The sequence below is a fragment of the Stegostoma tigrinum genome, chromosome 16, assembly GCF_030684315.1.
Source record: "Stegostoma tigrinum isolate sSteTig4 chromosome 16, sSteTig4.hap1, whole genome shotgun sequence".
Taxonomy (NCBI): Eukaryota; Metazoa; Chordata; class Chondrichthyes; order Orectolobiformes; family Stegostomatidae; genus Stegostoma; species Stegostoma tigrinum.
Genome location: NC_081369.1, coordinates 64,398,621 through 64,661,953, shown reverse-complemented (window position 1 = coordinate 64,661,953; position 263,333 = coordinate 64,398,621). Strand labels below are relative to the sequence as shown.

At 43.5% G+C, this 263,333-nt stretch overlaps 2 protein-coding genes across 8 annotated transcripts in view; one reads left to right on the top strand and one right to left on the bottom strand.

Annotated features, from left to right (window-relative positions):
- The window catches only part of gpib (glucose-6-phosphate isomerase b), a 44,893-nt gene extending 26,096 nt beyond the window's left edge, over positions 1-18,797 (bottom strand). The window contains exons 1-11 of the mRNA XM_048546863.2: positions 18,558-18,797; positions 11,707-11,797; positions 10,984-11,052; positions 7,537-7,656; positions 5,803-5,886; positions 4,894-5,040; positions 4,559-4,630; positions 2,636-2,680; positions 2,460-2,513; positions 1,308-1,368; positions 225-268 (exon numbers count right to left, since the gene is read on the bottom strand). Of these exons, the coding sequence (XP_048402820.1) occupies positions 225-268; positions 1,308-1,368; positions 2,460-2,513; positions 2,636-2,680; positions 4,559-4,630; positions 4,894-5,040; positions 5,803-5,886; positions 7,537-7,656; positions 10,984-11,052; positions 11,707-11,797; positions 18,558-18,682 (912 nt within the window). The 5' untranslated portion in view covers positions 18,683-18,797. The remainder of the gene's footprint in view (positions 1-224; positions 269-1,307; positions 1,369-2,459; positions 2,514-2,635; positions 2,681-4,558; positions 4,631-4,893; positions 5,041-5,802; positions 5,887-7,536; positions 7,657-10,983; positions 11,053-11,706; positions 11,798-18,557) is intronic.
- Positions 18,798-45,969: 27,172 nt separating this feature from the next.
- Positions 45,970-254,354, top strand: LOC125459813 (granule associated Rac and RHOG effector protein 1-like). 7 transcript variants are annotated; one of them, XM_048546703.2, is made up of 14 exons: positions 45,970-46,075; positions 129,636-131,168; positions 179,727-179,933; positions 203,024-203,164; positions 204,273-204,368; positions 207,602-207,763; positions 224,952-225,107; positions 231,745-231,842; positions 237,204-237,329; positions 238,108-239,159; positions 243,363-243,528; positions 244,672-244,803; positions 247,740-247,818; positions 249,857-254,354. In XM_048546703.2, the coding sequence occupies exons 2-14, from the start codon at positions 130,710-130,712 to the stop codon at positions 250,187-250,189; spliced, it is 3,207 nt and encodes a 1,068-aa protein (XP_048402660.2). In that variant the 5' UTR covers positions 45,970-46,075; positions 129,636-130,709; the 3' UTR covers positions 250,190-254,354. The 7 variants fall into 7 exon arrangements, with proteins under 7 accessions (XP_048402660.2, XP_048402658.2, XP_048402659.2 ...); XM_048546701.2 differs by having other exon boundaries at positions 249,845-254,354; XM_048546702.2 differs by having other exon boundaries at positions 247,737-247,818.
- Positions 254,355-263,333: the final 8,979 nt, after the last annotated feature.

The window sequence follows — 263,333 nt, the reverse complement described above, 5'->3', positions numbered from 1 at the left end:
GGTCCAGAGGGAGGCAGAGCCAGGAGGTGCCCACCACACACTAGTGCCCAACTGAGTCAGCACAAGGTAACAATACGTCCCCATTCAACCAACTGCCCCTGGCCAAGGGAACAGCAGAGGTGCCATGATCCCACAGAGGTGTGGGGGGTGGGGGGGGGGGGGTGTGTAACTGAGGGAGCTGGGAGGACAGAGGGGAATTGCTCACTGTGTGAGCAGTTACTCACCATCCAATGGGCTCCTTTCAGTAACTGCTCAAAGTTTTCAAATCCTGAAAAAAAGGAACAAAAAAAAAGGTTAAGTTGCCACCCAGGTTGACAGGGCTGTTAAGAAGGCATACAGTGTTTTAGCTTTTATTAATAGAGGGATCGAGTTCCCGAACCAAGAGATTATGGTGGTGAAGCTGTACAAAAAACTCTGGTGCGGCTGCACTTGGAGTATTGTGTACAGTTCTGGTCACCGCATTATAAGAAGGATGTTAAAGTTTTGGAAAGGGTGCAGAGGAGATTTACTAGGATGTTGCCTGGTATGGAGGGAAGGTCTTATGAAGAAAGGCTGAGGGACTTGAGGCTGTTTTTATTAGAGAGAAGAAGGTTGAGAGGTGACTTAATTGAGACAGATAAAATATCCAGAGGGTTAGATAGGGTGGATAGGGAGAGCCGTTTTCCTAGGATGGTGACGGCGAGCACGAGGGGGCATAGCTTTAAATTGAGGGGTGAAAGATATAGGACAGATGTCAGAGGTAGTTTCTTTACTCAGAGTAGTAAGGGAATGGAACGCTTTGCCTGCAACGGTAGTAGATTCGCCAACTTTAGGTACATTTAAAGCATCATTGGACAAGCATATGGACGTACATGGGTTAGATGGGCTTGAGATCGGTATGAGAGGTCGGCACAACATCGAGGGCTGAAGGGCCTGTACTGTGCTGTAATGTTCTATGTTCTAAATGTTAGAGTGACAAAACACTGCAGATGTTGGAAATGTGGAACAAATAAAAGAAAGAGCTGGAGAAACTCACCAGACTGGGTAATACCTGCGTACAGAGACACAGTGAACAGTTTGAGTCCAGCATGACTGTTCTGAACAACAGTTACTGGCTACAAAAGTTAGCACAGCGCTGGGCTTTTGGGAAGAGAGGAGGGAGAGACACACACAGAGACAGGGAAAGTGAGAAGGGGATGGGGAAAACAGGAAGGGATTTCCCAACCGACGGGAGGCAGTGGAATAAGGAGTTCATTCTAATGTCACTGCAGGCACAGACAGCCCCTATTAGAGAGAGCTTGCTGGTTACAACAGCAGTTCATACATACCCACGTGGAGAGCAATGGAGAGACCAATGGCCGACCATAGAGAGTAACGGCCCCCAACCCACTGCGGACAAGAGAAGGCTGAAGGTTAGAGACCGAGACATCTCGTGTTCCATGCCCCTACACCCTGCCACCCACCATCCCCCTTCCTGAAATCGACACCAGCCTTGACCCGTCTCCATCTTCCATCACTTCACTGCAACACAACCCCACCCACTCCCCCTCCCTCCTTAGTCTCCCGCTTCCAGAACAGACATTACGATGCTGCACTGTCATGGAGCGCAATCTGGAATCTGTGCGCCTTTGAACTTTAAGGAAAGGCCACAGATTTAAATAACCCTGATCTGCAGCAACCTGAGACCAGCCGCTGTCAGACTCCCTGGCACAGGGACAGGCACAATACTATCTTTAACCTCAACACCAGTAAGTCTTCCAGCCCCCCTCCCCTCCCAAGTGCCCCCTCCCCCAGCGTTTGGCAGGGAGTTAGTCCAGGCTCTAATTGGAGGAAGTATCAGTGAGCTGGAAGCTGCACTTGGTCAGGGGGAGATGTACATAGCCCACACCATTGTCCCTGTCGACTGCAAAATGCCCTGCTCGTGACAGGCAGATTGAAAAGGAGGTAAGTCATGTCACTAGTCCAGGACAGGTTCAGCCAGTCCAAAAAACACTGTTCCTGGTCAGGGACTAGTCAATACAGGCAGTGGAGAAGGTGCAGGGTGTGAACAGATCAGCGAGCTTAGAATAAATAGGAAGAATTCAACAGGTTGTGGTTGTTTCCTCAAGGAGTGAGAGGCTAGAAAGACTGTCGGATGGAGGTCTTCAAGATTCAGCAGGATTTAGACAGTGTCAGTGTCAACAGGGAGAAGATGCACTGTTTGTGGTAGAAGGAACCAGAACGGAAGGTCACACAGACCAGGCAGTCCCTATCCAATCCAGCATTCCGGAGGAACATTTCCATCCAGAGGGGCAGGGAGAAAGACATCCCTGTCACAGCAGGTTACAGAGGGGAACGGTATAGATAGACTGAGGGGGAAGCGGGAATGTATGGAAATACTGACGGTGTGATAGGGCCAGGGCACGATCGCTGCCAGAGATGAGTTGGGCCAAGTGAAACAAAGGCAGTCAGCAGGTGGGACCTCATCCCCAGGTACTTACATCCCAGAATTCAAACATGTTCGCTGGATCGATCCCAAACGCCTTCACTTTTTCCTAAAGAGTCAGAAAATAACATTAAACAGAGGCACGAACATGGGGAACGGAGCGGGGTCACCGCTTAGCCGGCTCCCCAGCGATTGGTTGTGGAACAGTCACATGTTTCAGACAAAACTCACCACATTCGTCGACAAGGCAACAAAATGCTTGGCAACAGCTGCAGGCTGAGGGGAAACCAGAGAGAAAAAGTAAGTTACACTCTCAAAGTGAAGCAGCTAAAGAGGGTGTGGATTGCACACCTCACTGGCCAACATCATTTCAGTCTGGTCCTCCCTGGTCCCTCAGCCAGGTCAGAGAGAAATTAAAGCCAAACACCAGGCCCCAGCCTCCCACCCTCCTTACTGGGCAGCACCCGGCTCTGTCTGCCCATGCGTCTCCCTCTTTCTGTGGGTCCTGCCCAATATTGAGTCCTCAAATCAACAGCACACCCACTATCCAGTCATCATTTCAATACAGTTTGTGGGAGCTTGCTGTGCCCAAAAGGATGGCCAGCTTTCCTACATTACAGGGGGTGGTAAGGGAGGTCTCCAAAACTAGATACTGTTGTTAGCCAGAGCATAGCAGAGAGAAGAAGCCACACTGGGTTAGAACAATGCCCGATGCCAGCCCCATGACTGATATGGGATTGTATTGGAGAGGGTGCCAAGCTCATTTACAGCAAGCTGCCAGGCTGGAGACTTTTCAAACTGGAATGTTTCTTGAGGACAGAAGGGCAAGCTAGATCGAGTCAAAGGAAATAAAATGGAGAGGCCTAAATAATAAAAGTGTGGGCAGGAAATTTCCAATCCCATTAACAGTGCAAGAGATAAGTTCATCAGGAGGTGACGCAGCAGTGAGGAATCCAGGACCCCAGGATAATGGCTCTGATGAAGGGTCTAGGCTCGAAACGTCAGCTTTTGTGCTCCCGAGATGCTGCTTGGCCTGCTGTGTTCATCCAGCTTCACACTTCGCTATCTCCGATTCTCCAGCATCTGCAGTTCCCATTATTTCTAATGTTCTAATGACATGGGTTTGAATCCCACTACAGCAGACAGTGAGACTTGAATTGTAACTGTAACTTTGACTATCGATCCACTGACTATTGTTACGAAGACCCACTGGGGTCACTAATATCTGTCGGGGAAAGAAATCTACTGTCCTTACGTGGTCTGGCCTACACGTGACTCCAGACCCACAATAATGTGGCTGACTCTTAATTACCCACTGGGCAATTAGGGATGGACAATGAATGCTGGCCTAGCCAGTGAGCCCCTTAGCCCATGAATAAATAATCGATAAGAAAAATTAAAAACTTGGGGGCAAGACAGATTTGGAAGAATCAGGGGCATTTCAGGAGGATTTTACATCTCACAGAGAATGATGAGGAATCTACAACTCAATAAAAGAACTCAAGAAAAGGAGGCGTGGTAGAGCCACAAATCCTCATGTCATTTAACAAGAGTTCTCAGGTAGGCGTGAGATGTGCTGAATCATTCTCAGTCTAACTGGGTCACAGTAACCTATATCACCATAACCATTCCAGTCTCATTCACCCGTGTCCACTCTGTCATCGATACCTCTATTGCTATGGCCTTTCAGATCAGCCAATACAGGCATTATGATCTTCCCGTGCTGTATTTCCGACAATCCCAGTTTTTGGAATAACACATACCTCCCGTCATGAAATGGGATCAAACCTGCAAGGTCAGAGATTTCCTGATAATGTGTTGATGCCAACTGCACTCGAAGACCAGCATCGCAGCCCCAGCCCGGATCTCAGGATCCCTCAGAACAATCCCAAGAGAACTGCAGGGATTCCAACTTCCATCTCAGAGACAGAGTGCCCTTAGAGTGGAACTGAGGGGCAGAATGACGCCGGTGGGGGGGGCTGAGCTCCGATTTGGTTCAGTCTGTGCCCTGGGATAAGGGGATGGTGAGATCCTCCCCGCCTAGATCAATAGGCCATTCCCCAATGCCTGGGCTGACAGATAATACTGAGGGAGATACCAGGGCTGGGCAGGGGGTGAACACGAATACAGTAAGGGCTATCCCCACATACTCACATCACCTGCAGCTGCCAGGAACCACTCTCTTGCTGACTCAGCGTTGGTGATAGTCTCTTGGGTGGTGAAGGTCTGTGAAACAACGAGACTGTCAGCAATGACAACTCAATGACAACTGCAGTGCATGTGACCCCCCCCCCACCCATTCATCACGCACCCCCCACAACAGAACACCTCCCCTGCCCCCGACCGAACAAGTCTCCATCACCAAACCTACCTCTGCATTGCTACCACCCCTCCCTTCACAAACTACATCAACCTCTCCATGCCCCCCACCAACCTATCCCGAGGGAGTGGATTTCAGTCGTTGAATATTCAGTCTCTTGTCCACTCACCTTGGATGCGATGATAAAGAGGGTGGTCTCAGGGTTCAGCTCTGCCAGGGTCTTTGCCATGTGGGTGCCATCAATGTTGGACACAAACCAGGCCTTGGGCCCCCCCTTGGCATAGGGTTTGAGCGCTTCAGTGACCATAAGTGGGCCCTAGGACAAAGCAAGAGCAGTTTCACATAGGGGAGAGGGAGGGAATATAGAGCAGCAGAGTCAGAAACCACAATTCCTGCGCAGGCCAGCAAACCAGACTACTACAGGGCCCAGAGAGGAGAGGCTCAACACTTCCAGTAGCGGGCGCTGCCTCTCAACGAGGGATTAAAGGAGATCAGTCCCTTCAACTCCTTTGCCCTCTGTTTCCCCCACCAGTACCATACCCCGGTGTTACACAGCAATAGACCCGCCCCGCCCCACCGTTACTGCACCCCAGGGTTACACAGTGACAGAACTCTCCATACCTCCCCCCGCCCCCACCAGTACCGTACCCTGGTGTTACACAGCAAAAGACCCCTCCATACCTTACCACCCCCCCCCCAAAACCCGGTACCGTACCCCGGTATTACACAGCGACAGACCAGTACAGGTCTATAAACTATGTAGTCTGAGCTCAGTAATGCTTGTGGTTCTGGAAGTTTCCTCATTTGGTTGGATATGACGAGGAATGAATATGGAAGTTTCAGAAATCGCTGGAAAGTCTCTGCTGCCCTGGCAGAAGCTGTGGAGATAAATCAGTTAACGTTTCAGTCCCCAGCTCATCTGGTCTGAAGAAGGGTCAGTGAACCTGAAACATTAACTCAGATTTCTCTCCACAGCTGCTACCAGGGCTGCAGAGATTTCACAGCAATCTCTCTTTCTGTATCCCATTTCTAGCATCTGCAGTTCTTTCGCTTGTTTAATCAGTAGAGGTTTCAGTACCAGGTCCGAGCCCCCAATCCCGACATTAACGATATCAGTGATAGTCTTTCCAGTGTATCCTTTCCATTCTCCACCACGGACTCTCTGCAGGAGAGAGGGAGAGACAGACAGAGAATCTGATTCAGTAGGACACCTACACACAGGTTCAGAGTCACAGTCAGCAGTCAGCAGTCTACCTCCCATCTAATCAACAACTACATCACAGCACTCAGAACTGCTTCTATAAAAATCCACAGGTCAAACCCAGCCAGTCCCGGATCTCAGCAGGAGATGTGCCCGTGAGGAAATGATGTAAATAACATGGTATTCAGCAAGTCAGCAGCAGCTAGATACTCACATACCACTTCCCAGAGCATAGAACACCGCAGTGCAGTACAGGCCCTTCGGCCCACGATGTTGTGCTGACCTGTGAAACCAAATCTGAAGCCCATCTAAGCTACACTATTCCATTATCATCCATATGTTTATCCAATGACCACTTAAATGCCCTTAAACTTGGCGAGTCTACTACTGCTGCAGGGCCCTTACTACTCTCCGAGTAAAGAACCTACCTCTGACATCTGTCCTATATCTATCGCCCCTCAGTTTAAAGCTGTGTCTCTTAGGGGTGTGATGGGGACCTTTGTGAATAAGGAGCGCGTGCGAGATTAATTCATTCATTCATTGATGAGTCAATATCACCGTCCATCCCAATGACACTGGACATTTGGTCTGCTCAGAGTTCACTCATTATTGTGGGTCTACTCTCAGGTCAAGCAAATCAGTTGATATTTCCTGATGGTCCATTCATCTTAACTATCATTATGATGCAAGCTTTTTATTCCCGATTTAAAATTTTATTAACAGAACTTAAATTTCCAAACAAAGGGATTTTGAACATGTCGGTGCTTCTATCCCACTCTAATAACACACAACCTTTATCATTTTCACGTTTATATTTAAAACCGTTTAAATGTAACCAGTTAGGAGGTGACTAGTGTCCTGAGCTCAAAGCCAGGTTACAGAAAACCCGGCCCTTTGGGCCTGCTTAGCAATCTGAGAGCATGGCGCCTGGCCAGGCAACGCAGCACACTATTCCCCTCTCGGCCCACGATGTGCCGGTACGTCTGGCTTTTGTGGGGGGGGGGGGGGGGGCGGCGGCGCAGAGAAGTGAGCGGAGACGAGACACACACGCACAGCAGTGACTAACTACCTTGTCGTGGTAACTGACTAACACGTGCACGTGTGCAACTGACCTCGGCCTTTGTACAGAAATCACAGCCATTACTGGCAGTGCCCGTCGAGGCACTCGAGGGGGAGGGGACCGTGGGCAGGATGGGTCACACGGCCAGCGTCAGAACAAAGAGACCCCTGGCTTTAGTAGCGGTCAGTCCTGGGGAAGAGAGTCACACAGACCTAGTCATCTTACCCCCAGGGCACCCGGAGCTGGGATTCCGTCAGTTACACAACAACACTTAGAAAAGCTGTTGCTAGGTACCGCTTCCTGGCAACACTCCGTCACCCAGCAACACGCTGCTTCCAGGGGCAGTCGCTAAGGATCATCAGCCAAGGTTCGGGCAATGTCTCTGAAGCTGGTTTGAACCAAGCTACAAGCCCAGCAACAGTGGGGCAGAGTGGCCTCCTATGGAGAAGGATTTCCACCCCATTGCCCTTGCTGGCTGGCGGGTACAGGGGGTTGGGGGTGGGGGTGGAGTGGATGCAGTGTCTCTGCTCCTGTCGTGTGGTCACAGGTACCTGGCAGAAATTCTTCATTTTCTCCAGCACAGCATTCACTTGTGGCATCACATCTTTACCGTCCACCAGGATGGGGATATTGGTGCGGTTCCTCAGTGCTATATGAAGCACGGCTCGGTTCTGGGAGAAGAAATACAACATGTTACTCACAAAGGTCCACATCACACCCCTGAGCCCATTGGTCCTGGAATTCTCCAGGTCTATGGTTATGGAGTGTGGGATTTGTAACTATATGAGGAGAGATCTGGGCCAGAGAGTGATCATTGACAAGGAAAGCATAAAAGTACACTGCGGCAGAGCAACATTGTCTATTATCCGACCGCTTGGCAGTGTCATTAAAACTGTCAGCAATTCACAACCAGCTTCCCTCACCACGTCTCACTGAAACGGATCAGATTTTAACCTTCACAAGTCACTTGTTCCCAAACACCTGCAATGACTGGCTACAACACTGCTTGGAGAGAGAGTGCATATTGCTGAGGTTTATATATTGAACAGAGCTTATTACAATGATATAACATCTATCTGCATACGATTCAGGAACTGGAAAAGGCTGTTTGGCCCTTACAGCCCATTTACCCCATTCAACAAATCCAGGTTCTACCCGAATGCAGCCATGTCCCACTCCCCCACATCATCCAGAATCTATCAAACTCAGAAGCTATTTCACGAACAGCTTAACGAGGCAGGCAACTGTGAAATTTCATACCCAAGTGAAGATTTACAGCTTTGTCTCTCTGTTCAACAGCTCTGTCCTTTAAAGCTAGTGAGTTGATTGCATGTTGCCGGATCCATCACACTCCACCCCCAGACAGACCACCTGCTGGCTGTGTCTCTCAATACTCCCGAGTTTCCCAGTTGTCTTTGTTTATTCATTTCTTATTCCTCCACCTTCAAATTTTGCCAAATTGCTAAACACTAGGCTACGTTAATCATAAAACGTTCAGAAATATTCTCAAACGTACCTGAATGCTCCCACACAATCCCAGTCTCTATTCCAGCTCCATCAGACACTGATATAGTTGCACAGGGTAGAATGTCTTGTTGATGTGAAATAAAATATTTCCGGACATGAAAACTGCTCAGAATCCATCTTTATTACAACGTCAGATCTGATCAGAAGGCATTTGAGCAGAAAAAAAAAACGAGTCTGCTGCACCATTCAACGGGATCATGGCTGATCTGATAATCCTCAACTTCACTTTCCTGCCTTTTCCCCATAACCCTCGATTCCCTTCCCAATTAAAAGTGGGTCTGTCTCAAGCTTTCAATATACAATGAGCCAGCCTCAACAGCCCTCTGCGGGAAAGAATCCCACACATATACTACCCCTTCAAGAAGGAGTTCCTCCTCAGCTGTGTCTTAAATGTGACCCCCACACCGAGACGATGCCCTGTGGTCCTAGGCTGTCCCAGGAGGGGAAACATCTGTCCGTTACCGACCCTGCCACATCCCCTTGGAACCTGGTTTCAGTGAGGTCACCTTGCATTCTTCTGCAGTCCAACAGGAGCAGGCCCCATACTCTCCACCTCTCCTCATAAGGTAGTTCTTCCATACTCAGGATCAGCCAAGTGAACCTTGTCTGGCCTACGTCCAATGCCATTCTATCTTTCCTTAGATTAGCAGCCTAAAGCCGTTCACAGAATTCCAGCTGTGGTCTGACGAGTACCTTGGACAGCTATTGCTAACCCTCCCTACTCTTACATTCTACTCCTTTTGAATTAAAGGCAGATATTCCACTTACCCTATCATTGACCTTTGGATGCTGGCATTCAATGATTCATGAGGAGGATTCCCAAATCTCTGTGCTGTAGCTTGATGCAGACTTTCTCCATTTGAATAATATTCAGCTCCTCCATTCTTCCCACCAAAGCACATCACCTCACATTGCTCCCCCACATGATATCCCACCTCCCAAGATACTACCTCGCTCAACTGGTCTACATCCCTCTCCAACTCTCACCCTCGCCAGGTGCCTTCCCATTTATTTTCATTTGATATGCAACTTGGTTTTCGGGGTTTTTTTATTAAAGTTTTCCTTCACTTTTATAATATGTGCAGGGTGTGTATGGGTGGACAGCAAATGGATTTCAATATAGATAGGAGGGAGGTTACACAATTTGAGGACAGGAACAAGGAAGTCACATAGCCCTGGGGCAATAATAGCTGTAAAAGCAGGAACAGAGCTCATGGGAGGTTTCATCATGACTCAAAGTACTTCTTCATTTCACTAGGATGTTTCTAAAATATTGCCCCTGTGATTACATTGGAAACCCAGCAGGCAGTTAATGAACAGGGAGAACCCACAAACAGCAATTGGGATAAATACTAAGACAATCAGTGAAAATCTTCTTCAAAAAGAGTGCCATGTGATCAGTTAAAGCCACCCGGTGGGCAGACAGAACCTTGGTTTATGTCTCATCTGAAAGACAGTGCTACAGGCAGTGTTGCACTCCCTCAGTACTGCACTGGAGAGCCAGTCTGGATTGTGTGTGGTGAAATTCCGAAAGTGGGGCTTGAACCCGCAACCATCTCAGCCCCACAGACGTGAGCACCTGACCCGTGTTTCTAAAAGCTCTGGTTTTCCATCTTGTTTCTGATGGGCCATTCCAGTTGTCTGTCTCTCGCAAGCACACCCCTTGACGAAGAGCAGCAGGGTCTTGGTGAATGGGACACAGCTTCCTGAACCACTCAGACAGGACCCTGCATAAAACTAAACCTGCAGCACCACAAACCCCAAACTGTCAGGACCTCTCCCTCCCTACCGCCCTCATGAGGCAAGATTTCAGCAGCCGAGTTCTCGGGAAACAGAAGGAAGGACTGCACAGGTTGTTCAGGAGAAATGGAATTGTGGGATACTGTTCTGAAGAAGGGTCAGCAAATTCAAAACGTGAGCTCTGCTTCGTGTCCACAGCTACTACCGGACCTGCCGAGTTTCTCCAACTACTTCTGACTTTGTTTCACGTCTTGCTTTTACTTTCTATGAGATTGAGAATATTGACAGACGGTTCTTTGAGGATGAGGTGACCTGGTAGATCGAGTGAGATCTGTTACTAAAACATGCTTTGAAGTGAAGATTAGAGTTTATACAGTCTGCAAAAGCATCTTCCGCGCCCACATCCAGAAGGACAAGGGCAGCAGATCCATGGGAACACCACCCCCTGCAAGTTCTCCATCCTGGCTTGGAAATATATCGCCATTCCGTCACTATCGCTGGGTCAAAATCCTGAATTCCCTCCCTTAGGCATTGCAGATCAACCTATAAAGCACATGGACTGCAGCAGTTCAAGAAGGCAGCTCACCCCCACCTTCTCAAGGGGTAACTAGGGACGGGCAATAAATGCTGAGCCCAGCCAGTGACCACTACATCTGGAGCAAGAGCTGCAATACTGTACTGTGACTGAAACACATTTTGGATTTATACTAAAACCTTGGTCATTCACTTACTTCTGTGAAGTTAATCCTCTCCCCGGTGAACATGCGCTCCCTTGCTTTCTCGACACCCCTGGATTTTGCCTGAGGGTGTGGAAAGAAAAACAGGTCAATTTCAAAACACAATCTCCGGTGAGTTTCCTCACCAGGCAGAGCACATTCTAGAGGCTCAGAATGAGAGAGGGAGGGAGGGAGGGAAGAGAGCAAATCTGTTAGTAAACAGCGAGCGGGGCCAGTCTGCAGTGAGTGTGTTATAAAAGGCTATTGAGGCAGTCAATCTCTCCATAGCAGCATCCTGGAATAGCAGTGGGATCAATGACCAGTTTTTGTAATGGTTGCTTATTGTAAGAATAGGGAGCAGCCAGGTGAAGACCCAGAATGAGACCGATAGGGAGTAACAATAAACACAGTATCTGCAGTGCAATCCCTTTGCATAGAGCACTGTGCAGTGGCATGTATATTCCCACCGGAGAAAGGTCACCATCGAGTGAGAGCCTGGGCTGGGTGCATGCAGATCACGTTTGCAATCTGATTAAGGATCACCTCCTGCAGTTAAATAGTTCACATGGTCCACGAGGTCATTCTGACAACTCATTCCCTTCACATGAATTAAAGAAAACCAGTGAGACAAAGTGAAGACTGAAAGCAAAAAAAAGTGTCTGGGGACACGTCGAGGAAGTAAAGGGCACTATCCTAACAGCTTACAACGAAAGCCAGCAGCTGCTCAGTGACACTCACCAGGTCAATCAGCATCTTTAATACTTCATCAGTGATCAGGTTCTTTGAATAATCCAGCAAGATGTCTCCATCATCTGTCTTGAGGGTTAAACTGTGGGCAGAGTGGGAGGAGGACAGTTATTTTCCCCACATGGAGGGACTGGGCTGAGAATTAACCCCCTTCCATCCCTCTGGCTCAAACCTACCTGGGTCAGCCCTTGCAGTCACCACATTATCTTGGGCAGCATTTCAGATCCTAACCACTGATTGCATAGAAAGGGTGTCGCCCTGCCCATCCTATGCCACATCCATTTCTTTTCCTCATTGCCTTCAATCTAACTTGCCAGGATCATACCGAGTCTGACTCGCCTGCTCCTATAGGCTGTGATCAGGAGCAATATTCCAAGCTATGCTTCCAGCCAGTGTCTAGTGCAGCAAATCCAGACTGAGCTGGTCCAGATTAGGGCATTAAATCTCACCCTCTAGTCAGCTCTCCTCTGTATCATTGTTCCACAGCAGCAATTACAGCAAGGCCCATAACCAGCACAGGAACAACAGCCCAGAATCTGGAGCAGGATGTCAGCTCAGCTCTCACTACAGGAAACTGAGTTTTGACAAATAGCTCTAGTTAAAGTCATGTTGGAAGATGTCAATAGGATGCAAAATTCCAAACAGATCTCCACTCAGTTGGATAGCATAGCTGGAGACTATCCGAGGAATCACTTCCAACAATGTTTGCTGTTATTCCACTCCCACACATCAACTCTCTCCTCCTTCCAGGATTTATTCCATCCTTAGGCCAGGGAATATAGATTCATATCAGGGAGGTGCATTCCAATTCCTTACCAAAAGGAATGTACATAAGGTTCGCATTCCCATTTCATTTGGGAAGATGGGAACACCATCCGCGTGCCCCCCCCCCCCTCCCCCAAGACCCCTGCTGCTGGGTCAGAACCCTGGAATTCCCTCCCTAGGGGCATTGAGAGTTTGCCTACAGTGGCTCAAGGCAGCAGCTCACCAGCACCTTCTCAAGGGGCAATTAGGGATAGGCAACAAATCCTGGGCCCAGCCAGAGACACCCACTAAAGAAGTCACCTCAAACCTGCACCATCCTGTTGTTGACCCTGGAGTCACTATCTAGACTGACCCACACATCACCCGAGTCCTATACAGCGCGGTTAATTATGCTACTAGGGCTGGAACATAAATGCAGCTTTCTCTACATATCCAGAACAAACCATTTGAAAAAAAGACAGTTGTTTAAACAGTTGTCAGGTTTTAACCATTAGGCTGGGGTGGGGGGTGGTGGTGGGAGAGAAAGAGGTGGTGGCTGTGGAAAAAGAATTGACAGAATTCTCAACCCAGGAGGTCGGCAGTCAAGTGAGAGATCATTCACTGGGAACTGAGCCCTTCTTCAATCCATCAGCATAGGGATTTAGGCAGGTTAAAATGAGCACACAAAAACTTGGGAGATGGAATATTATGTGGGAAAAATGAGGATTATATACTCTGGCAGGAGGAATAGACAAGCTAAATAATATTTAAATACAGAATGACTGCAGAAAGCTACAGCACAGAACAATTTGGCAGTCCTTGTGCTTGAATCACGAAAAGTCAGCATCCAAGTTCACCAGACTTTAGGGAAGGCAAATTGGCCTCTGTTTCAAAGGGATTGGAGCATATATATAGCAGAGTCTTGCTAAAAATAGTCAAGGCGCTAGTCAGACAACAGCTGGAACACTGCAAGCAGTTCTGGGCCCTAACGTAAGGAGAGATACACACCAGCATTGGAAGCAATTCAGAGAAGGTTCACTTGACTGATCCTGGGTGTATATGAACTGTCTGATGGGGACAGGTTGGATGGTTTGGGGCATTACTCATTAGAAATTAGAAGAATGAGAGACAGTCTGAGGCCAGATGGCATAACATCACAGGAAAGCAGGAAAAAACCCAAACGAACTGGATGCTGTAAATCAGGCACAAAAACAAAGTTGCTGGAAAAGCTCAGCAGGTCTGGCAGCATCTCTGAAGGAGAAAACAGTTAACGTTTTGGGTCCAGTGCCCCTTCCTCAGAATCTGAAATGTTAACTTTTTTTCTCCTCCACAGATGCTGCCAGACCCGCTGAGCTTTTCCAGCAACTTTGTTTTTGCTCCGAATAAAGAGGCTGCCCAATTAAGACAGGTGGGGAATAGTTTCTTCTGAGGGCAGTAAATCTATAAAATTCTTTCCAGAGGCCTGTTAAGGCCTGGTTGTTAAAGTATGTTCAAAGCTCAGATTGGGAGATTTTTAATTAAAAATGAGGAGGGATAAGCGGGAGTCACAGGGAAAGAGAGTCAATGATCATCAGATCAGCCACAATCTCACTAAATACTAGAGAACACTTGATGGGCTGAATAGCCTATTTCTGTTCCTAAGTCTTACGGTTTGCCTGATGTTCGCAACAATGATCAAAAACCAACCCTGTGTCTGTGACAGGGTCCATCACTCTGGCCTGTGGGCTGCACACTGGTGTTAATCTCTTAGTTGGCAACAACGCCACTATTTCTAGTTATAATTGCAGGCAGCCTGTCCCAGTTCTTGGCAGAGAGCTTGTGATCAATGGGAGTATCCATCCTTCTGATAGCAGGAACTAGGATCCAGTTCACACTGACTCTCATCCCAGTATTCCTGCCCCGAAGCGCTCTGTCCCTTACTGCGGTGTGCGCCGTGGCACTTCCAGGTTCTCAGGGCCAGTTTCCCTTCCAGCAAAGACTGGGGCTTATAGTGGGCATCACTCCCTTAACCCAAACCTAGGCTGACACTCCAGTGCAGAACTGAGGGAGCACTGCACTGTCAAAGATCCTAGGATCATACAGTACTGAAGAGGCCCTTCAGGTCTGTACAGCTAAAAACACATTACTATCTACACTAGTCCCACTTTACCATACTCAGCCCATAGCCTTGAGTGTTAGGGATGCTTCAAACACCTATCCAAATACTCAGTGTTGAAACGGTTTCCCACCTCAGCTCCCCTCCTCGACAGCACGTTCCAGATCCCCTGGGTGGGAACCCCCCCCACACACACACAAACAATCCCCCCGAACCTCCTGCTTTTGACGCGTCCCTGTTATTGACAGTCCTTGGGAGGAGATGGTGAGCCATGGGCCCATTCCACCCTCTCAGGTGGATGCAAAAGATGTCATGATGTTATTTCAAGAACAAAAAAGAGCGAGGGAAGCCTGCTTGGTGTCCAAGCTAATATTTAATCTCTCAGAGCACAAAAACGTTACATGGTCAGAGAGTTAGTGGGAATTTATGGCGCAAACATTGGCTGCTGTGTTCCTTAAATTATAGCAGCTGTCCATCTGAAAGCCCGTTACAGCCAGCTGAAGCCAATATGTAAAGACTTGCTGAAATAGTCTCTGCAAGGGTGGTACGTCAGTGCAGCATTTAACACTGCTGCCTCAGCAGCACCCCAGACCACATTCAAATATTGAAAGAATGTATAACAGCTCAGTGACTGATTTGGAGTAAAACAGACATCATTTTAAAACGTTGGGGGAAGCTGACAAACAAAAATTATTCCAACAATGTGGCCCATTCCCAGACGGTGGAGGTAAGCTGCCTTGTGGAGCTGCTACAGTCCACATGATCAAAGCATTCTCAACATCTTTAATGCCTACTTCCTGAGGGCAGTTAATGAGCAGTCAGGTTACAGCCATACAGGAGTCACGCGTAGCACTAACTTAGTAAAGACAGCGATTTCCTCTCCTAAGTGATGTTGTGAACAAATTGAAGTTTTATTGACAATTTTTTGGTCACTTGGATCGACATATCACTTTTAAAAGTCTGGTAAAGTTCTCAAAAGTTGGAGATTCAGACTCACACTCAGTGCTACAAGTTCAGTCATGTGATCACAAGCCACCAAAAAGGAAATTTCAGAAAATTGGTGCTCACACATAGAAGGGAGTCTGTGAGATCAAACACATGGTTCGAACACACCTCAACAAGGAGGTGCACAAAACAGGATACCATCAAATGCAAATGTTACAGAGGCAAATGAATAATTTAGCTACTTTTTAAAATCAATGTTAAAACTGCCACTAATTTCCCTCTTCAGTACATTTAGGAGTTTAAACTCATTCCAATAGGTCAATAACTGAGTTTAGGCACATGATAAACTTCCGCCCCCTAACCTGCACAGCGCTAAACACGTGTTTCAGGTCTTAACCCACACACCCTCAGCTCCATGTGAAGTGGAGGGGAAGAGGGTAGGAGAGAGTAGAGGATAATGTTTCCTCACTTTATCGCAGACTCTCAGGAGGCAATTTAATGCCAAATGCACACTCAGCTGGTTAGCTCCTTTTGCCAACACGTGCCAGGGCTTCAGATTAATCCGAGGGATGGCGGCAAGATTCTGACAGTTATTTTCAGATCCCCTGTTTTTTTGGGTTTCAAACAAGTCACACTCAGTCAAGTTACACCAGATCACAGTATTTCCTTCCAGGTCATTGAGCAAAGGAATCCAGAGAACATGAGACAAACGGGATGACAAAGAGAGCCAGATTCTATCCAGGTCACCTTCAGCTTGCTGGTACTCAAGTGGGTTCTTATCCTTTCAAAGGTGCAAGGGCATTGCTGGCTGGACCAGCATTTATTGCCCATCCCGAGTTGCCCTTGGAAAGGCAGTGAGCTGCCTTCTTGAACTGCTGCAGTCCATATGCTATGGGTAGACTTGAGAGGGAATTCCTGGATTTTGACCCAACGGCAGTAAAGGTGATGTATTTGAGTCAGGTTGGTGGTGAAGTGGCCTGGAGGCGAACTGGCGTCAGCTGCTCATCTCCTTTTGGTGGGATCCGTCAAGGGGTTGGGGACTAATCACTGACCACGAGAACCAGGCAGGTGAACAAAATCTGCAGCAAGGCAGAGGTTTGGGTCACTTGACCCACTTCTGGGATGAGGTTTTGTTTAGAAAGAAAGAGGGAGACGTTGAGCTGATTGCATCTTTGCTCAATTGAGTTTAGATGAATGTGAGCGGATCTCGTTGGAACCAAAAAAGGTGCCAACGGGGCTCAACAGGGTGGATACCGACAGGATAAAACTAGGGGAGACCATTCAACAGTAAGAGGCCTCACTTTTAAGGCAGGTGAGAAATCTCAGAAGGTGTGTCTTTAGAATTCTCTTCCCTGGAGAACAGTACAGGTTGGATCAAACTTATTTATGGCCATTTTGATTTTCCAGCTACAAATAAGTTCAGGATAATGAGTCATACTGGAAGGTGGAGTAAGGGCCACAGTTAGATCAGTGATTTTGTTTGATTGTTCAAAAGGACTGAGGAGCATATAACTAGGCGTACAACGTCATCCATTAAATCCAAATCCATTACACGCACCACCTCACATCTCAATTTGTTCACTTACTGAAACTCAAAATTAGACAAGTATCTTTTGGAAATTAATCTGAATGAAATATAAAACTTCAATTTTAAGAGACATGCAGTTGCATTAATTTATAAAGCAGCAGCATTCCACACAGAGTTCTGGCTCAAAAATAACATTTTAACCTAAGGTCAACATTTGATTTACTTTCAGATTTCCAGAATCAGCAATTTACTCTTATCTGATATTTTGAGCATTGCTGTGATTTATCAGCAATCAAGAACATTTCAATTTGATCATTTACATGGGGCCAACGCACATTCTTTCAGGATCCTGTGAACTAACCAGTTTTCCCACAGCAGAGTCTAAATTGGGTTAGAATTAGACAACCGGCAGACACTCTCCTTATCAAGTGCTGCAGCCAACTGTTCACTTGTGTCAGGCATCGTGGTGTCATTCCATCCAGGAATGAGACCATGCAGTGCACTGACTGAGTGCAAGGCTAGTACAAAACACCCCCAATGTTCCAGGCAGTCAGCTTCAGATGAACGAACTTTTGGTGGAACCTGGCCAAGTCAATGGGGAGACACAGACTGAAGCTGTCCCTAGGTGTATGTTTAAAAATACCTCACAATTGGAGTTTAATTATTAGTGATAATGTTATGATCATAAATCGAGCTAATTACAGAAATGATTTTTCCCTGGAAAAGTCATTGGTTCTGTTTGTTCTTAATTCACAAAATCACAAACACTACACTGATTAAATGCCTTAATTAAAGTCCAGCTTTAATTTTTGGGAGGTGGGGGGGGGGGGGGAGTGTTTAAAAGGACAGCACTTGTTGCTTTAGAGGATCAGTCACTCTGAGGATTCTTCCAAGTACATTAGCTACACTCAGGTCAGCACCGGGTTTTCTGCTGAATCTTACAATTACTGGGAGGTCATTCGACCTGGGCCTGTGTTTACTGACCCATTGATTGTCCCTTTGTACAGACAGTTCCCGGCCCTGCCTTTGATCGAGCAATCACCTTCTCATCCTCCTGTCCTCCCATGGCTGGAGTGTGTGTGTGTGTGTGTGTGTGTGTGTGTGTCGGGGGGTGGGGGGGGGGGGGGCGCTTAGAGCTGGAATGCTGAAGGAAGTGCTAATGAGAGGTTCCTACAGTAAAGTGCATTCTGCCCCCTCCCACAAACCCTTTGCTGGCCTCTGCGCCCCTCGCTGCAGCAGTTCCGACAGGATCTGCAGAGCGAGTGACTAAGCAGAACGTGGACGGATATCTAAACCCGCGCCCCCCCCCCCCCCCCCCAACGTCGTGCTGGGCGGCACGTACTCACCGGGAGGAGTCTGCATCATCCCCTCACTCCCCACCCCCTACCCCAACCAGGGGCACCATTCCATCGATACACCATTCCTCACCAGCGTGTGGGGTGAACAGTGGCTGGAAAAGGCGCTGGGGTTACCCAGACCGGTTGGCCAACCCAGTCCCGGTCTGATCGGATTACAGACTCACTCACTCACCTGAAGCGGCTGAACCGGTCGGGGTCCTCCTCAAACATTTTCCGCAGTTTGAGGCTGGCACACTTCCGTTTGTGCCAGTCCACCAAGGCTTTATAGTTGCTGTCGGTGGTGAAAGCGTTGGCCATAGTGGCTGGAGGGAGTGCGGGTGCTAAGGCTGTACCTGGGGCTGTGCAACTCTGTACCTCTCAGAGCCAGATCCGGATGGAATGCGGAGACTCCGCGTTCGGGGGTGAAATTGCAACAGCGATCCGCGCCGCAACCAATCAGCGGCGCCACAGGCCTACGCCCCGCCCCTTGCATGCTGACAGGCAGGTGAATAGACCAATAGCACCCGTGTGCCGGTGACGTCACAATACCAGGCCGGCGTTGCTCTCTGAGCCGCATTTCGTTCCAAACCGGAGACAGCGGCAGTTCCACCAGGAGAGGCTGCACTGCGTGTCTGAGAGACTGGACGCAGCCCGGTTCCTCGGGGTGTCTGTGGGTTTGCCTCCGGTACAGAGAGCTCGGCAGGGCAGGTCTCCTCAGCCTTTGGCAGCCTTGGCAAAGACTGAAAAGGGAAGAGGGGACCACATGTCTGAAGGTCATAAAGTGAAACCCAATATGAAGCACAAAATGGAGTTTCTGTTTAAAGAAATAGAAACGTGTTAAAGAGATAAACCATACACTAAAGCAAATAAAAATAAAATACTCTGGATGCTGGACATCTGAAATAAACAACGCTTTGGAAAAACTCAGATGTGGCAATGCCTGCGGAGAAGGAAACATTTTGAATCCTATAGTTGCCTGTCCCGGAAGGTATCGAGATGCAAATTTACTTAAGAGTGTAAACAATAGAGGTAGGTTAGTGGGAGACCTTAAGTAGTCAAATGCACACTGGGATAGTAACAGAGTAAAGTGAGGGCCCCTTGTCTGGTGCAGTGGTAGGACTGAGGCGCCCTGCTCCAGAGGTGAAAAAAAATGCTTAGGAAAAATAGATTCAAATTAAAATAGAGAGTAAAGTGCAGAGAGGGAGATGCCAATCAAAGAAATCGAGGGATACTGGCTCCTTGAAAATGGAGTGGCAGACAATGAAGAAGGCATTTGGCACTTCATTGGTCAAAGCATTGAGATTAGAAATTGGGACGTCTTGTTGTGGTTGTACAGGACATTGGCCCCCAGACAAGGGGCCCTCACTTTACTCTGTTACTATCCCAGTGTGCATTTGACTACTTAAGGTCTCCCACTAACCTACCTCTATTGTTTACACTCTTAAGTAAATGTGCATCTCGATACCTTCCGGGACAGGCAACTATAGGATTCAAAATGTTTCCTTCTCCACAGGCATTGCCACATCTTCTGTGGCAAGACCATTTTTGGAATACTGCATACAATTCTGGTTGCCCTGATATAGGAAGGATATTGTTAAACATGAGAGGGTGCAGCCAAGATTTGCAGGGATGTTGGCAGGCCTGCATGTGGTGTGTGTTGTGAATGAGGCGGAATAGGCTGGGGCTTTTCTCCCTGGAGTGTCAGAGTCTGAGGAGTGACCTTATAGAGGTTTATGTAATCAAGGGGGGCATGGACAGGGTAAATAACCTAGATCTTATTTTTAGAGTGGAGGAGTCGAAAGCTAGCAGGCAGAGGTAAATGGTGGAGGGGGGAGATGTAGAACGGACCTAAGGGGCAACGTTTTCATGCAGAGGGTGGTATCTGTATGGAACGAGCTGCCAGAGGAAGTAGTGGACCTGGGTATAATTATAATTATTTGACGCTTTACAGCATATTGATAAGTGAGTTGCAATAGTTTTTCCCCCTGGGTGAGGATTTTAAGATTAGGGAACATATTTTTAAGAGGGGAGAAGGAAGATTTGAAGAAGATATGAAGAACAGTTTTTTTTACACAGTTGTGCATGGAATGAACTTCCGCAGGAAGTGGTGAATGCAGTTACAATTACAACGTTTAAAAAGACATTTAGATAAATACATGAATTAGAAGTGTTTGGTGAGATATGTTTCAAGTGCAGGCAGGTGGGACGAGTTTAGTTTGGGATTATGTTTGGCATAGACTGTGTGGACCAAAGGGTATGCTTCCTTGCTGTATAGAACATAGAACAGCACAGTACAGGCCCTTCGGCCCACGATGTTGTACCAAACTTTTATTCTAATCCTAAGGTCTACCGAACCTCCACCCCTACCTTATACTATCACCCATAGAATCCCTATAGTGTGGGAACAGGCCCTTCGGCCCAACAAGGGGTTAGGTGGGTCCACACCCACCCTTGCAGCATCCCACCCAGACCCATCCCCGTCTAACCCACACACCCCCGAACACTGCAGGCAATTTAGCATGGCCAATTCACCTAGCCTGCACATCTTTGGACTGTGGCAGGAAACTGGAGCACCCGGAGGAAACCCACGCAGACACGGGGAGAATGTGCAAACTCCACACAGACAGTTGCCTGAGCTGGAATCCAACCTTGGTCCCTGGCGCTGTGAGGCTGCAGTGCTAACCACTGACACACCGTGCCGCCCCTAATATCCCTATCTAATAGCCACTTAAATGCCCCTAAAGAGGCCGACTCCACTACCCTCTCCGGCAATGCACTCCATTCCCCCACCACTCTCTGAGTAAAGAACCTACCTCTGACGTCTCACCTTTATCTACCTCCACTCACTTTAAAACTATGTCCCCTCGTAATAGCTACCTCCACCCTCGGAAAAAAGCCTCTGGCTGTCTACTCTATCTATACCTCTGATCACTTTGTACACCTCTACCAAGTCACCTCTCATCCTTCGTCGTTCTAAAGAGAAAAGCCCTAGCTCTCTCAATTTTTCCCCCGTAAGACCTTCCCTCCATACCAGGCAACATCCTGTCCTTCCAAAATGAATCATCTCACACTTTTCAGGGTTAAACTCCATCTGCCACTTCTCAGCCCAGCTCTGCATCCTATCAATGCCCATTTGTAACTGAGAGCAGCCTTCCATACTGTCCACAACTGGACCCACCTTCGTATCGTCCGCGAACTTATTATTCCACCCTTCCACTCCTTCTTCCAAATCATTTACAAAAATCACAAATAGAAGAGGACCCAGAACAGATCCTTGTGGTACACCACTCGTAACTGAGCATCCATGTTGAATATTTTCCGCCCATTACCATTCTTTGTTTTCTAATGGTCAGCCAATTCTGAATCCAGTCTGCCACATTTCCCCCTATCCCACGCCTCCTTACCTTCTGCATGAGCCTACCATGGGGAACCTTATCAAATGCCTTACTTAAATCCATGTATACCACATCCACTGCTCTACCTTCATCCTTGTGTTTGGTCACCTCTTCAAAGAATTCAATAAAGTTTGTGAGGCATGATCTACCCCTCACAAATCCATGCTGACTATCACGAAACAAACTGGGCCTTTCCATGTGATCATAAATCCTGTCTCTCAGAGCCCTTTCCAATAATTTGCCCACCACTGACATAAGACTGGCCTGTAATTTCTGGGGTTATCCCTATTCCCTTTTTTGAACAAGGGAATGACGTTTGCCACTCTCCAATCTTCTGGCACTATACCCGTGGACAGTGAGGACGGAAAGATCATCGCCAAAGGCCCCGCGACCTCTTCCCTTGTTTCCCATAGAATCCTTGGATAAATCCCATCAGGCCTGGGGGACTTATCCATCCTCTCGTTCCTCCAAATACCTGGTACACCTTCCTTACTAACATTGACCTCCTCTAGCCTACCAGCCTGTTTCACACTGTCCTCCTCTACAACTAGGTCCCTCTCAGTTGTGAATACCAACAAAAAGTATTCATTAAGGACCTCTCCCATTCCTTTAGGATCCGTGCACAAATTCCCTTTACAATCTTTGATCAGCCCTACCCTTTCTCTGGTCATTCTCTTATTTCTCACATACATGTAAAAATGCTTGGAGCTTTCCTTGATCCTATCTTCCAAGGTTTTCTCATGCCCCCTTATAGCTCTCCTAAGTCCTTTCTTCAGCTCCTTCCTGGATAACTTGTGTCTCTCTAGACCCTTTTCTGATCCTTGTTTCCTAAACCTCATGTAAGGCTCCTGCTTCCTCTTAACCAGTCGTTCGACCTCTCTTGAGAACCAAGGCTCTCTCACTCGACCGTATCTTCCCTGCCTGCGAGGGACAAATATATCGAACACACGCAGTATGCATTCCTTAAACAATCTCCACATTTCTATCGTGCTCTTCCCTGGCAGCAGCTGTTGCCATTTATGTTACCCAGTTCTTGCCTGATAGAATTGTAATTACCCTTCCCCCAATTATAAACCTTACCCTGCTGTATGAACCTATCAAATTCCATGGCTGTTATAAAAGTAACAGAGTTATGAACACCAGTTATGAAGCCCAGCTCTTCCCCCCCACCCACTGCATCCCAATACCAGTCCAACCTGTCTCTGTCTCCCTAACCTGTTCTTCCTCTCACCCATCCCTTCCTCCCACCCCAAGCCGCACCCCCATCTACCTACTAACCTCATCCCACCTCCTTGACCTGTCCATCTTCCCTGGACTGACCTATCCCCTCCCTACCTCCCCACCTATACTCTCTCCACCTATCTTCTTTTCTCTCCATCTTCGGTCCGCCTCCCCCTCTCTCCCTATTTATTCCAGTTCCCTCTCCCCATCCCCCTCTCTGATGAAGGGTCTAGGCCCGAAACGTCAGCTTTTGTGCTCCTGAGATGCTGCTTGGCCTGCTGTGTTCATCCAGCCTCACATTTTATTATCTTGGAATTCTCCAGCATCTGCAGTTCCCATTATCTCAGAGTTATGATCACTCCTGCCAAAACGCTCTCCTACCAACAGGTCTAACACTTGGCCCAGTTCATTAAAAAGCACCAAATCCAAAGTGGCCTCTCCTCATGTTGGTCTATCTACAACCTGTGTCAGGAATCCTTCCTGAATGCACTGGACAAAATCCACTCTATCTAAACTATTACAACTAAAAAGTTTCCAATCAATATTTGGAAAGATGAAGTCACCCATGACTACAACTCCATGACTTCTGCACCTTTCCAGTATCTGCCTCCCAATCCGCTCCTCTACCGAAACTGACTGTGTAGACATATCATTCTCGAACTGCCTTTCAGTAACTGCTATACTAGTCCTGACTAGCAATGCCACTCCCCCACCTCTGTCTCCACTCTCCCTATTTCTTTTAAAGCATCCAAATCCCGGAACATCCAACAATCATTCCTCTTCCTGAGTTACCCAAGTTTCTGTAATGGCCACAACATCGTATGACTCAATAGCTTCTGGTGTGTTCTGGAGCGCTTTCGTCATAAGGAAGTTTCCAACCCGGTAAGAAAGCTGGTGGGATACATTTGCTGGGCTTGCTTCTGGGGAATGAGGTGGGTGAATTTAATCATGTATCATTGGGGTCATTTAGGGAACCATAACCATAAACTTTATGTTGGTTGTAGAAAAGGTCAAAGAGCTATCCAGAATATAAATAATTAATTGCAGGGGGGACCAGTGTCAGGGTGAGAAGAGATTTGGCCCAGGCTTGTTAGGTTCAAAGACTGGCATGGAACAATGTAAAGAGATCATTTGGGCAGAGTCAATCTGCCTTGCCACAGGGTAGAAAGGTAAGGTAAATAATGGATAATGAAAGAGACAGGGATTGAGATAAAACAGTAAAAGAGGTACGAAACTTGTCTGGTAAAGGCTAAATACAGAAAGTTCTGAAACAAAACCAGAAATTTCTGGAAAAGCTCAGCAGCATTTTTGGAGAGAAATCAGAGTTAATGTTTCCGGTCCGGTGACCCTTCCTCATAGAGACTCAAATACTGTGCAAAAGTAAACGAGTATGAAAAGAGGCTGGCAGTTAACATTAAAAGGAATCCAAAGGTCCTTTACAGGCAAAGAAACAGTGAAAGGAGGAGTGTAGTTGATTTAGAACCAAAAAGAGGATCTACACACGAAGACTGAGGTACAAAATGAATCCCTTGCTCTGTATTTATCATGATAGAAGATGCAGCCAAAGTCATTGTGAAAGAGGAAATAGTTGTGACAATGGATGGGCTAAAATAGTTGAAGAGAAGTTATTTCGAAGTCAGGCTAGATTTAACATTGTCAAGCCATACAGTGGGATACAGTAGACATTTTGACCATAATTCTCCAATAGTCTGGCATTAATTTTCAAATCCTCCCCGGCCGCAGGAGGGATGCCAGAGGACTGAAGGACAGCTGATCTGGTACTATTATTCAAGACGGTCAGTAGGGATAAACCAGGAAACTACACACCAGTGAGTCTAATATCAATGGGGGGGAACTATTAGGGAAAAAATCTGAGACAGAATTAATCCCCACTCAGACAGGCAAGGATTAATCACAAATAGCCAACTGGGTTTGTAAAGGGGAAGTCATGTCCAACAAATTTGAATTTTTTGAGGAGATGACTGGCTGTGAGGGTAGTGTGGTGGATGTAGTCTACATGAACTTTATTAAGGCTTTTGATAATGGCTTGCACAGCAGGTTGGTTCAGAAGCTAAGAATGCATGGAATCCAGGCAATTTGGCAAAATGGATCCAAAATTGGGTTATCGGCAGAAAGCAGAGGATGATGGTCCAGGGATGTTTTTGTGAATGGATACCTGTGTGCAGTGACGTACCATAGGGTTCGTTGCTGTTTGTTGTGTACACTAATGATCTGGACATGAAGGTAGCAGGTATGATAACATGTTTGCAGATGACAGGAAATTTGGGATGTAGTAAACAGCAAGAAGGAGAGCCTTAGACTACAGGACAATATAGACAGGCTGGTCAGAACACAATGGCATATGAACTTTAGCAAATTAGTAGCAAATGAGTGATATATTGTGGGAGCACTGAAAAGGCAAGGGGGCACACAATGAATAGTAGAACCTTAGGAAATACAGAGGGTCAGAGGGACCTTGGTGTGTGTGTGCCCATAGATCCTCGAAGGCAGCAGGACAGGTAGATAGGTTGGTGAAGATGGCAAATGGGACACTTGCAATTATTTGTCAAGGCACTGAGTACAAGAGCAGGGAGGTTATTTCGGAACTGTATGTAATGTTGGCTTACAGCTAGAGCCCTGGTACAGTTCTGGTCACCACATTGTAGGAAGGATGTGAGTACACTAGTGAGTGTGCAGAGGAGATTCATCTGGAAGTTCTCCAGAGTGGAGCGATTCAGATCTGAAGAGAGACTCGTGAGGCTGGGACTGTCTAATCTTAGGGCAGAGAAGACTGAGGGGCAACCTGACTGAGGACAGGGTAGATGGAGAGAAACTTGAAATGTTTCCCCTTTAGTTAGAGAAGTTAATAGCTGGGGGCACAGTTCTAAGGTGAGGGGCAGGAAGTTTAGTGGGGATTTGAGGAAAAGAATTTTCACCCAGAGGGTTGTGGATATGTGCAACTCACTATCTAAAAGGGTGGTAGAGGCAGGAAGTACCAAGAATTATTGAGATGAGCATTTGAAACTCCACAGAATACAAGACTCTAGGTCAAGTACTGGGAAATGGGGTTAGAGAGGATGGATGACCAGGGCAGACACAATGGACCAAAGGGCCTCCATCCATGTGTACAAGCTCTGTGACTCTGTATGATACACAGATGATTCCAGAGGACTAGGGAGGTACAAACATATCAGTCTCATTCAAGAAAGGATACAGGGGTAAACCCAGCAATTACAGACCAGCCAGGTTAATGTCAGTTGTAGGAAATGTTTAGAAATTATACCCCGGGACAAAACTAACATCCACTCGGATGAATGTGGATTAATTAAAGAAGATGACGTGTTTGTTATAGGCAAATCATGTTCAACAAACTTGATTGACTTTCCTAATGAGGTAAGAGAGGGTTGACCATATAAATACAATTAATGTGGGAAATGGAGATCTCCAAAAGGCAGTTGATGTGTGTCATATAACTGACAGCAAAGTTAAAGCCCATGGAATGAACAACAACTTGGAGAGTAAACTGCGGGGAGTGATGGGAAAGAGTGTTTTGATGAACTGCTATTCTTCTGAATGGTCCTGCCATCTTCAATAATTTGTGCACATATAATCCCATGATCTTCTGTTCTTGGAGTTGCAGCCTTTTGTTTTATATTGTCTTCCTATGTTCCTCCTAAACCTAAATAAATTACTTCACACTTCTCTGCCAACTACCCAGGCAGGCTTTTCTTTAAATTAGTTCATGGGATGTGGCCGTTGCTGTCTGGGCTCAGCATTTATTGCCCCGTTCCTAGTTGCCCCTTGAGAAGGTGGTGGTGAGCTGCCTCCTTGAACCGCTGCAGTCCATGTGCCCTTAGGGAGGGAATTCCAGGATTTTGGCCCAGTGACAGTGAAGGAACGGCGAGATATTTCCACGTCAGGATGGGGAGTGGCTCGGAGGGGAACTTACAGGGGATGGTGTTCCCATGTATCTGCTGCCCTTATCCTTCTAGATGGAAGTGGTCGTAGGTTTGGAAGGTTATCTCCGAGGATCTTTGATGAAATGTTACTATAGTCTTACCAGATCATAGGCCTGCTCTCTCATTCAAGGGAGATGACTGATGGTGGTTTAACCTGAGAGTAACCATGTCTCAGGCAAGAGGAGAGAGTGAGAGGAGAATCCTTCAAGGAAATGGAGACTTAGAGAACAACCTACAAGATCAACTACAAAAATCCCTGGCTTACCCTCAGATAGATTAAGAAGGACGTGCTTGCTTTAGAGAGGATGCAGAAAAGGTTCACAAAAATAGTTTCAGGGATGGGAGATTTCAGTCATGAAGATAGTTTGGAGAAACTGGGACTGTTATGGAGAAAGGAAGATTGAGTGGAGATTTGACCAAGGTGTTCAACATCATCAGGGATCTAATGAGAAGAGATAGAGATATACTGTTCACACTGGCTGCAAGGTCGAGAATCAGAGAGTGGCAATTTCAGATCAAAGACAAAAGAAAAAGCGAGTAATTAGGATGTGGAATGTACTGTCCCAGAGTGTGGTGAAGGCAGATTCAACTGGGGCTTTCATAAGGGAGTTGGGAAAAAAAAGGTGCGAAGTGATATGGAAAGGACTGTGGCGAGGACAATGGGTGGGTTAGGAGGGGGCCTGGGACTGGCTGCTTTCCTCTCCCAGAGAATTGACAGACACACACACACTCGTAAATCTTAGAACATAGAACATAGAACAGTACAGCACAGAACAGGCCCTTCAGCCCACAATGTTGTGCCGACCATTGATCCTTATGTATGCACCCTCAAATTTCTGTGACCATATACATGTCCAGCAGTCTCTTAAATGACCCCAATGACCTTGCTTCCACAACTGCTGCTGGCAACGCATTCCATGCTCTCACAACTCTCTGCGTAAAGAACCTGCCTCTGACATCCCCTCTATACTTTCCTCCAACCAGCTTAAAACTATGACCCCTCGTGCTAGCCATTTCTGCCCTGGGAAAAATCTTAATGAGGGACATCTCATTTACTGCCCATCTCTAATTGTCCTTGAGTCAGTGGTCGGGAGTTGAATCTCTGCAGTCCATTTGGAGAAGGGACCCCCAAAGTGCTGTTAGTAGCTGGTCCAGTTCAACTTCTGATTGATCATAACCCGCAGGATGTTGATCTGATCTGGGTAAAGACCAAAATTCATTGTCCATGCTCTACCTTATATCAAAGCCCATTCACCCATTGCCCCATTGGTGCGAGCCTACACTGACTTTTGTTTAATAGAGCTTCCAGTTTAAACTTCTTATTATCAAATCCCTCCCTGTCAGTAACTCCTTGAATCCTACTATCCTCAGAATACTGCTAATGCCCAGTATTGGCCCCCTGTGCACTGCTGTGGAAGACATTGGGGCAGGTAACTGACAGCGTGGGTTTAAGGAGTATTAAAGTTTTAAACAAGGCCCATGACCAACCCTCCCTCTCACTACTGCCTCCTTGAACTGTCCATCATTCTTTCCCACCTCACTGACCAATCCCCAACACTCCCAACCTGCGCTCACCTATCACCATCCTGCCTACCTTCCCCAGCTCCACCCCCCTCTATTTATTTCAGAGGTCCCTTCCCCCTCCCTCATTTCTTAAAAGGGTCCCGACTGGAAAGTCAGCTTTCTTGCTCCTCTGATGCAGACTGGCCTGCTGTGTTCCTCCAGCTCCACACTGTGTTGTCTCTGACTCTAGCATTGGCAGTTCTTATTAGCTCTAGGAATTCCAAAGCTTGGCTCAGCACCCACACATTGCCACTTCCTGCAAAGATCTTTAAAGCAATTCTTAACCTCTTCTATTGATGATCTGTAACCTCATCAGTACTGCCATAGACTCATACAGCAGGGAAACAGACCCTTCGGTCCAACTCATCCACACCAACCAGATATCCCAATCGAACATAGTCCCATTTGCCAGCATCTGGCCTGTATCCCTCGAATCCCTTCCTATTCATATACCCATATAGATACCTTTTAAATATTGTACAGCCATAAAGTCATTCATACAAGATGGAAACAGACCCTTCAGTCCAACCAGTCCATGCCGACCTTAATCCCAGACTACACTAGTCCCACGTGCCTGTGCTTGGCCCAAACCCCTCCAAACCTTTCCTATCCATGCACTTATCCAAATGCCTTTTAAACAATGTGACTGTACCCATATCCACAAGTTCCTGGAGAGGTTCATTCCACACACAAACCACTCTACATAAAAAAAGTAGCCCATCATCTTTTTTAAATTTTTCTCTTTCCACCTTAGAAATAAGCCCCCGACCACCGAAGTCCCCTACCCTCAGGAAAGACACCTGCCACTTGCCTTATCTATATGAAGATGTTACCTAGCATGATGACAAAACGTCTGAGCTACAACCAGCCAGCTCAGTGAGCAAGTGAACAACCTCACCCACAACATGAGCTACAAATCGTTGCTAAAACTTTAACCCCCATAAGACAGCTCTTGTAGTACCACGGTACTTTCCCTGCCCCGAACCAGGTGTCCCATGTTCAAGCCCCACTTGCTCCTGAGGTGTATAATTATATCTCCAAACAATCTAAAAATCCAAGATAATAAAATGTCAGGCTGGATGAACACAGCAGGCCCAGCAGCATCTCAGGAGCACAAAAGCTGACGTTTCTGGCCTAGACCCTTCATCAGAGAGGGGGATGGGGTGAGGGTTCTGGAATAAATAGGGAGAGAGGGGGAGGCGGACCGAAGATGGAGAGTGAAGAAGATTGGTGGAGAGGAGAGTATAGGTGGGGAGGTAGGGAGGGGATAGGTCAGTCCAGGGAAGACGGACAGGTCAAGGAGGTGGGATGAGGTTAGTAGGTAGGAGATGGAGGTGCTGCTTGGCGTGGGAGGAAGGGATGGGTGAGAGGATGACATGTCCATCATGGGCCTCCTGCAGTGCCACAATGATGCCACCCAAAGGTTGCAGGAACAGCAACTCATATTCCGCTTGGGAACCCTGCAGCCCAATGGTATCAATGTGGGCTTCACCAGCTTCAAAATCTCCCCTTCCCCCACCGCATCCCAAAACCAGCTCAGTTCGTCCCCTCCCCCCACTGCACCACACAACCAGCCCAGCTCTTCCCCTCCACCCACTGCATCCCAAAACCAGTCCAACCTGTCTCTGCCTCCCTAACCTGTTCTTCCTCTCACCCATTCCTTCCTCCCACCCCAAACCGCATCTCCATTTCCTACCTACTAACCTCATCCCACCTCCTTGACCTGTCCGTCTTCCCTGGACTGACCTATCCCCTCCCTACCTCCCCACCTACACTCTCTCCACCTATCTTCTTTTCTCTCCATCTTCAGTCCGCCTCCCCCTCTCTCCCTATTTATTCCAGAACCCTCACCCCATCCCCCTTTTCTGAAGAAGGGTCTAGGCCCGAAACGTCAGCTTTTATGCTCCTGAGATGCTGCTTGACCTGCTGTGTTCATCCAGCCCCACACTTTGTTATCGTGGATTCTCCAGCATCTGCAGTTCCCATTATCACGAATCTAAAAATCCAACAAGCTTGCTCGTGACCTTCAGAGTGGGGAGTCTGCTACCCCTACCTACCAGTGACTCTGTTCCTGGATCGATTGACATCACAGCAACTAGGGATGAGCAAAAAAAAAATACAAAATTAATTATGAGGAAAACAGAAGCCACTGTTTTTGATCCTTATGCTAAACTCTGGTCCCTGCTACTGGGTCTGTCCCTTTCCCTGTCAGTGGTCAAAGAATAAATCAGTTTGATGACTACAACTGACTCTAAGGGGTGCTTCCAGCCTCCCACTCAGCGCAGCTACCTCCACTTCCCTTCAGTCTTATACCATCAACTTGTGTCATTTAATCTCACCATTCCATCCACCTCAGAGATTTTTCCTTGCAATCTCAGAGATAGTAGGAACTGCAGATGCTGGAGAATCTGAGATAATAAGGTGTACAGTTAGATGAACACAGCAGGCCAAGCAGCATCAGAGGAGCAGGTTTGTGAAGCAGCCTTCTGATTTTCTGAAGAAGGGTCCAGACCCGAAACGTCAGCTTTCCTGCTCCCGTGCTGCTGCTGGGCCTGCTGTGTTCCTCCAGTTCTACACCTTGTTGTCTTCACTTGTAATCTCCCCAGGTTTTACTTTCATAAAATTTATCACATCCTGAATGTTCACTGATTCTCTCTTCATAGATGCTGCCAGACTTGTTGAGTGTTTTTTCAGCATTTCCTGTTTTTATTTTGGAATTGCTGCGTCCGCAGGATTTTGCTTTTGACTTTGTAAAGTGAAAGTGGAGCATTGGCGCTATCTATTGGCAAAATACAGTACTACACAGCAAAGTGTCCCAGACACAACTGGTTTTCTCCACAGAATGTTCTGTTGCAGGATAAAAGGACAATTCCAATTTTTGGAATGGTGATGTGAACCCATGGCCCCTCCTCCACCTCGTTTGAGCGGAACCCACTAATCTGCAATTAGGATCAGCGAAATATTGAATTCATACAAACACAGAGACTACATAGCTGAAATAACTCCACAATAGCCAGTGTCAAGTCTTTACACATGAATAGTCTTTGATTCTAGTACTGCTTCTCTTCAGAATCAGCTCTCAGAGTACCAGAATCTCTGATACTCCTATTTATATCTGTCAGCTAGGGCTCCCTGATTGGGGCTGTTAATCTGGCTCAATCAGAGAACTCATATTCTGGTAGGTCGAGCTGGCTGACCTCATTACAATCACTACATCCCTCCCTCACTGAGGCTGGTCCTTTTTCTCAGAGAGCTTCCTGGGGCATTTTCAGACTGGGTCAGGTTCCTCTGACTTGGGTGTCTGAAACAGGCAGCATGTGACACACGGCAGCTTGCTTCTTGCACCACCAGCGTCTCAGTAGAATTTGACCCTCTTTTTGGGGTGGAAAAGGCATCAAGTTGGCTACATCCATCTTCATGTTCATCTTGGATTCAGAGAACTTGTCAATGCTGGACAGAGAGGGTGAACTCATGGGTTCCGGCAACATTTCTGGCTGTTCCAAGGGACTGGGCACATTTAGCTCCCACACCGTTTATGAGTTTGTAGCTTTCATATAATCAATGTGCTTTTGCAAGACCATCTCACCATCTGGAACTTTATACATTACTGGACCTGACCTTGCATCAACCTTGCTTCTTACCCATGCTGGGCCATTCCTGTGGTTCTTACACCAAACTCTGTCCCCTGCAGTAAACTGTCTCTCTCGCTCGGTGGAGTCTCATGTCTGGTATTTGTGTTCCTGATGCTGTTTCACCCATTCCCCAAAGTCTGGGTTTAACCTGGTGCAGAGTCCTCTCCCCATTAGCAACTCTCCTGGAGCTGTCCCTGTGCTCGCTTAAGGAATGGTCTTGTAATCAAATGGGAAGCAGGGCAGTTTGGTATCGAGAGAAGCTGTAGCCTGTTTCCTTAAGCCTGCTTTCAGCATTTGGACTGCCCTTTCTGCCAGACAATTGGATGATGGATGGTATAGAGCTGTCCTTCTATGCCAAATACCATTTGACTTTAAGAAATATCCAAATTCCCTGCTGGTAAATGGTGATGGTTATCTGTGACCGACTCCACTGGGACTCTGTACATTGAAAAAGATGTGTGTAGTGTTTTTAATCATCATCTCAGTGTTTGATGATTGGGTGCTGCGCACATCCAACCACTTTGAGTGGACATCTACAATGACTCAGAACATTGAACCCAGGGAAGGACCTGCATAATTGACATTGAACCAAGTTCAATGTTTAGCTGTCCATTCTCAGGGATGTGGGGGAGCTTTTGGTGGTAATTTATGTCCTTGTTGGCACTCTGGGCACTGCTCTACCAACAGGGCAATGTCCACATCCAGTCCTCGCCACCAGGCCTAACATCTCGCCAGCATCTTCATTTGGGAAACCCCTGGAGGAGTTTGGCCAGTACCTTGTGGCAACGTTTACTCGGAACAATCAGTCATGCTGCCTGTAATATTACATTGCACTCCACCGTGAGCTGGCCTCGCCAAGTCCAAAAAGGGTTCAGTTCTTGTTATGACAGCCCTTTGATACCCCCCCCCACCCCCAATCAAAGCAGTTTTTTCAGTTTTGAAAGGACTGGATCTTTCTCTGTGCAAAGTCTGACATTGTCAGCTGTTACTGGGGGTGTGTTCAGAAAACATAAAACCGTTGGGACTCTTCTAGTGGTGTATCTGCTGGTGGGAGGCAGCTCATTGCATCCACGTTTCCTAGTTGGCTTCCTGGGCAGTGTTCCAACTTGTAACTAAACACATTTAGTATCACAGACCACTGCTGAATTTGGCCTGAATCTATGGGTAGCACTGCCTTGACCTTTTCAAGTAGGCCTAGCACAGGTTTATCATCTGTTATTATTACAAATTTATGTTTCTAAAGGTATCGGTGGAACCTCCTGAATCCAAATAATGACCATCAAACCTTCCTTCTCCATCTGGGTGTATTTGCACTCTGCATTAGCCAAAATCCTGGATCCATATGTTATTGGGCATTCCTCTCCAGTGGGCCGCCTATGAGCTATCCCAATGCCAGACAGGCAGGCACCTCATGTCAATACCAGATCTTGTTTGGAGGATGACAGCTGTTACTTCACTTCCCTGAAGGCTCTGGCTTGGCCACAAAACCATTTCCAAGGCTATCCCCTCCCTACCTCCCCACCTACACGCACCTCTACAGGCTCCATCCCCGCCCCTTTGGCTTGTCTGCCTCCTCTCCACCTATCTTCTCCTCTAGCCATCTTCCCCTTCCCCATCTCCCCCTCCCCCTTTTCTGATGAAGGGTCTAGGCTCGAAACGTCAGCTTTTGTGCTCCTGAGATGTTGCATGGCCTGCTGTGTTCCTCCAACTCCCCACTTTGTTATCTTGGATTCTCCAGCATCTGCAGTTCCCATTATCTCTCATTTCCAAGGCTGACCTTTTTGTCAGCGTTGATGCGAAGGTGCCAGGCTATGTATGAATGTTCTGTAATAATCCACCAGCTTAAGGAAAGACCCAAGTGCCAACACAGACACGAGAGCCAGGGCACTTTTGATCGCCCTCACTCTACCTTCCAACAGGCCTAACCAGCCTCGTCGACTCTGTAGCCCAAATGGGTCACTTGTGGTGCTGGAACACACTGTTTGCCCTGCTAAGGCATACACCTGCCTTGGCAAAATGCCTTAGGACTATGTCCAAGTTCTCCAAGTGCTCCTCATTAGTTTTCTCTGTTATTAGGACAACATCCAAACCCAGGGTGGACCTGAAAAAACACACAGGCTGGCGATACCCCACATGGCAGTCTCTCGTTTTGGGACAAACCCTTACGGGTGTTAATTTGATCTTAGAATCCCTACAATGTGGAAACAGGCCATTCGGCCCAACAAGTCCACATCGACCCTTGGAGCATCCCACCCAGACCCATCCCCCCATAGCCCACCTAAGTTACACATCCCTGAACACTATGGATAATTGAGCACGGCCAATCCACCTAGCGTGCACATCTCTAGACTGTGGGAGGAAACTGGAGCACCCAGAGAAAACTCACGCAGACACGGGGAGAATGTGCAAACTCCACACAGACGGTCGCCTGAGTGTGGAATTGAACCCAGGTCCCTGGTGCTGTGAGCCAGCACTGCTAACCACTGAGCCACCGTGCCGCCCTAAATTGTAGCATACTCTGGGAATCCTCATCTACCTGCATGTGAATGCACACATGGCTCATGTTCAGCTTTGTGAAGGACAGCTAGCTGCCAGCTTTCCAAATAAGTCCTCTATGTGAGGGAATTAGGTTTTTATCCAGCTGTGAAAAGTGGTTTACCATTTGTTTAAAATCCCAACAAAGGTGAATCGACCCTTTACTATGGGCACGGCCAGTACTGGCCATTGCACAAACTGGACTGGTTTGATGTTACCATTACTTTCCAGCCTCCTGATTACCACCTGTACTTTCATTCATAAGGCAAATGGCACTGGGTAGGCCTTGCAGAATCATGGGATTGCTTCCTGGTCATCAGGCCAGGTGTCCTTGGATCCTTTGATAGTCCCTAGAGCTTCCTGAGAAACTTCCGGGCATTTAATTAGGGATTCACTTGGGCAGCCATTTTCTAATTGAAAAATGTTGAGCCAATCCAGATGAATATTTCTCAACCAACATCACCCCATCAAGCTTGGGCCTGAGCCTTCTACTATGATCACTGGTAACCGAACCAGCTGCTCCTCATAAAAGACCAGAACTGAAGCTACACCCTTAATCTGTAGAAGTTCCCCGGTGTAGGTTCTCGGTCTCACCGAGGTCTTATGCAAACTTAAGGGCTGGAGTCCAGAGCCAATTTCGTTAAAGCCTGGAAATTCTGTGATCACTAGTACGGCTGCGCCAGCATCAATCTCTATTAGTAGTGGGTCACCATTTAAGCACATGTTTATTTTCAATTAAGAAATTTAATTGTCCCAAGCCAGATGTTGATGGGCTTTCCACGGTGCGCACTCCCCTGGATACCGGCCTGCAAGTTCTCTTCCTCAATTCAGGCCAAGTGGGAGTGTTTTGCTCTATCGAGTCTAAATTTCAATGGCTTGCCAGCCTGGATCCTGAAGACCATTTTAACTGTTTGGCCCAGGCTTTGGGGTTTTGCGGTGGGCTGACCTAGAGCCCCTCTGTTAGGATACGTCCTGTGTGAGGCTTTGCAATTATCTGCACTCGAGAGGTGTCCCCCCCAGACTCAGTCAGGCTGGTGAAGGTGTCCACTTCTATCGGACTGCCCTGCAACTTATACCCTCCACTTGCTGCATTTCCCAATAATAAGACATAGGAGCAGAAACTAGGCCACAGAGTCTATTCTACCATTTAATCATGGCTGATAAGTTTCCCAATCCCATTCTCCTGCTATTTCCCCATAACCCTTGATCCCCTTGACAATCAAGAGCCTGTCTATCTCAGTCTTAAATATACTCAATGGAGTGCCCTAGCGAGTTTTGAGAAGATTTGTAGCTCAGGTTGAGGTTCTGGATGTGAGTTTGCTCGCTGAGCTGGAAGGTTCGTTTTCAGATGCCTCGTCACCATTCTAGGTAACATCATCAGTGAGCCTCCGACGAGGCGCTGGTGTTATGTCCCGCTTTCTATTTATCTGGTTAGGTTTCCTTGGGAAAACCTTGGGAACGAGCTAACTCACATCCAGGAGTGCCCCAGTTGGGCTTCAGCTAGCAGGTGTTTTTGCATGGTTACGTATCATGGGGGTGGGGGTAGTGAGTGGAGAGGTGAATACAAGACGAGAATGAAGTTACGTTTTAGTTGTGTAGGGTCCTATCTTCTCCTCTAGCCATCTTCGATCCCCCACATTTGGTGTACTCTCACAGTTTATTTAAGGAGGGACATAAATGTGTGGGAAACAGTTCTGACAGGATTGCCAGACCGATACCTGGAATGAATGGGTTGTCTTATGAGGAAAGGTTAGACAAACTGGGCCTGTACCCTCTGGAATTTGGAAGAGTGACAGGTGTCTCGATTGAAACATGCAAGAGCTGGAAGGGTTTTGACAGAATCTTTTCTGCTGTTGGGGCATCCAGAACTCGGGGTCACTGTTTAAACATCAGGGAACAGCCATTTAAAACCGAGATGAAATCTCTCCCTGAAAAGTTGGTGGTAACAGAGCCCTTGAATATTTTTAAGGCAAAAGGAGTAGAGATTCTTGATAAGCAAGAAATTAAAAGATTATCGGGGTGGGCAGAAACGTGGGTTTGAGGTTACAATCGGATCATGCAGGATCCTATTGAACAGCAGTGCAAACTGAAGGGGCCAAATGGCCTACTCCTGCTCCCAACTTTATGTAATCTGTGTCCTCCCTCACACCATGGCCCATTCCCCAATTACCTCCAAACTTGCTACTGGGTAAGTGAGGACTCAATTTTAAAATTCCCTGGTACCTGCACTCCTGTAATTCTCCTGAGAACGAGGATTTCAATTGTTCAGCCGTTAATTGTGATCGCTTGTGCCGTCCCGAGATAGCAAAAACAGGCTTTCTTCCAAAAAATAGTTGGAGTAAATTAAAACGTGAAAAATGAACCTTATGATCAAGGAGATGAACGATACAAAGTTGTAAAATCCTTACCTTGTTTACATGTTTGTAGAGAGGGTTAAAATGGGGAAATCATCATAGGCTGAGCAGATTACAGAGCTGCTCGCTCATTAGAGTTACCATTCCTCAGGTGAGGGGAGAGGTAGGGTAGGAGAGTCCTTCACATTAACCTCAGCCAGTGAATGAACCCACACTGTTGGCATCACTCCGTCCAACCAACAACCAGCTGCAAGAATTAAGGCACTCAGTGGAAATCAATTTAATTTACATGTTTTCAGCCCATTGTAAGGCTGCCTCTCCCCCACTGGCTCAAGGTTAATTCTCCGCCACGGTCTATAAAATACACAAATCCACTAGATCGGCAGTTTCACTCTGGAGTGACCTAGATAATCCGGCAGGTTGGAATTTCAGTTCATCCCAATGCCGACACTTATTAAATTTGTAAAGATTAATTATATTTCACTTTCCACAGATACTAAAAGACCTACTGAGCTTCTCCAGCAATCTGCTTTTTGTGCAGGTCTCCAGCAACTGAAGTTTCAGCTTGTTCCCTAAGTATTATATCAGCTACATTGTAGTGCAGGGGTATTTACTATTGTAATATTGTGTTATCGCTTCACATGATCTTTTTCACTCTTTCCAGATTCAAGTTATGTAGAATATGCACTACTGTCTGTCTGAGGTTGATTCTGTCAGTTGCATGTGTCAAGGAAAGGTCTTCAAATTGCATTCAATCCATGAACATTTCAAACGCTAGCTTTAAAAACCATTTCATATCAAAAAGTAATTAAAGTATTGCTCAAAAGATGCATTTTGCTGGAATTTGTGATAATGGGAACTGCAGATGCTGGAGAATCCAAGATAATAAAATGTGAGGCTGGATGAACACAGCAGGCCCAGCAGCATCTCAGGAGCACAAAAGCTGACGTTTCGGGCCGAGACCCTTCATCAGAGAGGGGGATGTGGTGGGGGTTCTGGAATAAATAGGGAGAGAGGGGGAGGCGGACCGAAGATGGAGAGAAAAGAAGATAGGTGGAGAGAGTATAGGTGGGGAGGTAGGGAGGGGATAGGTCAGTCCAGGGAAGACGGACAGGTCAAGGAGGTGGGATGAGGTTAGTAGGTGGGAAATGGAGGTGCGGCTTGGGGTGGGAGGAAGGGATGGGTGAGAGGAAGAACAGGTTAGGGAGGCAGAGACAGGCTGGACTGGTTTTGGGATGCAGTGGGTGGAGGGGAAGAACTGGGCTGCCCCTCCCTCTCCTACCTACTAATCTCATCCCACCTCCTTGACCTGTCCGTCTTCCCTGGACTGACCTATCCCCTCCCTACCTCCCCACCTATACTCTCCTCTCCACCTATCTTCTTTTCTCTCCATCTTCGGTCCGCCTTCCCCTCTCTCCCTATTTATTCCAGTTCCCTCTCCCCATCCCCCTCTCTGATGAAGGGTCTAGGCCTGAAACGTCAGCTTTTGTGCTCCTGAGATGCTGCTGGGCGTGCTGTGTTCATCCAGCCTCACATTTTATTATTTTGCTGGAATTTGTCACCTTGCAGTCAACAGAACAATTCACAAGAATACCAATGTAAAAGAAAACATCATTTATATTGTAAGAGAATCATTGAATCCCTACAGTGCAAGAGCAGGCCATTCAGCCCATTGAGTCCATACTGATCCTCCAAATAGCATCCCAAACAGACCCAACCCCATACCTGTAACTCTGTGTTCCCCGTGGTTAACAAATCTGGCCTACACAACATCCCATGGCCCCTGCAGGTCTTGGACTGTGGGAGGAAACACATGCAGATATGTGGAGAACTTGCAAACTCCACACAGACTGTACCCCAAAGATGGAATCGAACCCAGGTCCCTGGCACTGCGAGGCACCAGGGTTTACCACTGAGCCACCTTGGTGATTGGTTCACAAGCAGACTTGAACCGGTTGAGGAGTTGCCATGGAGAATACACCAGTTAATGATGATTGACAGTTAATTACCAAGATTTGTTTAAACTTTAAGTGATGCAGGTTTACTTTGGTAACGGTATTGTCCTGACAAAGGGTAACATTTAAGGCTATACTTAAATATGATCCTGACTGCAGCTAATTAGGCCATGCTTGCAAACTCACAGCATATTACCCAACATTAGAAATGGAACTAAATAAAAACCAAAAGAACTGCAGATGCTGTGAATCAGGAACAAAAAGAAAGTTGCTGGAAAAGCTTTGCAGGTCTGGCAGCATCTGTGAAGGAAGAAACAGAGTTAATGTTTTGGGTCCAGTGGCACTTCCTCAGAACTGGACCCGAAATGTTAACTCTGTTTTTTCCTTCACAGATGCTGCCAGACCTGCTGAGCTTTTCCAGCAACTTTGTTTTTGTGTTGGATATGGAACTCATTGCCGCACAAGGCTGTGGAGGCTGAGTCATTGAGTGCATTGAAAACAGAGATAGGTAGGTTCTTGATTAGCAAGGGGATTAATTATAGGGAGAAGGCAAGAGAACGAGGTTGAGAAATCTATTAGCTATGATCAAATGGCAGAGCAGATTTGATGGGCCAAATGGTCTAATTCTGCTCCTATATCTTATGACCTTATGGATTCCGTGATTGGGCAACATTTGCTAAACCGTTCCAAGCGTTTGAATAATTATGCTAATGAGCAATTTAGCATTGCCAGTCTGGTTCACAGTGTGGTGCATTTGCGGGAGTTACATTTATTAATAACAAGACTCTGTTCTTTGCAAACAGAAAGAATGTACATACATTGTACCTGTTTCAACACACAAAGCAGCTAACAGCTTAACAGCTCTTCTCTTTCCTTTGGTTAGCTTCTTTTCTTGTGGTTTGACTGAAGGAACAGGTAGAGGCTATTTAGTCCTTGCAGCTATTCTGCCATTCCATTAATTAAGTTGATTGGATTTATTTATTGTCAATCGTATTTTGTTACAAAACATAGTGAAACGTGTTATATAATGTCACCGCTGTCTGCCACCAGCTTAGAAAACAGAAAAGTAAATCGAAACAGAGAATATAAAAGCTGAAAAATAAATTAACAAAAATGCCCAACTTTACAGTCCTTCTTGTTAAGTGCTCTGCCATGGGCCACGGGCCTAGTGGCCAGGCTCAAGCCCCCTTTGCCACACCTCTGCCCCGGAACAGAAGTCACCACCTTTTGGTGCCATTTCACCTCCAGTGATGCCCTTGCCACTAAGAATCCTCGCTGAACCTTGCCAATGCAGACACCACTGATGCTGTTGGATACCATACTGGCCCAAACTCAACTCCACCAGCTCCACGAGTCTGCTTCAGCTCACCTCACCAATGCAAACGCTGTTGTTACCGGTGGGGCTTGTACTGGGCCCGAACTCACCTCCACTGCTGCTTCCTGAAGTTGCGCTGGACACAGACTCCACCAGGAACCGAAATTCACCTCTGACGCTGTCTAGTGTCCAAACTGGGCCCACTCGAGCCCGCGCTGGGTTCATTCACCACTGCCAATGCACCTCGCTATGACCGAGCTCTTCAAAAAGAGGTAGGTAAAATAAAAGAGAAAAAAAAATGAACAAGAAGAAAAAAGAAGAAAAATGAAAAGAAACCAAATGAAAAGTAGATGGAGCAGATGAGCTCTGGGCTCAGAAACCCTTCTCCATCAGCTTCTTACTGAAATCATGGCTGACCAATCCAAACTGCTACATTTACCATTTCTCCACAGCTCTAACTGCCTTCAGATAACCACACGCCACCTGTCTCAGATTAATGCATCCATCCTCAAATGCTATTTGTAGGTGAGAATTTTTAAGCCTGGACTGTCCTTCGTGTGAAGAATTATTTTGAAACTTTGCACCTGAAGGGCCTGCTTCCATGTCTAAGATTGTGTGAGAGAGAATGACGATGACACACAAGAGGATTTGCCATTGGATGGCAACGCTTACAATCCTTCAGAAATATCTTTGTGCAACACAAGTGGTACCATTGTTTGGGAACGGTGTCTTTCGTTATTGATTATTTCAGCCGCTCAAAAAAAAGGACATTTTGTGAAGGATTTTCTGTTTAACACCATCTGCCGAGGATCTTCATGTAGTTGAATTGTCTTAAAAAGAGTGCCCATTACAGAGGAGGTGGTGCTGGATGTTTTGAAATACATAAACCCCTGGGACCTGAGATAATAGGAGCTGCAGATGTTGGAGAATCCAAGATAATAAAATGTGAGGCTGGATGAACACAGCAGGCCAAGCAGCATCTCAGGAGCACAAAAGCTGACGTTTCGGGCCTAGACCCTTCATCAGAGAGGGGGATGGGGTGAGGGTTCTGGAATAAATAGGGAGAGAGGGGGAGGCACACCGAAGATGGAGAGAAAAGAAGATAGGTGGAGAGAGTATAGGTGGGGAGGTAGGGAGGGGATAGGTCAGTCCACGGAAGACGGACAGGTCAAGGAGGTGGGATGAGGTTAGTAGGTAGATGGGGGTGCGGCTTGGGGTGGGAGGAAGGGATGGGTGAGAGGAAGAACAGGTTAGGAAGGCAGAGACAGGTTGGACTGGTTTTGGGATGCAGTGGGTGGAGGGGAAGAGCTGGGCTGGTTGTGTGGTGCAGTGGGGGGAGGGGACGAACTGAGCTAGTGTAGGGATGCATTTGGGGAAGGGGAGATTTTGAAACTGGTGAAGTCCACATTGATACCATTAGGCTGCAGGGTTCCCAGGCGGAATATGAGTTGCTGTTCCTGCAACCTTCGGGTGGCATCATTGTGGCACCGCAGGAGGCCCATGATGGACATGTCATCTAAAGAATGGGAGGGGGTTGGAAATGGTTTGCGACTGGGAGGTGCAGTTGTTTGTTGCGAACTGAGCGGAGGTGTTCTGCAAAGCGGTCTCCAAGCCTCCGCTTGGTTTCCCCAATGTAGAGGAAGCCACACCAGGTACAGTGGATGCAGTATACCACATTGGCAGATGTGCAGGTGAACCTCTGCTTAATGTGGAACCCCTGGGACCTGTTCAACGGCATCCCAAAACATTATGGAAAGTTAGGAAAGAAATTGCGGGAGCCTGAGCACAGATATTTCTATCATTGACAACCATAGGTAAGGTGATGGAAGACTGGAGGGTGGCTATTGTTCCTATTTAAGAAAGGCTATAAAGAAAAACCAAGGAACTACAGGCATGGTTAGTAAGTTTGTGGATGATACCAAAATTGGTAGTGGACAGTGAAGAAGGTTGTCTAAGAGTACAATGGGATCAACTGGGCCAGTGGGCCAAGGAATGGCAGATGGAGTTTAATAAAACATATGGTAGGTGTTGCATTTTGGTAAGACAAACCAGGGCAGGACTGACACAGTTAATGGTAGGGCCCTGAGGACGGCTGTCTAACAGAAAGACCTAGGGGTGCAGGTATATTGTTCCTTGAAAGTGGCATCACAGATAGACAGGGTGGTGAAGAAAGCACTTGGCATGCTCATCTTCACTGGGCAGAGCATTGAGTGCAGGAGTTGGGATATCATTGTCATAACTGCATAAGACCACATTTGGAGTACTTGGTACAGTTCTGATCACCCTGCTATAGGGAGGATGTTGTGAAACTTGAAAGGGTGCAAAAAAGATTTACAAGAATGACTGGAAGGTTTGAGTTACAATGAGAAGTTGGATAGGTTGGGACTTTTTCCCCTGGAGCATTGGAGGCCGAGGGGTGACCTTATAGATGTTTACAAAATCATGAGGAACATAGAAACGGTGAATAGCCAAGATCTTTTCCCTAGGGTAGAAGTGTCCAAAACTAGAGGGCCTATGATTAAGATAAAGATTTATAAGGCACTGAAGGGAAGTATTTTCACATAGAGGATTGAGCGTGTAATGGGCAAGACCAAACACCCTCAAAATATTTTAAGAAGATAGCCTAGACCCCAACATTTTCTTATTTTTAAAGTCAAGTGTAAGGTGTTGTGTCCCAATGCAACTCAATTGGTTAGATACTACCAGGCTTAAAGCAAAACACACCTTATTCTTACACACAAACAAATACAAATAAAAGCAAGAAGAATTGGAATAACAACGCTGTTGGAAAAATTAGCAGGATAGTAGATTATTTAACTACCAAACAGCAATTGTTTCAATATAGTAACATCCCATAAGCACACCGTCGGCAAAGGCAAATTCAGTTAAAAGATTTTCTCACATGCAATTCTAGCAGCAGGAAGCGAACCCCAGCTTTTAGTTTTATCAGAGAGAGGAATAAGAGCTTCCACGTCCAGCTTCAAGACCCCAGCAACTGCTGGAAGTTAAATGAAATGTTGACTCTCATCCCTTCATGTTGCTTCTATTGTTTCAACTTAAAGAAGACATCCAAAGCCTCTCATGATGTTTACTTTTTTGGATACAAACAGACTGCTTAGCTCTTCTGTCTCGACTTGTCTTCATAAAAACAGCGAGGACAAAATACATTTCTTAAAGCCACAGAATTGTCATATGTGTATATGGAACAAACGTCAGACGAAGTAGCAGAGATGTGTACAATTACATCATGTAAAAGGCATTTGGACAGGTACATGGATAGGAAAGGTTTAGAGGGATATAGAGTCATGCAACATGAAAACAGGCCCTTTGGTCCAACTTGTCTGCACTGACCAGACATCCCAATTTATCTCATCCTATTTACCAGCACTTCGCTCAAACCCCCTAAACTTTTCCTATTCATGTACCCATCCAGATGCCTATTAAATGCTGTAACTGTACCAGCCCCCACCACTTCCTCTGGCAGCTCATTCCACACATGCACCACCCTCTGTGTGAAAAAGTTTTCCCTCAGGTCCTTTTTAAGTCTCTCCACTCTCATTTTACACTTTGTAATTCAAATCTCATGGTGTTCATTTTGCAATCTTTTAGTCCAACTGCGCATCCTTAGCCACAAAGTGTGTCAGTTTGCTCAGTTGGCTGGATGGTTTGTTAACAACATCAACAGCTTTTTTTCAGTTCCAGCACTGGGCTCTCCTCAACCTCGCCATACCTCTGACGCATGATGATCGTCAGGTTTAACCACCAGTTCTCTCTCTCACCCACTCACTCAGGCAGCAGGCCCTATGATTTGATTTGATTTATTATTATCACAATTACCTAGGTACAATGAAAAGTTTTGTTTTGCGTACACTACAGGCAGATTATTACATACAAAGATCGTAGGGTGCTTGAACAGATTGAGGAATACAAAGTTACTGCTGCAAAGAAGGTGCACAAAGCCAAATAACATCAGCAGTAGATTGAAAACGCAGAGGTCCAATCTGAAGGCTAACAGTGGGGAAGACTTTTGCCGTAACCACAGCATCATAGTGCCTGTTCACTGAGATGTCCTGTAGAGGGCCCTACTTCATTTCCATCAACTTGCTCAGAATAGTATTGAATAAGAATAATATTGAATTAACACATGAAGATGATAAATCTAACTAACAGCACCTGTGAGATAGCAAGAACTGCAGATGCTGGAGTTTGAGTCAATACGGTGTGCAGCTGGATGAACACAGCAGGTCAGGCAGCATCAGAGGAGCAGGATAGTCGACATTTCAGGTTGGGACCCTTCATCAGGACAAGTACCAGCACCAGTAATTTGTTAGCCTACAACATGTTATTTACAAACAAGCTTCGATTGGGCCAAACAACCTTTTCACATTCCTGACTAAAAACAAAAAATGCTGGGAATCACAGTAGCCAGGCAGCATCCATAGAAAAAAAGCAAGCTAACGTTTTGAGTCTCGATGACTCCTCATCAGAGCATATCAGCTCTGACTCATTCACACACAAACTGTTAGCTTGTTGTCTCTCCACAGATGCTGCTTGACTCACTGTGATTTCCAGCATTTTTTTTGTTTTCAGTAGATTCCAGCATCAGTAATAATTTGCTAATACATTGTGTTTTCACATTCCCGATTTATTTTGTGTAAACATTGCTAGATGGGAAGGTGGGTCGAACTGTTATGGGGAAGGGACACTTGACTGCAAATGTTAACTCTGATTTCTTTCCATAGATGTTGCCAGATCTGCTAAGGCTATCCAGCAATTTCTGATTTGCAGCATCCACAGTTCTTTCAGTTTTTAGAACATCATCTTCTCGTGTTTTGAGACCAATGTTATGCGCAACCACCAAAATAAGAAATTTCAATGTTCAATTGGCTATACTAGTTCTAAATCCACACCGGAGCCAGCTACTGAAACCCTCTTCCCCACTTTTAACCCAAAACTATCCCAGTATGTTTCCAACATTTTTATACTGGCTAATCGCAGGCAAATGGGATTAATTTAGTTTAGGAAAACTGGTCAGCATGGACGAGTTGGGCCGAAAGGTCTGCTTCCGTGTTGTATGTTTGTGACTGATTCAAGATAAGGTTGCAGATTCCCCTTTAAAACATCTCCAGCGCCTGTCCCTTTAAAACCCGAAGAGAACTACAAGTCCCAGAACACACCGCGCCACACATGCGCTCTAGGAAACTACATTTTTCAGCTCTTTAAGATACTTTTCGAAATTTTATAACAACATAGCGGGAAAAAGATGACAAACCGCCAGAAGGGAACAGTTGTTATAATTTCTAACCTAATGGATTTCTTTCTTTTGGGGGAAAAGTATCGGCTGTGCTGTCCATGACGTTGATTCCTGTTCAGCCGCACTTGGTAACGGATAAGTCCAATATCGGAAGCAGGTGGGGGAGTTAATCACATGGAAGTAGAAAGTTATCAGGGTTCCTCTTCCTGGATTCCGAAATATCATAGATTACGTTATAACTATTTCAATATTATAATCTAGATGATTGGCAGTTTCTTTTGGATTTGGCATACGGCGTCAAAACGGGTGAGATGAGAGCCAGTGACCTCCCTGGGTGGAATGGAGGAGCCCGGTTTTTTCCTGCCGGCCGCCGCGCGCACTCCCGTTAGGTGGCAGCGGGGTCGCGCGGGGACGTTCGGGAGCGGGGGCGCGCGCCGGCGTCCGCGGGAGCGAGCGGCGGCAACAGGAGAGCGAGAGACGGCGGCCAACCTTCCCGGAGCCGTAAAACCGGAGCCCGAGAGCGAGGAGGTAGGGCCTGGAGGCGGGCGGGGGGAGGAGGGCGCGGTTAATGGAGGGAGATGTGGTGGGGGTGGATGGGGTAAGAGTGTCAGTGAAAGAAGGCGCAGGGGCTTCAGCCAGGGAAGAAGGGGATTGTCAGGAGGGCCTGGCTGGAGGTGTCAGTGAGAGCGGAGTTGGGGGTGACTCTGGAAAGGGTTTGGGTGGGGTGGTGTTCACTGTCCGGGTCTGTGATAGCAGGATCTGGGAGAGGGCTAAGTGGTCCCCAGAGGAGAGAAAGAGGGGGGAGGATGTGTTATTGGTTTGGAAGGCGGGGTTGGGGGGGGTGGTGTGGGTGGGAGAAGGGATCACTGCTTGAGCAGGGAAGGGTCTGGGGTCTTTGGAAAGAAGATCTTGGTGGAGGGGAACAGGCTTAGAGGTTTTATGGGAGTGGGCAGGGGCTGTTTGGGGTCAGGATCTTGAGGGTGGTTTCTGTTTGGGTGAGGGTATCCAGAGGGTTGAATGATCAATGATCAGGGCATAGGGCTGGCCTTTAGGTTTTCAGGACACTTAGGATATTGGGGATGATATCTTGTGGAGCATCGAGTGTGAAGGAGGGAATATTGAGGTGAAAAAAGGGGTGTATCAGGGAGGGAGTGAGTTGGGCTACTGATGAGTGTATGGAGGTGATCACTATGTGTGTAGGAGTGGAGAATTGGGACAGGTGAGAAGAGGAAAATATTGGGTTCTATTACTCACTAAGTTATTTCACTGAGCCTAAGCTACCTTAGGGGCAGTGCTCTGGTGTTGCAAGCAAGGGCAGTATGTCACTGTCTCCTTCCACAAGCCCCGTTGCCTTCCCCCTCAAGTATTTTAGAGAAGGGTGGTGGGGGAAGGTGCAGAGAGACCCTTGCACCCATTGATCCAGCCAATAATTTATATTCCAAATCAACCTTTCTGCAGCTCCTGTTGCTCCAGGTGTGGAGAAAGTGCTCTTTGAAGTCTTGTGTTTTTTCTCTAAATGAGTCAGTATACCAAATATATAAGGGTCATCCATTAGCTAAGCAAAGTGGTGGTAATTGACTGCGAGTCGTTCATGTTTGTGATTGCTTCCTGATAAGTCGACCGAGTGAGGAAGGTATTCCCCCCATGAATGACAGAATAATTCCTGTTTTTGTTGCAGTGCTGATGAAGGGAGATATGTGGCTAGAACAGGTGGATTTGTTTTGGCTTTCTGTGTTAAGTGAAAGTGTGGTTTTTGTATTGTTGAACAGTGTTTTGCTTTATGATTCTGCCTGCAGTTCATACTTCTGCAATCTGATTCAGCTAAGTTTTTAAAATATTTTTATTTACGAAGACTTGGATAGAGAATCACAAACTGTTATCCTTTTCCCAGTTTAGGCTTTACAGTTCTGTTTGTTAATGGTTTGTCAACAGTATGTTTTTTTTATTCCACTGAGCTGTTTGAAGTGATTACATTGAACATTTATACAAAATAATACTGATTGCGGGCCACAATTTCTTTACCGATGAATTTGAGTCTTCCCCAGGGCATAGTTTTATTGGGACGCTATGGAATCCTGGCCTGGGTTGTAGTGGCTTGTGCACATTCTTGGGATGTGATATCATGAGGTGAAGATTTTTTTTGCTGCTTTCAGATTGGAGCTTTGATTTTATTCATTTGCCTTCTCCAACTCTTCCACCATAGATCTTCCAAGTTAAGTAATTATATCTTTATTTTGAAGCTTATAGGCATGTTCTGGCCAAGGTAAATTCTAAGATGCTGAAGGTTTTGATAGTGTAGATCAATAGAAACTATTTCCCCTGTTTGTTCAAAACAAGAGGGCAATACTGAAACATAGAGTTTGACCATTTAGGAAATCAGAAAGCATTTTCTTTTTAAGAGCAGTGAAAATGTGGAACTCTCTTCTCAAACAGCTCTGGATGCTGGAGACTTCAGGGTTGAGATCAATAAATGTTTGGATGTCAAGGGGTATGGAGCAAAGGCAGTTAAATTGGAATTAAAGTACAGATCAGCCAGGATCTGTAGTGGAACAGGCCATTGGGGCTCCTATGCTGTGTTCCTCATTTTATTCCTATTTGGAGAACGATATGTTCCTTTAGTGCCTGTGGTCTAGGGACAAGCCAATCTGTCCAGCTGTTCTTTGCTGGCACTTTTAATTTGTGAATGTCTATCTGGATTTACCTTGCTACTGTTAATTTGTGTAAAATGGTGGTTGCTTCTTTGGAAAGTCCTGCAATTCAACAAATGTACAATGTTGAAGGAGGTGGCAGTATCAGTGTATTTGCTGCATTTTGTTGGGGACTTTGTGTTTATTTGCACTTTTGATGTTTTGGAGACGCGAAGTAGTAATCCACCCTGTCTGCAAAGGCATTTGTTTGATCAATGTAGGCATATAGCATGAGGAATTAAGGATGAGAGAGACTGCATTGTATTGTTACTTCAAACTGTTCTATGCTGAGAATATAGAAATGCTGCATCAAAACTGGACACCTCGGGGGCACAGACTTTTTTGGCCTGATGAAAATGGTCACCATTAGTGCTTGCATTGTCTGGTATAATAAGCGGCTGTACAGAAAAGAGGTTCAAAGGTTTGACATTGTCTGCTGTTGATCAAATTGATCTCTGTCGCCTCTCTGATTAGATAAAGGGTGAGAAACAGTGACTATGTGAATGGAAAAAAAACTACTTCACACAGAGTAGCGTTTGGGTCTGGAATGCGCAGCCTGAAATTTTGTTGGGGGCAAGCTCTATCGAAGTATGAAAGAGGGACTTAATTCTGCATATAATGATTCAAATAGAAACTATCGGGAAAAGGCAGAATAATCATGAGGTTCATTTGGAGAATCAGTGTAAAGACAATGGGTTGAATGGCACCCTCCTACATCATAATGATTCTGTGAAAAACAGCCAGATTTTTCATGCCTGATCACTATTTGAGGGTGCTGGGACTGTCTAGACTAACATGTTGTGTAGCCATTTCAGTGGGTGCCAGATGTGCATCAGGCTGTATGCCAGCAATTCCTGTTTCTGTAGGTGAGGGCAAAAGAAAGATGAGAACTTAAGGTCATTCAGAATCCTGGGAGTTGCCTGTATCCAACATGCACCAAGCCTTGTTGGCTGTACACTACTGTGCTCCCTTACCAATATTGGCCTTTTGTTTGGCAACATTTATAAAATTCTCATCCTTGTTTTCAAACCCGTTCATGGTCCCACTCCTCCCTATTCCCTAACCACCTCCAGCTGACATCTTTTATGATTTGAGTCCCTGTAATTTTAGCCTCCTGCATCCCTGACTTCACTTACTCAACCATTGGCAGCCATGGCTTCAGCTGTATGGATGTTGAATTGTGTAATTTGCTCCCTAAATCTCCCAACAGCATTTTCTCCTTTCAGACAGCATGGTACTTAAATCCTACCTTTTTGACCAGGTTTTTGGTCCCATGCCCTGATATTTCCCAATGTGACTGTCTCCCATTTTGTTCCTTGATTTGTTCTATTTTGTAAAAACTGTTATGTAAAGGCAACAGTTTAGGTGAAAATCAGAACACTGACTTATTGCTTTCTTGTTTTGAAATGAAGTGGACGAGGAGCAAGCATATTACCACCATTTGCCTTTCATGTAGCAATTCTTGCAGTGTTAAATTCTGTAAAGAATAAATTTCATGAAAGTACTTTGGAATTCTGTTATACTTTTAACCTGTGCTGTGGTTCTGTTATGTTCATTGGAGACCTTTGTATAAAGGAATGTTTGCTGTTGTGAATGCTGAGCATAATCCCTGAAAACATGTTGATATCTTTGGCTACAAAACTCTTACTTAGCATTTGGACTTCACAAACTCAGTCTAATTGTGGAATAATGGCACAGTGGAGTCTGAAAACTATCATGTTATGTTAATTTCTTATTGGGCTTTTAATTTTATTAATTAATTGCTTTAGAGTTTGGGAACAAAAAAGTTCTCTTGTGAGTTTGTGAAATGTCTGTGTTCTGTGACAATAACTGTTCAGTTTGCTGAAAGTATTCTCACTGTTTTGATATGAGGCAGCAGCTGTCACTCACTGATAAACAACTAGTGTTGCAGTTTCCCATGATTCAGGTTCCTACACAGTACCAAGAACGTAGTGAATTCGCACACGCTCATGCCCTGGTAATTTATGTACCATAGATTATCAAGCTAGTTTTCACAGACACCAGTGTGTCCATGGTTGAGGAAGGAAGGGATACCCAGGATGTCTTCTGCTAAAACATTATTGTTGCTGCTGTTCACTGATTTTAGTTTTACCAGATACACTTGCAGTTTGGGCAGCTGAAGCTATTTTAATGGAAGTTAGGGTGGGTCCCAGGAAGGTCTCAGCCATGTTAAAGGTTTGATAAATGATAGCTCCGTGTGAAGAACTCCTTGGAATAATTTTGTGCAATTATATATGTGTTCATAAACATGTATTCAAGCCTTGTTCTCCCAATACCTACTTTGCTCCCTGACCTATATTGATTCCTGGTCAACTAATGCCTCAATTGCAAAATCTCTATCCTCGTTTTAACATCCATCATCTTGGTGCTTCCCTTTTTTCAACATCCTCCAACCCCTTACCTCTCTGAGATCTGGAACAATTCTGGCCATAACATGTCTCTCAATTTTTATCCTCTACCACTGCTGGTCACGCTTTAGCTTCTCCGGTGATAAGCTCTGGAATTTTCTTTGTAAATCTCTTATCTCCACCTCTGTCTCTCTTTTGCTTTAAGGAGCATAGTATGATTTTTAACAGGCACACCAAGCCTAATTCTGACACCAGTATTAGAGGTCTCATGTTGTAAGCAAGGTAACCACATCTTTGTGAAGGTTTTCAAATTTTAGATGAGAAAGAGTCTTGCAATGGCTGGCCTTGTAGAACTGCAAGAATATTCCATCCTTAAACTTATTTTAAACCAATACAGTTCAAAGATTTTTTCAAAGGTTATGGACAGGACCAATGTCACGTATAAAATTCCCTGTAGAGACTTTGACAAACAGGAAGGAAATTAACAACAACAAATTAACAAACACCAATTGACTACAAAAAGGCACGACCAATACTCTCTCATCTCTATCCACGTGGATAAGGAGAATCACCAATTTGACTGGGACAACACCAAGATCCTGGGACAAGCAAAGCAGAGACAAGCACAGGAATTCTGAGAAGCCTGGTACTCCAAATAGAAAGCCATCAACAAACACATAGAACTCGACCCCGTATACGCTCCACTATGAAGGAAAACCAAAGTGAGGTAATCCAGCTCAATGGACTCCAGAGTTTAAAAAACAAGCGGGAAAGCACAACGCCACTTCATCGGAGGCTGCACTGATGATGTTACCCGGCACGGAAATGAAAAGTCTACGGAACAACAAACCAGCTCGGCGAGCCAACCAACCACATCAGTTGATATGTATTCATGCACAAACCCATCCTTTAATATGATAGTTATTATTGTTTATAATTGAGAAATTTGCTGAGACTTCTACAAAGCAGCACATTTGAACTCACTGCTGTACTTGGTCAAAGACATTGATTGTACTTTCAGCCCCTTGTGTATGGGCTGACAGTGTCGAGCATTCCAAAATGAATCTCATTTACTGTCCAGGCCTCTCTTCATAGCCCTGTATTTACCTCCGCTTCAGATATTGATCCAACGTCCCCTTAAAAGATGCACAAGTTTTTGTCTCATGGGACACAGACAGATTGTTCCATGATCCAGTGGATGTCTGCGTAAAGCTGTTTGTTAAAACTATGTTTGTGTTCTCTGTGTGATACTTTTTGATTCATCCTTCAACACAGTCACTAAACAAAAGAAATGAAAGATTAGTACATTTCCCATTGTGTTTAGAATTGGATTGATTGCTGCTGCTTGATTTGTTAGATTTGCAATTGTTTCATTTAGATTGAAATTGTCCTTTTAACAGTGTTGGGTAAGATTTAGTGCAGTAACTGATGATATAAATAATTATTATTACAGATCTATGGACTTTAATTGAAGGCTGAGGTATTAAATGCCAGTGAGACATTGGAATTTTGTACCTGGATCGGATATTTTGTCTTTTTTTTAAACAACTCCTATTGCTCCATGCTCAGCACACTCGTCCCTTACTGGCTAATATACCCGATAGGATTGTTTGGGTTTAGAGTACCAGATAATATCAGTGTTGTAAGTACCAGAGTGGGTTCTGTGGTGCTTCCCAAACACATGCAACCTATGGAGAAAATTCAGGTTTTACGTGTAAATTGAAATAAAGGGCTGAAGGAATGAGCCACAGAACAGCTGATCTTTTGGACTAAATCCTTGATTCCAAGAATAGCCTCTGTCACCAAGGGCATTGAAAGTGCAGCAAGTGGTACTCTGGATGAAACCAGCTGATTAGAGACTTAGAATAGAATTTGCCTGTCTGCAGGGTGTTCAGACTGGGATATATTTGTCATTTGGCTTGACGGCAGGAGACAGAGTGGTTGTCGTGAAGGGTTATTTTTCAGACTGAAGGCCTGTGACCACCACTCTTCCACAGTGGTGCTGTGTCCACTGTTGCTATTTATCTAAATGATTTGGATGTAAACATAGGAGATATGGTTAGTAAGTTTGTGAATGACAACAAAATTGATGGTGTAATGGACAGTGAAGAGGTTATCTGAGATTATAAAGGGATCTGGAACAATGGGTTGAAGAGTGGCAGATGGAGTTTAATTTGGATAAATGTGAGATTTTGTATTTAGGTAATATGAAGAAGGGCATGACTTACAAAAGTAATGGTAGGGCTTTGGATAGTGTTGTGGAACAGAGAGACTTAGAGGTTCCAGCACGTAATTCTTTGAAAGTTACATTGCAGGTGGAAAGGAGGAATTTGGTGTGCTTGCCTTCATTGCCCAGACCATTGAGTACAAGAGTTGGGATATCATGTTGTGGTTATAATGTTGGTGATGCCAATATTGGAGTACTGTAAATAGTTCTGGTCATCCTGTTATAGGAAGGATATTATTAAATTAGAGAGTGTTCTGGAAAGGTTTACCAGGATGTTGCCAGGATTGGAGGGTTTGAATTATAAGAATAGGCTGGAAACGTTTTCACTGGAGCGTAGGAGATTGATCTCCTGGAGGTTTATAAAATCATGAGGGGCCTGGATAAGGCAAATAGCAATGGCCTTTTCCATAGGGTTGAGGGGGGTTCAGAACTGGGCGCCATATTTTTAAGGTGAGAGGAGAAAGTTTTAAAAAGGACGTGAGCGGCAGCATTTTTTTTAACCTAGAGCGGTTTGTATGTGGAATGAACTTCCAGAGGAAGTGGTGGACTCAGGTATAGTTACAACATTTAAAAGACATTTGAATAAGTATACAACCTTAGGAAAGGTTTGGACGGATATGGGTCAAATGGAGGGAGGTAGGACTGGTTTAGTTTAGGGAATCAGGTTGGCATGGGTTTGTTGGCCCGAGAGGTCAGTTTCTATGCTGTATGACTATGACTCTATAATTTAGGGCAGTTTTCTTTCTGCTGTAATACATAAACAGAAAGTGCTGAATAAACTCAGCAAGTCTGGTTATGTCTGTGGAAAAGGATATAGAGTTAATGCTTTGAATCTAATATGACTTTCCTTCAGAGTGTTCAGGGTTCTGAACCACTGGTAACTGTGTTGTGCCCCTGAGCTCTGGAATTCTCTCTCTTGCTCGTCGTTGCCGTTATGTTCCTCGTTGCCCTCTTTCTTTGGCCATCTGTTCTGATATATTCTAGTGTAGCTTGGTCGTTGAGGTTGACAGCACAGAAAGAGGGACCGGTCAAAAACAACCGTCTAACTATTCTAAGCACGTTTTGTAGCACTTGGTCCAGAGCCTTGTATGCCTTGGCATCGCAAGTGGAGATCTAGATACTTCTTGAATTGTGAGCATTTCTATCTCTACCACCCTCACAGATAATGAGTTCCAGATTCCCACCATTCTGGGTTTCAAAAACAATCCTTGCCTTCCCTGTCCAACTCTGGCCCCAACCTTAAATCTATGCCCCTGATCATTGATCACCCCTCCAAGGGGAAAAGTGCTTTCCTGTTTACTCTTCCTATGGCCCTCATAATTTCATACATAATTATGTTCCCTCTTAGTCTTCTCTGCTCCTAGAAATAAACCTCAGTTAATCCAACCTCCCTTTATAGCTAAACCTCTCCACCCAAACAATATCCTGTTAAATCTCCTCCATGTCAAAGTTTATCTATGACACTCTTCTGAAATACATTGGGACATTTAATGCGAGGCAATAATTATTGACTTCTTGTCGGAGGTGTGCAGTGGCATTGAATTAGTGGCTCTTTACTATCATAGCCAGGTGGTTCTGCAGTCATTGCCTGATGTCTGCATCCAAAAGTCACCGGATAAAATCAGGAGGGACAACTTAGGTGTTCTAGACCTCGGAGATGCCATCCTTCAAACGAGATGTCTGATGAAGGCCCTGCCTGCCTGTTTGGGTGTAAAATATCACATGACACACTTTGCAGAAAAGCAGGGCATTCTCCGTGGTGACCTGGCCACTATTTATGCCTGATCAATATTACTAAAACAAATTATCTGGTCCTTATCACACTGTTTACGCAGTATGGAGCTGGAGGGACACAGCAGGCCAGGCAACATCAGAGGAGCAGGAAAGCTGACGTTTCATGTTGGCTGACCCGAAACATCAGCTTTCCTGCTCTGATGCTGCCTGGCCTGCTGTGTCCCTCCAGCTCCATACAGTGTTATCTCAGACTCCAGCATTGGCAGTTCTTACTATCTCTTATCACGTTGTTGTTTTGGGGATCTTGATGTACACAGATATGCCGCCAGGATCTCTCCATTGGAAATGACTGCACTTCAAAAAGTATATATTCAGTGTAAAGCACTTTCAGACATCTCGTGGTTGCAAAAAGCACTAATATTAATGCATATCTTTTTTCTTCTTTAAACTGGAGTTACAGAGTGGCGGTAACAGTTGGCTTTCCCAGCCGTGTGCTTGGCTGAGTGTGGATCTGGGACAGACAACAGTTCTAGCATCTTGCTGGATAAACTTGCTCAACAATTGGGAGAATACTTTTTCTAGCTGTGATACTTTGAGGCTATATGTTTAAGTACCTATGCATACATATGCTGTTGCTGCATATATTTATAGAATGAAGGATGCCTGTTAACAGCCCAACATATAAACAACAAAAAAGTGCTATCTTGTGTGATTGGGCTGTCAGAATAAATAAAAGTGTCTGCTACAATTTGCCTTTGGGGTTGAGTCCCTTCCTGTTTACACTAGCCCCTTAAAATGCTGAGAACCAGCATTCTGTACATTTTTCATGCATTAGTAATGCACTTAAAAGCAACTTCCAGTTGTAATTGAGGCTGCTGTGGTAAGTAGAACTTTTACTTGACCTGAGGGGGGGACACTAGCTGGTTCAGTCTGTGAAAACATTCTCTTTAAATGCTGCCATCCGCTCACTGCTCCATGTGGATAGAAACTAATATTTAATTCTATGTTCCACTTATTTTTCCAGTTGGAACAGAAACATGGTGATGTGGTCAGACTCTCTGTTAAATTGCAAGAGGAACAGGAAAGTATGCTCCTGATTCACAATATTTAAATTAAAAGATAATGTTGCACCTATTTAAATTCCTTTCCAGTGAGGTTTTATTTGGAAAAATCTTTTTTAATGAAGGCTCCTGGTTTTGGGTATCATACTTGGAACTGTTTAGAGTTTGTGGCGACAGGACGCTTTGGCTTAGCCCACTGCTTTGATTGTTTGTTGTATGAAACGGAGGAATGTGTGGAATTTATTTCACAAGTGGCAAGCCAAGTGAGTTGCAGTTGAGTTTTTCACTTGTCCCCAACCCTCCATTTGTAGATAACAAAGTGTGAAGCTGGATGAACACAGCAGGCCAAGCAGCATTTTAGGAGCACAAAAGCTGATGCTTTGGGCCTTGACCCTTCATCAGAGAGGGGGATGGGAGAGGGTTCTGAAATAAATAGGGAGAGAGGGGGAGGCGGACTGAAGATGGATAGAGGAGAAGATAGGTGGGGAGGTAGGGAAGGGATAGGTCAGTCCGGGGAGGACGGACAGTTCAAGGAGGCGGGATGAGGTTAGTAGGTGGGAAATGGAGGTGCAGCTTAAGGTGGGAGGAGTGGATGGGTATAGGAAGAACAGGTTAGGGAGGCGGGGATGAGCTGGGTTGGTTTTGTGATGTAGTGGGGGGAGGGGAGGAGATGGGCTGATTTTGGGACGTAGTGGGGGAAGTGGAGATTTTGAAGCTTGTGAAGTCCACGTTAATACCATTGGGCTGCAGGGTTCCCAAGCGGAATATGAGTCGCTGTTCATGCAACCTTCAGGTGGCATCATTGTGGCACTGCAGGAGGCCCAGGATGGACATGTTGTCTAAGGAATGGGAGGGGGTGTTAAAATGGTTCGCGACTGGGAGGTGCAGTTGTTTATTGTGAACCGAACGGAGGTGTTCTGCAAAGTGGTGCCCCAAGCCTCCACTTGGTTTCCACAATGTAGAGGAAGCCACAACGGGTACAGCGGATACAGTATGCCACATTGGCAGATGTGCAGGTGAACATCTACTTGATATGGAAAGTCATCTTGGGGCCTGGGATGGGGGTGAGGGAGGAGGTGTGGTGGGGTTGGAGGGGAGTGTGGAGCAGACAAGTAATGGGGACTTCACAAGCTTCAAAATATCCCCTTCCCCCACTGCATCCCAAAACCAGCCCAGCTCATCCCTGCCTCCCTAACCTGTTCTTCCTCTCTCCTATCCCGTCCTCCCACCTCAAGCCGCACCTCCATTTCCCACCTACTGACCTCCTCCTGCCTCCTTGACCTGTCCGTCCTCCCCGGACTGACCTATCCCCTCCCTACCTCCCCACCTATACTCTCCTCTCCACCTATCTTCTCCTCTATCCATCTTCAGTCCGCCTCCCCCTCTCTCCCTATTTATTTCAGAACCCTCTCCCCATCCCCCTCTCTGATGAAGAGTCTAGGCCCAAAACATCAGCTTTTGTGCTCCTAAGATGCTGCTTGGCCTGCTGTGTTCATCCAGCCCCACACTTTGTTATCTTGGATTCTCCAGCATCTGCAGTTCCCATCATCTCTGACCTCCATTTGTAGAATCAGGAGAGCAACACCTTGTGTTAATAAATATGGGTCTGGAAAAGCACAGCAGGTCAGATAGCATCCAAGGAGCAGGAAAGATCTTCCTGCTCCTTGGATGCTGTCTGACCTGCTGTGCTTTTCCAGCTGCATGTTTATTGACTCTAGCTTCCAGCATCTGCAGTCCTTATTGACTCCGAGCAACACCAAGTGTTTACATTGTGCACTGAACAGTGTGAAACGTCCCAAGGTACTTTGCAGCAGCACTATAAAAACAAAGCGTGGCACCATGCCACCAAAAGAGATATCAAGGCATTTGGCCAAATAGAGACAGGTATTAAAGTCATCTTAAAGGAAGAAAGAGCGGTAGTGTGATGAGAGATTCAGGGCGGGAATTCCAGAGGTTAGGGCCTAGACAGCTAGCTGTATGGTTACAAGTATTTGCATGCTTTATATCAGGATACCAGCATAAGAGTACAGTATTTCTGAAGCTTGTGGAGCTGGAGAGGGTTGGACATTTGAAGGGCTGTTGGGGGGACATAAAGGGATTTGACGATGAGAATGAACATTTTTAAAATTGCAATGCTGCTTAACTGAGAGCCAGTCTAGGTCAGTGAGGACAGTTAGTTGAGGGTAAGAACACAGGCAGCAGAGTTTTGGATGACCTAGTGCTAATGTGGGATCATTTGAGAGGCTGGCGTTTTGCACATCAAAACAGTTGAGTCTAAACATCACAAAGCTAACGTGAATTTCAGAGCATATGAACTAAGATGGGGCGTTTCAGATTATTTTAGTGCAAATGAGTAGCTTTAATAGCATAACTATTTGCTCATCTTGGGGATCATGTGATACTGAGGTCATGAACAAACTGTTTCTTGGAAGTTGGCTTGGGTGATGGACAGAGGGAATAGACAGAGACTGACGACAGTGGCTTTCATCTTCCCATAATATAATTTGAGAAAGTTTCTGCTCATCCAGTGTGATTTAGAGGTAGGGGAAAGAGAGAGAAAGAGAGACAGAGACAGAGAGGTCTGTCTGGGTTTCACACATGGAAGTATATTGTTGGATGATGCTGAAATGCAGCACGTAGATGGAAAGGGGCCAAGAATTTATCCTAGGGTTTCACCAGAGGTAGGTGTGGGAATAGTGAGGCTGCTGAATATTGATTGGGAGTGTAAAAATGAAACCAGATGAGAGTATGGGGAGGCGATGGTGTAGCTGGACTGTTAATCCAGAGACCCATGTAACATTCTGGGAACCTTGGTTTAAATCCTGCCATAGCAGATGGTGGAATTTGAATTCAATAAATATCTGGAATTTAAGAATCTAATGATGACCGTGAATCCATTTTCAATGTTGAAAAAACCATCTGGTTCACTGATAGTAGGCACTGTTAATGCTGGAGAATCTGAGATAACAAGATGTAGAGCTGGATGAACACAGCAGGCCAAGCAGGATCAGAGGAGCAGGAAGGCTGACGTTTCGGGTCTGGGACCTTCTTCAGAAATGGGGGAGGGGAGGGGGATTCTGAAATAAATAGGGAGAGAGGGGAGGTGGATGGATAAAGGAACAGATAGGTGGAGAGTAGTTGGACAGGTCTAGGAGGTGGGGATGGAGCCACTAAAGGTGAATGTAAGTGGGGAGTTAGGGTGGGGGTTGGTCAGTCCAGGGAAGACGGATGGGTCAAGGAGATGGGGATGAGGCTGGTAGGTTTGGCGGGGTGAGGGGGGGGGGAGCGGATGGGGGTTGAGGTGGGAGGAGTGGATGGGTGGAGAAAGGACAGACAGTTTAGGGAGGCGAAGATGAGCTGGGCTGGTTTTGGGATGTGGTTGGGGGCAGGGAGATTTTGAAGCTTGTGAAGTTCACATTGATACCATTGGGCTGCAGGGTTCCCAAGCGAAATATTAGGTGCTGTTCCTGCAACCTTCAGGTGGCATCATTTTGACACTGGATGAGGCCCAGGATGGACATGTTGTCCAAGGGGTAGAAGTGCGAGTTGAAGTGGTTTGCGACTCCCAAGTGAAATATGTGGTCTTTTTCCCTCAACCTTCGGTTGACTCTGGTTCACTGATGTCCTTCAGGGAAGGAAGCTGCCATCCTTAGCTGGTCTGGCCTACATGTGACTCCAGGTCCACAGCAATGTGGTTGACTATGAACTGCTCGCTGGGCCATTAGGGATGGGCAATTAATGCTGCCTAGCCAGAGACACCCTCATCCTGTTAATGAATAAAGAGAAACAAAGTCATCCCACCAATCTGGGTGGCAGTGAGGAGGGGCTTGGAAGACCCTGTATATTGTATTGCATCTGTCCTTTGTTTATTGCTGATAGTCACGAAGCAAGCACAAGACTGAACCAGCCTGTGATTAGAGGAACAGCTCCTCATCAATTCTGTCCCTTCTATTTATGGGTTTGACTTGTGTCTCAATTTTTCTGGGTGATTTGGGAATTCCCAAGATGAACTTGCCTGCTGGCCTGGTGTAGATGTCTGTATAAGTGAAACTTTAAAAGTAGCTTTGTCTTTGTTTAATCTGAAGAAGATATTTGCCAAATAATATTCAGATATGCTACCATCTCATCTGCCTGATCTCCCAACAAAATAGGTGTGGATAATTCTGCAGCATTGTTGAGCTTTTAGTTGTGTAGGCCAGGAAAGTAACCGTTTTTTCTATTCACTTATTAAGTTCTCAGGATGTTTGGAAGTACTTTCCATTAAATGAATGTGAGAAGGCATTTTTGTTTATGTGGACAAGCATGGCAGCCACTTTGACTGTTGTTATGATTTCACAAAAGCAAATGAGATGAACGGTTAATTCATATTTTGGTGTTTGCGAGAAAAGTGTTTTGCTAAGGGAAACTCCTTGTGGTGCCATTCAAGAAGCAGCAAGATCTTTTACATCCACCTGAACAGAAAGGACCTCAGTTTAAAATTGCAATCGAATGATGAGAGTCTGTGATTGATGTGATCTGTGTCGAGTTAGTAGACGTGACAAAAGCTTGCTGTTAAATTGTGCTGTGTTGTTATGGCCCTCAGTTTGATGTATCTCCATACTGATAAACTGCATATTCTTGTTCTTGGGTGTGAAGCCACAAGGAGATGTTAAGTGATGAGAAACTCAGGGTGGGAATTCCAGAAATTAGCGACGAGACAACTCATCACCATCCTGGAATACAACCAGCCATTAGACTTGCAACACAGTGCAGCTTTCCACCTCCAGAGGATGAAGGGTATAGGCAGATGATTATCAGCAAGATGGTTTTTGTTAAAGTATTATTTAATTTTGTTTCTGTCTGAGAATGTGTTGAAAATGTATACTACACATAACATTTCTTATCCAGTGCGGTTACTTCAACATACACACACACGTGCGTGTGCGATGTCTGTTGAAGGGCAGCAATAGACAGCATGAGGAATACAAATGGTAGAAAATTAACTCTTAACATGAATAAAAATGGGAAATTGGCAGAATCTGAGACAAAAGAAGCAGTTAGCATTTCAAGACGTCACCTTCGGCATGTTTCTTTCTTCACTAATGTTGTAAAACCTATTTAACATCTCTCACATTTCCTGTTTTTATTTCACATTTCCTAGATCTACACTATTTTGCTTTCCATAATATAACTCTATTGTAGTACTCTTGAGGCACCTGAAAGCTCCACAGTGATTTTCTTGTTTGGAACAGGTTAACTGTTATAAAGGCAAGTCAGCAGCTGTATCCTGCAAAGAATGAGATCAATAACCTGTTTTCTTGCTGACATTTTCAAAGCAAGGAACCCTTAATCCTCTCTTGATTTGGGCCATATGACCTTTACTCTGCATCAGTTAGCTCAGCCAGGTTTGCAATGCAGAGTGATGCCAAAAGTGTGGGTTCAATTCCTGCAACATCTGAAGTTGCCGGGAGGATCATCCTTCTCAACCTTTTCCTCTCACCTGGGGCATGGTGACCCTAGGTTAAACCACCATCAGTCATCTCTCCAACAAGAGAGTAAACTTATGGTCAGGTAAGACTATGGTGACTTTACCTTTTTAATTTGTACTTGAACAGTAAGATGGAACTTCAGTTTAACAACACTTGCAGAAATGCAACACTTCCTTAGAATTACATTGTAATATCCACTCAAAGTGCTGAAGGTGTGCAAGTTGAACCACATAGGCTGATGGAACAGGTAGATAAGTAACAGATAAAATTTAGTAAGTATGAAGTGATTCATTTTAATAGGAAAGAGGGTGACCATATATGTAATGGGTGCTACTTTTTCTAAAGTAGATGCTGACGCAGAGAGATCTGGTGTATATGTACAGGACATATGAGGTAACAAGGCAGGTTGTGAAAGTGTTTAATAAACTGTACTGGATCCTGGGTTTTTGAAGTAGGGTCCATATAGTCCTGAACAAAGACACCAAAGTTAAACTCTGTACCTGGATAACGCAATTATTTGTTTGTAACTCGAGTATTCTCCTCAGAAAAGAGAAGATTGAGAATGTTTAATAAAGAAGTTCAAAGTCATCAGGGGTCTAACCAGACTTGAGGGGAGAAACCATTTCCATGATAGAAAAATCAACAATGTAAAATGTTTTCTAATCAACCTGTTCAGAGATGTTATGATCTGGTGGGAGCAGGTGGAACTTGAACCCAGGATGCCTGGTTCAGAGGCAGAGATGCTGTCAGAGTGCCATGAGAGCCCCAGACACCAATTTTGAGGTGATTGGTGAAGTGGCCTCCTTGTGTGTTGTAACTGTGACTACAAGTTAGAGAGACAACTACCGTATGAACCAAACTGAAAAAAATCTAATAAAATGATAAAATTTCAATTAATCTTGGTGGATTTTTTTTAGGGGTGTAATTTCTCCCCTCGAGATTCTGGTGACTGTTAATTCCTTTATAGCTTTACTATTTGAACCTGCAGTTAGATCACAGCTTTGTAATTACGCTAAAGTGTCTCTATAGAGAATAACTGACACTTGGAATTACAGCATTGAAATCAATCCCATGTCAAGGTTCACATGGCTGTTAATGGATCGCCTTGAAGTTTGTGGGAAACTTTGAATAGCTGTCAGAGATTCATACAGTGCGTAAAAAGCCCTTCAGCCCAACGATTTGCGCTGCATCCCACTAAAAGTGTTATAATCCCAATTTCCTGCACTTGTCCCATATCTTTGAATGTTATGATATTTGAGGTACTCATCCAATTTTTTTTTAAGGGTTGTAAGGTTTCCAGCCTCCACTACTTTGCCAGGCAGTGCATTCTAGATTCCCACCGCCTGATGAGTGAAAAAGTTGTTTTTTTTTCCCCAAATTCCCCTCTGAATCTCCTGCCCCTTACCCTAATGCTATGCCCTGTTATGATTGATTCCTCAACCAATGAGAACAGTTGCTCTCTCTCCACCCAATTCATGCTCCTCAAATCCTGTACATCTCAATCATGACCCCCCCTCAGTCGTCTTTGCTCTAAATAAAACAAACCAACCCTGTCTAGTCTCTCCTCCAGAGCTCAGTTTCCCCATCCCAGGTAACATCTTGTGGTGAGCGTCCTCTACACCCCCTCTAATACTATCTCTCCTTTCCTCTCGTGAGGTGACCAGAACTGCAGCCGTGGCCTGATCAATGGCCTGTGCAACTCCAACACTGCCTCCTTGCTCTTAGACTGTAGGCCATGACTGATAAAAGCAAGTGTCCCATATACCTTAACTATCCTGTTCACATACTCTTCTGACTCAAGGATCTGTGAATAATTAAGCCAAGATCCCTCTGTTCTTGTAAACTACCCAGTGTCCTGCCATTCATTAAATACTCCCTCATCTTGTTTCTCCTTCCAGAGTGCATCGCCTTGTGCTTATCCAGGTTAAATATCTATCTACACCTTCCTGTAACCAACAAACATCATCTTTGCTACTAACCACTGTACCAATTCTGGCATCATCTGCAAATGTGCTTAACATTTCTCCCACCTTTTCATTGATATGGTTTATGTATATAACAAACAATAAGGATCCCAGTACTGATCCTTGTGATAGACCACTGGACACCAGCCTCCAGTTACTCAAACAGCCTTCTACCATTACACTTTGTGGCCTATCACTAAGCTAGTTCCTGATCCATCTTGCCAAGTTTTCCTCAGTTCCATGTGCTCTAAACTTCTCTATCAGTCTCCTATGTGGGACCTTGTTAAAAGCTTTGCTAAAATTCATACGAACGACATCAGCTGAACTTCCCTCATCCACACATTTGATCACATTTGCAAAGAAAGCTAATAAATTTGTTAGGCATGACCTTCCTCTGGCAAAGCCATGATGACTGTCCTTAATTAACCCATGCCTTTCCAAGTGGGTATTAATTTTCTCCTTCAGAATTTTCTCCAGTTGTTCCCCTGCCACTGATGTGAGTCTCACCAGCCTGTAATTTCCTGGTTCGTCTCTACCAACTCTCTTCAAAAGTGAAACAATATTAAGTGTCTTCCAAACCTCTGGCACTTTCCTGGTGGCACGAGAGGTATTAAAAACTATATTCTAATATACTTGATATATTTTTATTTAGCATATTTTTAAATTTATGCTCCTGCTTTACTGTTCCCTGCCTGTCCCCATAATGTTTGACTCCCTTTGTTGTTTCAAAAATCTGTCTAACTCAGCCTTGAATATTTTCAGTGATCCATCCTCCACTTCTGCCTGTGGTAGCGAATTCCAAAGATTCTTCACCGAGAGAAAGAAGCATTTTTAATTTCCATGTTAAGTGGAAAACCCCATATTGTGAAACTGTTACTAAAAACTAAATTTGTGAATGAGGGGAATTGTACTTTCAGCATCCATCTTGTCAGTGCCACATCTCAGAATCTTCTATGTTTCAAACCATCTCCTCTTATTCTTCTAAACTACAAGGGGTAGAGGTTCAATTTCCTCAATTTTTCCTCGCACATTTACTCCAAGAATCAATCGAGTGAACTTTGAATAGTCTCCAATGCAAATATATTCCTCTGTAAATATCGAGGCCAAAATTTTGTGCACAGTACTCCAGCTATAATCTCACCAATGTCCTGTTCGGACATAGCAAGATGTCCCTAGTTCTAAAAGTCACTAGAATTTCCCACTGATGCTGCCACACCTGAGTTTTGCCAGCAATTTCTCTTTTCATAGATAACAAAGTGTGGAGCTGGATGATCACAGCAGGCCAAACAGCATCTTAGGAGCACCAAAGCTGATGTTTCGAGCCTAGACCCTTGATCAGAAAAGGGGGAGGGGGTGATGGTTCTAAAATAAATAGGGAGAGAGGGGGAGGCGGATCGAAGATAGATAGAGGAGAAGATAGGTGGAGAGGAGAGTATAGGTGGGGAGGTAGGGAGGGGATAGGTCAGTCCGGGGAGGACGGACAGGTCAAGGGGGCGGGATGAGGTTATGAAAGAAATGGGGGTGCGGCTTGAGGTGGGAGGAGGGGATAGGTGAGAGGAAGAACAGGTTAGGGAGGTGGGGACGAGCTGGGCTGTTTTTGGGATGTAGTGGGGGGGGAGATTTTGAAGCTTGTGAAATCCACATTGATACCATTGGGCTGCAGGGTTCCTAAGCGGAATATGAGTTGCTTTTCCTGTAATCTTCGGTTGGCATCATTGTGGCTCTGCAGGAAGCCCAGGATGGACATGTCGTCTAAGGAATGGGAGGAGGAGTTGAAATGGTTTGCGACTGGGAGGTGCAGTTGTTTAGTGCGAATCAAGCGGAGGTGTTCTGCAAAGAGGTCCCCAAGCCTCCACTTGGTTTCCCCAATGTAGAGGAAGCCACAACGGGTACAGCGGATGCAGTATACCACATTGGCAGATGTGCAGGTGAACATCTGCTTGATGTGAAAAGTCATCTTGGGGCCTGGGATAGGGGTGAGGGAGGAGGTATGGGGGCAAGTGTAGCCATTCCTGCAGTTGTAGGGGAAAGTGTAGTGGGGTTGGAGGGCAGTGTGGAGTAGACAAGGGAGTCATGGAGAGAATGGTCCCTTCAGAAAGCAGACAAGGGTGGGGATGGAAAAATGTCTTTGGTGGGGTCGGATTGCAGATGGCGGAAGTGTTGGAGGATGATGTGTTGAATACGGAGGTTGGTGGGGTTGTGTGTGAGGATGAAGAGGATTCTCTTTTGATGGTTATTGCGAGGATGGGGAATGAGGGATGAGTTGTGGGAAATGCAGGAGACACGGTCGAGGGTGCTCTCGACCACTGTGGGGGGAAATGTTGTGGTCCTTGAAAAACGAGGACACCTGAGATGTACCGGAGTGGAATGCCTCATCTTGAGAGCAGATGCGGTGGAGGCGAAGGAATTCGGAATAGGGGATGGAATTTTGCAGGAAGGTGGGTGGGAGGAGGTGTATTCTAGGTAGCTGTGGGAGTCAATAGGCTTGAAATAGATATTGGTTTCTAGGTGGTGGCCTGAGATGGAGACAGAGAGGTCTAGGAAGGTGAGGGATTTGTTGGTGATGGTCCAGGTGAGCTTGAGGTTGGGGTGGAAGGTGTTGGTGAAGTGGATGAACTGTTCGAGCTCCTCGGAGCATGAGGTGGTGCCGATACATTTCACAAGCTTCAAATCTCCCCTTCCCTACTGCATTCCAAAACCAGCCCAGCTTGACCCCACCTCCCTAACCTGTTCTTCCTCTCACCAATCCTCTCCTCCCACCTCAAGCTGCACCCCCATTTCCTACCTACTATCCTCATCCCACCCCCTTGACCTGTCCATCCTCCCCGGACTGACCTATCCCCTCCCTACTTCCCCACCTACACTCACCTCTACTGGCTCCATCCCTGCCTTTTTGACTTGTCTGACTCCTCTCCACCTATCTTCTCCACTATCCATCTTTGATCTGCCTCCCCCTCTTTCCCTATTTATTTCAGAACCCTCTTCCCCTTCCCCTTTTCTGATGAAGGGTCCAGGCCAAAACGTCAGCTTTTGTGCTCCTAAGATGCTGCTTGGCCTGCTGTGTTCATCCAGCTCCACACTTTGTTATCTCAGATTCTCCAGCATCTGCACTTCCCATTATATCTGATACAATTTCTCTTTTTATCCCTAGTTCTGTGTTCCATAAAGGCTAACATTCCATTTGTCTTCCTCATTGCCTACTGTCCTTCCATGCTTGTGTGTGATTCATTCATGAGGATACCCAGAGCCCATTGTGCAATTTCTGTGTTTAAATAATATTTTGCTTTTCTGTTCTTTCTACCAAAGTGTGTAACCTCATATTTCCCAATAATGTACTCTATCTGACAAATTTTTGACCCCTTTTTTAACCTATTTATGCCCCTTGGCAGGTGGTGTCCTGCTCACAGTTTGCTTTCCTTATCTTTGTATTAGCAAATTGGAGAACAACACATTCTGTCCCTTCATTAAGTTGTTTTGTAGATTGTAAATAGTTAAGACCTCAGTGCTGACCTTTGAGAGATCACACTAGTTTCTCATATGCCAACCTGAAAATGATCCGTTTAGTCTGATTCACTATTACCTGTTACTTTGTCAGTTCTCTCTCTCTGCTAATACATTATCGCTAAATGTTGAGTTCTTAATTTGTACATAATTTTTGATATGGCACCTTTTAAAAGCCTATTGGAAATCCAAAAGAATTCCATCCTATTCATCTATCTTAATTGTCACATACTGAAAGGATTGTATAGAATTTAACAAACACAACTTTCCTTTCTTACAAACACGCAGTGTTGACATTTTTTCCTGATTTTCGAAATACTCCGCTGCTATTTAGTTAAAAATGGATTGTAGCACCTACCAGATACCTGATTTCTGTGGGCCCTATTTTTTTGGACTCAAGGTATTATTTTTGTGGTTTATCAGTTCACTGGGACCTTGCCAGTATCCAGATGATTTTGGAAGATTGCAGTGCATCCATTACCTCTGTTGTCACTTTTCGTAAGATCCTAAGATACAGGCCATTAGGTCCAGAGAACCTGTCAGGCAGTTCCATCCTCATCCCGCCCCTTGACCTGTTTGTCCTCCCCGGACTGACCAATCCCCTCCCTACCTCCCTACCTACACTCACCTCTACTGGCTCCATCCCCGCCTCTTTAATTTGTCTGTCTCCTCTCCACCTATCTTCTCCTCTATCTAACTTCGATCTGCCTCCCACTCTCTCCCTATTTATTTCAGAACCCTCTCCTCCTCCCCCATTTATGATGAAGGGCCTAGGCCTGAAACATCAGCTTTTGCGCTCCTAAAATGCTGCTTGGCCTGCTGTGTTCATCCAGCTCTACACTTTGTTATCTCAGGCAGTCCCATCCGTTGTATTGCAGTGGTAGTGTCCATACCTCTGGCCCAGGAGACCTGGATTCAAATCCCATCTGCTCCAGAGGTGTGTAATAACATCTCTGAACACAGGGCAGTTCAGGGTCAACCACATTGCTGTGGGCCTGGAGTCGCATGTAGGTGAGACCAGGTGACGATGGCTGTTTCCTTTCCTAAAGGAAGGTGAACCAGATGGATTTTTCCAACAATCGACAATGGATTTGTAGTCATCATTAGATTCTTAATTCCAGATATTTTATTGAAATCAAATTCCACCATCTGCCAAGGCAGGATTTGAACCCGGGTCCCCACAATGTTTTCTGGGTCTCTGGATTATCAGTCAAACAACAATACTACTAGGCTATTGCTTTCGTCGCTGTTGTGAGCATACTTGTAGATGGTGTCTGGACAAAATTTGGTCATAGTCACGAGTGTACAGGGAGTACAGAAGGGGCCTGAGTATGCATCCTTGTGGTGCACCGATGCTGGGGATTATTGTGGAGGCTGTGCTATTCTTGCCTTTCTTCACTGGTTGCAGTCTTTGGGCCAGGAAGCTGAAGATCCAGTTGCAGAGGGCAGAGACCTAGGTCTCAGAATGTGCGACTATTTTGGTTGGGATTATAATGTGAAGGCGGAGCAGTAGTCACTAAGTAGAAGACTGATGTAGGTATCCTTATTAACCAGATGTTACAGGGTGAGTGTTGGGCTAAGGAAATGGCACCTGCCATGGATCTGTTGCAACGGTTAGCAAATTGCAAGGGATCAAGGCAGGCTCGGAGGCTAGAATTGATGTGAATAATTATGCATAATTATGGAAGTGAGAGTCGTTGAGTCATGTTGCAGTATTTGGTACCGGGATGATGGTGGTCTTCTTGAAGCAGTTGAGGACATCAGATTGTAGCAAGGAGAGGTTAAAGATGTCAGCGAATACTCCCACTAGCTGGTTCGCATGGGACCTGAGTGCATGGCTAGGGGCTCCAACTGGGCCAGTCGCTTTTCTTGGTTTCACTCTCAAGAAAGCTGATCTGATGTCTGCAGCAGAGACTAAGGGAACAGGTGCGTCCGGGGCAGTCTGGACAGGAATACTGTTCTCCTAGCATTCTGCTCAAACCAGCTGTAGAAAGGATTGAGTGCATCAGTTGGGCAGGATGTTTTTGTCCACTAATGTGTTCTGCTTCATTTTGTATTCTGTCACGTCATGTAGGGCTTATCACAGGTGGCAGGTATCCGTGTGGTTACTTTGGACCTCTAATTTGATTTGGTACTGCCTGTTGGCATCTCTAGTGGCCGTGTGGAGGTTGTACCTGGATTTCCTGTAAAAGTCTGTGTTGTCCAACTTGAATGCTGCACGGCTGGTCTTCAATAGGCAAGGGATTTCCCAGTTTGTTCAAGGTTTCTGGTTGGGGAGCGTTTGGATTGACTTCTTTGAAGTCTCTGGCTCCCCTTAGCCTCATGATTTTCAACTATGCTTGTGAGGTTTTTGTGTTTTATGCCACGAAGACAGGTACAAAATATCTGTCCAAATTCTTTGTGATTTTCTTGTTTACAATGAATTCCCCAATCTCGGCCTCTAAGGGACTAATGTTTACTTTAGCTTCAGCCTTCTTCTATACATATAGAAGATCTTGCTATCTTTTGATATCTGTTGCTGGTTTACTTTCAAACTTTTTTCGACCTCTTATTTTCTTCAGCCATTCTTTGGCAATAATTTACAAGTCAGTAATTTTCCAACATATCTCTAATCTACACAACATTGTATACATTCTTTTTCAGTTTGATTAGTTAGCCATACTTGATCATGTGGTCATGACTCAGGAGTATCATTTCACAAAGAGCTCATCAGTTCTGAGTCATAGAGCATGGGAACAGACTCTTTTGGTCCAAATTGCTCATGCCAACCAGATATCCCAATGTGACCTAGTCCGATTTTCCCGCATTTGACCTATATCCCTCTAAACCCTTCCACTCATATACCCATCTAGATGCCTTTTTAAATGTTGTAATTTTACCTGCTCCATCACTTCCTCTGGCAGCTCGTTCCAAGCATGCACCATCCTTTGTGTGAACAAGTTGTTGTTAAGGTTATTTAAAAAAAATCTTTCCCTGTTCACCTTAAACCTATGCCATCTATTTGTAGACTCACCCCACGCCCCCCCCTTTTCTGTACCCCCTTAAGTTTAGCAAGATCCTTCCTACAGAAGGACAACCAGAATTGTATGAAACATGGCCTCACCAATGTCATGTACGCCACAACATGACATCCCAATTCCAATAGTCAATGTTAATGAAATCACATCTGGTGCACTGCATACAGTTCTGGTCTCTTTAGTCAGGAAATGATATAACTGCATTAGCAGCAGTTCAGAGAAGGTTCATTGACTTGGTCCCTAAGATGAAAGGCTCATCTTATAAGGAAAGGCTGGACATGTATCCGTGAAAATTTAGAAAAATGAGGTGATCTTGAAACATGGAATATACTGAGGGGACTTGACAAAGTGGATGATGAGATTGGAAGCATTGGAAAAGTTGCAGAGGAGATTTACCAGGATGTTGCCTGGTCTGGAGCGCAGGCCCTTTGAAGAAAGGCTGAGGGACTTGGGTCTCTTCTCATTGGAGAGAAGGAGGCTAAGAGGGGATTTAATAGAGACACGCAAGATGATCAGAGAATTAGATAGGGTGGCCAGCGAGAGTCTTTTTCCAAGGATGAGGGCTTCAGCTTGTACAAGGGGGCATAGCAACAAATTGAGGGGTGATAGATTCAAGACAGATGTCAGAGGCAGGTTCTTTACTCGGAGAGTGGTAAGGGTGTGGAACACCCTGCCTGCCAATGTAGTTAACTCAGCCACATTAGGGACATTTAAACAGTCCCTGGATAAGCATATGCATGATGATGGTATAATGTAGGGGGAGGGGCTTAGATTAGTTCACAGGTTGGCGCAACATTGAGGGCCAAAGGGCCTGTTCTGCGCTGTATTGTTCTATGTTCTATGTTTCCCCCAATAGTAGGAACATGAACTAGGACTGTGGAACAATGTTAAAACAAAAAATGGGGTATCCTGTTTAAGATAGTGACAGGAGATTTTCTTTTTGAGAACTGTCAGTCTATAGTGCCCTGGGAAAAGGATTTCCAATGTAGACAATGTCACCATCGTAGTACAGTTTGTACTTCAACTCCACTGTCCTCGATAGGGTCATACAGCACAGAAACAGACCCTTTGGTCAAACGTGCCCATGCCGACCAAGTTTCCCAAACTAAACTAGTCCCATTAACCTGCATTTGGCCCATATCCCTCTCAACTTTTTCTATTCATGTACCTGCCCAAATGTCTTTTGAATCTTGTAACTGTACCTGCATCTACCACTTCCTCTGTGAACCACCGCTGTGTGGGGGGAAAAAAAATGTCCATCCGATCCCTTCTAGATCTTTCTTTTTCGTCTTAAAAAATATGCCCCCGAGTTTTGAACTACCCCCCATACCCCTCAAGTTCTTTAGCATTCAAAAATCTATCACTGTCTTGAATAAGTTTAACAGTTCTCTAGGATGAGAATCCCAAAGATTCACAATTTCTTCATGAACAAATCTTTCCTCAGTTCAATACTATGTGGCCAACTCCAAAATGTGGGATGAAGCATAACAGCTCTTTGAAAGAGTCAGTACAGGTATGACAGGCCATCTGGCGTCCTTCTGTATGAATCTATGAAATAATAAATCTAACAAGGCAGTATAACAGCTTGACTGGGAAGAAGGACAAAGCCATCCCCACATAAATACAAACATGTTAGCCAGCTGTACTAAACGCCTATGTTAAATTTCCAGTCAGCCTGCCAGGGATAAAAGTGCTTGGTAGGATTAAATGGTTTCAAAGTTCAGTCACTGATCTCAAAAATAAGAAATTTACCAGTACAATTTAAATGTGATTGACTCTGAAACTTTACCAACTTTACTTCACACTTTGACCAGAAGCCTACTTTAAGGGCACCTCTCACTGATCCCTGCACCCAATCCACCTATCCTACTGACAAAACAATTGAAACTCTGAAAAGATGCCTCACAAACACACCCATTACAAATATTCAAAGGTGTTAAAAATTGCCATCATCCTGTCGCATTTTCCCATCGCACTGTGGAGAACAAAACAACATCACTCTTCCTCCAAACATTCTCACAATTCATCCACAGATTAAAAGACAAGGTTGAAATCTCCAAGTAAAGGATCTCTCTCTTTCCTGGAAAAGGAATGTTCAGTTGAGGGGAAATTTAGAAAAATTAACGACAAGGTATTAGTACCATGTAGCAACATGGGCATTGATAACCAGAGTGTGATAGGAATGGACAGAGGCAGGTCTCAGGAGGACGTAATGAATAGGAGTAGGAAAAGGCAATTCAGCTCCTCAAAGCTGCCCTACTATTCAACAAAATCACAGCTGATCTACTCCTGGCTTCGAATTCTACTTGTGCTAGGTCAACATAGACTTCAACTCCCCAAGATTTCAAAACAACACCTCTTATTTAAATACTTGCAGTGATTTAGCTTGCTCAACTCAATGGAGTTGAAGATTCCAGACATTCTGTACCCCCTGAGAGAACAAATTCCATTGCATGTCAGTTTTAAATGGGTGTTTCCATATTCTGTAATGATGCCTGTTATTTTGAGGCTCACCCGTAAGTGCAAACATCTTCTCAATGTCTACTGTGTGAAGCACCCTTAGAATCTTGCATGTTTCAATAAGACCATCTCTCATTCATCTAAACTCTAATGAATAGCAGTCTTATTTGTTTAGCTGTTCTCAAGAAGTCAACTCATTCGTTTCAGGATTTAATCTAGTGAGAGGTGAAGTGCAAAAGGTGTTAATTGCTGGGGCCTGTATCTTCAAGGAGCCCCAGGTTTGGATGCTCCAGCTATGCATTCAGCTCTTGCTGTTTTAATCAGGGATTCTGTCCTATTAATGCTTCTCCAATTAACATCAGTTTTTCACACACGCTTTCTGATGATAGACAAACTAAAGGCAAACAAGTCAGCAGGACTTGATGGCCTGCATCCAAGGATTTTGGAAATAGCTGCGCAGATAATAGAGATTTTGAGCAAAATATTCTAGAACTCACTGGATTCTAGGAGGGTCATAGTGGAATGGAAAACCATTAATGTGATGGAGGAGAGGGCAGAGTATAATATGTCCCAATTTGCTGAGAGTACAAAAATAGGATTTGAGTCAAATGCTGGCAAATGGGACTAGGTCAGATTGGGATTTCTGGTCGGACTAGAGTAGTTGGTCCAAAGGGTTTGTTTCCATACTGTATAACTCTATGACTATATACGAAAAGATAGGTTAGCCAAAGATAAACTAATCCCACTAGTTAGGGATTCTAGAACTGGGGGTGCTTAGTTTGAAAATTAGGGCCAGACTGTTTAGGAGAGATGTTAGGAAACACTTGTATTTACCAAGGGTGGTAGAGGTTTGGAATTCTCTTCCACAAATGTAGTGGATGCTGGATCAATTGTTCATTTTAAACCTGAAATGGTCCTAGTACCCTGGTTATAGTTTCCACCTTGTGCTGTTCATGTTTTCAGCTTTAACTGTGAATGAGCTGCAGATAAGAAATTGTAAAGCTGCTTTGTGGAGAGGATTTCAGTATTGCTGAGTGATAAACACATTGAACCATTTTAGCTGCTTTTAGGTGATAAGTAGTGAGTGTTGAATTTTGTGTTGTCAAGACATCAGTAACATGAAATAAAGTTCGGCTGCAACTCTTTGCCTCCAATCCTGTTGCTTATTTTTACACTCACCTCTTTGTCACCTTTAAGGTAGCCTGTCAAATTTTCACAGCTGCTAATAACTATGTGCTGGTGTAGGTGGTTCTGATTCTATGACTGTGAAAACTTCAGGATTTGAAAATGAACTACAACAATTTTTAAAAATCACGATTTATACCTGTTCCCATGTCCCAGTGTTGTGCAATGTTTGACTGACTTCAGGTGAAAATACTGTAAACAAAACATCTGAAATAAAACTACAAGCTGCTGCTGTGTGCAAACCTGTTTCAGGGTGATTTAGCAACAACAGGAACTGCAGATGCTAGAGAATCAGAGATAACAAGGTGTAGAGCTGAATGAGCACAGCAGGCCAAGCAGCATCAGAGGAGCAGGAAAGCTGACGTTTCAGGCCTAGACCCATCTTCAGAAATGGGGGGGGGCGGAGAAGAGGAGAGAGGAAGGGATTCTGAAGTAAATATGGAGAGGGGGTGGCGGATAGAAGATGGATAAAGGAGAAGATGGGTGGAGAGAAGATTGAGAGAGTTGCAATGGGAGAGAGATCCACTGAGGTCTTTCCGGATGGAGGAGGGTAACTACTTCAAGGTAGGCATCTGCCTTTGGTAGCTTCTTCCATACACTCATTCCTTTGCTGTGTTTTCTGTACATCCACTGGATTATTCCATTCTAACTTTTGTTTGTACTCTGTTCATGTTAGTCCAGTGATGCACCTTGTTTATTTGTCCTTTTTCTCCCGGCTTCTCTCTTGAAGGTATTAACTGTTGTTTGTGTCACAAAGAACAAAGAAAATTACAGCACAGGAACAGGTCCTTCGGCCCTCCAAGCCTGCGCCGATCCAGATCCTCTAAACCTGTCACGTATTTTCCAAGGACCTGTATCCCTCTGCTCCCTGCCATTCATGTATCTGTCTAGATACATCTTAACTGACACTATCGTGCTTGCCTCTACCACCTCTGCTGGCAATGCGTTCTAGGCACCCACCACCCTCTGCGTAAAGAACTTTCTATGCATATCTCCCTTAAACATTCCCCTCTCACCTTGAAATTGTGACCCCTAGTAATTGAGACTCCCGTTCGGGGCGGGGGGGGGGGGAACTTCTTGCTATCCACCCTGCCTATACCCCTCATGATTTTGTAGACCTCAATCAGGACCCTCTCGACCTCCACCTTTATCATGTAAATAATCCTAATCTATTCAACCTTTCTTCATAGCCAGCGCCCTCCATACCAGGCAACATCCTGGTGAACCTCCTCTGCACCCTCTCCAAAGCATCACAGAACTGTACACAGTATTCCAAATGTGGTCGAACCAAAGTCCTATACAACTGTAACATGACCTGCCAACTCTTGTACTCAATACCCCGTCCGATGAAGGAAAGTATGCCGTATGCTGCCTTGACCACCCTATTGACCTGCGTTGCCACCTTCAGGGAACAATGGATCTGAACACCCCAGATCTCTCTGTTCAGCAGTTTTCCCCAGGGCTTTTCCATTTACCGTATACCATTTCCATTTACCACTGATACTGATTTTCTTTCCTTCTGTCTTTCCCCATACATTATCCTGCTTTGTGAGCGTCTGGACTATTTGACTGAGGCTTGTCTTCCAGGTGCTTCCCCCATCATGATGTCACCTGGCATTTGCCCACTTTTCCAAACTCCTAATTTCCTCTGCATTAGCCTTCCCGTCACCATGACGTTTATGCCTTAATAACTAAGAGCTGCGGAATAGAGGGATTTGTTATTGTGACTGATGTAACTGACCCCAAGAAGGTTATCAATATCAGATAACACGGAGCAAATACCTTCAGTAGTGAGAAGTAGTAAAGTGAAGAGATCCTGGCTGAACATATGTTCAGTTTTGGTCTCAGGCATTTTCTTTTTAATCACTGATTTATAGAGAATAAAGAGAATTTAACCCTGCATGTTGTGGTGTGCTTTCCAAGTAATGTGGATCTTCTTTGATTTCATGAGAGTTTGGTACAACTATTTGTTTGTCCTGTGAGTTCAATATAGGTTCAACTCTTCAATATTTAAGTGTATTACATAATATGATACTATGTCTCGTCTGCAGTGAGCATCATTGTGGGTGTCATTTCACTTCAAAGTCATACTTAATAAATACTATACTCTGACCTGATGGGCTGTTATAGGCTGTGCAACTGGAAGTTGTATTTCTCTGACATTCAATTATGTTTCCGGCTAATGAGGTTTAGGGTTATTCCACTATTTTCGTGCTCTCACACACTTGCGCGCTCTTGCCATCTTGTGTTCTCTCTCTCTCTCTCTCTCTCTCTCTCTCTCTCTCTCTCTCTCTCTCTCTCTCGCTGTCTCTCTCTCTCTCTCTCGCTGTCTCTCTCTCTCTCTCTCGCTGTCTCTCTCTCTCTCTCTCGCTGTCTCTCTCCCCCCCCTCGCTCTCTCTCCCTCTCTCTCTCTCTCTCTCTCTCTCTCTCTCTCTCTCTCTCTCTCTCTCTCTCTCTCTCTCTCTCTCTCTCTCTCTCTTCTCCCTCTTGCTTTCTTGGTCTCCCTCCGTGCCTCTATAACTGTATTGTTCATTAACTTTGCCTTAAGGGAGTTATATTTTGAAGGGGAAGTGGTAAAGTGACATCCCAAATAATTCAATGCATTTTAATAAAATGTTTAAAATGGAACCATCTGAGTATGTTACTCCCTCTGGATTAGATGTGCTACTGGGCATTTGGGATTGGGAAGGGTGGGAGAAGGTGGGAAATAAGAAAAAAAGACTGAACAGTTCTCTGGGGACAGTTTATCAAAATATTGGAAAATATACATGCAGCAGAGAACGGTGTGCAGTAACCCATCCTCAGAATCTCTATATTGTTCTGAGAACAGACCAGCTACAGGAGGTAACAAATAGCGAAAATACCCCTCAACCTAATCAGCTGGAAACTTAATTAAATGTAAGAGAAATCTAACTTCTGGTCACACACCCTGTAACTGTCCATCAGGTCAGAGTATAGTATTTATTAAGTACGAGTTTAAAGTGAGGTAACACCCAGAACTATGCTCACTGTGCACTGAAATGTTTGTTAATTTTACAGTATATATTGCTGGTTTACAGATGTCTATGGTGTCCTTGAGTGGTAAATCCGTGTATAGGTTGGCAATGTCAGATCAGTAGATGAATACTGCATAGTTCATAATAAGTAAGATACTGACTGTACCCAAACAGCCTGTGCATGCAAAAGTCAAAGCATTTTGTCCAACATGAGATATGATTCTGCAATTGTGAAAAATTTGCTGTTTCATCCTGAATGTGTGAGGAACTACATTGCCAACGAATTTAGGATTGTCATTTGGGATTGCATTATGACAGTTCTTCTGAATATTGGAAGCTACTCTCTTCAATACCCCACAGGGCACCGTTCTTTGCAGACAGAAAGAACATGTACATGCTCTGTGTTTCTTTCAACTCAACAAGATAAGTGACAGCCATTTCCTGATTCACTTCTCAGGGCAATGCCCCGACCAATCAAGATACAACCTGGTTTCAAGCATAAACAAAGCCTGGCTTTTAATTGGCATTCAGCAGTAATAGGTACATTTGCCCTGGCAATGCCTGTAGTGATCAGAGTCCACTTGCTAACCATTTGGGACTGTCCTTCCATTCAGTGCAAATATAAGTTTTCATCTTGAATTGACACTCTTGCAAATTGGCCCGATGATTGTAAAATGAAAATGTGTTTTGGTTGAACAATACGGAAAGCATTTATTTTCTGCGATAATCTTTAATGTGGCACAATATAAAAAGTATCTTCTGGAAATCTAGGTACCGTGCATGAGATCCTAAGACCATAAGATAGGCTGAATGACTTCATTCTGCTTGTCTATCAAGTCTCCTCTTTCATTTGATCGTAACTGATGTTTCTTAACCCCTTCCTTTTCCCTATAACCCTTGAACCCCTTGCTAATCAAAAAACTTATCCATCTCTGTCTTAAATACACTCAATGACTTGGCCTCCATAGCCTTCTGTGGCAATGAGTTCCACAGATTCACCACCCTTAGGTTGGAGAAATTCCTCCTCGTCTCAGTTCTAAAGGATCATTCCTTCACTCTGAGGCCGTGCCGTCAGGTCCTAGTCTGTCTTACTATTGAAAACATCTTCTCGTTGTCCATTCGTACTTAGGCCTCTTAGTATTCCATAAGTTTCAACGAGATTCCCCCTGTACACCCACAGCCCAGCTTTCTAAACTCCTTTGAGCACAGACTACGAGTCCTCAACTGCTGCTCTTGTGGCTCGCCCTTCATTCCGAGGATCATTCTGGTAAACCTTCAATGCCAGCAACACACTGGTTCGGCCATATCTGGAGTATAATCTCCAGTTCTGGTCGCCTCATTGCAGGAAAGATGTGGAAGCGTTGGAAAAGATGCAGAGGAGATTTACCAGGATGTTGCCTGGAGTGGAGAGAAGGTCTTACGAGGGAGATAATGGGAACTGCAGATACTGAGAAGCCAAAATAACACAGTGTGAAGCTGGATGAACACAGCAGACCAAGCAGCATCTCAGGAGCACAAAAGCTGACGTTTTGGGCCTAGATCCTTCATCAGAGAGGGGGATGGGGAGAGGGTTCTGAAATAAATAGGGAGGGGGGGGGAGGCAGACCGAAGATGGATAGAGGAGAAGATAGGTGGAGAGGGGATAGGTCAGTCTGGGGAGGACGGACAGGTCAAGGAGGCGGGATGAGGTTAGTAGGATGGTTGAGAGAGCTAGGGCTTTTCTCTTTCGAACAAAGAAGGATGAGAGGTGACTTGATGGAGGTATACAAAATGATCAGAGGTATAGATAGACTGGACAGCCAGAGACGTTTTCCTAGGATGGAGGTAGCTATTATGAGGGGGCATAGTGGTTATTAGATAGGCATGTGGATGATAGTATAAATTAGGGGTGGATGTTAGATGGACCTTAGGATTAGGGTAAAAGTTCGGCACAACATCTTGGGCTGAAGGGCCTGTACTGTACTTTGCTGTACTGTTCTTTGTTAAATGTTCTAACACACGCCCTTAGAACAGGGGCCTGAAATTGCTCACAATATTCCAAATGTGGTCTGACCACAGTCTTGTATGGCCTCAGCAGTAGATCTCTGCTCTTGTATTCTAGCTCTGTTGAAATGGATGCTAACATTGCATTTGCCTTCTCAACAGCCAAGTGAACCTGCATGCTAACCTTAAGAGAATCCTGAATCAGGACTCCCAAGTTCCTTTGTGTTTCACATTTTCCAGTACTTTTCTCATTCAGAAAATGGCCCATTCCTCGATCCTTCCTACCAAAGTGCATAACCTCACACTTTGCCCTACTGTATTCCATTTTTCACATCTTTGCACGCTACTACCTGGTTCAAGTCCTTCTGCAGCCTTCCCACTCCTCAACTCTGCCTACTCCTGCACTAACTTTGTGTCATCTGCAAACTTAGCAACAATGCCCTCAGTTCTCTTGTCCAGATTGCTAATGTATAATGTGATTAGTTATGGTCCCAGTACAGACCCCTGCGAAACTCTAGAAGTCACTGGCTGCTATCCTGAAAAAGACCCCTTTATCCCTACTGTCTGCCTTCTGCCAGTCAGGCAGTCCTCTAGCCATGCCAGTATTTTGCCCCTAACACTTTGGGCTCTTATTTAGCAGCCTCCTGTGCAGTACCTTGTCAAAGGCCTTCTGGAAATCCAGATAGATCACATCCACTGGCTGCCCTTTGTGTAACTTGTTCATTATCTCTCCAAAGAATTCTGACAGATTTGGCAGACATGGCCTCCTCTTGTTGAAGCCATGCTGAGTCTACCCGAGTTTACCGTGCACTTCCAAGTATTTCCAATGAAATCCAAGATCAGGCTAACTGATGGTTTCCTGCCTTCTGCCTCCTGCCTTTCTCCCTCCTTAAACAGGGGTGTTAGATTAGTTATTTTTTAGTCCTCAGGAACTCACCCTTACTTAAGTGATTGGTTACAGTTTTTAAATAATGTATCTGCTATCTCCTCGGCTATCTCCTTCAGAAGTCTTGGGTGCAGTCCACCTGGTCCTGGTGATTTTTTCCCCCGTCAGACCTTTTCAGTTTCTCCAACACCACCTTTTTAGTGATGGCTACCACACTGAACACAGCGCTATCCCTTGACTTTCTTGAAGTTCAGGTATGCTGCTGCTGCTGTCTTCCACTCCGAAAATTGATACAAAGCACCTACTCAGTTCCTTTGCCATTTCTTCCTCATTTCTACTTTGCCAGCTGTCCAATGTCCACTCTTGTCTCTTACCCTTTTATACATCTAAAAAAGTTGTTGCAATCTTCTTTTATATTACCAGCTAGCTCTCATATTTCACTTTCTCCCCTTTATTCCCTTTTTCGTAGCCCTCTGCTTTTCCTCTATAGGTTTCCTGATCCTCTGGCTTTCCACTAATCTTTGCCACATTATATGCTTTTTTTATGTTGCTTTTATGCTATCCCTGATTTTGTTTGTTAGGCATGGTTATCTCATTGTTTCCTGAGTAGGTATCTTTTTGTTTGGGCTGAATTTCTACTGTTCCTTCTGAATTACCACCAGAAACTCTTGCCATTGCTGTTCCACTGTCTTTCCTACTTGGCGCTCCTTCCAAACAACTCTGGCCAGCTCCTCCCTCATGTGTTTGTAATTATCTTTACTCAGTTGTAATACTGTTGCATCTGGTTCCAGTTTCTCCTCCTCAAATGGTAGGGTGAATTCTATCATTATATGGTCACTGCCCCGTAGGTGTTCCTTCACCTTCAAGCTTCCTAATCAAGCCGGCCTCATTCCACATCAACAGTTTAGAATTGCTTGTTCCCTAATGGGCTGTACTGCAAGCTGCTTCAAAGTCTTGTAGACATTCCACAACTTATTTTTCTTTTGAGATCCGCTACCAACCTGATTTCCCCAGTCCAACTGTATATCGAAATCCCCCATGACTATTGCAATAGTGCCTTTGTTGTGTGCCTTTTCTGTCTCTGGATTTATTTTCCTCCACACATTCTGACTACTGCTAGGAGGCCTGTACATAACTCCCATCAACTCTTTCTTTACTTTGTGGTTCATTAGCTCTAACTGCTCAGATTCTATATATGTCTTTGCTTTTCATTTAAGTTTGATACAATCTTTAGCTTTTCTAGTTAACCACAAGAGGTGGATATGTCCCTTGGAATATATCTTACTTTTTGTAATGTCTGTTCTTTCAAAATATCTCCTTTAATGTCTGCCAGTGCATCTCTTTTGATCGAACCTAATTGCCTATTCTCTGCTGTTCATTTAAGCTTTAAATAGTCTTGGACCACTCCTCTTCCTCTAATTAAATGGAAAATCCGGCCATCATGGTCATCACTACCTTGTGACAGATTCACAATGAGATTGTTAAGTAATCCTATCTGGTTGCACAATACCAGGTCTGATATAGACTCCCCACTGGTTGGTTCCACATCACGCTGATGCAGGAGTAAGCTGCAAATGTTCTGTGAGCTTGACATTGAAGCTACTCATGCACTTCTGACTTTTCCAGTCTATATGTAGATTAAAATTCTCCATCATTATCACTGTACCTGAGCTCCAATGATTTATTTCTTGATGCTGCTCAGTATTGCGTGGTTACTGTTAGGGTGCCTGAACACCACTCCTGTAAGTGATTGTTTGCCTTTATCATTTCTCGTCTTTATCTAAACTGCTTCCACAATCTGGTCTCCTGCACTTTGGCCATCCTTGTCTATTGTGTTGATACCATCATTAACTAACAGAGCCCCCTCTCACCTTTTGCTAGCTTTCTGTCATTCCTAAATGTTCTGCGCTCTTTAATATTAAGGTCCTGATTAATGTTATCCTGCAAAGATGTGTCTGTCATGGTTACCAGAATATATGCAGTTTTTTTGTGCACTTAGTTCATATTGTTTGCTTGGAATGTCATGTGCATTCAATGCAGGGCTTTTCACGAATCTCAGATTTATTACAGTGCAGAAGAAGGCCGTTTTAACCGATCTTGTCTGCAAGGGCTGTTTGACCATTTTAACTTTGCCAATTGCTTGTCTTTTCTCAATCACCCTGCATTTCAAATGCATATTTAAATAGAAACAAAGTCCTCTTGAAAGCCTCACTTTAACTTGCTTGTGCCACACTTTCAGGCAATTCATTCTGTACCCTGACTACTCACTCTGTGGAAAAAGTTACTGCTTACAGGTGAGACCAGTTTCTTCCTATCTAGTCTGTCCAGACCCCTCAAGGAAACTTCTTAATCTTCACCTTTTAACAGTCCCAACTTCTTCAATCTTTCCTCACCGCTGCCCGCTACCGGTAAGTAATTTTAAAAATAAACTGCTTTACCTTAGCTGCAGTCTTCCGGGTCCGTCTTGCCTCCGCTGCTGCTCGCACTCAAAAAAAATGGTTGAAGTAAAGATGAATAAAGCAATTACAGTGGACTCTGAAGGTGTTTCCACAGGGAAAACACCAGGACTCACTTCTTATTTACTATAATAGTTGATCCTTTTACATTGTATTTGATGGGAACTGTCCTGTTAAGTGCAAGTTGAAAAACTGTAGCAATGTATGCCTTTTCTCAGCAGTATTCATATTTTGGAAGTGTAGTCACTATTGCAATGTCAGGAAATGCAGCAGTCAATTTAGGCACAGCAAGCTGCTACAGTTAACAAAGCAATAGCGAGAAAAATTCATTCCCTCCACCAGTGATGGGAAGTAGCAGCTGTGCACATCATCTACAAAATCCCCTGCATAAATTCACCAAGGCTCTTTAGAAACCAACACTTTCATAAATACTACCATCTAGAAGGATAAGGGCAGCAAATTTGTGGGAATACCACCACCTGCAAGTTGCCCTCCAAGCCATGGTTCAAGAAGGCAGCTCACCAACACCTTGTCAAGGGCAGCTATGAGTGGGCAATAAATACTGGCCAGCCAGCAGCAGCTCAATTCTAAGAATGAATACAAAAAAAACCCAGGTAATTTATTCAGTGCCAGTTCTTCCTTTCTTTAATGACTATTTAAAGTCTCTATTGATGGTATAACTAAAGCAGCACTGCTGTATCAAACACAGAGTTCAAAATGTGCAACCAGAATTAATGACTGAACAGGCAGCCAAGTCAATATTTAGGAATAGGTTAAGCAAGTGGTCAAAGTAAGGATGAATAAAGCATTCACTGGAACAGAGTGGGCACATGGGATTAAGACTCATGTCCATGTAGAGGGTAAAATCTTTATACAAAAACGTTGGTTAGAGTGAGCGGCAACTGTTTGCCTTTATTCACGTCTTTAATGGATTCTAAGGCATGTCTCAGAAACTGATACTGCAATAACAAGTAGATAGTAGCAAGGGGAAGAGGTAGGTTTTCATCAGACTGATGCTCTATGTCATTAGCGAACTTCTGGAAGAGCTTTACATTCTACTTCAATATTCAAAGGGGAGACCAAAACCTCTCCAAAGTAACGCCACTGATTATATCAAATGATTATATCAAATATCACAAGGTACACACACACACACACACACACACACAGTATCCACGTCATTTTCATTGTGATTGTGTTGAAGGTCAAAAGGCATGGAATTGCCACAGCAAACCTCAAACTGCTGAAGTCTGGCAGAAATCCAAGAATCATCCCAACTGAAATAAAATGCACCTTTCAATCTGTAAAGACATGTCACAGCACAGGAGTTGACATAGGTGCAGTTGGAATTTTGAGTTTTATCATTAAGAGAATAAAAATGTCTCATGATTTTAATTTGTCATACCAACTTGCAGAGAAATCACGTACTACACATCTGGCATGATAGTAAAATAACAGTGGGACACATAGATGCTCTATTATAGGAAAGATGTGGATGCTTTGGAGAGGATTCAGAGGAGGTTTACCAGGATGCTGCCTGGACTGGAGGGCTTATCTTATGAAGAGAGGTTGACTGAGCTCGGTCTCTTTTCATTGGAGAAAAGGAGGAGGAGAGGGGACCTAATTGAGGTATACAAGATAATGAGAGGCATAGATAGAGTTGATATCCAGAGACTATTTCCCAGGGCAGAAATGGCTAGCACGAGGGGTCATAGTTTTAAGCTGGTTGGTGGAAAGTATAGAGGGGATGTCAGAGGCAGGTTCTTTACGCAGAGAGTTGTGAGAGCATGGAATGCGTTGCCAGCAGCAGTTGTGGAAGCAAGGTCATTGGGGTCATTTAAGAGACTGCTGGACATGTATATGGTCACAGAAATTTGAGGGTGCATACATGAGGATCAATGGTCGGCACAACATTGTGGGCTGAAGGGCCTGTTCTGTGCTGTACAGTTCTATGTTCTATAACTGAAATTTTACTTCTGTGCTTGTATTATTTTCATAGTCTCTAGCCTTATCTATTAATTTAATTTTAGATTTGTACTCTATCGCTTGCTGTCATAATCTGTTTATCATTTCTCTTCTTAATACTTCTCTCTTTTGCCTTGACTCTATGCTTTAGTTTACCAGATTTTTTTCTTTCCAATTTTCAGCCATTGCCCTTACTGTTTAGAACTATAGAATCATGGAGACATACAGCGTGGAAACAGGCTGTTCAGTCCAACACGTCCATGTCAACCAGGTTTCCTAAACTAAACTAGTCCCACTTGCCTGTGTTTGGTCCATATCCCTCTAAACCTTTCCTATCCATGTACCAGTTCAGATGTCTTTTAAATGTTGCAATTGTACCCAAATCCACCACTTCCTCTGGTGGCTTGTCCATGTGTGCACCACCCTCTGTATTAAAAAGTTGTCCCTCAGGTGCCTTTTAAGATTTTTCCCTCTCACCTTAAACCTATGATTTGATTTAAAATTCTCTCTACTACCATAGTAATGGGGCTTGCAGGAACACTAGCCCCAGCATGATTCAGATATACACATTCCAGTGCTGCAGATCCCCAGTATTGGTACCAGTACTCCACAAACATGAGCTCATTTCTCTCCAAGATGCTGTCAGACCTGCTGAATTTCTCCAACAATTTCTCACACAATTTCTCACTTTGTTTCCCACTTCTCTCACGCTAGTCATTTGAACCATATATTCATCTATCTAATCTGATTTGTCCTATGTGCATTTACATGTGGTTCAGGTAATTATAAAGAGATTATGGTCTTTGAAATTCTGAAGACCTTGGCTGACTTCATTTCTCCCTCATTAGACCCACTGGGATATGAAATTTAATTGTATCCACTACCCAGCACTGTCTAGGAATCATCTGGGACCTTCTCTGTCTCTGTATGACTTAATGTCAGAGCATGTGCTCTGTTTAACCACAAAACTCTGAAGGGATCTTAGTCTGTTCCTTGTAAATCTTTCATCACATTATCTCCCTGGTGAGGAAACATTTCTCTTGTGGCTGGGATTACTGATGAGCTGTGGGGAAAACTGTGGTCAGAATGTTCTGCTTTGTGGCTATTCTCTGCACTGTTAGTTTACTGAAAGGAATCAAGATACCTCGACTGATTTAAGAGGGGTTTTCTTTTCTGCTATTTCTTTTAGAAATTGTTGCGCAGACAACTTGAAATTTCAAGCAGGATTTTTAAAAAGCGCAATTGTTCTTTAATGCCATTTCACTGGTGCTTTCCTGTTGTGGAATGAATTGTCAAACTTTTTCTCCCACCTCCTACAACCTGCACCTGCTCTCCAAGCAAGCAACTAGATTGGCTTCTGATTAATAAAATGTGAGGCTGGATGAACACAGCAGGCCAAGCAGCATCTCAGGAGCACAAAAGCTGACGTTTCGGGCCTAGACCCTTCATCAGAGAGGGGGATGGGGGGAGGGAACTGGAATAAATAGGGAGAGAGGGGGAGGCGGACCGAAGATGGAGAGCAAAGAAGATAGGTGGAGAGGGTGTAGGTGGGGAGGTAGGGAGGGGATAGGTCAGTCCAGGGAAGACGGACAGGTCAAGGAGGTGGGATGAGGTTAGTAGGTAGCTGGGGGTGCGGCTGGGGGTGGGAGGAAGGGATGGGTGAGAGGAAGAACCGGTTAGGGAGGCAGAGACAGGTTGGACTGGTTTTGGGATGCAGTGGGTGGGGGGGAAGAGCTGGGCTGGTTGTGTGGTGCAGTGGGGGGAGGGGATGAACTGGGCTGGTTTAGGGATGCAGTGGGGGAAGGGGAGATTTTGAAACTGGTGAAGTCCACATTGATACCATATGGCTGCAGGGTTCCCAGGCGGAATATGAGTTGCTGTTCCTGCAACCTTCGGGTGGCATCATTGTGGCAGTGCAGGAGGCCCATGATGGACATGTCATCAAGAGAATGGGAGGGGGAGTGGAAATGGTTTGCGACTGGGAGGTGCAGTTGTTTGTTGCGAACTGAGCGGAGGTGTTCTGCAAAGCGGTCCCCAAGCCTCCGACCGCTTTGCAGAACACCTGCGCTCAGTTCGCAACAAACAACTGCACCTCCCAGTCGCAAACCATTTCCACTCCCCCTCCCATTCTCTTGATGACATGTCCATCATGGGCCTCCTGCACTGCCACAATGATGCCACCCGAAGGTTGCAGGAACAGCAACTCATATTCCGCCTGGGAACCCTGCAGCCATATGGTATCAATGTGGACTTCACCAGTTTCAAAATCTCCCCTTCCCCCACTGCATCCCTAAACCAGCCCAGTTCATCCCCTCCCCCCACTGCACCACACAACCAGCCCAGCTCTTCCCCCCCACCCACTGCATCCCAAAACCAGTCCAACCTGTCTCTGCCTCCCTAACCGGTTCTTCCTCTCACCCATCCCTTCCTCCCACCCCCAGCCGCACCCCCAGCTACCTACTAACCTCATCCCACCTCCTTGACCTGTCCGTCTTCCCTGGACTGACCTATCCCCTCCCTACCTCCCCACCTACACCCTCTCCACCGATCTTCTTTGCTCTCCATCTTCGGTCCGCCTCCCCCTCTCTCCCTATTTATTCCAGTTCCCTCCCCCCATCCCCCTCTCTGATGAAGGGTCTAGGCCCGAAACGTCAGCTTTTGTGCTCCTGAGATGCTGCTTGGCCTGCTGTGTTCATCCAGCCTCACATTTTATTATCTTGGAATCTCCAGCATCTGCAGTTCCCATTATCTCTGGCTTCTGATTAATGCTGGATTGTTACATTGACCTGGTATCTAGGAGATTTCTGTCTTTGAGCTTCTTAAAGGGGCAGGATTGTTAGTATTTGTTTATTAACAAGTCTTTATTACCAATTCATCCTTGTTTGTATCTTTTCATCAATGTTGCAACTGATCATTTTTATCTTAGATCATAGAATCCCCAGTGTGGAAACAGGCTCTTCAGCCCAACAAGTCCACATCGAACCTCAGAGCATCCAACCCAGACCCATAACCCCTCTAGTCTATGCATCCCTGAACACTGTGGACAATTTCCCATGCCAGTTGGCCTAGCCTGCACATCTTTGGACTGTAGGAGAAAACTGGAGCACCTGGAGGAAACACACGCAGACATGGGGAAAACGTGCAAACTCCTAACAGACAGTTTCCCAAGAGTGGAAGCGAACCCAGGTCCCTGGTGCTGTGAGGCAGCAGTGCTCAACACTGAGCCACCGTGCCATCCCACAATTCATCCAGATTACTGATAATGGGAACTGCAGATGCTGGAGAATCACAGATAACAAAGTGTGGAGCTGGATGAACACAGCAAGACAAACAGCATCTCAGGAGCACAAAAGCTGACGTTTTGGGCCTAGACCCTTCATCAGAGAGGTGCTCTCTGATGAAGGGTCTAGGCCCGAAACGTCAGCTTTTGTGCTCTTGAGATGCCGCTTGGCCTGCTGTGTTCATCCAGATTACTGTCTTGTCTGCAGTGTGATGTGTCGTCATGTGATGTGTCGTCATGTGATGTGTCGTCATGTGATGTGTCGTCATGTGATGTGTCGTCATGTGATGTGTCGTCATGTGATGTGTCGTCATGTGATGTGTCGTCATGTGATGTGTCGTCATGTGATGTGTCGTCATGTGATGTGTCGTCACTGTCATTGACCACATCAAGACTTCTTCAACAAGAAGAGGAAAGCTCTCTATATGTGGCAAAACAGTATCACCAGTAAGGGGAATTCATGAAACAACAAAGACAGAGTTATAAGGAAGAACTAGAAAAATCAAGAATGGTGAACTGAGAAAGCCGAGGAGCTGCAACTGCTTGCTGGTGAGGAAGGCACCTTGGGCTTTTTGCTGCTAGCAAGGCTCTACACCTTGTTATCTCAGATTCTCCAGCATCTGCAGTTCCTATTATCTCTGATATAGAGACCTAACACCTTCAGCTTCAGTGGTGTCGGGTAAAAATGGAATCTTCTGAGAGACAGAAAAAGCATCTTCATCCGATGGAGAGGCACTTTAAAGAACTCCTAAACCATGATACAGTTGTAGTTGAGGAATTATTGGAATCCCCCAATTCCCCATCAAAGATTACCTTGGTCTCTCACATAGTGTAGCAGAAGTCAGAGCCACCATGAGACACATGAGAAATGGAAAGGCTGCAGGAGTAGAAGGGATTCCAGCAGAGATTGTCAAACTTGGAGGAGCAGAGCTTACCCATCCTCTCTATCAACTGTTCCTGAAAATATGGGACAAAGAAGAAATTTCTACTGATCTCAGGCACGCTGCCATCATTATCTCTTTCAAGAAAGGAGACAAAATGGATTGTGCAAACTACTGATGGAGCACCCTGCTCTCCTTCACTGAGAAGATCACTTTCCAAATCCTCACTTGGTGCCTTCTCCCAGATTCTGAGGAAATCCTTTCAAGAAATCCAGTCTGGCTCCCAATCAAACTGTGCAACTCTGGACATGATTTTGACAACTCAACAACTCCATGAGAAATGTCAGGAACAACATCAGCCACTCAATATGGCCTTCCTTGATTTGAGGAGGCTTTTGTTTCAGCCAATTAGGAAAGTACAATGGAAGACCCTGTCAAAGGCCAGCAGTCCAGTAAAATTCATCAACGTCATGTGTCCCTTCTATGGTAAGATATTGGTGTTAGTTCTCACTGGTGGTAATATGACAGAATCCCTTGATGTCAAGACAGGTCATTGCTCCTGTCCTTTTCTGCATCTTCTTTGCCACCATTCTTCATCTGTCAAAAAATAAGCTTCCAGGAGGTGTGGATATTTTCTGTAGGATGGATGGAAAACACCTCAACCTCAACTGTTTAAAATTCAAGAAGAAAACGACACTGATACCACTTGTCATGGAACTTTAGTGTGTGGATGATAATGTCATCTCCACTCTCCCAGAAGGGAATCTTTAAGCCATAGAAGCATACCAAAGAATCAGTCTCAGCCTCCAGAAGACTCTAATTTTTTATCAACCCATGTCAGGGCAAATTCCAGTCCATCACGCCATTAAGATCAGAAGAGAAATTCTCCTATGTGGAGTGTTGAACATTTTCCCCAACCAGGGGCACCTTCTCACCTGTGGTTGGCATCAATGCAGAGATCCAACAGTATAACAAGCTCCCACTAACAACAATGTGATATTTGCTAGATCATCTGCACCAGTGATGTTGGTGAGGGATAGATATTGATGAGGGCATAGGGGAACCTCCTTGACCTTTTAAAATTTATGTTGTGGAAACTTTGATATTCAGTAGAAAAGGTGGATGTCTTAACACATGACATGTAAGATAGAGCCTCCCCCAGTGCATGTGATCTGGCGTTTCCCCTTGATTGTGGGCTCAAGCTTTGGAGTCAGATTTTAATCCACCAACCTCAAACTGGGGTTGGACCGCTATTCACTGACATATTGAGTTTCAATCCATGCTCAAATATTAGGGGGCGTTGCAAGCGAGTACTCTCTTCATACAGCAGCATCAAAATGCTCTATCTTGCAGTATGCTTGGTTGATATGCTGACCGAACTAGCACTTTTAATCATATAGTCACCTTGCAATAACTCTTGAAGAACTGCTCATTCAGATTTGTAAAGCAGGAGTTATAAAATTCTTCTGTGGGAGACACAAATGGCTAAACAATTTGCATCAAAGGCACTTCACCTTTTTCTGGCCACTTTGCATGACCCCAACTAACAAAGATGAAACGACTAATACATTGAGGGAGCTTTTCATTCATGAAGATATCACGATGCTGAAGTGAAGTTAGGGGTAGGTTGACATTATGCAGTGGAGATGATTTTTGTGTGCATGTGTGAACCATTTCTCTGTCAAGTACCCAGGTAAATACACTCCAAGCTGGAGTGCTTTTTAATATAGACTGCTTAATCTTTTATATCTTTGACAAGTAGAATTGTATTAAATTATAATTTACAATTCTGCACAAATGATTCTTCAGCATAGATCAGGGAGGCTGATGCACTAACAATGTGCTGTTTCAACAAGTACTTCAATTAAGGGTACTTACTGGTACCTTTCTTGCGCTCTGGTAAGAGCAAGAATTTTGAGGAACAAGACAGGCCTGTTGGGCACAATGAACCCATCTCTTCTGGCGCGCCATGCCTGATTTCTTGCTGAAATAAAAACAGAAAATACTAGAGAAACTCAGCAGGTTTGGTAGCATTGTTGAAGAAAGAAATAGAGTTGACGTATTGCCTTCCATATAATTTCTTCAGAACTGAAGGAGCTGGAAGAGTAATCAGTTTTATGCTGTTGAAAACGGGGAAGGGGGACCAGGTGCAACAAGAATAGAAGGTACAACGTGGTTAGAGGGAGAGAAATTAGGGATTTAAGATGTCATAGATCAAAAGGCAAAGGCAGTGGTAATGGTTGTCGAGAAGGGACGCTTTAACTGAAAGCAGAAATAAATTAGAATAGACACTTTGCAGACAAGGATTAAACAAGCATATCACAAGAGGACAGTGTTCATGTCTGAAGTTGTCCAACTGAAGATTAAAACCTGAGGCTGTAAAGTGCTTTAGTGAAAATCCTGAAGAGTGTGCTGCAGCAGACAGGCCTAGGTCAGAAATGTAAGTAGAAACGGCAGAGGATGATGCATTGAATGCAGAGGCCACGGAGTGGAAACTGAGCTCTTTGAGAAAACACAAGCAGAATTCTGGTGATCTAAAACAAAATAGCCTTTAATTCCACCTGCCCTCCATCTCGCCGTCAACACATCATCTACTCAACATGACCCAGCACCTTCTGGATCAAAGAGAAGTCTTCAGTAGTAATTTGTAGTACAATATTTGTTGAAGGACAGGAAGAGAGACTGTTTCGATCAGGGTTTGTTGTTTCTGGTTGTGTCTTTCTTGCGCGTGTCTTTCTTGCGCGCGTCTTTCTCGGATCTTTTCACAAGATGGTGCAGGTGCCGTTGTCGGTTAATAGAATATCTGGCCCTAACTGACTATTATTGTAGCTGCTTATGCTGTGCGATACACTTTATCACTGGCATTTTATCTAGTTGAGATCCTGCATTTGATACAAAGAACCTAATATACTGGACTGATTTTGATCATCTGAGGCAGGTGGAAAAGATTTTCCATGTGGATCCCGGGTGTGTCTCAAGTTGCATTTGCGTGTCCTGGGGTAAAGAGGTAGAGGTGGGTGTGAGATGTAGTGATGGGGAGAAAATGTATTTAGCTATATAGAATGGCGAATACTTTTTCGGCCAACTGGTGATTTCTGCCAATTTTGTATGTTCTTATGTGCCTTTCCCTGACCTTGGCATGTTGTGGGCAGCAAATACAGTAGACCAGATTGCAGTTAGATAGCTGCTTCATCTGGAAGTGTGTCTGGGGCCTTGTATAGTATGGAAGGAAGTGGTAAATGGCAAGTATTACACCTTATCTAGTTGCATGGGAAGATGCTATGGGGATGTGGAGAGGTATTGGGAGTGGACTATGGTGTTCCGAAGGGAATGGCCCCTGAAGTGGGACTGGGGAGGGGAGGGGTATATGTGTTTGAGGGTGGCTGATGTGGCGGTTTATGATCCTTTGGATACGGAGGCTGCTCAGGTGAAAAGTAAAGATCAGGGTACCTATTCTGAGGAAGGGTCACTGGACCCAAAATATTAACTTTGATTTGTCTGCATTGATGCTGTGAGACTTGCTGAGCTTTTCCAGCAATTTATGTTTTTCCTTCTGATTTCCAACATCTGCAGCCCTTTCGGACTTTATTTAGGGGACCTGTTTGTTGTGTGAGCGCTTGGGGTACGGTGGTGGCAGAAGTGCGGGAAATGGCTTGGACATTGCTAAGAGTCCTGTTGACCGTGATGGTGGTGAATTCTCAGTTGAGGAGAAAGTTGGAGGCCCCCCTGTGGATGGTAGCATCATTGGAACTGTTGCGACAGAGATGGAGAAATTTTTAAAATTTTATTCATTGATAGGATGAGGGTGTTGCTTGCTAGGCAGCATTTATTGTCCATCCATAAATGCCCAGATGGCAGTTGAGAGTCAAGCACATTGCTGAGAGTCTGGAGTCATGTGTAGGCCTGACCAGGTAAGGAAGGCAGTTTCCTTCCCTAAAGGACTTAATGAACCAGATGGGTTTTTCTGACCATCAACAGTGGATTCACAGTTATCATTAGATTCTTAATTCCAGATATTTATTGAATTCAAATTCCACCATCTGCCATGGCGGGATTTGAACCTGGGTGTCCAGAACGTTATCTGGATCTCTGAATTAACAGACCAGTGATAATATCACTAGGCCATTGCCTCCCCAGGAGAAACTAGCAAAATGGAATGGGGTCTTTACAGGAAGCAGAGTATGAGGATATATAGTAAAGGTAACTGTAGAGTTGGTGGGTTTGTAATTGATATCAGTGGTCAGCCTGTCTCCAGAAATAAAAACAGAGAATTTGAGAAAGGGAAGGGTGGAATCAGAGATGGACCAGGTGAAGGTGAGAACAAGATGGAAATTGGAAGTGAAATTGATAATTCTTTTCATTCCAGATGTAATATGTAATTGAGATACCGGAAAAAGAATTGTGGAGAGGGAATCAGATAGGACCAGAACAAGGAATATTCTGTGACCTATATCAAGACAACAATAACTGGGCCCATGTGGGAACTCATAGCCACACCTTTTGATCTGAAGAAAGTGAGAGGAGCTAAAGGATAAGTTGTTCAAAGTGAGGATAAGGCCAGGCAGAGGAGAATGATGGTCAGGCCTTTTCTCACAGAAGAAGCAGATAGCCCTCAGAGCAGCTTGATAGGGACAAAAAGGAAGAGGGATTGCATGTTTATGGTTAAGAGGAAGTGACTTATGGAGGTAAACTAGAAATTTTGAAATTTGCAAATGGGCTTGACACAGGGAAAGAAAATCGTGTCAAAGTAGGAAGAAATAAGTTCTCTGGAGCAGGAACAGGATGAAACATGCTCATTAATAGTGCTGTCAGAGCTTCTATAACCACAAGTTTTATCTGAAAGATGGTGTCTCTAACAATACAACACCCTGTCAACACCACAGTGGTGTGTCAGCCAAGATTTTGCCCCAGTACTGAAATAAACTTTGAATCTGTGATTTGCTAACCTGACACAAATCCTTACTGAGCCAAGCTGCTTCACAATTAATGGAGACATTGCCCTCTGTATACCCTTAACCAAAAAGCTAAATTTTTCCTTTGCCTGTCTGATACTATTCTGTACATAGCTGGTAGTAGCTTTTGAGCATGTAAAATAACTGAGCAATGTAGGTCAGGACAAATGTGATCTGTACTGAACAAGTTAATCTCATATAGAGCAACAGTGCAGGTGATAAATTAACCTCAGTATTCTTAGATTTGGTAATGAAGTATTAGACAGAATTTCCACTTCCATTGGCTTTTCCGTCCCTCAACTCATTAGAAGATGTACCTATGATGTGGAGGTGCCAGTGTTGAACTGGGGTGGACAAGGTTAAAAGTCACACTGCACCAGGTTATAGTCCAACAGGTTTATTTGAAATCAGACGTTTTCAGAATGCTGTGTCTTCGTCAGGAGAAGTTGCCAAATGCTTGTGATTTGAGATAAACCTGTTGGATTATAACCTAGTGCTGTATGTCTTTTGAACTTTTGCAAATATAGGCTTGTGAACAGTGGTATTGATTGGCTGAGATAGTAGAACTGCAGATGCTGGAGAATCCGAGACAACAAGGTATAGAGCCGGATGAACACAGCAGGCCAAGCAGCATCAGAGGAGCAGGAAAGCTGATGATTCGGGCTTAGATCCTTCATCAGAAATGCTTTTCTGATGAAGGGTCTAGACCTGAAACGGCAGCTTTCCTGCTCCTAAGATGCTGCTTGGCCTGCTGTGTTCATCCGCCTCTACACCTTGTTGCCTATGATTGGCTGAGACTTGGCTGTGATTCTTCTTGTTGTTGACTAGCTTACTCAAGCTGATACCCAGGCTCATGCACCTGTCTAACGGGTGAAATACTAGCACCAGCGGGCATTTGTGAGCTGTAAAACTGTAGCCCCAGCAAGGTGCTGGCATTTACAAGAACAGTATGGGGTGGAGGCTTGAAATTTGGCACGAGGGAGGAAACAAAAGGTAGACCTCTATTTCCTGTAGTTTTTTAAAAATAGTTTAATTGGACCTATACTTCAGTTCACAGAAGCCAACTCTTTCACCCCACAGGTATATCCTTGCTTTCATTTTCCATGTAAGACATAATTATTATCCAATGTGCATACTATGTTGCTATATCTTTAATTTCCTATTCCTTCGGCTACTGTTTGATCTAATCCTAAAATGTTGACGTTGTTGTCTGCTTCAATTTATAATTCCAGCAGTGCATTCCACTGCCTTACAACTTTCTTTTTAAGAAAAATCCTTTTCTCTCACTGCATCTTAAATGTCAAGTTTAATGTCAGCTTGTTCTAGACTCCTCATTCATTCAAAAGTTTCTCTTTCCTTTTCCTATAATTTTGAACCCTTCCATTAATTTCCTTGTACTTGCATTTATATTTCTCATTGTCCCAAATTGCTTTATGAATCCCCTCCAACAACCTGCCCACCCCTGACATCAGATTCACCTGTCCATTGTTCCTTGGCATTTCCTTACCACCACTTTGAAATAATGGCACCACGTTAGCCACCCACCAGTTTTCCAGCACCTCATCCATGGTTATTGGTGATACAGATATCTCGGCAAGGGGCCCAGCAGTCACTTCCCTAGCTTCCCATAATGTCTTGGGATACACCCTGATCAAGGCCTGGGATTTATCCCTAAAACAACATTCTGAAAACAAATGATCCCATTTATTTCATTACTAGATTTGGGAGCATGCTGTGTACAAAATGGTTTTTCACCTCCTGCTTTACAGCAATGACTGAACTTTTTAAAAGTACTTGTTAGGATGTGCTATGGTCAGAGAAGATGTTACAGTAGTGCAGGTTTAGTCTGTTTTCCCGGACTGATGAGTGCATTCCTGAGCTGAACAGCGCTGGTTTGCCCTCTACTCTCCTTCCTGTTGCAGCTTGTGCGGAGATTGTGGACAGGAAACCTGATTAAGGGCAAGCTGAAGTGAGCCCTTTGGCAGTAAACGTATTAATTTAGACTCCCTCATTTTTCTCGCTCTCGATGAAGCGATTATGCATATTGAGATGAAGGATTCTGGACTGCTACATCATGCAAGCCCTGCAGAATTCTGACCCATTGACATCAATATAGAATGTGGCACAGTGGCTTTGTAGTTAGCACTGCTGCCTCGCAGAGCCAGGGATCAAAGTTTGATTCCACCCTCGGGCGACTGTGTGGAATTTGCATGTTCTCTCCATGTCAGCGTGGATTTACTGCAGGTGCTCTGGTTTTCTCCCACTGTCCAAAACTCTGCAGGTTAGATGGATTGGCTATTGTAAATTGCCCATAGTGTCTAGGGATGTGCAAGATGGGTGTGATAGTCATGAGAAGTGCAAGGTTGCAGAAATAGGGTAGGTGGGTGGGATCCTCATCAGAGGTTTGGAGTGGACTCGATGGGCTGAATGGCCTGCTTCCACACTGTAGGAATTCTGTACGTGTATTCTGTAAAGTGAAATATTGTAGCTTGATGCATGATAAGTGTTGTGAACCAGCCTGATTAAGAACCAGTGAATTGGTGAGATGAGCCTGTATTAAATTATTCTCCTCCCATAAAAATCCCCACTCACCCACATTCAAACCTCTGCAGAAAACGCTATCAAATTTGGGAATTGAGATCAAATGCTGTTTTTTTTAGAGGCAAGAGAAATTTTACAAAGTTGTAATTGTATGTCGACTTGGCTTAGTGGTTTTGTCGTTGTGGTTTACAGTTTAGATTCTTGTGGTGTGGAATTGAGTTGTGTGGACTGAAATCTCAGTTACAGTCTAGCTTATCAGCTGATTTCTTACTGGCAGTTACACTTTTTGTTTTGGCTTGTCTTGGTTGTGGAAAAATTGGCCAAGGTTTTAACTCTTTCCTGGTGACAATATTTCCCCTTGGGTATTTTTTCCAAATTCCTATTGAAAGTTACACCACCCTTTCAGACAGCACATTCCAGATTATAGCTTCCTGATGTTGCCAATAAAATTAAATCTGTGTCTGCCAGTTACGGAATCTTCTGCCACTGGAAACACTTTACGAACATAGTAACATATGAATTAGCAGAAAGTGTAGACCTCTTGGCTTCTTGTGTCTGCTGATCACAGCTGATCTAATTGCGGCCTGAAATTTCCTTTCTTTTCACTCACCAACAGCCTTCAATTCCCTTTGACCCTTAAATCTGCCTTAAAAATATTCAGCCAAATTAAAACTCAACAGATAATAGGGAAGGCAGATGGAACCGCATTCATCTTTCATTCCAAAAGAATGGAGTATAAAAATGTGTTTGGTATGCATTGTCTTTAATGGTCATTGCATTGAGTATAGGAGTTTGGGATGTCATGTTGCAGCTATACAGGACAGTGGTTAGGTCACTTTTGGAATGCTGCATTCAATTCTGGAAGGGTTCAGAAAACATTTACAAGAATGTTGCCAGGGTTACAGGGCTTACGATCTAGAGATAAACTAAAATCAGAAGTCAAGCAGCACCAGGTTATAGTCCAACAGGTATGTTTGAAATCACAAGCTTTCGTCAGGTGAAGTGAGAGGGAAGAACACAGGAACAAAATTTATAGGCAGTGACATCATGTTACTCCAGTCATTTGGTTTGTCTCCAGCAGCACCTTATTTTGGCTTTTTGTAATTATCCCTCTGCCTCACTTAATCAGATTATAGGTCATTCCTTCATTTGTTATTCAGCCGATGGCACTTTACTCACAGCATCTGACACTTCTGATCACCTGCAGAAACTTATTATTTGGAACTCCACTTACACCATTTGTATGATCTTTTGATCTCTGCCTATAAATTCTGTGTGTGTGTACGCACGCGCGCCTCTCTCTCATTTCACCAGACAAAGGGGCTGTGCTCTGAAAGCTTGTGATTTCAAATAAACCTGTTGGACTGTAATCTGGCATTGTGAGACCTCTGGCTTTGCCCACCCGTGTCCGACACCAGCACCTCCAAATCAGGGAGAGGCTGAATAGGCTGTGGCGTGACCTTAGAGGTTTATTAAATCATGAAGGGCATGGAAAGGTTGAATATCCAAGGTCTTTTCCCTGGGGTAGGGGTGTCCTAAACTAAAAAGTATAGGTTTAAGAAGAGAGGGAAAAGATTTAAAAGGGACCTGAGGGGAACCTTTCTCATGCAGCGGGTGGTGCATGTATGGAATGAGCTGCCAGAGGAAGTGGTGGAGGCTGGTACAATTACAACATTCAAAAGGCATCTTAATGGGTATATGAATACGAAGGGTTTAGACAGATATGGGCCGAATGCTGGCAAATCAGACTAGATTAGTTTAGGATATCTGGTCGGCATGGGCAGGTTGGACCGAGGTCAGAGGCAGAGTTGGAGGACTTAAAACGCCCCAGGCGGAGCTCCAAAAAAAAAGCCTGTGCCTATGGACTTGAAGGGTGAGGGATGTAGAGATTTGAAAAGAGGTCAGTTAGGTGAACACGATAGAATGAGTTCCCTGTTTGGGGTTGTTAATCAGGTCCAATCAAGGAGTCCTGGCTGACATAAGAGCAAGAGTGTCAGCCATCCTTGTCACTCTGAGAGCTGGCTGTGAGTGAGCTGGATCAGTATCCAGGACTGTCCATGTCTACATAGTAGGGGACTTAGTGATGGGAAATCGATCTTTGAGTTATTTCAGATTTGGCTGCGTGTCCCTTTAGATTCAGTCCCTTTAGCCCTAATTTCTCGCAAAGCAAGAACACTTAATTAACTTTTAACATCTCAAAATGTTTCACAGAAATGCTGTTGAATAAAATTTGACACTGAACCCATTAAAATATAAGCGCAGAGATAATGGGAACTGCAGATGCTGGAGATTCCAAGATAATAAAATGTGAGGCTGGATGAACACAGCAGGCCAAGCAGCATCTCAGGAGCACAAAAGCTGACGTTTCGGGCCTAGACCCGAAACGTCAGCTTTTGTGCTCCTGAGATGCTGCTTGGCCTGCTGTGTTCATCCAGCCTCACATATTAAAATATAAGCGCAGATGACCAAAATTGGTCAGAGAAGTAGGTTTTGGGGAGAGCTTTAAAGGAGAAAATAGAAATTGAGATTCAGCAAGATAACTTGTTAGGACTGTGACAATGGTGGAGTGGTTAAAGTGAAGATTTCTCAAAAGGCCAGCATTGAAAAAGCAGAGAGATCTCAGATGGCTGAAACCATGAATGAAATTAGAAATAGACAAGTACTCACTACAGGATACTCAGCATTTGACACACTGTTGTTGCTATTGTATTTATGTGGCTGGCCCAGTTTAGATTTTTGGTCATCTGGGATCCCAGGATTTTGATAGTAGAGTGTTGGTGATAATAATGTTTTTATATGTCAAGAGGATGTGGTTAATTTTCTTTCCGAAGATAACCATTGCCTGGCAGCTGTTGGGCACAAATATTACTTGCCACCTATCAATCCAGGTTTGGATTTTGTCCTGATCTTGCAACTCATAAGTACGACCTACTTTGTTATGGAGGAGTACGGTGGCTCAGTGGTTAGTACAGCTGCCTCTCAGCATCAGGGATCTGGGCCTGATTCCAGCCTCGCGTAACTGTCTTTGTGGAGTTTGCACATTCTCCTCATGTCTGTGTAGGTTTTCTCTGGATGCTTCAGTTTTCTCCAACAGGGATGTGCATGCTGTTGGATTAGCTGTTGGACATGTAGGATTACAAGGATAAGGTAGAGGGTTGGGTCTGGTTGGGATACTCTTCAGATGATCGGTGTGGACTTGATGGGCTGAATGGCATGTTTCCATGATGTAGGGATTCTATCACATAACTTGTAAGTAGAATTGAATACTACACTCACCAGCAAATATCCCTCATTTCTGACATTTAAAGTAACCAAATATTGTTGCACGCTCAATGCAATGCAACCTTGATATCAAGAGCAGTCATGCACGTCTTGTCTCTAGAATTCGACTCTTGTTCATGTTTGAACCAAGGTTGTATTGAGGTCTGAAGTAGTCAGCTGTCATTGACACCTTCCATCATTTTTGTGATCATGATTAGACTGATAGGCTGTAATTGGCCAGGTTCTGCTTTTTGAAGGCGAGACATAACTGGTCACTTTCCACTTTGAGGGATAGTTTAGATGTTAGAATAAAGAAGAGTGCAGTACAGGCCTTTGGCCCTAGATGTTGTGCTGAACTTCTATCCTAATCCTAAGGTCTGTCTAACCTCCACCCCTACCTTTATACTATCATCCATATGTCTATCTAATGGCCACTTAAATGCCCCTAATGAGGCAGACTCCACTACCCTCTCCGGCAATGCATTCTATGCCTTGACCATTCTCCGAGTAAAGAACCTCCCTCTGACGTCTCCCCTATATCTTCCTCCTCTCACTTTAAAACTATGTCTCCTCGTAATAGCTACCTCTACTCCAGGAAAAAGTCTCTGGTTGTCTACTCTATTGAAACCTCCAATCATTTTGTACACCTCTTTCAAGTCACCTCTCATCCTTCATTGTTCTAATGAGAAAAGCCCTAGCGCGCTCAACCTTTTCTTGTAAGACCTTCCCTCCATTAAAGGTGACACCCTCTGCACCTTTTCCAATGCTTCCACATCTTTCCTGTAATGAGGCGACCTGAACCGGACACAATACTCCAGATGTGGCCGAGCCAGGCTTTTATCTAGCTGGAGCATAACTTCATGGCTCTTGAAATCTATCCCCCATTTATGAAAGCTAACACACCATACGTCTTCTTAACAGCTCTATCCACCTGGATGGCAGCTTTCAGGCAACTGAACCCCAAGATCCCTCAGCTCCTCCACACTGCCAAGAATCTTTCCATTAACCCTGTATTCTGCTTTTAAGTTTGTCCTTCTAAAACAAATCACCTCATACTTTTCAGGGTTAAACTCCATCTGCCACTTCCCAGCCCAGCTCTGCATCCTATCAATGTCTCTTTGTAACTGAGAACAGCCCTGTGTACTATCCACAACTCGACGCACCTTCATATCGTCTGCGAACGTATTATTCCACCCTTCCACTCCTTCATCCAAATCATTTACAAAAATCACAAATAGAAGAGGACCCAGAACAGATCCTTGTGGTACACCACTCTTAACTGAGCGTCCATGTTGAATATTTTCCGCCCACTACCATTCTTTGTCTTCTAATAGTCAGCCAATTCTGAATCCAGTCTGCCACATTTCCCCCTATCCCATGCCTCCTTACCTTCTGCATGAGCCTACCATGGGGAACCTTTTCAAATGCCTTACTTAAATCCATGTATACCACATCCACTGCTCTATCTTCATCCACGTGTTTGGTCACCTCTTCAAAGAATTCAGTATGGTTTGTGAGGCACGATCTACCCCTCATAATTCCATGCTGACTATCGCGAATCAAACTGTGCCTTTCCAAGTGATCATAAATCCTATCTTTCAGAGCCCTTTCCAATAATTTTCCCACCACTGACGTAAGACTAACTGGTCTTGTAATTTCCAGGATTGTCCCTATTCTCTTTTTTCAACAAGGGAATGATGTTTGCCTCTCTCCAATCTTCTGGCACTGTGCCTGTGGACAGTGAGGACGAAAAGCTTATCACCAAAGGCCCTGCAAACTCTTCCCTTGCTACCGATAGAATCCTTGGATAAATCCCATCAGGCCCAGGAAATTATCTGTCATCAAGTTCCTCAAAATTCCTAGTACATCATCCTCACTAACATTGATCTCCTCTAGTCTATCAGCCTATGTTCTATAAGACAAGCATGACTGCTCTTGATATCAAGGTTGCACTACATTGAGAGTTCAACAATATTCAATTACTTTAAATGTCAGAAGTGAGGGGTATTTGCTGATGAGTGCAGTTTCATTTCCCCTTGCAAGTTAGATGTTGCCCTAATGCTGGGCTCCCCACTGTTAAAGGTGGGTCTGCTGTTAGAACTACCTTCCCTGGTTAGTCACTTAACCGTCCACTATCATTTAAAACAGGAAATGGCAGGACTGCAGAACTTTAATATGATCCATTGGCTGTGGGTTTGCTCAGTTTGTTTGTTGCATTAGTAAAATAGAACTATTCCACCTCTTTGCTGCATTGTTCCATTGGAGATTTGCATTGGTGTTCTGGGGCTTCCCGACTTCTGAGCCAAAACTGCTTCAGTGGTGCAATTTAGGTATAGAAACTCCAGTAATAAAAATGATTTACCAGTTACACTGATTCTGTTGGCATGGATTTCTTTTTCAGAAAGGGAAGCAAGAGCTCTCTTATTCCTCAGACTTCAAAATCGACCTCTGTGTATCTTTCCTTTTCAATACTTCCCTGAAACTCATCAACTTGTTGTGTTCATGAGGCTGATTAATGGCAAATTACATTTATAGTAAGATCTGCATGTTGATGAATGCAGTTGTATATGAAATGAGCACTAATCTCCTAATTATCAAGAAACAGATGGCTTACTTAGGACTCGAGCTTAATGCTGGCTGACTAAATGTTATTTTCCTCATCAGCTTTCAGCCGTAACATGAACTTTGCTGAGACCGTAATCTTTTCATGATTTGCCGGTATCTTTCCTGCCTCTTTCCAGAGTATTTTGATCCCATTTGTAATATTGATAATATTGCATTCCTTCCTTTCCTTCTGGAAGTTAGTCTTGTTTGGATATTATTCCTCAGGCAAACTTTATGGGTATAATTTTAGTTATTTGTTACAGTTTAGTTAATTCCATTTTCACACAATATTCTCTGCTGTCATTGGTTAAAGGATAAGGGACTGAAGCTCAAACTATTTCTTTCCCTCAGATTGTTCTTGTATTTATTTTCACAATATTGTAACATGGTGTTGGCATGGTTTTATTTATTTCTAATCTGTGGTCGTTCCTTTTCACAGTTATCAAGTAACCACACTCTGCCTGATTGGATTAGCGTGGTCATTTTAGGTGAAGGTGGCAGGTGATGGCGTAGCGGTATTGTCGCTCGACTGTTAATCCAGAGACCGAGATATCATTTTGGGGACCCAGGTTTGAATCCCACCGTGGCAGATGGTGGAATTTGAATTCAATGAAATATCTGGAATTAAGAATTTAATGACTGTGAATCCATTGCTGATGGTCAGAAAAACCCATCTGGTTCACTGATGTCCTTTAGGGAAGGAAAGTGCCATCCTTAGCTGGTCTGGCCTACATGTGACTCCAGACCCACAACAATGTGGTTGACTCTGAACTGCCTGCTGGGCAGATAGGGATGGTCAATAAATGTGCCCAGCCAGCGACACCCCCATCCTTCTAATGAGTGAAAAAAGGTTCTCTTTCCTGGCAGTGAACAGTTGAATTTTTATGGCAGCCTGTTCATTTTCCTTGGCTACTTTTCTCATGCCAGTTCATACATTACTTGATGTATTGTATTTCATTGCATAACTTTTGTAATAAAGACCCTCTCGTATTTCAGTGGCATCTCTCATGATCTTAGTGTCTTAAAGTAACCAATTAAGACATTTGGAAGTGTAGCCCCTGTAATGTATGAAATGTGATGACATTGTGTCCAGCAAACTCTCACAATGGCAGTTTGGTGACCGGATAATTTGAATTTTTATTTAAGTGTTGGTTAAGGGATAAATGTTTGCGAGTAGGCCATAGAACAGTACTGCACATGCACAAGCCATTTGGCTGACCACATCTGTGCTGACCCCTGCTATTCTAAACTAATCGTATCCGGCTGCACATGGTCTGTATCCCTGTATAACCTGCCTATTCATGCGTCTGTTTAATTGTCTTTTAAACACTGCTATTACCCACCTTCCCTGGGCAGCTCATTCTTAGGCACCTATTCCCTATGTGTAAACATCTCCTTTAAATTTTCCCTCTCTCACTTTGATCCTATGCTCCCTAGTATTTGATACTTGTACCCCTCTATGCCTCTTGTAATTTTATGTATATCTATCATGTCACTTTTCAGACTCCACTCTAGTGAAAACAGTTAAAGTTTGTACAACATAACAAAGTGTGGGGCTGGATGAACACAGCAGGCCAAGCAGCATCTTAGGAGCTCAAAAGCTGATGTTTTGGGCCTAGACCCTTCATCAGAAAGGTCAAATGCAAGAGGAAAGTGTACGATAAATGCCAGAACCCATAGGAGCACTGATATACAGAGGGAGTTTGGGGCCCAAGTCCCTAGCGCTCAAAGTGGCAACACAAGTTTCTGATGAAGGGTCTAGGCATGAAATGTCAGCTTTCCTGCTCCTAAGATGCTGCTTGGCCTGCTGTGTTCATCCAGCCCCACACTTTGTTATCTTGGATTCTCCAGCATCTGCAATTCCCGTTATCTCTGATCACAAAGTTTGTACAACCCCTCCTTACAACTAATACACTCCAATCCGGGCAAAAGCCTAGTATAAGAGATAATGGGAACTGCAGATGCTGGAGAATTCCAAGCCTCTGATGAAGGGTCTAGGCCCGAAACGTCAGCTTTTGTGCTCCTGAGATGCTGCTTGGCCTGCTGTGTTCATCCAGCCTCACATTTTATTATCTTAAAAGCCTAGTATACCTCTTTTTGCACCCTCTCAAACTTCCACATCCTTCCTACAGTGTGGTGATCAGAACTGCGCACAATGACCCAAATATGGCCTAACTAAAGCCTTATACAGCTGCTGGATGACTTGCCAATTTTTATACTCAATGCCCTGACCGATGAAGGCAAGCATGCTGTTCACCACCTGATCTACTTGTGTTGCCACTTTGAGTGAGCTATGGACTTAGGCCCGAAACTCCCTCTGTATATCAGTGCTTGTATGGATCCTGTCATTTACTGTACACTTTCCTCTTGCATTTGACCTCCCAAAATGTATCACCTCACATCTGTCTGGATTGAACTCCATCTGCCATTCAGCTGTCCAACTTTCCAACTGACCTATATCACATTGTATCATTTGGTAACCTTCATCATTGTCCACAATGCCACAAACTTTCATGTCATCTGTGAACTTACCTATCAGGCCACCTACAACTGATCCTTGCAAAACACCACTAGTCACTTGCCACAACTACTTATGACCATGCCAATTTTGTATCCAACTCACCATTGATTCTGTGTGATTTAATCCTTAGGACCATCCAACTTGAGGGGCTCTGTAAAATGCTTTACAACAGTGAGGACTCCCTAGTTCTTGCTGTCATTGTGCAGAGGAGGTGAAAACACCTTCTCTGACTTTGCAAGACAAAGGCAGTGCTGGTACCCAGAGTATTAAGGATTACAAAGTGTGGAGCTGGATGAACACAGCAGGCCAAGCAGCATCTTTAATGTATGATGAACGGCTAAAGATCCTGGGATTGTACTCATTAGAGTTTAGAAGGTTGAGGGGAGATCTAATAGAAACTTACAAGATAATGTATGGTTTAGAAGGGGTGGACGCTAGGAAGTTGTTTCCGTTAGGCAGGGAGACTAGGACCCATGGGCACAGCCTTAAAATTAGAGGGGGTAAATTTAAAACTGAAATGAGACGACATTTCTTCAGCCAGAGAGTGGTGGGCTTGTGGAATTCATTGCCGCAGAGTGCAGTGGAGGCCGGGATGTTGGATGCCTTCAAGGCAGAGATCGACAAATTCTTGATATCAGAAGGAATCAAGGGCTACGGGGAGAGTGCAGGGAAGTGGTGTTGAAATGCCCATCAGCCATAATTTAAATGGTGGAAAGACTTGATGGGCCAAATGGCCTTACTTCCACTCCTATGTCTTATGGTCTTATGGTTATTTTAGGAGCACAAAAGCTGACGTTTCGGGCCTAGACCCTTCATCATGAAGGGTCTAGGCCCGAAACGTCAGCTTTTGTGCTCCTAAGATGCTGCTTGGCCTGCTGTGTTCATCCAGCTCCACACTTTTTGTTATCCCGGATTCTCCAGCATCTGCAGTTCCCATTGTCTCTAACCCAGAGTATTAACTTTGGTTGTGAGATCTTGACTTTGGATTGAAGCTTTAAGTTATATTATTCTGACTGCAAGCTACAAGAGCTTTATACTGAGCCATGGTACCATGAGAGGATCCTTCAATGTGGGGTCATAGAGTAGTTTGTAAGTTTACATTCTTTTGATGGGAACAGTACTGGCAAGAGTAACATTTCTGGACCATTTCAACTTACAGCTGAATGATTGACTATACCAGTGCTTTGAAAAGGTAGGGATGGACTAGTTTGCTGAGAATCTGGAATCCCATACAACAGAGAGTCCTCTGCTTTTAGCAAGCTTAGAAATATCTGAAAATTTGAAAAAACTAGGCACTATAAAAGTGACTTCATAGTTCTGAAGATTGTTACAAAAATCCTATGTCCTTTCAGAAATGAAACCTGCTGCCTTTATTCAATTTGGGTCTTTAGGTAACTCCTTTCCCACATCTGCATGGTCAACACAACCTGAAACAAGACGCTTAGTAGTAACAAACTGCTAACAAATAGATGGTTCAGTAAGGAAGTCTACCACCAGTGACGTGGGGAAATTAGGGATGAGCAATGACTGCTGATCTTGCCAGTGAAACCCACATCTTACGAATGAATAACAAAACGCATTGAGGTCCACAGGTTGGTGGTGAAGCTCTTATTTTCCAGTAAATCTGTAGCACTGTTCTTCAGCATGTTCATGTTGGGAGATGGATCTACTCAGTGTTGTAAATTGTAAATCAGTCTGAATAAATGAACCATTTCAGCAGTTCATGGAGGTTGGGACTATGGTTTAGTTCCATGGCTAACAAAACGAATGTTGTGGGAAAACCCTATTTCCACTAGTAAAACCCCTAGGGGCTGTAACTTGCCTTAAATAAAAGTGATTTATGCCTATGCCATTCAGAATAGTCCACAAATTGAACTGTTGTAAACCTTGTTACCAAATTGTTGATTTTGGCTAATAAACAAATTGTTTTTGATCTAAGCTACCAATTGAATTTCTTCCATTTTATTCACAAAGTTGCTACACAGTTGAGTCTTTGTAAGGAAAGTAGTGTTACCTGGAAATGTAACTGTGGAATTACATAGCAAAATATAAAAATGAAGTCTGGACAGAAAAACAAACTGAAGATTTGATTTTTCCAAAAAAACTTGAGTTCTTTCTTAAATCCCAAATCATAACATCTAATTGTATGCATAAAGATCATGGGATTTTGCTTTTAGCTTGTTCAATCTTTGCCTCTCCTTGTTCTGTTCTTTACATGACCGTCACCTCTGTGCACTTGGTTTAGTGAAATTCAAATTGAAGCAAATTTGTCCTTGTTTACCAATTCTCCATGGCTTCATCTGTCTGTCTCTCTGTTACCTCCCAGAAGTTATTTGTCCTCCTTCTGTTTTGGCCTCGAACATTTTCAACTTCAATTGCTGGACCACTGAGATCCAGCCTTCAGCTGTCAAGGATTTAGGCTCTGGAATTCCCTCTGCAAACTGCTGTGCCCCATTATTTCTTTCCTACTTGAAGATGTTCCTTAAAACTTACTACTTTGACCAAGTTTTTTGGTCATCTGTCCAAAAACACCTTTGTGCTTTATTTGGAAACATTTCTTGGAAGCACCGTGGGACATTTTGCTACATTTATAGTGCTGCGTAAATGCAAGTTTTTGTTGGTTTGAATGTGCCTAAGAGTAAATGGTGACTATGTCAGCAAATTCACCACTGCAGAAATATTCGGTCTAGTTGGTGACTTGGAACGCCCTATTGTGGGCAATGTTTAGCTATATGCTGCATGTGCAGATTTTATTTTCCCTGAGTTGCCTGTTTGTATTGTCTGCCTGTTCTAATAAATTCATGGGATATTTTAGGAAAAAAACTGCTGAGATACAAGACCTCCTTGTTTGACTTGTTTATCATCTCTTAGTGAACATTGTTCACTAACAGTGAACCATTTATCCCCTTGAATTCAATTCAGAATTTCAATTTATTTGATGACAACACAAGTTTGATTCCATTACTTATTACCAGGAAGAGAAAATATCTTTTTTAAGAACATGTGGATTTTCATGTGGAATGGCCACTTTCTGTGCTAATCTCAGCTACTTGAGCTGATGCAGCCCATTTTACGTCTTTCAGTGTATTGTTGCAATTGATTTCATGCAAGCTAGACAGACACTGACAAATCCAAGGAGGAAGTTAGAGAAAGCTCTGTACTCCAAATAGTGGTTGGAACGTGAAGCACATAACTACATGGAGTGATTGAGTTGAAAACAAATGTACACAAAAGGGAAGCTAAATAAGTACATCAGAGGGAAATGAATGCAAGGATCTTTGGAATGCATGTGATGAAGCTTGTGTGAAGCATAAAGACTGGTGTTAGATTTGTTTTGCGGCTTCTATGGTGCAAGCTCCTTACCTGTGCCATTCTTTGTTGAGCTTAATGAAAGATCAGGAGCTGTGGCATGGAATAGAGGAGTGGGTTGAAGGTAAAAAAATTCTTATGATTAGGATTGTGCAAAGCAACATGAAGTTCAATAAGAGTGACATGTTTTGGGGATATCAGGAAAGTAGGTGGAGAAAAAGACGTAGGGCCGTTATTTGCAGGTTTGAAACAAAATTAGAAAATCTTATATCTTTCTGTCTTGTTTAGTTTTGGACTTTTGCACTGGTACTGTTATAGTTGGATTCTAGGAGATTGAGATCCATGAATATTTCCTGATGTTTGCAGTACTAAATCTAAATGGTGAAATTTGAATTTGTATTCTTAGCATTATAATACCACTCAGTCAACAGACTCGTAACAAAGTCACTACAGTACTCTGTTTCCTTCCTGATTCTGTAGCAGTTTGATACAATTGAGTGGCTTGCTTTGCCGTTCCAGAGGGCAGTTAAGAGTCAACCAAATTGCTGTTGGCCCAGATGTCACCAAGAGTGGTAGATTTTCTTCCTTAGGAAACACTGGGGAACCAAATGAGTTTTTTTTATGATAGGTCACCATTGCTGAGTTTCTAATTCCAAATTTATTGATTGAACTTATTGAGTATGTATTGTGACAGTTGCTGTTGCAGGATTTGAATGAATCCATGTCCCTAAAACATTAGTCCAGGCCCCTGGATTACCAATCCAGTGACAAGTCCACTACTTCATTGTCTACCACTTGACTCAACAGTGCATCAGGCTAACTTGACTTCACAATTGGTTAACAAAAGCCTATTGATTTGTCACTGCCATTCTTTTCTTTATTCTTGTGATGTGGGCATCAGTGGCAAGATCAGTATTTAGTTTTCATCCCTAACTTCCTTCAGATTTGTGAACAATGTCTCGAACAGCCAGTATGCTGTTTAATTCCACGAATTGTCACTTAGAGGGCATTTAAAAGTCAACAATACTGCTGGGAGACTGGAGTCACATGCAAACTGTATGCAGTTTGTTGATTGATTTTAGCTGCCTGTATTGCGCAACTGTTTAATTTCTGGTCTGCACACACCTTTTCCCTCTCCTTGCTATTAGGATAAGGTCTAGTCCAGGAATGACATCTGAAATCTGTTCAGATGATTTCAGTGAAAGCATTTGCTGTCCTGATGCTGTGGAATTCAACTTGGAATGTAAATTGGGCAAATTCACAGCACCAAAAGCCTGAGATGCTACATAACCATCACGTAAGAATTTTTAGAGCATGAAAGGGCTTCTTAAGGTTAAACAGACTTATCCATCAATTGAATTGCTTATTTGTACATCCAGTAGCTGGCAGATGGAAGTTTGATTTTATTGGTGTGTATGTCAGATGTTTAGTTTTTCAAATCATTAATTTGAAAAATTGGTTACAGTGAATTTGTTTTTAAGGGATACTGATGCCGAGAGGAGCTATTTCACTGTTGCATTCCACTGTGATTTCATTTGCTATTTTAGTCCTCGTGACAACTTAATGCCTTTTTGAAGAGGGGCTAATGGTTTTAGAGAATAATTGCGTTGAGGATTTAATAGTCAAAGCTGTTGTGACTGCTGGACTGGGTGAGTGCTACAGTAAACATGAATAAGCAGTTGCAACTGGTGTGTTGGTGTTTCAACTACGTTAGGGCAATTTGCAAAAGCTAATGCATTGCAAGAATATTTTATTAGTGTACGTACAGATGTTTCAAGTGCTGCATTTTGAATATTTTATAGTCGTGAAGCTAACTTTATTTGCTGTTTCCTCCCCACTTCTTCTAGAACTGCATCTCCTTTTTTTTCGGCTTGCTAACCTGAGTGCCTACCTCTTTCCTTCGCTTTTCTCAAAATGGCTGGTTTGTCTTGTCAGAATTTGGATTGTGGATGTTGTTTGGCTCTTTGACAGACTACTAAAGTTTGATTAAGGTGTCAAAATATGTCAGAGTATAGCCCAACATTGTCCTCACTGGAGTAGGGAACACTATTCTGGCAGTTAAAATTTATCAGGGTTAAAATCCTATCCCCCCACTGCCTCCATTGTCCAGAGGTCAATTTGAATGTCCTTTTACTGTTGCACCTCTTTTATTGGTCAGCAAACTGCACAGAGCGAGCAGCAAACACTGACCTTCCTACTGGTATGAATATAATCATATGATGTAGCTTTTTTCTGAGGTTGCTGGGGAGATCCGAATGATGCGTTAAACCTGAGTGGTATTGCCACCGGACTCAGAAAGGAACATTCTGTCTCTCCTCACTTCTGTCTTTACAAATCTGAAAATATCCAGCAAGGCACTGAGTCAGTTAGCTATTTTTTTAAGACCAAAATTGGTTTTGTGCGCTGGCATGTTTTTATCCTATCTTAGTAGAATTTTAGGGAATAGAGGCTATTTGGTCCATCAATCTGTGTCTGCCTTTTCTACCTTCATCTGTTTCTCTGGAAGTCTAGTTGTCTAGGGAGAGAAGAAATGTTTTTTGACTAAAGGAGAGTAAATTGTTCAAATACTTGTTCGATTGTTCTTCTGTCTTGACGAGCAGATGTTTCGATCATGAGATGGTTGTCGGCTGCTTTAAAAAAAATTCTAAGTCTCTCTTCTGATTCAGTATTCCTTCCCTTAAGCACAACTCATAACCCACATTCGAACACTGTAGACCTGCCATGGAATCAGTTGGTACTGTCAAAGGTACTGTTGCTGCATAATTGTTCAGTTAGAACGCTTAATGACTCTTAATTCAGTGTTCAGAAAATTATTCAAGTATAGAACTTTATGTTAAACAAATGTTTGAAACAAGATCACAAAGTTAAGGAAATTAGTTTGAATAGAAAGCAGTTTTTCTGTTTTAATTATAGATAACAAAGTGTGAAGCTGGATGAACACAGCAGGCCAAGCAGCATCTTAGGAGCACAAAAGCTGACATTTCGGGCCTAGACCCATCATCAAAAGGGGGATGGGGAGAGGATTCTGAAATAAATAGGGAGAGAGGGAGAGGCGGACCGAAGATGGATAGAGGAGAAGATAGGTGGAGAGGACAGTATGGGTGGGGAGGTATGGAGGGGTTAGGTCCGTCTGGGGACGATGGACAGGCCAAGGGGGCGGGATGAGGTTAGCAGGTAGGAAGTGGAGGTGCGGCTTGAGGTGGGAGGACGGGATAGGTGAGAGGAAGAACAGGTTAGGGAGGTGGGGATGAGGTGGGCTGGTTTTGGGATGCAGTGGGGGGAGGGGAGATTTTGAAGCTTGTGAAGTCCACATTGATACCATTTGGGCCGCAGGGTTCCCAAGTGGAATATGAGTTGCTGTTCCTTCAACCTACGGGTGGCATCATTATGGCACTGCAGGAGGCCCAGGATGGACATGTCATCTGAGGAATGGGAGGAGGAGTTGAAATGGTTTGCGACTGGGAGGTGCAGTTGTTTATTGTGAACCAAGTGTAGGTGTTCTGCAAAGCGGTTCCCAAGCCTCCGCTTGGTTTCCCCAATGTAGAGGAAGCCACATCGGGTACAGCGGATGCAGTATACCACATTGGTGGATATGCTGGTGAACATCTCTGTTTTAATTATGCTTATTTTATGGAAAGTGGGTCTCAGCCATGGGCACTTTCTGAGCACCTCATCATTAAAACAAAAAAGGCCTGCATTTACAAAGTGCATTTTGCAATTCAGAATGACTCAAGATGCTTTATTATCAATGAAGTTATTTTGAAGTGTAGTCACTGTTGTAATGTGAAAAACAGAACAGCCAATTAGCACACAGCAACGTTCCACAACAGCAGTCTGATAAAGTACTGGATCATTTGTTTATTAGTGTTAGCAGTTGAGTGATGATGTTGATAAGGGAGATTTCTCATACTCTTCTGCAAAATAATTTTGTGGGAATTTTTTTCTTGCCATCATATAGACTGAAAAATGTCTTGGATTAACAATTCATCCAAAAGACGTTACATCTAATACCGTAGTGCTGCCTTGATATTGCCCTGGAGCGTTGGCCTAGATTATTTCTGAAATTTCTGGAGTGAACTGTGAACAGATTACGTTTAAGCTCCCAATGGATGAGTGCTAACCATAGAACATAGCTGACAGTTTATGGTTTACACAGTCTGCCGAAGCCACTCAGGTTCATGTAGAGACAGCTGTTCTGTAACCTGATGCCGCTGAGCATTGTGTGACTCTGCTTAGTCTGTGCTACCAATGTAGTGTGTATTAGGTGAGAACAAGATTAGTTTAAACTGTGATGCCTGTCATTGGCAAATAGCTTATTACCTAGATAAAGGCATAAACTGGCAATCTGAGCTTGTGGATGTGAGTCCCAGCAAGGATTTCATACCTCAAAGGAATGAAGAAGACAGGAAGAAGATTGTTGACAAAGTTTCAAATGGCCTGTTGCAATGCAATTTGTTTTTGAGTTTATTTTTGTATTGTACTCTTGCCATGAAAGAAATGTCAGTCTATAAGTAACTTGTCCAGAGAAACACAAACTACATGTACGTTTTGGAATCTGCAGCTCCTGAATCTTTGGGAGTGAGATCACTAGGTTGCTGTCTGTTTCATCGATTTGTATTCAGCCTGTTGACTGACTATTGTACTATTTATATTAAGGTTCTATACAACTAGTAAATTTGCTGCAAATAAAGGCCTGTGTTTTTTGGATAGCTGACGGTTTTTAGGAACTTGTATGCTAGCTTTTTGTAATTCATGTGCAAGGACCCCCAAATCCATCTGTGCTGTAACATCCTAAAATTTCTCCTCATTTAAATAGTATTTAGCTTTTTTAAAGCACCTTCCAAAGTGAATAACCTCTCAATTTCCACAAAATATATTCCATCTGTAAATATCCTTATCTCCTACACCAAGTTCCTCTTGCACTTTTCAAGGAGATGTCTTTAACTCTGGCTCCAGGCATTGAACACAACATTTGAGACACATACCCACATCTACAGAGATTAGTACCTATCTCCTTCATTATACTATCCCCTACCACTACCACATTACCTTTCTCTCCTCCCATGTGAATGGCTTCCTGTTCTCCAGAGCTGTCGTCAGTTCACTCATCCTCCCTGCAGTCCCTACTTTATTTCACACAGAAGAAGACTAGAAACATAAGCACAAAATAAAAATCTTTCTTTTGTATGAAAGACCAGAAATACTCATTATTCAGCATTTTTCTTTAAGCAAAAGCAGCCAAACACATCTTCATTCTATGCTTAACTCCTTGAAATGCTCAACTCTGGGACTTGTGAAAGATGCAATCTCAAATGCTAAGTGAGACTAAGTTGATTACTTCTTCATGTGCTAAACAAGAAGGGCCTAGCTGAATCAGTTAAGTATGAATGTACATTTTTGTTCAAAAAGAAAATCTGATCTTTATGGGACACCAACCTCCATTGATTGTATATTATTCCTTTCAACTATATTGCCATTCATTGAAACTTACAAATGGCCTTCAGGAATTAAAGAAAGGACCTAGAAAGTCATAAACACAATTAAAGTTACTAAACTAAATGTGCAAGAGGGTGCACCTTTCTTATGTCTACAGTCAGTGATAATGGGAACTGCAGATGCTGGAGAATCCAAGATAATAAAGTGTGAAGCTGGATGAACACAGCAGGCCAAGCAGCATCTCAGGAGCACAAAATCTGATGTTTCGGGCCTAGACCCTTCATCAGAGAGGGGGATGGGGTGAGGGTTCTGGAATAAATAGGGAGAGAGGGGGAGGCGGACCGAAGATGGAGAGAAAAGAAGATAGGTGGAGAGGAGAGTATAGGTGGGGAGGTAGGGAGGGGATAGGTCAGTCCAGGGAAGACAGACAGGTCAAGGAGGTGGGATGAGGTTAGTAGGTAGGAAATGGAGGTGAGGCTTGCGGTGGGAGGAAGGGATGGGTGAGAGGAAGAACAGGTTAGGGAGGCAGAGACAGGTTGGACTGGTTTTGGGATGAAGTGGGTGGAGGGGAAGAGCTGGGCTGGTTGTGTGGTGCAGTGGGGGGAGGGGGCGAACTGGGCTGGTTTTGGGATGCGGTGGGGGAAGGGGAGATTTTGAAGCTTGTGAAGTCCACATTGATTCCATTGGGCTGCAGGGTTCCCAAGCGGAATATGAGTTGCTGTTCCTGCAACCTTCGGGTGGCATCATTGTGGCACTGCAGGAGGCCCATGATGGACATGTCATTTAAAGAATGGGAGGGGGAGTGGAAATGGTTTGCGACTGGGAGGTGCAGTTGTTTATTGCGAACTGAGTGGAGGTGTTCTGCAAAGCGGTCCCCAAGCCTCCGCTTGGTTTCCCCAATGTAGAGGAAGCCACACTGGGTACAATGGATACAGTATACCACATTGGCAGATGTGCAGGTGAACCTCTGCTTAATATGGAAAGTCATCTTGGGACCTGGGATAGGGGTGAGGGAGGAGGTGTGGGGGCAAGTGTAGCACTTCCTACGGTTGCAGGGGAAGATGCCGGGTGTGGTGGGGTTGGAGGGCAGTGTGGAGCGAACAAGGGAGTCATGGAGAGAGTGGTCTCTCCGGAAAGCAGACAAGGGTGGGGATGGAAAAATGTCTTGGGTGTCTACAGTCAATTAGGTTTTGATTTGAAGCATAGTTGCCATGGTCAGGGAAGGATTGTGATGGCCACGTGCCCACAGAGAGCATTGTCTTAATGACTAGCAAGTCTCCGTTTTAATGATGATTGAGAGATAAATCTTGCCTTTGACATTTGGGAAAATTCTCTGTTCCCTCGTAAAGCATACTCTGGATCCTTTCTATCCACGTAAGAGGGCAGGTGGAGTCTTGGTCGAATATCTGATCTGAAAACAGTTACTTCTTACAATGCAGCCCTCCCTTAGCATTGTTGTGGGCTTGTTAGCTTTGTTTTTTGTGGGATATGAATGATGATTGCTTTTGGTCCAAAAGGTACCCACTGAATCACCACTGTAATATATTTGCATTGTCGGTAAGTGCAGGATGAGCTGATAAATCTGAAATCTATTACCAGTTAAAGTGTCTTTTTTGGCTACATAAGATGCTAAGGAACAATGTTCTCTGCTAAACTTGAAAGCAAAACTTGACTCTCAAACTTAATGTTTCCTATTTTCCTTTCCAATGTGCATCCCATTGCAGTTATGTGTCACTGTTGTTAAGTATGATTGCAGCTGAATTGCTGATGTACTTGCAACAATGCTGGCAGCACAATGAAGAGAATAGACAACACTGCAAATGCTGCAGATGGTGTGAGTGACTGTGTGCGAGTGAATGAATGTGTTGCTGAGGTAATGCAGTTTGTAAGTTCTCTCAATGACTCATTCAAACTGGTGCTGACTTTTGAGTACCATGGTGTTTTCAGCATTTTATGTACTTTGCGTTGACTTACTTCTAAAACAACAAAAAGATTGAATTTGATTTTTATTATAGTGTTGATGTATTCCTTGGGTCATTTGTCTAGTTCAGACTTTGAAACAGAATTGTACAGCACTTGACAAAGGACGTGTGCATATGTTTGCTTATTTTTAAGGAAGTGGATGTCTTCTTCATTAAATTTTCTTCACTGTCTTGTAAAAGTGACTTTTTCAAAATGAGTATTATTTTTAAAAAAATGTTATATGAGGCAGCCCGAAATGTTCCTGTGAACGTGTTCTGCTGACTAGTAGTTTGTTGTTAATTTTTTGTTTGCTTTCTGGTTTGTATTTTGTGAAAATTTCAAATGGAATTGCATGAAACAAGGAAAGTGCAGAATTTAGAAGGTTACTCGTTAAAGCTCCTTAAAAGTACCAAATTTAATTATTGTAGCAGGGTTTGCTTCCGTACTGCATGGTCTGATGTTTTATTGTAGGATGGTCAGCATGTTTCCCTTGCACGTAATGGAACAAAATATCTAAGTGTGCAGAACGGCGCCAGATGAAACGTTATGTAATACATGTGTGTTGAATACTGTGCACAGGAGAGGAAAATGAGCAAATAACTTAATTAATAAATAATACTGATATAATGAGGAAATTAAAGATGGTCTTAATAGGCTTGACTCTCAATTTATCCAACCAATTCAAAAAAAAACCAAAAGAATGACTAACTGCAAAATCAAACTACTAGGAAGCAACTCCGAGCAGTCTGATCAAAGCCTGCACTTATCAAGTCAAACTACCTTGATTACTGGTCTGTTCAAACCAAAAGGAGATATTTGAATACTGGAATTGGTAGAGAGCCAGAAGATTGCTTCATCTCAGAGGCCTAATAAACATAGAAGAAAGAAACTTAAACACTTAAGCTTTACAAGGAAGTGTTTGAGAGATGATGTTACAGTAGATATGAGAGTAAGAGGGATAGAAAAGATTAATAAACTAAAAGTAGCTATGGGGTCTCTGGGATCTTATGGTACAGGGTGATTTTGTGGAATTACTAATCAGAGTATTCAGCGCATGGATTTTATTTTGTGGAAAGTCTTGGCTTGGTTGCATGTAATTCATCCCTATAGGTCAGAGAGTAGTGGTGAGTTTTCTCCCTAACTCGCTGCACTCTCTCAGGTGAAGATATTTCCACAATGGTGTTGGGTCAGACAGTAGTTCTCTTCGTAGGTTTGTATCATAGAAACAGACTATTCAGCCCAGCTAGTCCATGCTGGTGTTTATGGCTAACAGGATCCACAGGCTTACTCTTTTACAATACTCTTCTATCTGTTGCTGCCTCAACCTTTTCTAGCTTCTGCTTAAATACCTTTTTCCAATCACTCCTGTGGTATTAATTTCCCCATTCTCCACATTCACCCTATTCTTTGGGTAAAGAAGTTGAATGGAAGGTTTTCTGGACCAGCTCTGATCTTATCCTCATCAGGTGGTCAAACCCACACACTCATAGTCAAGGTCACTGGAGAATGGCCAGCAATAGAAACTTGCATAGATTTTTCTTTCCCTTTCTATGAAGGCTGCACCCCAACGTACTAGTTGATTTTGACAAGCTTAACGCAGACCAGAGATCAGACTTAAGATTGATCAGATTTTTTTTCAGGGAGAAATGTCTGAAACTTACTCATATGTTTCAGAAAATTGCCCTTCAGCCCATCATTCCTGCTCTAGCACTTTGGTAGAACCATTTAATTTGCCCTATTCCCCAATGTCCTTCAAGTTGTTTTATCCCGTTCAAAGATTGAACCAATTTCCTTTTGAAACTCATTTCAGATTACGTCTGATGATATAAAGTAATTTCTCTCATTGATCCTCTCTGTTATGTAGTAGTTGCTGAACTGCTTTCAAGATCAGTAAGAATCAGCTGTTTTTGTTTGACCTGGAGTCCCGTGTACCCTCGACTGCTCAGTCGTTCCCTTTGCTGAAGTGTCTTGATGAATTTGCAGGATTTTTATAACAATAGAACATAGAACATAGAACATAGAACAATACAGCACAGAACAGACCTTTCGGCCCTCGATGTTGTGCCGACCTGTGAACTAATCTAAGCCCCTTGCCCTACACTATCCCATCATTATCCATATGCTTATCCAAGGACTGTTTAAATGCCACTAATGTGGCTGAGTTAACTACACTGGCAGGCAGGGTGTTCCACGCCCTTACCACTCTCTGAGTAAAGAACCTGTCTCTGACATCTGTCTTAAATCTATCACCCCTCAATTTGTAGCTATGTCCCCTTGTACAAGCTGAAGTCATCATCCTCAGAAAAAGGCTCTCACTGTCCACCCTATTTAATCCTCTGAACATCTTGTATGCCTCTATTAAATCCCCTCTGAGCCTCCTTCTCTCCACTGAGAACAGACCCAAGTCCCTCAGCCTTTCTTCATAGGGCCTACGCTCTAGACCAGGCAACATCCTGGTAAATCTCCTCTGCACCTTTTCCAATGCTTCCACATCCTTCCTGTAATGGGGCGACCAGAACTGCACGCAATATTCGAAACAAGGCCACACTAGCATTTTCTACAGTTGCAGCATGACATCATGGCTCCGGAACTCAGTCCCTCTACCAATAAAACCTAACACACCGTAAGCCTTAACAGCACTATCAACCTGGGTGGCAACTTTCAGGGATCTATGTACATGGGCACCAAGATCCCTCTGCACAGCCACACTACCAAGAATCTTTCCATTGACCTGGTATTCTGCCTTCCTATTATTCCTGCCAAAGTGAATCACTTCACATTTAATCCATATTAAACTCCATTTGCCACCTTCCAGCCCAATTCTGCAGTTTATCCAAGTCTCCCTGCAACCTGCAACATTCTTCCACACTGTCCACCACTCCACTGACTTTAGTGTCATCTGCAAATTTACTAACCCATCCACCTATGCTTGCATCCAAGTCATTTATAAAAATGACAAACAGCAGTGGTCCCAAAACAAATCCTTGAGGCACACCACTAGTAACTGGACTCCAGGCTGAATATTTTCCATCAACCACCACTCGTTGCCTTCTTACAGAAAGCCAGTTTCTCATCCAAACTGCTAATTCTCCCTCAATCCCATGTCTCTGTATTCTCTTCAATAGCCTACCATGTGGAGCCTTATCAAAGGCTTTACTGAAGTCCATGTACACCACGTCAACTGCCCTTCCCTCATCCACATGCTTGGTCACCTTCTCAAAAAACTCAATGAGGTTTGTGAGTCACAACCTGCCCTTGACGAATCCATGCTGACTATCTCCAATCAAACTGTTGCTTGCTAGATGATAATAAATCCTATCTCTTATAATCCTTCCCAAAATTTTTCCTCCAACAGATGTAAGGCTCACAGGTCTACAATTACCTGGGTCAGCCCCACTGCCCTTCTTGAACAAGGGCACAACATTTGCAATCCTCCAGACCTCTGGTACTGAACCTGTAGACAATGAGGACTCAAAGATCAAGGCCAAAGACTCCGCCACCTCCTCCCTGGCTTCCCAGACAATCCTCGGAAAAATCCCATCTGGCCCAGGGGATTTATCTACTTCACACCTTCTAGAATTGATCACACCTCCTCCTTACTAACCTTAATCCTTTCAATTCTAGTAGCCCGTAACTCAGTCATCTCCTCTACAATATTCTCCTGTTCCTCAGTGAAAACAGATGAGAAATAATCATTTAGCACCTCTCCGATCTCCACAGGGTCCACACACAACTTCCCACTTCTGTCTTTAACTGGCCCTATTTCTACCAGAGACATCATCTTATTCGTCACATACCTATAGAACGCTTTAGGGTTCTCCTTTATTCTACCTGCCAATGTCTGCTCTTGTCCCTTCCTTGCTCTTCTTAACTCTCTCTTTAAATCCTTCCTCGCTAATCTGTAACTCTCCATTGCCTCATCTGAATCATCTTGTCTCATCGTCACATATGCCTCCCTCTTCCGCTTAACAAGAGATACAATTTCTTTCGTAAACCACAGTTCCCTTACCTCAATCGCTTCCTCCCTGCCTGACAGGGACATACCTATCAAGGACACGCAATATCTGTTCCTTAAACCGGCTCCACGTTTCGATTGTCCCCTTCCCTTGCATTTTGCTAACCCATTCTATGCCTTCTAAGTCTTGCCTAATCGCATTATAATTGCCCTTCCCCCATCTATAACTCTTGCCCTGTGGCATATTCCTAACCCTTTCCATTGCTAAAGTAAACATAACCGAATTATGGTCACTCTCTCCAAAGTGCTCACTTACCAATAAATCAAACACCTGGCCTGGTTCATTACCAAGTACCAGATCCAGTGTGGCCTCCCCTCTTGTCGGCCCTTCGACATACCGAGTCAGGAAACCCTCCTGCACGCATTGGACAAAAACTGATGCATCCGACGTACTTGAGTTATAGCATTTCCATTCAATGTTGGGGAAGTTAATGTCTGCCATAATGACCACCCTGTTCTTTTCACTCCTGCCCAGAATCATTTTGCCAATCCGCTCCTCCACATCCCTGGAACTTTGTGGGGGCCTATAAAAAACTCCCAGCTGTGTGACCTCTCCTCTCCTGTTTCTGATCTCAGCCCATACCACCTCATCAAAAGTTCTTTCAGCCACCGTTGTACTGTCCTTGGCTAACAAAGCCACACCTCCCCCTCTCTTACCACCTTCCCTGACCGAAATGAAAGATCTAAACCCTGAAACTTGCAACATCCTGTCCTGACCCTGCTCTATTCGAGTCTCTGAAACTGCCAAAACATCGAGGAGAATGACAGAGTAAAAGTTTCCATAAAATACAAGCTGTTGTTTTGCCTTACATTAGGAGAATCAGGAGTGGCCCATTTTTTCCCTCATCTCGGGATGAACCCTGACCATCACTCACAGAGCTGATGAACAGCAGGAAAAATCTTCACCACTGACGACCTGCACTCACCTATCACCTTCCCACCTACTTTCCCCAGCCCCCACTCTGTTTATGTCTCAGCTCCCATCCCCTCCCCCACTTCTGACGAAAGGTCCTGAACCATCAACTTTCCTGCTCCTCTGATGGTGCCTGGCTCGCTGTGTTCCTCCAGCTTCACACTGTGTCATCCTTGACTCCAGCACCTGCAGCTATTGCTGTCTCTCTGCGAGCGATGTCAGCTTTGGTTCAATCGGAGCACGGGGCGGGGCCAATGGAAGCGGCCTGTGCTCCAGCCAATCAGAGCTCTGGCAGCTTTTCTTATCCTTTCTCCTAGGAGCTCTTCTAGGAGCTCACAGCATCTCCGATTTGTTGAATCCATTTTGACAATTTTTGCATGATGGGATTTAAGTTTAAACCCCAAAATAATTTGCTCGGAAGTCACACAATGCCAGCTTATAGTCCAACAGGTTTATTTGAAATCCCAAGCTTTTTGAGTGCTGTCCCTTCGTCAGGTGAAGTGCAGAGCGGCACAGAATTCACAAAAGATCACATTTGATCTTTTGATCTCTCTGCTATAAGTTCTGTGCCTGTGAGCCTCCCTGCACTTCACCTGACGAAGGGGCAGCGCTTTGAAGGCTTGTGATTTCAAATAAACCTGTTGGACTTTAACCTGGTGTCACATGACTTCTGTCAACAAACAGGAGACTGGAAGAACACAGCAGGTTAGGCAGTACCTGGAGAAAGGGCACAATCAACATTTCGGGTGTTATCCTTCTTCAGGATTAGGCAGAGACCTTCTTCAAAGGGCACCCTTTGAAGAGAGATAATGGGAACTGCAGATGCTGGAGAATCCGAGATAACAAAGTGTGGAGCTGGATGAACACAGCAGGCCAAGCAGCATCTCAGGAGCACAAAAGCTGACGTTTTGGGCCTAGACCCTTCATCAGAAACTTAGCAGTGGTAAAACTTGGTTAGAGACCAAAAAATTACAGATGCTGGATTGCATGGTCGACAAACAGGAGGCTGGAAGAACACAGCAGGGCCTGGCAGCATCTGGAGGAAAGGAGCAGTCAATATTCCAGGTATTGCCCTTCTCTAGTCCAATAGCATATGCTGTTTTTTTTCTCTCCCGTATGACTTCTGGTCTTGTCCAACCCCGTCCAACACCAGCACCCCCTCATCAAAATAATTTGAACAGCTAAGTGATGGGCTTTCTCTGGACAGCTGAAGTAAGCTTGCTGTCACATCCATCATCTGTACCGAGACCTGCTGCCAGGCCACTTAACGTATCCAGAGGTTCCTCATTTCTCTCCACCCTCCACCATCACAAAGTATCTTTGTGTTTCCACCACCATGTCAGGGTAATTAAAGATAGACAACAAATTCAGCCTTTGCTGTGTCGTATATGCCCCAAGAACAAGCTTAGATGAAATGTTCGAGTAAATCGTTATATTTAGAGTGCTGGAGGATATCTGAAGCATGTGATGATATGCTGTGTAAATGCAAGCTCTCATGACAGCGATGGGAACTTTCCATGTGACTGCTCCAGGCTGCTGGAGTTAGTGACAACACTTTGTGTAGTCATAGACCTGTTTGTGCTTTCAAGAACAGTACGTAGACTCTGGGATTTAGTTGTAAGAACATTGTGTATATTTTGCAGTTGTACTGTTTGAAGATCGGAAGGCAAGGCTCAGGATGACTCATTAGAATTCCTTTCTAACAGTGTATTTATAGGAGAATTAATCCTTTAAACAAAATGGTCACACTGAGTAGCTCAGGCTATTAAGTCGCATGGTCTATATAAGAGATGTTGTTGAAGCTTTAACTGTGACAGAGGCAAGCTCAGTTCAGTTTGAGTTGGCCTGGATTTGTTGAGAAACCAAAGCAAAACATGGTGTCGAAATTCTAAAAAGAGACTTGTAAGTTCATTTAAGCCTTTTAGAAACAAATTGATCAAGAATATGTGTTGTGCATTTAGTTCTGCCTTGTTTTAGGACCTCTAAATACAGCATCCTCTGAGGACAGATTTAAATAGATTATATGACAGCTAAATCAAAATAGATCTGTAGGATTAGGTGGTCAATAGACACCAGCTGCAGTGGAAGTCTTAATTTAAATATCAAACTTTATTGTGCACTGTACACTGGCAAAATCGCTCTAGGAATTTTGTTGTGGGGTTAACATTAATAGTTCTTTGCTTTGGCAGATTTGATAATGCAGAATAGAGTTTAGATTATTTAATCATCTGTGATGTTCCTCAGTCTGCTGACAGACTTCAGAAAGTCCTACTCCGTACCAGGCTCAAAAGGAAGCAAAACAAATTGTTAGAAATTCTCAAGGGTCATTCTTGTTCAAAGTACATGTGAACACTGAGCGTTCTATGTTAATTGTTGACACTAAAAAATGTCTGATGTCCACTGTCCTAAATGTCTGACATTTGCTGTCCTAATGTTGCCGTGCCCCCCCCTCAAATTTTCTTGTCTTGATGTATTACTGCTTCTTCAAAATGACAACCATTTACTTAGATGGAGAAACTTAATGTAAAACAAAATCTGCTGCATTGACAGAATTATCTGTTGCATGAATGTACGCCTTCAGTTGGATGTGACTTTCAAAGATTCCTGTGAAATATGTTTTTGTCTGGTTTGTGAAACTGAACTCTCATTATTGTAACAAAAGTTTCAAAGTGACTCACTGGAATTCTTTCAAGCAGTTAGGGAATATTTGTAGAATTGTTGACCTTTTGAGAAAATTGCAGACCATGAACAATTTAACCTCCAAGGCAAACTCACCAAAGCTAGCTACCGTAGTGCCTGTTCACCTCTTCCTTTTATTCATGCCTGCTTTTATAGTAGTTCAATAAAAATCAATATTGGCTACATTAAGAACTTATTTTGTAGAATATATGTTTAACTTAAGCACTCCCCCAGAATCGTTAAATGCAGAAGGCCAATCAGCCCATTATGTTTTAGGTTGCTTCTTAGAAAAAGCAATCCTGTTGGTCCTATGGCCCAAAACTTGGTTCTGCAATTCTTTCCTCATGACAAAATCTTTTTTATATGGTTTCTTCATTGTAGGCCAACAAAGTAAATGATTGAGTTAAAAGTGCGTTATATAGAAATGCTGTGTGCACGCAAGAAAAGGACAGAGGCTGGGATCTCCATGGTCAGTGACTGACTCCTGACCCTGCCCATAAGGTGCAAGACATGACACTACTGGAATATTTAACCTTTTGTATGGATAAACACAGCTGCAAAAATAATTGGGAAGTTTGTCACCCTCCAGAGTGGGCTACTTCTTGATTGCCATCCAGTATGCTTCCCCCATCACTGGTACTTAGTAGCAGTAGTATGGGCTGTCTTCAAGATCACTGCAGAAACTCCTCAAGGCTTCTTTGACACCACATTTCGAACCTAGATCTCTGTTGCCCTGAAGAACAAGGAGAGGTTCATGGCGAAAAAAACACCTGCAAATTCCCCTCTGAGCCACTCACCATCTTGAGAAGGTGGCAGATGTCTGGAAAGAGCTGCCAGAGGAAATGGTGGATGTTGGTACGATTACAACATGTAAAAGACATCTAGATGGGAACCTGGAACTAGATCAGTTTAGGATATCTGGCCGGCCTGGGCAAGTTGGACTGAAGGGTCTGTTTTCATGCTGTATAACTCCATCACTTTTTAAGCACAGCCTGCAGTTGTGTTTCAGTCTAATTTTTTTAGATGTTGAAGTAGACAATGTATGAAAATACCATGGATCTTGCATTGTCAAAATTTATTCTTCAAGCAACTAAAATAGATGAACTGGTTACTTATCTCACTGTGTGTTTCTAAGTTGACTGATCTATTTGTTTACATTATGACAGTGACTGTACTCTATAACAACTGCTTTGGGGTGTCCTAAGTTTGTAATCACTTAAAATGAAGTAAATTCCAAGTGTAGTTCAAATAAAGTTTCACCATTTCCTAGAACTATTCTTGCTGAGATGAAATTCTACCCTCAGTTAGTGACTTCGCACTCTTCTGGAGCTTTGAAACATAGATACATGTTTGTTCGTGACATCAACAATGCAAGATGCACAGCAGTGAGGAATGATAAGAGGTTTAGCCAGAGGAAGGGTTCCAGAGGCTGTATAAAACTTGACAAAATTTGAATGAATAGCTGCATACATCAAGGATGTGCTGTGTTTGAGACACTGAAGGAAATGACAACCCAACCTATTCTCGGTTGTAGAGTATCTTAACCATAAAGATATATTGCAAGCCTGGGATTAATTCACATTTTCTTTATTTGTTCATGGGATGTGTGCTGTTGCCTAGGTCAATACTACTTATTCATCTCTAATTGAAGGAGATGGTTGGGAGTTGCCTTTGTACACTACTGCAGGCCTTGGGATGTTGGGATGTCCAGATTGTTGTTTGAAAGGGAGATTGAGGATTTTGACAATGCATCAATGATGGATCAGCAATAAAGTTCCAAGTCAGCATGGTGTGTGGCTTCGTGGAGAAATTGCACATGTTCCCACTCATCTGTCGTCCTTGTCCTTCTTGGTGTTGGAGGTTATGGTTTTCGAAGGAGCCTTGCTGAATTACTGCATTGCATGTTGTGAAGTGTTAGTGAACATATTAAATGTTCAAGATGGTGGATGAAATGCCAGTTAAGCAAGCTGCTCTATCTTTGGTGGAGTCAAGTTTGTTGAGTATTTTTGAAGCTATGCTCACCCAGCAAGAGGAAAGTATATTCCATCACAATTGTAACTTGTGCCTTGGTAGATGGTTGACAGACTTTGAGTCCAGAAGTGAGTTATTCTTGCAGATTTCCTAGCTTCTGACCTGTGCTTGTAGCTACAGTATTTTAATGGCTGGTACAGTGTAGTTTTTCATCAATAATGTCCAGGATGTTGATGGGAGATTCAATGCGGCAATGCCATTAAATGTCAAAAGGCAATGGTTAGTTTTTCTGCTGGTAGTAATTGCTTTGCATTTGCGTAGCACAAATATGAACTGCTTCATTAGCTGAGGTGCCATGAACATTATTTGATCATCAGTAAGTATTCCCACTTTTGACCCTGTGATAGGGGTAGGGGTTCATTGATGAAGCAGCTGAAAATGATTGAAGTAGTCACAACCCTCAGGAACTCCTTCAGAAATGTCTTGGAGTTGAGATGACTGACCTCCAAAAAGTACAGCCGTATTTCTTTATGGTTGGCATGACTCCAACCATTGGGGAGTTTTACCCCAGTTCTTTTGGATGAAGGGTGCTCAGGGTGACATTTTTCAAGATTCTAATTGTTGAATCATAATGTGATTAAGTTTGCCATGAACAATAGAACAAGGCGACACTGAAATATGGAAAGAATATATATATAAGGTCTCTCATGACGGTAAGATGCCCTGAAGCACATTGCAGCCATTGAAGTACTTCTGATGTATAGCCTCTTCCGACTGTGGGAAATGCAGAAGCCAATTTGTTACTTGTGAGAGTTTGCTATGCCTGTTGCGGTACTGACCAGAGAGTCTGTTTTTCCAATGAGGAATATATGTTGACAGAGACAGTTGTCTTGCTGTGCTGCCAGAGATTCTTGATCTACTATGAGAGCTGAGATGGAGCCCCTGCTTTCAGAAGAAGTGTCGAGCTATCACTTTGGATAGTTTAGAGACAGGCCCAGGTTTGGATGGGCTTTAAAAAAATCATTCTTCTGTTTCGTCATTATTGGCTGAGTCAGCATTTATTGCCCATCTCTAATTGCCCAGGAGAAAGTGGTGGTGAGCCAATTTTTTTGAAATGTTGCAGTTCATGTGATCCACAGTGTTGGGGAGTTCTGGGATTTTGAACCACTAATAGTGAAGGAGCAATGATCTTATTTCCAATTTGGGATAGTTTGTGGTTTGGAAGGGAACTCTTAAGTAATGTATTTCCGTATATCTTGTCCTTTGAGATCATGGAGGTCATGGGTTTGGAAGGTACTGTTGAAGAAAACTTGGTAAGTTACTGCAATTGCATCTTGTAGATGATTCACACTGCCATCACTGTGTTGGTTGATGACAGAGCAAATGTTGAGGGTGGTGGATAGAGTGTCAATCGAATGGATTGCTTTTTTCCTAGATGGAGTTAAGATTCTGAGTCCTTTGGAACTGTTTGAAGGCAAAAGCAGAGCACTGCGCTCTCCTTACAGAGTGTTCTGTAATAACATGATAGTTGATTTCCTGTACAACATCGCATTAGAGAAAATTGCACTATAGAAATAATGGGGTCTTTGGGAGAAGCAGGGTTGGGGCTCAAAATATATCAATCAAAATTGCTCAAAATCATTCAAAAGCCTAACACACAGGATCGCACAATTTGAATAAATGTTTGACTCATAGCTAAAACTAAAATAAAAGTAAATTTAACACCTTATCTTGAAAGCATGTCAAGATGACTTGATGGGGGAAGAGGTTTTGTGGTTGCTCTGTTAATACAAGGGCCAAGAGCCATCATCGTCGTCATCATCATCACCACCTTCAGTTGCAGTTGTGGTTGCAGGGTCAGGGTGAAAAATAGTTAATCCAGAAGTGGATGGCTGTGGTTCATTGTCTTCTGATTATTTCTTAGCGGTTGGCTTAAAAAAGACATCCAGTTTTTGCTGTTTTAGACTGTTTTCTTCCATGAAGAAGCTGTTCATAGGGTGCCAAATAAGATCTTATTCCATGAATTACTACCCTGCTGCATTCTGCATTGTAATTGTCGTCGTCTAAGAGCTGCAGCTGCCTCACAATTTCCCTCAGGATAGAAGACGAAACAGAATTGGAAAGCTCTCACGGTGCTGCATCCTGTACTACTTCATCTCGAGGTTTCACTTCTCCCTCAGTGACACGTTATTGTCGATCAACTGTAGAGAGGTCTACACAGTGGGGCTCAAATAGCTTTTCACCATCCTCACTCTCCACCTCAAATCCAACTTGCTTGGCAAGATCAACACAAGTTTGCATTTTAGAAACCAAATTCCCCTATTCGTTGGTCACATTAAAGCCAATTCATGTTGCTGGAGCATGCGTTATAGCAGAACTTGAAGCTGCTGGAAAAGCTCAGCAGGTCTGGCAGCGTCTGTGAAGAAAAAAGTCAGAGTTAATGTTTTGGGTCCTGTGACCCTTCCACAGAACTTCCACTGCCAGATCTGCTGAGCTTTTCTAGCAACTCTGTTTTTGTTCCTGATTTACAGCATCCACAGTTCTTAGTTTTTTTTATAGCAGAGTACCCTGTAATTGTGTATGGTAATTGCTGTACAGGTGTTTAAGATTTCATTGCCGAGAATGGTAGACTTTTGAAGAGGTCTACCCTTGGTGTTGTTGGTGAGGGAGGGTAGAATAGGAAAATGTATGGGGATAACGGAGAATTATTTAATGGAGTGAACAGTTGGGTGCAGTTAGATTTTGGGATTAACAACAACTGTAAAATTTTCTGGCCATGTTCTCTGAATTACTGTAAATTTTGGAACAACACGGGATGTTAAATGTGTGATGATATGGGAATATATTGAGTTGGTAGATCAGCTTTGATCATATCAAATGGTAAAGAATGTTCACAGGACATATTGGCACTCTTCATTTATATTCATGTTCTTTATTTTTCTGTTACAAATTTAGTATCGAAAATAGCGAAAGTTTTCACAAATTGACAGACAATCTACAGTTGTCATTGAATTTCATATCTGATGACACTATCATTTGACATGAAAAACTGCTTCAGTTAACAAATCTGGTGCACTTGGGTCTTCACTCCAACAGGTGTAGGTTCAATATTTCTAGTGCTCTGCAAGAAAGTGGATTCTCACCAAAATGTCCATTTTGAAATTGTGGATCCAGCATTGCCTTTGCCAATATTCATGTTCTTAAGTTGACTGATTACCGATCATGTCAATTACCTAAGTGCTAATGAAATGGTTACTTCATTGGTTGTGGAGTACCCAGCTCAGAAAGACAATACTGTATAGAAATTCAAGTCTAGAACTCTTCGTGGAGCAGTGGTAGTACCCCCACCTCTGGATCAGAAGGTCCCATCTGCCCCAGATGGATCAGAAGATACTTGAACAGTATGATTAAAATTGTCCAGAAATACAGGTCTTTCTCTTTAGCCTGACTGTCAATCACCAGCTGTGTAATAACTGATAGTTGTGCTATAGATCTGTCAGTTTTTATATTAAACTCTGAAAACTAGTGAAAATATAATTAAATAATAACTTAAAATTTTATTTCTAAGATATCCTATTTCCTTAGAGGTAGCATTGGGGTTGTAGACTGATCCAGAGACTAATTTAACCTATTCATTACCTCTAAGTTTTCGAAACTTTTAAATTATACTGTCAAATTCACAAATTTGGAGTAATGAATCTGTTTGAGTAGTAGTACCACAAGATATGTTAATTTTTCCAGACTCGTGGTCTGAGATATTGTTGCACTCTCCATTATATTTGGGCATTTTTTTTGGAAACAATACCATTGTTCTCTGAAATGGAGTTTTGCATATTGGAAAGAGAAGAAATTGATAAAGGGGTTTTGATTATGTCACTTGTATACAAGATACTGTTCTCCAGATTCTTTGATTGAAAGCTGTGAACGTCATGACAAAGATACTGGCTGGACTTCTACTAACCATGCAGTCTAGTTCGGTTTCCAGCCTGTGCTCTGTTGTTTGATTTCACTTGGGGCAGTAGCTGGTCATTACAATTGAAAATCTCTGAACCTCGAAAGGTCACTTGATCTCTGTCTGACACCTGCTGGAAACTGTCCATGAGTCTGTCCAGTGAGGTCAGGAGCCACTTAACTGTAATATACTTCAAGATGCCTTTGTTTTTATTATCACCTCCAAACCCATGACCTAGCCACCTGGAAGGTCGCGGTCAGTAGAGGCCGGGAACACAACTCAGAAGTTGCCCACACTGCCTGACTTGGATCCTTATTGGCTGTAATCTTAAAGGTTGTTTGGTTAAAGTCCAATGCCACATAACACTGTGGGTATACTTACATCACGTGGACTGTAGCAATTCAAGAAGATAACCCACCACTTCTCAATTAGAAATAAGAAATGGTTGTCAACCTTTCCAGTAATGCCCACATATAAGGTGTGAAAATATTTCATGCAGATTGGCTGTTTTGGCAAGCTTTTCAAAGGCATTGAGGCTACTGGAATTGCAATTGGGAGAGGTGGCCAGAAGTAAAATATTGGCAAGGGTATTAACATTCTAGCTGCAAAAATAGGGGCGCTGATGCAAGGCACTGTGCTAAAGATAGATGTCTAAAGCTTCTGTAATCCAACAGTCTGTGTCTGAATGGGTGAACCCTACCAAATGAATGTGGGACGCCTCATGTAGTTAATTTGCAGCTAATCCTCCTGATATCTGGCTAGAAGTGGAGAGGAGGACACAGAATTCAGTGCTTGTGCAAGGTTGACTATGACGTTGATTAGTTTGTATGTACCAATAGCAATGCCACTGGTCAGTACCATGGTGGCTCCAGTTCAAGCATGCTGCTCCCGCATTGGACCATTTAGTTCCTTGAGTCTGTTCTACCATTCGGTTAGATTATGACTGATCTACATATTAATCCCATTTAGCTGCCGTTGCTCCATAGCTCTTGATACCCTTACATACTTATAGTGAGCAATACCACATTTATCAATACAGTACAGGGGTGTAAGACATTTGGGTCCCACATTTGGTGACATTGTGGCTAACTTGTAATCCATAATGCCTTTCCTCCATATTCCTTTAACACCTTTTGGTTTGCCTGTATCGACCCATCTCAGATTTAAAATCAGCAATTGATCCAATTTTATTTGCTGTTAGTGGAATGAAGTTCCACTGTTTGTGTGGAAGTGTTTTCAAACCTCACTCCTGAAAGAAAAACACAAAAAGTGCTGGAAATGTTCAGCACGTCAGGGACATCTGAGGAGAGAGACAGCACCAATGTTTTGGGTTGAAGTGTTCTTGCTTCAGAATCTTGTATTCAAGCAAGTGGTCCTCCTAGGCAAAATTAAGGATGGGTAACAAATGCTGCCGTTCTGCATCAACATCAACATCCCATAAACGATTGAGAAAGAAAATCTTGGAATCATGAATGTTCATGAGCAACAATAAAGCTGATTATATTGGCTTGGGAGACAGAGCACTGTTTAAAAGCCAACCTTAATTTTGATATCCAGAGTTGGAGTTTCTGATTTAGGGAATACATAAAGGGTCCAGCACAGAAACAGGCCATTCAACTGAGATGGCCTGTAATAGTCCTTATTCTCCATGTCGACCTCCTTCAATTCAGTTTGATCAACATATCATTCTAGTCCTTTTCCCATTGTGTTATCTAACTGCTCATAATTCAAACATTTTTTGGAAAAAAAAGCTCAACTGGACTTGCTGCTTCCTTAATATTTTAAGTCAGAATTTTGACTTCCTCACAGCAAAATGTATTGTTTGGATTGATTTCTCTTTTCTTTATTTCAGGAAATGACCTAGAGGCCTTAGAAATACGTTAGTGCTGTCCTGCTTCATACTGCAACTGAGTGCATAATCAATCTGGAAGCAGCACTTGTTTCCGCTTCGATCCCAAACTACCTCACCAAGGATTTAAAAACCCAACACGTATGAAGGGAGGAGGAGGCAGCTTGTGAAATCTACGGGAGTTGGAGCATAGGCACTTGTCAGTTTTTTGTTTGTGTTAAAGTTGAAACACTACATCCAAATGAACTACGTTTGACCGACTGGATCTGTCAAAAATTCTTTGAAGAACTTGATCACGGGACAGAAGTAATGTGGACTGCTTTGAGTAATAGTCCAAGCACTGAGTAGTTAATATTTTAAGTTGAACTTTCGCTGTTGATCAGTGTCTTAGTCCATTTTAGTCTGCAACTCTGATTTTTTTAAGAGTTTACTTTGCAAGTGCTTTTGTGTTGGAAGTAGCAAGAGTGTTCCAGCATCGTCATATGATTCAGAACAGAAAGACAGTATTTTAGTACTTTGTGTTGGTGAGCTGCTTCCCATTCTTTTTGGGTTTGATTTCTTTCACTGCCAGCCGCACTTTCTTTAGGGTGTGAAATGGCATTGACTCTTCCTGTTAACCACTGTGGCTGGTTTTATTCTAATAATTGGAATAGTGAGAGGCTGTGCTAGAACCTCGTGCATTGCTGTGCAGCTTTTTAAAAAGCAAGAGTCGCTGATGAATGTGCAATTTGGGGACAGAGCAACGTTAATCAATTCTGAAAAACTCCTCATCTTTTTTTTAATTATTATCTCTCCATACTTGACTGGTTGCAGCAGGGCTGCACCTACAGAAGATTAATAGGTTTGACCCTGTCAGCAATCATCTCCTGTGCCGAAGGACTGTGCAAGTATGAAAATGCTTGCTTTCAGATTTACTCTAGAGCTATATCTATGTATATGATACTCTTGACTCTTTTTGTAGAACTTTCAATGTTCAATGTTTGGAAAATTTAATCAGAAGAAAAAATCACTATCTAAATAAGACTTTTTACTCAAAAAAGGGCAAACAACAAATCCGCAGAGAAAGCACCATTACTTATGTATTGTTGCAGTGCTCGGGAAAACAAAATGGACTATAAGCGACGGTTTCTGCTTGGCGGGTCCAAGCAGAAAGTGCAGCAACACCAGCAGTACCCCATGCCTGAGCTAGGCAGAACCCTGAGCGCACCTATGGCATCTACCGCTGCTGTCACACCTCCATTGACACCCACCACCCAGATAGCTGATATCCAGCAGGGAATCTCCAAGTACTTGGATGCACTGAACGTGTTCTGCCGAGCCAGTACGCTCCTCACAGACCTCTTCAGCAGCGTTTTTCGAAATTCACATTATTCTAAAGCAGCTATGCAACTGAAAGACGTGCAGGTACATGTCATGGAGGCAGCAAGCAGACTCACAGCAGCAATAAAACCAGAAATTGCGAAAATGCTCATGGAACTGAGTGCAGGGACAGCAAACTTCAAAGATCAGAATGACTTCAGTCTTCAAGACATTGAGGTAAGGAAACTGGCAGAGTTGATTGACTAACTGAGAATTTGTCACCATAGCATGAAACTGTTACAAATACCAAAAAGAAGCATTATTTCAAGCTTTTCTATTTTTGTTGACGTATTGCCCAAAGAGATTGTTTTGTGAATGAGCTAGCAAGAATAGTTGCAACCAACAGTTTGTGAGAAATGATCTCATATATCTCGTAGAATCTCCACAGTGCAGAAACGGGCCATTCAGCCCCACAAGTCCACACCGACTGTTCAAAGAACATCCCACCCAGACCTATCCCTGTAACCCTGCATTTCCCATAGCTGATGTACCTGACCTACACATCCTGAACTATGGGCAATTTAGCATGGCCAATTCACCTAACTTGCACATCTTTGGACTTTGGGACGAAACACATGCAGACATGGGGAAGGCATGCAAACTCCACACGGACAGTCGCCTGAGGTTGGAATTGAACCAGGGTCCCTGATGCTGTGAGGTAGCAGTGCTAACCACTGAGCCACTGTTAACATACACATTTTAAGAATTATAATTGCTGTCATCCCTTTTTGAAAATGAAGAAAGGACAAACTTTTATTCCTTTAGAACCTTTCATAATCTCCAGTTTTCTCAAATCACTTTACTTACAACTCAAGGGTTTTGAAGTAGATTTGATATTGTAATATAAGGAAACGTGTTAATTAATTTGTTCACAAGATCCCACAAATATCAGTGAAATAAGTAGGCAAAACATCTGATCTTGGTGTGTGAGATAACACAGTATGAAGCTGGAGAAACACAGCATGCCAGGCAGCATCAGAGGAGCAGGAAAGTTGAGGAGGAAAGCAGGAATGTTTTGAGCTAGATGCAAGAGTGCAATCCATGGAGCCATAATTAACATCTTGAATTTCACTTTTATTAAATTGGATTTGTTCTTGAGAATTTAGTGTTGACTGAGCTATGCAGGCCTTGTGTTTGATCTGTACGCTGTGTTGGCAGTCAGCCTACCCTGGTTGTCTGAAACTGATTTCAAACTCTCAGGTTGGAGTGGGGATGGTAAAATTGACCAAGGTATGAAGGATCAGGAGTAAGCCATCAAGCTCCTTAAGTTTAGTCTGCCATTTTGGTTCATGGTTGATCATTTACTTCTGTGCCATTTTCCCATGCTATTTCCCTATCCCTTGATTTTTGCTTTGCACAAGTCTCTGGGGTAAAAAATTACAAAGATTCAGTAGCCTCTGAATGAAGACGTGCTTCCTCTTCTGAGTCAATAACAGTAGAGTCATCCACCATGTTAATGCCTTAAAGAAATTTTAAAGTCTCAATGCAATCACGTCTCATTCTTTTAAGCTCCAGAGAATGCAGGACCAATCTCCTCAATCTCTCCTTATAGGACCATCCAGGAATTTACCTGGTGAATCTCCATTGCATTCCCTCAATGGGAACCTTTATCCTTCTTCTTGCTTTCTATCCAGTGACTGAAGATTACATGTGGCTGAGAGAGCTGGGTTTAATGAAAATGTTCTTTGTGGTGGATGTGGATGTGGTCCAGAATGTGATGAGATATTCAGTGGGAGCATTACAGAAATGACCTGTATAAGAATTTAGAAGCTAAGACTTGACACTCTTCAAGAGAAGACTTTGAGCTGAAAATGGAAATGGTGTGAATAAGATTTGAGCACTAATTAACAGAGTGGGATTATCAAGTGGAAAATTCAATAGAAAAACAGACTGTCCAGGATTTGCTCTGCAATTGCTGGATGCTTAGTGATCTATGTTGTGGAATTCACGTGGATTTGCTTTACAACTTTATTTAGTTGTCCCCTGCTTGTTTAACAGTTGATATGTGGCAGCAATATATGATGTGGCATGACCATTCTCTTTGCAGTTCAGATTTACAGCTGGTTTAAAATAGTGTGAGCAGAATATATTGTAGATGTGCAAACAGCCTGTGTTTTACCTCCATGATCCATGGTTCTATCAAAAACATCAAACTATATTTCCTCTATACATGCAGTAGGGCTAATTATCTATATTCAATCTATTTCATGATTTCTATACAAAGGCCAAGTTAACGCTTTTAATTATTTTTTGGAAAACATAACGTTATGTATAATGTGGTCATGATACGGCCTAGAGGTTAAGGCTTATGGTGTATGTGCAATTCCATACCAGCATGTAGGTTTGTACGTATTATTAATTCTAAAATGTTACACATCATCAATACATTTATTCTGATGTGTGAAGGAAAATAAAGTTCAACATGACGCAAATCCATGCTGCACGTATGGGAATGGATGAGTGATGCTTCAGGTGGGTTTTACTGGAGGCTGAGAGGACCTTTTTTGCAGGGATCTTGGGAGGGATTTTGTTTAAGATTATTTGTGGGACTCTTTACAGCATCCTTTGAAGGATTTCTAACCATGGAGTTTTTCAGGATTTATTTTGGTGACAGCTGCACTTATTTTTCTTCTCTCCTAGGAACTCCCTTTAGCAAATTGATTGCATTGTTCATACTTCTGTTCACACTTAAACACCAGGGTCACCTTAGTCAAAGATAACCATGTCCTCTTAAGTGTTATTAAAGAGTCAACAAGTGACCTTATATTAATTGTCTTGGCTGGTGGTTCTCCTTGCTCATCATCCTCCTCCTATATAGTCCTTTGTTTAATATTTATTTCGTAGATGTAGGCATCTCTTGTTTGGCCAGCATTTAATGCCCATCCCTAATTGCCCAAAGGGCAGGCATGAATCAACCACATTGCATGCTGTAATGGACAAACACATTGGATTGAATGCACTAAACACAGAAATTGTTGCCAAGTTGCTTGTCCCACATGCAGACGTTTTCTCCAATAAGGATTGAACAAAGAGAGGCAATGGTACAGTGGAAAGATAAGTGGTAAAGCCTAATCCTATTGCAGGCTAATAATCTAGGAACATGGGTTCAAATACTGCTGTGGCAAGTTTAAAATCAGTAAAAATCTGGAATAAAATGTTAACCTAATGATGACCATATAGCCACTGTGGGTAATCATAACACCCCATCTTGTTCACTAATTACCTTTTTAGGGAAGGAAGTCTGTCATCCTTACCTGATCTGGCCTCCTGTGACTCCGGGCACAGTGATTCAGATGATGGCGTCTGCTTTAAAGCTTTATGCTTTTTAAAAAACTGTCTTTGTATGTACTCCTTGTGGTTCGGAAGAATGAGAGGTGATCTCATTGAAATATATAGAATTCGTAAGGGCCTTGTCAGACTAAATACTGCTTCCCTTCATGGGACAATCTAGGACCAGACGCTTAGTCTTAGAATAAAGAGGTGCCAGTTTAAGACTGAGGTGAGGAGAAATTTCTTGTTTCAGTGTTGAGGGTCTTTGGAAATCCTTGACTGAGTTGTGAGGACAGAGTCTTTGTTCATATTTAATGCTGAGATGGATAGATTCTTGAGCAGTGGTGGAATTGAAGGTTGTGGGGAAAGTGTGGGAAAGTAGACAAGTAATTTCGGATGAACCAATGATCCGATTTATTGGTGGAGCAGACTTGAGGGGCTGAATGGCCCACTCCTGTTCCCCTTTCCTATGGTATGTTCTTCAAGGTATAGTTCTCCAGAATAACCAGCCTCATCAATGTTAACTTTCATTGAGGCTTACATTTTGATTCTCCATTGATTTCTCCTAATATAGGAACAGAAGTAATTCATTCTGCCCCTTGAACCTCTTCTGCTATGCAATGAGACCATAGCTGGCCTGTGGCCTCACTCCACACCTGCCTTTGGTGCCTATCCCTTAATACCTTTGCATAACAAAGTTTTATCTCTCTCAGATTTAAAGCTAAAGATGGATGCAGCGTCAACTGCCATTTGTGGAAGAGTCTTCCAAACCTCTACCAACCTTTGTGTGAGAAGTGCTTCCCAACATCGCTCCTGAAAGTCTGGCTCTAATTTTTAGACTGTGCTCACTAATTCTAGAATCCTCAACCAGTGGAAATAGTTTGCCATTATCTAACCTGTTTTTTTCTTGTTAATGTTTTGAAGACATTGATCAAATTTAGCTGCTTTATCATCAGCACTGGCAACTTCACCACTTGCAACAACGTTATACGTGTTAGAATGTTTTTGTATCCAGCAAACCCCCTATGCCTATCTATGATTGAAGTTTCACTTTAGTCTATCTTAACAACACCGTACAAACTCCCAGACTTTTCTTGATTCAACATAAAACTAAAAGTCTTGTGGCATAGTGGTGTTAGTTTCCTTGCCTCTAGTCTGGAAGATCCAGGTTCAAGTCCTACCCTGCCCTGGAGATGTGTCATAGCCTGTTGGAACAGGTTTATTGGAATAATTAAAACTAAGTGGCAGCTTTGGATTAAACTCAACCTCAACAAATGGTTTACAGCCTTTCCATGTCCATTATAATTCCACCTTTATTATATCTACTTAAATCTAACAACATACTAAGGATTTACCGGATTACCAAACTCTCTTAATTGATCAAAAATCTGAAAAGAACTGCAGATACCGAAAATCGGAAACAAAAACAGGAAAGCGTTTTTCCAACAATTTGTTTTTGTTTCATCAGTTTTTCAGTGTTTTTGCTAATTGTCCTGGCTTTTCCTGGGGCGTAAGAGCCCTAACAATATCTACTGAATATTTACCAGTTTCAGAACACTTCATGATATTTTGTTTTTGATGCCTTCTCTCAGCAGTAAGTACCTCAATCATTGGCTATTTTTTGGCTTATTATGTATGGTTTTGAGTAAAATTAACAAATTATACTGCAACAATTTAAGATGGCTTTTATTGGCAATGGGAGGGAGCTGGTGACTTGCACGGTTCACAACATGTTAGTGTACACTCACCAGGTTGTACTGTATAAAATAGTGAATGTTTTACCAGCAGTCTTTTAAAGGATCGCTGACGACCACAAAAGACAGTACAACCTCGGCAGCACAAATACAAGCCAAAGCTATTCGTAGTGATCATTTCCTCTCGAGCCTCCCGAGATTGCCTGCTCCTTCACCATCCCAAGGCTTAGTTCTTGCAGTTTCAATGTAGGAGTAACAACATGAATGATCAGGTGTACGATGATGTTAATGTAAAACAGCAATGCAGTGAGTATTAATTGAAAATCGATGTTAATGTGAAACGATGTTGTGTAAAACATGTTAAGCTAGGATTACACGTATAGATTTTGTTGCCTGTGTGTTGAATCTTTTGAAGTTTGTAAATTTCCTCTACTTCCTTTAAATTGCATCTGTCTCAATTTCAAACAATCAGCAATATTCTCTAAACGTTCATTTACGTTTCGTCTTTAATGCAGTAAAAACAATTCCAAGGCTCTTCACGTGTTTGTTACCAAACATCATTCAGTACAGATGCCCACAAAGAGATATTGGGATGTCTGACCAAAGCTTTGTCAAAGTGTTAGGTTTCAGTTAGGGTCTTAGATGAGATATAAAAGCGATATAGGGAGGCTATTCCAGAACTTAAGAGCTGGTCAACAGAAGACACAGCCACCAGTGGTGGAATGCATTTGGAGATATGCACAGGACCAGAATCGGAGTACAGCGTCCATCAAAGTAGAAAGTATTCCTTTTGCATTTTAAATACCTCAAACACTTCCCACCTCTTAACCTGTTTTATTCCACTGGAGAAATCACTGGATCTGTGTACTGCCAGCCCATTTAAGAATTCTATTCCTGTACCTTTAATATAGCGGCATAGTTCATGTATGTTTGTGCAGTTTTGGAAGTGAGGTCACAAGTATGTTGTTTTGGCTAAAGATGCTGTTTGTGATGCTGATTGTAATGCGACAAGTGATGTTACTGATGCTTCTTTTATTCAGATTGCAACATTAGGAGCAACGGCCGATGTTTGGTTACGCCAGTCATGAAATCTTAGCACTTGCTTGTTCATGGAGTGCATGTGGTTTTCTTTAATATGCTGTCAGTTTTATAGTGACAACCACACTTAAACCAGCATCAATTGAAAAGCACTTGGACTGCAAATATTGCACCAAATTACAGAAAAGATATCCCCTCTCAACTTTCTAACGTGGTTGAAAAATACATGTTGAATTATGCATTACACAAAAACTCTTAGAATTGTATTCTTTCTAGCCCAAAGTTATTCTCAGCCTCAAACAACCTTGCTTATCCCTGTTTCAGGGAGCTGTTATGTTTAATGTTCATTGAATTTTGTTTCCCTCAGTCTTCTGAAAATCACTGAAGCAACTTCCAGCAGCAGGGCCCACTCCAGTGATGATTTCTGGCCAGGTGAATATTTCTGTGCCATTAAATTTCTACAAGTTCCATCTCTTCTATCAGAGAATGAATGCTCATCCTCGTCCTGAATAATGTTTCTAGATAACAAAGTGTGGAGCTGGATGAACACAGCAGGCCAAGCAGCATCTTAGGAGCACAAAAGCTGACATTTTGGGCCTAGGCCTAGGCTAGAAACATCAGCTTTTGTGCTCCTAAGATCCTGCTTGGCCTGCTGTGTTCATCCAGCCCACACTTTGTTATCTCGGATTCTCCAGCATCGGCAGTTCCCATTATATCTAATACAAGGAATAATCTTTCTCCCTGCTTTTCACAGTAGTTGCTGTTTTCCTTTCTTGCGTTCACTCCATCCGTTTATACATCCCTCCCTTTTGTTTGTGTTCTGGCATTTAATCTGGTATTTGATTTTAAACAAGTTTTCACCTGGCCCACGTCTCCACGGCAGCCAGGTTACATGCCGTTCTCTATTACTGCAGTGCACCTTAAATTACAGGAGAAAGTAACCATCTTAAAAATAAAATCTTCCGTTTGTAACTGTTAGTGAATAAATGTATGAATATGATGCCTGAACACTACAGAACCCAGCCAGTCATTGATTTCGGAGAGGGAGAGAGGGGGAAACGTAGGCAAAAGGAAGATAAGACCTGTCGGAACACCGCAATGTCAGTGAAATACATGGAATATGAAAAAAATTTGAATTAATTGTCTCATACATTGCCAAGTGCTCCAATACCGAGGAGATACTTGTGCAGCCTTGTCACTGTCAAAATATAGAGAATGTGGCAGCACAAAGCAAGAAACTACAACAGACAATGAATATTTTACTAGAAAATCTGTTGTTAGTGATGCTGGTGGAATGGTTAAACATTGGCCTTGACCCTAAGAAGAGCACTAGTGTAACACAATGGAATGTGACTGTAATGTTTTAAGATTTTTACCTATCTTGCTTGAAAGAGATTTGGATTTGTTTAATTTTCTCCTTTTACACAACATTCAGCCTACAAAATGGAGGGAAGGCCCTATGAAGGAAAGCTGAGGGACTTGGGTCTGTTCTCATTGGAGAGAAGGAGGCTAAGCAGGGATTTAATAGAGACATACAAGATAATCAGAGGATTAGGTAGGGTGGACAGTGAGAGTCTTTTTCCGAGTATGATGATTTCAGTTTGTACGAGGGGGCATAGCTACAAATTGAGGGGTGATAGAGTTAAGACAGATGTCAGAGGCAGGCTCTTTACTCAGAGAGTGGTAACGGCGTGGAACGCCCTCCCTGCCAGTGTAGTTAACTCAGCCACATTAGGGACATTTAAACAGTCCTTGGATAAGCAAATGGATAATGATGGTATAGTGTAGGGGGAGTGGCTTAGATTAGTTCACATGTTGCGCAACATCGAGGGCCGAAGGGCCTGTTCTGCGCAGTATTGTTCTATGTTCTAAAATGTGAACAGTGACACAAACTTTTGAGAGATTGATTTGGATCTTAGATGGAACAGTCAGCTACTTATGTACTTGGTTAAGTTATCTCAGCTTGCGACAATGGGAACATAGACGTAGGCCTTTCAGCCCTTCAAACTTGCTTCACTCTTCAATTTGATTATGGCTAATCACCTGTCTCAATGCTGTGGAGTTTGCATATACGTCAGAAGCATATAGTATAGCAGATTGTTAGGTTTGGTGAAATTAATTTCATAACTTGCTGTGGTGGTACTTAAACTAGTGATCTCTAGTTTTCTGATTGCAGGTTTAAGTCCTCTTGGGGTTCACAAGATATGTTTATTGGTGTGACTTTTGAAACCAAACATGGAATTTGTCAACTTTAACTGATGAAATTTGTAATTGTCTTTGTCGTAAAAAGAAATGTTTATCCCTCTTTGAAGGTGGAATATTTCTGCTATATTAGTACATTGCTTAAAGGCTGTTCACATAACACTTGGTAGCAATTATTTGATTAACAAAGTACTTGAACAGGTGCCACATAGACACTTCCACGTGGGGAGTATTCTATAGTGGTATGCAGTCATGACTTGCTAATGTAACCTTTTCGTAATGAACCCGCATGATTCTTTGTCACATTTCATTTGCCCCATTTGTTGTAGCAAACGTGCTTGTTCACCAGAACATTTACGTTTAGTTCATGAACTATGAAACCATGGGCTCCTCTAGCAGAAAGGCCACTGAGTAACTTGGAATTTTTCTAATATCCTATTGTATAGGATGTGACCATCTTTGGCCAGCCCAGCATTTATTGGCATTCCTAATTGTCTTGGAGAAGGTAGTGATGAGCCAACTTCCTGAACTGCCGTAGTCCATGTGGTGTAGATACCCTTACAGAGCTGTTAAGGAAGGATTCCAAAATCTTGAGCCTGCAACATGGAACTAAAGGATGCTTCAAAGTTAGGATTGTTAGAGATTTAGAGTGGAACTTGCACCTGCTTAATATTAATGTGCTTAATTTTCAAACTAAGCAAGGACTGCTATCTTGGAAGAAGAATGAAGGTACTGAAAGCACAAGTTAATTTTTGCCATTTAAAGCAATTCTAACCCTGTCCATTGCTTTGACTGAAGCCAATTGCTACAAGAAGATAGTGATTCCTTCTCCAGCCAGTAACAGGGCCCGTTAATCACAGAACACTTCCAGCCCATCAGACTAATTGATTTTCCTTTTGCAAACCTCCTCCCTTCCTAATGTAGCGTCTAACAGTAATTCTGGGGTTTCTCTAGTTTTCTGGGCGTTCATACAGTATACTCTTCACTCTGGGAAGAATTTCATGCTATTGATTCTAAAAGTCTTTTAACTAAATTGAACCAGTATCCAGGGATAACAAGAGCTGCAGATGCTGGAGTCAGAGTAAACACAGTGTGGAGCTGGAGGAACATAGCAGGTCAGGCAGCACCAGAGGAGCAGGAAAGCTGACCTTTCGGATCGGAGCCCTTCATCAGGACTAGGGAGGGGGAAGGGAGCTGGGAAATAAGGGGGTGGGGCAGGGGAAGGTAGGTGGGATGGTCATATGTGGATGCAGGTAGTGGGTAGTGGGGATTGGTCAATGAGAAGGATAGGTGGGAAAGAAGATAGACAGGTTGAGTCAAGTCAAGGAGGTGAGAGGGAGGAGGGGTGGGGCTGGGGAAGAAGATGGACAAAAAGTTGCGTCAGGTCTAGAAGGTGGGGATGAGAGGGAGGGTTGGACGTGGGATGTGGCTGGGGGTGGGGAGATTTAAAAACTGTTGAATCCTACGCTCAGGCCTTTGAGCTGTAGGCCCCGGAGGCGGAATGTGAGGTGCTGCTGCTCCATTTTGCATGTGGCGTCATTGTGGCACTGGAGGAGGCCCAGGATGAACTTATCATCCCCCATCTCTTGCTGACAGAGGCTGTTGAAAAATAGGAAAAGCTCAGTAAGTAGTTACATTTTAACAAACCTTAAAGATGCAGAGAGAGGTATGTGGGTACAATGCTTAAAGGCAGGAATTCCATAATATTTTTGGTATGGACAGCTGAAGATATGACTTCCGTGACGAAGAGAAGGAAATAGAGGATATATGAGAGGCCAGAATTAGATGAGTACAGTTTCCAAGGATGTAGAGCTTGAGGAGGTTACAAAGATTGAAAAGTAAGGACATAGGGCGGTTTGAGCAAAGGAAGAGAATCTTGAATGGAAGAGAGTAATTCAAGAAACGAAGCAGTAACTGGTCTTAATGTTTTAAATGCTTTTGCAACCAAATATTTTTTCATGTACAAAAATAAAACAGAAAAAACTGCAGATGCTGGAAATCTGAAAGAGAATTTGCTGGATAAATTTGACATCTATTGTGAGAAATCAGAGTAAAAGTTTTGGGTTCAGTGATTCTTCAGAACTTAATCATTTTTCAGATGGGAATAGATTGATTGTGGTAAGAGAGGAGTGTCTTGTTGGGAGAAGCATGCTGTTGAGGCTCAGGTCTCTTTGCAAAGTCTGGTGCCTAGGAAGACTTCAGCTGAGTCTATGTTCCACTGAACTAACCAGTAAAATGTTGTGACTGAGGAAAAGCGCACCAAGTATGGACAGATTTTTCTAGCTACCCTGGTATATGTGCAAATGCTGGACATTTTTTGGCGTGTGACAATTTGCATGTGCTCAGTGACAAAACTTCTGCGTGCATCTCCATTGCTTTTTGGTTTCTTCACTTTTCTGAGCACCTTAATTCTTGACTATTCTACAATTTCTTCCATAACTTCACCTGGAAGATTGCTCTTACTTGACTCAGGATAGTGATTGTTGGATGTGAATCAGAGCGGAAGTCAATTCTTTCCTTACCCAAACGGTCACTGTCTTAACCCTTTGATCAATGCCCTGAGGGGAAGATTTCAAAACTTTTACTGAGATAAATCACTTGTGAAAGTTTGAGGTCACTTTTCCTGCATATCTTGAATGAAGTACAGATGAAGTACAACACCACTGGTGAAATAGTCCTGTAATACATCTCCTAATTTGTGTACAGCTACAAGCAGTGTTATTGTTTTCCCCAATTTCTGAAGAAGGCCCTCGGCCCAAAACGTCAGCTTCCCTGCTCCTCTGATGCTGCTTGGCCTGCTGTGTTCATCCAGCCCTACACCTTGTTATCTCAGATTCTGCAACATCTGCAGTTCCAACTATCTCTGAAGCAGTGTTATTGTTGTTTGTCAGGGCATTGCTGATAACTTGGGTAGTCTACAGGAGCTCCGTGCAATATCTAACTTGATTGACAGGATTAAATAGAATTTGCAGCATAGAAACAAGCCTTCTCCCACCTTATCTCTAACTTCTTCAGCACATCCGTCTGTTTCCTTCCTTCGCTCATCATTTGTCTCGCTTCTGATTAAGTGCATTTCTACTACTCCTGTCAGGTACTCCCTATGATAGTAAGTTCCATATCCTCAACACACTCTGTGTAAGGCATTTCCTGCCTTGTTCTCATATTGGATTTATTATTGACTGTTATAAATATGTGTATCATACCTCTGGTTCCCACTGCAAGTGTAATTGTCCCATAAATGTTTTGATTTCTCCCCTTTGCTTGCTGAAGAATTATAAGCATTGACTGCTTTTTGTCTCCGCACTAATGAATCATGTAGCTAGAATATTTTCACCAATACAAAAGACTAATTAATTGAACTGAGCAAATCTGAAAATAGCTGTAACTGATTGTTCACATTCGACATATAAAAAAAACTGTAGATCAAAAGTCTGTATCATTTTTACCTTGCCAGATGTTGGCTTAGTTTTTCTTTGAAGAGTTGGAGATGCTTTTCTTTTGGAGACAAATAAGCCTGTGGTTTCAGATCACAATGCCATACTTCTATTGCATTCATGGCTAATCCTTCACATTCTACTCTCCATAAACTTGAGGTCATCCAAAATTCTGCTGTCTGGACTTAACTCTCAGCAAACCCCTCTCCCTTATTGTCTTTGTGCTCATTGATGTGTGTTGGCTCCCAGTCAAGCAAATTTCGTAGAATGTTGCAGTACAGAAGAGGCCTTTGAGCTAATCAAGTTGCGCCAACAAAAATCTATTCTAAATACACAACAGTTCCACTTTCCAGCACTTGGCCGATAGCCTTGAATGTTAGACATTTCAAGAACTCATTCACGTATTTTTTAAAGGTTGAGGTTTCTCACCTCAATTATCCTCCTGAGCAGTGCATTCCAGATTGATTTATTATAAAATTTGCTTCCCTGTTTTCAAACCATTCCATGGCCTCATCTCTCCCTATCTCCCTATCATGCTAATCTCTGCCAGCCTCTCAATCCTCTGAGATACATGTGCTTCTCTAACTCTGGCTTCTTGTGCATTTCAGATTTAAATGACTGCATTGTGGCCATGCCTTTAATTGTCTGCACCCCAAGCGCTGGAATTCCCTCCTAAACCTTTGCCTTGCTTTCCTTCTTTGAAAGTCTCCTTAAAGACATACCTGCTTCACTTAAAGTTTTGGCCATTTGGTGACCTAACATCTCCTATGTGACCTGGCGTCATATTTTGTATTATGATGCTGCTGTCAGATGCCTTGGGATTTTACATTTTAATATAGATTGTCGTTACACTGCCTGGCAAATATCAAGCCATGTACTGACCTTAAAATTTAGAACACTTGCTGGAATGTCCAGCACAGCTAAATGCGACAAATTTAAATTTGCTAAACACCTCAATTCTTTAAGGTACATATATTGCTGTTCAACTTTAATTTCTTTTGAATTTCCATTGCTGCTGTTATGTAGGCACATTCCCAAAATAACTTCTTGTGCCTTTAACAAGGTAAGAATAGTCTGACATTAAGTAGAATCTATGATATTAGGACAGGTGACTAAAAGCTTGATCAAGAGATATATTTTAAGAAACATATTGATGGTAGGGATTTTGGAAAGAAATACAATAGACAATAGACAATAGGTGCTGGAGTAGACCATTCGGCCCTTTGTGCCAAAGCCACCATTCATTATGATCATGGCTGATCATCCACAATCAGTATCCTGTTCCTGCCTTATTTCCACTATCTTTAAGAGCTCTATCCATCTCTTTCTTGAAAGTATCCAGAGACTTGGCCTCCACTGCCTTCTGGGGCAGAGCATTCCATATATCCACCACTCTCTGGGTGAAGAAGTTTCTCCTCAACTCTGTTCTAAATGGCGTATCCCTTATTTTTAAACTGTGTCCTCTGGTTCTGGACTTACCCATCAGTGGAAACCTGCTTCCTGCCTCCAGAGTGTCCAATCCCTTAATAATCTTATACGTCTCAATCAGATCCCCTCTCATCCTTCTAAACTCAAGTGTATACAAGCCCAGTTGCTGCAATCTTTCAACATATGATAGTGCTGCCATTCCAGGAATTGACCTTGTGAATCTACGCTGCACTCCCTCAATAGCAAGAATGTCCTTCCTCAAATTTGGAGACCAAAACTGCATACAATACTCTAGGTGTGGTCTCACCAGGACCCTGTACAAGCTGCAGAAGGACCCCTTTGCTCCTATACTCAATTCCTCTTGTTATGGATTTGACATATTCCTCTTAATACTAAGAGGTTTAGGAATAGAAATCCAGAGCTTCAGGCTGAGGTAGTTGAAACTTAGCTATGAGTGGAGTGATGGAAATTAGAGCTAGGGTGTTGGAGAGTGATGTGAGTGGGAGATTGTGGAGTTTCAAGTTGAGACTGTCCTAGGTTGGAAACCAGTGTAGGTCAGAGAGCGCAGAACTGTTGGTAAGCGGCACATAGAAATGAGACTGGATGTGGACTTCAGAGTTTTAGGCAGCTGTAGAATGCTTTGTAAAAAGCAATAAGCAAGAAACTATTTTAAATGTATCTCGCCATCTGATGCATGTTAAATTTGTAATGTTAACACAGGCTTTTAGAGTGAGCACTAAAGTGAGACCATGTATTTCCTTCAGCACACAATGGCTAGGAATCAGCAGGAAATGTGTTTAGGATATGATAAAATAAAACAGCTTCCATCAATTGTTCCTGATCTTTTACTTCCTGCACTCGCCCTTGTGTTCCCAAAAAGGATAATAAACTATTGGCTTGCTGAAAAGTTATCCACCCTGCCTGTGTCAACAGTTCTGGAGCTGAATGTGGCTCAGGTGGCCACACCTTTGTCACTCAATTCAAGCTTTATATCCAGAGTTTGAATGTATAATCTGAGCATGCTGTGCTGAAGCAGTAATGTGAATGAAGGAAGAGGTAAACATCTATAATTAACTGATGTCAGCTAGAGGGAAATGTGCTTCACCTCAGCGTTCTGCATTTGACAATTATCACCTTCTGTATCTTTGGGAATGAACATATAAGAAAGATAAAAGCAAGGCCTGGCCTTTACATAGCCAGCCTACTGTCCAAACTGTCTCATAAGTAGCCATTTCAAAGAGTTTTCTTTCTTGGGATTTGGGCATCACAGGAGATGTTGCTATTTATTGTCCATCTCTAATTGCTGTTGAGAAAGTGATGGTTCTCCACCTTCTTGAACCACTGCGGTCTGTGTGGTAGAGGTACTTCCACAATGCTGTTGGGGGAGGGCATTGTAGAATTTTGACCCAGTACCTAAGAAGGGTTGGTGGTGTTGTTCTAAGTCAACCTGGGAATAAGAGATTTGCTGTTTCCATTATGATCTTCCACATCTATAGCATTTGACTGGTGAAAGGAGCAGGCTGTTGGGCTTGGAAGGAGATCTCTCACTTGGATCACCCTTGTCCCTGGACACCACCTTGAAGCAGCTGTTCAGGGACAGATTGTGATGGATGGAGTTCTGTCAGCCTGCCTTGCTCTTGTAGAATGGAAAGCTTCATTCAGGTACTGGCCGAAGATCAATTTTATGGTCAGGGTGTTCTGGATAGCAGTGGTAACCAGGACCAAGTAGGAATATGGGCCAGGACCAACTTGAGTACCTTCTCTTCGCTGATCAGGAACAGCCAGCCCAGGTGCAGCCACCACTGAGAGTCAAGGAGTGCAAGAACTGCCTTTGTCTGAGGATCTGTAACCCCGACCAGAATATTGATACATTAGGTGAATGGGCAAGGATGTGGGAGGTGAATTTTAATATAAGTAAGTGTGAGGTTATCAATTTCAGACCGAAAAAGAATAGGTTAGGGTATTTATTAGAAGGCACAAAATGAAATGCAGTGGATGTCTAATAAGATTTGGGGATTCAGGTGCTTGGCTCTTTAAATGAGTGCCACAAACGAGTACAGAAAATAGTCATGGAGGCTAATGGATTGCTGGCCTTCATATCTAGAGGGCTGCAGTTATACAAAACCCTAGTTAAACTCCCCTTGGAGCACTGAGAGCAGATCTAGGCACCTCACGTTAGGAAGGATGTTTTGGCCTTGGTGGGAATTCAACACAGATTTACAAGGATGATATTTGGACTTCACGGATTCAGTTATGAGGAGAGATTGGACAAATTCAGCCTTTATTCTCTAGAACTTAGATGGTGAAGGAGTGATCTAATTGAGGTTTTCAGGATATTAACAGGGAATGACAGAGTAGTTAAAGATAAATGATTTGCACAGGCTGAAAATTCTAGAACTGGGGGCGCCGTCTAAGAATTAGGACCAGGCCATTTGTGAAGGTTTGGAACACTCTTCCTCAAATGGTGGTCGATGCTGATTTAATCATTACATTTAAATCTGAGATAGAGAAATTTTATTATACAAGGGTATCATTGGATATGGCCCTGAGGCAGGCATATGGAGTTAGGCCACAAATCAGCCATGATCTTATCAGAGAGCAGGTGGAGGGGCTGGAATAGTTGTCTCTTGTTGTTACGTTCCTAACCATGTACAGGCACTATTAGGGGTTCACTGTTCCGGGCTCCTCTCTGAATGGATCGCTGGCTTAGTTGTACATGCTGAATTTCTCGAAGTATACTGCAATCACGAAGACTTGCGGTGCAGTTTGGAAGCAAGACAAGATGTGAATAACAGAGTTTGAGACAGAGCTGAGGCTACAATGCGTTTTCAACAATCTTTGGAAGTGTTTTTTTTCTGTTTGTGGTCGTTTATTTCCCTAGCAAGATTTGTTTTTTGAAGGAGTTATTTTTAAGGTTGATGTATTTTTGGAGCACTAAGCCTAAGGGCTTTTTTCTTGAGGTTAAAGGAATGCAATCTAAGACAGTGAGAGGAGTAAGAGAAAGAGAGCAGAGTGTGAGGATAAAAGTGAGAGAGAAAAGAATACGCTGAAGAATCCTGTGAAAATTCAGGCTCAAAGTCTGTTCACTTCAGACCGCCACCTTTATGTGAGTTCCAGTGAGGACATCTTGAAATGTGTTCTATCAGAGCTGGCCCAGGCTGAGCAGTATGTGTTAACCCTTTTGCTTCCACTCGGCCTCAGTTACTACCCCCCTTACCTGATCATGAATTTGGGGCTGATTCTTAGCCAAAAAAGGCTTCACTGATTTGCTTGAGCTTTGTTGCTTGGCACATTTTAATGGTGTTATGATCCAAACTGATGTTATTACTGGCAAACAATCATATTTTGTTTAGTATTGCTTTTAACAAGATGGTCACTCACTGAAACATAAGCACACAATGTTGCAGATGATGTTTTAACAACCAAGCAGAACTTTATCAATTAAAAGTAAAGATCAAATAGAATAAACCAAATTTGACTTATAACACAAATTCACTGCTCTAAGTAAACACTTAAAACTTTAAAATGTTAAGTTTCTAAATATAAAGAGTAAAAGTCCCATTAATCCTCAATCAGTTTTAGAGTTCCAAAAAAAATTGATTATCCAGCACCAAAATCCTTTCATAATGCCTCATTAGGCTTACATTAAGAGTGACTTTAATTCCTAGATTAGAAATACAGATAGAACCAGAAAGAAGCTTTCATATGCCTGAGCTTAAACATAGTCTGCTTTGAGTAACTTTTTTAGGATGTGTCATAACGGGTCGGTTTTGGGATGGTCACTAACTCCTTACTCTAAAGTGACCTGCTTTTAAAATATTTGTCCCTTCTCAGGAGTACTGCTTTGTACACCTCCATCCAAGGGCTTCATAGAATTGTCTAAAACAAAGTAACACTGGGAAAAGCTGTTTCCCTAAGCTATGAGTATTCCACCTAACAAAAACATAAATTGCTGGGAATGCTGAACTCATCTGTAGAGAAAAATCAGAGTTAATGTTTCAGATCAAGTGACACTTCCTCAGGACACTTTTTTCACATTTAGTACTTTCTCTTTATCTTGGTTAAAAACCCTGAGTCTAGAGTGGTCTACCTTGCTCAGTAGTAAAACAAACTCATTAGTACCTCCAAAATAACACACTGTCAGATGATTTTAAGAGAAATCACTATGGCTATTGAAATACATAAAGTTAATTATTAACTTTTATTATTATGAATTTTTATTAATTATTAACTTCAGATACACAAAAAGCCAATGTCACTACTTCAAAAATCTAAACCTAACAAACGAAATTACAATATATACGAATCAGTCAGCATCACAATGATAACTTTATTAGTTCCTTGCTTTAATTTATTACTTTTGATTTTATGATGAAGTTGATGTTTACTGCTATGGCCCCCCCCCCCAAGGGCAAGAAAAATTCAGAGGCTCCCAAGTGTGCACAAGTTGGCCACCACATTCTGCAGTATCCTTGTTCTCAGGATTGCCTAAACCTTCTTAAAGAATGAGCCACTTTTGAAGTGTAGTTGGTGCTATATAAACAAATTAAGCAGCAAGATTCTGCAAGCAGCTGTTAGGTAAATTATTAGATAATTTGTTACATTGGTGGTTGTTGAGTGTAAAATGTTGATTAGAACATAAGACATTTCCTCATTCTTATTCCAGTGGTGCCACTGGATTATTTATGTTCACCTGAGAAGGCAGACCTGGGGTCTTGGACAGCAGTATCATGTAAAAACCAGCATTTCCAACAGCGCAGTGCTTCAAGACTACACTGAACTTGCCTGGATTATACTTGAATCTCTGGGGTGGAACTGGATGCTGAGTCAGAAATATCTCCAAATGAATTTTTGCTACTCTGAGCTACTAGTACAAATTGTATTTGGTATGCTGGAGGGGCATGTTGAAAAAGGTTGCTCTTGCAAAATATTTCACGTTTTCTTTTAAACGTACATGTACCCAAGTATATAGTCACATTTGAACTTAAATTGAAAGTGGAGCTGAATTATACTTTTCTTGGGTTTTGGCTTAAAGTGGATGAATTGTTACTGTTCTGGGAAGATTAATGATGTGAAACAATCCCTGGAAGAAGGAAATTGCTTGTTTTCAAGAAAAACAGGCAGAAGAATAGAAATATGTGTAAATCAAGTGCAGCTCAAGAGGAAATGTGATCTTTCATTCAGAGCTTGCCTTGTTAAATTCTAGTAAGAGGAAGAAAGGCGCCATTTGTTCAGTGTGTGACTTCAGTGAGGGAGCTCAGCTGCTGGAACAAGGCATCACTAGTGCGAGAGAACAATTGAATGTTTCCCACTTTAGACCCTGGTCAGCTTGTGCTGCTTGACTAATACCGTCAGTGTTGAGGATTTTGTTAGTACAGTTGCATAGCCAAATCCACATTTCAGCTCTGTTGGTATGTTTGCTGTCAGTTAGGAAACTGCAGTACTTGGTACTTCGCAGTCATTGCAGTTGTGCAGATAATACTGAGTGTGCCCCTTAGTGTTTTTTTTCCAAGACTTGCTGAAATATTAAATAATTTTGTTCAGTATGGGCAAGAAGCAGATTGATGCCCCCAGAACATTGCCAATCTAGATTTGTTTTGATATGAGTTATTGATGCTCTGCTGTTGAAGTTATCTACTGACATCATCTCCCAATTGGTAACATCTAGATTTCCTGTATGATAGAGAGGTAGGTGTGTATATGTTTTGGAGGGGGTCTGAATGTACTGGGTGTGGGTGGTGAGAGAAGGGGAGTCTATGTAACATGTAAGGGGATACGCCTGTGTATGATTGCTGAATTCTCTTTTTATATACATTTGGTGGTATTGGAGTCAGCTATCAGTGAATATTGTAATATTCAGGGAAAAAGGATTTTGAATGGTTTGCTGCCAGCCCCATTGCTGCTTGCTGTGTTTGGTTCACCTTAGTGACAGGATAAAGGCTTGGTGTGAGGTTTTCAGTAAGTCACTCCATAAAGTTCAGGGGTACTGAAGGATAGATTCAAAGTCACAGTCAGTTAGAGTTAGAAGACAGAGAGAGAGAGAGAGAGAGAAACAGACGGCATGAAGAAATGGACCGCTTAGCTATGTTTTCTAAGAAGTGAACTAAACTTCATTGGTCCTGTGCAGCTGGATTGCTCCGTATGGTTAGAATTGGGAGGAATATTTAAGAGTTAATAGGCGGCTCAGGTTTAGGGCATGAAAGAAATAATATAGTATATTGATAACAACAATATAATGAATGATTCATTACATCTGAGAGTTGGGGGGGTTAGAAGCCCAGAAGCAATAATTGCTTGGTTCAATTGAGTAAAATTAGAGCTCGTAGAAGCCCTGGATGGCTGAATTGTTTCTTTTACAAAACGCGATACAGTCTAAAACCGATATAATTAGCTATACAAACACTCTGGTTAAATCACTCGTTTATGACCAGTGCAAGAGAGTAGGATGAGAACAAATTGGAGCACCCTACAACCTCAGTTGTAGGATCTGTGTAGGGGTGACTGTATACAAGTACATCTGGTTGTTAATATGGGTGAAGAAGTCGAACTGTTGAGAGAAGAGTCAAAGACTCAAAATGTTAACTCTGATTTCTCTTTACAGAATCAATATGGTGTGGAGCTGGAGGAACACAGCAGGTCAGGCAGCATCAGAGAAGCAGGAAAGTCAACTGTTCTTCAGGACTGGGGAGCTGGGAAATAAGTAGAGGGAGGAGGGTTGGGGCTGAGGTAAAGTAGGTGGGATGGTCATGCATGGATGCAGGTAGAGGTGGTGGGTGTTGGTCAGTGGGAGAGATAGGTGGGAAAGAAGGTGGACAGATGGTATCACACCAGGGAGGTGGGGATGAGAGGGAGGGTTGGTCATGGGATGAGATGGGAGTGGGGAGATTTTAAAACTAGTGAATTTGATATTGAGGCCATTGGGCTGTGGGCTCCCAAGGTGGAATATGAAGTGTCATCCCTGCAGTTTGCAGGTGGCATCATTGTGACACTGGTGGAGGCCCGGGATGGACATGTCGACCAGGGAGCAGGAGGGGGAGTTAAAATGGCTGGCAACTGGAAGGTGTTGTGGATCACAGCAAACAGAGCGCAAATGCTCCATGGATCAGTCACCAAGTCTGCACTTGGCCTCACTGATGTAGAGGAGACCACATTGGGAGCAATGGTAGTAGACCTTTCCTGTTCCTCTGATGCTGACTGACCTGCTGTGTTCCTCCAGCTCCACACTGTTCTGACTCTGACTCCAGCATCTGCAGTTCTTGCTATTCTCTTCATAGATGCTACCAGACCTGCTGAGCTTTTCCAGCAACTTTTGTTTTGGGGAGTGGGTATGTGAGAAAAGTGAGTTAATTAAGAGCCAGCATAAATTTCTTAAGGGAAAATCATATTCAATTAACTTGCTTGAAGTAAAATAGTGGATTGATCATATCAAAGTTTTTGACTGGTAAACAAATTTAGAAATCAGAATTAAGGTAACAGTAACAGCATGGATACAAAACTAGCTGAGTGACAAGAAACAGTGTAATGATTTGTTATTGGAAGTTTGCAGTGGAGTTCCCAGGGGTCAGCATTGAGACCCTTGCTTTTCCAGATGTACATTAATAATTTCAACCTTTGATACAGTCCACGGTTTCAAAATATGTGGATAGTATAGGGTGCGGAGCTGGAAGAACACAGCAGGCCAAGCTGCATCAGAGGAGCAGGAAGGTTGATGCTTCAGGCCTAAAATCATCTTCAGAAATGGGGGAGGGGAAGGGGGTTCTGAAATAAATAGGGAGAGGGAGAGTCGGATAGAAGATGGATAGAGGAGAAGATAGGTGGAGAGGAAACAGACTGGTCAAAGAGGCGGGGATAGAGCCAGTTAAGGTGAGTGTAGGTGAGGAGGTAGGGAGGGGATAGGTCAGTCCAGGGAGGATGGACAGGTCAAGGGGACAGGATGAGGTTAGTAGGTAGGAGATGGGGGTGCAGTTGAGGTGGGAGGAGGGGATAGGTGGGAGGAAGGACAGGTTAGGGAGACGGGACGAGCTGGGCAGGTTTTGGGATGCGGTGGGGGAGGGGAGATTTTGAAGCTTGTGAAGTCCACATTGATACCATTGGGCTGCAGGGTTCCCAAGCAGAACATGAGTTGCTGTTCTTGCAACCTTCGGTTAGCATTGTTGTGGCACTGCAGGAAGCTCAGGATGGACATATTGTCTGAGGAATGGGAGAGGGAGCTGAAATGTTTCGCGACTGGGAGGCGCAGTTGTTTAGTGCGAACCGAGCGTAGGTGTTCTGCAAAGTGGTCCCCAAGCCTCCACTTTGTTTCCCCACAGCTTCCAACCTCATCGTTCCCCACTTCGCCTGCTTCTGTCTCCTTCCCAAAATCCATAAACCTGATTGCCCTGGTTGACACATTGTCTCCGCCCGCTCCTGCCCCACCGAACCTGGGCATCCTGCAGTGCCACAACGATGCTACCCGAAGGTTGCAAGAACAGCAACGCATACTCACTTGAGAACCCTGCAGCTCAATGGTATCAATGTGGACATCACAAGCTTCAAAATCTCCCCTCCCACTACCACATCCCAAATCCAGCCCAGTTTGTCCCCATCTCCCTAACCTGTCCTTCCTCCCACCTATCCCCCCGACTCCCACCTCAAGCCCCACCCCCATCTCCTACCTACTAACTTCATCCCGCCCCCTTGACCTGTCCATCCTCCCTGGACTGACCTATCTCCTCCTTATCTCCTGACCTACACTCACCTTTACTGGATCCATCCCTGCCTCTTTGACCTGTCTGTCTCCTCTTCACCTATCTTCTCCTCTATCGATCTTCTATCTGCCTCCCCCTCTCCCTATTTATTTCAGAACCCCCTTCCCCTCCCCCAGTTCTGAAGAAGAGTCTAGGCCTGAAACGTCGTCTTGCTGCTTGGCCTGCTGTGTTTATCCAGCTCTACACCTTCTTATATCATATTCTGCAGCATCTGCAGTTCCTACTATCTCAGATATAGAATAGGACTTCAAATGATATTGACACATTGGTGGAATGGGCTGTTAGATGGCAAATAAAGTTTAATGTCAGGAAGTGTTACATTTTGGTGGAATTTTCATAGAGCAGTGCGAAGCCAAGGGTGGTACTATGAAATGTGTGCAGAAGAGCAGATGAATGTGGATGTGTATATACATAAGTTATTAGACGTGGCAGGGAAGTTGGTTAGTTATACACACGGTGTCCTGGGTATTTTTTAATAGGAACATAGAGTAGGGGTAAATAGGTTGCATGAGATGAGTTGCATGAGTATTGCATCCAGTTCTGGGCAACACATTTTAGGAAGATGTGACATTGGAGAGATTACAAAGGAATTTACAAGAATAGTTCCGGGGACGAGGAATTTCAGTTCTGAAAGAAGATTAGGATAGCTGAGACTGTTTGTTTACCTTGGCGAAGAGGCTTGAGAGGAGGTCGAGATGTTTAAAATTGAGCAATCTGGACCGAGCAGTTCGTGAGAAATTACTCCCACTTGTGAAAGGATTGAAAACAAGAGGACACAAATTTAAAGTAATTTAAAGAAGCAAAATTGATATGAGGTAAAACTCTTTTACACAGTGAGTGGTAAGGATCTGGAATGCACTACCTGATGCTGTGGTGGAGGCAGGTTGTGTCGAGATGTTCGGAAGGGTATCAGATGTTAATTTGAGAAGTGAGAATGTGCAGGGATGGGGAGTGGTACGAGGTGAGATGCTCATTGAGAGACTTGTTGCAGACATGACGAGCTGAATGGCCCCCTTCTCTGTTGTAATTCTGTGATTGTGTGTTAAAGGATGGAGGACAAATAAGGTATGATACTTGAGTAGCAAAGACTAAATGTATCTCCATTTGACTAGGAGATCTTTTTTATAGTGAGATAAGACATGCTTTGGTTTTTATAAGGTTCTGAATCTTGTCACCAAGCAGCATTTATTACGTATAATAAAAACAAAAAATATTAGAAATATATAGCATGTCTGATAGCATCTGTGCAGATAAAAACACCTTTCACCAGAAAAGCAGCATTGAGTGTCTATAGTGTGCTATGGAGTTGGTGGTGAGCCTTCTGCTTGAGCTATTGCAGTCCATGTGGTAATGTTACTTTGACAGTGGTGTTAGATGGAGAGTTTTTGGGGTGTGCCTAGCAGCGATTAAGGAATGACAAGTCAGGATAGTGTGTGGAAACCTTAAGATGAAGTAGAAATGCCGCCAAAACCATCTGCTTTGTTTTGAATGGTATTGTGCTTTTTGAAGTGCTTGTATCTGTTCATATAAGCATTTGTTTGCAACATTTATCTTGATGCTTGGTGGAGAAGCTTTGGTAAGTTAAGAAGTGACCCACTTGCAGCAATGTACCCTGACTGTGTTACAGTTAAAGCCAGTGTTGGTTGTCTCATCAATTAAGTTTTTGGTAATCCCAAAGATGTTAGCGGATCACTTGATCGTTTAGCTGTTGAAAATCATGGTGAGATATTTGAACCTTGCTGTTGGTTGTCATTACCTTCCACTGAGTTGACAGGAATATTATTCGGGCTTTGTTGTAAGTTTTTAGTGTGGACTGTTGATTATTGGAATCAAGAAACTCACATTAGACATACGAACAAGATTAGGCCATGTGGTCCCTTGAGCATGCTCTCCCATTCATTATGATTGTGGCTGATTTCTGGTCTTAAATCTTAAACCCCACCTGATCCCCATTTCCCTTGATTTTCAGTTTTCAGAAGCCTGTTAATCTCAGTCATGTGCACATTCATTTGCAGCTCTCTTTGGCGAAGAATTGTGAAGATTCACAACCTTCAGTAAAGAAATTTCCTTTCTCTCTGTCCAGTTGAGCTACTCTAATTATCCAGTTCAATTCAGGCTGGTTTCCGCACCTACACAGGCCCCAAACCTCACCTCTTCCTCCGGTACATTGATGACTGTATCGGCGCCGCATCTTGCTCCCCAGAGGAGCTCGAACAGTTCATCCACTTCACCAACACCTTCCACCCCAACCTTCAGTTCACCTGGGCCATCTCCAGCACATTCCTCACCTTCCTGGACCTCTCAGTCTCTATCTCAGGCAACCAGCTTGTAACTGATGTCCATTTCAAGCCCACCGACTCCCACATCTACCTAGAATACACCTCCTCCCACCCTCCTGCAAAAATTCCATCCCCTATTCCCAATTCCTCCGCCTCCGCCGCATCTGCTCCCACGTTAAGACATTCCACTCCCGCACATCCCAGATGTCCAAGTTCTTTAAGGACCGCAGTTTTCCCCCCACAGTCATCGAGAACGCCCTTGACCGCGTCTCCCGTATTTCCCGCAACACATTCCTCACACCCTGCCCCTGCCACAACCGCCCTAAGAGGATCCCCCTCGTTCTCACACACCACCCTACCAACCTCCGGGTACAACGCATCATCCTCCGACACTTCCGCCATTTACAATCCGACCCCACCACCCAAGACATTTTTCCATCCCCACCCCTGTCTGCTCTCCGGAGAGACCACTCTCTCAGTGACTCCCTTGTTCGCTCCACACTACCCTCCAACCCCACCACACCCGGCACCTTCCCCTGCAACCGCAGGAAATGCTACACTTGCCCCCACACCTCCTCCCTCACCCCTATCCCAGGCCCCAAGATGACATTCCACATTAAGCAGAGGTTCACCTGCACATCTGCCAATGTGGTATACTGCATCCACTGTACCCGGTGCGGCTTCCTCTACATTGGGGAAACCAAGCGGAGGCTTGGGGACCGCTTTGCAGAACACCTCCGCTCAGTTCGCAACAAACAACTGCACCTCCCAGTCGCAAACCATTTCCACTCCCCCTCCCATTCTCTAGATGACATGTCCATCATGGGCCTCCTGCACTGCCACAATGATGCCACCCGAAGGTTGCAGGAACAGCAACTCATATTCCGCCTGGGAACCCTGCAGCCATATGGTATCAATGTGGACTTCACCAGTTTCAAAATCTACCCTTCCCCTACTGCATCCCGAAACCAGCCCAGTTCGTCCCCTCCCCCCACTGCACCACACAACCAGCCCAGCTCTTCCCCCCCCCCCCCCACCCACTGCATCCCAAAACCAGTCCAACCTGTCTCTGCCTCCCTAACCGGTTCTTCCTCTCACCCATCCCTTCCTCCCACCCCAAGCCGCACCCCCATCTACCTACTAACCTCATCCCACCTCCTTGACCTGTCCGTCTTCCCTGGACTGACCTATCCCCTCCCTACCTCCCCACCTACACCCTCTCCACCTATCTTCTTTACTCTCCATCTTTGGTGTGCCTCCCCCTCTCCCCCTATTTATTCCAGTTCCCTCTCCCCATCCCCCTCTCTGATGAAGGGTCTAGGCCCGAAACGTCAGCTTTTGTGCTCCTGAGATGCTGCTTGGCCTGCTGTGTTCATCCAGCTTCACATTCTATTATCTTGGTTTGTGGCCTTGTGGTCTCACATTTTTAACCAGCTTAAAAAAAGTCTAGTTGACATTATGACCTTGAGGTGTTTGGCATTGTTTTATTTTAAATCTGTTTTCCAATTAGATTTATGGTAATGTTTAGACATTCAAATTTGTGTGAATAATTCACATCTGATTTTCATTTTTAATGGTGGTGTATTACTGTAGCAGTTGTTAAGAGTCAACAACAATTAATGACCAGAATTAGAACTATATTTGATTGGTTGAAGTACTAGCTAAGAATGTTTGATTGTGATTTACTTCCTGGTGGATCCTGAGGCTTATATTGGCTCTCTCCTCCAGTAAAACCTGTCCTTTGACCGTTTGTTGTAATATCTTATGTGGCTTGTGTTAACTGTTTGTTAGTGCTCTGTAAAGCAATTTTGTATGTTTATTAAGACAAAATGTCTGTGCATGTTGTGAGTAACGGTTTTGTTGCTGTCCATGCTCAGTGTTGTTCCATAAACTGGTGCTCATTGTGCTTTATCTTTTCTGGTGTCTGTTCCTTGAATACACTGTAGACCATCATCCTCCAATTCCATCTCAGATACGAACGCAGTGTGACATTCAGCATTGTGATGTGATGGTGTTTCCATGTGGAATGATGTTGCATACAGTCTGTTCCGCTGAAATTGGATGGTTGTGTTCCTCCACGATAATGCCAATTGACTCTGTGTTCAACCTCTTCCAAAATCGAAGAACACTGTCCTTATCCCCCTCAGTAGCTGCAATCAGCCTCTTAAATGTGCACCTTAAATAATAAGTTTTAAAAGCTGCACTGCACCCTGGGTCCATGGGTTGGAAGAGAGAGGTTGTGTTTGGTGGTGGAAATAGCACTTTAATATTTTCAGAAAGCTCACCAATGGTGGGAGGATGGCTTGGCACACCAATTGAATCATGTTATAACTTACACAAGTTTGCTTTTTGGAAATAGTGTTCACATATTTGTCAGTCATGTTATCGCAACTCGCATTGCTGGAGCACACTTTATAGCAGAACCGACTGTATATGTGACGAAAGGAACCTGTCAGCAGGATTTAAGGTGCGTTGTTGCAAATATTTACTCATTACATTACTCCTTATTTTCCATTTCCTCTTGTAATGGTATACAAAGCATGCCGTTTTTAAAAGTACATCACATTTCGTGTCGCTTGACAAGTGGGATGGCATTTGTGATTCAGCAAAGATAGTGACTGGCACATTTTACATAGTAAAGCTTGTTCAAGGAGCAATACATGTGCTCTTAATTAACAAAGTTTGCCACTGAGTCAGATGAGATATTAGAGTGGACAATCAAGAGCTGGATTTGAAGCAAATGCAGAGAATTCTGGTGAAATTCAGCAGGTCTAGTATCATCTGTGGAGAGAGAAATAGTGTTAATATGTCAAGTCTGATATGGCTCTTCTTCAAAACAGTCATACTGTACTCAAAACATTAACTCTGTGTCTCTCTCTACAGATGCTGCCAGACCTGCGGAATTTCTCCAGAATTCTGTGTTTGTTTCAGATTTCAAGTATCCACAGAAGTAATTTTGAAGGAGTGCTTTAAAGGGATATATGGTGGTGGAGTAGTTTAGGGAGTGTGTCTTGATAACCGAATGCGACAGCTGAGAAATTAAAATTGTGGTAGTCTTGGGTGTGGTAATTGGAAAAGCACAGAGATGTTAGAACATTGCCATTAGTGTTACACTTTGGTATTTTAAGGGTACGACTGCACAGCTGCAGGGTTAATCGAGAGCAAGCTGCTCAATAGATTTTGTATTTAAGAGCTGCTTTCTTTGCTACTGTGATGTTGGCTTCTGGGCAGGCAGTGGACCCAGGATGGAAAGTGGAAACTGATGTTTATGCTAAACTATTAATGTATAATAAAACCCTTATAAATCTCAAAGTCTTTTGCTATCTCATTCAGCATAGCAGTTTATGAAGCGTTGTAGGCTAAAAGAGGTCACAGAGACTTAGTTTTACTTTGTCCCAAATGGGAACAGAGAAACTCTGGGCAGCCATTCTGCACGAGCCCGAAACTAAATCAGCCTCTTTTGCTTGAGTCAGATGGTTTTCCATTCTACTGGATCCTCGGTTCTCCAGCTTGTCTTTGACTGGCCTGATTTTGTTTTTTGGTGTCCATTCAGCTCCCATTCTGGCAGCGTGTATGTCTGGAAAGTGAAATAGGTGTCCTGGCAGTCTCAGAAACATTGATTCCAGGACACTGTGACAGAATCTGACCATTCCTGCGTAGCAAAAGTAGAGTTTGCTGGAAAAGCCCTGCAGGTCTGGCAGTATCTGTGAGGAGAAATTAGAGTTAAGATTTTTGGTCTGGTGACCCTTTCTTGGATCTGATGGTAGCTAGGAAAATGTTGATTTATATGCAGAAGTAGGGTGGTGGGTTGGGGTAAGGGGTAAATGATAGGTGGGGATAGAGCCTAAAGAGAGAGAAGTGCCATTCCACCATCCTCTGGACCCAACGCATCATCCTCTGACATTTCTGCCACCGACAATCAGACACCACCAGCAAAAAGATATTTCCCTCACCACCTCTGTTCACTTTCCTCAGGGGCCGTTCATTCCATGACACTCTCATAAGCTCTACACTGCCCACAAATTCCTCCTCCACACCCAGTACCTTTCACTGCCCCTACCAAAAGGTGCAACACCTGCCCCTACATCTCCGCCCAGGGCCCAAAACAATCCTTCCAGGCCCAAAACAATCCTTCCAGACCTGGCAAAGATTCACCTGCACTCCACTCAACCTTATCTGTTGCGTCCATTGCTCCTGATGTGGTCTCCTCTATATCGGGGAGACCAAACACAGACTTGTGATTGGTTCACGGAGCATCTGCGCTTTGCACACAACAATCAACCTGACCTTCCAGTTGCCATCCATTTTAATTCTCCCTGCCACTCCACTGATGACATGTCCATCCTTGGCCTCCTCCACTGTCAGAGTGAGGCCAAACGTAATGTGGAGGAGCAATACCTGATATTACATTTTGGAAGTTTGCAGCCCAGTGGCCTTAACATTGACTTCACGAGCTTCAACATCCCACAACCCCCAGCCTTATCCCATGTCTAGCCCTCCCCTCATGACCTGACCTAACCTGTCCATCTTCCTGCTCACCTATCTGCTCCACCCTTCCCACGGACCAATCACAATAACCCCCCTATCTGCATCTACCTATCACCATCTCTCCGACCCTTCCCCCAGCCCCACCACCCTCCCTCTATTTAATTTATTTCTGGGCTCCCACCTGCGCCTCCCCAGTCCTGATGAAAGTTTTCGGCCCGAAACATTGACTTACCTGCTCCTTAGATGCTGTCTGATCCACTGTGCTTTTCTAGCCTCACGCCTACAGACTCTGGCTTCCGTCATCTGTGGTCCATATTGTCTTCAAGAGAAGAGCAATTGGACAGGCAAAAGAGCGGATAACAATCTGGCTGGGAGGGTGAATAGTATTAGTGGAGAGTCTTGGTGTCTAACAATAGGTGTGTGTTATGGTAGACAATGTGGGGTTGGGGGCTAGGGCATGGGAGAGTTCAGCTCCTAAAATTATTGAACTCTGTATGAAGTCCAGGGGGCTGCAGGGTCCCCAAGTGGAAAATGAGATGTTGTTCTTTCAACTTGCACTGAGCTTTGCTGGAACACTGCAGCAAGCCTGAGACAAAGAAGTTGGCCAGGAAAAAGTGACTGGCACCTGGAAGCTCAGGGTCTTTTTCTTGTGGACAGAACGTAGATGTCTTCAGCGAGACATTGACAGTATGCAGAGCTGGGCTGAGAAATGGCAGATGGAGTTCAACCTTGGTAAATGCGAAGTGATGCATTTTGGAAGGTCGAACTTAAATGCTGAATATAGGATTAAAGGCAGGATTCTTGGCAGTGTAGAGGAACAGCCGGATCTTGATGTTCAAGTGCATAGCTCCCTCAAAGTTGCCACCCAAGTGGATAAGGTTGTTAAGAAAGCATATGGTGTTTTGGCTTTCATTAACAAGGGGATCGGGTTTAAGAGCTGCGAGGTTTTGCTGCAGCTCTACAAAACCCTGGTGAGACCACACTTGGAATATTGTGTCCAGTTCTGGTCGCCCTATTATAGGAAAGATGTGGAGGCTTTGGAGAGGGTGCACAGGAGGTTTACCAGGATGCTGCCTGGACTGGAGGGCTTGTCTTACAAGGAGGGGTTGACTGAGCTTGGACGTTTCTGTCTGCAGCGAAGGAGGAAGAGAGGTGACCTGATTGAGGTGTACAAGGTAATGAGAGGCATGGATAGAGTCAATAGCCAGAGACTTTTCCCCAGGGCAGGATTGGCTGCCACAAGGGATCATAGTTTTAAGGTGTTAGGAGGAAGGTATAGAGGAGACGTCAGAAGGAGGTTCTTCACCCAGAGAGTTGTGAGCTCATGGAATACTTTGCCAGTGGAAGTCGTGGAAGCGGAGTCATTAGTGACAATTAAGCGACTGATGGACATGCACATGGACAGCAGTGAATTGAGGGGAATGTAGGTTAGGTTATTTTATTTTTGGATTAGGATTATTCCACGGCACAACATCGTGGGCTGAAGGGCCTGTACTGTGCTGTACTTTTCTATGTTCTATGTTCCGCGAAGCGGTCACCCAGTCTAGGCGAGGAGACCACATTGTGAGCAGCGAATGCAGTAGACTTGATTGTGTGAAGTGCAGGTGAAGTATTACTCCACCTGGAAGGTACATTTGGGCCCTTGGATAGTGGAGAGGGTGGAGGTAAATGGGCAGGTGTTAAACATTTGACGGTTACAGGGGAAGATGCTATGGGGGGTGCTGGGAGGGAAGGAAGAGTAGACCAGACAAGTGGACTGGGATATCCGAGAGGGAATGGTCACTGCGGAAGGCAGAAGTCAGAGGGGAGGCCATGGCCCCAGTTATGCCCTGTGAAATTTCCCAGTGAAATTTTCTTAGCTGAAATATGTGCACACGACACCAGGTTATAGTCCAACAGCTTTATTTGAAAACACAAGCTTTCAGAGCCTCACTTCTCCTTCAGATGTTAGTGAGAGAGGCAGTATCAGACACAAATTATAAGTAAAAGATCAAAGGGCCACACCACTGTTGAGGATGTATTAAACAAACCTAAGATGCTGTTAAATCTTTATTCAGTTAGAAAGTTTTAATTGATTAACATGTATGTGTAAATCCCTGAATTCCTTTCAAGTTACTGTCCTGGAAAACTAAAGGTTATATCAACATAAAGAAGAGTTGACATTTTAGGTCACAGAATGCATGTTAGGTGTGAGGCTTTGTTTAGAATCTGTCTGTGTCTTGGTTTGGAGTCAAACTGGTTTTATTTCTAAAATAGGTATTTATAAAATGCCACATTGACTGCCTATGAATTGTGTGCTTTTTGAGCAAAATAGAATGTATCTGACAATACAAATTCATCCCATAGATTTACGTGTACGTGTGCGCGTGCATGCGCAGATCCTGGCTGAGGCCATCCTCGTGGGGACTGAACTTGCCAATCAGTCTCTGCTCAGCGACTCTGCGTTGTTGTGTATCCCAAAGTCTGCCTTGGACGACGTTCAGCCGGAGGTCTGAGGCTGAATGTCCTTGGCTGCTGAAGTGGTCTCCCACTGGGAGGGAACGTCCCTGTCTGGTGATTATTGTGTGGTGTCCATTGTTTAATTGTGGCCATTGTCTGTTGTTTAAGTGCCTGCATGAGGTTTTGCCAACATACCATGCCTTGTGGCATCCTTGCCTGCAGTGTATGAGATAGACAACATTGGCCGAGTCACGTAAGTTTCTGCTGTGCATGAGTTGGGTGGTGTTACCACGTGTGATGGTAGTGTTCATGTCGATGATCTGACATGCCTTGCAGAGGTTGCCATGTCAGGATTGCGTGGTGTTGTTATCCGGAAAGCTGGGTAATTTGCTGTGAATAACAATCTGTTTAAATTTGGCGGTTGTTTGAAGGCGTGAAGTGGAATCATGGGGAAGATCTTCATGAAGTGCTCATGGTCATCGATAATGTGTTGAAGGCTGCGAAGAATGTGGCATTGTTTCTCTGCTTGCGGGAAGTATTGGACGACAAAGAGGACCCTATCGAATGTATCCTGTGTCTGTCTTCTGAAGAGATTATTATGGTTGTTTGCTGCGGCGTGTCGGAACTGGCAATCGATGAGTTGAACATCGCATCCTGTTCCTATGAGGGCAGGGCAGGCGATGACCTAATGGTAGTATTGCTGGATTGTTAATTCAGAGACCCAGATAAAGTTCTTTGGACTTGGGTTTGATGCCACGGTAGATGCTGGAATTTGAATTCAATAAATGTCTGGAATTAAAAGTTTGATAATGATTGTGAATTGATTGTTGGAAAAATCCATCTCGTTCACTAATGTCCTTTAGGGAAGGAAAATGCCATCTTTACCTGGTCTGGCTACAAGCGACTCCAGACCCACAGCAAAGTGGTTGACTCTTCACTGCCCTCTGGGCAATTAGGGATGGGCAATAAATGCTGCCTGGCCAGCGACACCCTCATTCCATGATTGAATAAAATGTCCTTCATCACCTTCAGATGTTTGTCTCGCTCCTCCTCACCTGAACAGATCCTGTGTATGCGCAGGGTTTGTTGCTAGGTGATGACTATTTTATATGTTTAGGGTGGAAGCTAAAGAAGTGCAGCATCATGAGCTTATCCGTGGGCTTGAGATAGAGTGACCTACTGAAGTGTCTGCCAATGATGGAGATGCGTTTTTCCAAGAATGAGGTAGATTCTGACGAGTAGTCCATGGTAAGTCTGGTGGGATGCAACTTGTTGCTAATCATTATGTAGTTTCAGTGATTCCTCATCATGAGCCCAAAAGAAGAAAATATCGTCAATGTATCTGGTGTATAGCATTGGTTGGAGGTTCTGTACACCAAAGAAGTCTTGTTCGAGTCTGTGCATGAAATTGTTGGCGTATTGGGGAACAGATCTGTTGCCCATGGCTGTTCCATGTTTCTGGATGAAGAACAGGTTGTCAAAGGTGAAGACTGGCTGAGGATGAAGCAGATGAATTGTAGGATGGCATCTGGAAATCGGCAGTTGGCGGTATTGAGTACTGTGGTTGTAGTGACAATGCCGTTGTCTTGAGGGATGCTGGTGTAGAGTGCTGAAATGTCCATTGTGATAAGGAATGTTCCTTATTCAACTTGTTCATGGGTGCTGAGTTTTTCTAAGAAATGTGTAGTGTCATGACAGAAACTGGGGGATTCTTTGTACAATGGGTTTCAAGATGTTCTTGACATTGCCAGGGAGGTTCTCTCACAGGGTCGCGTTGTCTGATACGATGGGACGTCCAGGTTTGGTTTTGTGTATCTTTGAAAGGCATTTGAAGTCCCCTATGTGGGATGAGAGGGTATAGGGTATTCTGAAGGACTGGATCAGGAGTCTTGACCAATCTGTTCAGTTGAAGAATGTGTTCATTGGTCGGATCGTCAGTTGTCTGTAGTGTTCTTGGTTGTTCAGCTGTCTGCACACTTCCTTGCAGTAGTCCATTCTATTCTATATGACATATCTCTCACACTAACACCTGAAGAAGGAGTGAGGCTCTGAAAGCTCGTGTTTTAATATAAACCTGTCAGACTATAATCTGGTGTCATGTGATTTCTGACCTTGTCCATCCAGTCAACACTGGCACCTCCGTATCCTGAAATAAATGGTCGGTTTGACATTTTGACATCTAGCAATCTAGATTTGAAGTACTGCAGATCTTTACAGCCTGGGACCAGTTCTCTGTCAACATCCTGCAGTTTTTTACTGAAACACCTGTTCATAATCACATCCAGGATTCGGCTCTTAAATCCAGGAAACAACTGTGTTAAGCCAGCTGTCAGTGAAGCAGGCACCTGAAAACTGCTGATCTGATTTATTGACTGGCTGTTGTAAATGTAAAATCAAGGTTCTTGATGAGGTTCAGAACTTACGTGGTGTTCTGCCTAGTTCAGCCCGATGTTTAAACATTGGTGTTTGTCACAGTTGAGATCTTGACTCTGAATATATTCACAAATGTTACTTTTTTTAAACAGGTCTTATAGATTCTAGAACTAATCATTATTCTATTCTTTGTTACAAGAAGGAGAGACAGATCAATCGTTCAAGTTTTGTAATTCCTATTTGCTGTTGTTTGATTTCCTTTGTTGAGGTGATTATTTTTGCTGTGGTGAGGTGATACATTTCGGTAGAATGAAAGGCAGTGAGCTGTAAAAGGGTGTATGGAAATAACTCTTTGAAGGTAGCAGGACAAGCAATTTTTAAAGAAAATGTCAGGAACTTTTGGCTTTATTCATAGAGGCATGGATTGGAAAAGCAAGGTGTTTAGATTTGGATTTATCTAAAACACTGATCATCCCCAGATGAAGTATTGTGTTTAGTTCTAGGTGCCACAGCATAAGGAGAATGTTAATGCCTGACAGGGTGCAGAGGACTTCTGACTGAGAATAGTACCAGGCATGATGATTTCAGTAATGCGGAAAGACTAAGGAAGTTGGGATGATTCTCCTTAACATAGGAAAGGTTAAAGATAGATTTGTTTGAAGTTTAAAAGTCATGAAGTGTTTTGAAAGATTAAATGAAGAGAAGCTACTTCCAGCAGCAGTGGGGCATGGCTAGCCCCATTGCAAGGATGTGATTTCAAGGTGACTTTGGTTAGAAAATGAATATTCCAGGATGTGCAACATTTCAAAAAGACAGGCAAAATGGAAAAGGAAGACATTTATCCCTGATGGTAAAGGATGATATAGGGACGTTAGTGAGAAAGAACCTTGGCTCAGAAAATCTGAAAGTGGAGAATAGAATGTTAAAGTCAGAAAACACTAGTGGGAGTAGTTTGTAGACCCCATAACAGGAGTAATATAGTTGGACAAAGCATTAAACAAGAAATTAATAGAGCTTGTAATAAAAGCAATGTAATAATTGTGCAGGGTTGTTACTTAAGGGTTTAAGATCATTGGGAAAGGAACCAGATGTGATGTGAGAAAAAAGATACACGATGAATTGTTATGCTCTGGACTGCATTGCCTTAATGGGTGGTGACAGATTCAGCAGAAACTCTCATGAGTAATTTGATAAATACTTGAAAGGGAGGAACTTACAGTGATCTGAGACTGTGCAGATATGGTTTATGAGATTGGTTCCAGGGATGTGGGACTTCACTTCTTAAGAAGGGATTTAGTTGGCACATCGAAATTGTGAGGGGCCTAGACAAGGTAGACAAGATAAGGAACTTGCTGCCTTTGGCAGATGGACGAAGAACCAGATGACACAGATTTAGGATGATTACCAAAAGACCACAGGCAAATGAGAGAAATGTTTTTTGCAGGAACTGCTTGGAATCTGGAATGTGCTGATTGAATGAGTGACGCAGATTCAACTGTAGCTTTCAAAAGATAACCAGGTAATCATTTGAACAGGAGAAATGTTCAGGGCTACAGGGAAAAGGTGTGGGAATGGGATCAGCTGGATTGCTGTTGCAGGGAACAGCAAGGATTCAATGGACTGAATGCCATCCTCTTTTACTGTAACTACTCCATTTCTATGGGGAAAGAGCAGTGTGGAGTGCAACTAATTATACAGGGGCCGCCTCCACTGCTCTGTGATTCGGACATGTAGTTCCACATACTGTCAGCTGTTTGATTTCTTAAATGGTCATGCTTTGAGTTTGGGTGTTGCATGCCTGCAGGCTCAATGATCCCCATGAATTGAATCACTGCTCATTGATAACAAGAAATAGAAGCTGCAGTTGACCATTTGGCCCTTGGACCTGCTCTCCTACTTACTGTGATCATGATTACATCAACTCAGCGTCCTCACAGCTTTTTGTATCTGTTCATTTCTTCAAAATAAGTACTGAAGATAGATGGCAAATGGGACTTTGCTGCTTGATCAGCTTAACTGCTGAGGCCAGAATAAGGTGTTCATATGTTCAGTAAAACAAAAAAGCAGAATGAATGTGTATGGCTGTCTGTTAACTCACTTACATCACTGATCTTTTTCCTGTAAGTATTTTCTAATTAACCTGTTCAATGCTGTTATTATACACTTCTGGATCAGGTGGGAATTGAACCCAGGCCTGTTATTTGCTCTGTCTCTCTATGCCTCAATCCTTTAAACACAGGTTCTATCAGCTGAACAGAGGAGGCTTGACTATTTATCCCAGACTTTCAAGGCTGTCTGGATGGGAAAGTCAAAGTGAAAGAAACCCTTCATTTAGCTGATATTGCTTGTGAAAATTTAATCATTTCAAAAAATGTTTATCAACGATATGACTTCGTGAGCTAAGGGTGACTGAATTCCGTGGGAATGAAATCTTTGTTCATTTAAGATAACTGCAGTATTCTTTGGCACTGGGGGAGGGTGAAATAAGAGAACAATAGGGGATAAGACAGCACATTGTAATCTACCCTTTGCTGCCAAAACGTAGTAATTTTTTAATTATTAGGCATTTTGCAGGGTTGTATTAACTTGCCGTCTTAGTCTCAGGTGTTTAATGCAGGAGTGCTATTATTAGTGAACATGTTGAATGGGTTGGGTTTTGTGACAAAGAGGTAGTGCCCTTTCTCTGCGCAAGGAGGTCTATTTCATATCCCACCTGTGCCTGCAGATGTGCTGTGCAATCCAAAGTGGTTGATCAGAGCAGTTTTTGTTTTGTAATACTCCTGTTATGCTTGGACCCTAGCAAAATGAGAAAACAAAATGCTCATTTCAAGAGCCAAGCAATGTAATTGACTCTTAACTGCCTTCTGGGTAATAAGTGTTGGCTTGGCCAGCAACATCCGCATCCCATGAGTGAAAGTGAAAAAAAGTCCTGCAATCCCAGGAATCAGTCTGGTAACCCTTTGTTGAACTTCCTTGGACAACGGGATCAAACCAGCACACAATCTGTCCAAGCTGAGCTTCTGCCATCACCCCACTTCCACCCCAGTCCCCACCCATCTGCTGTTGGAATCTTCATTTGGAATTTGAAATTTAGATTTTGATGTCACCTGTACTCAAGTGCAGAAGAACAGGAATAAAGTGAGAAGTGTGCAAAATTGCCATTCTGTGCTGCTATCTTAAAATATAAAATACGAAAACAGAATTTTAAGAAACAGTAGACATAAATGAAACAGAGCCATACAAGGGGAAAAAACGTGCAGAGCTTATTCAAAAGAAAAGGGAAAAAGCCTTATCTGCCTGGGCCAAGCTCTGTCCTAGAGTTTCCAGTCAGCCTCCTCCTGGGACATGTTCCACCGATAACCTTTGCTGCTGCCGATTGCTGGAGAGAGTTGCCTCTGCTGCTGCAGCTGCCATCACTGATTGACAGGAGGGGCCGCCACTCTTACCGTTGCGGTTGCCGCTGTTGCTTGTGCTCAGGAGGCTGGGCCCACTCTCGCCCTGCTGAAGATGCCAAAACAGACTTGTAAAGAGAAGAAAAAGGGCAAATTTTAAAAGAACAGAAAACAGACCTATGCCAGGAGCCCGAACGCAGTGCTGCTACTCTGTCACCATCTTGAAAGAGCACCTGGGTTCATTTAGAGTCATGGAGTAACATTGCATGGAAACAGGCCCTTCAGCCCAAACTGGTCCATGCTGACCATGGCCCACACAGCTAATTCCAATTGCCCGCATTTGGTCCATATCCTTCAAATCTTCCAATCCATGTACCTATCCAAAAGCTTTTTGAATGTTGCCATTGTACCTGCCTCAACCACTCTCTCTGGTAGTCCATTCCATATACACTCCACTCTCTGTGTGAAAAAGTTGCCCCTCAGGTCCTCCTTCAGTCTTTTCCCTCTCGCCTTAAACCATGCCCCCTCGTTTTCAATTCCTCTTCCCTTGGCAAAAAACTATATGCTACATTCATCTTATCTATTCCCCTCATGATTTTATGCACCTTTAATAAGGTTACCCCTCATTCTCCTACATTCCAAGGAATAAAGCCCTATCCTGGCCAACCTGTCCCTGTAGCTCAAACCTATTAGTCCTGGCAACAACCGTTTACCAACTCTCTCCTCGTTATCTGAAGCCCTAGGCACACTTTTTCCAGGTGAAGTAGAGATTTACAGATAACACAATGTGGAGCTGGAGGAACATAGAAGGCCAGGCAGCATCAGAGGAGCCGGAAAGTTGATGTGTTGCACCAGGACCTTTCTTCAGCATCAGCAGTTCTTACTATCTCCGAAGCAGAGATTTACCTGCACTTCACTCAGTATAATTTAGTGTATTCGCTGCGCACAATGTGACACCCGTCATGCTGGGGAGACAAAGTGCAGACTTGGCAACCGCTTTGTAGAACAGCTATGTTCTGTCCGCAGAAATGACCCTGAGCTTCCAATTGCCTGCCACTTCAACACACTACAATGTTCCTTGTCAACATTTCTGTCTCAGGCTTGCAGCTGTAAAGCTGAGTGCAAGCTGGAAGAATGTCATCTCATTTTCTGCTTGGGTACCCTGTGGTCTTCTGGACTCAACGTAGAATTTAACAGTTTTGGGGCCCACGCACCTTTTCCCATGTCTTTACTCCAGCACTCACATGCTAGGCCTGTCATCATATGGAATATAAATCAGAAAACTGAAGGTTACAAGGTGGTATATTGGGTTGGAAGAGGTTGGTGGGTGAGGCATAGAGGGATTTGTATACTGGGGTTTACCACAATCCGGCCTCTGGTGTGTATTGCACAAGTAGAGCTGTGAATACTGGATTTAATTAGCAGTAACAGTCTCTCCATGAACACTTTGCATCGTTGATGTCAGACTATAATGCAAATATGCTATCCAGCCATGGGGACTGAATAAACTATTTTTAAGGTTGTGACTCAGGTGGAGCTTTGAAATTTTCAGTTGGTGCTTCTTTAGTTCTTTGTAACAGTGACAGAGAATCCAAAGTGTTTTGGAGCAGGAATATCCTTTCTTCAACCGATTTGGTTACAAGATCAGAAGCCTCAAGACACCAAGTTATCGTCCAACAGCTTTGTTTCAAATCACAAGATTTCAAAGTGCTGCTCCTTCATCAGGTGTTTGTTACAAGTGCTTCAACGATATTTTGTCATATACACCAGTAAGAGATCATTTCCCTGTATATATTTCAAATGGTTTGAATGCTGATGCAGCATCAGAAATTCAGCAAATTCTGTACCTCCAATCATGCAAAACTACTGAAAGTGTTCAATCTTACAACTGGACTTAGAGCCAGATAAGCTGGTAGGATTGTCATTAAATAAATGTTGTGTAATAATGTCTTCATTTACTTAACAGCACCTTTCATGTCACCCCAAAGTACTTCAGACAGTGTTCTCTTTGACCTCATGACTTTGTGCAAATGTTGACTCAGTGACTTGCCCTACGATGAGGTAATTTTATTTTTACTGTTCTCTATGTACGCTGACAAATTTTGGCAGTGACTGCAGAGGTCTGACTCAACTAGTTGTCATTTTTGTGCCCATTTATCCGAACAGTCAGGCTTGCAATTTAGACCGTCCCTTATCACACTTTACAAACAGCTGATGATGATTCATGTACACTTAATTAATTCTGAAATGCAGCAAAATAGAGCTGCCATTTTGAGTACCAGAGTCCCATGAGCGAATATGGGACTAATATGTGACCAGCTCATGTATCTTTGGCAGAGCAACATTGGCTGGAGCACTGAAAGAGAATGCCTACCCTTGAGGTATTTCAGCAGGGCCGACAACACCTATTTTAAATAGCAGAATAGACTCTTTGGCCCAATGGTTTGGCATAACATTCTAAGAATGCCACAACAAGTGCTGTACTTGAGAATTCATAAAGTCATAGAGATGTACAGCACAGAAACAGACCCTTCAGTCCAACTCATCCATGCCAACCCGATAACCTAAATAAATCTGATCCCATTTGTCAGCATGTGGTCCATATTCCTCTAAATCCTGTTAATCATATACCTGTCCAGATGCCTTTTAAATGTTGTAAATGTATAAGCCTCCAATACTTCCTCCAGCAGTTCAATCCATACACGCTCCATCCTGGGTCCCTTTTAAATCTTTCCCCTCTCACCTTAAACCTATACCCTCTAGTTTTGGGCTCACCCACCCTGGGAAAAGACCTTGTCTATTTACGCTATCCATGCTCCTCATGATTTTATCAGCCTCTATAAGGTCACCCCTCAGCCTCCGACACTCCATGGAAAATAATCCCAGCCTATTTAGCCTGTCCCTAGAATTCAAACCCTCCAACCCTGGCAACATCCTTGTAATTTTCAAAATTACAGACCCTTTGAAAGAATAGTATGAATACACAAACAGGTGCTCATGATGTCACCTAAGCTAAACTAATAGTCCTGATGATGGGCATGATAGCTTGGGCCATTTTTGTCTTCTTTTTGGCAGATGCAACAAAGTTATAATTATAGATGACACATGGTGTTAGTTAGGCTATGTGTCCTGTGCCTAAATGATGGTGTAAGAACTGAGAGTGCACAACCATCGGTGTAAAAAAAAGACATGCTTAGATGCTCCTTCAGAGGAAAAGAGACTGTGTGGTATGACAGATTTGATTGGATGTTGTCGATTTGTTACCACTTATCGATTGATTAATAAATGTAAAATGGTAGGACTTTTTTGGTGCAATGGTAGCGTCCCTGCCTCTGGCCCAGCAGGTTCCAGAGATGCATAAAAACAACACTTGATTAGAAAATGTCTAACTACAAGATTGTCACTAATAAATGTGATTGACAATTCAGGAGAAACTTCTTTATCTAAGGAGTAGCAAGAATGTGAAACTCAATAGACAATACGTGCAGGAGTAGGCCATTTGGCCCTTCGAGCGAGGACCACCATACATTATGATCATGGCTGATCATCCACAATCAGTATCCTGTTCCTGCCTTATCCCCATAACCCTTGATTCCACTATCTTTAAGAGCTCTATCCATCTCTTTCTTGAAAGTATCCAGAGAGTTGACCTCCACTGCCTTCTGGGGCAGAGCATTCCATATATCCACGACTCCCTGGGTGCTCCAATCTTTCAATATATGATCGTCTTGCCATTCCAGGAATTGACTTTGTGAACTTATGCTGCACTCCCTCAATAGCAAGAATGTCCTTCCTCAAATTTGGAGACTGAAACTGCGCACAATGTGCGGTCTCACCAGGACCCTGTACAGCTGCAGAAGGACCCCTTTGCTCCTATACTTAATTCCTCTTGTTATGAAGGCCAGCATGCCGTTAGCTTTCTTCACTGCCTGCTGTACCTGCATGCTTGCTTTCATTGACTGATGTACAAGAACACCTAGATCTTGTTGTACTTCCCCTTTACCTGACTTGACCCCATTTAGATAGTAATCTGCCTTCCTGTTCTTCCCACCAAAGTGGATAACCACACATTTATCCTCATTAAACTGCATCTGCCATGCATCCGTCCACTCACCTAGCCTGTCCAAGTCACCTTGTATTCTCATAACATTCTCCTCACATTCCACACTGCCACCTGGCTTTGTGTCATCAGCAAATTTGCTATTATTACTTTTGATGCCTTCGTCTATATCATTAATGTATATTGTAAACAGCTGCGGTCCCAGCACCAAACCTTGTGGTACCCCACTGGTCACTGCCTGCCATTCCGACAGGGACCCGTTTATCACTAGTCCTTCCTGTCAGCTAGCCAGTTTTCAGTCCAAGTCAATATTTTGCCCCTAATACCATGTGCCCTAATTTTGCTCACCAATCTCCTATGTGAGACTTTATCAAAGGCTTTCTGAAAGTCCAGGTACACTACATCCACTGGTTCTCCCTTGTCCATCTTCAGAGATACATCCTCAAAAAATTTCAGAAGATTAGTCAAGCATGATTTCCCCTTCGGAAATCCATGCTGACTCTGACCTATCCTGTTACTGCTATCCAAATGAGTCATAATTTCGTCTTTTATAATTGACTCCAGCATCTTTCCCACCACTGATGTCAGGCTAACCGGCCTATAATTTCCTGTTTTCTCAATCCCTCCTTTCTTGAAAAGTGGGACAACATTAGCCACCCTCCAATCCACAGGATCTGATCCTGAATCTGTAGAACATTGGAAAATGATTGCCAATGCATCCACAATTTCTCGAGCCACCTCCTTAAGTACCCTGGGATGCAGACCATCAGGTCCTGGGGACTTATCGCCTGCAGACCTAACAGTCTATCCAACACCATTTCCTGCCTAATATAAATTCCCTTCAGTTCATCCATTACCCTCGGTCCTTCAGCCACTGTTGCATCTGGGAGATTGCTAGTGTCTTCCCTCATGAAGACAGATCCAAAGTACCTATTCAACTCATCTGCCATTTCCTTGTTTCCCATAATAAATTCAGCTGTTTCTGACTTCAAGGGCCCAATTTTAGTCTTAACCTTTTTTTTTCTTTTGACATACCTAAAAAAGCTTTTACTATCCTCCTTTATATTTTTGGCCAGTTTTCCTTTGTACCTCATTTTTTCTCTGCGTATTGCCTTTTTAGTTATTCCTGTTGCTCTTTAAAAGCTTCTCAGTCCTCTGGCTTCCCGCTTATCTTTGCTATGTTATACTTCTCTTTTATCTTTATACAGTCCTTAACTTCCCTCGTCAGCCATGGCCGCCCCTGCCTCCCCTTAGGATATTTCTTCCTCTTTGGAATGAACTGATCCTGCACCTTCTGCATTATATGCAGAAATACCTGCCATTCTTGTTCCACTGCCATCCCTGCGAGGGTATTGTACCATTGAACTTTGGCCAGGTCCTCCCTCATAGCTCCGTAGTTCCCTTAGTTCAACTGCAGTACTGACACATCCGATTCTCCCTTCTCCCTCTCAAACTCCAGATTAAAACTTACCATATTATGGTCACTACCTCCTAATGGCTCCTTTGAGGTCCCTGATCAAATCCGGTTTGTTGCACAACACCACATCCAGAATTGCCTCCTCCCTGGTAGGCTCCAGTACAAGCTGTTCTAAGAATCCATCTCAGAGGCACTCCACAAACTCCCTTTCTTGGGGTCCAGAACCATCCTGATTCTCCCAGTCCACCCGCATGTTGAAATCTCCCATAACAACTGTAGTGATACCTTTGTGACAGGCCAATTTCAACTCTTGATTCAACTTGCACCCTATGTCCTGACTACTGTTTGGGGGCCTGTAGATAACTCCCATTAGAGTCTTTCTACCCTTAGAATTTCTCAGCTCTATCCATACTGACTCTACATCTCCTGATTCTATGTTCCCCCTCGCAAGGGACTGAATATCATTGCTCACCAACAGGGCCACCCCACCCCCCCCCCCCTGCCCATCAGTCTGTCCTTTCGATAGCAAGTATAGCCTTGAATATTCATTTCTGGATGCAACGTAATGTAATTGAAGTGAACTCCTTCAGGTTTGTTCATGGGATATGGGCAATGCTGCTGGCCCTGAATTGATTATCCATCCATAATTGTCCTGGATAAAGTAGTGATGAATTTCCTCTTGAACCACTGAAGTCCTTGGGATGTAGTGATGCCCACAGTGCTGATTAGAAAGGATTTCCAGTATTTTGACCCCACGGCTGCATTTAGAGGGAAGCTAGACAGATAGGTATTGAAGAAAGGGATGGAAGATTTCTCAATAGAAGCAAATGGAATGGAAGGAGACAGGCATGACTCGATTGAAATATAAGTGCAAGAAAGGTTAGTTTGTATTTACAACGAAGAAAGCACTTGATTGTGGTTGTGTTGTCTCCAGAATAACTTATCCTGCTTCCTGAATGGAAATGAGGAGCTGGAAACTTTTGGTTTATGGTGTAAATGATCATGTCAGCGGTGGCTCCTTGAATAGGGACCTGTGATCAGTGGAAGACAAAAACTGGTTGTAAAGTCTTCATTGAAAGATGGCACTTCTGACAGTGTAGCATTCTGTTATACTGCTCTGGAGTGTCAGGTGGATTTCATGTTTATGACTCTGAAGTGGACCTAGAGCCATCTGATCTGGAACTGAAAACGTAACAATTGAATTGTTCCTACAAACAAGGTTGTAAGTTGAATGTAGCCTACAGAGAAACACACTTGATGGATTGAACAATCTTTTGTTCCTTGCTGCCTTATAGGATCTTTTATGAGATTTATACTTTTATGAAACCATATTTGGTCTCACTGTCTTGTTTTGTTTTGTGTTTTAAATGTTGTCCATATGTGTGCTACGTTATAAATTGACCGTAGCTACAAGATGTTGGAGTGGATGAGATTTGGATGATTGATATTACATTTTGATTTTCACAAATCTGTTTTTCTGTTGTGTTTTTATAGCGATAATCTTGGAGAGATCAGACATTTCACAAAAGCAGTGACAAATGGCTGGTCTGTTCTGTTTCTCTGAGCAGGCTTTCTCAACAATTCTTACATTAAAGGCGTTGCTGAGAAGGTGGAATCTGTGCGAACGGGAAAGGCTTGTGGTCAGTCCTGAAACACCACCAGTGGCATTTCTCTTCAGAGCCTGCCTTGCTTTCTTCATGCTCAGATCCCCCTCTTGGGGAGCAGCTTTTTATTATGTGGGGTGTTTGCAAACGATCCTGTACAAAATCAGACTGAATGGACTGAGGATTACAAGGTGCTGAGTGACAGTTTGTGAAAAATATTCAGACCAAATGACTACTGTTTCTGCTGAAACTTAAGTTATGGATTAGTTATTACAGGTAGTTCTCCTATAACGTGATAGTTGCGTTAGTTGCATTCTTGTTTGACCTTGCGCTATAGAAAATTGTGTTATTGGGAAATGGCTATAGAAAGTCGCTAAACCTGTACAGCAGAAAGTTTGTTATCCAGACAGCATCCACTATTCATCATTCATGTTACAGCCAATTTGTATCAAAGAAACATGTGTTGGAGCAGAACTACCTCTAGTTTTTGAGCCTGCCTTTGAAATAGCCCACGAGCATATTTTACGTAAAATTTACAATGCTGAAGTGGGCATATAGCCCAATTGGTCCATGCTAGTGTTTTGAGTGCCACATGAGCCTCCTACTACCATACATCATCTGTTCTTAATAGCATAATATGTTGCACTTTACTCCATCATGTTTATTGAGCTTCCCTTAGCTGTATTAATGTTGTTTCTCAACTGTCTCTTGTATTAGCAAATTCCACATTGTAACCATTTGTGAATTCCTTATTGGATTTATTAGTGGTGATGTTATATTTATGACTCTAATTCTCATGTTTCCCACAAGTAAAGGCAGCTTCTCAGTGTCTACTCCTTCAGAATTTTGAGGGCCACAATTAGGCCACTGGTTGTTGTTTTTGTTGGCGCATTGCTCATGTTGCTCTGTATTCCCTTAATTCTGAGTTTGTGATAGTTGGTATTGCTGTAGTGTGATACAAACAGAGGATCTTTTTCCTCGATTTAAAAGATTTGCAGCTTTTGAAATTCTCTGCAAAGCAGTTTTCCTCAAACATCCACAAAAATCAACAGTAGAAATGTAGTCTGCTTAAAGAAAGCAGCCTTAGTGTACATACTGCTGTATTATTGCCAAAGTATTTTTTTGTTGAATTGTTTTTGAAGGGCAGTTATTGTTAACGTCAGTAAAGATTGAGGATTTCCAGCTCAGAAACTACAAGCTCAGAATTTGGGTTTTGCACTACAAGAAATCCTCTGTTTGCTGATACTTTAGCTCTGGAATTCTCTAGCTAAACCTTACCTTCTCTCTCTCGCATTCCCTCCCTTGTGCTCGCTCATTCTCGTGCTCACTCTAGTTCTTGCACTTGCTGTCACAAGTTGGCTGTCTCATTCTCGCTCTCACTCACTCATTCTCAAACTCTCCTCACTCTCACCCTCTCTCTCTTGTGCTCGCGCGCACTGTCTCTCTCTCTCTCTCTCGTGCTAGCGCGCACTGTCTCTCTCGTGCTCGCGCGCACTGTCTCCCTCTCTCTCTCGTGCTCGCACGCACTGTCTCCCTCTCTCGTGCTGGCGCGCACTGTCTCCCTCTCTCGTGCTGGCGCGCACTGTCTCCCTCTCTCGTGCTCACGCGCACTGTCTTTCTCTCATGCTCGCGCGCACTGTCTCTGTCACTCTCGTGCTTGCGCGTGCTCCCTCCCTCTCTCGCGCTCGTGCACGTTAGCTGTCTTGCACGCTCTCTTTCGCTCTTGCTCACTTGCTCTTGCCTTGCTCGCTTTCATTCGCACTCACTTGCTCTCTCTCGCGCGCGCTCTCTCTCTCTCCCTCTCTCTGACATTCCTGCTGCACACTCCCACCTTTTTATCTCTATCTCATCTGTTTCTCCTTAAAACTTACCTCTTTGACCAAGTTTTTGATCTCCTGTTTATATGAAATCCATATACTTTTCTTCGATTTTGTTTGATAATTGCTCCTGTGAAACATTGTAGGGCCATTCTATTTTTGTTAATGGCACTACATAAATGCAAGTTGCTGTGATTTTGATTAATTAGATGTTCATTTGTCCTGCTCATTAATGGAGATTTAATGGCCAGGACACTGTCAGAAGTCTTTGCTATTCAGGTAGCACTCTCCAGTTTGTAATGCTGATTTAAGCTGGTAGACAAGGCGTCTGATTTAATATTTCATGAGAGGGGTATTAAATTTGTCACACATTTTTACCTTGTTGCTTTTGGAAAAGGAGAAATATAATTTTGGTAAAATCTTCTCTTTTTGAACTTATTATCAAGAAAATTATTAGTGTTTTGATCGTCTTTAGTACAGCAAAAGCAAAATCACAGAGTGAATCCAGTTCAGTTCAACACACAAAAAAGTCTTCCAACCATTGGCTCCATCTCTCCATCCCACTGCCACGCGAAAGCAGCCAATATAATCAAAGACCCGGATATACTGTGTTGCACACTCTTTCATCAGGCAGAAGGTACAAAAGTTTGAAAATGTACCAACAGATTGAAGAACAGCTTCTTCCCCACTGTTATCAGACTTATGAATTGGATCTCTTGTATACTAAAGTTGATCTTTCTCTGCGTGTTCTCTGTAGCTGTAACTCTATATTCTGTAATTTGTTCTGTTACTCTGATACACTTACATAAGGTTTGATTTGCATGTATTAGCATGCAAAACAGTACTTTTCACTGTATTTCAGTACATGTGGCAACAATAATTCAAATCAAAAGAAAGCTGTTAAAGCTTGAAGATTGTGATGACTAGAAAGAGCATCTAAATTCCCCTGAATTGTATTGAAATCTGAAAATGTAAGTAAAAGTTTTACAGGTACAGACTGCCATGAGAACAATGAATTTATGAATATGTCTTAAAACCTATATTATAATGCCTACAAGCCATATGCACCCACTCATAATGTGTCAACTTCAGGATTGAGCCATAAAGTGAGAAATAAGACACAGTGAAGATACTCAAATGCAAAATGGCTTTAACCAGCATGATTTTTTTTCAAATGACCTATATTCAACCTGCCTCAGTAAGCCCTGTTTTCACCTTTCACTCAAATTTAAGAGTTCAGTTCCTGGTACCCATAATCTAGGCATCCATTGCAGTGCTGTATTGTGAAGTGCAAAGATATGTTTCACAGATGGGAGGGTAGTTCTACCTGGCACCCTAGCCAATATTTATCCTTCATAAATGTCATCGTCATTATCAAATTGCTAGTTGTGAGAGCTTGTTGCGTCCATTCTACTTTGCAAGTGCCTGTACTAGAAAAATAGTTAATTATCTGTAAAAATGCTTGGAGGAATATCCTGAGATTGTGAAAGATGCTATATAAATGCAAGTTATTTTTTTCCACTTTTTCTTCATCTGAGGTCTGTGAGCAAACTGCAGTTTTGTTTGTCTCTATCACTTCCTCCCAAGCCCTGTACAAAAAAGTCTCACCTACGTATCTGTCTTTGCCTATCACTTGAGTTGCCTCCTCTTTGAGTCTGGATTGTGGAGTATCATGGGATCGAATGTCTGTATGTAATGGCAGTAATATGGAACTGGTTCGGAGTCATCTTTTTTAAACTCATACAATATTATTTTACAGGATGGGAGGCGGCTGTTCAATTCGTTATTTTGAAGGGAATAGAATGTAAAATAGGGAGGTTTTGCTAAAGCTGTGCAAGGTACTAGTCAGACTCCATCTTTTGATCATCTTTTCTAAGGCATCGGAGACAGTGAACCTTCTCTGCACTGTGTTGACCCTGGATAGGGAAGGATTTTCTTATGAGGTGAGGTCAAGTAGGTTGGGCTTGTACTTATTAGAATTTAGAAGAAGGAGACCTTATTGAAATGTACAAGATTCTTAGGGGAGTCAACAGGTCAGTTGTGGAGAAGTTGCTTCTGCTTGTGGGACCACTGGGCACGATCCCACAGTAATGGGGTTGTACATTTAAGACAGATGAGGGGAGTCTTTTTCTCTGAGGATAATCAATCTCTGGAATTCTTTACCACTGAGGGCGGTTGAGATTGTATTGTTAACTATATGTAAAGCTGAGACATAGATTCTTAATCAGGAAGGGAATCTAGGTTATAGGGAATAGGCAGAAAAATGGAGTTGAGGATAATTGGATCAGCCCTAATCTTACTGAATGACAGAGCAGACACAATGGGTTGAATGGCCGACTCTTGCATCTGTATCTGATGAAGTTATGGTCTTATGATTATTGTACTTCAGTCAGTTCTTTTGCAAGAGGTATGCAATGAATCCAACTCCCTTGATCTTTCCCCATGACCACGCACTTTATGTTCCCTTCAGATATTCATCCAATTCCCCTTTGAATATTGTAATTGAATCTGCACTTTTAGGAAATGCACTTCAGATGTTAATAACTTTCTCATCTTTTTACCTATCAGCTCAAATCAAGGTTGACTTCTTGAACCTCCTGCTAATGGGAAGCATTTAAACCCCATTTACTTCATTAATGCCTTTGATATATTTGAAGATTTCTATTAAATATCCCTTAACCACCCTGCTCTAAAAGAACAGTTTTTAAATTATATTTTAAAGGGTGATGAGTGTCACCTACATAGAATTTACCAGTCCTATATGTGATAGATAAATGAAAACTTGTAGCACCGTGTACAGAATCTTGCCTTAATTTGATTCTCGGTGGATTGTGTAAAGTGTTCATCATCTATTTGGCAACAGTTTAATCTCTCTCCTGTTTGTATAATTCCTTCTGAGGGCTGTATGCATTTTTGGAATGCTGAATGAACCTGGGAACTGATATAGCAGGTTTGCCAGCACTTGTGATAGGTTTGTCTGCTGCTTGAATTAATTTTGAGTGTTGTCCACCATCTAGCAAATCTCTTAATGTCCTTTGTTTTCCGCTCCTCAGGTGCTGGGCCGATGTTTCTTGACCGTCCTGCAGGTCCACTTCCAGTTCCTGTCCCAGGCATTGCATCGCGTTCAGCCCATAATCCACTCTTGCTTGGCAGAGGCTCAAGCCCAGGAGAGGAAGAACGCAGTGGGGAGTGAGACCATGAAGGCTGGTCGTGTGACGGAATTGGAAGAAGCTGTGAAGTCCTGGGGAGGAGCGTCAGAGGTGATGATTTTTTTTTAACTGGCATTATCTGGAATGATCACCTTGCTTTGTGCGTTTAGAATCCTGGAAGCAGGGCAAATTGGTACAGTTAAGGAGCTAGGGTTAAGTTGGCAAATCTTATCGAACATCTTCGTGGAGACTGCTTTATTTTTTTTCACCATTTTCCAACTTCAGTTTCATTTTCTCTTCACAGATGTTGCCATGCCTGCTGACATTCTCCAGCAATTTTTATGTTTGTTTCAGACTTCCAGCATCCACAGAATTTGGCTTTTATTCAACATAGTTAGAAAGCTGTGCTGGTCAGTTATGCTGATCCAACATCCATCCTTGTTTTATACTGAATTTAATTCCTTTGCCTCAACATTGTTGGCTGAAGTCCTTACTAAAATGTACAAGATTGTTTAGGGGACTTGACAGGATAGAAAGTAGAGGACAGGTTATTTCCCCTTGTGGAAGGGTCTACGACCCAAGGAATAATCTTAGAATAAAAGATTGCACATTTAAGACAGAAATGAAGAGGAATTTTTTTTTCTCTGAGGGTACTGAATGTGAAGAATTGTTTATCTCACAGGGCTGTCAAGGCTGTACCATTAAATAGATTCAATGCTGAATAGACAGGTTCTTAAACTTTGAAGGAATCAAGTGGTATGGGATAAAGGCATGAAAGTAGAACTAAGGTTGATCAAATCAGTTGTGATCTCATTAAATGGCAGAGCAGACTTAATGAGCTGAATAGACAACTTTATCAGGAAGCTTCGCGTGATCAGGATGGAGAGATCCCATCCAGAGTGAGACACAGGCCAAGTGAGTATTTAGTTCAGAGAATTTGGTAATGTTGGATTTCACTGCAGGGGGTAAAGGTGCTTTTAGCCTTTTTTGGTTCATAATTTGTAAGATTTTTAACAGAATAAATGAAGCCCTGAATCAGAGCCCATTACCAGTGACATCACACAGAAACTGTATGTTTCATTGGTTAATAATTTGACTATTATGGATTATTTTCAGAGTGAAGGTAAATAGGAGAAATATTTGCAGGTTATAAACTAAAGGTTCAGTGCAAAATTTTTAAAATTCAATTTAAGAGTTAAGTAGTTAAAATAGAGGTGCTAGGCTAGGTGATATGTTGTAACTGTGTGATGTGGGAGCTGGTGGGTCCCATTGTGGCTTAGGATAACCACATCTGTAGCAAGTATTGGTTAATTGAGGAAGTCTGGCTCAGAGTCTGCGCTTTGAGCACTGTGACACGTCAGGAAGGGAGAGAGTTATCTGGACACTGTTTCAGGAGGCATTCACACCCTTTAAATTAGCTACCTCAAATTAGGTCACTGGTCAAGGACAGAGGGTGTGACTTCAAGCGAGATAGGTAGAGGCTTCCAGAAAGTAGTGCTGAGGGAGCCTCAACCCTTGAGCTTGCCTAACAGGTTTGAAATTCTTGTTCACTGTGTGGGTGAGAGTGAGTGCAGTAGTGAGGATGAATAAACTGACCACAGCATTGTGGTACAGGGAGCCATTCACGAGGGGGGGTGCGAAAAGAGACATGTATCTGTAATCAAGGATAGTATAGTCAGAGGAACAGACACTGTTCTTGCGGCCAGGACCAAGTGTCCCAAAGGACGTGTTGCCTGCCTGGTGCCTGGGTTCAGGATATTTCATCTAGGATTCAGAGGTGCTTGGAGTGGGAGGGGAAAGATCCATTTGTTGTGGTCTACATATGTACTAATGATATAGGTACAACGAGGAAAAAGGTTCTGCAGAGGGAATATGAGTAGCTAAGGTTAAATTAAGAAGGTAACAATCTCTGAGCCATGAGCAAATTGGCATAGGGTCGACAAGACTGAAGAGGAAAACACCTGGCTCAGAGATTGGTGTGGGAGAAATGGGTTTGAATTCATGGGATGTTGGTACCAGTTCTGGGATCAGAGTCCTTGTGAATCACATAACTAGGGCTGTGGATAGCGCTTTAAACCAAAAATGGGATGACGAGTTTAGTTGCATGAAAAATTATGGAAAGAGTTAAAGAAGGGGAGAGGACAAAGCTGAGGTTAAAGTTTACGAATCTAATTTCAGGCACAGCAAGTAAGGGAATGACAATAAGAAGGGAGGCAGTCAATGCAGGATTGAGGGTGATGTACTTAAATGCTCACAGCCTACGAAACAAGGGAAATGAGCTTGTTGCACAGATTGAAATTGGCGGGTATGACATTGTGGGTATCACAGAGACATGTCTGCAAGGGGATCAGGGCTGGGAACTAAATATCCAAGAATATCAATAGGGCGGGCAGATGGGAAGAGGAAGGGGAGCATAAAAGCAACAAAAGAACATACCACGTATGAAGACTCATTGGAACTCAAAGGATTTGGAAGCCTTTAAAAATCAGCAGAGGATAACCAAAAAAAAGCAATGAGGGAGAAGATGAAATATGGGAGTAAATTAGCCAGTAATATAAAAGAAAATCGACAGATATTTTTTGATATATAGAGAGTAAGAGAGAGGCAAAGTGAACCTTGGCCTGCTGGAGAAAAATGAGATTGAAGAAGCACTACTGCGAACAAAGAAATGGTGGAGGAACTAAATAGATACTTCGCATCAGTTTTAACAGGGTAAGACCCCAGCAGCATATCAGGACTTCAGCAGAGTCAAGGGTCAGAATGTAGTGACAATTACTAAGTAGAGGGTGCTGGGGAAGCTGAATGGTCTGAAGGCAGATAAATCACCCGGACAGGATGGACTCCATCCCAGAGCTCTGAAGGAGACAGTTGAGGATATTGTAGAGATGTTGATGGTCTTTCAGGAATCACTGGAGTCGCAAATGACTGGAAAATGGCTAATATAACACCACTGTTTAAGAAGGGAGGGAAGCAGAAGGGAAGGATCTTTAGGGTGGTTAGCCTGACCTTGGTTGTTGGTAAGATTTTAAGAGTATTATTAAGAATAAGATTGTGGAGTACTTGGAAGTACATGGTAAAATAAGGCTGAGTCAGCACAGCTTCATCAAAGGGAGGTCATGCCTAACAAATCTGTTAGAATTCTTTGAGGATTGGGGGAAAGTTTGAAAAAGGAGAGCCAGTGGACGTGATCTGTTTGGATTTCCAGAAGGCCTTTGACAAGATGCTGCAGAAGAGGCTGTTAAATAAGAGCCCATGGCATTAGGGGCAAGGAACTGGCATGGATAGAGGATTGACTGACTGGCAGAAGGCAGAGAGTAGGGACAAAGGGGCCTTTCTCAGGATGGCAGCTAATGACAAATGGAGTTCTGCAGGGGTTAGTGTTGGGGCCACAATTATTTACGTTATACATGAGCCTTCTGGGCGAAGCAGCTGAGGGCGTTGCCGCTAAGTTTGCAGATGACAGAGGCTCAGATGGTGTTGAGGAATTGGGGGGGGCTGCAAAAGCATTTAAACATATTGGGCAAGTGGGCAAAGAAATGGCCGAAGGAATATAAATGGGAAAAGTGTGAAGTTATGCACTTTGGTAAGAAGAACGGAGGCGTAAACCCTTTCAGAATGGGGAGAGGCTTCTGAAATCTGAAGTGCAAAAGGATTTGGGATTCTTAGTTCAGGATTCTGTTAAGGTTAACATGTGGGTTCAGTTGGCAGTCAGGAAAGCAAATGCAATCTTGAGACTCATTTCAAGAGGATTAGAAAACAAGAGATGTACTGCTGAGGCGGTATAAGTCTCTGGTCTGACCATGTTTGGAATATTGTGAGCAGTTTAGGGCCCCTCTTCAAAGGATAGATGTGCTGGCATTAGAGGGTGTCCAGAGGAGACTTAGAAGAATGATCCCGGGGATGAAGGGCTTGTCATGAGGAACGGTTGATGACTCTGGGTCTGTACTTGATGGAATTATAAAGGATGAAGGGCGAATTGGATTGAAACTTACAGGATGCTGAGAGACCTGGATGGAGTGCCTGTCGAGAAGATGTTTTCACTCCTTGGAGAGACTAGGACACAGGAACACAGCCTTGGGGTAAAGTGACAACCCTTTAGAACTGAGATGAGGAGGAATTTCTTCAGCCAGGGGCTGGTGATTCTGGGGGAATTCATTGCTGTCGAGGACTGTGGAGGCAGAGTCATTGACAATATTTAAGACAAAGTTAGATAGGTTCTTGATGAGTAAGCCGATCGAGGGTTATGGGGAGAAGGTAGCAAAATGGTGTTGAGAAATATATCAGCCATAATCGAATGATGGACCGGACTCAGTGGACTGACTGGTCTAATTTTGCTCCTGTATCTTATGGTCTTAAGTAATGGTGTTCTGCTCCTACGTCTTATTGACTTAAAATGCTGCAAATCCATATTTAATAAGTACTATAGGTGTACCCTTACCAGCTGTAACAGCTCATTTCCACGTTATGGTCAACTAATAGTGTGCAATAAATGTTTGCCTTACCATCTCCTATACCCACATTTCATGAATGATAAAGGTAAATATCACAAGTCCTTCAATGGGTTTCCTCCATTGACTTCGGCTAGTTATCTCTTAGCAGTATGTGGTGGGATATGTGTGTCATTCTGTCATGTTCCCACCATCCTTTGCTGATCCTTTCTCTCTGCTCTCTTGTGTTGTAAAATTTCTTGATAGAATATTATTTGCTTGGTATTTGGATTTTTTTTAAGGACTTAGAAACTACAATTCAAATTTTTCTTCATTTAAGTTTGAGAATATTCTGACTTTGTTTAATATTAAAAACAGCAGAGGCATTCAAATCCTCATTTTGCTCATTCCTTGCCCTGCTCCACAATTGTAACAGAAGGTGACAACAGTAGTTGAACTAATCGTTTGCAAAATAGCTATCCTCAAGAGCTCAACCTTGTATTGAGTGAGAGTCTAGAGTTTGACTGAAAGTTAGCAGTCTTAAGTCGGGACATGTCAGAACTGATTGACCTTTCCCAACCACCCAAGCATTGGCTGTTGATCTGAATTTTAGCAGTTTTAATTGCTCCATCACTGTTTGAGCAACACTGAGGCCATTTGTCCCCTGTTCACTGAGCTGAATCAGAACCAACTCAAGACTGATAATAAAATGTGAGGCTGGATGAACACAGCAGGCCCAGCAGCATCTGAGGAGCACAAAAGCTGATGTTTTGGGCCTAGACCCTTCATCAGAGAGGGAGATGGGGTGAGGGTTCTGGAATAAATAGGGAGAGAGGGGGAGGCGGACCGAAGATGGAGAGAAAAGAAGATAGGTGGAGAGGAGAGTATAGGTGGGGAGGTAGGGAGGGGATAGGTCAGCCCAGGGAAGACGGACAGGTCAAGGAGGTGGGATGAGGTTAGTAGGTAGGAGATGGAGGTGCGGCTTGGGGTGGGAAGAAGGGATGGGTGAGAGGAAGAACAGGTTAGGGAGGCAGAGACAGGTTGGACTGGTTTTGGGATGCAGTGGGTGGAGGGGAAGAGCTGGGCTGGTTGTGTGGTGCAGTGGGGGAGGGGACGAACTGGGCTGGTTTTGGGATGCGGTGGGGGAAGGGGAGATTTTGAAGCTGGTGAAGTCCACATTGATTCCATTGGGCTGCAGGGTTCCCAAGCGGAATATGAGTTGCTGTTCCTGCAACCTTCGGGTGGCATCATTGTGGCACCGCAGGAGGCCCATGATGGACATGTCATCTAAAGAATGGGAGGGGGAGTGGAAATGGTTTGCGACTGGGAGGTGCAGTTGTTTATTGCGAACTGAGTGGAGGTGTTCTGCAAAGCGGTCCCCAAGCCTCCGCTTTGTGGCTACCTCTACATTGGGGAAACCAAGCGGAGGCTTGGGGACCGCTTTGCAGAACACCTCCGCTCGGTTCGCAATAAACAACTGCACCTCCCAGTCGCGAACCATTTCCACTCCCCCTCCCATTCTTTAGATGACATGTTCATCATCGGCCTCCTGCAGTGCCACAATGATGCCACCCGAAGGTTGCAGGAACAGCAACTCATATTCCGCTTGGGAACCCTGCAGCCCAATGGAATCAATGTGGACTTCACCAGCTTCAAAATCTCCCCGTCCCCCACCGCATTCCAAAACCAGCCCAGTTCGTCCCCTCCCCCCACTGCACCACCCAACCAACCCAGCTCTTCCCCTCCACCCACTGCATCCCAAAACCAGTCCAACCTGTCTCTACTCCTCCCTATCTCCCCACCTATACTCTCCTCTCCACCTATCTTCTTTTCTCTCCATCTTCGGTCCGCCTCCCCCTCTCTCCCTATTTATTCCAGTTCCCTCACCCCATCTCCCTCTCTGATGAAGGGTCTAGGCCTGAAGCGTCAGCTTTTGTGCTCCTGAGATGCTGCTGTGCCTGCTGTGTTCATCCAGCCTCACATTTTATTGTCTTGGATTCTCCAGCATCTGCAGTTCCCATTATCACCAACTCAAGTCTGAGTTGAGATTAAAACAGAGAATGCTGAAACCATTCATTAGGTCAGCAGCATCTGTGGAGCGGGACGCATTGTTTATGTTTCAGTTCAATGAGATTTCAACAGAACTCGAAAATTCGAGATATAACAGTTTTAAGCAAGTGCAAAGCAACGAAAAGGGGGAGGGAGAAAAGAACAAAAGTGATACACATGGAGTAGGATGGAAGCAGGAGTAAATAGTTAGCAAAAGTGATGACAGTGTAAATTGGGGTGGTAATAGAATGAATGAAGAAAATCATCTTTGGGCCCTCAAGGACAATGATGTTCCACTTGGTGATGTTTAAAGTGGTTGTCGCCTTCACAAATGCTTCTTCTCCAGTTTGTGCGTTGTAAGGCAAGCAATTCCCATTTGTTGATGAGGATGTAGCATCAGGGTGGCACTTCCAGTAAGATGGCGGTGGAGTAAGGCCCCTGAGCTCAGAGCCCATCCACTCCGCCCACTTTTCATTTCACTTTTTTTTGTTAAACTTGCCTCTTGTTGAAGAGCTTGGTTGCGCAATAGCTTTGGCGATGTAGTGAGTGGGCCCAGCAGTACGGACACAAGTGGGCCCAGCAGCAGGGACTTGAGGCGCTGGTGTCAGCGGCAGGCTTAGTTTCTCAATGGCTTCTGCATCATTGAGGTGGCCCTAGCACAGATTCCTTGCTGCTGAGTTGGAAGCGAGTTTGGGTTATTGATGGCGTCTGTGGCCGGTGGAGGTGAGTTTGGGCCTGGTATAAGACCCAGCTGCATCAGCGAGGCAGGCCTGAAGTGGACGCATGGTGGCAGTGGAATTGGGTTTGGGCTGGTGCAGTATTGGTGAAATCCAGCAAAGACTCAGTGTTGCGGGGTTTAGTGGACGCAAGATGGTGGAGAAGAGTGGCAACTATTGTACCAATGCTGTGGCAAAGTGTCTGGTTCCTGGCCCATGATGGAGCAGTTAACACGAAGGATTATAAAGTTGAACACGTTTTCTTTATTTCATTTTTCTGCCTTTTATATTGTATGTTTTGGTTTATTTTTCTGTGTTTAAAAATGAGGCCGGAGAGTAATGAGACTACAGTTTTCCCTGTGTTTTGTAACAAAATACGTGTCAATAAATAAATCAAATCAAATTTGATTAGAGAGATTTTGTTTCCTCTGAGCTAGTGATAACATACCATTGTAGAGGTCAGTGTAGAGCACTCTCATTTGCCATAGTGAATGAGATGACAATGGTTGTAGCCTAGCCTCTTGAGTGTGTGCACAAACGTCCCCTGTGTACCGGGCACTGTGCAGTTCTGGCACCTGGTGGACACCAGGTTGTCTGTGAGGCACTGCCTGAGTCAGTCTGTCTTCTCAAAGGCTTTGAGTTTTGCAACATTGCGTCTCCTGTAGCAGAGCTTTTTCTGTCTGCCGGTTTGGACTGAGATCAGTGGAAAGGATAAAGTGGATTGGTTGGTCCAGCAGCTGATGGCTTCGAGTGTGGTGCGGGTGATGTGGTCAACTCTGCAGTCCCTTACTTGAACAATGATGTAGTCTGTTGGGTGCCAGTGCTTGGAGTGTTGCTATGAGATTTTGTGCTTGCCCCTCCATTGAAAGAGTGTTAGTTTCACTAAGGTCATAAAAAAAGCTTCTAATCCGAGGTGCTGTCATTGGCAACAGCATTTGCAATATTAAGAGCAGTGGTTATGGTCTCCAATAGCTGAACTTTATGTTGAATCTGATGGGCTATTGAAGTCAATATCATCCTGTTTCTCTAGTACTGCTGTACATGGAAGCAGAAATACTTTGTGCTTTCTCCAGTCATATGCCCTTTCATGGAAACCACAATAGCGCACACTGCTTCTGATTGGCATCCAATGCAAATTTAACATAACTTCGTTCCTGTTGAGTTCTATATCTGTTGCAGTTCATTCGAGTGCTTTGCTTGCATTCATAATGCTGCTGCACTGTCCCATGATGTTGCTTCACTCATGTTCTTAATGCTGATATCAGTCATTTATTTTTTTAAAACCCAATCCCTGGCCCAGATTTCCCCACCTCCAGATAGTCAGATACTGAACATACCCTCTCAAGCTTTACCAACATTTTAACCTGTTGATTTTCTCCAAAGAGCACAATAGTATAAATATCGCCAGCATTATAAATAATTGAATACATGTGTGCCTTACTAGTGGAAGTCTCATGAATTTTAAAATTTTCCTCATTTGTCCATCTGTGATTCTACTTGAGTTCTCTGCCTGAAGGTGGGTCTGAACCATGTCCATGGCCAAAGAGGAATGTCCTGAATCTACACCAGCTGAACTGGACTCTAATCCTGCGGTGTTCATGCCAATCTGATCCACAGCGATCGACTGTCCAACCACTCCCATTGAGTCTGAGTTGTTGTGGTAATATAAGTTTGTACATACGTATTTAGGCTGCAGCTGTGGATAGTGGAGGCCTCAATTTCTTACCAACATGTGGCTGATGAGAAATTTCTTCTGCACTTACTGCTAGCTGTTGGCATGTGTTAGAAAGGCTTCCAAATTGAGACTCCACCTGTTTGGTTGCATTATAAATTCATGTTTAATGGGAACTGGACATTTTAGCACATGGCATGAGGCTGTTGCTGGTTAGACTGGCATTTTTATACATCCCCATTTGCCCAGAAGGCATTTGAGTCAACCATAGTGCTGTGGATCTGAAGTCACATGTAGACCAGACTAGTTGGGGATTGCAGGTTCCATCCTTAAACAACATTAGTGAACCAGACGGGTTTTCAAACAATTCCAAAAAGGCTTGTGGTCGTTATTAGACCTTTAGTTTGAGATTTTTGCTTAATTTAAAATTTTACAATCTGCCTTTGTAAGATTCAAACCCAGGTCCCCAGAGCGTTACCTGAATCTCTGGATAATATCACTAGGCCATTGCCTCCCCTTTTTTTCTTCCTCCTCCTCTATCTCCATTCTCTCAAAAAAATGATGCAATGGATGCTGAGACCAAATGGTATTTTCATGACTTTTTGACAGGACAATAACTCAACTTCAAACCAATAATCAAAACATGACATTTTCTTTGTCTTGGTGCTTCAGCTAAGCATTTGTTAAATGCACATATGGGTGTGTGTATTTTAAGATGCATTGCCATCCAATGCTGTAACGTTTGGTCGAATAGTAATTGTTGTTCTCAAGGTGTTCCGAGTTGATTTTTTTTTGTGCTGCAGATGTCTGAACTGATTTGCTTATCTCCTCACACAAGCCTCTAGCCTTGAGCAGATTTCCTTTGGCTAACGTTTTTGTGCACAGTTTCTGCTTTTGCATTGTTTCACTTATCCCAGATTGCAATGACTTTTTTCTGAGAAGAAAATAATACTATAAAATGATACTTTATGAATGTATTTAAAATATCACAAACTTCAATTCTGATGATTTATTTTTAAATCAAGGAGAGATAATGTAATGGCTTTTATTACTCAATGCTTTGCTTGGGAATGGATGGGTGAGGAAGAGGAATGTCTCCTGCCCGGATATCCTAATCATTCTGCACTCATTGTGAAAGTTTGTTTGTTTTATTTTAATTATATGCCTTCCCTTCAAACCCACACTGCTGAGAATATTTGAAACAAAAATGGCTAACATCATTCAGCCATTCTCTCCATATGAAAAAGCTTGTTTGAGTTTATACATATTTGGTTGCTTAATCCATTTACATTCTCTTTTCTGAATGCTGTTGGTATTATGGAAAGTGAAATAACTTAAGCATTAAAAAAGTTAAACACAAAAGAAAAGTACTGGAAAAATGTAGCAGGTCTGGCAGCATCTGTGGAGAGAAAGCAGAGCTCATGTTTTGGGCCCAGTGACGTTTCATCAGAACTGATTGTAGCTGGGAGAAGGTTGGTATGTATGCTGAAGATGGGGGTGGAGTAAACAATAGGTTGAGAAGGAGCCTAGAGAGAGGGAGGGGGCAAACGGTTGAGCAAGGGAGTTGGGGTAAGTTCATTAGAGAAAGTGATCGAGCTCTAAAATGTTGAACTCAACATTAAGTCCAAAAAGCGGTAAAATTCCCAAGTGGAAAATGAGGTGTTGTTCTTCTAGCTTCTAATGACCATTTCATATTTGCAGCCTCATGTTTTGCACTTTGCCTGAAGGGAAACATTCCGTTATAAACTCCATAAAAATCTAAAGACCTCTAACAGGTCACTTCCCAGCCTTCTGTCTGGTAGTGATAAAAGCCTTAGCTGTTTGGCTTATTTGGCCGGTATGTGAAGGCAGCAATATAGTCCTTCTGTTGATGCAATTTAATCAAACAAAGTTGAACCTCCATCAAATAGGTATCCAAAAGCAAAGTGTTAGTATTAACCAGTTCTTTTTCAAAATAGGAACAAACTTTCTGAATAGAAATTAGCCAGACTATGGTGACCACAGTCAGTTATCATGAAATTCCATCTAGTTCACGCATGTCCTTCAGAGAAGGAAGTCGACCAACTTTACCTGGTCTGGCCTACATAGAACTCCAGACCCACAGCCGTGTGTTTGACTCCTAACTGCATTCTTGGCAGTAGTCAATCTGTTTCAAAATTTCCTGTTGGCAGGCTCCAGCCACCACCTCTTCAATCATAAGACCATAAGACATAGGAGTGGAAGTAAGGCCGTTCGACCCATCAAGTCCACTCCGCCATTTAAATCATGGCTGATGGGCATTTCAACACCTTGCACTCTCCCCGTAGCCCTTGATTCCTTTTGAGATCAAGAATTTGTCGATCTCTGCCTTGAAGGCATCCAACGTCCCAGCCTCCACTGCACTCTGCGGCAATGAATTCTACAAGCCCACCACTCTCTGGCTGAAGAAATGTCGTCTCATTTCAGTTTTAAATTTACCCCCTCTAATTTTAAGGCTGTGCCCACGGGTCCTAGTCTCCCTGCCTAACGGAAACAACTTCCTAGCATCCACCCCTTCTAAACCATACATTATCTTGTAAGTTTCTATTAGATCTCCCCTCAACCTTCTAAACTCTAATGAGTACAATCCCAGGATCCTTAGCCATTCATCATATGCTAAACCTTCCATTCCAGGGATCATCTGTGTGAATCTCCGCTGGACACGCTCCAGGGCTAGTATGTCCTTCCTGAGGTGTGGGGCCCAAAATTGGACACAGTATTCTAAATGGGGCCTAACTAGAGCCTTATAAAGCCTCAGAAGCCCGTCACTGCTTTTATATTCCAACCCTCTTGAGATAAACAACAACATTACATTCGCTTTCTTAATTACGGACTCTACCTGCAAGTTAACCTTTAGAGAATCCTGGACCAACACTCCCAGATCCCTTTGTACTTCTGATTTGCGAATTTTCTCACCATTTAGAAAATAGTCCATGCCTGTACTCTTTTTTTCCGAAGTGCAAAACCTCACATTTACTCACATTGAATTTCAGCCATTTCCTGGACCACTCTCCTAAACTGTCTAAATCTTTCTGCAGCTTCCCCACCTCCTCAGTACTACCTGCCTGTCCACCTATCTTCGTATCATCGGCAAGCTTCTCCAGAATGCCCCCAGTCCCTTCCTCCAAATCATTAATATATAAGGTGAACAGCTGTGGCCCCAACACTGAACCCTGCGGGACACCACTCGTCACCGGTTGCCATTCCGAGAAAGAGCCTTTTATCCCAACTCTCTGCCTTCTGTCAGACAGCCAATCCTCAATCCAAGCCAGTAGCTCACCATGGGCCCTCACCTTGCTCAGCAGCCTCCCATGAGGCACTGTATCAAAGGCCTTTTGGAAGTCTAGATAGATAACATCTACTGGGTTTCCCTGGTCTAACATACTTGTTACCTCTTCAAAGAATTCTAACAGGTTTGTCAGGCACGACCTCCCCTTACTAAAACCATGCTGACTTGTTTTAATCTGACCCTGCACTTCCAGGAATTTAGAAGTCTCATCCTTGACAATGGTTTCTAGAATTTTACCAACTACTGAGGTTAGGCTAATCGGCCTATAATTTTCCATCCTTTGCCTTGATCCTTTCTTAAACAAGGGGGTTACAACAGCAATTTTACAATCGTCTGGGACTTTCCCTGACTCCAGTGACTTTTGAAAGATCACTACCAAAGCCCCCGCTATTTCCTCAGCCACCTCCCTCAGAACTCTAGGATGTAGCCCATTCGGGCCAGGAGATTTATCAATTTTTAGACCCTTTAGCTTTTCTATCACTTTCTCTTTTGTAATGCCTACCGTACTCAACTCTACCCCTGGCTCTCCCTAATTGTTGGCATACTACTCATGTCTTCCACTGTGAAGACTGACGCAAAGTGCTCATTAAGTTCTTCAGCTATTTCCTTATCTCCCATCTTCCAGCATCAATTTGGAGCGGCCCAATATCTACTTTTGCCTCTCGTTTGTTTCTTATGTATTGAAAGAAGCTTTTACTATCATTTCTAATATTACTAGCTAGCCTACCGTCATATTTGATCTTCTCCTTCCTTAATGCTCTCTTTGTTATCGTCTGTCTGTTTTTGTAGCCTTCCCAATCTTCTGATTTCCCAGTGCTCTTGGCCACTTTCTAGGCTGACTCTTTTTCTTTGATATATTTCCTGACTTCCTTTGTCAGCCATGGCTGACTAATCCCACCCCGGATAATCTTTCTTTTCTTTGGGATGAACCTCTGTACTGTGTCCTCAATTACACCCAGAAACTCCTGCCGTTGTTGGTCTACTGTCTTCCCCGCTAGGCTCTGCTTCCAGTCGATTTTCGTCAATTCCTCTCTCATGCCCCTGTAATTACCTTTATTTAACTGTAACACCATTACATCCGATTTTGCCTTGTCCCTTCACCCAACATCAGGATGGCCTCAGGGCAGTCCAGTCCTTCCTGGAAAAAGGCCTGAATGTCCCCCATCGACCATCCTGCTCCATCTCATCCTCACTTTGACTAACTTTTCCTTTAACTCCTCTCACTTGCTTCAGGTCAAAGGTATGGCCATGGATACTGCATGGGGCTCAGTTATGTCTGTCTCTCTGTAGGGTTCCAATCATATTCGGGGTCCCACCCGCAATTCTTCCTCTGGTACATTGATGTCATTATTGGTGCTGATTTCATCTTTCATTGCAATTGAAAACGTTTATCAATTTCACTTCCAATTTCCGAACTGCTTTCACCTTCACCTGCTCCATCTCTGACTCCTCCCTTTCTTTCATTGACATGCCTATTTCCATTTATGGGGACAGGCTGGCCACTGAAATCCATTACAAACGCACCAACTCCTACAGTTATCTTGACTATACATCCTCACACCCTGCTGCCTGGAAAGACTCTTCCATTCTCTCAGTTTTTCCGCCTCCATTGTATCTGCTGTGATGATGCCAGCCCTGGCCAGGGGGACTCCAAAATGTCCACCTTCTTTCTCAACTGAGAATTTCCCAGGGTTGACAGGGCCCTCAGCCCGTCTCCCACACTTCTGGTTTCACGGCTTCTGTTCCCTCTCACAGTAGTGATTAAATCCTCCTCGTCCTTACCACCCTAACAGCATTCTATTCAAAGGATTATTAACTACCGTTTCTACCCACCATTAGAGACATATTCTCCCCTCCTTCCTTGACATTCTTCCGGACGGATTGTTCCCTCTGGGACACCATGGCCCACTCTTCCTCTGCTCCTAATATCCCCTCTTGCAACTGCAGAAGGTGCAATACCTCCCCATTCACTTCCTCCCTGCTCAGTATTCAAGGCTGCAGATGCAGCTTCTCGTGAAGTGATGATTTATCTGCACTTCACTCAATCTTGTCTACTTTCCACATTATGGTCTCCTCTACTTTGGGCAGACAAGGCACAGATTAGGCAACCGCTTTACAGAATACCCACATTCTGTCTAAAAGAGTGCCCCTGAGCTTCTTGTTGCCTGACATTTCAACACACCACCATGTTCCCTGGCAAGCATTTCTGTCTCAGACTAGCTGCAGGGCTCCAGTGAAGCTCAGCGCTAGCTGGAAGAACAGTGTCTCACTTTCTGCTTGGAGATCCTGCAACCTTTAGATGCTATAAGTAATGTCCTGTATGATTGGAAATGCCTTTGGTTTTGCAGCTGCAGGGAATGCGCCATTACAATATTTGTTTTCTTTATATGTAAAAATTGTACAGAAAAGCTGTACTATCTGCAAATGTACATAAAGATAGATTTTTATGAGTAAAGGATCCTTTTGCAATTTTAAACAGAAAGGCACCTGTGGATAACAAAGCGTGAAGCTGGATGAACACAGCAGGCCAAGCAGCATCTTGGGAGCACAAAAGCTGACATTTTGGGCCTAGACTCTTCATCCTCTCCTGTTTTTCATCCTCCGAGGCACCTGTGGATGCTATGTTTCAGGAGATAGTCACAACCCTTAGATTAACTACCCTGAATGGGCCAGTGGACCTCAGGGACAGGAGGATGTGTTTGAGTGAAGCACTTAGAAGAATCTAGAGGATAGTGTTGCAGGCACCTCAGCCCTTGTCCGACAGCTTTGAGATTCTTGCTCCCTGTGGGGACAAAAGCAATGACTTCTAGGGAGGTTGAGCAACTTTACCATAAGAGCATGGTATAGAGAGCTGTTCAAGTTAGGGCAAGAAAAGATAATTTAATTGTAATCAGGAGTAGTATAGTTAGACACTGTTCTCTGTGGCCAGGATCGAGAAGCCCCTGCTTGCCTGGTGCCTGGGTTCAGGATAGCTCACACAGGTTACAGAGAAACTTCAAGTGACAGGGGAAAGATCCAGTTGTTGCGGTCCACATAGATGTCAATAATGTAGCTACAACAAAGAAAGAGGCACTACTGAAGGAGCATGAGCAGCTAGGGGCAAGTTAAAATGAGAAGCAGAAAGGTGGTATTCTTTGGATTACTACTGCCACGAGCTATTTAGCTCAAGGTGAATAAGATTAAAGGGGTAAATGCATAGCTCAAACATTAGCGTGGGAGAAATGGATTTGAAGTCATGGGACATGGGCACCAATACTGAGGAAGGAGAGGCTGTTTTGTTGGAATTGGAATCATGCTGGGACCAGAGTCCTAGCAAATCTCATAACTATGGCCATGGATAGGGCCTTAAACTAAAGAGTAGGGTTGGGGGCGAGGGTGTTCATTTGCCCTCAATCAGACAAACAAAGATAAAGGAGAAGGTAGGGGTGCAGGTTAACATTGGGCCTAATTGTTATCAGACAATAAAGGAGAGGGACACGCAAGGAATCCAAAATGTAGGGGCATCTGAGAATAGAAAACACTTAAAGGCTCTGCATCCAATTGCTTGAAACATTTGGAATAAGATTAAAGAGTTAACACTGCCACTAGAAACAAATAGGTATGATTTGATGGCGATAACTGAGATGTGGTTGCAGGAAGACCAGGTTTACGAATTGAATATCCAAGGGTACTCAGTGTTTCAGAAGGATAGGCAGGAAAGAAAAGGAGCTGGAGTAACTTTGTTAATAAAGGAAGAGATCAGTGCTGTAATGAGAAATGATATAGGCACTGGAGAGCAAGATGCACTGTCAGTCTGGATAAAAATCAGTAATAACAAGGGAAAAGAGGCCTCTGATGGGAGTCATCTGTAGGTCCCCAAACAGTCGTCCCGTAGGGGCACTCAGTATAAACCAGAAAATAATCCAGGCTTGTTAGAAAGGTATAGCAATAATCATTGGTGATTTTAATATGCATACACACCAGATTAAACAACTTGGCAAGGCAACTTACAGAGCAGTTACCTCAACAACTTACTGGATACTGAGAGGTCTAGATAGACTGGACATTGAGATGTTTCCACTAGCACAGGAGACGAGGATTTGGGGCACAGCCTCTGGGTGAAAGGATGACCCTTTAGATCTGAGATGTGGAGGAATTTCTTCAGCGAAGGGTTGATGAACTCTGTGGAATTCATTGCCACAGAGGGCTGTGGTGGCCAATTCATTGTGTTTTTTTTCTCTCTCTTTATTTATGGATGTGGGTTTCGCTGGCTGGCTAGCATTTCTTGCTCATCCCTAGTTGCCCTTGATACAACAGACAGAGGGTGCATGACAGTTATACTGAAATAAAGGCAACTACATCTCCAAGGCACAGGCACTGCTCGCTGATGAAAACACATACTGGCCAGTACAAATTGACCTGACACTGCAACTTGGCAGTAAAATCCTCTACTCACTAAAAAGACTTGAACAGACCGAACAGACTAACAAAGTAGACTTCTTAACAATGAAATCTGAGGGAACCAACACACCCTGATTGTATGTCCTCCCGAAAGTACAGAAGCCAGAAGTACCCCTTAGACCCATAGTCTCCCTATCAGGCACTCCATCACACAGATTAACCAAGGAACTACAAAGGAGACTCAGGCACCTAGTCAACAACTCACTGCACTCAATCCACTCAGCCCGAGAATTCCTCAACTCCGTCAAAGACATAAGGATAGATACCGAGGAGACCGCGATATTGTTTGATGTCACTGCCCTATTCACATCAATAGACATACCACTAGGAAGGGAAACAATGACAGCACTACTGGAACAAGAGCAAGGCGCCAGTGAAACCACTTCCAGAGAGAACTTGTTTACAGTTTCTTAATTTCTGCTCTCTCCTTTCTTGAATAAAGCTGTTGTTTGCATTTTTACAAGCCACTGGAACGCTTTCTGCATCCAAGGAATATTATAACTAGTGGATCCACTATTTCTGCTGCCAGCTCCTGTAAGATCCTAGGGATATAGGCCATCAGGCCTTGGGACTTGCCTGCCTTCAAATCCCGATAGTTTGTTCAGTGTGTTTTCCCTAGTGGTGATGATTGTTTTAAGTTTCCTCCCTTTCTATAACTTCTGCATTACCTGTTACTATTGGGATGATACTGCTATCCTTCACTGCTATTTCCATGTTGCCTGCTACTATTTTTCCTTTTATGTACTTATGTTTTTGCTGTCTGTCTTTATATTTTGTGCTAGTTTTCTGTTACTATTTATAATATGTTTTTATAATCCTTTATTGACTTTTAAAAGTTTTCCAGTCTTCCACTCTGGCACTTAGCTTTGCTATAGGATATGCCTTAGCTTTTATCTTTATGCTCATTTTAATTTCCTTGCTTAGTCATGGATGTTGTTATTCCCATCTCGCAGTTTTTGATCCTCCCTGGAATGTAATTTAGTTGGAAGAAATTGAGTATTTCCAAAACACATGCCACCCCACTGCTTATCAGCTGTCCTAATTTTTAGTCATCCTGCCTTTGTTTAATCCAAACCTCTTGTGTGAGATTTCAGTTCTCTCACTCAAACTGAAATTGAAATTCTAGCGTGCTAAGACCAATCTTCCCTAACAAGTCATTTACTGTGAAATCATGAATTAATCCCTCATCATTTCACAATACCAAATCCGGGGTGGCCTACTCTCTGATTGGTTTCCCAACATATTGCTCCAAGAAGCAATCTGTAATACATTCAATGAACTCTACTTCGAGTTGCCAACTGCTCCTCACGTGACAAGCCTTTTATCCCAGAATCATTCTTGTAAGCCTCCTGTGGACCCCCTCTGATGCCAGCATATCCTTCCTTAGATATGGGGCCTAAAACTGGAAATGCGGAGACATTAGATCAATATTTTATCTCCGGCTTCACAGTAAAGGATGGCAGTACCATCCCAATAGTAACAGGTAATGCAGAGGTGATTGAAAGTGAGGAAAATTAGAACAGTCATCATCACTAGATGTTGTCTGGCCAGAGCTTATACAGCCTCAGCAGTACATCCCTTGGTTTTATATTCTAGCCCTTTTGAAAACAATGCCAACGTTACATTTGCCTTCTTAACCACCAATTGAACCTGCAGGTCAACAGTGAGAGAATCCTGAACTAGGATTCCCAAGTCCCTTTGCACTTCAGATTTCTGAAGCCTTACCCTCTTTAGAAAATAATCAGTCCTAGTGAATTTTGAGAAGATTTGTAGCTCAGGTTGAGGTTCTGGATGTGAGTTTGCTCGCTGAGCTGGAAGGTTTGTTTACAGACATTTCGTCACCATTCTAGGCTACATCATCAGTGAGCCTCCAATGAAGCGCTGATGTTATGTCCCGTTTTCTAAGTGGTGTCCTTCCTCCTCTTTGTGTAAGGATACGAGTGATAGTGGGTCATGTCATTTTGTGGCTAGTTGATGTTCATGTATCCTGGTGGCTAGCTTTCTGCCAGTTTGTCCAATGTAGTGTTCATCACAGTTCTTGCAAGGTATTTTGTAGAAACGTCATCTACAAAATACCTTGCAAGAACTGTGACAAACACTACATTGGACAAACTGGCAGAAAGCTAGCCACCAGGATACATGAACATCAACTAGCCACAAAACGACATGACCCACTATCACTTGTATCTTTACATACACATGAGGAAGGACACCACTTTGATTGGGACAACGCATCCATCCTAGGACAAGCCAAACAGAGACACGCACGAGAATTCCTAGAAGCATGGCATTCCAACCGGAACTCCATCAACAAACACATTGATTTGGAGCCCATCTACCATCCCCTGAGAAAAAGAGCAGGAAATGACATCACCAACGCAGGAAATGACATCACCAACCCGAGGAAACCCAACCAGATAAATAGAAAACGGGATATAACACCAGCGCTTCGTTGGAGGCTCACTGATGATGTAACCTAGAATGGTGATGAAATGTCTGTAAACGAACCTTCCAGCTCAGCGAGCAAACTCACATCCAGAATAATCAGTCCATCTATTCCTCCTACCAAAATACATAACCTCACACTTTGCCATGTTGTATTCCATCTACCACTTCTTTGCTCACTCTCTTGGCCTGTCCAAATCCTTCTGCAGCCTCCCTGCTTCCGCAACATTACCTAACCACCACGCCACCACCGCCCCCCAATCTTTGTTGCATCTGCAAACTTGGCAACAGTACCTTCAGTTCTTTCATCTAGATAGTTAATTTATAATGTGAATAGTTGAAGTATATAAGATACTGAAGGGTTTGACAAAGTAAACGCAGAAAGGATGTTTCCTCTTGTGGGGCAATTTAGAACGAGAGATCATAATGTTAGGATAAGGAGTAGCAGATTTTAAACAGATGAGAAATTACTTCTTTCAAAGGATCATGAATCTATGGTGTTCACTACTTCAGAGTGTGGCAAATTAGAGGACATTTAAGGAGGATATAGACAGATATTTAAGTAGAAATTGGCTGAAAGATTAAGGAGAGGGGGCAGGAAAGTGGAGTTGAGGCTGAGAAAAGATCGTGATCATGATCATATTGAATGGTGGAGCAGGTTGGAGGGGCTGAACTGCTTAATCCTGCTTTTAGTTCTTATGTTCTTATTTTTAGCGAATAACTAAAATATATGTGCTGTAAAATCTATTCAGATCTACATTTAGAAGTTCTAATGTTGCGTGATACCTAGTAAAGTACTCCTGACCTTGGACAGGGAGACTATCAAAGCAGTTGAGATTTTTTAAAGAGTATTTGAAAATTGTTTTTGATATGAAGTTTGGATTCAAGCTTGACAAATAAACTCAAATATTATTGCAACTTCAACAAAACCATGTTTGAAACTTGCAGCTAGGAAAAACAAACGTTTTCTGTAAGCAATAATTTCTCTGCTGCATACAAGAACAAACAAGTGATGTAATCATTCATACTTCTTTGCAGTGAAGAGTTACATTTGATTAAATCTGATGATCTGCATGAGAAATTTTTTTATGAAGTTATTCAGATGTTTTCAAATCATGTGGGAAAGGCAGACTCTGGATGTCCTGTTTCATCGCGAGGAATTATTTTGTTTCAAGATGTTTCCAGCATAAGTATGGCTGTATGAACTGTGATATCTGAGAGTTGCAGGCTTAGATATGAGAGAGACCCTCCTCCCTTTTAACCGTGAGAACATCAGCTGCCAAACCCGAAATAAAAACTTAATGTCAGTGAAATGCCTTCAAACATCATTGTCAATCATGTTTTCAGCAAAGTTTACTTTGATGCTGGTCACCCACTTTTTGAATAGTTACAGGATGGGTGTTGGGGGCACCACCCAAGTGTTCTGCACTAAAGAAAATTGAAAGGAGATTGAATGAAGACGTTCAAGATTATTAGAAGATTTGAAAGGGTAGGTAAAGAAAGGAACTGCTCCCCTTAATGGGGGAATCCCAAACAAAGGAGCACAATCTCAAAATTAGAACTAAGCTTTTCACAGGAAGGACATCTTTTCCCAACAAGTAGTGTAGATCTGGGATCTCTTCCCAAAAAGCTACTGGAAATCAGATGAAAGTTTCAAAACTGGCTGTTGTTAGTTATAGAGGCATAGAGTCACACAGCATAGAAACAGACCCTTTGCTCCAACTTGTCTATGCTGACCAAATTTCCTAAAGTCGTGCCACTTGCATGTGTTTGGTCCATATCCCTCTCAACCTTTCCAATCATGTACCTTTCCAAATGTCTTTTAAATGATGTAACTGTACTTAAACCTACCACTTCCTCTGGTAGTTCATTGAATGGACGAACCACCATCTGTGTGAAAATGTTGCCCCTCAGGTCCCATTTAAGTCTTTCTCCTCTCACTTTAAACCTATGCCCCCTAGTTTTGAACTCCCACCCTAGGGAGAAGACCTTTGCTATTCACCTTATCTATGCCCCTCATGATTTTATAAACCTCAACCTACTACACTCCCATGGAAAAGAAGTCCCAGCCTATCTTTATAACTCAAACCCTCCAGCCCTGGCAACATTATGGTGAATCTTTTCTGAACCCTCTCCAATTTAATAATATCCTTTCCAGGGCAGGCAGAACTGTACACAATACTTTGAAAGTGACCTCACCAATATTGCATACAATCTCAACATGACCTTCCAACTGGAGTACTCCATGCTCTGAGTGATGAAAGTGAGCATGCTAAATGCTTTCTTAAGCACCCTATGATATAACTTATGAAAAACTATGTACCTGAACCTCCGGGTCTCTTTGTTCGACAACACCACTCAGGGTCCTACCATTAGCTGTATAAGCCCTGCTCTTGATTCTTTTACCAAAATGCAGTACCTCGCATTTATCCAAATTAAAAGCCATTTCACCACTTATCAGTCCGTTTGATCAAGATCCCTTTGTAATCTTAGATAACTTTCTTAATTGTCAACAATACCATCAGTAACAAAAGCAGAAATTATTGGAAGAGCTCAGCAGATTTGGTTGCATATGTGGACAGAAGTCAGAGTTAACATTTCGAGTTGAGTGACCCTTCCTCGGAGCACTAATTTTGGGAAATGGATTCATTCTGAACAAAAGGCAAAGACAAACAATTGACCAATCTTTCTATTTTCCATAGAACTTCAATAAAACTATCAGATTGTTCCTTAAACACCCATCAAAATGAAATAGAATAAGATTTTGACCAAGTCAGAATTTTGTGCTGCAGGGTCACTTCTATGTAACTTAGCAGCTGATGTGCATTAATTGTCCGCAAGCTGTGAATTGTGTTGTCTGTGTACACAAAGTGTTCCTTAGATTACACACAAAGGGAGCATTTGCCCCATTGTGCTTTAGGCCTCTGCAATATTTCCACATCTATGATACAAAACAAAGTTGCTGGAAAAGCTCAGCAGGTCTGGCTGCATCTGTGAAGGAACATTTTGAGTCCGGTGACCCTTCCTTCCACATCTATGTTCAACTTTGCTTTGTAAGATGTTGAACCCGCTCCACGATACATCCTATTCATGAATTCCAGATCACAGCAAATCACTGATCATATATTAAACAAATATTTGTGTAACATTAAAATTCAATAAAGCTACAATGGAAGGGCTTGGGTACTCAAATTTAAACTAATATGGCAAGAAGAATCGGAAAATCATGAGTGCAAAATTAGAAACTTCACAGGTCAAAAATCACATGCAGTTAAGTAGCAAAAAGGCAGGTTGGCTAAGAGGCTAAGCAATATATTATGAAAAAAAACAAACTGAAGTTATAAAGCATAGGGGTTAAAGGATCAGAGAATTTCAACCAAAACGCACATTAATGCTGACGATATGTGAACCAAAATTGGAAATTAGGATTAGTGATTAAAATAGAAAATTATGGAAATCTCGTAATGAAACTTGAAAACAGCTGAGTCAGAATAGCAATAAAGACACTATACATAAAATTTGAGGACAGGAAATGAGATATAACACATAATAATATTGTAAACTAGCACTAGCAGAACTTGCAAATTCACAGGACCATAAAACAGGCCACCTGTTGATGCACTCCAACTGTAATTCTGTTTTAAGTATGAAGTGAGCAGGATTATTCTGCCCAGTCCTGACCAATATTTGTCCTGAATCAGTATCACTATGACTGGCTGGTGTCTTTTTGAAAGCTTGTAATGTGTAAATTTGCTGTTGTGTTTCCAACATCAGTAATTGCACTTTAAAAATATTTAATTATCCGTAAAGCACTTCCTGAAATTGAGAGCGATGCCGTAAAGATTTTTTCTTTTAGCCGGAATCTGATTGAAAAGTGAAACAGGTTTGAGGGGGTCCATGACCTCTTTTCCTATTTATCAAAGAGTGGAATTGCTGTCTGTTCAAGAAAGCTAATTGTATCGATACTAATACAGCAGTTGCTGGAAATTTCAAGTTAAAAATTAAGTGTGGAATTCTGATGAAGTATTATTGATCTGAAATGTTAACTCTGTTTCTTTCTGCACGTGCTGCATGACCTACTAGGTGATTCCAAGTTTTCTGTTTTAATTTCAAATTATAATGATGTTTGCTTTTATTTTTGAAAGGCGACTTCTCGGCTTCGTGAGGAAGGAAGTGATGGAAGCCTGGCTGGTATTGAAGTACAGCAGCTGTTCTGTTCTCAAACCACCACCATTCCTGAGCATCAGCTGAAGGATTTAAATATGAAGATTGACAGTGCTTTGCAAGTGAGTAACTCTGAAAAACCAGAATTGTAGCACTGAAGTATTAGTGTACGATAAAAATGCACATTCTCCACCACCAGTACACCATGACCACAAAGTGTACTAGTTATGAAATGCACTCAACAGTCTGCAAAATTCTTTTGACAACAGATGTTGTGAATCATTTTGAATTGAAGGTGTTGTAGGATCTGACAGTATTAGCAGTGACTTGGAGCTGATCATAGGTATGTGTAGCAGCACACTCATACGATAATTTATTCAAAGTCCAAATTTGAGAGGATTTGATATTTAATGTATTTGCTTCATTCATCAGTGGAAGATTCAGATCTGAATTTTTTTTAATTGAGAAAAAGAACTTTTTCCTAACTTCAGTTATGGCTAGGAGATTTGCCCATGTCTGCATAACATTGTCAAGTCTCTGAAAACTCATGTAGTCAAATTAGAAAAAAAGATAATTAGATGTATGGAAGGCATGGATCAGGATACTTAATGTTGCTTTGAGCAAGCCATTTACAAAATAAATAACTCTTCTAACAGTAGCATTTTACTGGCAGTTCTTTTTAAACAGGCTCCTGACACAGTTAAATCACTCTCGTGCTTCACGTGTAATGTGGAAAACGGGTATTACAGATTCTGTGGCTGCAAACTTGGATAGTGTCTGGATGGACTGTTCTCGGCTGTATAGCGCTAGGCGGTTGTCAGTTGTTGCTGGGTGCAACTTGAGATGATGATTTCAAAGGCCTTCTGTTTTGGTCTTTTATTTTAGATATAAGTATTTGTGAAACAGCTCTCACTGTTTATGTTGCTATATTTAGTTTCCTTACTGTCACTGGATCAAATGCTGTAAGCACTGAGGGTGTATCTACACCCCATGAACCGCACCAGTGCAAGAATGCAGCTTACTACCATGGTATCAAGGGTGATAAATGTTGGCAGTGCTGATGACACCCAAACGTATCAACAGGGAAGACTTATGTGACAGATGCACCAAGATAAACTAGTTGGGCTGTTTCTGTACAGTATGTTACATTAATGTATCGTTCACATTGTCTTTGCTGTTCCATTGAAGGTTTAGATCAATGTATGCTAACTTTTCTGATTGTCATTTTAGGCTTACAAAGTTGCTTTGGAAGGCTTGGGTCATTGTGAGTATGCGATGAAGGCTGGCTTCCACCTGAACCCTAAAGCGATTGAATCATCTTTACAGGCAAGTAAAAATTTTAGTAATCTAATAGTGTGATTTGTAACGTGTAAGCTGGGCACTGAATTGGTGTGAAGGCAGATCTTGGCTGGATAAAGAGCAGGTGCCCCCAAAAAAGAGTGAAAATGGAGGGTATAATTTCAGCCTGGCAGCAGATACTTTATCTGCTGTTTTAATATGAAACTGCTGAATAGTTGGTACTTTCAATTAAAAGGCTGAGAGTTGACATCTGGTGGTAAAGAATAAGCACTGCATGTGTTGAATTAGGTTTGTCAGCATTCTCCAGTTTTCAGAGCTTACAACTGATAGAAACAGCTCATGATTTATTCTCAACAGCCAATGTTGAACAGAGACTTTGGATCTCTTAAAAACCTAAAAAGTACAATTTCTGTAACAAATCAGAAAAAAATGAAAGTTCCAATAACAATGACAGTTCGTTTTAAGGAATTATAGCATCACACAGCACAGAAGGAAACCAATTAGCTCATCATTCCAGTGCTCAATATTTGAAAGTGTTGTCTGATCAGTCCTATTCCCCTGCTTCTCCCTGCCCCAAACTTTACACATATGTACCTGATTTGCTTTAAAAAGATATTATTGATTCTGCTTCGATCCTTCTTTCTGGCTATTTTGTTTTTCCCTTATGTCACCTCTGTTTCTTTCCTTTGCAAGTCTGTGCCCTGTGATTACTGGTCTTCTGCTACTACTAAGAGTTCCCTTTAATATGCTGCATCAAATCTTTCATGCATTTGAATCCCTTTGTCAGATCTTCCATTCATCTTCTCTGTCTCAAGCAGAACAATCCCAAATGCCACATTCTGTCCCACATACCTCAGTCCCCCATCCTGGGTAGCAGCCTGGTATCTGGTCCTTTCAACATAATAAAATGCCTCAAGTTGCCAGATGTGCATTATCAGTCAAAAATAGGTTGACACCTGTGAAGCGAATGTTGATTAGTCTCATCTGTTAAACTCCCACTACTCTCATGTACACCATTCCAGAATTCAGTCACCCACAATTTCCATTTTGCACATAGATCATATGATAGAAAAATGGCCATAAAAATGAGACAAAAGATGTTGAAAACCTTGAAATGAAACTTATGTGCAGACATTTTAATTGCTCATGCTGTATTTCTGGGCCTGTGACTTATGCTGTGCACGTGAACCCACAATGTTGTACAGTGTAGTTATTTGTGATGCACTAACTTCACCTTCTATGAAAAGATACATTTTCTATTTTCTTTGTCAATGAGCGCTATTGCTCCACTGAAAAAGCTTCACAGGCAGTAAGCAAATTGATTTAAATGAATTTTAGCTTACCCTGGGTGTTTTAGGTACTAAAATTTTGTTTGGCTGCAACCTGTACCCCACACTTTCATACTGCTTGAGATTTTGTTATTTGTGATGTTCTCAGGGAATATGCCCCTATGGTGGCAGAACATTACTGTATGCTCTTTATTTAAACTGGCATAAACCCAACAGTTCATTAGACTATGCACAATGAAGGGATTTGTTTTTAAAAATAAATAATCCCTGACATTATGTTTGAAAACAGCATGCGGACAGCAATTTATAATCAACAATAATAATTTGCAATTTAAATTACAATATTTACAATTTTAATAGGAAAAAACTGTTCTGTACATGTAAAGTCAAGCCATAGTTGCAGACAGCAGAAATTTGATACTAAAATATTCATGTGCACAAGGGATAAACTGTAACACCAGGAGCATCCAGCCACGGGGAAAGCTGTTGCTGATGCTAAAACATTTCCAGAATTCTGATTTAGGGTTTATCCATCATTGATGCAACAGTACAAACTCAGCTGTCTTTGAGCCTCCAACCCCCCAAAATTCAAAGAAAGGGCCAAAAGTATGAAAAATTTCAGTGCATATAGAAAAGAGTTGCCTGAGCTGGGTTGGCAGAATCTTAGTCAATTGGTACTCTGTCATGAACTGAGTAACCAGGAGACAAGGGCCCACTTCTGACAAACTGGTATTGAACCTTACTGAGTGACAATAGTATGACTTGTACTTTTTATTTAAATAAGGATGGAGGATGATGATCATCAACAGAGGAGTTGAATATTATTTAAATGGAGAAAGACCTCAGGAAGATACAGCAACAAAGAGATTTAGGAGTCCACATGCATAAGTCACAAAAAAAAGCATGGGTATGGCAAATGAATATCAGCCTTTATTTCAAAAGGAATGGATGATAAAAATATGGAACTCTTGCTAGAACTATGCAAGTTAGACCACATTTGGAATACTTTGAATAGGTTTGTTCCTCTTATCTAAGGAAAAGAAAATGGCATTGGAAGCAGTCGAGAGAAATTTCACTAGGTTGATCATGGAGGTGGAGAGATTTTTTTTTCAAGTTTACTCATGGGCTGGAGCATCACTAGCTGGGCCAGCATTTATTGCCCATCACATAGTTCCCTTGTGAAGGTAGTAGTGAGCCACAGCCAGCCTTGAATCGTTAAGTCCATGTCCGGAGGTGATACCCACAATGCCCTTAGGGAGGAAATTCCAGGATTTGACACAGTAACAATGAAGAAATGGTAATATATTTCCAAATCAGGATGGTGAGTGCCTTGGAAGGGAACTTGCAGATGGTGGTGTTTCCAAGTGTTCTCATGCTGTCCTTGTCCTTCTAGATGGAAGTGGTAGTGGGGACTGCTATCTAAGGAGCCTTGGTGATTGTGTTATGAGGAGAGGTTGTGTAGTTTATGCCTGTATTAACTGGAACTGAGAAGAGTAGTAGTGACCTTACAGACCAAAAGGCATAATCTCAGAATAACGGGTCACCTGATTATGACAGAGCTGAAAAGGAATTTGTTCTGTCAGACAGTAGTGAATCTATAGAATTCTTTACTACAGAGGGCTGTCAAGTTCGGGGTCGTTAAGTGTATTCAAGGCTGAGGCAAAATTTTAATCTTAGCAGAATCGTAAATATGGGAAAAGTCAGGAAATTGGAGTTGAGAATTCAGATCAACCGTGATTTCATTGAATGGTGGAGCAGACACGCTGAGCCAAATGGCTGCCTTCTGCTTCTAAGTTTAATGGTCTTTTCCAACAAAGTCAGACTTCCTTCAGTTTAATGATTGGCCAATGAATTTGCAATGAGGTGAGGGTTTTGGTCGGCTGTTGGGATACCTTTATGATATATCTGGTACTGAATATATCTGCTTTGGTATCTTTTTCACCATACCTATTCCATGTGATCTTTTCGCAGGGCTGCTGCAGTGAGGCTGAGGTGAAGCAAGCAGGAAGGAAACAGTATCCTGCTCAACCACTTCAGTGTGAGCTTCCCACTGTACCTGTACAAATTGGACCCCACTTTCTGAAGGGCATCTCCTTCAGCGAGTCTGGAGCAGAGAATCTGAAGCTTAAAATGGTAGTTACAAATATATTCTGTAAAGGATTTAGAATTTTTTTAAGGATTAAACTTACAGTATAAAAGCTTTCATAAATTAGAGAATAGTAACGGTACTTGTGATTTGCAGTGATTGTCAGGAGTGCAATTTTTTGATTGTTAAACAATTATTGTATCTTGATTTGATTTCCTTGTGCAGTAAATGATATCTAGAATTTTATAGTACAGGAGGAGGTTGTTCGACTGATAGTGTCTGCATTGGCTCCCAAAAGAGCTACCCAACTAGTCCTATTCTCCAGTCCTAACTCCATAGCCCTCAAAATTAATCACTTTCAAATATATATCCAACTCTCTTTTGGAACCTTGTATGGAATCTGCTTCATCCACTTTCCCAAACAGTGCATTCCAAACCCTAACAACTCTGAGTAAAGCAGTTTCTCCCCATCTCACTCAGAAATAGTCAGAACTGCAGATGCTGGAGTCAGAGATAACAGTGCTGAACTGGAGGAACACAGCAGGCCAGGCAGCATCAGAGGAGCAGGAAAGTTGACGTTTCGGGTCGGGATCCTTCATCAGAAGTGGGGAGGGGGAGGGAGCTCAGAAATAAATAGAGGAGGGGTGGGACTGGGGAAGGTAGGTGGGATGGTGATAGATAAATGCAGGTAGGCATTGGTGTGGGGATTGGTCAGTGAGGTGGGAGGGGCGGATAGGTGGGAGAGAAGATGGACAGGCTGTGCCAGGTCAAGGAGGTGGGTGTGAGAGGGAGGGTTGGTCATGGGGTGAGCCTAGGGGTGGGGAGATTTTAAAACTGATAAAATCCACATTTAGCCCATGGCCTGCTGTATTCCTCCAGCTTCACACAGTGTTACCTCCTCATCTCACTGCTAGCTCTCTTGCTAACAGTCTTGAAATTGTGACCCTTAGCTACTGATGTGCCAACTATTGGAAACAGAATATCCTTTCCCAGTCAAGATTATTCATAAATTTGAACACCTCAGTGAGGTCGCCTCTTAATCTTCTGTACTTAAAGGAGAATGAGCCTAATTTCTCTAATCATTCCTTGTGTCTAAAATTATTCATTCTTGGTATCATTCCAGTAACTCTCCTTTGAACCACCTCCAGGGCTTTTATATCCTTCCTTGAATAAGATGTCCAGAACTCCCAAATATGGTCTGACCAATGATTTATAGAGGTTGTAGCATTACATCCTTGCTTTTAAACACTGTGCCTCTAATTATAAACCCAAGGATCCTATAAGCCTTCTTAGCAACTGTTTCAACTTGCTTGGTTACCTTCAGGGATTCATGTACGTGAATCCTGAGAGCCTTCTGCTCATGTACTCCCCTCAGAATTGTGCCATTTGGCCTGTTTTGATTCTCTATATCTCTGACCAAAATGCATTACCTCACATTCCTAACATTTGAGGTTTTGTGTGAATGTGGAAGAAGACTACAAGACGAATGCAGGGTTTTATGTACATGTTTCCAAAAGCTGCTTTATTCTGATTGTGTGGTGGTGTTTTTGTTAAGATTTGTGAATGGAAACCACCTGAATTAATTTGTATAGCACCAGTAATAAAAGCTTCATGGTTATCACAAAAGAACAAAAGCAGTGACATGAGGAACAGTAACTACAAGCTTAGGCCTAAAACTAGGTTTCTGGCTCTTGGAAGAGACAGGGGAAATTCCAGAGCAGGAGGTTTCGGTGGTTGAAGGCATGGCTGCCATTGACAGGATGGTGGCATGTACAACCGAGGGATGGTAGTATTGGTGAAGCTGCACAAGAGAGGTGAGTACTAGGAGCAGAGTTTCAGAAGGTGAGTCGAAGGACTGGAAATGGTCATTGAACTGGGTGGAGGTGAAGCCATGAAGAGATTTAAAAGCAAGGTATAAGAATTTTTGAATCAAGTTGTTGGTTGGTTGGTGTCCACTGTAGGTCAGTGAGCTTCGAGTTGAACTGGGCTTGTTATATACAGAAAACAATCAGCAGAGTTTAGAGTGCTGTGGTGGCTGCAGGTTTACATACAAAAGTACAAATTTGCAGGTGAAGTAAACCACTTAGCCCCTTGAGCCTGCTCTGTCATTCAATAGATTAGTGTTTGATTTGATTATTCCGTATCCTCCCTTCCCCAATAACCTTTCTTCATCTTGTATATCAAGAATTTGTTGACTTCTACTTTAAAAATATTCAAAGACTCTCAACCATCTGAGAGGAAAAAAAAATCCTCATCTCTGTCTTAAATGAACAACCCCTTATTTTCAAATAGTGCCCCCTCTAATTCTAATCTAGGAGGTGTAATTTAAGAGATTAGAGATTGGCATAGATACAGTTTACAGTGTCAGATAGACTGAAATAGAGTTGGAGGTGTCTTATAGTATGGAGTTAGAAGTAGGTCACCTTTGTGACAGGTTATCGTAGAATCCCTACAATGTGGAAACAGATTCTTCAGCGCAACAAGTCTACACTGACCCTCAGAGCATTCCACCCAGACCCATCTCCCTGTAAGCCACCCACATTCCTCAACACTACAGGCAATTTTCCATGGCCAGTCCACCTAGCCTGCATACCTTTGGACTGTGGGAGGAAATCAGAGCTCCCAGAGGAAACCCTCGCAAATAATGGAGAATGTGCAAACTCCACACAGCCACAGGGTGGAATCGAACCCAGGTCCCTGGCACTGTGAGGTGCAGTGCTAACCGCTGAGACAGAAGTATAATTTGAGTTCAGACGAGGCCTTGAAGTTAGAAACTGGTTGCTTAAAAAGGATATGCTGTCTCTTTTCTGTTGCAAGAATGTAGACACAATATACGTCTGGTTTTAAAATTCTGAAAAATCGTAAACCCTTAAGGTATGTAATTTCTCAAACAGTATGCACGTGCTCAAGGTTTTGTCTGGAAAGCACACACTATCACTTCCTGCCATTTCAATCCCAGTGCAGATCTTGTAAATGTGTTTTGAAATGGTTTTATTTCCATTATTAGCTAAAGATACTGATTATACGATTGGAGTCACATGTCTTATTTTTCCCACTGACCTTTGAATGTTCCATTTCAGTTTGGATCTAGGTTCAGCTCTCTGTTACTATTACCACCATGAACAAATTCCCATATCACAAAATACAGTTTTGTTGGAGCTAGTGGTGTTGCTCCACTCCTGTGTATTTCAGGTGACAATGGCAATTTAACGTCCTTAAAGGGTGTTCAGAGACCATGGTCATAGTTCACGTGCAGGGTTTAGAAAAGAAGAGGCTTGTGCAGAGCAAAACCATAAGCGTAAAGATCGGAAACAGAAAATATTTGAGACAATCAAATCTGGCATCAAATAAGGAGAGAGAAACAGAGTTGCTCTTTAAGATTGATGATCTTTTGTTTCAACATTGTAATGAAAGGATTAACTCAGTTTCTGTTCTTGCTGAGTTTTCCAGTAATTTGTTTATATTTTGGCTTTCCAGTATCTGCAGCATTTGTAGCAGTGGAGTTATCAGCACTGCTACAGGTTACTGTCAGGACTTCCTGAGAAGTTGCAGGTCAGTTATGTTTCAAATCAGAAGAACCTCTCTCAGTTTCTATCCCAGAATACAATTTTGGACCACAGTGTTCGAGTGATTTGAGGCATGTGTGATGCTTTTAGCATGCTTGAGAGGCCCACAGTTCCCAAAGCACTCCAGCACACAGGGTTTTCTTGTTTTCTGTCTGTATATATTGCCAACTCATAGCTAGAGATTGATCAGTGATGAGCCAACAACTGCATTAATGTTGTATCATGCATCTGTTAGGCCAGTAGAGGGTGAGATAGATTGACCGTGGTCTTATTTCTAGTAATGATTTTTATGTTTATATGGATCATGACAGCCCAGTAGAAGATAGAGGGTGGTGGTAGAGGGAAAGTATGCAGGCTGGAGCTCGGTGACCAGTGGTGTTCCACAGGGATCTGTTCTAGGACCTCTGCCCTTTGTGATCTTTATAAATGACTTGAATGAGGAAGTTTTAAGAGTGGGTTATTAAGTTTGCTGATGACACGAAGGTTGGTGGAATTGTGGACAGCGTGGAGGGCTGTTGTAGGTTGCAACAGGACATTGACAGGTTGCAGAGCTGGGCAAAGAAGTGGCAGATGGAATTCAACCCAGAAAAGTGTGTAGTGATTCATTTTGGAAGGTCGAATTTGAATGCAGAATACAGGGTTAATGGCAGGATTATTGACAGTATGGAGGGACAGATGGATCTTGGAGTCCACGTCCTCAAAGTTACTACCAAGTTGATAGGTTTGTTAAGAAGGCGTATGGTGCTTTGGCTTTCATTAGTTGGAGAATTGAGTTTAAGAGCCGAGAGGTTATGCTGCAGCTCTATAAAACTCTGGTTAGACCACACTTGGAATATTGTGTTCAGTTCTGGTCACCTCATTATAGGAAACATGTGGGCACTTTAGAGAGGGTGCAGAGGAGATTTACCAGGATGCTGCCTGGACTGGAGCGCAGGTGTTAAGAGGAAAGGTTGAGGGAGCTGGGGTTTTTCATTGGAGCGAAGAAGGATGAGAGGTGACTTGACAGAGGTTTACAAGATGATAGGCATAGAGTGGATAGCTAGAGACTTTCCCAGGACAGAAATGACTATTATGAGGGTGCATAACTTTAAGGTGATTGGAGGAAGGTATAGGGCAGATGTCAGAAGTAGGTTACACAGAGAGTGGTGGGTGTGTGGAATGTGCTGCTGGCAGTGGTAGTGGGGTCAGATACTTTAGAGACCTTTAAGCGACTCTTGGATAGGCACGTGGAGGATAGTAAAATGTGGGGTATGTAGGGTAAATTGATCTTAGTAGGATAGTAGGTTGACACACTATTGTCTGAATGAAAAAAAGTCCTTCCTCATTGTACTAATAAAGGCTTCCCCTTGTTGTGAGATGTCCCCAGCTTCTTGAGCCATCAGCCGGTAGCATGTCCTTTTTATTTTCACCCTGTCACTCCATGGTCCCTTCTCACTCTGTGAAAGTCCAAGAATACAGACCCAGAGTTTCCTCAGACTTTCTTCTTAAACAATTCCGCTACTCAAAATTGATCTGGTGAAACTCTTGTGAACCCTCCCTTTGACAAGTATATTCTTCCTTGGATAATGGGACAAAAACTGTGCTCATTAATACAGGTGAGGTTTCACCAAGGATGTATGCACTGCAACTTGCTAAAATATATAAAATCAGGAAAACTTCCTTTTGCCAACAAATGGGAGATTTACTTCTACTTTTTTACTTCATTTAACACAGGCATTTGGTCTTGTCTGTAGTTGCAGCTTCAAAGGGAGCTATTTTTGTTTTTCTGTTATTTGTTCATACATCCGTGCGTCAGGTTGGTGAATGTAAGCGCAAGAGGTTTGCGAGCAGGAGTAGACTAAATGCTCTGCCAATCGCTATCAAGGTCAGAAATCACAAGATGCCAGGTTATAGTCCAACATGTTTATTTAAAAACACAAGCTCTCAGAGATTCATTCCTTCTTCAGGAGGTAGTGAGAAGTAGTATCTCACACAGAATTTATAAGTCAAAGATCAAAGGGTCACACCACTGATGAGGCTATATTAAACAAACCTAAAATGCTGTCAAATCTTCAGTCAGTTAGAAGGTTTTAATTGATTAATATGTATAAAGTTTTATCAGTGCAAAGAAGAGGTGGCATTTTAGGTCAGGCAATGCATATTAGGTCTGAGGCCTTGTTTAGAATCTGTTTGTGTTTTGGTTTGGAGTCAAACTGGTTTTATTTCTAAAGTAGGAATTTATAAAGCATCTCCGTGACTATCTATAAACTGTGTACTCTTTGAACAAAGTAGAATGTATCTGCAAATACAAATTTGCCCAAGTGATTTACATATATGTCTGTGGTTATGTGTTGGAGGGGGGGGAATAGACAGAATGAGTGCGTGTGTGAGAGAGGGAGAATAGGAGACAAAGCATGAATGTATATGTGTGTGTGTGTGTGTGAGTGAGGGGAGGGAAAAGAGAGAATGAGTGAGTGTGTGTGTGTGAGAGAGGGGGGAAAAGAGAGAATGAGTGTGTGAGAGTGAGGGAGAGAGTGTGTGTGTGTGTGTGGGGGGAAAGAGAATGAGAGTGTGTGTGAGAGAGAGGGGGGAAAAGAGAGAATGAGTGTGTGAGAGTGAGGGAGAGAGTGTGTGTGTGTGTGTGTGTGGGGGGGGAAGAGAATGAGTGTGTGTGTGAGAGAGAGGGGGGAAAAGAGAGAATGAGTGTGTGAGAGTGAGGGAGAGAGTGTGTGTGTGTGTGTGTGTGTGGGGGGGAAGAGAATGAGAGTGTGTGTGTGTGTGAGAGAGAGGGGGGAAAAGAGAGAATGAGTGTGTGAGAGTGAGGGAGAGAGTGTGTGTGTGTGTGTGTGTGGGGGGGGGAAGAGAATGAGAGTGTGTGTGTGAGAGAGGGGGGAAAAGAGAGAATGAGTGTGTGAGAGTGAGGGAGAGAGTGTGTGTGTGTGTGTGGGGGGGGGGAAGAGAATGAGAGTGTGTGTGTGAGAGAGAGGGGGGAAAAGAGAGAATGAGTGTGTGAGAGTGAGGGAGAGAGTGTGTGTGTGTGTGTGGGGGGGGGGAAGAGAATGAGAGTGTGTGTGTGAGAGAGAGGGGGGAAAAGAGAGAATGTGTGTGAGAGTGAGGGAGAGAGTGTGTGTGTGTGTGTGGGGGGGGAAAGAGAGAATGAGTGAGTGAGAGTGAGGGAGAGAGTGTGTGTGTGTGGGGGGGGGGAAGAGAATGAGAGTGTGTGTGAGAGAGAGGGGGGAAAAGAGAATGTGTGTGAGAGTGAGGGAGAGAGTGTGTGTGTGTGGGGGGGGGAAGAGAATGAGAGTGTGTGTGAGAGAGAGGGGGGAAAAGAGAGAATGTGTGTGAGAGTGAGGGAGAGAGTGTGTGTGTGTGTGTGGGGGGGGGGAAGAGAATGAGAGTGTGTGTGTGAGAGAGAGGGGGGAAAAGAGAGAATGTGTGTGAGAGTGAGGGAGAGAGTGAGAACAGAGTACGCACACGCGCGCGCTCTCTCTCTCTCACGCGCGCGCTTACCGCACTCACTCACTTGCACTCTTCACACACACACGCGCGCGCGCGCGCACACACACACTATGTCTCTCTCTCTTACATGCGCACGCTTCACATGCACACGCGCGCGCGCGCACGCACACTGAAGTCATATCAGACTTTAAATGTTAACTCTATTTCTCTGTAAATGCTGCCAAACCTGAAGAAGGGTCTAGGCTGGAAACGTCAGCTTTCCTGCTCCTCTGATGCTGCTTGGCCTCTGTGTTCATCCAGCTCTACACCTTGTTATCTCAGATTCTCCAGCATCTGCAGTTTTTACAATCTCTGAAACCTGCTGAGTATCTCCGTTGCTTTCCATTTTTATTCCAGATTTCCAGCGCTTGCCGTATTTTGTTTTTAAATGTTGGTATGTGACCTACCTGAAGGTGCGTGAATTGCCTGAGGTAGTAAGCTAAGCAATCTCCTTGACTGCTGCAGCGCTGGATAGTGTTTAAAACCTGTGGCACTGCCCTGCAGAATGTCACTTTTTGTCAGTTGTAAACAAATGCTGTTGACTTTGTGCAATGGCTGGAACTCCAGAAGTTTGCTTAGGATATTTGCCAAGTCAGGCCTCTTGGAAACAAAGTATTACAGATGCTGGAAATTTGAAATAGTCAATATAATAATAACATCTTTGGATCAGTGTTAACTATGCAACTACAGCCAGTGAATCAATGAGTGAATCCAGAGCTTCACATACAAGCTTTGCATGATGGGAATTAGCCTAAAAATTTGAATGGTTTAGTGCAGAGTGTGGGATGCATGTTGAGATGTTTTGTTTTGTAACGTGCTCAGTAATTTGAGTGGAGCTGAGACTTTGTCTTGTATTTTGCTTCTGTTTTACTAATGAGCCTGATATGCAGTTTGTGCCATGTGTCTGGGCTGGCAATGTCTGAAGTTAATACTTCTCGTTTACTTATTGACTGTAAACAGGGGTATTGTCATGATCAAACAGAACCCACCCGAATATTTGTTGCATATGTGTAAGTGTGCAGAAAGTGTGGGTCTGAAATGAAAGCAACCTCTTGTGCTGAGTTGAAAGAACAAATAACTTCAGATGCCCAGAAACACGGTATTTGCATTTCACTTTCAAGTGGGTTGTACAATAGGAGGGATGTATTTACAGTGGCACATTCACAGGATTTTTTTAATAAAGTGCTCTACTGTTCAGTGTGAAAGTGATGGATAATTAATAAATGAAACAGACTGTCCTGGGTTATATTGGAGGCAGATGGTGATTAGATTAGAAATGTTTTTGGTGAAGAGGAAATGAAGAGCTGGTGAAAAGTGCAACTCTCGATGTAGCTTTCCCATTTAAGACTTGTTAGCTTGATCATAGAGCCTCTGCTGGTCCTGTTTCCCTACACCTGATCCTTTCACTTCATTAAGACCTTGATTTCTGCTCATGAGCACGGTTCCATGGGCTTCGAACATTCTCCAATTCTTCATACAGTGACAAGGGTTCATGTATGATTTTTACTGGGAACATTGGCTGGCTTTTCAACTGGGAGAGGCATCACAGCTGACCCTATGTCTGTCCCTGCTCAACATCCTTATAAACACTATTATGACCATCCAGCAACCTCTGATGAAACAGAAATGCTGATTGGCTTTTCCATCCTTTGACATTGATGCCCACTGCTGGCCATTTGCCTACAGAAAATTAACTTGCAACAATGTGCATCTATACACCATAACCATTCCTTGAATAGTAAATTTGTAATGCTGCAATGCTGTATCAGCTTTTGACGGGTTAATTAAGTTGACAGTTTAACAGTTTTTTTGCTAATGGAGAGCTGTGCCAACAAGTGTGATGTACTTGAGCTGAAATGACTATTGTTCTTGACAGCTGTTTATATAAAATGGATTTGGTTTAGTGTCTGTGTTCACAGATGTGACATTGGGTTTTGATTATATAAAATTTGCCTCTCGACACATTTGAAATGGCAGTGACATTCCCTTCCAGCTTGTTATTTCCTTTGAGATCTTGGAGCTGACATTGTTATAACACTTGTGTATTTTTGAGTGTCTTTATGGTCATCTGAGGATGCCTGTGATATAGAACAACAAAGAACAAAGAGCAGTACAGCACAGGAACTGGCCCTTTGGCCCTCCAGGCCTGCTCTGACACATTTTGCCCTCCCATACTAAAACTGATGTGTTGGGCTTTATGTTGCCTTGTAACATTTCAACCTGTGTCTTTAGCTGCTGATGTCTGAGTGCTTTTCGTTGTTACAAGAATTTTGCATGTTTTACCGTGATAGTTCATATTCAATATTTCTTGGGCAACTTGAGCTTTGAAGGATTGTGGAAAAACTGATTTATTTCAGTTTTATGGGAATACTTGGACTGTTCTTGAAAGGTCACTGTGGACGGTGACCATTTTCTTTAAGCGAGGCTTCACAGAAATTACTTGACTGACAACTGTTCTGCTGTAAACTCCTGCTGGGGCTATTTGAGTAGTAAGTAGTTGAAGAGTACTTCGGTTTCTGGAATTAGTTAGGGAACAAGAGCCTTGTGGACAAGTGCTGCCCAGCTGATCTCCTATTTTCTGGAGATTTGTCTTGCTGAGTTCAGGATGAAACCAATTTGTGTTTCTGCAAGAGAGATTGAAGAAACAGCTCAACCTTATATTTTCTAAGCAAGCTGTATCTGTCAAGACTCCAGAAGCAATTGTGCATTCTTGGTTTATTAACCATGCATGCCAGAACATCAGAATAGCAGATTTAGAAACATTCTGCATATTAATACAGGTGTATTACATATCTTCGGCCTTCAAAAATTGGCTAAGTGATTGTTTTTTCAGAAAGTTGATCTCTACAAAAGAATCTTTTTATAATCCTTCACCAGGCTGTGTATTTGTCAGCTTTGCCTATATATGTGTAGAAGGATAAATTTTTACAGAATGCCACCTGTGCATGTTAACCAGTTATTGTATCTTCATTGCTTACTTTATTTAGTTTTGGCATATAAAGACAATATCATTTTATTTTTGGTCATTTTGATTACAGACACAAATGAGAAAATGCTTTAAAACCAAGGATTGTAGAAAGAATTGCTGCACTTTTATAAACAAGTTACTGAAATTCACTGTGGTATTTATGCTGCAACTTTATTTAAGCAGTGAGCGAAGCTGTTTGTAGACAGGAGTGTATGCAGAGCAGGATTTTGCCAGCAACAAGTACCTAATTGGTTTGTGAAGCCGTGACTAATTGTGGATGCCAGAAGTCATCAGCTTGATGACAGCTCTCTGATTAGTTCCTGGGCAGCTGAACAGCTTGTGTGTGTGTGTGTGTGTGTGTGTGTGTGAACAAAACAGTAACAAAGCCTTTGAACCCCTGGAAAGATGTGTGCATCCCATCCCTGCAGCCCAATATACACCTGTTAATACGCACCACACTATGTCTCATACGCTGTTCTCTTTAACCGTATCAGTGAAGCACACGTGTATGATGTGTGACTGTAAGCACAGTTCCCCATGGCAGCTGTATTTTATACTCAGGTTAGCAGTAAGCATGAACTAAGTTTCTTTACTTAACAGGAAAGGCTGAGGGACTTGAGGCTGTTTTCATTAGCGAGAAGAAGGGTGAGAGGTGACTTAATTGAAACATATAAAATAATCAGAGGGTTAGATAGGGTGGATAGGGAGAGCCTTTTTCCTAGGATGGTGACGGCCAGCACGAGGGGGCATAGCTTTAAATTGAGGAGTGAAAGATATAGGACAGATGTCAGAGGTGGTTTCTTTACTCAGAGTAGTAAGGGAATGGAACGCTTTGCCTGCAACGGTAGTAGATTCACCAACTTTAGATACATTTAAGTCATCATTGGACAAGCATATGGACGTACATGGAATAGTGTAGGTTAGATGGGCTTGAGATCGGTATGACAGGTTGGCACAACATTGAGGGCCGAAGGGCCTGTACCGTGCTGTTATGTTCTATGTTAAGAATTGCCATTTATTACAAGTAAGTAAGTTCGAACTACAGCTTAACAATTATGAACCATCAGCATACAACTCTCACCCACTTACTCACACAACAGATACAGACAACGAACGACAGTGAACGTTGGTGGAAGGAAAATCTGGCAGAGTTGTTCAGTGACCCCTGTTCACAGGATCTGTTAAGGTGTTTCTTGTACTGATCAGCACGTTTCTTCCCTGTCTTCCTTTTCTGGATGCTCTCACTGATTTTACAGGGATGCACGGGTGAGTGGTTCAAGGTCATATTTATTAAAAGTCATAGCTTCTGAACACAGCAACTTCTAAACACAGAAACCCCTGAAGTAAAGGTAACTGATTTTATCAAGCTTAAAGTTGCTTTTACCGCAGAGAACTGAGCTCCTGACCTGATGGAAGTCCAGAGGCTTCTCTGCATCTTGGTCATAGCCACAAGCTTTTCTGCTACCTGAGAACAAATCTCAGTTGTTAGCAGGCAGAAGATCTCTGTCATTGATAACTGGCCACGAGTCCACAGATCACTCAGCTGCTTGTAGCTGGTTGAAGCTCCATTTATATACACCTCATGGGCTCCAGCTTATCTGAAAACTATTCTTCAAATACTACTTGAACAAGCAGCAGGTGTTTATAATATGTGAGGTTACTTTTTAAAAACTGCAGTAATCCTTCAATACTCCTTGGCTTTGAAAATAGTTCTTTTCTCATATCAGTCCTCAACAAAAAAAGAAAAGTAAAAGATACAGTCTTTATGGAAAACCTGTTGTTTATTGATGCATTTGGCAGCATAATCTCCTCTTTCCTGCTAATCTCTAATTATACTGGAGTTGAATAAAAATTTGAGACATACTCAGAAACATAAGTGATAACACTTATAAACACCTTTGTAAATATGTTTTTACACAAGACAAAATGGTTTGTAAACTGAACATGTTGAGGCATTGTCAAAATACTTTGGATAAGATATACTAGCGTTGGAGAGGATCTGCAGTGCAGATTAATTAGAATGATCTGGATATAAAAAGGTTTAAATTATGATTGGTTGCGTAGACTTGGCTGGATCTTGAATTTAGACAGCTGAGGAAATGATCTAATCAAGATGTTTAAACTAACAAAAGGATTCAATAAGGTAGACACAGAAAAACCACTTGCTCTGGTATGGCAATCAGAACAAGGAAATAGGCAAAGTGGATCCTCTCCAATGCCAGTATATCCTTCCTGAAGTATAATGCCCAGAAGTGAAGGCTTTGTTCCAGATATATCAATGCAGTGATACAACATAATCAGGATGTAAGAAATAATCAAATGACACAACCTTAGTTTGAGGATCCGCTAGTACCTGTACAATTTCTAGTCCGTTCCCTCAGCACACTGGGATATATTCCAACCAGACCAAATAACTTATCCACTTTAAGTACCTTCTATCCATTTTTACCTTGTCCAGCATCCTCTACATTGACTGCAGCTTTGGCAAAGTTGTTTTCCTTGGGAGATATCAAGTAAAGCACTTTTTCTATACCTTCAATACCTAAATACCAAAAATGTCTTTTGCCTCCACCAATGATCTTAATGTTAGTTTCAACATTCAGTGCCTTTTCTGGAAATTGCACTAAAAATACTGTGCCCAGCTGTCGCCTATATAAAACACGTCTTCCTGCTCTGTGTATAATCAGGATATAGTCAGGAGTGTGATGGAATACTCCCCACTTGTCTGGATGAGTGCAGCTCCAACAAGAAACTCCACTCAAAAAAACTCATCACCATCCAGGACAGTGCATTCTGTTTGACTGGACCCACATCCACTGCTTGAAATGCTCACTCCCTTCATTATTGGTAGACAATGGCAGCAGTATGTACCATCTACAAACCAGACCATATCTCACCAAGGACCTTTCAACAACACCTTCCAAACCCACAGCTTGTATCATCTCGAAGAGCAAGAGCAGCAGACACATGGGAGCACCGCTATCTGCAGGTTCCCTCTCCAAGCCGCACACTCTGCTGATTTAGAACTTTCACTGTCACTGATCAAAATTCAAAAACTCCCTCCCTTACAGCCCTGTGGGTATCATTACACACAAGGACTGCAGTGGTTCAAGAAGACAGCTCAACATCACCTTCTCCAGGGCCACTAGGGTTAGGTAACGAATACTGGCTGAGCCAGCTGCATTCCCATGAAGGCATGAAAATATCCTGAATCCTCAGACTGACTTGACATCCCTGTATATATTCTTGGATAAACAAGATTGAATTTCCAAGATAATGAAATTAAAAGGCATGTGATTGGAAAACCTTCAGAGTGGAATTCTGATATTGCCTCTTTCAGTCACCTCGGTTCTCTTTTAGGGGGGGGTGTGTAGTGGGTGTTTGGCACTGATTTTAGAAGTGTGCCAACCTGTACCCTTTCTGCTGAAGTTCTGTATTGAATGTATTAAAGAGGAATTGTTTCCCCTGGCAGGTGGGACAGTAATGAGAGGACCCTGGTTTAAGATCATTGACAAAGAAAAACTAGAAATGAAATAATTTATTAACACAGTGACTTGCACATGAAGATTCAACAGTGACTTTCAAAAGGAATTGGATAACACTTGAATGAGAAAGACTCGCAAAGCTATGGGAATGAGCAAGGGAGTGGAAGTAATTGGATAGTTCTTTCAAAGATACAGGCACAGTAGGCTGAATGGTCATTTATGACTCTCCGAACAAAGGCATTTTATGGACCAGATTCTCTCCAGCTCAAAAAAATTTAAGCCACAAAGGATTCTGAGGGTAAATATAAACTTCAAATGGAGTGTGATATCCCTGTGAGAGAACAAATGAAGGAAAGTTCTAGTGAGTTGCAGTATAATTGAATGGAAAAAGGATGAATCATTATGAGTGCATGAAAACTCACTGATCAAAGCATGCTGGCGATATTTGTGGTCAGCCCAGTGGATTGGTTATGTGATTAATAGTCAGATTAATAGATGTCATGCAGCTCCTTCTGCACCTTATTTTCCATCGGTCCCCAGGACTGACATCAACAAGCTTTTTAAGAACAAGTTTTTAATTGTGCTCATGTGGGACTTCTGTTGATGTGAGCTATTACACCTTACCATTGCAGACAGATGTCTGATATATTGCACAAACTTACACAGCAAGAAATAAATTGCTATTTAAAGAAAGTCTTTAAGATTTTTGTGTGAGTTTGAGTGCATTGCCCACAAATGGAGAGCAGTGAGGAATATCATTTGGTCCAAGCTGTCTCATCTAGCAGAAAGAAAACTATAACGGCCCCTTCCTTTTCAGATAATGCATTCAGCTGTTTTTTAAATTTATGCCAGGGCTTTTGTCTCGACTACTCAAAGCAACGTCTGCTCTTCTGTAATTCTTTTCCATCAACCCTAAATTTAGCTTTCTTTACTTAGGAACTGTTCTTACAACTTGGTCTGCAGTTGTGTTAAGAATTAGATGTATTTATCATGTTACCTTGCTTTTTAAGATGTCAGAAATGGAAAGGTTGGTTAACAAGGTGTGTTTGTGATGACCAGCACTGGTAACAATCCTTGGAAATGCAGTTTGGTCAGAGCATTTTGCCATTTGGTTTCCTGTTTTGTCTTTGTAGTGCAACCTTCTGTTTCTCTTGTTGCTTGCTGCTTTACAATGGTTGCACACCAAAAGTGGATGAAATTCTCTGCACCTTTTCAAAAGGTTTTGATTCCTTGCTGTTATATTTGGGCACCATTCATTTCTGCAATGGCCACCCCAATATAGACCATGATAACTAGGACTGCTCCAAGCAGGTTTTCTTAGCAGCTCACACCAACAATCGACATTTGCTGAGCGTTTGTGGAGTTAAAGCTATAGTCATACAGCACAGCAACAGACCATTTGGCCCAACTCATCCATGCTGACCAAAAATCAGTTTCCAAAACTGAACTAGTCCCATTTGCCTATGTTTGGCCCATAGCCCTCTCAACCTTTCCTATTCATTTACCTGTTCAAATGTCTTTTAAATGTTGTAATTGTGCTCACCTCTACCACCCCCTCTGGTAGCTCGTTCCATATGCACACTTCTCTCTGTGTGAAAATGTTGCCCCCAAAGTCCCTTTTAAATCTTGCCCCTCTCACCTTAAACCTGTGCCATCTAGTTTTGGACTCCCCTACCCTGGGGAAAAGACCTTGGCTATTCACCTCTTATATTCAGCTCCTATACTCAGTGCTCTGACCAGTGAAGGCAAGCATGCGAAACACCAGCTTTGCCTTCCTGTCTACCTGTGACACCACTTTCAAGAAACTGCGCACCTGCACCCCTTGGTGTCTCTGTTTGACAACATTCTCCCAGGCCCTACCAGTACCTGTATAAGTCCTGCCCTGGTCTGTCTTACCAAAATGCAACACTTCACATTTATCTAAATTAAACTCCGTCTGCCATTCCTCGACCCACTAACCTAGTTGATCAAGATCCCAAGATAATAAAATGTGAGGCTGGATGAACACAGCAGGCCAAGCAGCATCTCAGGAGCACAAAAGCTGACGTTTCGGGCCTAGACCCTTCATCAGCTTTTGTGCTCCTGAGATGCTGCTTGGCCTGCTGTGTTCATCCAGCCTCACATTTTATTATCTTGGAATTCTCCAGCATCTGCAGTTCCCATCATATCTGATCAAGATCCCATTGTTCTCTAGATAACGACCTTCACTGTACACAAACTGTCATTATTGGTGTCATCCGCAAACCTACCAACCATGTCGCTTATATTCTCATCCAAATTACTTATATAAATGACAAACAACAGTGGATGCAGCACCGATCCTTGCAGCACATTGCTGATCAGAAACCTCTAAACTGAACAACAACCCACTACCACTGCTCTCTGCCTCCTATCGTCAAGCCAATTTTGTATCCAATTGGCTCGCTCTCCTTGGATCCCATATGATCTAATTTGCTAACCAGTCTACCATGCGAAACCTCGTCAAAGGCCTTGCTAAAGTCTGCATAGGTAACTTCTACCACTCTGTCTCCATCAATCTTCTTGGTCACCTCTTTAAAAAACTCAGCTAAGTTTGTGAGAAAGCCATGTTGACTATCCCTAATCAGTCCTTGCCTTTGCAAATGCATGTAAATCCTGTCTGTCAGAATCCCCTCCAACAGTTGCTCACTGTTCTATAGTTCCCTGGCTTTCCCTTGCAGCCTTTCTTAAATAATGGCACCATATTTAGGACCCTCCAGCCTTCTGGTACCTCACCTATGGCTGTCAGTGATACAAATAACTCTGCTCAAGGCCCTTAATTTCTTCCCTAGCTCCCCACAATGTCCTGGGATATACTCTATCATGTCCCCGTAATTTATGTAGTTTAAGACCTCCAGCACTTCCTCTTCTGAAATGTGAACTCTTTTCGAGACATCACTGTTTATTTCCCTAAGTTCCCTAGCTTCAATGTATTTCTCCACAGTAAATACTGGCCCAAAATATATTCATTTAGGATCTCGCCCATCTTCACTTCCACACCATAGATGACCTCATTGATCTGGTCCTCCTGATTTCTCCCAGCTGTTTATACCTGACATATGCCTCCTTTCTCTTGACCAGAGCCTCAATATCTCAAATCATCCTTTGTTCCCTACTCCTGCCACCCTTGCCCTTCACACTAACCAGAACATGCTGGCCCTGAACGCTTGTTGTCTCATTCTTCAAAATTCTCGGTTTCAGCACAAACATCCCTGTTTTGATTTCATCCCCTTTTAAAGGCAAAAGTATGAATTTCTGCTTTATAAATGTGATGTTTGGTATATTATTCAATAATGGTCTAAAATAATTGATGTGAAGAAAGTGATCCATTTGGAAGAGGACTTGCATAGCAAGTCAATACTTCTAAAGTATTGAAGAATCCAGACCAGGGCCTGAGATCCAAATACTGTTGCCCTAGAAAAGAACAAGGAAGGTTCAGGTGGTGATTGGAGGTCCTAGTGGACTTTGTCCATTTTGGATTTCAAAATCCTTTTGAATGAATGGAAATGGACGAACCAGGTATTTTCACAGTTTTTGAGCTGGGTAAAGAAATAATTCACAGCTGGAGATGGATAAAATGCACTGTTTCTTCAACCTATCTTGTGTTCTCACAAAGCTGTTCTACTTTTCTCTTTAAACTGTAAAGGTTTGCATTAAAGGAAAGAGATTTGTTTTAACAGATGGCTGTTATATGGAAAACTCACATGGGCTTTGTTTGCAGCAAGCAATGGTGCAACTTATCAAGGAGGCAGCTGGGCAGAACGAAGTCTCACCACGAGATGAGTCTCCGACAGAGATCCTCAATCAGGTCTGCCCCTCCACGTGGCGTGGTGCCTGCAAAACTGCTGTGCAGTTGCTATTTGGACAGGCAGGATTGGTAAGTAGCTGCAACTTTGATTTGATATTGCCTGTATGGAAGACCACACAAGGCAAACATGCTGGTTTACAATCCATTTACTGTATTCTGCTCTTAACCAGGCATCAGTGAGAAGGGGTCTTTGCAAAATAGAGTCCAAAAGGACAAGTCAGTTGAGTAATTGTAATCCATTCTCAGCACCTGGTTGGAATTGCATTACTGGAAGCCTTGGAAACAAGATTACTATATTTCTTTAGCTGCATTGAAGATCACACTTTTTTTAGAGCTAATTAACAGACTGCATCCTTGTTATGTCATCCTCACAGCATGCTTTCCTACTTTGTCACCTCTAATTTATCAAGTTTGCATTCAATTCCCTCATTTAAGACATAGACATAAATTGTAAAACATTGAGGGCCTCCTCATCGTAAGCTGCCAATCTGAAAAAAATAAATTTATGCAGACTCTGTTTTCTGCCATCCTGCCAGCCAGTATTCTGTTCATGATAATATTTTACCCCCTTGTCATGATGTCCTACTTTGCACAAAAATCATTGTGGAATTTTGTCACATGCCTTCCGGAAATCCAAGTACGTGCATCCACAGGTTCCCCTTTATCTACAGAACATGTTACGCCTTCAAAGAACCCCTTCCGCCCAGCCCACAAATACCCTTTGACTCCCTTGTTTGTCAAGAATTTATCTACCTCTGTGAAGTAACTGCACAGAGGCCGGGTCCCATCACCATTCACTCTTTACTTACTAGTGCAGAATACACTGGCTGTGGCTCAGTCCACAGCTTAGGAGATTCTAATCTAGTTATATTGGTCAGCCAAGGCTTTCCTGATTTGGTCCAGGTTAACACCCCCAGTCAAGAACCTCATAGTTAATGAGGTCAGCCTGTTCCCAGACACTGCACTCTGCCTTAAAAATATTCAATGAACCTGCCTCTACCACTCGTTAGTAAAGAGAGTTCCTGAGATACACTATCCTCAGACAGAGAAGAAATTCCCCTGATCTCTGTCTGAAATGGGTAAACCTTTGTTTTTGAACAGTGTAACCTACTTTTAGGCTTTCCCAAAAGAGGGGACATCCTTTCAACAATGACCTTGCCAAGTTCCAATGTTTAATTACGATCACCTCTCAGTTCTTTTAAATGCCAATAAATGCACATACAGTTTGTCCACTTTTTCCTCATAAGTTAACATGCCCAAACTAGGTGTAATTCCAGTGAACCACCTTTGATCTGGGACTACAAGGCATTTACATCTTTAGAACAGAATCCCTACAGTGTGGAAACAGGCCATTTGGCCTAACAAGCCCACACTGACTCTCTGAAAAGCATCCCATGCATGCTCACCCCCTAACCTGTCTCTGCAACCCTGCATTTCCCATGGCATATCCACCCAGCCTACACAACCCTGGACACTATGAGCAATTCAGCGTGGCCAATCCACCCAACCTGCACATCTTTAGTCTGTGGGAAGAAACCAGAGCACCTGGACGAAACCCATGCAGGATGGGGGAGAATGTGCGAACTCCACGGAGACAGTCGCCCAGTGCTGGAATTGAACCAAGCCCCTGGTGCTGTGAGGCAGCAGAGCTAATCGCTTAGCCACTGTGCTGCTCCATTTCCTTAAATAAAGAGACCAAAACTGCATAAGGAACTACTGATAATAAAATGTGAGGCTGGATGAACACAGCAGGCCAAGCAGCATCTCAGGAGCACAAAAGCTGACGTTTCGGGCCTAGACCCTTCATCAGAGAGGGGGATGGGGAGAGGGAACTGGAATAAATAGGGAGAGAGGGGGAGGCGGACCGAAGATGGAGAGTAAAGAAGATAGGTGGAGAGAGTGTAGGTGGGGAGGTAGGGAGGGGATAGGTCAGTCCAGGGAAGACGGACAGGTCAAGGAGGTGGGATGAGGTTAGTAGGTAGCTGGGGGTGCGGCTTGGGGTGGGAGGAAGGGATGGGTGAGAGGAAGAACCGGTTAGGGAGGCAGAGACAGGTTGGACTGGTTTTGGGATGCAGTGGGTGGGGGGGGAAGAGCTGGGCTGGTTGTGTGGTGCAGTGGGGGGAGGGGACGAACTGGGCTGGTTTAGGGTTGCAGTAGGGGAAGGGGAGATTTTGAAACTGGTGAAGTCCACATTGATACCATAACACCTTCCACCCCAACCTTCAGTTCACCTGGGCCATCTCCAGCACATCCCTCACCTTCCTGGACCTCTCAGTCTCCATCTCAGGCAACCAGCTTGTAACTGATGTCCATTTCAAGCCCACCGACTCCCACAGCTACCTAGAATACACCTCCTCCCACCCACCCTCCTGCAAAAATTCCATCCCCTATTCCCAATTCCTTCGCCTCCGCCGCATCTGCTCCCACGTTAAGACATTCCACTCCCGCACATCCCAGATGTCCAAGTTCTTTAAGGACCGCAACTTTCCCCCCACAGTGATCGAGAACGCCCTTGACCGCGTCTCCCGTATTTCCCGCAACACATCCCTCACACCCCACCCCCGCCACAACCGCCCCAAGAGGATCCCCCTCGTTCTCACACACCACCCCACCAACCTCCGGATACAAAGCATCATCCTCTGACACTTCCGCCATCTACAATCCAACCCCACCACCCAAGACATTTTTCCATCCCCTCCCCTGTCAGCTTTCCGGAGAGAGCACTCTCTCCGTGACTCCCTTGTTCGCTCCACACTGCCCTCCAACCCCACCACACCCAGCACCTTCCCCTGCAACCGCAGGAAATGCTACACTTGTCCCCACACCTCCTCCCTCACCCCCATCCCAGGCCCCAAGATGACTTTCCACATTAAGCAGAGGTTCACCTGCACATCTGCCAATGTGGTATACTGCATCCACTGTACCCGGTGCGGCTTCCTCTACATTGGGGAAACCAAGCGGAGGCTTGGGGACCGCTTTGCAGAACACCTCCGCTCGGTTCGCAATAAACAACTGCACCTCCCAGTCACAAACCATTTCCACTCCCCCTCCCATTCTCTAGATGACATGTCCATCATGGGCCTCCTGCAGTGCCACAATGATGCCACCCGAAGGTTGCAGGAACAGCAACTCATATTCTGCCTGGGAACCCTGCAGCCATATGGTATCAATGTGGACTTCACCAGTTTCAAAATCTCCCCTTCCCCTACTGCATCCCTAAACCAGCCCAGTTCGTCCCCTCCCCCCACTGCACCACACAACCAGCCCAGCTCTTCCCCCCCCACCCACTGCATCCCAAAACCAGTCCAACCTGTCTCTGCCTCCCTAACCGGTTCTTCCTCTCACCCATCCCTTCCTCCCACCCCAAGCCGCACCCCTAGCTACCTACTAACCTCATCCCACCTCCTTGACCTGCCCGTCTTCCGTGGACTGACCTATCCCCTCCCTACCTCCCCACCTACACTCTCTCCACCTACCTTCTTTACTCTCCATCTTCGGTCCGCCTCCCCCTCTCTCCCTATTTATTCCAGTTCCCTCTCCCCATCCCCCTCTCTGATGAAGGGTCTAGGCCCGAAACGTCAGCTTTTGTGCTCCTGAGATGCTGCTTGGCCTGCTGTGTTCATCCAGCCTCACATTTTATTGTCCTGGAATTCTCCAGCATCTGCAGTTCCCATTATCTCTAAGGAACTACTGATGTTGTTTTATCAACAGCCTAGACGACTGTGGCAAAAATTCCTACTTGTGTTTGCCATTACCCTTGCATTAAATTGCAACATTTTATTTGTCGTCTTAATAATTTACTTTACCTGTACTTATGGACTTTTGTGATGCATGCCACACAAATGCAAGGCAATTGCCATGCCTAACAAGAGAATCCAACCATTGCCCCTTGAGAGATAATAGGAACTGCAGATGCTGGAGAGGTAAGGGCCCAAAACATCAGCCTTCCTGCTTCTATGATGCTGCTTGGCCTGCAATGTTCATCGAGCTCTGCACCTTGTTATCACTGCTCCTTGACATTCAATGGTATTGTCATCACTGAATCCCACATTCTCAATGTTCTGGGTTGCCCTTGACCTTAACTTGACCTGGACTATCCCAATGGACTTGGGTGTCACAGTGGCACAGCGGTTAGCACTATTACCTCACAGTGCCAGGGACCTGGGTACAATTCCAGCTTCGGGCAACTGTCTGTGGGGAGTTTGCACATTCACCCTGTGTCTGCGTTTCCTCGGTGCTCCGGTTTCCTCTCTCAGTCCAAAGATGTGCAGGCTAGGTGGGTTGGCCATGCTAAATTGCCCATTGTGTTCAGGGAGGTGTAGATTAGGTGGGCTGGATCTAGGTGGGTGCTCTGAGGTTCGATGTGGACTTGTTGGGCTGAAGGGCCTGTTTCCACACTATAGGGATTCTATGTTTCTATGATATATCCATATAAATACTGTGGCTACAAGAGTGGATCAGAAAAGTCCTCAGCAAGAAACTTATCTCCTGAATACCCCAAAGCCTGTTCACCAACTACGAGTCTCAAGTCAAGAGTGTGGTGGAATTCTCCCCATTTGCCTGGATGGGTGCAGCTCCAAAGGCACTCTCAGCTTGACACCATCCAGGACAAAGCGGTGTGCTTTTTTGATGTCTCATCCACAAACACCTTCTCCCTACGCCACTGACACTCAGTAATAGGAGTGAACACCATCTGCAAAATTCACTGCAGAAATTTATCAAAGCTCCTTACATAGCACCTTTTCAAACCCATGACCACAGTCATGTTAATAGGGCAACAACAGCAGATACATGGAAGCACCACCGCCAAGCTGCTCACCACCCTGACTTGGAAATATATTGCCATTCCTCCAGTGTTGTTGGGTGAGGATCCTGGAACTCCCCGCTAACAACATTGTGTGTGTGTGTGTGTGTGTGTGTGTGTGTGTATCAATGCCAAATGGACCGCAGCAGTTCAAAAAGGCAGCTCACCACCGTCTTCTCAAGGACACTTGGAGATGGAAAGTAAAGACTAGACATAGATAAATAAGTGAGGCCCGTATCCTTTGAATGAAAGAAAACAATGACTGACCTTGGGTAGATGTAAGTGTGGAATTCAAGAAATAAACAGATGAACTACTTTCTTGTTGAAATGCCAGAACTGGTTTGAAGAGGCAGCTGGTCTATTTCTTCCATTTTGCAGCTCACCCCCTTTGTTATAACTACTGCATATATTAAGACACAGACCTTTTAGTTTTGTCTTTTCACTATTCTTGTAATCTCCGGTTTTGTCTGCTGGTGCACTCTTGGATTTATACATTCTGTCACTTGCTGCCGCATCTGATTATTCTTTCCTTTTAACCAGCCTGCTGTCTGATGTTATCTTCTTGATTTAATTCATCTCATCCTCTCAATACTGATTCCCCCCCCCCCCCCCCCCCCCCCGCCGATATTTAAAATTTTTTCTACCTCCCAAGTTATGCAACCCACCAAAATATTGGTCCTAAAACAGTTCAGGTGAAGAACATTCCAACATTACAGTTCCAACTTTGCCAGTCATGGTGCCAATGCTCTTTCAATTGAAACCAGTTTTCTCCCATACCAGTTGTTTGAACTGGAGCTTAACTACCTTTGAGGCTTTGCTTTTTAGTTCAGCCCCTGTCTGGTCATACTCCTTTAGTGACACCTTTTTTTTTAGTTTTACCTATGTGGATCACAGCCACTGGATCCTTTCCCACCCACAACATGTTCCTTGCCGTCCCAACACAGATGGCCCAAACCCTGGCAGGCAACACAGCCTGAGCACTTGCTGCTGGCTACAGAGTATTGTGCCTAACCTCTGACTGTATTATTCCCTATGACATTCCTATTCACTCCCCTGGCTGCCTGCCATAGTCACCCTGTAGCCATTGTTCTTGTTCATATATTTGCAGAAATCTCAAACCTGCCAGACAATTGCAAACACTAAGGCTCCAACATTTATTAGGCGTTGGTCCCCTTATCTAATACATTCGTGGTCACACACAACTGTTCCTCACCATGGATGAAACTAGAAGACTTATGGGTTGTGACCACCTTATGGTTAAAAAGTATCCAGGTACCTTTCCCCTCCCTGATGTGTCACGGTGAATGTAGTTTGGCCTCCAGCTCCTGAACTCTGAGCCTAAATTCCTGCAGCAGCAGACATTAACTACAGATGTGTTTGCTCTGGATCATGTTGGCATGTAGGAGCTCTTGTTGAATTACTACGTAATCTCTAGTTTTATCTGCTGATGCACTCTTGGGTTTAGTCTGAGAGTTGGATATAGCACTTGGATCTGAAGGAATCAAAGAATATGGGGGAAAACATGGGAATAGGCTCTTGGGTTGGATGATCAACCATGACCATACTGAATGATGGAGCATACTCAAAGGGCCAAATGACTTGTTCCTGCTCCTGTTTTCTATGTTTTTATGAGTTATGCATTGGGCAAAAAACGAAGGCCTCTCCCCGATCATTATCAGAACATAGTGTTGTGTGTGCACAGGCCAGCTGAAGATGACCATCAATTGTAATTCAGGAAGGTCAGTGTCTTCAGAGAAGAGGGGAAAGTAATGGGTAATGGACGGTTACTGGTCCAGAACTTGAATAAGTCAGTTGAGCAGTTATTTTCCCCCCAAAGGCAATGATGGCTAGTGATGGGATAATTGTGAACTGTGATTGAATCTCTTTTTTTGTAACTATCAGGTAGTGGTGGACACAGCACAAATCGAGAATAAAGAAGCTTATGCCCCACAGATCAGCCTGGAGGGCTCCAGGATTTTGGTTCAGGTCCCTTCAACATGGTAAGTGTAATTGGCTATAAGGGCTACAGTGGTAGTAATCCATTCATTCACCTTTTCAGGCAGTGAGAATTTACAAAAACACATAGAGTAGTGTCTTCCAGTATTGATTTACATTACAGCTGACTACTCCAGGTTCATTTTTTTTGTCAGCATGCTTATCATAATGGGATCTCAACCCTTCCTATTTAGGGCTTCAGGTGTCAGCATCAACAGTCTTAGGCCATGTGCAGCTTTGTTTAGATATTAACAAAATCTCCTGCCGTAATATACAAGTTTCATGCCATCGATCTGAGGACATTGACAATGAATGGATTGGTGAGATCCCTTAGACAATGAAGAATATGTCCAGTAAGCAAGTCTTTGGGATATCTGATTTTCTTCTAGCCACATTTACTATTCTCTGCCTTGACATAGGTTGTGCTTTACACAGATGGTGTTAATAAAAGGAAATGCCAATTTATTGATTAAATTTTGTGTGTTATAAAGTTTCTGTTTATAAAGTATGTTGCAGCACTCAATGTTATTTGAACTGTGATGAGTGCTCAGCTCCTGCAATTTTCACTAATACCAAAACTGTCATCAAATTTTTTTTTCTCCTTTTTTGACTTTTTCTGAAGGCTAGGATTTGTGCTGCCAGTGGAAGCAATGACCCCTTGTAATTATAGTGGGAATAAATGATTGTTTAACTGTGTGGCACTTTAAATTTTTTTGAGTGGCTGCACATGTATAATTTGGTAGGATCTCCTCCTGCACCACTTGTGTTAGGTATTCTGAAGTTGTGTGTCTTCACAACTTGGAGGGTACACTGGTCAGGCTGAGTGCTCACAGCTGGAAAGGCTGCTCAGTTTGGCCAAATGCAGCCATTTGATTAGTTAGCCCCTTAACTGTAATTTTCTGAGTATGGATTGAATCAATAAAGATTATTAAGACAGAACTATAAATTGTCTTGGTGTTTTGTTGGTGTTTACAATTTAAGATGACTTGAGGCTTTTTTTGTCACTTTGTGGTGTAAATGCTATTGTTTAACCCGTAAGGTCTGCCTGAAATTCCTTTCTTCCCTCCAAGGAGTTGACACATTTAAAATAAGGTTAAGACTTCCATTTAATTGTGGACGCTCGGAAGATATTTCCATTGGTAGGAGAGACTAGGACCCGAGGGCTCAGCCTTAGAGTAAAGGGAAGACCTTTTTAGAACAGAGATAAGGAGAAACCTCTTTAGCCAGAGAGTGATGAATCTGTGGAATTCACTGCCACACAAGGCTGTGGAGGCCAGGTCATTGAGTATATCTAAGACTGAGTTAGGTTTTTGATTGACAAGGGGATCAAGGGTTATGGGGAGAAAGCAGGAAAATGGGGTTGAGAAACTTTATCAGTCATGATTGGTGGAGCAGACTCAATGGGCTGAATGGCTTAATTTCTGCTCCAATGTCTTATGGTCTTAATATTTAAAAGGGTCTTCATTTTGATATATTAAGTGTTTGTATGCCATAGTTATGGAGGCTGTGTAATTTCTAGGCTTGTTACATCAGCAGTTTTTTCAGATATAGTGAAAGAACCCAACATGCCTGTCCTGTGTAGGTGAGACTTTATACAGTCGATTCTGCAATAGTTGCTTTCCTGTGCAGCAACATGTTATAAAAAATCGCACTATAGAAATAACGGGTGCTGTGGTAAACACAGGGTCGGAGCTGACCACCAAAAAACTATCACTGAGATTCGCTCAAAAGCCCAACACAAAGGATGGCACAGTTTAAATATATGTTTAATTCATATCTAATAATGAAAAAAATGTAAATTTCATGTCTTATGTTGAAAATATCTCAAGATGACTTGATGGGGAGGAGGTTTTGTGGTTGCTCTGTTGTTAATGCGGGGGCTGAGGGTTGTCATTGTCATCGTCATCATCATCATCATCATCATCATCGCCATTGTCACCATCTTCAGGTACAAGTGTGGGTGCAGGGTTAGGGTGAAATTTGGTTAATACAGAAGTATTTGGCCATGGTTCATTGTCTTCTGACTGTTTCTTAGGGTTTGGCTTAAAAAAGACATCCAGTTTTTGCTGCTTTGTCCTTTTTCTTTTTTCATGAAGAACCTGTTCATAGAGTGCCAAGTAAGATCTTGTTTCACGAACTGCTACCCTGCTGTGTTCTGCATTGTAATCATTGTTCTCTAAGATCTGCAGCTGCCTCACAATTTCCCTCAGGATAGAAGACAAAACAGAATTGGAAAGCTGTCGTGGTGCTGCATCCTGTACTTCATCTTCATCATCTCGAGCTTCCACTTCATCCTCAGCGACAGGTTGTTGTAGATCAGCTGTAGAGAGGTCTTCAGAGTTGGACTCAAGCAGCCCATCAACATCCTCACGCTCCACTTGTTTAAATCCAACTTGCTTTGCAAGAATAATCTTTGATTCTTGGGAGCTCCACGGACAAATCAAAGGTTTTAAAATCTTGGAAAAATTCTGGGAGAAGCCTCTGCCAGACTGCATGCTGACATCACCCCAGGCCTCCACGATAATGTCAATTGATCCTTGATGTTAAAGCTCTTCCAAAATTGAACAACACTGTCCTTATCCCCCACAGTGGCTGCAATCAGCCTCTTAAATGTGTGCCTTAAATAATAAACTTTAAAAGCTGCACTGCACCCTGGTCCATGAGTTGAAGGTTTGTGTTTGGAGGTAGAAATAACACTTTAATATTTTTAGAAAGCTCACCAATGGTGGGAGGATGGCTTGGCACATTATTCAGGATAAGGAGAATATTGAAATCCAAGATTTTCTTTCCTACAATACTTTCTAAAAACATCTTCCAAAACGTCAACGATAAGTTCAGAAAAAAATTGTCCAGTCATCCAAACTCTTTTGCATGACCTAAAGTAGATGCCCAGAGTAGACGTAAGGTAACTTTTCAAGGCTTGCGGGTTGTTCGAGTGATACATCACCACAGGCTGAAGCTTTGTGTCTACACTGGCGTTGGCACCCAGCAGCACCGTCATACAATCCTTTGCCACTTTAAAGCCTGGAGCGTATGATACTTTTATAGAAATGTAGATTCTTGATGGCATTCGCCTCTAGTATAAATCTACCTCATCCAAATTGAAATTTTGATCTCAGCTGTAGTTTTCCTTGTCAATTTTTTTTAACCGTGGGAGGAAATACCATCTCACTCTTCGCCTGCGCTGACAGCTTTGCCATGTAGCTTTATGTTATGAAAACCAGCCACTGCTAGCAGTTAAGGCAGACACATCTGCTGGATTTTCAGCCATTTTTGTTAGATCTTCATAAATTGATAAGGCTTTCTCTTTTACGGGTGAGAAGTGTAGTCCCAGATCACTCTTTCATTTGATCTATTCACACACTTAGCCGCTCCACCTCCTCAAGTTCCTTTGTCCATGACCCCTCAGATTTGCTAGCACTCAGACTTGTTCCAGCAATACACCTTGTTTTAATCTGTTCTACATTGTCTCTAATGGTGTGTAAGGTAGACTCCTTTATTCCCTGTTACTCAAACAATATCACTGTCATTACACTCAAAACGCTTTATAACATCTAGCTTCTCTTCCAGTATTATAGCCTTTCTTTTATGTTGATAACCTGCTGTGTTATCAGCAGGTTGCTTTTTGCTTACATTTTTGTCACTTTGTTCTTGCATTTTTGTGGGTAACAGGCAGAACTTTAAAAAAAAATGGAATAATGTACCTGTTACAATGCAGTGATCATGTGATACCAGCAGGGAGACTGTTTCAGTGCTAACATTGCACATGGTCAGGACAAAGCCCACAGAATGATCATGTGATGTCAACACATACTCCTCCGCGCACCAATGGAATCATGTTATAGTCAGCTTAAGTTCGTGTTTTAGAAATAGCGTTCCCCTATTCATCAGTCACGTAATAGCCAATTCATGTTGCTGGACTAACACAAGAAACGGTGAGTTCACTGACTCTGGCCCGTTCAAAGGGTGAAGACAGATATGAATGCTCAAGTATGAGCAATTGTCAGAGCCCAAAAAAAGCAGTAGGATGGCCAAAACACTACTTCAAGAAGGGGATATCACAGTGTGAAGCTGGATGAACACAGCAGGCCAAGCAGCATCAGAGGAGCAGGAAAGCTTGACGTTTTGGGCCGGGACCCTTCTTCAGAAAGGGTCCCAACCCGAAAAGTCAAGCTTTGCTGCTCCTCTGATGCTGCTTGGCCTGCTGTGTTCATCCAGCTTCACAGCGTGTTATCTCAGATTCTCCAGCATCGGCAGTTCCTGTTATCTCTGTAACAACCTCAAGAAGGGGAGAGGGTTGCATTGTGATAAAAACGTGACTAGTAGTCCAGAGTCTTAGACTAATGTTCTAGGAACGTAAGTTCGAATCCCACTATGGCAGATGGTGAAATTTTGAATTTGCCATCCTTCACTGATCTGGTTTATAGACCTGTGACAATATAGTTTACTCTTAACTGCCTGTGAGCAATAAATGCTGGCCTGGCCAGCATGACCGTATCCCATGACAGTGTAAAAGAGCACCACATGCTCAAAAGCCTGACATGAGGGGCCTAACCATCAATTCTCACATTTGAGAATCACTAACTGATCACAGAGAGAAATGGCGACGTCTCTGTAAGCAATTGTGCAGGCAACAAACCCCAACCTAGTGATACCCTCTATGCTGTATTAGTGGACTTTGAGTTGCCGCTTTGTGCCAAATCCTCAATAGTTTCTGATCTTTAGGCAACGCTGCAGTGTAGACGTCTGCAGTACTGCTGCCTCACAGCAGTAGGGACCAGGTTTGATTCCAGCCTCGGGCCACTGAATGTGTGGAGTTTGCACATTCTCCTCATGTCTGTGTGGAATCCTCCTGGTGCTCCAGTTTCCTTCCACAGTCTAAAGATGTGCAGGTTAGTTGGATTGGTCATGCTAAATTGCCCATAATGTCCAGGGATGTGCAGGCTAGGTGTGTTAACCATCGGACATGTGGGAGTACTGGAATGGGCCTGGGCGCAATCCACTTCAAAGGGTCAGAGTGAACTCGATTGGCCAAGTGGCCTGCTTCCACATAGTATGGATCCTGTGATTCTATATCGTCTGAACGAAAGCATCTCTGACAGTGTGGTGCTCCTTCAGTATCCCACAGGGAATTTTGGTTTAAATTATGAACACGAGGCTCTAGATTGGGACTTGTATTTGTGACTTTCTAACTCAAATGGGAGTGCTACCTGATGAGCCACAGCAACCATGTTTAAATTTAAAAATAAGCTTCTCATTTTGTGACAGCTGCTAGAATTTGGAAGAAACCATAGGAATAAGGAGGTGGAAATATCTTTGTGTTTTCTCTCATTCTCACCTTTTCATCTGACTCCTCTGTTCCCCAGGTGTTTGAAGGAGGATCCTGCCACCATGTCTCTCTTACAGAGATGCCTGGACCCTGAGAAAACGCTTGGGCTGGTAGATGTATTGTATACAGCGGTTTTTGACCTGTGCAGGTGGAAAGAGAAAAGGTACAGTAATGAACATTTTCAGCAGCTGGAACTTGAGAATCTTAGAAAGAGGGAATGCTCTTCAATCCCAGCCAATGCATTCCTTTACATAGCTCAGCCTCACCACCTTCTTGTTTCAATCTCTTTATTGTACATTGACCCAACAATATGACAATCCAGCCTAACCAGTGTTTGTCAGTAATTGTCCCCCACAAGATCTGAAATCCTGATCTCATGAGCCTGTCTTGTTGTCATTTTCATTCCCCCAAACCTGTATTCCCTGTGCTTTTTAGTTTTCTGTTTCTTGAGTCATTTAGCCTTCTGCTTCTTCTGTTAGATCTGTTCATACCATCAGTAACCTTACAACCTTGTGATTACTTTTTTTCCCCTTTTAAGAAGGATTTCTCCTCTTTCCTAAAACTTGCACACTTCATCTTGTCCCTCTTGTTCTCAACCTACTCAGTTACTGATAACAGAAGCTCTGATGGGTTGATTACATTCATTCCTGCTGTTCACTTCTGTCCCTCTCTCACAATCAATTCTGTAATTCTGTTGTGACGTAAGAGTGGAGAAAAAGCCCACTGATCTCCTTTCTTTTTCCTGTTCTTGTTGCTCATTCAGCGACTCATGGAGAAATAACCTCATTCATATTCCGGCTGTCTCCTAATTTTGAACACCTACCACATCTCCTTGCATCAGTGAATTTAGAACAAGTTGTGTTTAGGTTTGTTTTTCCTTTAAATTCATAGAATACGATATGGAAGGGTTGGTGGTAACTTGTTTTTGTTTACTATTGCAGGGAGCAAGTTTTGCCAAGTATCCAGATTCAGCTACGCCGGGAGTGCACTGACTTTGGGACTCATGTGGATCTTCCTACGGCGAATGGGGCTATTGTCAAGTCCTCTGGTGGACTGCAGAAAACTTTTGCAAAACTGACCTCTCGTTTCACAAAGCGAAATTCCTGTAGCAGCAGCACGAGTAACAGTAGCAGTAGTGGTGGGAGCTTTTCGATCCCAAATACACCTTCTAAGAGTAACTTCTCCATTAATAGTTCTGAGGAGGAGCGAAAAGCCAAGCTGCCCAACCACTCAGATTTGAGGCTGCAGAGCATTTTGAACGTTGGAAGTTTCCCAAAGACGGTCGATTCGCAGGAAGTTTCCCGAAGCACGTCCAACCCAATGGTCAATGGTTTCTCTGTGGATAAGAGGGAAATATTTTTCAAAGGAGATGAGGGGAAGGATGATCAAGGCATAAAGTTGCCAAGCGACCAGGAAATGCAGGATGTTATTGACTTCCTGTCTGGGTTCAACATGGGAAAATCCCAAAAAGCATCACCACTCACTAACAGAAGGAATTCGGTCACAGCACCAGAGCGGAAAGCGGCTACCCTGCAGCAACCACAGACTGTACCACACACTCCATTGCCGAATTCTCATCAGGTCGCACAGCGCCAGCATCAGCACCAGCAGCAGCAGCAGCAATTGCAATATTACCAGCACCTTCTCCAGCCCATTGGGCAGCAGCCACCGCCAGCACGACCACAGACTCCTCGAGGCCCTGGGAAATGGCCTAATAGTACGTCTCAGCAGACATCGCAGAGCCCAGGTTCAGGACTGTCACCAATTGGGTCTATGAGCCAGTGGAGCAATATTGCTGTGCATTCTGACTTGAGTTCAGACTTGTACAGCCTGGGTCTTGTTGGCAATTACATGGATAACATCATGGACAATGTCATGTCTGACATGTTGGGGCCAAAAGTGGCAAACACCAGGAATAACACTTGGCCCAACCGGGTACAAAGTGACGGGGTGTTTGGGATGCTGGGAGACATTCTGCCTTTTGATCCTGCAGGTAAACTTTTTGAAGCGGTTTTCCCATCTTTGTTTTAAAAGACCTCAGCCACAGTCAGCCATGTGGTTTGTTGTGCTGAAGGTCTAAGATTTATTCTGTGCGCTTGTTAAGTTAGCAGTGAGGCTTTAAAAAACAGAGACTTGGTGTCCATGAGTGCAATATTGAAGAGTTTCCACTTCACCTCGCACAAACTAACATACTTGTTGGGCTGAAGGGCCTGTTTTCACACTGTAGAGAATTTAATCTAATACCTTCAGAGTCAGTCTAGAAAAGAAAGCATTACGTCAGAGCAGTTAGGAGGGTTAACAGCTATAGGGATTCTCTCTTTTAGTGTTCCCACGAGTCATTCACATGTTTTGTTCCTAAAAGGATTAGGTAACTTGTTGAGAGATAGTAGGAACTGCAGATGCTGGAGAATCTGAGGTAGGGAGGAGATAAGTCAGTCCAGGGAAGATGCACATCATCCTCCGACACTTCTGCCATCTGCAATCCAACCCCACCACCAAAGACAATTTTCCCTTCCCACCCTTATCAGATTTCCAGAGGGACCGTGCTCTCCGTGATTCTCTTGTCTGCTCCACGCTCCCCTCCAGCCCCACCATACCCGGCACTTTTCCCTGCAACCGCAGGAAGTGCTACACCTGCCCCTACACCTCCCCCCTCACCCCCATCCCAGGCCCCAAGAAGATTTTCCACATCAAGCAGATGTTCACCTCCACATCTGCCAATGTGGTATACTGCATCCACTCTACCCCTTGTGGCTCTCTTTACATTGGGGAAACCAAGCAGAGGCTTGGGGACCGCTTTGCAGAACACCTACTCTCAGTACACACTAAACAACTGCACCTCCCAGTCGCGAACCATTTTAACTCCCCCTCCCATTCCTCAGACGACATGTCCATCCTGGGCCTCCTGCAGTGCCACAATGATGCCACCCGAAGGTTGCAGGAACAGCAACTCATATTCCGCTTGGGAACCCTGCAGCCCGATGGTATCAATGTGGACTTCACCAGCTTCAAAATCTCTCCTCCCGCCACTGCATCCCCAAACCAGCCCAGCTCGTCCCTGCCTCTCTAACCTGTTCTTCCTCTCACCTATCCCTTCCTCCCACCTCAAGGCCGACGCCCATTTCCTACCTACTAACCTCATCCCGCCCCCTTGACCTGTCTGTCTTACCTGGACTGACCTATCCCCTCCCTAACTCCCCACCTACACTCACCTCTACTGGCTCCATCCCCACCTCTTTGACCTGTCTGTCTCCTCTCCACCTATCTTCTCCTCTATCCATCTTCGATCCGCTTCCCCCTGTCTCCCTATTTATTTCAGAACCCCCCCCTCCCCTCCCCATTTCTGAAGAAGGGTCTAGGCCCGAAACGTCAGCTTTCCTGCTCTTCTGATGCTGTTTGGCCTGTTGTGTTCATCCAGCTCTACACCTTGTTATCTTGGGTAACTTACTGAACCTGCTTACCTGGTGAGTTAAGTGTAAATTTCTGGCTGATTAGATCAATTACCAACATGGTCTTTGCCGTAACGCATCTGCTAGAGAAAAAAAGTCAAAACCTTCTTTTCCATTATGGACCTTACAAAGGCTTTTGACCAGGTCAGTGGAAGGACTTTATTTTCTAATTGCTGCAGGCTGGATGCTACTCAGTCCTCCTCCCATCTAATTTCAGCATTTATAATGTTATAATCCAAACTAAGAGCGACTAAGGATTTACAATCCTGAAATCCATAGTTATGTCCAGTAGGTGTGTGTTTTAATATCCTCACCCAGCAGGTAGTGGGGCATTTCAGAGCGACAGCTCACGGTGTTTCCAAACACCCACTAACACTGACTGTAGATGGTCAAACATGGAACTGTGGGAAAGATGGGTACGGAGTTGGCGGCAGTAAAGACTTGGGAGAGGGTTGGCAAGCTGAAGATTGAACAGTTGTTTAATGTCGTAGAGGGGCCATGGGCAGACTTCATGTGTTGATGACAGATTTGAAGGGAAGTGGTCAGTGCTGGGGGTGGGAGAGAGAAGAGTTAACACAGGGCTAGAATGAAGTAAGTAATTCAGTGGGCACATGACTGAAAGAGCAGGTCTCAGCTTAGGGGCAATATGAGGGGAGATGGGAGAGAAATGAGTTCTCCTGTCACCCCAACTGTAATGAGCTGACCAATCTCAAGAATTGAATCTGGTTCTTCATTGCTTTGTACAACCCTCTTCCCCATTGACTTTATGATCTTCAGAGGTATTTCTGAACTGTGTCCTCAGAACAGGCTTGTTTATGAACTGTCACGAACACCTCCCGGCCCAGGATTAGGGACACTACATTGCACCACAAGAAACCTTGTAACAATCTTTTTTAAAAAATTTAACCAATTTTTCTAACCAACCTGTTGAGACATGTTATTACACATCTCTAGAGCAGGTGGGACTTCAACCGGGGTCTCCTGGTCCAGGGGTAGGGACACTATCACTGCGCCACAAGGGTCTGGTACTATCTGTTTATGCTGTCCTGTGATTGTGAACAAGCAACTAAAGTTAATCCTCTTCCGCACCTACACAGGCCCCAAACCCCACCTCTTCCTCCGGTACATTGATGACTGTATCGGCGCCGCCTCTTGCTCCCCAGAGGAGCTCGAACAGTTCATCCACTTCACCAACACCTTCCACCCCAACCTTCAGTTCACCTGGGCCATCTCCAGCACATCCCTCACCTTCCTGGACCTCTCAGTCTCCATCTCAGGCAACCAGCTTGTTACTGATGTCCATTTCAAGCCCACTGACCCCCACAGCTACCTAGAATACACCTCCTCCCACCCACCCTCCTGCAAAAATTCCATCCCCTATTCCCAATTCCTCCGCCTCTGCCGCATCTGCTCCCACGATGAGGCATTCCACTCCCGCACATCCCAGATGTCCAAGTTCTTCAAGGACCGCAACTATCCCCCCCCACAGTGGTCGAGAACGCCCTTGACCGCGTCTCCCGCATTTCCCGCAACACATCCCTCACACCCTGCCCCCGCCACAACCGCCCTAAGAGGATACCCCTCATTTTCACACACCACCCCACCAACCTCCGGATACAACGCATCATCCTCCGACACTTCCGCCATCTACAATCCGACCCCACCACCCAAGACATTTTTCCATCCCCACCCTTGTCTGCTTTTTGGAGAGACCACTCCATCCGTGACTCCCTTGTTCGCTCCACACTGCCCTCCAACCCCACCACACCCGGCACCTTCCACTGCAACCGCAGGAAATGCTACACTTGCCCCCACACCACCTCCCTCACCCCTATCCCAGGCCCCAAGATGACATTCCACATTAAGCAGAGGTTCACCTGCACATCTGCCAATGTGGTATACTGCATCCACTGTACCCGGTGTGGCTTCCTCTACACTGGGGAAACCAAGCGGAGGCTTGGGGACCGCTTTGCAGAACACCTCCGCTCGGTTCGCAATAAACAACTGCACCTCCCAGTCGCAAACCATTTCCACTCCCCCTCCCATTCTTTAGATGACATGTCCATCATGGGCCTCCTGCAGTGCCACAATGATGCCACCTGAAGGCTGCAGGAACAGCAACTCATAGTCCGCTTGGGAACCCTGCAGCCCAATGGTATCAATGTGGACTTCACCAGCTTCAAAATCTCCCCTTGCCCCACCGCATCCCAAAACCAGCTCAGTTCGTCCCCTCCCCCCACTGCACCACACAACCAGCCCAGCTCTTCTCCTCCACCCACTGCATCCCAAAACCAGTCCAACCTGTCTCTGCCTCCCTAACCTTTTCTTCCTCTCACCCATCCCTTCCTCCCACCCCAAGCCGCACCTCCATTTCCTACCTACTAACCTCATCCCACCTCCTTGACCTGTCGGTCTTCCCTGGACTGACCTATCCCCTCCCTACCTCCCCACCTATACTCTCCTCTCCACCTATCTTCTTTACTCTCCATCTTCGGTCCGCCTCCCCCTCTCTCCCTATTTATTCCAGTTCCCTCTCCCCATCCCCCTCTCTGATGAAGGGTCTAGGCCCGAAACGTCAGCTTTTGTGCTCCTGCGATGCTGCTGGGCCTGCTGTGTTCATCCAGCCTCGCATTTTATTATCTATAAAGTTAATTTGTTGTAAGTTTGGTTGATTGTTTAGATAAAAGAGAATTGTCCCAAACAGTCTCAAATTTGATGCGATGGCACTCCCCTCCCTCTCTCTCCAGTTGGTTCAGACCCAGAGTTTGCCCGCTATGTAGCTGGTGTTAGTCAGGCAATGCAGCAGAAACGACAAGTGCAGCATGTCCGACGGCACAGCACTGCAAGGACTAACTGGCCTATCACTGATGAACCCCACCGGACGTGGCAGCCATCGGAGTGCTTCACTGAGGGGTAAGTGATGTATGTCTGTCTCAAAGGCATAGTGTATGCCAGAGCAGGAGTTGGTCTTACTCTGTGCGCGTGAGCAATAGTGGAAAACTGTTCATAGACAGTCTTTGTGTGTGAGTGCGGGTCTGGGTTTATGGAGACAGATGGGAGGACTGGACAGGTGTATGTTTTTAGTGAGGAGTGAATTTTTGTGTGTCATGTGGTGCATGTGAAGGTGTGTCACGGAAGCATGGAGCTCAAATGGAGGAAGATCGGATGTGAGAATGGGGTGGTGGAGTTATTGAAACAGTCTCAGTTCTAACGTCTGTCAGATGCAGTGACTAGCATTCTTTTCCACTTATGTCTAGAAACTTTTGCTGCAACTCCCACCATTTCATGTACCCATGGCTTCCTGCCATTCTGTACCTGGGTAGGGTAGCAAACCTGGTAGCTGACTGCCCCTGTGATCACAGTGGTTGTTAAGCAAAGGTTGGTGTTGCCAGCTCCAGCACAAGATGGAGACAAGTGCAAGTGAGAGACCTGCAAACAAGAGGGCAGGCTTTCACAGAGATGCAGAAGATCCTACTCCACCCAGTCTCTGTAACTTAATTTATCTCCAAGCAGAATGGTGCCAAGTCATCTTGAAGGGCATTCTGGGTCCCAGATGTTTAATGCACTTTCAGTTGATGTTTGCCTTCATACATTGTGGGACGATTTTTCATTTGGTTTCAGCAGTGGGGGTGAAATTCGCTCCTTTATCTCCAGGATTAAAGAAGGAGAAGAATTGATTTGGATTCCTGATCTGTATCTAATGAACCCTGATTGGATGAGTGCCATGGGATGAGACCCTCTTTAAAAGTCTAGTTGAATAGCTGTCCAACTTTTAGTTTGAAGAGTGCAGAACATAATTTACGCAAGTGCAGCTTCAGGAATGGGAAGAACAAAACTAACTCTCTATTCCCTCCCAGCAAAAGGTGGGACTGGAATTTCTAGTGTGCATTGTAACATGTACCAGTGGTGGGTTTTTCCCTTCAATAATTTTCTCTTCTGTTTCCTTGACCACAATGGCACTTGTTAAATACAGGCTTGGATCTATTGAGCTGATTGTGTGGGTCTGTGTCTGTCTCTCTCTCTGCCTCTCCCCACCCCTATCCCTGTATTCTGCAGAGATATGCTGAGTTGGTCAGGGACCCAAGGAGATTCTGCCAGCTCCAGTGATGAGGCTTCTTCTGCAAATGGAGACAGTTTGTTCTCCATGTTCTCAGGGCCTGACCTTGTTGCTGCTGTCAAACCAAGAAGGTAAGAACTAAGTTTGGTGTGTTAAGAGACGTCATCAACCTGAAACATTAACTCTATTTCCCTACACAGATGCTGCTTGACTTCAGCATTTTGTAGAACTACATTCAAGGGCCAATTTGATTTAAAGCGTGGAAACATTTTAAGTGCAAGACTGTCCGCCGTCTGAGAGATGTTCACTGTCTCCCAGTGTGGGCCACTTATATTTATGACACAAAATTCAAAGAAATTTCAATCCTTTTCTTGATTAATTCCCAGACATAGTGAACGTATGAACTTAGTGAACTTGATTCAGGTTCTGATTTGAGGATCTAACTATTAATGATGGTTGGGTTCTGAGGCTCATTTCCAAACTTGCAGAGCTTCAACCTGTTTCCTTTCAGACTTAAACTGAGTGGCCTCTGTCAAACAGAACTTGACTTTGAAATTCCTTGTACAAGCAATAAACATAAAATGGGAGCCAATGATCATAATCAGAAAGAAGAGTCAAGATTTTCAGCTACTTTTAAGGTAGAACAGAAATAGAATTTAAATAAAAGTAAGATTAAAATGACGGCAGCCGTGGCTTTCAGAGCAGAATTTACAGGGATTACACAGTTTACACTAGCAACACACTCATTACCACTACCAGTGAACAGGGAGATGCTGTTAAAAATAATAAGCTGATTCTGATCACAGGTAGAGGAAAACAAAAGGTGTTATGTTATTGACGTGTAGCTGGACTTGTGAATTACGGGTGTAACCAGGTGATGAAATTAGATGTGGCAATACATGGAGTCACACATTTCGGTCTCCATACCATGTAAACAGTAAACAAGATTGAAGGGGACGAAGAGGAGAGATCTGGAGTGGATTGATGAAGATGAAGAGGTTGGGTTTTGTGATCTGAGGAACGGTTGCTCAGTCCAGAAGTTTCTCTCAAAATCCCCACCCCAATACTTGGGGCGGCACAGTGGCTCAGTGGTTAGCACTGCAGCCTCACAGCGCCGGGGACCCAGGTTCGATTCTGCCCTCTGGGTGACTGTCTGTATGGAGTTTGCACATTCTCCCCGTGGGTTTCCTCTGGGTGCTCCAGTTTCCTCCCACAGTCCAAAAATGTGCAGATTAGGTGGATTGGCCGTGCTAAATTGCCAGTAGTGCTTAGGTGGTTTATAAGGGGATGGGTTTGGGTGGGATGCTCCAAGGGTCGGTGTGGACTTGTTGGGCTGAAGGGCCTATTTCCACATTGTAGGGATTTTTAAAAAAATTCATCACCTCCTTACACCCGCAATTCACAAGTCCAGCTAAACATTAATAACATGACACCTTTTTTCCTCTCCCTGCGACCAGAATCAGCTTGTAGACGTCAGGCTGCATTATCCAATTGTGACATCAAAGAGCTCTGGCTAAACTAGGTCAGTGGAAATGAGACTAAAGTCTCTCCATTTATTAGAGGTAAACTTAACAAGAAGAAAATGGTTGTAGTTGTTGGAGGTGAGTCATCTCAACTCCATTACTGGAGGAGTTTCTCCAGGTCGGAATCAACCTCTTCAGGGGTGTTATTATACATCTCTGCAGCAGGTAACACTTGTACCCGGCTTTCTTACTACTGCACCACGAGGCCCAAGTTCCTCATTTACATGTTCCAAGATGTTACTACAGACCTTTGAAATAGATGGTACCTGAACCCAGGACTGTTGGTCTAGAGGTAGGAATGCTACCACTACACCACCAACACCCTTGAACAAGTTCCTCAGGATAGTGTTCTAGGGCCAACCATCATCAGCTGCTTCATCAATGACCTTGCCGCCATCATGAGATCAGAAGTCACCAATTATTACACAATGTTCAGCACCATTCACGACTCCTCAGATACTGAAGCAGTCCATGTTCAAATGCAGCAAGAACAGGATAATACCTGGGCTAGTGCTGACAAGTTGCAAATAACATTCATGGCTAGCAAATGATCATCTCTAACAGAAGACGTGTAAAATCTAACCATCACCTCGTGACATTACCACTGTTGAGTTCCCCCTGCCAATATCCTTGATTGACTAGAAATTGAACTTGTCTAGCCATTTAAATACTGTATCTATAAGAGCTGTTTAGAGGTTAGGAATCTTGCAGCGAGAAACTCAAATCCTGACTCTCAAAAGCCTGCCATCATCTACAAGGCACAGGTGAGGAGTGTGATGAATACTCCCCACCTGCCTGAATGGATGCAGCCCCAACAACACTCGAGAAGCTTGACGCTATCCAGGATATAGCAGCTCGTTTGACTGGCACCACATCCACAGATATCCACTCTCTCCACCACCATGCTCAGTGACAGCTGTGTGTACTGTCTTCAAGATGCTACAGAGAAGTTCACCAAGGCTCCTTCGACAACACCATCAAAACCCACAACCACAGCCATCGAGAAGGACAAGGGCAGCAACAAATGGGAACGCCACGACCTGCATGTTTCCCTCTATGTCGCTCACCATCCTGACTTGGAAATATATTGCTACTCCTTCACTGTCACTGGTTCAATATCCTGGAATTCCCTGCCTAACAACGTTGTGGGTCTACCTACCTACAGCCATGGTTCAAGAAGGCAGCTTCTGCACCATCACCTTCTCAGGTAACTAGGGATGGGCAATAATGCAGCCTCACTGGTGGCCATCACATTCCATGAGTGAATAAGTGAAAAAGCATGTAGCACGCAGTGCTGTAATGCTGCATATGTGTGCACTGCTCCACCTCATAGTAGCACTGGCCTTAAACACAGTCTTTCCAAAACGGCAAGAATGACTGCACTTTGTAGGTACTGTCACCATAGAGTACTTTGTATGTTCCTGAGGTTGAAAGATTTGCTTTAGAATTTTCTTTCTCTCGCTGAGACAATCCTTTAATAATGAGAGGGGCCCATTATGTGTCTATTTGTCCAAAAAAATAACCTTTACTATTCTGTTCAGCAGAAAGCACAGCAGTGGTGACCAAGAGACTTCTACTCTGCCATCTCCTCCTGTCTTACCCGCACCAGATGATTTTGGCCAGGTATGGACACATACCCTCTTTCTCCTCTTTTTAAAATTTAATGTTTTGTAAAAATGTACTGCGTTTCCGGTGGTACATCATCCCCTTTCCTCTGCCATGGGCAGAGATAGCTGGACACGCATCCTGCTGTCTGTAGACACCGCTCTGCTAAATCTGCCAGGTGTGCGTTTATGAATATGATTTCATTTGGCTATAGGTACATTTTCATTTCTAGGGTATAGTTCCACAAGTCCCAGAGCTGCTGAATCACGAGGAGTAACAATTTATAAGGGCATAGGAAATAGGAGCAGGAGCAAACCATTCAATCCTGCTCCACCATTCAAAACAATCCAGGCCAATCGGATGCCTCAACTCCAATTTCCTGCTCAATTTCCTCCCAAGACCAACGAACTAAATATAGTCTGTACTGCAGCATCCACAACCCTCTGGGGTAGGGATTTCCAAATGTTCACAATCCTTTGAGTGGAGAAATTACTCCATATCTCAGTCCTAAATGGTCAACTGTGTGTCCTAGATTCCGTAGCTAGGCAGAGCAACCTCCCAGTGTGGATCTGTGAAGCCTTTTCTGAATCTGGTACGTTCCATTGAAATTGCCCTTGAGAATGATTATGCCCAACAGCAGGCATTATAGTATCAGAGATAATGGGAACTGCAGATGCTGGAGAATTCCAAGATAATAAAATGTGAGGCTGGATGAACACAGCAGGCCAAGCAGCATCTCAGGAGCACAAAAGCTGACGTTTCGGTCCTAGACCCTTCATCTGATGAAGGGTCTAGGCCCGAAACGTCAGCTTTTGTGCTCCTGAGATGCTGCTTGGCCTGCTGTGTTCATCCAGCCTCACATTTTATTATCTTAAGCAGGCATTATAGACCCAGTTTATTCAGACTCTCATCATTGGACCACCCTCAGATATCCCTGGAACCATATGGAGATCAAAGCTGCACGCTGAATTCTAAATGTGGTCTCACCAAAACCCTGTGCAATTGTAGCAAAACCTCTTCATTCTTGTATTGTAATCCACTTGCAATAACTGCATGTTAACTTCTGCATTTCTTATATGAGAGCGCCCAAGTCTGTCTCACGTCAGTTTTATACATTTTGCACCTTTTTAAAACTATTCTGTTCTTCTGTTGTTACAATCAAAATGAATAGAATCCCTACAGTGTGGAAACAGGCCTGTTGGCCCAGCAAGTCCACACTGCCCCTTGGATCATCCCACCCAGACCCATCCCCCTATAACCCCCACACCTCTGAACACTATGGGCAATTTAGCATGGCCAATCCATCTAGCCTGCACATCTTTGAACTGAGAGAGGAAACTGGAGCACCCGGAGGAAACCGATGCAGACACAGGGAGAATGTGCAAACGCCACACAGACAGTCGCCGGAGGCTGAAATGGAACCCAGCTGAGGGGTGCTAACCACTGAGCCACCGTGCCACCTAGAATAGCCTTCCATCACCTGACATTATATGCCACCAGCCACTTGTTGCTGTGCAAAAACTGTCAATATCTCTTTGCAACTCTGTGTCCTTCACACAGCTTACATCCCCAGTTAACTTTGTCATCAGCAAATTTTGATTACTATCTGTCATTCCACCTCAGTCATTAATGTAAATTGTTTATAGATGAAGCCTCAGCACTGAGTGGAGTTCATGCTTCTGGTGGATTTGTAGCTGTTCTCCCTTATCAGCAATCGAATTAGGTGCAGGCCACTTGGCCCCTCAAGCCCGCTCTATCAACACAATTATAGTTGATGTTATTATTTCACCTCCCCACCCACTCCGTTAACCTTTCACCTCCTTGCTTATCAAGAATGTGTCTACTCGCTGTCTTTTTAGGAAAACTGTCCCAAAGACTTATTATTGATGAAAATCCAGTACTAATGCTGATCATTTTTCCTTTTGTCAGAGTTGTTTTATTTAGTTAAGTTCTATTTAATTTTCTGTAAAGTGCCTCTTGTCCAGGTTGGCTTTGATTACAAGGTTCTGCCGTGGCATGACTCTATTATATTAATTTGTGATAGTTTCTTACACAGGACAACAAAACCAAGACCTGGCCTCCGAAGGCTCCCTGGCAACACTCGACATCCCTCACCAACACAATGCCCAATCCTGGTACTTCCCTGTATCAGATTGTGAACCCCGTCAGCCAGTGGAATGACTCCATGCAAATTCTCCAGTCACCTGTGTGGTCAACAGCCAGTGGTAACTCTGCTTCCACAGCAATTTCTTCCAGTTTCTCCTTCACACAGCAACAGCAACAACAGCCTCAGCAGCAGCAAGTTTCCCAGCACAAAACAATGAACAAGGGCTTCAAATCCTATCCCGTCAAGCAGGAACGGAGACAGTCTTATCTCCACCAATACTGAGTGTTTGGAAATGGCTTTAACAAGGGTTCTGTATTCTAGTGAATAGTCACGTGGCTTTTAAGTGCTGTGAGTGAGGTAGCCCTGCCACATAACTGTCTCAATTGATCCTTGTTGATTTGTTCTGCACTTTCCAACTACTGGTTGGAGGTGCCCAGATGAAGGCAGATTGTTCTCTCCGCCTCTGTTCAGATCACCCTGTAGTGTGTTGCCAGTGTCCCTCCACAATGGTATGGAGTCAGGACTCGGTGTGTGTGACTTTTTCTGCTCCCTTGCTGCCTCCACTCAGTGTTTTGAGATGCATGGTAGTGCCTTTTGTACTTCAAGCCAGATCACTGACCTTTGGGTTGTTGTTTACGCCTGAGCTCAGCTTCCGAGCTTGACCATTGGGGAACCTGGTGCATTTGCTTTTTTTTTCGGGGGGTGGGGGTGGAATTCACTGAGCTGTCAGTAACACATTAGCTACTTGACAGCAAAAGGTAGTGGGAGAGCATTTAAACACATGAAGTTGCCATTGTTGCACATATACTGAACATGACCAGATCGAGGTTAAAAAGAAACACGTAGTTCATGCCTGAGAACCTGGTGTTTCTGGCATCATCTGATCCCATGTGTTGCAGCAGTCTAGACTTCAGACGCTGTAAAACTGAGAGACAGGACAGTAAGTTGAAGGAAAATAAAAAGCATACGGTCTTTGTGACGTGTTCCCTGGGGTTCTTCTAGTTCAGTAAAAATAACCAAATGTCAAATTTACAACAAAGACATTTGGGATAGTGCTACAATCCCTCCCTGCAGCATTTGGACTGCTCATTAGGATACATTGCCTTTTAAAGAATAGTGTAATCTTTGTAATGTTGTGATGTAGTTGCTGGTTTAATGTACTGAAGTTTTGAGTTTTCCACTTTCTCAATTATGAGCTCTGCAGCCTGTCTTTTTTAGAAGCTGACTGAATGACACAATGTGAGACATTTAATGTCCCTGTGCACTGACCTTGTATTATCTGTGGGGTGTGGGGGAACTGAGTTACTGGTAATACCTTGCACCTGTTTGTAAAACTCATACCACAAGCAGTGAAGTGAGAACTGTATTAACTATGCTTGAATACAGTTATGTCAATGACACGGGGTTGGGGGGAATATAAACTAAAAATCATTATTTAAATATAAGAGCTGCTCAAACTGTTTTATAGTTTGTACTGAGGAAAAAAAACATTTTAAAAACATCATCTATATAATTTTTTGTACTTTTTTATTTTTTATAAATGAATTAGTGAGGTTCTCTCAGGAGGGAGTCTTGTATTCATCGCAGATGTGACAGCCAGATGGCACCCCGCACCCTGAAGGTGTAAGCTTCAGTTACAGTGACCATCTTTGTGTGATATCTCCACACTCGCTCAGATGGTGAACAGCTTGCAGGGGCGTTGAATTGGTCAGTTCTTTTAGTCTGGGTGTCAGGAGCAGGGTAAATAAAACACCTGGCACAAAGTTGCCTTGTTGGGTAAACCTCTTCTTATAAAGTACCATCCACCACTCAGAATAAACTGTTTCTCTCCCTCGCTCTCTCCCTCGCTCTCGCGCATTCTCAATCTTTCATGTGAGCTGTCTAATGTTTATCTTGTGTCTCGCTGTTTATTGCTGTTGCAGTCTGTCTCTTTCTGTGTGTTCTGTACAAAAGGTCAGGGGAGGAAGCTATGTTCTTTTACAATGGCCTAGGACCCAGCCAGTTCTATCTTCAGAGTTCTGCATATCTGACCAGTGTGGAATTGTTAAACTTTGTGATTGAAATATTTTGCTGTCTGATCTCAACTAGTCTTATCCCCAGTCGTTTACAGTTTCACTTTGATTGTCAGTGAGATGCTTTGTTACAGTGATTGAGTGCCCTGTCTCCCTTTAGACCATACTGTCCCTCTTCACATGTGGAATGTCCTCAGCCCTGCAATGGACAATCTCCTGTGCCTGACCTATACCCCCCCCTCCCACATTCACAGGGTGTATAGGAGGTTGTTGGTTGGAGAGGAAGGATTGGTTTGAGTTGTTGGAAAGATATCTCCTGCAGAAATAAAATACAGAAACAAAAATTGAAAAGATTGAAACATAACAAAGATGGTAAGCATCTGTAAGGAAGAGGGCACTGTTACTTTGGGTTTACATCTTTTGATAGAGAATTTTAAGTCAGATTTAGAGCTGCTTTAAGCATATAATGCAGTTGTTACCTGAAAGACGTTATGTGGAAATGACCATCAGTGTAAAATCCATGTGAGACATCTTGCTCGCACTTTCTGCTGCCTTTTTCTGTCATGTATTTGTACTTCAGCACCTATAAAGGGACATATAAAGGCAAACATGTTACACTCTAACTCCACTTTCTATGGAAACGCCGCCAGTGGTGACAGATTGTAATTAAGTTAACTGATCGGTTAGCTTCCAGTTATAAATGTTGGTTAAGGAATTAAGAATGAAAATAGATAAATGTAAGGATAATGTGACTGTGAAATAGGATCTGTCTTACATCTATACACATTGGGCACTCCCTGACCCCAATATAACTATCCCATCTCTCTCGTCCTGCTTCACTTGAAGACAGCAGGGTGTGATCTTGATGCTTTGGGTGCAGTGCAACAGACAGTCAGCCTTTTTTAAACTTTAAAAGATTTTTTTCTTTTTTTTAAAATAAAAATTGCATCTGTCAGACAATGGACAAATGAGACTTTTTGTACTGATGGTTTAGAATTTAAAACAATGTTTTGAGGTGTTTCTGCAGATTCCTGTTTGTTAAAGTGAATTCAGACATTGCTAGTATCTTGCTTTTGACATGTAACTGCATTCACCGCCTACTGTTAATCTTCCTGGTGTCTGTCCTACGTGGCAACCTGAACTTATAATTCCTTTGACAGGGATCTTGGGAAGCTCAAGCAAGGGCACTTGGTTCAATTTAGTTTTGTAAATGAGCATCGTGTCTTCAGGTGAGAGAGTGGGCAGTGGGATCAGTTATATTTGATTTGAATAATTTCACAAGGGATCTTGCAGATGTTTTGTCATTTCATCAGCCATCGGTTAATTGTGATGAAAGTGTACAATCATGACTTTTGTTTCCACCTGGTAATGTAGTGTTTTATTCAAAAACAAAAGATTGCATTTATATAGCACACTGAAGGTACTGCTCTCATGCTGTGCTTGTGATGAGCTAGCTGATACCTGTGGTTGAATCTGTCCCTGAGCTGTGACCACACTTGTGTGGTCTGCCTTTATTCTTCAAGGTCATGTTCACTGGCAGCTGACCTCCCAGCCACCACCCAGACAGCCATGTTTGCTTTAAATTTTTTTTATTAAACTTCATAAGACCGTAAGAAATAAGAACAGGAGTAGGCCCTTCGGCCCTTCAAGTCTGCTCTGTCATTCAATAGGATCATGGCACACATCCACATCGGACATTCCTCGCATCCGCTTTCCTGCCCTTTCCTTGAATGATCAAGGATCTGTCTATCTCAGCTTTAAATATACAGAAAGACTCTCATACGCATAAATATTGCAGAAACAAGACTCCCATTGGGGTGACCAGCATTTCAGCTTCCAGTTCATTGTCCTTTCCCCATACCAAGTTCCTCCTGAGCCCATTACCCGGCCAATAACTGACCTTCCAATTTAATATCACAGTCATCGTATACATGGGAAAGTGATTGGCTGTTTCCTTACTGCCCTGGCTTACTGTCTTATTCTCTTTATCATCCCTCTCTGACATGCACTATTCCCCACAGGGGGAGTGTTGCCACATCTGGTCCTGGAATCCTCAAGCAGTTGATCAATTTGGCCAACATCTTCCACCCCACCCTTCACCTGGACAATTTGTGACAGCTCCCTCCCCTTCTTGGACCCCTATGTCTCTATTTCCAGAAACCGACTCACCACTGACACCCATTTCAAATCCACTGACTCCCACAACTATCTCGAACGCATCTCCTTTCACCCACTCTCCTGAAGAAATGCTATCCTATACTCCCAATTTGTCCACATCTGCTCCCAGCATGAGGCATATTCTGCTCTAGGACTTCCCAGATATCTTCCTACTTTAGGGACCGTAATTTCCCCTCTTCTGTATTAAGGATACCCTCAAACATATCTCCTCCATTTCCCGCATTTCTGCCCTCAAACCCTCTTTCCCCCCCCCCCCCCCAAGAACAATAAGGATAGAGTCCCCTTAGTCCTCAGCTACACCCCACTAACCTCCGAATCTAACACATCATCCTCTGACATTTCTGCCACATGCAATTAGACCCTACCAACAAAAACATATTTTCAACCCCACTCCTCTCTGTTTTCTGCAGGTATCCTTTATTCCATGATTCCCTTAGCTCTACACTCACCACCAATTTCTCCTCCACAACCGGTACCTTTCCTTGTCCCTACACCTCCCGTCTCACCTCTGTCCAAAACCCAAACAATCCTTCCAGATCCGGCAGACATTCACCTTCACTTCATCCAACCTGATCTGTTGTACCTGTTGCAACCGATGTGGTCTCCTCTGTAGTGGGGAGACTCGGGGACAGGTTCGCGGAGCGTCTGCACACTGCATGCATCAACCAACCCGACCATCCGGTGCCATCCGCTTAAATTTCCTGTCCCACTCCCCTGGTGACATGTCCGTCCTTGGCATCCTGTACTGTCAGAGTGAGGCCAAACGTAAACTGAAGGAACGTAGAAAATAGGAGCAGGAGGAGGCAGTTCGGCCCTTCGAGCCTGCTCTGCCATTCTTCATGATCATGGCTGATCTACAGCCTCATCCTGCATTCTCCCCATAACCTTTCATCCCATTCACCCCAAGTGCTGTATCTAGTCGCCTCTTGAACACATTCAATGTTTTGGCATCAACTACTTCCTGTGATAATGAATTCACAGGCTCACCACTCTTTGGGAGAAGAAATGTCTCCTCTTCTCTGTCCCAAATCACCTATCTGGAATCCTCACACTGACTCCTGGCACTGGACACACCCACCATCAGGAACATCCTCACTGCAGCTACCCTGTCTAGTCATGGTAGAATTTTATCTGTCTCTATGAGACACCCGGATTCGTTTAAACTCCAACAAAAACAATCATAACCTATTCAATTCCTCCTCATATGTCAGTCCTGCCATTCCCAGAATCAGCCTGGTAAACCTTCGCTGCACTCCCTTGAGAGCACAAGTAGCCTTCCCCAGAAAAGGAGACTGAAACTGCACACAATATTCCAGGTGTGGCCTCACCAAGACCCTATATAACTGCACCAACACATCCCTGCTCCTGTACTCGCAACCTCTCGCGATGAAGGCCAACATACCATTTGCCTTCTTTACCGCCTGCTGCACCTGCATGCTTCAGTGACGGGGGCACAAGGACACCCAGGTCCCACTGCGCACTTCCCCCTCCCCCTCCCAATTAACAGTCATTCAGGTAGTAACCTGCCTTTTTGTTTTTGCTTCCAAAGTTTATCACATTTATTCCAAATTATTCTGCACCTGCCATTGATTTGCCCACTCACACAACCTGTCAAGATCACGCTGAAGGACCTCTACATTCTCCTCACAGTTCACCCTTCGAGATATTACATTTTGTTCCCTCATCCAAGTCATGAATACATATTGTGAATAGCTGGGGTCCCAGCACCGATCCCTGTGGCACCCCACCAGTTACTGCCAGCCAACTTGAAAAGGACCTATTAATTCCAACTCTTTGTTTCCTCTCTGCCAACCAGTTTTCTATCCATCTCAATACACTTGCCCTGGTCGAAAGTGCTTTAATCTTGCACAATAATCCATGTGGGACTTCTTCAGAAGCTTTCTGAAAGTCCAAATATACCACATTGACTGGTTCCCCCTTGTCAACTCTACTAGTTACATCTTCATACAATTCCAATAGATTTGTCAAGCATGATTCATCCTTTGTAAATCCATGCTACCTCTGTCTGATCCTCTGCTGCTTTCTAAATGCTCCACTTGTAAAGTCCTTGATAATGAATAGAAAATTTTCCCCACCAACAATGTTAGGCTTACTGGCCTATAATTCCCTCTTTTCTCTCTACCTCTCTTTTCAAATATTGAGGTGACATTAGCCTCCCTCTAATCTGCAGGGACTGTTCCGTAGTCTATAGAATCCTGGAAGATGACCACCAATGCATCCACTATTTCCTGAACCATTTCGTTACATACTTTGGAATGTAGATTATCAGGCCCTGGGGATTTATTCGCAGGGCCTGATAATCCCATCCATTTTCCCAGTACCATTTCTGTACTAATAATGATCTCCTTCAATTCCTCCCTCTCACTAAGTCTTGCCTTCTCCAACAATTCCGCCTATTGATTGGTTCTGTCTTCACAAAAGATGTCACAAAAGGATGTATTGAGTTCCTTAGCCATTTCCTTGTCCCCTATTGTACGTTCTGCTGTTTCTGTCTGTAGAGGACCTTCGTTTGTCTTCTCCAGTCTCTTTCTCTTGTATTTTTGAAACTCTTAGTGTCAGTCTTTATGTTCCTTGCAAGTTTACTTTCATACTGTATTTTCTCCTTCTTAATCAATCCCTTGGTCCCTCTTTGCTGAATTCTAAACTGCTCCAAATCCTCAGATTTATTACTTTACTTGACCAGTCTGTATGCTTCTTCCTTGGATCAGAAACTGTCTCTAGTTTCCTTTTGTAAGCCATGGATTGGCCCTCTTACCCATTTTGCTTGTGTACCAGACAGGAATAAACAGTTTCCCCTCGTATGTTCCTTGAGCATTTGCCATTGCCTATCGATTGTCATCCCTTTAAGTAACTCTCCCCACTCTATCAAGGCCAACTCACGGCTCATGTCCTCATAGTTTCCTTTATCAAGATTCAGCACTCTAGTCTCTGAATCAACTACCTCACTCTCCATCTTGATTAAAAATTCTATCATGTTCTGGTTGCTCTTCCCCGAGGGTCTTGCACAACTAGATTGGCAATGATTCCCTTCTCATTATACGGTACCCGGTCTAAAACGGCCTACTCTGTAGTTGGTTTCTCCACATATTGGTCAAGAAAACCATCCCATATACACTCCAGGAATTCCTCCTCTACGGCATTGTGGCTAATTTGATTTCCCTAATCTATGTGCAGATTAAAATCACTCATGTTCTCTGAACAACACCTGATATTTCACCTGGAGTCCAATGGCCTCAAGATTGACCTTATGTACCTTCAAAATCCCTCAATCCCCAACCTTATCCCATGCCTGGCCCTCCCCTTCTGACCTGACCTAACCTGTCCATGTTCCTACTCACCTATCTGCTCCACCCTTCCCACGGATCAATCACAATAACCCCCATCTGCATCCACCTATCACTATCTCTCCTACCTTGCCCCAGCCCTACCCACTTCCTATTTATTTCTGGCCTCCACTCCCCCTCTCCAGCCCTGATGAAGGTTTTTGGCCTGAAACGTTGACTTTGCTGCTCCTCAGATACTGTCCAACCTGCTGTGCTTTTCCAGGTCCACACCTGTGGACTCTGGTTTCCAACATTTGCAGTCCTTATTGTCTCCTGGAATTTTACCCAGTTACACCACCAAGTCAAACAACCTTGTTTCCCACTTTTCCTAATGTGTTTACAACTAATGAACTGGAGTGTTGGAACTGAAGTTGTAAAACATCCATTTATTTTAACACCTCTGATTTGGTTTGTTCCTGGGTTTTGAAAAATTGCAGAGTCCAGATTAACCTCTGTAGAATCAGAGACAATCGTGCAGGGTTTTGGCGACACTAAATGTGGAGCTCTAAAATGTTACATTTCCACCTTTATGATCCCTTGAGGCAATTATCTGCCAATGATAGAAGTGCATTGTATGGAATGTACCCCTTCCTCAGCCCAGTGTCCTTCACCAGCGACTGATATGTGGGGGAACAGGGAGAGGACATTTGAAATTGTAACTCAATCTGCAATGAAGGTAGTAGGAAAGATTTCAGTGTGGTCCTGTCGAGATCATTTTAGTAATTCTTTTACACAATTTTAAAGTTGTTTCTGATTAGCTTGCGTTGTGGTAAATTATTTGATTCTTCCAATTGGAAAGACTAATAGATGTCCATTGACTTAAAAAATCTTAATATTTGTGTAAATGCATCAACAGTATTAATCTTATTTTTGTATTTTCTAAAACATATTACTTTCACTGTATATTTTAAAACATTTAAGTAAAGATGGGTTTTAAAAGTGTATTTGACTAATTTGGTAAACTGTTCTCATTCAGATGATGGACTGTAGAGTGGTGAGTCCAGTCTTTCTATTGAATGATTCTCCATTTCATGGTACCTAAAGCTGTGCAGAACATTGACAGAATGATTGGTGTTGCTTGCTGATTGAATCCAGTCAACTGGAGGAGCTGCTGTTCTTTCGTGTGGTCAAAGGGCTCACTTTTAAAACCCGGCATGTCAAGTTGGGAGTTCACTCAACTTTTTAGAAACTCATGTTGATCAGAGTTTATTTTATTTAAAGTTCTGAAATAAACCTACCAAACAACCTTCCTTTATATACCAACAAACCACTGCCTGGAATTTTGTTTGTGTAAAATTAGACTTCAGATTTTGCAGAAATCAAAGCTCTGATGAGAGAATTGTTATTTTTCTCTTTGACGGGGTATGGATATCAGAAGTGAGGCCAGCGTTTATCACCTGTCCCTAGTTGCCCATGAAGCTGAATGTTTCATGTCTATCTCGGAAGAGAAGTGTGGCAGCTTCCCATTGGTTAACAAATTGCAAGTACTGTTTTTTTTGATAACTATTCATCTTCGAGTGAAAATCACTGGGAGCCAACCACTGGGGCCACGTGGGTACCTTGCAATATCCTCGAGATGCAGGTTATCTCACAAAATGATTGCCAAGCAAGTGTCAAATACACTTGTTCATTTTAAGAGGCGTACAAGTTTGCATTTGGGAGCCACTCTGTCTGGTTATTTAACTTGTTTTGATTAATTGTGTGAAACTTTCTAACCTATGAATATGGTACAGGTTCCTGTGGTCAAAGCACAGGAGGCAGATTGGCACAGATTTCAACATGGAAACCCAGAACGAGACAAGACAGGTCTCAACCCGAAACGTCAGCCTTCCTGCTCCTCTGAAGCTGCTCGGCCTGCTGTGTTCATCCAGCTCCACACCGTGTTATCCAAGACACTAGATTGTTCCTTGGCTGCGTCGCCATGGTGCTAACCGAAATGGAATTCATTGCTCCTTTCCAAATTGTTGCCAGAGGGTGATTTTTATCTTTTATTTCATTGCCAGTCCTGAATTGACCTTGAGCTGAATGGATTTGGCTTTCTCATCATTTTAGAGGGCAGTTAAATCAACCACATTGAGAGTCTGGAGTGACATGTAGCCCAGATCGGTTGAAAATGATAGAATTCCTTTCCTAAAGGACCTGGTGTTTTTTTAGAGCAGTTGGCAATAGTTTAATGAGATAACAAAGTGTGAAGCTGGATGGACACAGCAGGCCAAGCAGCATCCTTAGGAGCCCAAAAGCTGACGTTTTGGGCCTAGACCCTTCGGTTTAATGGTTACCTATACTGAGAGTAATTCCAAATAGATTAATTAAATTTAAAGTCTGTTGCTGCAGGATGGGTTTTAATCCCCAGATCATTAGCTGGTGCCTGGGGTTACCAAAGCAGTAATATTACCATTATGCCACCAACCCCGTCTGAAAAGGTTTCATTGTTCTTTCGGATCAGATATAGGGGAGAGCCTGATCCACTGTGTTACATAATCAAAGCCAACTGGCCTGTGCCTGGTGACTCATGTTGCCATCTGTCTCCATGGTGGGCAGGATATGACCTTGCACATAGATTTCTGAGCACAGAGCAATAACCTTGTCCAATCCTGAACTTCTGTGAACACCAATTATCCCAGTTGTCTCAGGAAACTTTTGACAGCATTTTACATTAAAAATGTACTACTTTGTTCACTTAATACAGTTTCAGAGTAAGGGTTTCATTGTCTGTATCCAACATTCACACTTACGTATTAGTAGATCGTAGAATCCCTACAGTGTGGAAACAGGCCCTTCAGCCCAACAAATCCACACTGACCCAACCCCTATAACCCACATAAGCTCCACATCCCTGAACGCTACGGGACAATTTCCCATGGCCAATCCATCTAGCCCACACATCTTTGGACTGTGGGAAGAAACCCACACTGACACGGGGAGAATGTGTAAACCCCACACAGACAGTCACCCAAGGGTAGAATTGAACCCGATTCCCGGCGCCATGAGACAGCAGTGCTAACCACTGAGCCACCGTGCCACCTGTAATCTGCATTTTTAAAAAAACAGCAAATCTTTGATTTTGTTCAGACCTGTTCATATAGTTTGCCTGTTTTCACCAAATGCACAAACTGATCAGCCGTCAGGTTTACCCCACACCATGAAGGCTGGAACACACACTTCCTCTGCCCCCATCTCCTCAAAGCCATGTAATCTCATGAGAGGCGCAACATATCGGGGAAAAAGGCAAAGCCTGTAAATATTCAGGATCATCTCCGTGCAACAGCCTCTGTCAGGTGATTCAAGCCACTCCGAGAGATCGCACAGATGAACAAAATCAGGGGCGATTGCTGAGCTCATGGATGCCCCGTTGAAAATGTGAGAATTAGATGGAGGCTGTCACCTGACCACAGGCAGCATCTGTGCCAAGTATTGCCAGATATACCTATCTGCCCTACATGTATGCCAGGGTTGGGACTCCAGGCAATCAATCTGTGTTGGTTAAACTGTGGACTCAAGTGGGCATGAGGGAACAGAGTGAGGTGAGTGGGCAGCAACTTCACCCCCCTTCTGCCCATTTCTCCCTCCACCCCACAGTGGAGCTCTTGGCTGGGTGATGCCTATCCTTTGTTTTATCTCCCTCCTTCATTTGTTCTAACTGTGATGAAATACAGGGGAATCCTGCCGAATTATATCTTTCTCTTTTTATGCTTCTTCTTTCTTTTCAATTCTTGGCTCAGTATGAAATTTCATTGTTAGATGTTGCTGTACCTGCCACAGGCTGCCCAATGCAGGAGCCCAGAGGTAGCTCATCCTCTCCTCGGCTTCACTGAGTCAGTGTCAAGGAAAAAGAGTTTGGAACTACAATTGTAACCTTTTTGAGTTCCATCATTTAATCTAATATAATTAAAAATCCCTTTCCTTAATGATTGACATTCAATATTTTCCAGAGACTGGACTTCAGTAGTTCAAGAATGTGATTCATCACCACCATCTTCTTAAGGACAATTACTGAGGCTGATAAATGCCAGTCCAGATACCGGTGCCCATGTTCGTGTGGATAAAATGAGACGGCCACAAAGATATATCCTAATGTGAGAGAGATTCTAGAAAGGAGATGAACCAACCATGGTTAACAAGTAAGTTAACAATAGGATCAGTTGAAAGAGAAAATAGTCATAAATCAGAGGATTGGAAAAGTTTTTAAAACCAACAAAAGATGATCAAAAATGTGTTTTAAAAAATGGAAAAAGTGCATGTTGAGAATACAGTAGCAAGTAGTATCAAGATTGGCACAAGACCATCTTTAAATGTGGGAAAAGGACAGGAAAAATGATAGTGAACTTAAACCCCTAAGAAACTGTTTGAGGAAAATAGTAAAGGGGAACCAGGAAATGGCAGAAGAGTTGAATAAATGCTTTGCATCAATCTTCACTGTAGAGAGCACTAATACAATTCTAAATTACTAAATGTTCAGTCTGCAAAAAGAGGAGAGGAAATAATTACAACAACGTTAAAGAAAATTTGCTGGGAAACTAATTGGGCTAAAAACCCCCAAGTCCCTCGGACCTGATGAGACACATCATAGGATATTAAAGATAGTAATTACAGAGAGAGTGGATGCTCAAGTAAGCAATCTTCCAGAAAACCTTATATTTTGAAAAGTGCCAAAGGGCTGGAAAACTGCCAATGGAACACCTTTATTAGGTGTGCAAATAGATACGTCCCCTGCGCTAGATGGGATTTATCCTAGGATTCTCTGGGAAGATAGGGTGGAGATTGCCGAGCCTTTGGCTTTGATCTTTGTTGTCATTATCTTCAGGAATAGTGCTGGAAGACTGGAGGATAGCAAATGTTGTCCTCTCGTTTAAGAAGGGGAAGAGACAACCCTGGTAATTACAGACCTGTGAGCCTTACATCGGTTTTGGGTAAATTGTGGGAGAGGATTATAAAAGATAGGATTTATGATCATCTAGAAAGGAATAATTTGATTAGGGATAGTCAACACAGTTTTGTGAAGGGAAGGTCGTGCCTCACAAACCTTATTGAGCTCTTTGAGAAGGTGACCAAACAGGCGGATAAGGGTAAAGCGGTTGATGTGGTGTATATGGATTTCAGCGAGGCGTTCGATAAGGTTCCCGACAGTAGGCTATTTCAGAAAATACGGAGTCATGGGATTGAGGGTGATTTAACGGTTTGGATCAAAAATTGGCTTGCTGTAAGAAGACAGAGGGTGGTGGTTGATGGGAAATGTTCATCCTGGAGTTCAGTTACTAGTGGTGTACTGCAAGGGTCGGTGTTGGGTCCATTGCTGTTTGTTATTTTAACAAATGACCTGGATGAGGGTGTAGAAGGATAGGTTAGTAAATTTGCAGATAATTTGGAGTTGTGGATAGTGTGGAAAGATGTTGTAGGTTACAGAGGGACATAGATAAGCTGCAGAGCTGGACTGAGAGGTGGCAAATAGAGTTTAATGCAGAAAAACGTGAGGTGATTCACTTTGGAAGGAGTAACAGGAATACAGAGTACTGGGATAATGGTAAGATTCTTGGTAGTGTGGATGAACAGAGAGATCTTGGTGTGCATGTGCATACCCTGAAAGTTGCCACCCAGGTTGATAGGGTTGTTAAGGTGTACAGTGTGTTAGGTTTTATTGGTAGAGGGATTGAGTTTCGGTGCCATGTAGACCCTTTTCTGAACAAGGGTCTAGGCCCGAAATGCCAACCTTCCTGCTCAGCGTGCTGTGTTCATCCAGCTCCACACCGTGTTATCTAAGGCTATTGGAATGTTGACCTTTAGTTTCAAAGAGAAAGGAGTAATAAGCAATGAACAAAGGCCTCCTGAGGTTTTCAGCAGCAGCTGATCTGAGCCAGTCAGAGGATAACCAGATGATGTTATAGAGGTGGAACT

Excerpts from the sequence above, each read along its gene's own strand:
- LOC125459813 (XM_048546700.2), top strand. The coding sequence starts at position 130,710 with ATGTATTGTTGCAGTGCTCGGGAAAACAAAATGGACTATAAGCGACGG. Across the intron at positions 204,369-207,601 it reads CGATTGAATCATCTTTACAG|GGCTGCTGCAGTGAGGCTGA; the intron begins GCAAGTAAAAAT and ends ATCTTTTCGCAG. Across the intron at positions 207,764-224,951 it reads AGAATCTGAAGCTTAAAATG|CAAGCAATGGTGCAACTTAT; the intron begins GTAGTTACAAAT and ends CTTTGTTTGCAG.